The sequence below is a fragment of the Chelonia mydas genome, chromosome 5, assembly GCF_015237465.2.
Source record: "Chelonia mydas isolate rCheMyd1 chromosome 5, rCheMyd1.pri.v2, whole genome shotgun sequence".
NCBI classification, from domain to species: Eukaryota; Metazoa; Chordata; order Testudines; family Cheloniidae; genus Chelonia; species Chelonia mydas.
Window position 1 is genome coordinate 21,761,664 of NC_051245.2, and position 241,485 is coordinate 22,003,148.

The following is a 241,485-nucleotide window of genomic DNA, read 5'->3' on the forward strand; positions in this document are numbered from 1 at the left end:
TTGTCACTGTGCCTCAGCTCCCCATCTGTAAAATGATGAAAACAGAACTTCCCTACATTACAGGGGTGCTGTGAAGATAAATGCATCAAAGATTCCCAGGCCCTCAGATACTATGGTCATGGGGGCCACAAAAGTACCTACAACAGATACATGTTATGTGAGGTCTCTCTTACCCAGCAAAGTGTTTAATAAGATAAATACAAAGACTTATTTAAAAAAACACAAACAAATAAGCAGGCACGTACACTGCACCTGTGAAATGTGTGTGTTCCCAGGCAAGTTGTGTGTGTGCAGGTATAATTACCATCTGAACATGCAAACTGGGTGCAAGTCAGACCCCCTCTTTTTGTTTTCAAAGTCGTCCTCTAACTTTGCTGCAAGATGCTGCCAAACAGGTGGACAGCTCAGGATAACTGAAGTCATTCAAGCGTACATTCCTTCCAGTTTAGCTTTTTGTGAGTTTCCTCAGTCTTACTCATCCTTGCTGTAATGTTACTTTAATTTATGGGTGAGGGATATGTGAGTAGGTGAGGGAGTAGTGAGAGTAGTGTACCAGATTACAGAGCAATAGCTGTCTTTTTACACAGACTAATTTTTTCAGCTGTGAGAATTTATTGCTCCGTGACAGACCTACAAACGTAGCAGGGAAAACAGAGTGTTCGAAGAATTAAAGAAAGACAATCCTTCTTTTCACCTTAGAGCAGAGTCAATGGATGTGTGTCCTGCTGACATTGTTATTCAATCTACATTTCGCGAAAAGCAGTGGCTGTTGCTTTACGCAAAGACTAACTGTACTTCAATTATTTCAAAAACTGACCCTGGAGCCAAGATTCTTTTGACACAAATAAAAGAGATTCATTTGTGACTAGCGAAAAGAACTGAGAGATTTGGATTTTGTAGCTAAGACAGGAGGCATATCCTTTTCGGAGTAATTGTCATCTCCCCTGCACTACAGATAACCTGTGAGGAGTATGCTTTTTAACCTGACAAACCATTACAATGAGAAACCATTCTGATTTGAACAGAAAACTTCCTGTAGCTTAAATTATAACCATTTAAAATGACCAGTGGTGTAGCCAGTGAAGTCTGACTGACCCTCTATTATGGCTTGTTCCCAACTATTATAAATGGTGCTGACTTTTGCATATCATGAAACGTGCCTTTGCTAATGTGGAGGTTTGAGAAAAAATAAAAATATTTATAATTATTAAGTTCCATGGTTGGTTTTTTTTCCATTTTCAAATCACATTACAAATATTAACCTTCAAAATAACTCTGTAAAATAGGTATAATTTTGGAGCCAGATCTTCAGCTGTTGTCAAATGTTTTAGCTCCATGGACTTCAACTGAGCGACAATAATTTACTCAAATTGAGGATCTGGCCCTCACATTTTACAAGGCCAAATACTAGTAAGTTAGTTTCACCCAGCTTCCATTCACTGAGGTCAGACACAGAATATGGCATATTGAAAAGTATTTGCTAGAACATAAGATTTAGAAGTTTGATGTGGTAATTTGACACTCTGATATCAGGGGAGAGAGTAAAAGCACTTGTCCTTGAGGAAAATGGCAGATGTTATTCCCCATCTATCAATAACATTCTTCAGATAATTTATCGTTTCATTTAAGATTTGTTTATGCATAGGAAGGTAAAATGAATTATCAGCTATTTCAGTGTAGGTTTGTTTATTTCATAAGATATCAAATATATTATTACCTAGATGATAGATAGATAGATTAGTTAGCCCATTAAAGCTAAAAAAGCCATGTTAAAATTCCACAGCTACATTATAATCTTTTAACCTTTATTAGCCAAGGTCATCTTCATGTCAGTATCAGGCACTGGGTCATTTGATCTTTTCTTAGAGCCTGTTCAATCCAGCGAGACACCGGAGTGCCTTTTCCAAGGTCCTCTGCTCCCAATTGCTGGTGCTCAGTATTTTGCAAGACAGCACTTTGTATCTCACAGGATCATGCTCTGGGACATCCTTATCAGAGCTAGAACAGTTTGTTTCCAGCCACAAAAAATAAAACCTATGGAGTAGCATATACTGTACTGCATATTTGAGATGCCACATCCACCTGCGAGGAAGTAAGAATTCTGAATTGACAGGCCTCATTCTTCAGTGAAGCCTATGCTAATACACTCGCCAGAGAATATTAAAATCCTCACCAATGACATTGTTGAGATCTTTACTAATTACTGATAGTTACATTGTTGTTTTAGCAGTGTCAGTCCCTGGATATTAGAGAGACAAGGTAGGTGAGGTAATATCTTTTATTGGACCAACTTCTGTTGGTGAGAGAGACAAGCTTTTGAGTCACATGGAGCTGAAGAGCTCTGAGTGGCTCAAAAGCTTGTCTCTCTCACCAACAGAAGTTGGTCCAATTAAAGATATTACCTTGCCCACTTTGACTCTTTGATAGTTACAATGACGAACACAGCAAGATAGACACATTTGAGGCCCAGTTATCATTGGAGTCTCAAGCTAGCCTGTTTGGAGCATTTTCCTGACACTAAAATTCTCAAAAGCAGGCAATGTGTTGTAATATGTGAAAATTCTACCACTGGTTATGCCCATTTGGGGCACTAATATGTGCATGCAGATTTCTGTGCACAGAGAGTTGGAGAGAGGCTGGGGTCTGAAATATTAGGCCCTTTATGCTCTTTGCTGCATGCTTTTTATGAATGTTACATCATTTCTTTTGTGTTTTCCATTTTATGCTTACGTGCCATCATTCAACTTATTCTATTCTAAACTTTTTAAAAAGGGAAAAATAAGGCCAGAGGACTTAGCAGAAGGCACCACGTCTGCCATGATTTAGCTTTTATATACAATAACCATTCCTGGATCCCAGGACACAGTACACACCCTGATCATAACCAACTACATCTTTACATTTAAAGTTCATTCCTCCCAGCTCCAATATTGACCTCAGTTTTGTACAACTGCACAAAAAGGGGAGCCAGGAAGAAGGTACAAGGAACCTGCCAGACTTTCATTAGGAAATCATCTTTCTTGCACTCACTATGTTTTCTAAGCCTTCCCTAATACCTTTCAGTTATTTTCTTTGGCATCAGAGATTTTCTCTTTCAATAATTGCCTGGCTTGTGTTACAATACTCCTCTGTCACTTTCTCTTTACATCATCCCTAGTACCTTTCCCTTGTTCATGAGCTTTGTAAATAGGCTTTACTGCCCTTCGAGAGGGCTTAATTATTTAACATTAGCCCAAGTGAATTTGTGCTGAACTAGCACTTCCACAGTGATCAACATGAGGAAGTACCAGTGTCGTACTTCAATGGGTGGAGCAGCAGGAGGGGGAAAGAAAGAAGACAGAAGAGGAAAGGAACAGAGGTGTGTGTTCACCTCTCTCTTGCTGTCTTTCCCCAAGGACCTTGCTGGTGGTTAATAAATTACTTTTATGCACCAGTTTTTACCTGCTAATACACCTCACATATGCTTTGGTGGGACAGGGCCCAATCATTTACACAGGGCCCGGTTCAAAAGACTCCCATGGATTTCACTGGACTTTGTTTGAGATAGGTCCATAAAGAGAGGGTACCTGAAACCTTGCTGCGATTGTGGGAACTGAAAAATGCTCTTGTCATGGGGCAAGTGCAGTACTACTAATAAATAGCACTTTGCCTTTATATGGTGACTTTCATTCCAGGACCTCCATGCACCGTACAAACACTTGGTGAGATAGCGTATGTATCAGTATCCCCAATTTACAGCTAATGATACTGTGGTCCAGAGAGATGAAGCAGCTTGGCCAAGGTCACCCAGCAAATTCATGGCAGAACCCAGATCTCCTGCCTTCCTCCCCATCCCTGTGCCTTAACCATAAGATCATCTCATTCCCCTTCAGAAAATGACAATCATTCCAGGTTAAAGTGTCACATAATCCACCACGCTCATTAGCCCTTAGGGGATATGAAGCGCAGGTACTGACATTGACTGAGGTAAACTGGGGAGTATAGCACACGTCTAAAGATTACAGCTCAGATGTGGGAAATGAACAGCGGCAGCCCACTGTTGCACAGTGTGTGATTTTACACCCCATGTTACATTGACTTGTGGTAACCAGAAGCTATTATTGCTATGGGAAACAAAGGAAAACAGAAGGATCTTGGAAGAACACAAGCAGGTTAGCCGTAAACAATGAGGAGAACAGAGATCACTGCAACTGTGAGCTACAGAACAAACATGTCTGGAAAGCACTTTAAAATTTGTAGCTGCATAACACATAAGAGTGCAATGAGCTTAGATTTGGACAGGTATTAGATCAAGAGGCAGACAGCAGGTTTCTCAGCTCTGTTTGTTTTGTGCCTCTACCGAGTAATGGGTTTTGCACAGTGTTTGCTAGTTGCCCTGTAACTGCAGCAACCAAATAACCCACATTTAGAGGAGTTAATTGTAACTTGTTCATAAGGAAGTTTTTTTTTCTGAGCTAGTAGGAAATCCTTAATTTTCATGACAATGGAAAGAAAAGCAAGTGCCGGGTACAAGATTCAAAGGCATCTTTAGGAAACTAACTCCCAATTTAGAATATGAATAGGGGCCACAAATTACCTGGGATAAACATTTAGCCAGTGTTTGACTGCTTGCAAACTAATTGATTTTGCCAAGTGCACTTACATGAAAGACAAAAAAAGAGTCTTTAATGTTAGTTTCACTTCAGCATAAATGAAATATTTCTGAATTGTTTTAAAAATGGATGCTCGGTCCACGCAATCTGTTCATTATACATATTTTATATTTATAGTTTTTAAATTTTGTGTCATTTTTGTCTAATGTGGGAATACTTAAAAGAGAAGCTTTAAAGGAATCAGAGCATCACCTGGAGGTTCTATAACAAAATGAAGACACTTACCCCCTCAAACATCTATTTCCATGCAACTTGCAATATGTTGTTTGATTGTAATTTGCAACACACACTGCAACTAGCAGAAATTTCTTTCATAGTATGTGTGCTCAGGGTAAAAACAATACTAAACACTGCTGATTTCATTTGTCACAAACTTTTGCAATGACACCTTTGTGAACTTTCTTTGAAATTTTTTCATAAATATTGGTCTATGGCTAAGCTATAAGGATAGTATGCTTGGACGCTCCCCATCTGGGGAGTTCAGAGCACTTTAGAAACATTAGTTAAACTTCAAGACACATCCCTGAAGTGCAGTAAGTATTGTTTATATCCATTTTGCAGGTTGGATTAATAAAGCAGAGAGAGAAAGATCAAAAGCCCAATCCAATGTTAATTGGAATCCATAGAAAGACACCCCATTTTGGATCAGGTTCTAAATGAATTTCTCAAGAACACAATAGTACTAGAACCCAGCAGACCCCCTAATCTTTTGCTCTAATGCTAGATAGATTAATTTTTTAAAGATACCTTGTATAATAATACTGATAATAATATTTTGCATATATAGTTAAAAATAAAATACCCACCAAAATTTTCAAAACTGGTTCCTTTGACAGGAATAAAGATTTTTTTTTAGGTTTTTTTTCCAACAATTTTCAGGGATTTTTATCCAAACTTTTATTGAAAATGTTATCAACATGATTAGTGAATCTTTTAATCCAAAATTTGATCCAAATTTAATCCAAACCATTTCAAAAATGGCTTTGTAAAGATGAAAAATATTAAAATGATAACATTTCAATAAAAATACCAGATTTTTAAAAAAGAAAACTTTTTAAAAATATTTTCAAAAAGAAAGGCACACAAACTGCTTTTTGATTAAAATCTTTTCATTCAAAAAATTTCAACAGCTGTGGTTGTTGGCTTTATAGGATCATAGAATATCAGGGTTGGAAGGGACCTCAGGAGGTCATCTAGTCCAACCCCCTGCTCAAAGTAGGACCAATCCCCAATCAAATCATCCCAGCCAAGGCTTTGTCAAGCCTGACCTTAAAAACTTCCAAGGAAGGAGATTCTACCACCTCCCTAGGTAACGCATTCCAGTGTTTCACCACCCTCCTAGTGAAAAAGTTTTTCCTAATATCCAACCTAAACCTCCCCCACTGCAACTTGAGACCATTACTCCTTGTCCTGTCCTCTTCTACCACTGAGAATAGTCTAGAACCATCCTCTCTGGAACCACCTCTCAGGTAGTTGAAAGCAGCTATCAAATCCCCCCTCATTCTTCTCTTCTGCAGACTAAACAATCCCAGTTCCCTCAGCCTCTCCTCATAAGTCATGTGTTCCAGACCCCTAATCATTTTTGTTGCCCTTCGCTGGACTCTCTCCAATTTATCCACGTCCTTCTTGTAGTGTGGGGCCCAAAACTGGACACAGTACTCCAGATGAGGCCTCACCAATGTCGAATAGAGGGGAACGATCACGTCCCTCGATGTGCTCGCTATGCCCCTACTTATACATCCCAAAATGCCATTGGCCTTCTTGGCAACAAGGGCACACTGCTGACTCATATCCAGCTTCTCGTCCACTGTAACCCCTAGGTCCTTTTCCGCAGAACTGCTGCCTAGCCATTCGGTCCCTAGTCTGTAGCTGTGCATTGGGTTCTTCCGTCCTAAGTGCAGGACCCTGCACTTATCCTTATTGAACCGCATCAGGTTTCTTTTGGCCCAATCCTCCAATTTGTCTAGGTCCCTCTGTATCCTATCCCTGCCCTCCAGCGTATCTACCACTCCTCCCAGTTTAGTATCATCCGCAAATTTGCTGAGAGTGCAATCCACACCATCCTCCAGATCATTTATGAAGATATTGAACAAAACCGGCCCCAGGACCGACCCCTGGGGCACTCCACTTGACACTGGCTGCCAACTAGACATGGAGCCATTGATCACTACCCGTTGAGCCCGACAATCTAGCCAACTTTCTACCCACCTTATAGTGCATTCATCCAGCCCATACTTCTTTAACTTGCTGACAAGAATACTGTGGGAGACTGTATCAAAAGCTTTGCTAAAGTCAAGAAACAATACATCCACTGCTTTCCCTTCATCCACAGAATCAGTAATCTCATCATAGAAGGCTACTAGGTTAGTCAGGCATGACCTACCCTTGGTGAATCCATGCTGACTGTTCCTGATCACTTTCCTCTCGTGTAAGTGCTTCAGGATTGATTCCTTGAGGACCTGCTCCATGATTTTTCCGGGGACTGAGGTGAGGCTGACTGGCCTGTAGTTCCCAGGATCCTCCTTCTTCCCTTTTTTAAAGATTGGCACTACATTAGCCTTTTTCCAGTCATCTGGGACTTCCCCCGTTCGCCACGAGTTTTCAAAGATAATGGCCAATGGCTCTGCAATCACATCCGCCAATTCCTTTAGCACTCTCGGATGCAACTCGTCCGGCCCCATGGACTTGTGCACGTCCAGCTTTTCTAAATAGTCCCTAACCACCTCTTTCTCCACAGAGGGCTGGCCATCTACTCCCCATGTTGTGATGCCCAGCGCAGCAGTCTGGGAGCTGTCCTTGTTAGTGAAGACAGAGGCAAAAAAAAGCATTGAGTACATTAGTTTTTTCCACATCCTCTGTCACTAGGTTGCCTCCCTCATTCAGTAAGGGGCCCACACTTTCCTTGGCTTTCTTCTTGTTGCCAACATACCTGAAGAAACCCTTCTTGTTACTCTTGACATCTCTTGCTAGCTGCAGCTCCAGGTGCGATTTGGCCCTCCTGATTTCATTCCTACATGCCCGAGCAATATTTTTATACTCTTCCCTGGTCATATGTCCAACCTTCCACTTCTTGTAAGCTTCTTTCTTATGTTTAAGATCCGCTAGGATTTCACCGTTAAGCCAAGCTGGTCGCCTGCCATATTTACTATTCTTTCGACTCATCGGGATGGTTTGTCCCTGTAACCTCAACAGGGATTCCTTGAAATACAGCCAGCTCTCCTGGACTCCTTTCCCCTTCATGTTAGTCCCCCAGGGGATCCTACCCATCCGCTCCCTGAGGGAGTCGAAGTCTGCTTTCCTGAAGTCCAGGGTCCGTATCCTGTCCACAGCTTTGCTGTGGTCATGGACATATTTCATAGAAAGCGAATGACACAGATTCACTGATAACATGCCTGCTCAATATTTTTTTTGATGTCAGTTGCAGACTTAGAATAACTAAGAGCATCCTGTTCTCTAAAGGGGAAAAGTTGTGTGTATCGTTAAATCCTCCAGAGGTTGACGTTTACTTCTCACTGACATGCTTCCAGTCTTCCCACCAATATCTCACTTATAAGCAAAACCCCCACAAATGATTATGGACTATGCATATTTTGGGCCCAACCTTGCAGCAAATAGCTCATGCCAGTGACACCTACTCACCTGACGGAGCACTAGTCATGTTGACTGAAGGTTTTCTCTCTCTTTATCACCAGGTAAAAATACCTTCTTAAAACTCACATCTTCCACAATGTCTTCTAACAATGATTTCTCCAAGATAGCAATTCCAATTCAAATCAGACATGTCTGTGTGTTTTAATTGTCTTGCCTCTGACTGTTTTAGCACCCAACATCCCCAGACAAGCTGTCCCAGAGAACTAGTAGAAACTCCTAGAAGTAAATGCTGTGGGCTTGGCCTTTAAGATTATATGCTTATTGGGAAAGATACTATGTATTTTATACATTGATACAGCTCCAAACACACTGGTGGTTCTCTATTATAATTTGTATCGTGGTAGTTCCCAGAGGTCCCCCTCAGAACTGGGGCCTGTGCTAGGCTCTGTATAAAACACATAGAAGACCGTCCCTACCCCCAGGATTTTACAGTCTAAACAAATAAATACAGACTAGATGTGTGTTCAAGAACACAACTGCAGCTAAGGTTTACAACACATGTGTAACACATGAGCAGCATCTACCAAAGCCATGTTGGCATACAGGAAAGTGAAGGAGGCCTAACTGAATGGAAGTGGCAACAGCCCTAATTCAGGTAGATGAGAGGGGTCTATCAGCTTTGAGTGGTTTGCTTTGGAGGGTGCTTTTATGTAAGCCTATCAAGATAATAACGAGCTTAGTGCATGTTTGCGGCATTTAAAGGGTAGTTGGCTATTTGTTCACATTTATTGCAGGTTGTGTCCTATCCTTTACAAAATTCAACTGCCCAAAGCTATTTATGTAAAACTTACCCCCAACCCTGAAAACCCCCCATACTTCTTGATTTTTTTTTTTTTTTAATTTTTTGTTGCTAAACCCTCATTAACTCCACTCACGCTGTCTCACTCTGTCTGCCAGGGCTTAAGGAGTGCTTTTTTTAAAAAGCAACCAATTAGCACCTCATCAGCTCCAATTAGAGGAGACAAAAGCAGTGTAAAGATAACTCAATGAGAGGGGGTGGCACAACATCATGTAATCACTTAAGACAGCATTGAGCATTCACTGTGCTAACTGTGCTGGGCCTATTCACCTTTTTTTCTTCCCTTTAGATGCATTTAAAACTGTTTTGCTGGGAAGCCGGGCCTCCCAGGAGTCTCATAGTTCCCCATTCAGGGGCTACCTGTTTACAGCTCACAGAGCAGAAGGACCTAAACAATCCTATATTGTACGCTTAGTGCTTCCTTAAACGTAGGCCTCAATAATGGCATGTTTTCAGTGGCTGGGCAGAATAAGTTAAAGGCTGGCTTTATACTCATTAAGTGTTCTAGCTGTACTGTCTTCTAATTACACGGGAGGGCAACAATATAGTTTTTTCAATGAGAGTTCTTTGGAGCAGTTAATTTGGTGCCTGTACTAAATGCCCCAAACATTAATTAGTGTGGAAGGAACCCTAATTTCCTCAGGAGCTTTCCTCTCCATTTACTCCCCTTGTTTTCACATAGGCTTGGATGAGCCTCTATAATGAAATTACCTCATTAATGCCTTTATTCTTGCACAGTAACTCATTCAAGATCTACCATTTAGCTTTAATTTAATGCTGTCAAAAGCAAAAGGTGCATTCACGGCTTTGATGAGTGAATTTTTTTCTCTCTAAAGGGTGGACAGATTTAAATTATTAAGATGGCAAGTAGTGAGTTATAATTGGATACAAGCAGCACTTCAGCGAATATTAAATGCTTTCAAAGCCTGGCCTATGTAGTCTGCTGACTATTAACTGTGTCCAGCAGGTTTTTCTGTGGTTTCTGAATTAACGGCATCTTAACTACTGTGACGCAAATTAAGTTTAATTTTTCTTTATAAAACCAGTGGCAATGCCTTTTATCCACATGACATTCAGTTCAGTTTTTCCCATTGTCCTAGCCTGACCTCATCACTTGCTACTACTGGGAATCTGGGGCTTCATCCTGTACTCCTTATACACACACAAAACTCCCACAGTGCCTAATGGGAGACTTGCCCGAGTGAGGAGTACAGGATAGGGATGAATTGCAACTGCCACTTAGCTCTTGATGCTCCCTATAGGGTAACCAAAGCCAAATGAGCTTTCAGGTAGAATCCACCTATCTGACACACAAACGAGCTTGCATTTCCTTTTTAAAAGTAATGATACTTAGTACTTATATAGAGGTTTTCATCCATAGAACTCAAAGGACTTACAACTGCCTTCACCAAACAGGGGCACGCCACCAGAGGAGTAAATCGCATCATGGAACAAGCCGCTACACCTACACTGAGAGAACCTGCTTTAATACAGAAAAAAAAAAAAAGACAAAAACCCCACAAACTGCACGCTCCTTGTTGTCACCTACCACCTTACACAAGAACTCATATGGGGTATCATTAAACAATTATAACTCATACTTGATGGGGCCTACAACCTAAAAGAAACCTCATCAAGCTCATCATCGGACGCAAGCTCCCTGCACACGAGGACACACCAACTCAAAGCAGCACCAGACCCTGCCATAACAACAGACATAAAACCTGCAGACAGATCTCCACTGCTACAATGGTCAACACTCCTCAGAACACACCTTTCAAGCTTAAGCTTATGCTCAAATAAATTGGTTAGCGAAAGCTTATGTTCAAATAAATTGGTTCGTCTCTAAGGTGCCACTAGTACTCCTTTTCTTTTTGCGAATACAGACTAACACGGCTGCTACTCTGAAACCTTTCAAGATCTGTGGGTCCTACACATATCTATCACACATGTGGTATACCTCATCCAGTGCACTAAATGCCCCAGTAATAACGATGTGGGTGAAACCAGACAATCACTATGCTCTCGAACTCACACAGGAAAATGGTAAAAGTTAAAAACACTGTATCACCCACAGATGAACACTTCACAAAACAATCACTCTATTTCTGACCTCTCAGTCCGTACACTCAAAGGAAACCTTCACAGAACCTAAAAATCATTACAACAATCTGTAACCCACTAACCCCCTTTTTTTTGTCCAGTGACTTCAGAGGTGTCACTTTGAGTGGTCTCCTGCAACATGTGCTATTGCCTTTTCTTAACAATCTGTTTTACCTTGTATCTAGCTGTAACACTCTGAGGCCTGGTCTACACTGCAAAGTTAGGCTGACGTAAGCCACCTTGCGTTGACATAGTTGTGCATGTGTCTACACTTGTATTTATTTCCCACCAATGGAAGTGCCCCGTTACACCAACATCGTAACACCACCTCCCTGAGCAGTCTTGAGCCAGGGTCGATTTATAGAGGTCAACGCAGCGCAAGTGTAGACACTGCGTTACCTATGTCGACCCCAACAGTCCTCTGGAGGGGTCCCACAATGCCTCACACTGACCACGGTGGTCACAATCGTGAACTCCACTGCTGAGGGTTCATGTAGACTGGCAGCCAGCGGACCCCACGCCCAACTTTAAAACCCCTGCGATTTTTTGAAATGCCTGTCCCTGATCGTCCAGCTCGGTGAGCACACCTCTATCTGGTCTCCATAAGTGTGTGCAACTGCCCATGCTGGCTGGATGCTCCAGACACGCTCCGGCCTGGAGTAGACACGAGATATAGGATCTCCTGGCCTGTGGGGAGAAGAGGCTTTGCAGGCACAACTCTGAACCAGTGATAGAAACATCAACATCTACAAGCAGATTGCCCAGGGAATGCAGGAAAAGAGATATGACAACGATGAGCAGCAAAGCCACGCGAAAGCCTAGGAACTATGGCAGGCATACCAGAAGGGCAGGGAGACCGACGGTTAATCCAGTGCCATCCGCAGACCTTCCACTTTTACAATGAGCTGCATGCTGTACTTCGTGGAGACTCTGCCTCCCCCCACCCACACAAACCACTGTGGATACCCCTGAGGAGCCTAAGTCACAGGCCTCTCTCCGGAACAGCGATGAGGAGGAGATGGACAAGAAAGAGGAGGCGGCATACGGGGGACAGGCGACTGAGTGAGGGGATCCAGCTGTGCCAAGAACCAGGACCTGGTTTTGACTCCACCTCAGTCCAGTCTGTCCCAGCAGTTGAGCATGGGCAAGCCCAATGCTGGGGAAGGAGCCTTGGGCAAAGGTGTAAATATATTTTCCATTACATTGGTGGCACCCCCCGCCCCCCCCCAACTGAGCAGGACATAGGTATTGACTGCCCATTAATTTACTTGTGCTAGAAGAGACAGTAATACAACAAAGAGAGTTAGAGTTGCTATCTGCTTTTCATTCCCCTCTAGAATGGGGTGTGGGGGGGGGGGGTATGCGGAGCACTTTATTTATGGACAGAGCAATGTCTCTTGAATCCTGCAGAGAGATTTTGATGAAACTTCCATGGAGATATTCTGCAATCCTCTCCCAAAGAAGCCTTACTTCGTCCTCTGCAGGAGAACAGTTTCCCATGCCAGTTAATGATAACTTCACCAGGCACCATTGCTGTAAACAGTCTAGTAGCATACAGGCCTGTGCTCTCTGTGCCTTTGTTGCTCTCTCAGGCATGTATCTTGGGCATGAGATATCAGCTAAAACTACCACCACCTGGGGGAAATGGTGCAGTATTCAGTGCCATTGCCCTATGATCACAATTTCATGCAAACGAGCTGAGCATAGCACTGGGAATCAGGAACTCCAAAGCAGAAGTGTCAATAAACTTGTTTAACGCTTTCGGGGAGCAAGGGAAGGAAGGCAGCTCTGAATCTTGAGTTTCACGTAAAAAGAAAAGGAGGACTTGTGGCACCTTAGAGACTAACAAATTTATCTGAGCATAAGCTTTCATGAGCTACAGCTCACTTCATCGGATGCATTCAGTAGAAAATACAGTGGGGAGATTTTATATACACAGAGAACATGAAACAATGGGTGTTACCATACACACTGTAAGGAGAGTGATCAGGTAAGGTGAGCTATTACCAGCAAGGGTGGGGGGGACCTTTTGTAGTGATAATCAAGGTGGGCCATTTGCAGCAGTTGACAAGACAGTGTGAGGAACAGTAGGGGGGGAAATAAACATGGGGAAATAGTTTTACTTTGTGTAATGACACATCCACTCCCGTTCTGTTCCTACTGTACTGACAATAGTACCTTTATGTGTTTTATCTGCAGACGCAGCCATGGCGGGCTTGAAGGGGACCCCTCCACACCTGAGGAATGACTCTCCCAGATAAGGATGAGGAAAAAAAGAGGACATGTTCTGTGAGATCCTGCAAGCCAATGCTGCATCAGACCTTGAACAGAGGCCCTGGAGGGTGAATATTGCAGACTGTTTGGAGAAGGAAAGCGTGGACAGGAGAAAGGTGCAGGAAACGGAGAGGGAGATGCCTCCTGTGCTTGCAATGGTCATGTCAGTAGTGCAGATCTCTGCAGGCTCCAGGCTTCTGTCCGAGATGGCGGATAGCGACAAGTACCACGCTGATTCATCGGAAATAGGTGCAAAAATTATGGGATAAAGATAACATTATGGGATGTACAACACCGAATTATGGGAAGGTGATCCTTTTCTCCCGGTCACCACTATGCGAGTCGTTTCTGCCCCACCGTGATTGGCCAAAACTAGCCAAAAGACAGTGCGCTGGATGGTGGCAGGTTGGATACTGGGATACCTACCCGTGGTGCGCCACACTCTGCATTGACACAAGCACTCCTGGTGAGTTCGCGCACCGCCAACACAAGGAGCCATGTATGCACACGCATAAACGATGTAGGAACTTTGGCAGTTATATGCTGATGTACCTTGGGTCAGCAAAACTTTGTAATGTAGCCATGGCCCGTGTACCTTTCCCAGACCTGAAGAAGAGCTCGGTGTAAGTGCCAAAACTTGTCTCTTTTGCTCCAATAAAAGATATTACCTCACCCGCCTTGTCTCCATCCTACCCTGGGACCAACACAACTACAACGACACTGCAAGCAAAAACCGTTGTCAGTTTCACCAATCACAAGCTTCAGAAAAAATCCTGATCGTGACAAGGAAATGATGTACTTAAAGGTGTTATGTGCACAGAAACGAGTGAAGTCCAGGGATGTTTCGCATTACATTTGATCTGTGTGAAGTGTATGCTCTGAAATGGTGCTAGACTGGCAATGTGGAGACTGAAGGCCTGTATTTATCCACAGGCAAGTTGTAGCATGGGTAGTGGCAATGCCAATGTGTTTCAACTCTGTCCTGGAGGCATCAGTCCTATGCATAAAAGGATAGTTGAGGAGCCATGTGACAATAATGTTTCCTTTTTATTTATTTATTTTTTATTATTTTTAGTGGCCTGATCCCAAGCCCACTGCCTTTAATGGAAAGACTCCCATTAACTCCACAGGGCTTTGGATCAGGCCCTTGTTCATTAATTTGCTATTAATTGTTTGATGTTTATATGCTGCTTAGAAGATGTGAAATGCTGTATTTCCTAAGAGCTGAGTCGTACAGTTTTATTTTCTCCTCAAAAGGCGGCACAAGAAGATTTGCTCAACAGGAAATCTTTGGTTTTGTTATATAAAAATAATAATCGAGTCTAATTAACAGAGGACCATACAGAATGGGCTGGTTTTTTGCAGTTTTTTTGTCTTCATATTATTTGCAGGTGCAAGTTAGGTAATTTGCAATACTTGATTTCTGAGAGAAACAGTAGTGACAATAAACTTTGTCTACAGTTAAGTGTGGATGCAACGTCACATGCTCATTCATGTGTGTCAACAATTTGTGGTCACAGAAACTGAGGGAAGATTTCAGAAATCTGGTCCTTGATCTTTAATCCATTGCTCATCTTCCCTCTTTTCTTCCTTTCTAAATGATCTAAGATGCTTTAAATGGAGGAATATTTACTTTGATGCTTTAGTGCTTAACCTGGCTCAACACCATTCCCCCTGCCTCCCGCTGAATATTGTCAAAATTGCATACAGAAGAGATCATAATGGGAAATAGAGAGGTAATACCTTATCCTATGCTAATCATTACCCGCTGGGACCCCCCAGGCACCCAAATTGCGTAATGGTCGGCTGGTTACTACCCTTGAAATCTGGCCCATTACAAGGGTTTGCCTTTTATTTCTGGGGGGAGATAAGGGGAATGAGGTAGAGGAAATGGGATTTGAGGGCCAGGAGCTTTTTATTTCCTGTCTTTGTTACAGATTTTTCTCAATTTGGTTTGTTTTTTTTAAATGGCTCCTTTAAGCCACATATCTGTGCTCTCTGATGTGCACTGGGGCGGGGGGCACTAATGAGGGGCTCAGCTCTCTTCTAGCCCTTTTCAGTGTTGCAGGCTTCCTCTCCAGAGCTCCTCAATGATAGATTGAGTGCCACTGGAGAGAGGACAACTTGAATCTCAGCAAGGGCTTGCACAGGATCACGCTGGCTGCACAGTGAAATACCGCACAGTACATTACCAGGAGCCACTCAACCCAAGGAAAACCATCTGGCAAAGGAGTTCCATCTCAGCTGGATGTTCACAACACATGAGAGTCCCTGAGCATGTTCAGATATGAGCTCTTATAGCATGGTGCTGAGTAGGGCATTAAATCCCTATTTAGAAGGTATGTACCAATTTTCCAGTAGACCTCCAAGCACTGTATTATTGACTAGCTAGCAAATGAAAGTTACCTTTAAAAAAAACAAAAAGTGTTGCTGTAGGGAGCTCTTTGGGAATTTGGGGAGGGAGGAGTCAAAATGTGAAAGGCCATTAAGGTCTACAGATTGGATTAATATCCAACACTATATTCAAAGTTGAATGTAAAAACAATGCAGTGAAACCAAGGTAAAGAAAATAGCTTGTTGAAAATGTGGCTGCCCATTTCCTCCAAAGGTTAGGCACACACAAACAAATCAGGCCCTCCACTGGTTCCTGGTTCAAAGCCTTGGTCCTGATCTTCAAATCCCTTGGTGGAACAAGTGCAGCTACATTAGAGGCTGCATCTCCACCTATGTATCACCACCACAGTTGCACTCCTCTGGGACAATGCAGATCACAGAGCCTAAGAATGTAGGTAAGAGCTAGGGGCAAGCCATTCTCATTTGAATGCACTGGCTGCAGAACAAACTTCCAGAAGAGCAGAGTCTTATCCAGTTTGAGCACATGGAAGTCATGCTGCAAAATCTTCCGCTTTGCTAAAGCCTTTCTAACATAAGCCGATGGTGTTCACAGCAACAACCACTCCCTTCCACCAGCACCCATTCTCTCCCCCTCCAAAATCCCCCAAAAAACGAAAGAAACAAAAAAACCCATTCTACTGCAAGAAGAGCCAAGAACTCCATGAAGTCCATCGGGGCCCTTGTTATACCAGGCACTCAGATACTATGGCGATGGTTGCCCGTACAAAACAGTAAGAGGAAGAAACAGAGCAGTGGGGTCAGAAATATAAGAAATGTTATCCTATAAATTAAGAAATGCACCCCTCTTAAAACTTTTGGATTTGGTCAACTAACTAGCTTTCGCTACAAGGGCTATTCCTTTGTCCAAACTACCCTAGCCAGCTGAAAAAGGTGAATTGTTCAAGGAGCCTGATGAAGGTACCTGTCAGGTAACCCATCTGTAAATATGGCTCCATCATCCAAAGGGGAGTATTTAAATTTGCAGTGGAGATGAGGGCCTTGTTTACTAAAAGAGGAAATAGTTTGATGTAGGTCCAGTGGCGACACTGAAGGGAAGTAAATTGTGTGTGTGAGAATGATTTGATGGAAAACTTAGTTTCTGATGATTGATGATCCTGAGCTTCAACGTACCAAATCATGCAACTCTCATGACAATATAAAGGCTCACAGTTTACATATTTTGAGAAGTGATTACTCCTGGACTAAGACAGGGGGTTGAGATGATGACAGAGCAGTAGATCTAAACTTCTTCTTCTTATGTGGCATCTCTATTACTGAAGGTTTGCAATCATGGTAGCCCATTCTGTATGGTCCTCTGTTAATCTCTATGTGGATAAATAGTCTTTTTGATCCACACAGGATACCACATCGCCCATCCCAAATTTTTTTTTCTGCCTGTGTTCTGCCATCAATCTTCCTGAAAGTGCCTGTAAGCATGTATCGCTCACTGAACCTCTTTAGAACATGTCCTGCAAATAGATTCTTTTCTTTCCCCATACAATCTGTCGCAAGCATTTGCCAAGTTCTAATAATCTCCAATACTTTGTAGTTGGTTATGTGATCTATGATATTTTCAGAATTCTTCTGTAACACCATAAATGAAAGGATTGTAATTTCTTTATTATTGACTGTTCTTTTATGATCAGTTATGTCCATGTTTCACAGCCATAATTTAGCACAGAGCAAATGTAAGTTTTTAAGAGTTGGAATCTTGTTGTCAGATTTATGTCCCTTTTCCTCAGATGTTTATTCTTCCAGAATGTCTCTTTCGCTCTTGCTATTTTGATGCTGACATCAGTTTCCAATTTTCCATCTTCTGTAATGATGCTTCCGGAGTAGCAAGCCCTAAGTTACTGTGAGAAAAAGAGAAACAGGAAGAGAGGAACAACTCAAACAAATAAAAGCACATACAAATGACATTTTTGAGGAAATGTAAGATTACGAAGATGAAAAAGTGGGCAGATTTTTAAAATGAGGAAGAAAATGGTTAATAACAGGCTGAAGTAAAAATTGCAGAATCAAGGTATCGGGCAGACCTACCTAAGGGAACAAATAGAGGGAGTAAGGAAAAGATGTAAGTAGCAGTGAGGCACCATAGTGCTAGCAGAAATACAGTTTGCAGACATGACCCTGGGTCTCATGTCGGCGTCTCATAGCTGGTACTGTAGGATAGAAAACGTCATGGATAGATGAAAACCGAGCAAAAGCTGCAGTGGATCCAGTACTGTTGGACTGTAGCAGAACAAACATATTGGGAAGTAAACCAGTTTTGAGGAATTATGAGCTGTTTGGAGCTGGCGCTATCGTTTTGTACATTACCTCGCACAGTGACATTCTGGGCCATGATTGGGTCTCCTAGGTGCTACAGTAAGATAAATATATAAACGAAGCTAACTAACTAAAATAAATAACATAAGAATAGGATGCACTCTAAAGAGCAGGACTTTGCAAACAATTTCCCCCAGAACAATACCTTGACCAGCCTTCGGGATGGGTAGACAGTAACAAATTGGAAAGTTGGCCAAAAAAAAACCAATCAATGCCGATCACGGGAAGGTTTTAGATTTGTAAGGCAATAAGAGTCATTTTAAAGGTAATGTAGCCCATATAGGGGAGACAGGCAGTGTACTAGTGCCCCCTTCTGTTCATGGAGAGTCTCAAAAGAAGAGGCAGAGCTGTAAGGAGACCATACGCTGGGGAGGGGGAAAATAAGCGCATGAGAATGTGAAGGGTAGCTTTACACAGGCAATCAGAGGAGAAAGTGACAAGTATAAGAGTGGATGAAGAAACAAGGAGGACATATTACCAACAGTGACATTGATCATGTAAAGGCCTTGAGGAATTAGAAGAAGAACATAAAGAGGAAAATCGAGTTCAATACACAAAAATGTTAGATGCAGTTCATCTGAATGGAAATGTTAAAGGTCAGATGCAAAATGAATGGAAAAGAAAACAGGGACCATAAAAGCCTGTGCAGGGATGATTTCGGTGTCTTGGACTTACCTGAAATATGGCTGGGAAGCAAGATATCAGAGAATGTATATATTGGGGATATGCATTATTAAGAGATGTCAGGGAGACTTGAAAGAAGTGAAGGAAAGTCTTCCTATAGCAGCTGCCTGGCAGGGCCAACCCTCCTTGTTTCCAGCTGCTGACGAGGTTCAGGCAGGAGGGGATCACTCCTTTTCAGCCACAAGTTTCAATGCTTGGTTTCATCCCAGAAGTGAATTTTAGCCAAAATCCCTTCACTCTTTTTGGAGTTATGGAAAAGTGAAAAAAACAAATGAATGAATTTGATTTAACATGGGGAAAAAATGGTAAGACCCTTTTAGCTCAAACGTAACTCAACACTAGCTGGTCTTTACAATTTGAAATATTCACAGAGGCTGGAGTCTCACGGAGATCTAGGCTCTTTCATTGTTTCTTCTTTTCCCCTCCAAGAAAGAATAGTAGTTATAAGATTTACAAACTCAGAGCCTCATCAGCTGGGTGATAGTAACTTTTGCTAATGCTGGGAGCTGTGATGCTATCTGTGGTTATAAGTTATTTACATGATACATCTGTCCCTGTGAGCCTACTGCTGTAGTCCCCAGGTGCTGTAGATGGATAATTGAAGCCAGTGTTCAGAAGAGAAGGTCAGATCTCCATCCCTCTCTTTAGTGTAATCACTAAGCACACTTGAGTGCATTTCTGGTCTCTCTCTGGGGAATGCTAGAGTAAAAGGTGAGTCTTTCAGCCTGACGGATGGGATCAGGTGAAAATGCCACATTTATCCAAACGTTCTTCTCGTTGGATGGCAAGGTTGATAAAATCAGGAGCTCAGAATGCATTATAAACAGGGATAGTCTGCACCTCACTATTCACAATCACAGAATGTTCCTATTTGGGCTTACTTAGCTCTCTCTTACTCCTCTCTGCAGATGAGCCCCGCCCCTTCTCCTCCTGACCTGCTAGAGAAAGTGCTAACCTACAACTATCTGTTCCTATTTCTGTCTGTAACTTAACATGTCAGATATAGATGCTTCACAGGGGATTATGCAACTGCCTTACTTATCACATGTGGTCCATGCACTGATTAATTCCTACATATGACCAGTGTATATGTAGAATACCTGGTCAAGTGTTCAATTTATTTGGATCAAAAGAGCCATGGCATAATCAAGCATTTAGTTGAATGAGCAATTCACTTTGAATAGCACAAATATTTGGATTCAAGTGTATGTCAGTAACGATCAATTGAAATCTTAATAATGAAAGCCTGTGGGAACAAAATGGGTATAAAAGAGAGGGAAAGATTCTTTGTGGGGGTAAGTCATTGCAGAATGACTACCCAAGAGGTTTCCCCACTACAAATATACAGGTTAGTTAGGTTCTGAGCTAGAGCAGAATGGGACACAGAGCTGACGATGAATCAGTCTGGCCAAAGTACACAAGTACAACCCACCTTCATATCCTGTCCTTTGTTTTGTTTGGTTTTAAAAGTCTAGGATGAGAAAAATGATAACCTCTTGATGTTAAAAGAATGTAAGGAAGTTGCAGGACCTGCTGGTACCACTGGGTAATTTTAACTAGCCAAGCACACACTGGTTGAATGGCCGCTGGGGCCTGGTTAGGGGAAGTAATTATTCTCACATGCTATTTGGGAGGAGCTAACTCACAACTCAGCCTTGTGAAATACATCAGAGTTAATAACGGCAGCAAGTGTAGGCGCTCCCGTGATTAAAAGTGCCCTGTGCACAGTTAGGGTTGACACTGTAATGCAGGGTGACTTTCTGAAACAGGTGACTCAGTGACTATGAACTTTAAATGGGTAGATTTTTAAAATGAGGAGGAAAATTGTTAATAACAGGCTGAAGGGTTAAAACAAAAAATAAAAACTCAAACCACAGAGTTTTGGAATCTCGCGAAGAACGTCATCTTTGAGGCACAGAAGGTGTGAGTACCTCTTAAAAAGAAAAGGCAATGAGTAGAGAAAAACTACAGGGTTAAGCTTCCACATGAGCTTATTAGGGCTAAAAAAAAAAAAAGCATCCTTTAAAGAACAGAAAATGCTTTCGGGATGACATCAATAGACAGGAAGATACAGAGCCAAGGAAGATATTAACTGTAAATTCAAAAAAGGACACAAGGCCAATCTGACTAAGGCACCGCTGCTGTCACACATACTTCCCCATCTCCGCCCTCCAATGTGTCTGTAAGTGCCTCACCTGTGCCAGGGAAACCCCCGTGAACACAGACTCTCCACAGGGATGCACCACTGCTAGCACCAGTGGCCACCCACGGAGCTTTGGAGAGCTGCAGTGACAGTCCCTCAGAAGTGGTCTGCTGGTGCGGTGAACCTGGTGTGGCCAAATGATTTCGCAGTGAGTGGGTGTGGAATAAATACACTTTGAAGGAATGTGAGCTGAATGAGCACAGCACAGAGAATCACCCCTGAGAGCTAGTACCTTTCATAGGGAAATGGCAGTAGGAGTGTGAGCCTGTTGATGCTCCCAATCTCTACGGGGCATTGTAATTCAGGGCGTTCCTATAGTGTAATGCCAGGTAGCAGGGGAGAAAAGACAGGGACAAGGCTCCTCTCACTCAGCAATTCTGAAATATGTTTTTGAAAACTAAGTAAATTCCCAAACAAAAAGCTCTGTTATTCTAAAGTTAAAGGTCAAGCGTATGTACAATACCACGTACTTAAAGGTTAGAACGAAACACTTCAGAAAAACATTGTAAAGATCAATAAACAAGCACTGGAAAACCAGGAAATTCTGAGTTAAAGTTAAACTTAGTCATAGATTAATAGATTCCAAGGCTAGAAGGGACCACTGTGATCATCTAGTTTGAGCTCCTGTATAACACAGGGCGTAGAACTTCTCCAAAATAATTCCTAGGGCAGATCTTTCAGAAAAATATCCAAGCTTGATTTAGAAGGTGACAGTGATGGAGAATCCATCCTGACCCATGGCAAGTTGTTCCACTGGTTAATTATTCTCATCATTAAAAATTTACACCTTATTTCCAGTCTTTAACCTCAGCTGGTAGAAATAAGCTTAGGGGGTCTTTCATACGGGTCCCCACATCTGTACCCTAGAGTTCAGAGTGGGGAGGGAACCCTGACAATAAATAAAATAAAAAAATAAATAATAATAATTAATAATTCCTCATGTCTTTGATTGGATACACTCTGGAACTGCTAGCACTGTACCACTATGTGTGGAATTGGGAACAAAGACAGACTGGACATGGTAACCTTAGGGCAATTTAATCGAGGAAATATGGACACGTTGAATTTTCCTAATGATTCAACTGTGCCATCTTCTGGGGAGCCATGGAAATACAGCACTGTAACTGACTTTTAATACAGAAGGTAACGAGGAACTCTAGAGCATCTTTTACAGTTATTTAGCTGACTCTGCATGGGATGATTATTTTCACCCAGTAATTTCTTCTTGTAGTTTCATGTGTCCCTTGATATGAAGCACTGGTCACCCATTGCTTTTCCCATTATGCTCCCTGCCTGTGGAATCTTCTTACTCTGGCGACTTACGCAGAGTCTCCTACAGCTTTAAATTAGTTGACATTTTATTTAGTTAGTTCTGCATTCGTTTGTCAAAGGCTTGATCCCACAGTGCCTAAGGTCAAGCTTCCCAGATGGCTCCCTGTTTTGCACTGTTGGGAAGTGTTCAGAGGTACCTGCTATAAGAGCACCCTATAAAGAGAAGTGATTGATTAATCATAGAAGCTAGAGGCGGAAAAGCCTGTTAGGTCCATTACTCTATGTATATAAGTAAGAAAGGCAACAGCTGAGGAGAGTGAAAATATAGTTCTTTCTTCTGAGCTTCCTGCCTCCAAAACCCATGGATCCGTAGCCTCACCCCAATAAGACTAACCCCACACATTCCCTTTTATGCAGCTGATATGAAGGGATTATACTATAGCAGGACAGAATCAAACAGCAGTGCCTGGAGGTCAGGGAGGTGAGAGATTCTAGCCAAACTGAGGATCCTTCCAGGTAAAGGATAAAGTAGACTGGTGGCGCTGGGGACACTTGCACTGCAGCTGTGTGTGCTGACCCTCTCCTCTGGCTAGAGGATTGTGGCTAGAGCCTGTCAAGCCAGATCCTGACAATGAATTCAAGTATACTGAGAAAGAAAACAGAAATGGGGAGAAGAGAGAGCAAGCAATGGACTCATGTCATACACTGTGCATTATTATTGCTTCTGCCGACATACTGAGCCAGTGCTGTGGATGTGAGTTGTTTTGAGTGGCTGAAATAGACAGTGGAACATCCTTTGTTCACAGCCAAAAATCTACAGATTAGCACTACCCCAGTTAGATCTGATGCCAGCTGCCAGGCACAGATGTTGATTGTGCTGTAGTTTATTATTCATAGCTCCTGATTAGACATGCCCCCATGTCCTCAGTCCCAAGATATATGAACAGTAAAAAATATCTTACTGGAGTGAAATATCATTTCCTTCCCGCGCCAGCCCACCCACCAAATCATGGCACCAATATACAGCCACAGCTAGCCCAATCTAAAACCAGGGGAAGGGAAGTTTTCTTTCTAGTTACCCTCTTTCTCACTGGGGAACCCAATTCCAAAGCAGTTTGTTCCACTGAAATGGATTTATGAGTCTCTCTCAAACCTTTGTTTGGGTTTTTTTTTTAAAAAGGACATTATTACATAAAACCAAATGTAACACTTCATTTGTCACGTCTTTAATTTCCTGCCTGTCCCCAACGTTTAAATCAGTTCTTGTGATACCATCTGGATTTCCAAAAATGTGCTCCCCAAGGTAACTTCAGTTGTGAAATATTGGGCAACACATGACCAAGTTTTTCATTTTCTCTGGGAATGTGTTTTCGAAAATTTTGATGCTGTGTATCAGGAGGATAAAGAACTGCTCTTGATTTTATTACCTCTTTCTTGATCAGTCTCTGATCAGATACAGTCTATATTCCTTTCCAGTTGACCCCTAGCTCACAAAATCAGAAACCAAAACAGTAACATACAGGATACTACCCATGATCACACTCCATAAGCAAGTCAACATGCACAAGATGAATTTGAAGAATGTGTGAAACACACTGTAAAGTGTATAGTGTTACTTTATAGGAAAGATGGTAGAACCGTACATTAAAGCAAGACAAATCAGAAATCAAAAGCATTTTCTACCTGAGATTGTTTCTCCTAAAAATTCTCACAGTTGCTACTACCAGTCCAGCTCCATCAATGGTACCTTCAATGGGAATGGTAGCGTAGATGTAGCTGCCTGTATTTTAACCACCAAGGCCTGGATGCACAAAAGGAATTAGGTGTTTGTGACACTGCACGTCACAGCATCTAACTGTTAGGCACATAGAAAATCACTGCAATGCACAAAGCCTGAGTTAGGCGCCTAGGTTTCTCTATAATGACTGGGGAGAGATAGGTGCTTTAAATTGTGATTCACAGAAGCCAGCACATTAGGCAGGGACCTGCCCGAGCTAGCTAATGGGAGATGCTAACCAGAGGGGTGTGCTAAGTCCCACCTCTCTCACGGATAGAGGCACCTTAGTCCAGGTCATGGGTGGCAGGTGAACATGCCTTAGGGGAGGCTAGCCCCCGGTCCCTCCCGCTCTATCCGAGGCCCAGCCTCTTCTGCCCCGGAGTTTCCCCAGCCCCTGGGGGTGGAGTGTGGGTGGGGCCATGCCAGGTTGTTTGGGGAGGCACAGCCTCCCTCTCCCTACGATACCCGCCACCCATGGTCCAGGTTGCAAGGAGACGCCCATCTCTGCTTGCGATTCTCACCCAGGATCCCTCTTCTGGAGTAAGGAGCCAACACTATTTTTGCAAGAAAATGGGGGAGGATGGAGGAGGACCTCCCTTATAACTTTTAGCCTAGTGGTTAGGATAGTCAACTGGGAGACCCCCAGTTCAAGTGCCCTCTCTGCCTAAGGGGGGAAAGGATTTAACAGGGGTCTGCCACCTCTCAGGTGAGTGCTCAAACCACTGAAGCTGTGTACTCTGGATAAATAATTAAAGGGTCATTGGAGCAGGGGACTAGATCCTGGTCATCCACAGCCTGGGTGAATGCGCTAACCATCGGGCTATCGAGGCACACTTTCTCTCTCGGGATCTAATGACTCCTTAATCATTTATTCACAGCTTCAACAGGAGAGACTGAGGGTGCCCAATGTCAGAATATCCTGCTGCCCAGTGGTTAGAGCACTCAACTGAACAAGTGGTAGATCCCTGTTCAAACCCCTTCTCCTGCTCAGATGGAGCGGGGACTTGAACCAGCGGTCTCCCACATTTCAGGTGAGTGCTGTTGTAATAACTGGGCCTGCAAATTGTGAGTTCAACTGTAAAAAGTGAGTGAAAGTTCATCAGTTGTCATAATAACCTATAGTAAATATTAATGAGAAAAGGTACACAAGGGACACACACAGACAGACTGAATTAGCCCAAACTAAAAGGCCTCCTGACTAACTCAAGGACTGTGTTAAGAGCGTGCCAGTAAACAATAAAAGTGTGGGACCCAGAACTCACTGAACCAAAATTGGTGTGTCGGAAACTAGGCCTAATTTGTGGACAAAATAACAAGGAGATGGGATAATCCACTCATCACTCCCTTTGCAGGTCCTTAAAGAGATTGTGGGGACAAAAATTAGCTATGGGAGTGAGCTTCACCATAATGGCTTCCTGAGACCCCAGACCTTCTTGGTCCTAATCCTGACCACACCAGGCAAGAGAAAGGGACCCCGATGACATTGCCCCTGCCACTGGTCAAGCTGAATCCCGACCACCACCTGGGTTGAAATGGGATTGGACTTTAACAACAACAAGCTCCAGCCCATTTCAGCTAACTTCTCTTTTCTCCAAAAAGACAGGTGTTACCATCTTTGATACCTCTAAGAGACTGTCAAACAAGGGGGGTTTTCCTTCTAAAAACTCTCTCCACCTAGAGGCGAAGGGCACAAGAGACGTTGTTAAAATGAAAGCCTTAGTTAATACTTTACATTTCAAATGCTGTAATTGTTTTTCCCTTCTTTTCTGTATATTTAATAAATGGTCAAAGGATTTTAATGGTATGTTTGCCATGGTATTAAGGAGACTGAGGTCGCTGTTTATCAAACCCCAAACCTTGTTTGAATTTTTTTATTGCTGGACAGCGGCTGGGTTATGTTAACACCTTTAGCCCCTATATTCCATCTAAATTAATACAACCGTCCCTCTGAGTTATGAGTGAGCCTCTCCCCCTCCGGGCTCAGCATTAGACAGCTTCTGAGCATGCCTACTGGATCAGGCCCCACACATGAGTTAAGTGGCCAAACTCCTATCTTTCCACAGTTCGTGGATCACAAACAGAGTCAAGTCCTTCCCTGCAGCCCAGCGTTAGGCACCTATCCCCAGGAGGGGGGCAGGGCTTAGCACATCCCCTTCTAATCAGCATCTTCCACTGGCCACCTCAGGTGGGTCCCCACCCGGCATACTGGTTTTGTGGCCCACAGGCTAAGGCAGGGGTTCTCAGCCTTTGTCTTTCTGCTGCCCCCCAACATGCTGTAAAAGCTCCATGGCCCACATGTGCCACAACAACTGTTTTTCTCCATATAAAAGGCAGGCTGGTATTGGGGGTAGCAGGCAGGCCAACTGCCCAGGGCTCCACGCCATGGGGCCCCCGCGAAGCTAAGCTACTCAGGCTTCAGGTTGAGGCCCAGTTGGCAGGGCTCAGGGGCGTGGGGCTTTGGCTTTCTGCCCTGGTCCCCAGTGAGTCTAATGCTGGTCCTGCTTGGCGGACCCCCTGAAACCTGCTTGAGGCCCCCCAGGGGGCCTCACTCCCCTGCTTGAGAACTGCTGGTCTAAGGCACCTGTCTCTCCCCATTCATTGGAACCAAGGCCCCTAAGTCAGGCTTTGTGGATCACCGTGTTGTTCCTGTAATTTGTTGGACCCTGCGACGCTCATAATCGCAAGTCCCTTTGTGGAGCTAGGCCTTTCTGCCTTCCCAGCCATGTCAGAAGCACCCCCGCCCACTACTTCCTGAGGGCGGGGTCTTTCCCCTCTGGAAGAAGCCATGCCATGTAGGGAGTGTTTGTGGATGTGCCACACACAGAGATCCAGCAACTGGGCCACAACACACTCCTTGAAATCCTTCTGGCAGAGAGTTGATAACTCTTCTAAAAATGGCCCTCTTTTCATGCCTGGTTGAAACAGGAACAACTTCTGTTTGGTTCAAAAAACAAGACTCAGCTAAAAAAATTATAAAGTTAAGCCAGTTATGGTTTACTGTTAGCTATGGAGGAGGCGTTTAAGGCCCTTAAGCATGTGCTTATGTAATAGGCTTGGGGAAAACACTATGCTAAGATTTAGTATAACATTCCTTTCCTGTACCTCAGCTTACCTCTCTACTGGGGTACAGAATAGAGTTTAGTCTTTTCAGAACTTATGTAAAATATACAGAGTTAAATCTCAGAGAACAAAAGTGACACAAAAATCTCTAAAGAAAAACACATTTACTAAATCCATCCAAGTGTGTGTGTGTAAAAGCAAAACAGTTTACTTATAAAACAATTGTGATTATTGCCAATAACAACTTTTTAAAGATAACACTTTCAGGATGTCTTCAAGTTTTTTCCTACCCCAAATTTCAGTGCAAAATGTCAGTTATGCCCACACACATACATATGGTGCCCTAGGACTCTTTTATGGGAGGATTTACCCACTTCAGTCTCTGAGTTGTGGTCTCCAAAACCTCTGTAGAGCTGCAAATTCCTTTAAGTTCCTATAGTCTCCTTCAAATTCCCCTTGAATCTCTGCAATTTTCACAGCCTGCAACCATTCCAGTCCTCCTCTTCATCTACAATGTGAAGGAACCTGCAGTTAAATCCAACAGAACTGGAAAGTCCCTGGAACACGACATTTACAGCCACTCCTTCTGTGGTTGCGCCATTACTGAATCTACTGTTTGGCTCCCATTCCTGCTATTTATAAACTCCTCCCCCTCCTGTTGAGTTCCTGTTGGTTCCACTTTCATAGAGTATCTCTGGGTGTCTTCTGCCAGAGTGCTTGCCCACCATGGAAATCACATAAGTAGCTTCAAACCGCTAATGAGTATTCCTAATGCCTACCACATGCGATTTCTGGATGATTCTTGCCTATCCAGCAGGGTCATCCCATCCAGCTCCAGCACGTGTGCAGGCACACAAAGCACCACAAACAAAAACATAAACCCAGTAATAAATGAACATCACCTCTCCAGCGGAAAGACTGGGAATGGTATTGTGCTTATTCTTTGTAATTGCTGAAGGATCCAGCCTGGTCCCACTGGGCTAGATGCTGTTTGCACACATAAGGAGACATTCTCTTCATCCCATTTACCATCTAATTTATCTGGTCAGCCTGTGTGAGAATTGACTGTTTTAATTTTCTCAATTATTGTTGGCCAACCCAGAGAAACAAATTCCTGCGGCATCCTGATGGATACTTGGAACTTCATTAGCTCAGCGGGGACAGCATGCAGATCCTTCTGCTTTCATGGTTTGTGCCCCAGCCACTGGGCTAGCCGAGAATCTCCGTTAGCTGCAAGCACTCTTGGTAGCTGTGTTTCTTCCTATGCCATATCAGGCATCCTGGACTGGGAATTTGGCATGATCATGCAACTAAGTCTGTATAGGCACAGCTCCTTGGAACACAATGCAGAGGTGCAGGGGTGTGCCTGCAGTGTCAATTACAGGATCAAGGCCTTAGTCACTGCCCTTGGTTGGTGGTGTGGTAATTTCACCCAGCCTCGGGGGATAGAAAGTGGGTAAAACCAAGATAATGTGACTGTGTAACTGCTTTTGACTCACTCCTGTAAGTGGCCTTATCTGACACTTCCCAAGCATGCTGGGAGTACACACAGGATAGTCCCTGCCTCAAAGGGATTACAGTTTCGGTTCTTCTGAGAGAAGCAAAGGGTTAACAGAACAGAGGGGAGGCCTTGTGAGGCGGGAGGGCATGACTTACAGCAATAGGATTGCACTGTTACCCAGCAAAGGTTAGTACACAGCACAGTGAACATCTTTTGTTACAGCAGCTTTGCTGAGTCCCTTGTTCTATACATCATAGCACTAGCTGGGCTGGGCAAAGTAATTGCTAAATTTCATGCTGACAGACGGCATCCCTTTCAGTGTTAAGTATGCATGAGCTAGTGAAACAGTTCAGCACGCAAACCACAGCCCCTCTCTTCCCCCAGCCAGATCCTGTTTTGCCAGGGAAAATGTCCTTTCTTGGTCACAAAAAAAAAAACAAACAACAAGCAGCAATTGAAACACAAAAATACTCCCCCCTCCCAGCTTGGGGTTTCTTACCAGCCCTAGGAGTAACAAACAGCCTCACCTATCCTTTTTCTGGAACAGTGGCTCTGATGGGCTCTCCCTGAAACACCTGTATGAGCCTGACTGGGTGTTATTTCCCTGTGTGCCAGGGACAGCATAAAACCTCTGCATCCTGCCATCACACTGCGAAGCTGAGGGATGAGGGTGGGTAAATGACTTTCCCAAGGTCACCCAGGAAGTCGGAACCAGGATTCTGACAGAGCATTCCTGGCTCCCAGCCCCCATTCTAACAACTGGATAATAAATATTGCCTCAGACATTGACATTTTTCATGGTATTTTAAACTATGAGCTTCCCCTAACATAGCTCCTCTGTTCTGCTACACCAAAATGCAAACCACGTTGGATACGCCAACTGTAAACAAAGAGACCCTGTGACTAATTATGTTTATTCTGACAGAAAGCAAATTAATTTACATTAAATGCTTTCATGCACAGACTGTGTTGAACCTTGTATAATGAGTATGACAAGCATTAGGACTTCAAGATGCTGATAGTTTAGTTAACAAAACGCAGAAGAAATCTGATTATCGTTTTCATGTGGTTTTAGAATTGTGTTTTGAAGCCACTTCATTGTAAAATGATTTCCAGCTGTTATTTCCTCTTTGAATTTGTTTCACATTATTTAATTTGTACAACTTTCACATTTCTAGACTTTCAAAAGGGAAAGTACCAGCATCTGGCTCTCTCTATTTCTTTTAAACATAGGTATGTCAGTTTTGAAATATACTTTTTATGGTATATAATCTGCAAACAAAGGAAAGACAGATTGTAACTGCGCCATCTACAACACTGGCAAGAATGTATCTGAGTGACATGGCCAAATTCTGCTCTTATTTACACTCATGCATGTATATAACTGAGAGCAGAAACAGGCCCAGTGTGTGTATTGTTACTAAATAAAAATGTGACATTAAGATGAGTCAGAGCTGGTGCACAGAACCAGATTAAATACTGTATTACAGTGAGAAAAATGTAAAAGGAAAAATAGCCAAGAAAGTACTCCAGACTGTCTTTAACTTCACATGCTGAAAGACAGCCCTTTGCCTCATCTACCAGGCACATCTATTTGTAAAAGCAAATGCAAACTATTTTGGGATCATTAGCAGTTTGATGTAACTGTTTCTGACCCTCATAAAATGACTGGCACGTGTAATGTGGCTGTGAAAGAAGAGATGCGACAGTGCTGTGGTCTGAGGCTAAAGTATCTTCAGGTGAGCAGTTAATTGCATAGCAGGTGACCATAGGTAGGTTGCGTTCTGAGGTGTCACAAATGATGGAATCGTCTGAGTGCTGGCTTAACAAGTCAGACTATTTCAGTGCTACTTTCTTTGTTAAAACGTGTCTGTGATTATTGACAACTCATCTTGGGACCCTCAGCCGAAGTGACACACTAATTCATGTGGTTTATGTACCCTAGTGGAAATTTTAGTAGACTGTAGAATCAGTCAACTTGCCTCTGCTGGTGTCTACTGTAGGAGTAGTAACAAGTAGCTTAGCTCCCTTGTTCAAAACCTATTTTCCCAACTTGAACCAATGGAAAGCGATTGTAAATTTGGATTTCTGGTAAAAGGCCCAGTTTCTCTCACTTCTTCTTGTCTATGGCCTGAGGAAACGAGTCTGTTTCTCAATAGGCAATGTCTTGTGCTGTGAACGTAACGTCTAGTGCTACCAAGCAAAGGCTATTCATTTTTCTGTACTTTGCGCATAGTTTAAGCCGTGTCCTTATCTATCAGTGTCAGTAGGAATTGTGTGGCTAATTCCCAGAGCAATAGCCATATGTTTTTGCAACAAAATTTGCAGTCACAATGCTATCACAATATAGATGTTTCCCCACTGGCCTGTGTAATGTCAGAGTTCATAAATAGCACCTCAACTCCATAGCACCAAAACGATCAGTGTGAATCTTAACTAATAGCCATGATCTGTCCTGGGGGCTCTCAAGACAAACCTGGAGAACTGATTTAGACTGTGCCTACAATGAGCTTTCTCTTAGTCATGCAACAGTGGGAGTTCCTAACAGCGGTAACAGTGGCAGGGTGCTATTGTAAATCAGCTGCCAGCATTTTTACCACCATGTCATCTAGACCTGTTCTGAGAAGGTGCAGACACTATGGGGTTACTTACTTCAGGAGCCAGTCTCCATTGGCATTATGAGCAACAGCTGGGCTGCCCCAGTGGTAGTGCACGAGTGGGTGTGATGGTGGCAGACTAGGTGACAGGTCATGCCGAGGTCCACACATCTCAACTAAACACTGACAAATACAGAGCTGGAACCAGTCTCGCTCACCTGTGGGTTAGTATTGTTAAAATAGGTATTAGAGTTATAAGAATGTGTTTAGACTTAAGTGAATGCTTGGGAGTTGCTCTCACTTATAACATCTGTATCCTATACTGTAAGGTCATATTTGAGTATTTGCATTGTAAGCCTCTGTAACCATGTAAATCACCAAACAAGAGAGAGACATTAACTAGCTTGAAATGCCAGCCTACAATAAAAGGTGTTATGACCTGCCCCTCAGAGAAAGCCCTTCAACACCAGACAAACTATTTTGGATCATCAAAGCAGACAAAAGACTTTATTGGTTTCTCTTTCCCCCCTGAAGAGGAGAATGCAATGAATTCCCACCATCAGCTGAGCTGGCAACTCAGAGAACAGGGAAGGGAATAAAAATCCCTGACAAGGGATAGCAGAGAGATAGAAGCTGTATCTCTATGCTGCTTAGATTCTCAAGGGCAAGGTTTTCTAGCCATAAGCAAGAGATCCCCAAATACTCAGCTTGGGATAGCCCTAAAGGAAATATAGAGCTTGCTTCTCATAGAAGCTATTACTTCTTGAAACTTAAGATTGGAACTCATTTACAAGAGTAAAGCAGGCAAACATATAAACCCACCAATAACTCTCTTATTCCCTTTTCCTAGTTAATAAATCTGTATATAGTTTATTATAAGGATTGGGTGCAAGTGTTGTCTTTGGTGTGAGCTCTAAGGTGCAATTGACTTGGTGTAAGTGACTGGTTCTTTGGGACTGGGAGTAACCTGAATACTGCTGTGATGTTTGGTGTAAGGGATAATCTATCACAAAGGCAAGCTTGCCTAGGTGACAAGATAGATCAGTGTATGCAAGGGGACTATCTATGACTCCAGGGTTAGGCTGTTATAGTGCCTGAGGCATTTACACTTAATAAATGGTTGGTGAAATCGAAGTATAGAAATCATGGCCAATTTGGGTTTGGGGCCCTGCCTCTTAACAGCTTGCCCTTAGGTTGGTACTTATGCTCTTGAGCTACTGCAGGACAGCTTGACAGTGGGAACAGTGTGGAAACCACTATAGGACCCTTAAACACATATCTCTACCTTTTAAAGATCAGCAGTGTGGATATAGCAGTACGTACTAATTCATTAATACCAATACAGTGTGGATACAGCAGTATCATACTCCCATTTCTTTGAAACTCTTGGTAGGTGGATCTACTCTGAAAAGTGATTCTGTAAAAATGACTTCCTGAAGTTTCATGTTAATTGCCCTCCAGAATGTGGAATAAAAAGATGGCAGTGTGTTTCTCTTCCCCGCCCCCCATCAGTCCTCCAAACTGGTAATGGAGGGTTAAGCTAAGTTATTTCTTTCTTGTGCATCATCGCTAGTTATAAATGTCCTGGCTCTCACTACCCCTGTGTATCCTCACTGTCTTCCATTTTTGCATGGACACCTGTGCATCCCCCTGGCTTCACCGAGTTTGCACAGGTGAAACTGACTGAAACTTAGTAAATAGTTCGGCTGGTGTTGCACAAGAGGGAGCATGGCCAGCTCACTCCAATGTAAGTGTGTTGGCTCTGCAGGGCTAGTCAAAGTGAAAAGCAGGAAACATTGTATTCTTATCACTAACAAAGTGCATAGACCTCTGAATACAAAAAAAGGACCAAGCTGAGTAAGAAGGTGCCATGATTACATAACCACCTTTTAGAAGTGAACCATATTCTGTTGAGTTAAGATCAAAAGTGGAAAACACTATGTAAGAGCTGGGTATTAATGAATTAGTATTATTAATGACCTCACAGGAACAATCACCTGCTGCCTCCTCCCAAATAACAGTTGACAAAATCAAGCAGGACCACGTGTGCATGCATGAATGCGTGCGCACACACACACATTGCCAACTGGCCACATACATGGAACACCAACAAGAATGAAACTAGTTTCCCAAAGTATAGATTTCTGTCCAGGGAGAGCAGGCCCATTCAGTCCGCTGGTAGAGAGAATTGTTACAAATGAACAGGTGTTACATATTGCTGCAAAAAGCAGCTTTATGTTGGGAATAATATTCATCAGACATTGACCACCTAGAAGTTCACAGTGGTACTAAGGTATGAGTGGTAAGGCTGGGTGAAAATTTTCCATAAACACTATTTTTTGATGAAAAATTGCTTGTTTTTTGACAAAGCGAAAATGTTCACAAAAGGTGTTTGCTTTCCATGGAAAATTTTGACACTTTGTCAAAAAACTGACCACCTGAAAACCAAAAGGTTTTCCTTTTTGGGTCAAAACCCCAAAAATTTTGATTTAGAAATAGTGCCAGTGTGTCTCATAAGAGCTGGGACAGCCATGATGCACTGTGGCATCTCAGCAAGAGGGGAGACTCTGGTGCATCCTGGGAGATGTGGTCTGCCCGGGTAGTCCAGCCCATAGAAGATAAGGAGGGCATGAGATACCTGAACTACAACACCCATGAGGCACTATGGCAGCTTTTCTAATTTGAAATATTCAGCATTGATCTGAAAGATTTTGGCTGAAAAATTTCAGGCTTTGATTTTTTTTGTCTAACAGTTGAAATTTTTCATGGAAAAAACCCCCATATTTTCTGACCAGCTCTAATGAATAACATTGTGTGCCATCTGAAACGATTTAGTAAATCTCTATTTTGATACAGAAGGACCTGTATAACATACTTTGTTACATGTGAAATAATAAACAGGAATCTGACTCATGTTTCAGGGGGCTGATATTCTTTTGTAACTCCTAGTCATTTTGTTTTTACCAAAACAAAACCTGGAAAGTTTCAGGGAAAAGATTTGTAACAAAAGCAACTCCCAACAGCATAAGAAAAATATCTTTGTTATTAAGAGTACATCATATAATCATTTTTATACGTATCTTAGTATTTCATATACTTATTATAAATAACACGAGCAGTGTACAAAATGTGTAACTGGAACAAAATTGTGAGTCCTGGCAAATTAAAAACAAATTCATGGACCCAATTCTCATCTGCCATGACGTCAGTGGGGTTCTAATTTATAAACTATGAAATACAACCAGGAAGTGACTTGATTAGAGACTCTTTTACACTGTGATACCAACAAGCTATTACTTGAATGCTACTTCAACTTCTTTTTTCCCCCTGGTTTTCTGATTTACCATGACTACACTGGACATTTTCAGGCCGTACTTTTTGCTTTACTATTCGAGCTTTACACAAATGGCTAATCTCATATTGACTTTGTACACCGTTGGAAGAGTCAAAAATGTCTTTCAGCTTTGTTGATCTAATTTTGTTAAAAACTAATACCAACCCATTAACAATATGAATTCTGCCCATTACTACATATGTCTGAAAATGTTTCAATTAAATATTTATTTCCAATATTAATAAAATAATGAACTTTTCACCTTAGTATCCTTCTCTTTTAAACTTAGCACATTTTTAATTCATCAAAATAATATTTCTTTCTAATAAAATTATACATGGTATTTAGGAGATGAAACAAAAGTTGTCATGTGCATGAGACTAAGTAATGAAACTAGCCAGAAGGGTGACTGTTGCTGTATCCATATGTTGGGAACTTGGTGGTTTTTTTGTTATTTTAAGAATTATAAAGGAGTAAGTAATTTACAATTTAAAAAACCTCGTCTTGAATCGATTTATCTTATCTGGATTTTCAGTGCTTCAGGTAGGTCACAGAAAATACCTAATACCTTACCTTTTTCCTCTAAGGATTTGTGGGTGTGTGTATGTATATAAGTCTCTCTCTCAGAATCCTAAACTGAACAATTTCTGCTACAACTCCTTTATTGTGAAAACTACCATATGGTTAACTGAAAATCTAAGAAGAAAGGTCCCTCCCAAAGATCTCTGCTCTGTAAGCACACCTAGGGCTAGATCATCCCAGAAGAGGTCACCCTGCCAGAGGAACTCCTGCTGCAATGTGAAAATGGCAGACCTTGCTCAATAGCACCATCCCCCAGTCCCTGGGACCCAACCAAGGCCCTCTGTGGGGTTGTGAATCCGTGGTGGGGCGGGGCGGGGGGAGAAGGAAGCCCAAGGATGAGACCAGAAGCATTGCTCAGTTAAATCTCCTACCCCAGAGACCTACAGCGCATTTGCTCAAGAAGTAACACCTTAGGCCACGTAACATTTTCCATGGTTACCCTCCTTTTAAGGATGCCACAAGGGGAGTGGCCAAAAAGGGAAGCCCATTTAGCACAGCTTCCCCAGAACTGGGCTGTCACAGATGAGGTGGATAGAAAGCTGGCTAGATCGTTGGGCTCAACGGGGAGTGATCAATGGCTCCATGTCTAGTTGGCAGCCGGTATCAAGCAGAGTTCCCTGGGGTCGGTCCTGGGGCCGGTTTTATTCAACATCTTCATTAATGATCTGGATGATGGGATGAATTGCACCCGCAACAAGTTTGCAGATGACAATATGCTGTGGGGAGTGGTAGATATGCTGGAGGGTAAGGATAGGGTCCAGAGTGACCTAGACAAATTGGAGGATTGGGCCAAAGGAAATCTGATGAGGTTCAACAAGGACAAGTGCAGAGTCCTTCACTTAGGACAGAAGAATCCCATGCACCGCTACAGGCTGTGGACCGACTGGCTAAGCGGCAGTTCTGCAGAAAGGGACCTGGGGATTACAGTGGACAAGAAGCTGGATATGAGTCAACAGTGTGCCCTTGTTGCCAAGAAGGCTAACAGCATATTGGGCTGCATTAGTAGGAGCATTGCCAACAGATCGACGGAAGTGATTAATTCCCTCTATTCGGCACTGGTGAGGCCACATCTGGAGTATTGCGTCCAGTTTTGGGCCCCCCACTACAGAAAGGATGTGGACAAATTGGAGAGAGTCCAGCGGAGGGCAACGAAAATGATTAGGGGACCGGGGTACATGACTTATGAGGAGAGGCTGACGGCACTGGGCTTATTTAGTCTGCAGAAGAGAAGAGTGAGGGGGGATTCGATAGCAACCTTCAACTACCTGAAGGGGGGTTCCAGAGAGGATGGAGCTGGGCCGTTCTCAGTGGTAGAAGATGACAGAACAAGAAGCAATGGTCTCAAGTTGCAGTGGGGGAGGTCTAGATTGGAAATTAGGAAAAACTATTTCACTACAAGGGTGGTGAAGCACTGGAATGGGTTACCTAGGGAGGTGGTGGAATCTCCATCCTTAGAGGTTTTTAAGGCCTGGCTTGACAAAGCCCTGGCTGGGATGATTTAGTTGGGGTTGGTCCTGCTTTGAGAAGGGGGTTGGACTAGATGACCTCCTGAGGTCTCTTCCAACCCTATCTTCTGGGTTGGAGAGGCATGAGTGGGAGAGGCATGGATGGCCTTGGCCCCTGGAAGAGCCCTATACACAGGTTGTGGGGGCTCATCCCCATGCCTGTTCCACTGGGGACAAGGGCCTGCAGAAAACCTTGTGCCCAACCAATTGGAGTGACATGATGGACATTCCACTAGGGGAACCTTACTAAGGCCCAGATTCAGGAAGGTACTTAAACATGTGTTTAGTAATCCTCATAGATGTCAATGGGACTACTTGCACACTTAAAGTTAGGCATGTGTTTAAGCAACTTCCTGATTCAGGGTCAGAGTTCTCCTCCCATGGGTATTGCTGCACACCAGGGCAATCTGTCCCTTTGGGTGTCCAGAAACTTTAATTTGTTGTTTTCCTAGAACTGAAAAAGCAAAGGCAAGAATTAAAACCAATGCCTTATTTTAGATCACATTTTCTTTGGGGGGAAAAAATCTTTGATTTCCAAAAAATGATTTCCAAAACATCCTGTTCAGTAGTTTGTGTTCCAAAAAACCCTGCAGGTTATTAATGTATGGAGAATATCAACCTGATCCAGCAGGTTAAGTGCATGACATAATTGTATGTATGGGTATATATATAGTTTAAGATTGTGACTATAAATAGTTACCTCCATGAAATTAACTAAGGGCAGGTCTACACTACGGGGCTAAGTCAACCTACGTTACACAACTCCAGCTACGTGAATATTGTCATACTCTGGATCGACTTATTGCGGTGTTCACACCGCACTGGGTCAATGGGAGAAACTCTCCCATTGACTTACCTTATGCTTCTCATTCCAGTGGAGTACCAGAGTCGACGGGAGAGCAACTGGTGGTTGATTTAGTGGGTCTTCACTAGATCCACTAAATCAACCCCTGGTGGATTGATCGCCGCATGTCCATTCCCTGATAAGTGAACACAAGCCCTAAGTGGGCCATATACAGCTCACCTAACACTAGTTTAGGTCTTCCATTATGCTGACTCAAAGATTATTCCACTTCTGGATACACCTTCCTTCCCACAACCCCAACCCCCACTGCTTGGTTCTCAAAATATTTCAATTTGCAGCTCACAAAACTCTTCAGAGCATTGAAGGTCCATGAGCTACTGTAATTAGCCTAACCTTTACTGATTATGTAGTCAGTTCTTTTTAATTTGGGATATACACACAAGATCAAGAAAACAGGAATGAAGAAAAAACTTATTGCATATGATCTGCAGAAATATACCCATAGGAAGGAACTGAAAAGGTATCTGAGGATAATTTGCAAAGAAATTTCGCAAATTTCAAGATTTTCTGAGATTCCCTGCTCCTTTGCTGACACACTGCAGGGCTAATATTAAGAGTTTGAACTACATGGTTAATATAGTAGGGGTATGTCTATACTGCAATTAGACACCTGTGACTGGCCCGTGACAGCTGACTCGGGCTAACTGTGGTGTAGACGTTCAGGCTCGGGATTCAGCCTGAGCTCTGGGACTCTCCCACCAAGCAGGATCCTAGAGCCCAGGCACCAGCCTGAGCCTGAATATCTATACTGCAATTAAAAAGCCCCTTAGCCTGAGCCCTGCGAGCCTGAGTTAGCTGGCATGGACCAGCCAGGGCTTTTTAATTGCAGGGTAGCCAACATGGACAGTACTACTGGCATAAGAATTATAGTAGTTGCCCTCTGCAAGGGAGACATGAAAGGAGACCCCCCTTCTCCCCCAAAAAAGCCCCAACCAACCCACGCATCTTGGAAAGGTGCTGCTTATATCACTGTCCATACTTGCTCCAGGGAGAACATACAAGCCCTGGAGATGAAGTGGAGCAATGAGGGGTTTTCTTTTGCATTTGTCACAGGGAAGCTGTCTTCTTAACACCACAAGTACTGTAGGAAGAGGAACCATACAAATAAAATGCTTGTGCTTAATACACTGGAAAAACTGTGTAGACTATAATGGTGGCAAAGTGCCTGCCAGGTTCAGTAATCTGCCCAGAGAGGTAATATATGTTATAGATGACTAGGGGTATGCTAACTTGTCGATCCAACTTTTCAGTATGGAAAGGTGTGAGGAATGAGTTCCCTGTTAATTCTTCAATCCCGCTTTCAAACAACGATTTTCTCTCTGGCGCCAGGGCAGTGATGTGACTTTCTCCAGAGTTCACCATGCCATCCCAAGCACCAGCGACAGTGTTTGGTCATATGTACTCCTTTATTCACTGCTCTTCATTATATACTGAGTCAAAGATTCTTGTGACATATTACACTTAGAAGAACGTCAGTTACCTTCAACTCAGACAGCAGATGCTAGTGCTAGTCGGTAGAAACAACTTGGATGAAAATTCTTTTGCAAACATTCGGCCTCATTCTGATCTCATGTACATCAGTGTATCACTGTTGAATTCAGTGGGATGACTTTCACGGCTGTAAGTGAGATCAGAATCAGTTAGTGTACCTCAAGTCATCCACAATGTGTATTGCCACTCCTTTCAGATAACTGAACCTGACAGTCATTTTGCCACCACCAAGGGTCGGTTGATTTTATCTGTGTGAATCGGCAAACTTGTCTCATTCACACCAGTTCTTCCTCTTAGTAAATTTCCTGCTCCCTTGCCCACCCCCACATCACGTATAGACCATATTCTCTCATTGCACAGCCAGAAATCTATTGCTGACTAGATCTGACTGCCTACACTGGATGAGCAGTGGGGTATTTTTAAAGGACAAGCAGAAGTAGTTTTAGGACACACGCATCCCCCAGCTTTACCTTAGACCTCATTGTATGACACTTCGGACTGACACTTAGCCACCTAATTTCTATTACAATAATGTCTATATACACGAAGCACAAAAACTGACAAAGGCTGGAATGTATGTAACCACCACTAGTAGATGTCTCTGTAAATAGAGAAAGCTACAGTACATGGCGACAAGAAAAGAGAAAACTGGAAAATTATCTATATATTTTACATCATCAGTGCATTTTTATATTATACAACTCTGAACATCTCTCTTTGCTATATATAACCAAACCTAGCTAATGATGGGCTGTTTTGTGCATCCTAGAGTCTTTGGGTGCAATCCTTTGCTTGTAGTCCTCTCCAGAGCCAAAGTCTACTGTGTCATGATAGTTTGTAAATTCCTGAGGTAATGGAAACTCCTCTGCTGATGAGTGAGTCCTGTGTCCAAACACTCGCTCCTGCAGCTCAGCAATGTCATTTCGGATGTCTGCCATCATCAGCAACAGAAAATCGAATGAGCCTGGTGGGCCCTGCAAACATGACGTGTGATCATTAATAATACCTGTTACTTAGTGCTTTGATATTTTCCAGGCACTGCCCAAATATTAACGTACTTATGCTCGGTGGGGTACTTTAACAAAACATTGCTTGGTGTTGGCTGCCTGAAATAAAACATCTCCCCTTCAATCAACCTGGAATAACTCAGAAAAGCAGCTTCAAATGGTAAATGTGTTTAGCAGACAGGGCTCCATCCTGCAAGATGCTGAACACTTCTGAGAGTAGCCAAATGCCTCCGAGCCCCTCTGGCATCAGCCCTCATCATCTCAGAAAAGTCCTCTGCACTGAGCAGGCACAGAGCATAGTTCAGAGGAGATTCTTTTCCTCATGCTCCTTCTATTTTAAAAAATAAATGACTTACTTTTTATGAATGGAAGATTTATAATAAAACACAATCAATAGGAGAAACTGAATTTTAAAATGAATCAGTTTCTCTACCAAAATGCTGTTTATCAATTATTAAATACGTTTCCATTTGTAAAAATGTTTTTCCATCTGGTTTTATCTCATTTGACAAAACCATAATGGTTTTTAAGTTCTCTTCACACGGATAAGTACACTGTGGCATCCTCAGATTGTGGACGCACCGGTGGACCATCCATTTAAGAATCTGCCCTGTAGAAACAAGAGTCTGAAAGGATTTAACAGGCTGCAAATATTCATCTTTGTCCAGTGCTACGTCCCACTCAAATCCCAGGTAAGTCCTATTTTGAGGATGTAAGTGGTGACTAAGGGCCAGATTTTTAAAAGGTATTTAGGTAGCTAAAAATGCAGATAGGTGCCTAGTGAGATTTTCAAACGCACGCCAGTGCCTAACTCCATTGGGAGTGCTTGGTCTGCTGCAGAGGGCTGAATTTCACCCTGACTGAATAAGTATATGAGAACAAATACTCTGCATTGCATCTCTCTCTCTTCTTCTTTTAATCTTTATTTGTTAATTGCACCAAACCCCAATTAATCCCTTCTTATTGGATGGTGTTCCTTTTAAGCAAAATGTTTGCTAATCCTGTTCCAATCAGGCACCTGTTACTGCCCGTTTACTATTATTAAGCTAACTAGTTCTATGGGAGATGTCCCAGCATAGTGCCTTCTAACAATGTACAGTACACCATAATGGCATGGTGATGCAATGTATCCACTGAAGAGAGAACAGGGTACATAGACAAGTGTTACGCTTGATGAAATCTTTAGGTACAAAATCCTGATACAGTAACAGAGACATAGAGGGATTGCTTTCACTATAGATATCCGATTATGACATTGTTACTAGAGCATGTCCTTTCTCTACTGTGGGAATCCTAGGTGGCTGGTAGTGATACTTACAGGTGGCCCTTTTGGTCCTGGCGCTCCTCTCTCCCCCTGTAATAAATACCATTTTAATTAGCTGTGATTAAAGCAAGCAGAAAATGACATAGCTTTGCCTCAACTGAGGCACTCATTCATCCCTGTGGATCAAGAATCCCTTGGTAACTATAGGCTTCATCCAATAAGGTGATGTAAACTAAGAGGAACAGGTAGGACAGCTTCCATCTAGCCTACACACTGAGGATTGAATCAGGGACCTCCAGAACTTCAAGCAGAAGCTTGACCTAAAGAGCCAATCCTAGAAGCTTGACCTAAAGAGCCAATCCTCCCTAGTTCAGTCTGTAATAGACTCATATCCCAGGCACACTATGGACCTGCCACATGCTCTGACCTGTGGGTTACACAGGTGCTACAGGCTAGTAGGCCAGCTAGAACATTTGCCCAGCATATGCCATGAGGGAACTAGCAGCTGGCTGTGAGAGCTAGGGGTTGCATGGAAACCTCAGACATATTTCTTTGTCAGAGGCTGGTCTTCAAGGCTGTCTCAAGTCTCACTTCTATGTACAACTCTGAAGCACGTTTAAATGTCCATTACTCCTGGCTGGCAGTTGGAGTAATTGAAATTCCTACAAGTGGCTGCTATGCACCCAATTTGAAGTCACTGGATTTAAGAACCGATACCCTGGCTACATGCTCACCCACTTTCCCCCAATTCAACGGGGCTTGTTTACTGTAGGTGTAGAGGGTTTCACATATTCCTCCTCACTAGGCAGAAGCACAAGCACAGAACAATTACTCACATTATTGCTTGTGTCTCCAGGCTTTCCACAACCACACTCAGCAACCTGTAAACTTACACCCCTATTAAATACCCCTGAGGACAAAATTGCAAATCTTGGCTGCCACAAGGAACTACAGGAGCAATCAATTTCTGAAAGGTTTGTAGAAAACAAGGTTTACAAAATGGCACCAGTAGCTTTCCAATAGCCTGAAGTTATTTTAAAAATAATATATAGTAATTGTCAGTCAAAATTGGTGCTGGTTCTTAAGGATTTTTATGATTTATAGAGTTCATCATGAAAAAATACAACCAAGGAAAGAGTACTGACCACAGAGGAAATCACATTTCACTAGAGGAGAAAGACTTTACTCACTTATTATAGCACCGTAATCATTATTTGATTGAAGAGCTGATGTTTTGGGTCACCAGCCACATGTAAAACTAAGTGTTTGCGACCATTTATTATACATGTAAGAAAAAAGCTTTCCAAATACAATTTGGTTTTTTTCTGAAGGTATTCAGATTAACAAGAAATGACAGATTTGCACAATCTCTTAAAATAGAAAATCAAGACAAAAAAAAAAAACAACCAAAAAAGAAACCCCAGGAAAAAAAGAGATCAGAAGGACATAGGCCCCGATACTCAAAGGTATTAGGTGACTAATTCCCATGGAAATTAATGGAAGTTAGGCCCCTAAATACCTTTGTGTACCTGGGCCATAGTCACCAAGAGAAAAGAGTGAGGAATTTGAAGACTTGGATCAGTCAGATGGAAGTGGCAGAAATTGCATCAGGGTGAAGACGGAGATCAGAAATCAGTATGAAGAACTCAATGCATTTCATGCATGCAACAACAGAAGTGAGAGAGACATGAGCACTTTCAACAGGGATTTTAGGAAGAGAAGTTTCATATCATAGAAGTAATTAGAGCATCTAAAGATAAATTGGTTGATTACTTCCAAAATGGCTGTGATTATCTTTTCTAAAATACGTTTTTATTTATGGCCCAGAGACAGATATCTCCACACACAATATGTATACATTTAATAAGATGACCATCCCATTATAAAAAACAATTACATGTAGGAGCACTTATGTTCCAGCTGTCAAAAATAAAATTACCCACACAAATACTTTTTTTTAAGCTCCATCTTTCCTTGAACACACAATTTGTAAGCATGTTGCTAGGAAGTTTATGTAAAAAGTCAATAGGTCTTTGGCGGCTAAGTGTCTAAGTCACATTTGAAAATGGGACTTAGGCTTCAAGTCACTTAAGTGCTTTTGAAAATGTTACCTGCAGCAACGTAATTATCCTATAAAAAATCCTCCAGCAACCAGTGGGGGTTTTCATTGCAAAACAATTGCAGGAAAATACCCTTCGTGGATAAAACAAAGCAGTGGTTTTACCTTGTGAATCAGGTTTAATTTTGACTCGATACCTGATGAAGGACTTGATTCTAATATTCTGCTATGGTAGATTGTATGCTACAATCATAGAAAAGTAGGGCTGGAAGCGACCTCAAGAGTTCATCTAGTTCATCCCCTTGCACTGAGGCAGGATCAAGTATACCTAGACCATCCCTGACAGGTGTTTGTCCAACCTGTTCTTAAAAAGTCCAATGACAGGGATTACACAACCTCCCTTGGTCGCTTATTCCTGAGCTTAACTATTCTTAGTTAGAAAGTTTTTCCTAATACCTAACCTAAATCTCCTTTGCTGAAAATTAAGCCCATTACTTCTTGTCCTGCCGTCAGTGAACACAGAGGACAATTGATCACTGTCCTCTTTAAAGAAGGATATAGAGAAGGAAAGGGCAGATGCTCAGAATAGAAGAGGGGATAAGCATTTTCAAGAGCCAGGGAACATAAATGAAAGCACAAAACAGAGAGTAGGATGAGGACACAAAGGGATTTGTAGGTGGGGAAGATTCAGCAGTGCATAGGGAGTAAGAGAGAGACTCTGAGGATATGGGTGCAAATGCATGGATGGTCTTGAAAGCGAGGGTAAGGAACATGTACTTGATGTGGAAACAGAAAGACGTGGAAGGTCTTTGAAGCGGGGGGGTGGAACATGATCAAATCAGTGGGAGAGGAAAATGATCTTAGTGTTTGGAATAAACTGATCTGCAATAGCAATCACTGAGATTGATGATAGCGACTGGGGGATGTATGCATACGGGAAAAGACTAATCCTTCTGGCCTCACCTTGGTACCATCTCTCCCTGGTGCCCCCGGTGGACCCTGCAAGACAAAGGAATGGTTTTCACAAGAATGGAAAGGCTTGTGTATGGGTGTGGATGGTGGGGGGACACACTGCATGTTCTTGACAGGAAAGTAAAATACTGACCACTGGGCCCCGTCTGCCCTGCTTAATATGTGATATGTCAGGCGATGGTCCAATGGGTCCCATTGATCCTCTAGGACCTGGTTGGCCTGGAGGTCCAGGTGAGCCAGGAAATCCTGGACTTCCTTTTGGTCCCGGGGCCCCTATAAATTAAAAGTGATTCAGTGAAGGTTAATACCCAGTTAGAGACTTTCCATTAGTGTATCAATGTAAGCAGCAAAGTATACAATTTCCCTAATGGATTCCCTTTTCCTTTCTCTCTTTTCTTTAGGATAGTACTTCACTGATGAGCTGCAGTAATTCCACAAAACCAGAACACAGCAATAAGGCAGTCAGGAACAATGCCATTATTCAGAGCAACAGCACCGTTCTTCACTTTCATCCCAGGATCACAAAGTGCTTCACAAACATTAATTAAGGAAACCTCATGAACAGAACTAGCCTACAACTGCTACAGACAGGTGGTCAGGGATATGAAGAGTGGGAAATGAAGAGAAAAGCAGAAATGTCTCAATACAAACACAACAAAGAGCAAATGGGCAAGTTAAACTAAAGAAAAACCTTTTGTAAAAAAGGAAGCATCAGCAAACTTGAAGCAATGGTGGATTTAAGGCTCTACAGAGGAGAGGCACAGAAACAATCAGGACTTTCAAGTTTAGCCCACTTTTATTGGTGATGTGTTGCATCTTTCTTCTACATGAGCAGAAACGTGTACTGTTCTTCTATTCCACTTCTTATACTCATCAGCTACAACGTGACTGTTGACTCAGTACAAAATATACTTTTAAGAGGTGAAGCAAGACAAATGATTTATATATAGGTCAATAGAAACATTGCCTTTCTTTGCCTCTCAGAAGCAGACATCATGTCTGAAACAAACAATGTTCTCATAATAAGCAACACTAATGTGATATCTGGCTGAACTGCTTTATAACCAGCAGATAATGCATTCCTCTTCACAGTGCATGGACATGAAGGGCACAAGAAATGAAAGTCAAACGCTGAGGTGGAAAACAGAACTAAAAATGTTTATGACTAGGGTTTGCAAAGGAGCCAGACACCCAATTCCCACTGACTTAGCGTGTCATTCCATTTGAAAATCCCAGCCTACTTGTTCACTAATCACATAGGAAATAGATTAGCATAGATAGTTTTCAACTAGAAAAAGATAATTCTACAGTACCTTGGACAGCGCAGGTCATTGAGAAACTAGATGGAAGAAGTGTAGAGACTAGAGTCAAGCCTTGTTCAGAATGATTTCAAGAAGATAATAAACAGTACATTGCAGTCAGAGTCTTAGCCAGAAGAAGGGTCTAAAACAATATTGTCTTTGCACTGATGACATACCATAGACTGAAGACACTCTCCTCCAAGAAAATAAAGCAAAGATTTCTTCTACTCAGAGACTAACTTTCGAGACTAACAAATTTATTTGAGCATAAGCTTTCGTTTCTAAGGTGTCACAAGTACTCCTTTTCTTTTTGCGGCTACAGACTAACATGGCTGCTACTCTGAAACCTGACAGAGACTAAAGGAGACTGTAATGATAGGAATCAATTAAGTAGATAAGAAATCAAGCCAACTAAGGAATACAGCTAGAACTCTGCAAAACTTCCTAATGAAACCCAGAACCAGGTAAAACTCTCTTGGGTTTGTTACTAATCCAAAATTAGACCTAAGTTAATTGAAGTTAGTGAACCTTTTAGCATATTTGACCTTAGCTTCAAGGTAGCAAGGCTGAATTATAGTCTTATAAACTCTGAGATTTCTCATGCTTTCAACCCCAAATGAGACAAAATGCAGAGTGTGTCAGTGGAGTTTTGTTTTTGTTTTTCAATGCATTTGAATCCAGAAATCTGTACTAAAGCAATGAATGAATTCATGCAAAAATATCATGGGAAAAAGGTTTGTTTGAACCGTTGCAAATTAAAAGCACATTTCCTATTGCGTTAATGAGAATGGGCTAAAGTAACAGGCATTTCTGAAATGAGGTGAGGACAGTTTCAGGCTGAGTTACAAAAATAAAAAATGGTGACTGAAATATATGAGATACCCCAGGAAGAGATGGAAAAAAAAATCTATAGGACTTGTATGTGAGGAAATGTTTGATGAAGAGAAAATGGGAAAGATATCGAAGGCACTGTCAGATTGTGATGTGGTGGCCTGGCAGATAAAATCAATTTTAAAAGAAAAATGTTGCACACTTAGAATCATACTAAATGAAAAGCTTTTTGTTCATATCACTATTTTATATTTGATTTCTCCTGGCTTGCATCTTACCTGGAGGGCCTTGGTGTCCTGGTTGCCCAGGAGGGCCTGGTATATAGGCATTAGATGCAAGCACCTTTTCACCAGTGATTTGTTTGCTAAGGTCCGCAGCGTTGTTTGGTAGCAAAGCAACCTGAGGGGGAAAAAAGAGAAAGGGTTGTAGATCCACTCTAGTCCCCCAGTTTCAATGACAAGCCTTGTTAAATTTCTCTGGAAACAAAGTGAGTGAAACTTTAAAGGTCTTGATGCAGATGAGGTATTTACTACTAATATTCTCACTATTATTTATATTATGGCAGTTCCCAAAGGCCCTGTCAGGTTTGGGGTTCCCTTGTCCTCGTTGCTTTACAGGCACAAACCAAGACATATTTCTCTGCTTCAGGGTGCTTACAGTACAATGCCCCAATCCTGCAATACTAGACTGCGTAAGGGCAGACTGTTGTACTAGGGTGCTGCCCCCCTTATGACTATGGGGCAATGGATGGGCACAACTACCTGCTCACGTCTTGTTCATTGGAGGATCAGGGCATATTTTAAGACAACAGCCAACAAGTGAGTGCAGCAAACGATACAGAAGAGCAGAAGGAAGGGGGCAGAGGGGAAGAAAGAGGGCTACAGCAATAAGATCTCATGGCTACACAGCCTGGCAATGTGTGTCACTTGATGGCCCAAAATCACTGAAATGTAAAAAAAGTTAATAATTCAAAATATTCCCTATCAAAGCATAACCCTGTTGTTGTGACCCCTTTATGTTTGCACGGCACACCCTAGCCCCAAAGAAGTGATCCGTTGGCGCATGGTTGATTATTTCTGTATTAATAATTTATTAATTAATTAATGTGTTTGTTTCCCCCCTCTGCATAGACTCACCCCATCTGCCCCTTTACCCAGCACCATTAGTTCATTTAAATATATCTGAATTGCCGCCGCAGCTCCTTCAGATGGTTTGCCTCGCCCTATACAACCCCCTGTGAGGTCACTATGGCCCCTTGTTTCCCCACTCTCTGCTGCTGTCTGGGGATGGTGGCAGATAGCTGCAGCTGCCAGGGTGCAGAAAGTCCACTGATCAGTTCAGCTTGTTCTCTGATATCACGGCAGTCTGGGGCTATGGAGATGCCAGTGGGACCTGCCCATCATCTAACTCCCCTTCCCTTTCCTATACCTGTCACAACCCAGGGTGCATCTCCACTGCAGCTGGCAACACGCTTCCCAGCGCCGGCAGACAGACACATGCTAGTTCTGCTTGAGCTAGTGTGCTAAAAATAGCAGTGAAGCTGGGGGTAGCGCAGGTAGGACGGCTTGGAGTACAAGCCCGCCCAGGCCTCCTGGGTACGTACTCAGCCAGCTAGTCTAAGGCTCCACCCATGCTATCCCCGGCTATACTGCTACTTTCAGCACATTCACTTGAACAGAGTTAGCATGTGTTTTTCTACCCGCATTGGGAAGTGTCCTCCCAGACACACCACAAGAGTCAGTCTCCTAGTCCCACAAAACAGCTCACAGAGCTCAGAATGGCAGATCACATCAGGGCTCCAGAGACTGTACAAGGGTTGTCACATAGTGCTGCTGGAAGAGGGCAGGAGGCTGCTGGGACTGTGTTGCCCCTAGGGGCTGGTTCATTGAGTGGCCAGGGCACAGGTAGCCCCCTCCACTGCTGCTGTTGAGTTTCTCCTTCCTGGAGGTTGCTGGGGCCTTCTGAAAGGACCACTTCCCTCCCCCGCTGTGAAATTCTGTAGAGGAGTCCAGATGATGTGGGGCTGTTGGGAGGGACAGGGAACTGCTGGGGCCATGTGCCCCACTACCTTTCTTCGGGGCTGGGGGGACTGGGGAAAGAGGAACTGAGTTTGGGGAGGAGGGCAACTCAGTTAGGCCTCTCTTCCTGCTCTGTGGATGATTTTGCAGAGGTAGGACTCTCCTCTACCTTCCACTTACAAGCGTGGGAGATCCCAGAAGTGGGAAAGAGGGGATCCTAGGTGATTATCCGGGTCCAAATGATCATATATCCAGTAGGGAGAGACCAATGGTATTTACTCTGAAAGGCTGATGAACAATGCAAATGGGGAGAAAGTAGAGAAGTAACAACAAAATTCTTTAAACTGGATGAAGTCTCATTAACTCGCCAGTCACATGAGGAAACATCTCTTCTTCTTCCTTGCCTGCACTATATCTCTTCCTTTCCCTCTCCCTCTGTTGTTCTTTAACCCTGTAACTGTAGGATTTAACTCAGAAAAGTGTTCTGGATACACTCTGTATGAAAGTAGCTGAACAAAACAAAGTTGCACTGTACAAAGAGATGCACATTGTGTATCTAAAGTGCTCTTATGCATTAAACACCAGGCACCCTTGTCTAGATAATTAAAAACATTTCACTGTTAAATTTTAAGATATTCTGAAAACCTTCTGTCCCCCAAAAATCGGTCCAGGGGAGACAACAATCGTCGAATCGTGGAAGTCAATGAATGGCTACGCAGGTGGTGTCGGAGAGAAGGCTTTGGATTCTTCGACCATGGGATGGTGTTCCAAGAAGGAGCAGTGCTAGGCAGAGACGGGCTCCACTTAACGAAGAGAGGGAAGAGCATCTTCGCGAGCAGGCTGGCTAACCTAGTGAGGAGGGCTTTAAACTAGGTTCACCGGGGGAAGGAGACCAAAGCCCTGAGGTAAGTGGGGAAGTGGGATACCAGGAGGAGGCACGAGCAGGAGCATGTGAGAGGGGAGGGCTCCTGCCTCATACTGAGAACAAGGGGCGATCAGTGGGTTATCTCAAGTGCCTATATTCAAATGCACAAAGCCTGGGAACCGAGCAGGGAGAACTGGAGGTCCTGGCAAAGTCAGGGAATTATGATGTGATTGGAATAATGGAGACTTGGTGGGATAACTCGCATGACTGGAGTACTGTCATGGATGGGTATAAACTGTTCAGGAAGGACAGGGAGGCCAGAAGAGGTGGGGGAGTTGCACTGTATGTAAGGGAGCAGTATGACTGCTCAGAGCTCAAGTATGAAACTGCAGAAAAACCTGAGAGTCTCTGGATTAAGTTTAGAAGCCTGAGCAACAAGGGTGATGTCGTGGTGGGAGTCTGCTATAGACCACCGGACCAGGGGGATGAGGTGGACGAGGCTTTCTTCCGGCAAGTCGCAGAAGCTACTAGATCGCACACCCTGGTTCTCATGGGCGACTTCAATCATCCTGATATCTGCTGGGAGAGCAATACAGCAGTGCACAGACAATCCAGGAAGTTTTTGGAAACTGTAGGGGACAATTTCCTGGTGCAAGTGCTGGAGGAACCAACTAGGGGTGGAGCTCTTCTTGACCTGCTGCTCACGAACTGGGAAGAATTAGTAGGGGAAGCAAAGTGGATGGGAACCTGGGAGGCAGTGACCATGAGATGGTCGAGTTCAGGATCCTGACACAAGGAAGAGAGGAAAGCAGCAGAATACGGACCCTGGATTTCAGAAAAGCAGACTTTGAATCCCTCATGGAACTGATGGGCAAGATCCCCTGGGAGAATAACATGAGGGGGAAAGGAGTCCAGGAGAGCTGGCTGTATTTTAAAGAATCCTTATTGAGGTTACAGGGACAAACCATCCCGATATGTAGAAAGAATAGTAAATATGGCAGGCGACCAGCTTGGCTTAACAGTGAAATCCTTGCTGATCTTAAACACAAAAAAGAGGTTTACAAGAAGTGGAAGATTGGACAAATGACCAGGGATAAGTATATAAATATTGCTCGGGCATGTAGGAATGGAATCAGGAAGGCTAAATCACACCTGGAGTTGCAGCTAGCGAGGGATGTTAAGAGTAACAAGAAGGATTTCTGCAGGTATGTTGGCAATAAGAAGAAAGCCAAGGAAAGTGTGGGCCCATTACTAAATGAGGGAGGCAACCTAGTGACAGAGGATGTGGAAAAAGCTAACATACTCAATGCTTTTTTTGCCTCTGTCTTCACGAACAAGGTCAGTTCCCAGACTAGTGCACTGGGCAGCACAGCATGGGGAGGAGGTGGCCAGCCCCCTGTGAAGGAAGAAGTGGTTCGGGACTATTTAGAAAAACTGGACGTGCACAAGTCCATGGGGCCGGATGCGTTGCATCCGAGAGTGCTAAAGGAATTGGCGGATGTGATTGCAGAGCCATTGGCCATTATCTTTGAAAACTCATGGCAATCGGGGGAAGTCCCGGAAGATTGGAAAAAGGCTAATGTAGTGCCCATCTGTAAAAAAGGGAAGAAGGATGATCCTGGGAAGTACAGGCCGGTCAGCCTCACCTCAGTCCCTGAAAAAATCATGGAGCATGTCCTCAAGGAATCAATTCTGAAGCATTTAGACGAGAGGAAAGTGATCAGGAACAGTCAGCATGGATTCACCAAGGGAAAGTCATGCCTGCCTAATCTAATTGCCTTCTATGATGAGATAACTGGTTCTGTGGATGAAGGGAAAGCAGTGGACGTGTTATTCCTCGACTTTAGCAAAGCTTTTGACACGGTCTCCCACAGTATTCTTGTCAGCAAGTTAAAGAAGTATGGGCTGGATGGATGCACTACAAGGTGGGTAGAAAGTTGGCTAGATTGTCGGGCTCAACGGGTAGTGATCAATGGCTCCATGTCTAGTTGGCAGCCGGTATCTAGCGGAGTGCCCCAAGGTTCGGTCTGGGGCCGGTTTTGTTCAGTATCTTCATTAATGATCTGGAGGATGGTGTGGATTGCACCCTCAGCAAGTTTGCGGATGACACTAAACTGGGAGGAGTGGTAGATATGCTGGAGGGTAGGGATAGAATACAGAGGGACCTAGGCAAATTGGAGGATTCGGCCAAAAGAAATCTGATGAGGTTCAACAAGGACAAGTGCAGAGTCCTGCACTTAGGATGGAAGAATCCAATGCACCGCTACAGACTAGGGACCGAATGGCTAGGCAGCAGTTCTGCAGAGAAGGACCTAGGGGTGACAGTGGACGAGAAGCTGGATATGAGTCAACAGTGTGCCCTTGTTGCCAAGAAGGCCAATGACATTTTGGGGTGTATAAGTAGGGGCATTGCCAGCAGATCGAGGGATGTGATCGTTCCCCTCTATTCGACATTGGTGAGGCCTCATCTGGAGTACTGCGTCCAGTTTTGGGCCCCACACTACAGGAAGGATGTGGAGAAATTGGAGAGAGTCCAGCGAAGGGCAACAAAAATGATTAGGGGACTGGAACACATGAGTTATGAGGAGAGGCTGAGGGAACTGGGATTGTTTAGTCTACGGAAGAGAAGTATGAGGGGGGATTTGATAGCTGCTTTTAACTACCTGAAAGGTGGATCCAAAGAGGATTGATCTAGACTATTCTCAGTGATAGCAGATGACAGGACAAGGAGTAATGGTCTCAAGTTGCAGTGGGGGAGGTTTAGGTTGGATATTAGGAAAAACTTTTTCACTAGGAGGGTGGTGAAACACTGGAATGCGTTACTAGGGAGGTGGTGGAATCCCCTTCCTTAGAAGTTTTTAAGGTCAGGCTTGACAAAGCCCTGGCTGGGATGATTTAGTTGGGATTGGTCCTGCTCTGGGCAGGGGGTTGGACTAGATGGCCTCCAGAGGTTCCTTCCAACTCTGTTATTCTATGATTCTATGATCCCTACTGATCTGCAGCCAAGAAAGTTACTAGCTGGGAGTGACCACAGGTGGAGTTGGGAATTTTGCTCTGCCGAACAGAATTTAAGGAATGTTTTAAAGATACTTGGGGCAAATTCATTCCTGGTGTAACTCCGCTGACCTCCTGGATGAATTTGGCTGACTGGCTATTTCAGTGTTCGATTCCTTCACATTTGCATTAGAGAGCTGTATTCTAAAGCATAATGATTCTTATTATCTGGCATTAATTTGTCCAGTCACTTGGAATTCATTGAATTGGAGGGTCTCAAGACTCCTCTAGTTATTGCTATCAATTGTTGACATACGCTCACCTGCCAACGGTTTAAATGTAAGGCTTTTAATATAAGGAGATGGTAACACTATGTGCCTATAATATGCAGCAACTTTCATGCAAGGCTCTTGTCAAGGTTTCTCTCCCACTCTGAACTCTAGGGTACAGATGTGGGGACCTGCATGAAAAACCTCCTAAGCTTATCTTTACCAGCTTAGGTCAAGACTTCCCCAAGGTACAAAATATTCCACCCTTTGTCCTTGGATTGGCCGCTACCACCACCAAACTAATACTGGTTACTGGGGAAGAGCTGTTTGGACACGTCTTTCCCCCAAAAATACTTCCCAAAACCTTGCACCCCACTTCCTGGACAAGGTTTGGTAAAAAGCCTCACCAATTTGCCTAGGTGACTACAGACCCAGACCCTTGGATCTTAAGAACAATGAACAATCCTCCCAACACTTGCACCCCCCCCTTTCCTGGGAAATGTTGGATAAAAAGCCTCACCAATTTGCATAGGTGACCACAGACCCAAACCCTTGGATCTGAGAACAATGAAAAAGCATTCAGTTTTTTTACAAGAAGACTTTTAATAAAAATAGAAGTAAATAGAAATAAAGAAATCCCCCCTGTAAAATCAGGATGGTAGATACCTTACAGGGTAATTAGATTCAAAACATAGAGAACCCCTCTAGGCAAAACCTTAAGTTACAAAAAAGATACACAGACAGAAATAGTTATTCTATTCAGCACAGTTCTTTTCTCAGCCATTTAAAGAAATCATAATCTAACACGTACCTAGCTAGATTACTTACTAAAAGTTCTAAGACTCCATTCCTGGTCTATCCCCGGCAAAGACAGAATATAGACAGACACACAGACCCTTTGTTTCTCTCCCTTCTCCCAGCTTTTGAAAGTATCTTGTCTCCTCATTGGTCATTTTGGTCAGGTGCCAGCGGGGTTACCTTTAGCTTCTTAACCCTTTACAGGTGAGAGGAGCTTTCCCCTGGCCAGGAGGGATTTCAAAGGGGTTTACCCCTCCCTTTATATTTATGACAGCTCTTCATCAAGGGATGGAGACATTTTGCAAGCATTAATGACTTAAGCCTGGGATGAGCTAAGTGTTAGTGTCTGTTTTACACCTAGGTATATTGAGACAAAGGCAGGTCAAATGACTCACCACACCTCACACAACAAGTCAGTGGCAAAGCCACCAGGGCCCAGGTCACTTCCTCTCCTCTTCTTCTCACTCATTGTAACGCCCCAATATCTACCGCCCTAAGGCTTCAGCCAAGGCAGAGAGAGAGGAAATGAGACCAAGAGCCCTAATTTTGTTTCTTTAAAGAAAAGAAGAGAACTGGATTTTCGAGGAATGGGAATGGGTGTGGTAGAAGGGTTTGCTCTTATCCTCCCCTCTCATCTGACACTGGTCACACCTCGCCTGATGAGTTCCTGGCTCACCTCCTTGTTTGAGCCCTGTTTTAGGGCTGTCAACAAGGGACAGTGATTGTGTAACCCTATCCAGCCTCTCCCAGTCTGTTAATCAGCCTGCTAAGCCTTCTTGCTGTTCACGCTCAGTGCCTTCACTGATGTCATTCCACAACACCTGGTTGCCACACATGGCAGCTGGGTTGGCTGGAGTCCAAAGGTTTTTCTTTACTGCAGAGCTAACGCAGGCTCTTACCTGGGTGTTGTCCCTAATCTGGCTCCCATCCACACACAACACCCTCTCAGCCGAGTGTGGTGGTGCTTTACACCTCAGCTAGCTTGTCTGTCCTGGGGCACAGGCTAAAACTCAAGTGCAGTTTACACTCTGGGAAGGGGGAGGAGTTGAGTGGTCAGGGTAGGATAGATATTTCCCAGGAGCCCCAGAGGAAGCACAGATGCTGGCAGGTCTCTGAAGCTCAGGTGGCCAGTGGGACTCCTGAGGGACCCTCACCAGGGACACACTCTTTATGCTTTATTGGGCCCTTTGTACTTTTATCCTTTGTTTCAAATTAAAATATCTGCACTTCCCTAATCAATTAATTTATGGCCTGGAGGTGTGCTAGCCACTATTTTAGCTATTACCCAAGGATTGAACCTGGGACCTCCAGAGCCGAAAGCACGAGTTGCTACAGCTTGAGCTAAATAACAAGGTTCTGTGGGAAGGGGTCTGTAACAGATCCCCAGCCTTTGTGGATTAAGCATAAGAGGGACACATAACACACACTGATCCCTGGGTTATACAAGCTTGTTATCTTGGGCTGTGATCTCTCATAAGGCCTGAGTGGGATTGTGCTACCACTTGGTTGGGAAGCATTTAAGAACCATCTAAATGCTTCAAGAAGTGACAGTGGTGACTCTATAAATGAAATCCTTCTCTCTGTGTAGGTATTAAACCAATGCCCCAGCACAGATTTGGGGCTACGTTCCGCCAAAGATGCCATTTTTAGATTGAGAGCTAGAACTAAGTCTTGACCACTTGTGAGCATTAAAATTTCCCTTGCACTTTTGGCAGGAGAGTTCTAGGTGTCTTAGAACCAACGTCTCTATAAATTCAAACTAGTAAGTAAAATTCTGCCAATCTCAAATTTCATCTGGACGAAGGAGCTGTGTAGTATTAATATGCACTGTTCAAAAGCATGGAATGTTTCACCCCATTGATGGTCCCATTTGAGTGATGGATTAATTAATTTCCCCTGTATAGATTTTATTTTAATTTGTGGCCTGGAGGTTACTTTGGGCTCTTTCAGGATCCCAACTGCTATATAAATGCCACTCATTATAGTCATTACAATGACCAGTTCTTCAGTTTATGTTCTGAACAGGAAAAAATGCGTGTAACTGCAAAGGATCGACATGAACAGAATATAAAAACGTCTTCTGTTGCTTGGGTAAAAAAAAAAATCACTTGTACTGTCAACAAGCCTCTTTATTAAATAATTTAGTAAGTAAAAAAAAAATATCTGCAAAGCCAGCATACACACATGCCTCCCCACTGAGTCAGCTGGACCTGAGACATGCACTAAACATGTCAAGTAAGTGAGTCCCGGATCTAGTTCACTAACTTTTATATCTCCTAGCCAGAAACTGCCTGTTATACAAATTGGTGCCAAACCATGTGTTTTTGATGTTGACTGTTATCCTCTTAGGGATTAACTACACTCACTGACCTAATTCATATTTCACTTTTTGGATGGATTGGGATAATTGTCCAAAATGACCTTGGTTTTCTCCATCCATAACTCAAAAGCCAACTTTTCCTTACAACTTACCTTTTTCTGTCTCGGTGTAAAGTTTTGTGTGGACGGATGTTTAGGGAATGGCAGTGCTAGAAACAAGATCCTCCCACCATCAATGTTCCATGTTACCTATAGTAGTTTTGAGGGGTTCCTTTGAGAACTGTAGACTAGTTGATTTTGACATGTTTGACTGGACTGATTTCTAATAAAGATGCTTACATATGTCTTGGTGAGTAAATGTGCATGATTCCAAGCACTGGATTGCTGACTTGATATATTTTTTTATAAATTTTGACAACTCATTTACATGCTAGATATCCTCAGCCTAGTTCTTCAACTGGCTCATCCCAGTTTCACTAGAGCTATCCTGAAAGCTGCAAGGTTCAGGGTCAGCACAACTTTGCAGTCAGGATGTTGCACTAGTACATCATGGTGACATTGAGTCCCACTGGAGAAACCGTTCAAGGTGGCATCTCTGTCTTGATCCCAGCCCTACTACTTATTGGTTCTGCCATCCGTGGTACAATCCACTACAGGCTGAGGCTATATGAGATACTCTTAGGAGAATTCTGCGCTACTGCACATGTGCAGAATTTATGTCCCTCACAGATCTCTTTGCTTTCTCGCAGAAAAATGCAGGGAAGCAAATGGAAGCTCTAGAGTGCTCATGCAACCCTCCCAAGCAGTATGTTTTGGGTGCCAAGGGCAGCCGGCAGAAAGGTAAATCACTGTGGGGCAGGGGGCAAGACTGGGGAAGACCTGGCTGGTGGCTCCAAATCTGCACCATTCTCAATTGCTAGTCCCGGCTGGGTGGGCAGGACGGGACTTCCCTCTTCCCCTGCATGGCACCCCGGGCTGTGTCAGACCCACTCCCAGATTTCTTCCCCAGCTGTAGAAAGCTCTGGAAACTCCCTTTCCCCCTGTGCTTCCTGCATCCATTGGTCCTCAGCTGCAGGGGAAGGGATCATTGTACAGGGAGCTGCTCCCCCATCCACCCAACCCCCATGCATCCAGCCCCCCCCCCAAGCCTAACCCCTCCACCCCCACACCCAGAACCCCCAGACAGCCACCCATACCTGTATCCCCACCCCACTGAGCCCCACTCCCCCAGCATCTGGACCCACCACACCCAGACCCCCTGCCGAGCTCTATTCCCCCCACAACCAGCCCCCTCCTGCTGAGCCCCAAACACCTTCACCTGGACCTCCCTGCAGAGTCCCATTACTGTTGCACCCAGAACCCCCCAACAAACCCCTGTGCATCCAGACCCCGCCCCACACCCGGATCTCTCACTGAGCTGCCCACACCCAGATTGCCCCCCAGAGAACTCTCTCAACCCACACCTGGATCCCCACAACACTAAGCCTCTTCACACTTGGATCCTACCTTGCTGAGCCTGCTTGCCCACAACTGGTGCACCTGACATGGAGGGGCAGGGCCCTCCGGAGTTTCTGGGGCAGGCCTGGTCCTCACACTGTGTCAGGATTGGGTGCAGCCTCACCCCTGAGTCAGTGTCCCGGGCAAGAGCTGCACAGTGATCTCCCATCTCTGTGCAGTCAGTGGTCTGTGCTCCCCAATGCCATGCTGGACCCTCCACACTTATTTGACAAATAAAATTTGCAGAATTTTAAAATATTGTGTGCAGAATTTTTAATTTTTTGGCACAGAATGCTCTCAGAGTAATGAGATAAAGGCAACCTAGATAGGCAGGGCCTAGGCATTAAAGCTCTTGCACATGCCTCTGTTAGAAGGCCTTGTTTCCTGTTTGCTAACCTTTTCCTCCAGGCACACGTGCCTTATTCTCATACAACAATTCTAAGTCAGGAAAGTCACTCCTGATCAGCCAGCATGTTTTGCTGTAGACAAGACTTAATTACCAATGGAGATAAGCACACACGCTGAAGTGTTTGCAATACCCACCAAATCTGAGAGCAAGTTACTTAGTACAGGATTTGATGCCAGGCTTCTCAATTGGGAACAAATAACTGGGCAACCAGCCCATTCAAAGAGCCATATTTACTGTAAATAATTGCACGTAGTAGCACAGAAAGGACTTGTCATTTTCTTGGATGCTGTTTGTTTACAGCCAGCATTGCTGTCCTATATGCTGTTTTCATTAAATTAATATTACCTCTAACAAGAGCTGGTTAGAAAATGGAATTTCTGTTCTGTGGGAAACTGCAACATTTCCAAAATTTGTTGTTCTCAATCAGAAAGAAAAGCTAAAATGTCCAACTTTCCCACACAACAGAAATGCCTAAAAATTTTCATTCTAAACCATCAAAACATTTTGTTTCAATAACGTCAAATTACAGAATAAAAATAACACATTAAAATTAGCATATTATAATTTAAAAGTTGAAATGAAATAAAATTAAACAGGAAAGTCCAAATGAATATTACCAAAATGTAAGGAGAAAGTCCAAATGACTCGCTTAGACCTCCTTTCACCAAAATGTAGTTGAAATTGACATGTTCCTGCAAAAGTTTCCATTTTGACAAAACTACATTTGGACTGGCTGTACCTGTTCTGTGCAGGCTCAAGCCCTAAATGTTGTGTATTTGGAAGGAATAAAAGGGGAAAAGATGATGCCGCTTGTCAACACAGCTGGGTTCAAATCCTTGTAAGTGGAACTGGATTACATGGTCTTATCCTAGTCCGTGGTGGGCATCTGTCTATATCTCAAAGCTACCACTGAATTTGATTTGATTAGCAATCTGTTTGGATGAGGTCTGTGGAATAGCAATTGCTGCCATTCACACATGATTTTAAAACCCTGCTACGCTCTATTTCATGAACACAAGCCTCCCGTGGCTGTGATTCATCAACACTGGTATGTTTAAAGGTATCCTAAGAAGAACTGCAGCTGTATCTAGTCTCTAATTTACACCTTTAAAATGTACAATGCAACGATGTGACTGACAAAATGTTTGTACCTTTTGCTTTAGTTGTAAAACCGTCTGCTTTATCTGGTGAAATTCCTTACAAGAGGCACAACAGGTTCCTGCTTTCACCACGTTGTCAGCCTTCTCAGAAAGCCCGGCTAAAATTAAAACAATTTCCAATACATTTTAAAAGGGAAGAAAACCCAAAGGAAAGAAAAGCATACAGCAGTTGCAAAAGCTACTGTGCCACAGAACAGCCTTTGCGGTTTTTATGCTACCCAACAGTGTGAAAGGAAGAGAGGCTCATGCCATTACCAGCTTTTCAATTATGAATCACAATGTAAGGCTCAGCAATTTCACAGAGGCAGTACAGGCCACATTTTAAACGCAGCTGTTTCCAGTTAACAGCCCAAAATGCCCTTTTCCTCTTTTATATCTGAAAATGTTTACACTTGTACTTTTATCTGTGCATTTACGCTAGGCCAGCCCTATAGATCCAAAATGATTTACAATCCCCTCCAACCGCCACTTTTCAAATATTGTAAATGACACTCAAACCCCATGCAATGTGACAGTCTTATTCAATTTGCACAAAACCAGCCTTTATCAACACTGATTATTCTGCTGTGCAATGGAGCTCCAAGAGCGAACAGGGCTGAGAATTGGGATTCGTGGTAAAGGTTTACAGCCAAGTTAGAGAAAAGGTCACTATAATCGTTAGGTATGTAAGAATGAATCTGTTGCGGAATCTGCAGAATAACCCTGAAAATAAGCATTTCAACCTCATTATTGTTGGCCTCACAAAGAGCTAATCACTTTAGCATGACAAACAAACAATCATTGTTTAAATAGTTGTCCCACATGTAGGCTTGCGTAATGATCATCCACAAGAGCCAATAGTAGGAGGGTTCAAACGCTGGACCTTCAGAATTATGGTACAGACTTCTGCGACTGGAGTTAATGGAGGAACTCTGGTAGCAATAGTAGCTGCTTGCCTCTAAATGGACCAGCACACTCAGCTATTGTGTTATACTTGCTCATTTGAAAACATACTTTAGTATAATTGTTTGGGTCATGTTTTCATAAATGTGCACTGCTTTTGAAAAATAAAACTGCAACACTAGATACAAACAGGCTTTCTTTTAGTATAGTATTAAGGACATGACTTTTGGTTATATATATATTTACTGTGTGCAATGTAAAAAAATTCACATTCATCATGTTCTTCTGTAATACATAAGGATATGATTCTGTCACCGAGGTCATGGGTTCTGTGACATTCTGGGCCCTCCGTGACTTCTTCTGGGCCAGGGCTGGAGCAGTGGCTACCAGAACAGCTGACCGGTGGCCAGCCTCGGGCTGCCGAACAACTGACCAGCAGTCACCCCAGGGGCCACCGCAACAGCTGGCCAGCGATCAGCGCTGGGGCTGCTAGAGCAGTGGCAGCCGGAACAGCTGACTGGCAACCCAGCCCCTGGGCATTCAGAACAGCAGTCGGGGGGGGGGGGGGGGAGAACCGCTGGAACAGGTGACCTGCCGTCTGCCCCAGGGCCGCCAGAACAGTGGCTGCAGCCAACCTCGGGACTACGGGAACAGGGACAGGTCGCGGGCTTCTGTGAATTTTTGTTTATTGCCCTCAACCTGTCCCTGACTTTTACTAAAAATACCCGTGACAGAATCTTAACCTTAGTAATACACCAGGATACTAATACAGCTTCACAGGCAATTGATTTTTCTGTAGGATTATTCTACCAGACTCCACACCCAGGAAGCCTTTTGGGATCCACGGCAACAAGTAGTTCTGCCTTTGAGAGAGAGAGGTTTATTTTTCTTATCTTGGCATGTTAGATCAGAAACATGGCCTGTACTTCCTTGTCCTAAAGTACGAAGAGGAAGATGATAAAGAGGAGGTAAGGTTAGCTGATCATCAGTATTAAGGGTATCAGAATTAGTCATGAATAGTCAAAAGATTAGGAGATTCAGACAAGCATCTAAGCACTCATATGCTTATCAAGTGCCTCATCTAACACTCACTGTAGCCAATATGAGTCTTTTCACTGATTGCTTTGGGCATTAGAACATCCCTCAAATACTCCTCTGAATTTTATTTGGTCCTTTTTTTGGCTAGAAATACCAGGCTCCTTTGTGAGCTTTCCAGTGCTTCCTAATAGTGTACAAGATGGTAATACCAGGAGAACAGCTTCCCTCATCATATTCGCCACAGATTCATCAATTTAAGACCAGAAGGGAGCATTACATCGTCTAGTCTGACCTCCTGAATAATACAGGCCATAAAATTCACCCAGTTACCCCCTGCACTTAGCCCAATAAGTTGGGTCTGGTTAAAGCATATCTTTGAGAAAGGCACTTAGGCTTGATCTGAAGACATCAAAAGATGGAGAATCCACCACCTCCCTTGGTAGTTTGTTGCATTGCACGATTACAAATTTGTGCCTTGTTTCCCATTTGAATGTGTCGGTCTTTAATGTCCAGCCACTGGTTCTTGCTGTGCCTTTCTCTGCTAGATTAAAGAGCCCTTCAATACCTAATGTTTTCTTCCTGTGAAAGTACTTCTACACAGAAATCAAGTCACCTCTTGATCTTCTTTTTGATCAGCTAAACAGACTGAGCTCTTTAAGTCTTTCCCTGCAAGGCATTTTTTCCAGACCTCAAATTCTGCACCTTCTCCCAACTTTTCAACTTCTTTTTAAAAATGTGAATATTTTCGTGCCAGTATTTCTAGACAAAAGCAGGAATTACAGAGACATGCATCATTTTAAAAATAAAAAGATAATTAGGCTTGTCTGTTTTTAAACTACAGTAAAAATGTTGGTTTGGAACAAGTATTAAACCAAAGTCCCTTTCAATTTTTATTTTATCCCAATGAGTTCACCCCCCACACCCCTGATGACTGGACTGTGTTGAGAAATGTTGCTGAAAGCAACAACAGTCAGAGAAAAACTGCCAGCTTTCTCTGCTGTCTTTAACCCCATGCAATCCCATTGGAACCAGTGGGACTGAGCGGTGTATAAGAAACACTGAATTTGCCCCTAGTTCTAATACATAATCCAGTTCATCTGTACGACCGATGTAGAGCAAAGGTCCGTGCATCAACAAAATATGATTGTAATAGTTGACTGCAGCCATCAGTGAGGTGGTCTAATAGTTGGAAAGGATCATGCTGCAGAGAATTGTGTGAATCTAGTTGGATCCAGTAGTCTCTGTGACCATCAAAACACAATCCAACACGCTGGTGAGAACAAGGATAAGATATCTCCCTATTTCCCAACTTGTGCACGGCAGGATTCCCCTGATGTACACCAAAGGGAGGTGATGTTCTGACCATGAAAACAGTCATCCATCTCTACCTTGTGACCCCAGACATCAGATCCAGAATGTGTCCACTTCTGAATAGAACCAGAATCCATCTGGGTCATGCCCATTGGTCAAGGAAGCAATGAGATTCTGAGGCAGTCATCATTGGTGCAGATACTGAATTCAGGCAGAGTAAAACTTGGCAACCCCAGGGTTCACCAACACTTCAGTGGGATGTTTAAATAAACAGTTTGCATTGTATAAAACTTGAATCTGGGGGCTAAACTACTTGACAGAGTCCCTTTGAACCTGTCCCATCTTAGAAGGCCTCCTACAGTACAAACAATTAAGTCCAGCTCACATGATGTTTTGTTGGCCTTCTTCAGAGCCCTTTACCTCGTTACTGGTGAGCCCTGCAGCTGCTATTGATAAGAAAACTGCTTGGAGAGGCAGTATGTTTCTTTAGCATATGCTGGAAGTCATGATCTTGCTTATGCTGGAAGAGAGAGAGATCCTGCCAGGAGGAGATCTCTACAGGGAGCTGTTCTGAATGCATTCTTTGCACAGAGATTATTTAGTTTATCATCTGTGTTGTATTATCTGGGCTCAGACTGCAGAGAAGGTTTAGTTTGTCCACCTTTGAGTGTGTAACTGTATTGTCTCTGTAATGTGAAAAATGACTGCTGAAGCAGCAAGGATGCAGCCCCTTTTGGTGCCTGATGTACAAATCCACAGCATATTTAATCCAATCCACTGCTAGTAGGATAGGGCCAATTCTTCTGGCATTGCAGAGTAAACAATTATTAACTCTCTGTGTAAGGTATGTTATATTTGGAATTATGGTGAGATGTCAGATTTTTGTCTATTTTTATGTTGTCTCAAACAAAATATTATCAGAAAATTTGCCTTAGTGTTCCAGCGACCAATATAATGTGACCCTATTTTTCTTTATGAGGTTATTACAACTTAAATGTGTTGCTGTTTTAGAATGGTGCAGGAACTTACATTTACCACAAGGTGGCATATAATTTATAGACCTGGAAGTCACCTGCTGAAAATCCTCTTGTTCTGCGTGCTCGCCAGTATTTTGCAGGCTAGTGTGCTTAATACAAAAATATGTAGGGCCAAATGCTGCTCTCATTTACATCTGAAATCTGTAAAATTATTCTAGATTTACGCTGGTGTAACAGAGCAGAATGTAGCCCTTAGATTCTGTATGCTGCCTCTCCAACTGCTGCTGGTAACTGTTTGAGAGATGTGTCCTACGCCACACAGGAGACATGGATTATAGTGGAAAGAAAACTGTGTTACAAACTGCTGTTTGCAGATAGCTGAAGTTCATTTACAAATGCCTAGAATATTTTCAACAGTCAATAATCCTGAATGCTATGGACATTCCTCTGTCAGAAAGCTTGAACTACAGAGGAAATGTTAATTATAAATATATCTGCAAGGGTTTTAATGACAACACACTTTTTGTTAATGACCTCTTTATAAATAAAACAATTATAAATGTTTGAAAGCTACAAAGAGAAACCTGGGGCTCCAGATACATGTTTTCAGTGGGACAAATAAAAATTACAAAATGTTTGTGCCTATTGTCCAGCTGGGGTTTGGAAAAGTCAGTGATATAAAATGTACTTTCAGTCATTAATAGGTGAACCAACTGTAACCTATCGTTCATCAAAAGATGTTTTCAGTTTTTTTCTTTTTTCCCCCCTCTGTTACTAACTTTCTATATCTGTGATTAATTTAAATTATACCAACGTTTATTAATTTAAAGGCATTGGATGATGGCAAACACTTTTATACTTAATACCAATGTTCAAATAAAACAAAAAGCCAAAAAGCTCAACATTCTATATTTATTGGAACAAATTCTGATCTCTATTGCAACAGTGCCATCCAATTAACTTCAGTGCCATGGAATTCAAGAACTCTACAGTCACAGATGGAATTTAGCCTACTGGTTTAGATTATTAAAACATAACTTGACTATCCAGGTATGATTTTGGTGTGTGCCTGAAAGCTCAAAAGCACTAACACTGGGCCATCTGCTAATCTCATTGGTATTAGTGTAAATACAGACTAAAGCCACTTTAGCGATTTTGGATTTATGGAGGTCAGAATCTGGCTCATTTTCCTCTAAGTGAGATCCCACACTGGACTAAATTCTATTCTTAGTTACCCCTGTATTAAGATTTGGCTTATTATTATTATGTTAGCTGCAAGTATTTTATGTGTTTCAGACAAAGTGGTCTAAATTAAGTAGTAAGAGCTAGATTCGTTATTCACCCACTCTTCCCCTCCGGGGATTATCTTTTCCACATGCTTCAAAATACTAGCTTTTCATTTTCACTCCTCTCACATGCAGACATTACAGTTCATTAAATGCTAATTACAGGGAAAAGGTAGCTCCAGAACAAGCCATGGGAATTGCCCTGGGAACTCAAGAGTACAGTATCTCAGGGGCAGTAAAAGGCTTATGCTCACATAGATTTTTTTACATTGTTACATAGTGGTCTAGTTGATGAGAACCTAGGTTTGCCATGAATGTAAAAACATTTTTATTAACACTACATCAAGACCACTGAATGAGGTACACATATCTTCTGTATGGATCACATTATGAGACAGTACCTGGTTGCCCCCTCCCATGGCTAAAGGAGAAGAAATCACCAAGAGGTTCTCCTACTGGGGTTTTCTTCCCAGACATTCCATCAGCCAGAGGGCCGTGTGTTTTGCACCCCTGCAGGACAGTGAGATGCTAGCCCCAAAACCCTGTGGAGCCCCTGAGAGGTTCAATGGGAGGCCAGGGCCATCCATAGGGGTTTTCTAGACAGTGACTGTTCCTAGGAGCACCATGGACAGAGGACTATGGAAGCATGGTACAGCTTTTGGATAGTTCACTTGCTTTTTAGTAATCTAAAGTCAATGGGCCAGATTCAGTTCTGTTACCCCAGGGCACCTGAATTTGGCATTGGCTGTATTACATTTCCACAGCTCCCTCTCTATGATGCATCAGTTTTCTTAGGCTATATTTGGCCCAGGATATTACTGCACGCTAGTATATACCTTTGTCTCCTTTGGTGCAAGTCCTCCCATCATCTTCTCGGATATAGCCTTCATGACATTCGCATCTGTAACTGCCCAAGGTGTTGACACAGATTTGAGAGCAGAGAGTCTCATTGTTTGTGGCACACTCATCGATATCTGAAGTTGAACAAATGTTGAGAATCCCCCAAAAGTTACAGAGGTTCAGAGATCAAATAAGATATTTCCCTTACTGGTTCCATTATCTGAAGGGATTCTGAATGGATGGTCAAGCAACCACAGAACTTCAGGGGGCCTGGGCCACAGTTTCACATCAATTATATTATAATTATTAACATGCATGGCCCTTTACACATGACTACCTCTTGACAGGTCCTTGCATCAAAACTTGATCCTGAAAACCTTGGCTCATGTAAATACTCACCCATGCAAGGTAGCGCTACTGAGTTAGCTGGGAGTGGTATAAATCCCTGAATTAGGAGTTACAATCTGAATTGAATCTCAGAGGTTTGCTTTCATAATTTAACATAATTTCCCTGGTTTTCAGTTTGATGTGAGAATCATGCCCTGTTTCATTGCCAAAGACCTTGAATACTGCTCAGAGACTGCACGGGGAAGGAATTAACAAGGGGGGGGGGAAACTTATACAGCTATTTACTTAAATCAATTAAAAGCACACATACTAAAAGAATGAAGGAAAGTAAGAGGAAAGGGTCTAGCACTATTCAACTTCTTCTTTGAAGAATTTCTAAAAAATTGAAAAAGGACACAGCCTTAACCAAAGATAAATGTGACATGTTCTTCATACCCACCTAGGCAGTAGGGTTTCTCTCTGTTCCTGTGTCTCTCACGGTCATACCGGTATCCAGGATAACATGTACAAAGGACACGTCCAAAGTTATCTGTGCACTGCTGTTCACACGGAGCTTCTGCACACACATCGTAGTCTAAAGAGAGAAAAGCGTGCTTAAGGGAAACATTGGAAGCAGGCCCATGTGTTTAGGACAACCATATGATTTGATATTTTATCTCATCTTATGTTATTGTTCATTAACAAAGTCCGACTACATTATCACAGCAGATGGAAGAAACACAAGTGAGATTGTCACAAAACGTAACTAATGTTTTATTGGGGAAGTATAATTCCTAGCCACAGCTTTTCTACAGGTCTAATAATTTAAGAAAGAGACACTTTCTTTGTGTTTGTACAGCACCTTGCACAATGGGATCCTAGCACAAATAAGGCTCCTAGGTGCTACAATTTAATAAAATAATAATTAATATGCTGCTTTGGTTGCAGAGAATTAGTAATTATTCTCAGGGAAATATTTGCTTTTTTTCCCCTCCCCAAATTCACAAGTGACAGAAGCAACAGCTGCTGTGTAATATACTATACAATAGCTTACAGATAATTCAGTGGCAAATACATTGAGAAAACATTTCAGAAAGAAAAGTTAGTTAAAATAAATACATTAACTGCACCAAACCTACCCTAATTGCCCAAACAAAGAGCACATAGTTAATGAGATATCACCGTTTCTAATAATATAAATGTGCTGACTAGCATCTGATACTAAGCCTCTTACCAGAGTGTAGTGGAGCTTTCCACTTGGCCCTCTGGGGGTATAGGCTGAAGGCCAAGTGAAGCTTTCATTTGGGCTGGTAACCATTCACTTTGCAGTGAGGATGCAGGCTAAATCACACCAGTGATGATAGTCATCCAGTGCCTTCCCACAGTTCCCCCCAGAAATCCAGAACCATAGACAAATTCTCCCACAATTCACTGGGAAGGAATTACAGAGTGGCTCATCTTACCATAGCACTAAGATCCATGGGATATGCCCCCAGAAGTCTGAGTGTCATATACAGGTGAGTGCAGTACCAGAGAGGACACAATGATTTAGGTAGGGCTTTAGAGTCTGGATGCTAATGCCCTGGTGAGGCTAACAATGCTCAGACCAAGATGCCAATCACCCAAGTTAACTCTGCAGTAAAGACATTCCCTCAGTGTGAAGGTTGATTAGCTGGAGAAGAAGGGGAAACTGAGGCAGTGGCAGGGCCCAAAGCAAGTCTGGATAAGCGCTGCTGCAGGCCCTTAGAGTTTATATCAAAATTCATGACAGTGTTGCTTTATATCATTTAAAAAAAACTTCTAAACGTTTAATTCAGAGTTTATAAAAGGGCCAGTCCACTGTTTCTAACCTTTTAAAAAATGTTATTTTTAATTGTTGCTTGTATTATTTTGGCAACAAGGAGCTGTAATCGTGGTCCAGGAACCCACTGCATCAGGCACTGTACAAACACAGAACAAAAAGACAGTGCCTGCCCCAAAAAGCTTGCAATTTAAGAAAATGTAAATCTAAGTAAAATCTAAATGTTTTTGCCAACATTCCAACACTCTTTGCATATATACCGTACTTTAAAAATTATTGATTGATTGTTGAAGAAATATTCTGATTCATACTAGTGACTAGCAGCCACCTTGTGAATTGCAGAATTTTCCAAAAGATCAAATGTCATAACAAATTACTGATAGATGGTAATGCAGGTTAAGCCCCATCACAGTTTCAGACTTAACTGCACTTTGCTCCCATTCCTGGTCTTCCTTGAAGGCACCCTCTTAAGGTCTCAGGCTCTCAGCCATTACTTGTGTCAGACAGAGAGCTGCACTTCTCTTCCCGCAGACCAGGGGTTGAGGCTTGTAGCCCCTCTGCACCACAGTGTGATTTCCCCAGCAGGTCTGACCAAGGTCTGGCCCATGTGGTTAACCTCTCTTCAGGGCTACAGCAGTGTACACCAGTTACCAGCCAGTCTTCATACAGCAAAATACTTTCATTCTTAGAGTAAAAGCATTACAGAAAAAACAAATGAAAGTTCCTATATACATGAGAAAAGCTTACCCAGAGACCACCCATCAGTCCTATGGGGTCCCAGTAAGCCAAAGTCCTTCCAACCCTTCGGCAAGGGTTGGGACCCCCCACCACCACCTTGGACAGAGGATCCTGTCCACTTGCTGAATCAAAGGAAGGACCTGTGCCAGTTCAAGCTCATCCTTTTATACCCAAAGCCCTTTCTTTGTTTCCTAGCCTCTGGAAAAACCCCACTTGAACCAGTATATGCAACCAGGAGGCGCGGAGGGGAGAAGCTCTCTTAAACGGGAAGAGGCAGAGGAAATAGGAAGGGGAGTTGTGGCACATCACGTAATGTGTTTCAGTGGGCCTGATCAATTCAGTGTGCCCCAACTCACTGTGTTTATAATCTGTATCTAAAAGATATCACGTAATATGTCATTGGAAACTCACTGATCATTAATATTATTTCATGATTTATATATGGGGTGTGAATTAAGAGTTATGGATATACGCAGGAATGATGACTAAAATTTGCTTAAGCCAGGCATGTCAGGTGGAATTGGTAAGCAGCTCTGCCCTAGATGAAGGAATGCGTATTTGCTTCTCTGACCAGCACGATCATCAGGCAGAGACAACGAAGGGCCATTTACATATTAGATAAACAAAGCTACCGATCTATCAAGAGGGGGAGGAGATAGCTTCCAGCAGAGAACAGAAACGTTTATCTGTGCGATAAAGTCTGAACCTCTGCACGATTAAGTTCAGGGGGATCTGAACCTCAAATGATAAGTAATTGAATCAACTGATTGAAGACAATATTACTGTATTATAAACGTTTATTGAGTGAGATGTTTTATGAAAGCAAATGACACACTGGTGATTAATACCATCGTAAAATGTGTGCATAAACACTGCATAAGGAATTATGGATTTCCATTGATATTAGGCTTTACAGTCTGTGTCTAAACAAAAGGAGAAACAGGTCTCGCCCAGACAGGAGGGAATGTCACAGCTATTTACCTGTCTCCTATATCAATTAAGCATGGGGGAATCAAAACAATGGAAGCCCCATTTACATACAGGGTGATGGGAAGCTCACAGAAAGGGGAAAACAGAATGAGGTCATCCTGCCTCTTGAAACAACGTCACTGAACTTTGGAAGACATAAGCAAAGACGGAAGCCATCTTTGGCATCCATCACTAGACAGACACAAGGGAACAGAGCTCTTGCAAGCTGGGAAAGATGGCTCTTGCATGCTGAGAAAGATGGAGGAGTTGAAGTCTCTGCAAACTGAATATAGGCGAGAAACCTGCTTAGGCAAAGACCTTTCACCTAGGAAGACAAGGGAAGCCAGCATCTTGTACTTCTGTGGAAGGTCCTGACTGAGGGAAAGTCAGCCATGGCTGAGAAGAAGGAAGACCAATGAGAGAAAGCATCTTGAACAAAGCCTGTACCTTACTAAATTTAGTTGTAGACTTTTAGATGCATTTTCACTTTTATTTGCTGGTTTCCCTTTCTAACTTTATTCCTTTTACTTGGCATCACTTAATCTATGTCCTCTTGTTAATACATTTGTTTTATTTTAACTATAAACCAACTCAGTGCTGTGTTTGAAGAGCAGAAGAAATTGCTCACCTTGTGCAGTAACTGTGTTTCTTCAAGATGTGTGTCCCCATGTTGCTCCACTTCAGGTGTGCATGTGCCTCTCAAGCCCTTAATCAGAGATTTTCTGTTGGCAGTGTCTGTTCGGCCCATGCATGTGCTATACGACCTCATGGTGCACGCCAAGTATATGGAGCCACAAGGGTAAACGGCACTCAGTTCCTTCTCTATTTGAATGTCCAACAAAGAATGGTCTGAAGCAGAGGGGAGGAGGACAGGTAGTGGAGCATCCATAGGGACACACATTTTGAAGAACCACAGTTACTGCACAAGGTGAGTAACCTCTTCTTCAAATAGTGTCCCTATGGGTGCTCCCACTTCAGATGACCTCCGAGCAGTATCCCCACATGAAAAACCCCCTTGTTTGACAGTCTCTTGGATGAGGAGTACTAGTGGCACCTTAGAGATTAACCAATTTATTTGAGCACAAGCTTTCGTGAGCTTATGCTCAAATAAACTGGTTAGTCTCTAAGGTGCCACTAGTATTCCTTTTCTTTTTGCGAATATAGACTAACACGGCTGCTACTCTGAAACCAGTCTCTTAGATGGTATCAAAGATGGTAACACCTGTCCTTTTGGGGAAAACAGAAGAAGTTAGTTGAAATGGGCTGGAGATTGTTGTTCAAGTCCAATCCTCTTTCATCTCAGGTGGTGTTCAGGATTCAGCTGGAGCCAGAGGAGGAGCAATGTCATCGTGGTCCCTCTCTCTTGCCTGGTGTGGTCAGGGTTAGGACCAAGAAGGTCTGCGTTCACAGGAAGCCACGATGGTGAAGCTCACTCCCATAGCTAATTTCTGCCCCTGCACAATCTCTTTAAGGACCCTTAAGGAGCTTCGGAATTGAGTCTAAGATTGAAGACAGTACAGCACAACCAAGCATCGCATCAGATCTGGTGTTGTGGACCAAGGCATTGTGTTTACAAAAAGTATGCACTGAAGTCTGTGTAGCAGCTTTGCATATCTGAGACACTGGAATGTTCTAGACTAAAGCTGTGGAAGTTGCCTGTGATCTGGTAGAGTGTGCTATTATCCTTAGGGAAAGTAGAGCACTAGTTGTGTTATAGCAAGCGATGATACACCCAGAGATCCCCCTTGAAAGTCTCTGTGTAGAGATTGTGGACTCCTTGGATCTCTCTGTGATAGAGACAAAAAATCAAGGTGATTTCCAAAACTGCTTGGTCCTATCTAGATAAGAGACCAATGCCCATCTAACATCTGTCTCATACTGAGATATACGTGGTTTAGGGGAAAATACTGGTAATGAATGGCCTGGTTAATGAAAATCCAACAGCACTTTAGGTAAGAATTTACGGTGGCCATTAAGAGATCTTGTCCTTGAAAGATATCATAAATGGAGGGTCTGCCATCAAGGCCCCAGTCTCCCCAAGTCTGTGAGCTGAAATGATGGCTACTAGAAAGGCCATCTTCATAGATAGCTGAAGCAGAAAGCAGGTTCAGCCTATGGCAAACAAAGGTCCCATGAGGTACTTAAGTACAGGTTGAGATCCCAAGTAGGAGTAGGATCCTTAAACTGTGGGAGAGGTTCCCTAAACACTTAATAAATCTTGAAGACATAGGGTGAGCAAATATGGAAAACCCTTCCAGTGGGGGATGAAGTGCTGATACTGCAGCCAGATGAACCTTAATAGAGATAACTGATAACCTGATTTCTTCAGGTTCAGCAGGTCCAAGATGACGGAAAGCAAAGAAAATTCAGGCACTACACTGTCACAGTGACAGTAGTACTTGAATCTTTTCTATTTCTGAAGGTAATTTTAGTTGACTCTTTTTCACTGTTTAGTAATACTTGTTGTACTCCTGTTGAGCAGGTGGATTCTAATCTTCTGAATGCCCTGAGGCAGAAGCCCCCTCAGTTGGGGTGAAGCACGCTATCTGCACTCTAGGAGAGGAGATAAAGGATGGTTGAAAGCTTGAATGCAGATTGGACACACAGGTGAAGCAGGTAAGAATACCAAATCTGTCTCAGCCAGCTTGGTACTATAGGGATGACCCTGGCGTTGTCCTGTCTGATCTTGTTAATCACTCTTCATATTAGCAGTATTGGAGGGAATCCATAGAAAAGGTCATAAATAATTCTGGCTGCAGCATGTGGATGGACTGAAGAATGGACAGGTGATAAAGAAAGAGACCAGAAAGGATGAAGCAGAGTTTTTGGCAATGGGAATACCGAGGAAGGAGAATCTGACCAGGGTTTGTCTACACTAGACTCTTATCTCCAGTTAATCTTCATCAAGAAACTCACAGTAGTGAACATATTTGTAAAAGCTACCATGGACACTCCCTGAATGTTTGATCCAGGCTACAAGCATGCGTGCTTTGCTTTAGGCTGAGCCCAGAGAAGGAAGAGAGAATGGAATTGTCAACCATGAATAGTAAGACAGAGAGAGAGGAAGTTCTGGAGAAAAGATGAGAAGTTCTATTTTTGACATGTTTGGTTTGAGAAAGTGGGGCAGAAGGAGATGTCAGAGAGGCAACAATAAAATAGAATTTAGCACTCAGTCTCAAACTGCTTTTCTAAATATCATTATCCCCAGGGTAGGACAAGGTAGAACAGGGAAGGGAGAATGGATGGAAACGACAGGAAGAAGGTTGAAGATCAATGACAATGCCATTGCCTTAGGGAGGAGAGACTATTTAAAAAACAACTGCCCCAGATGGAGAACCAGGTCTTTCTGAGGCAGACATAAAAGAGTAGATGGAGCAGGGTCTGCCTGAGCTCCTAAGCCCTTCCTTGTACTCACTGCTAGTTGCACAGGAAGACGGTACTACAATTGCTTTCTTGGTGTTGTGATTTGCCAGTAATGGCTAAAAGGCAAAGATATACTTTAATAAAGAAGCTAACAACCTGAGACATCTGTAATATACTTATGTGCCTGGGTTGAGATATGCATTTCAAGCACACTCATACTGCCAAGATTATGATGAAACGATGTGTGGGGAGTGGTTACATTTTAACAGAGTAAGTTAAAAGAGTGTTTCCCTGAATCATAGTGTTTCTAGTTTATACACTATGGCCCCAAACAGTTTCAGCTGTTTCCGCTGTTCCTTAGGTCTGTGAAATTCAAGGTGAAACTCAGGTCAGGTTGATATGGGGCCTAATGGAGGATACAAAGAGGGAGGTAGAGAAACCACAGCCAGCAAACAAGTTCATTTAAAGAAAGAAATGCTCCAAGCTTGTTAAGATCCAGGGCCCAGGGACAGCATAACTAAAGTCAATGGAATCATAATTAGGAGCTACTTTCAGGTTCACCTAAATCTGAATAGGTCAAAACTAGAAGCACCAATTCTCTTTTGTTGTGGCTTTTTTCTTATCCATAACCCTGTTTCTTCTCCCACAATCTCTGATTCTTAGTGAATAATCACTACAGACAAAAGCTATTTTACTGGAGACACCATCCTAAGAAAGCCAGGGGATGGATTTGCAGAAAGCCTGCGTTCTTTCCATTCTATATGGTCTCTGTTTCTGTCTCTCTCTCTAGTCTACAAAACCAAAAATTTCTTCAATCCAACATCATGCTTCTACTCAGTCTCGGTCTCTCACACTGTAGCTCACCATTCCTGCCATGAGCTCCCTGCACAAACACAAAGGCAAAGCCCAAAATCAAAACCATTAGCATAAGCAGACCAAGTTGAACTGATCTCATTCAAACATCATCCATTGTTGCAGCAGCTCTGCTGGGTCTTGTGCTGGGAGCACTTTGAATTTCTCACCACATTGACAGCACGAGGATCAATATTTTTAGGAGGTGGCTGGTTTTTGTCACAAAGTGTTGCTATCTGACAACGAACAACTCACTCACCCAGGGGCAAATGGCAGCAAGATCCACAGCTGGGAGGAACCTGTTGGCCAGAATTTATAAGCCAAAGAACAAGCAGTTCACTGGGTCTCTCAAGAACGACTTTACCCTACCCTACCATGACCGTATTCCCTTCAAAATGTTTACATCTCATACTAAGAAAGCTCACTGACCAACTCCATAGTCCCAGTGTGGCATTGTCCTTGTACAGATGTGTTACCCAGCACAGGCTTTTTATTTTCAGCTTAAAGAGTTTGCCTGCAGCAAGAGGATTTTGCAGCTTTGCAGTCAGTCTTAGCTCTGCATATATGGCTTGATCCTGCACCAGGGAAGTCAGTGAGAAGAGGAGATGTCTTATGTGAAGAAGTTTTGTGAATAACTGTTTTAGGGACTGGTCCAAATCCTACTGAAGTTACTGGAGAGACACCCGGTGATGTCAATTGACTTCAGATTGTGCCCTTAAAATTCATGCCTGTCATCCAGTAGCACCGTGTGTTGTGTCCATGAGCTACAGCTTTACTTGCAAAGGCATCTCATTCTTTTCTAAAAGACGATCCAAATTGTGATGTTTCCCTCCATATGCTTTATGGAAGTATGCTTATGAATATGACATTACTGGAATATGCTTTACGCTAAATACCCCTTGTATGGTGTCATTAGAAAGCTTATAATCTACTGAGTGTGTTCACCCTATTTGTTTGCATGTATTATTTCTATGTCTGGAGTTAGGAGAATAAGACATAAACTTGTATCACTGATGTAAACATATTAAGTGGAGGCCATTAAGGGTGCTCCAGAAAGAATCAGTTGTAAATGGCCTTAGTTACTTGAAAGCCTTCCTGTGTACATGTGGGCCAGCCCATGGGGAATGGAAACTAGACCATGTCACCTGATAATGAAATCCATCCTAAATCTGGTACTTTTCCATTTAGAAGGAGGGGTGGGGACCCAGAGAGACAAAAGATTCTCGCCTTGTGCCAAAGCTATAAAAGGGGGTGGAGCAGGACTAAGCGGGCTGCCAGTCATGAGAAAACCACTACTTACACCTGAGATCCCTGCTGGATCTAACAAGGACTGTACCAGGGGAAAGGATTGGGCCCAGACTAGGAAGGAGTCTAGTCTGTGAAAGAAGCTTATTGGAACATCTCTGAGGGTGAGATATTACCTCTAATCAGTTTCTTAATGTATTAGGCTTAGACTTGCATGTCTTTGCTTTATTTTGCTTGGTGACTTACTTTGTTCTGTCTGTTATTACTTGAAACCAGTTAAATCCTACTTTTTATACTTAATAAAATCACTTTTGTTTATTAATAAACCCAGAGTAAGCGATTAATACCTCAGGGACCAAACAGCTGTGCATCTCTCTCTGTGTTATAGAGGGCAGACAATTTATGAATTTACCCTGTATAAGCTTTATACAGAGGAAAACGGATTTATTTGGGGTTTGGATCCCATTGGGAACTGGGTGTCTGGGTGCTGGAGACAGGTAACCTGCTGAGCTGTTTTCAGTTTAGTCTGCAGCTTTGGGGGTGTGGACCAGACTTGGGTCTGTGTTGCAGCAGGCTTGCATGTCTGGCTCAACAAGGCAGGGTTCTGGAGTCCCAAGCTGGCAGGGAAAATGGGCTCAGAGGTAATTTCAGCACATCAGGTGACAGTCCCCGGGTGAGCTCTGTGACTGAACCCATCACACAGATGTTCCAAGACCTTTGAACTCAGGAGATCCAAAAACTGTATTTACAAAATATGGTTTAGCTTCACTCACTAATGCCAGTAAGAGAACACTCCCTTTCCAACACAGCATGAGCTATGCAGAATAATTCTCATTGCCTTTAGGGACAGCCCTGTGTAAGAGGCAATGTCTAAGCTGCACCACCCCAGGAGTACACCCCTCCGAGGCACTATCTTCTCCCAGCCTCCACACTGCTGTTGTTGGGAGAGAAGGAATAATTAGCTGCTGGCCTAGCTGCACTGACTAATACTCCTGGGTGAAATGGCTCTCAACACACATCCAAGGGCAGAATATGGCCCTGTGTGTACACTAATTCATATCACAAGATATATACACCCAGATGTATGTAGGGAGAGCCAAGACCCAGCTTCCTAGTTGAAATATTTTGAAGACACAGAATTTATCATATTGCTGTTTCTGGTAACGAATCCCACACTGATACACCAGGGACAACCAAGCCTGTGGTTAATTCAGTATTTTCTCCCAAATTAACAGCACAGAAAGCAGAAGAAATGAGAAATGGCTAATGGCACTGGGATGTGAAGGGTAAGAACAATAAAATCACATACCTTCGGGGATGCATTGTCCAAGAACAAATTTATAACCCTTACAGCATTTTTTCCTGAAAGACAAAAATAGAATAAAATAAAGTAAAATAAAAATGCTGTTTAAAGGAGATACGGCCTTTAAAAACAACTTTTTAAAAGGGTTTAAAAGTTCTATTTGAGAACCGATCTCAAAAATAAATTTAAAAAGCCATTAATTCAAAAAACTGATTAATAAACTGGTGATTTCTATTCCTGGGTATAGAGAGAGATTTGAAATGATCCATACTAGCACAAATGGTGCATGGAAAACTTCAAAATGAAAGGCCTTTTCCCATCCTAGATGCATACTGATCTCTAAGTGGAAAAGCAAAGTTCTTCGGCCCCAAAAAGCTCTGAGCATCATGTCCCTCTGCTCTGCCTCAGTCAGGGCTTTCTGTGGCTCTTATTTAGGCTGGATGACTGTGCTTTTAAAAGGTGAGTGTTTGGAGAGAAGTGGAGAAGTTTGTGGAGAGCTTCTCAATTTCAAAAAAAAAAAAAAAAAAAATCATGGAGGGCATGGAAGTTTGGATGAGAAGATGCCTGTTGAAAAAGACCTGGTACTATTTCCTAGGGCAAGAGCATTTTGGATCTTTATTCACTCAATTCTAAGGCAGGGTCCTTAGCCAAGATTTTCAAAAGTGACTAGTGATTATTGGTGCCTCAGCTTCTTGGTGTCTACTTGAGACACTTTAAAAGGGCCTGATTTTTGGAAAGTGATGAGCACCCACCATCTGAAAATCAGGGCTCTAACACTGGGCACCCAAACATAGCAACCCAAAATCATTAGTCCCTTTTGAAAATCATGGACAACTTATGCCTCTGTGTGGAAAGCACATGACATACTTCTGGAGCTATACATATAAACAACCATGATCATAACTTTCATGACATGCCATAGAGCGTTTCCAAATATCTGTCACGCTAAAGTAAACTGACTGAAGGGCCTATATCTCAGCTAGTAGTACACACAAGGTTAAATGTTATAATTCATTTCCCATATTTGAAAGGACTCTGAAAAGATGACCGATTAAATAAATGAGATATTTTAACTACAGAAAGATTAATAGGCTTAGAATGTTCTAGAACACTTAGAATGTTCTAGAAACAGGAACACTTAAATGTTAACACTTCTATATGGTCTGAAATTTCTTGAGCTGTTCACTACATGAGAAAGTTCTGGGTGTAGGGAAAACGTGTAGGCTAGTGTGAAATCACATTTAAACATATGGTGTTATTTGTCTGTTTCTATTTTGTATGGCAGAACTACAATAAGCCTCCAAGTTTCTTGATAGCATTTCTAAGTACATTCTAATCGATACAATCTTTACAGACCTCTATTAGAGCGATACTAAGTGCCAAGACTGAGTGATCTTTTCCATTCCTTGTGGACTGCCAGCACCGCTTACCCAGAAGTAACCTGTCATTCAACCTCCTGTGGAATTAAATTTAAATTAAGTGACTTAATCTGGTTTTTGAAAGCTTGTGGATTTTAGAGATATGGACTCTAGAATGTTTTGCAGACGTGCTGAAGTAAAGTGTCTGGTAAGCTAAGGAGTAATCACTCTTCTGTTTTCCTCCTTAAATGTATAACTGACCCAGGAGAATGCTAACGCAATGGAAGTCAATGACACAAATGCATCCCCTAGGAGACCCAGAGTTCATCACAATATATCATTATGTTGCATTTAAAACAACTATCAGTTGCAACTGACCATTTAAAACAAACAATATATTATTCCAAACTATGTAAAAACAAACTTTGGCTGCACATTTTATACACTTTCAAAGATTAGCTGGAATATAAATTAAATATAATGAAGTTTGGATGGCTGCAGGGGAAGCTTTGCCTTGTTATGCAAACACTGGTCCTCATTAGACTTCACTACAAACACTGCTGTGAAGTTTTATCTTCAAGACAAACAAATGAAGGAGGAAAAAGTTCAAAGGTGCATCAGGGAGGCTGTTCAGATGCTTCAAGCTATGCAGACGGCTTTCCAAATGCACAGTCATCTCCTTTCCTCTTCAGGATAGGGCGAGACTGATAGCACAGTCTCCTTGTAGGCAGTAGAGGCACATACCAGTGAAGAAACCAGCTGGTAGTGGTAGAGAATGTAATAAACTACTCAGATGCTTAAAGCTATGCACATGCTTTGCAGGATCAGGGTCAAAATGCTCAGTATCTTTCAGGATTGGGTCTTATCCTCCTAAATTAAATACTTGTGGGTTTTTTTGCAAGCTAAACTGTGTGAGTCTAAAGATAATGTATCTTCCCTTCTGGATTATTATATTAGCTTGTTCCCCTGCCCTGTACAAACTCCTTCCCACCCCAGAATGTGCCAGATGCTCAAAACTCTCATTTACTGTGAGGTCTATAAAAACTTGACAACAGTTAGGCTGCTGGCGTGCTGAGACCACAGCCGATCATGCTGACCAATACCGTCTCATTGTTTCCTTGTACTCTCCCATCTTTTTATCCATCTGTATCCAGCTATTGTCTCTTGTCCAATACTTAGATTGTAAGCTCCTTGGGGCAGGGACTGCCTTTGTTCTGTGTTTGTACAGCACCTACCACAACTAGGGCTCCAGGTGTTATGGTAAAACAAACAAATAAATTAATAAATAATAAATAATCATAATAATGAGGGGGCAGTGTCTCTTCATGCTACTGGGGGTAAGAGAGGTTCCCCAACATAAGAAGCATTGTGACACTGGACCCGACCCAAAGTCTATCTAACCCGTATCCAATCTCTGGCAGTGGCCAGTTCCAGATCTTGTAAGGAAAATGCAAAAACCACAAGATAGGCAGATGTGGGACAGTTTTCCTCTATATAGGTCACTGTCACGGAGTCACCGGGCGATGCTCTGGAAGTACTCCAGATGAAGCCAGTCAGGACTCTGGGGGAGCTTCCTCTCTCTGAGCAGACTGTCTCCAGGGCAAGAAGCTTCCACAGCTTCCACCTTCCTAGGTCTGACCTCGGAGCATTCAGCATCCCATGCCCCACCGTGCGCTTCCCACAGCAAGTCCGCACAGGCCAGGCTCCTGGGGAAGCCAGTGAGCCCTGCACCCCAATTCCACAGTCAGACGTGACTCTCAGCCATCGTAAAACAGAAGGTTTATTAGACAACAGGAACACAGTCTAAAACAGAGCTTGTAGGTATAGAAATAGGACCCTAAGTGAGGTCCATCTTGGGGCACGGAGGCCATACCCCGGGTCTGGATCTCCCCCCAGCTCTCCGGCCAGATCCAAACTGAAACTCTTCCGCCCCTCCTCTCGCCTTTGTCTCTTTCCTGGGCCAGGAGGCCACCTGATTTCTTTGTTCTCCAACACCTTCAGTTGGCACCTTGCAGGGGAGGGGCCCAGGCCATCAGTTGCCAGGAGACAGGGTGTCAGCCATTCTCTGTGCAGGCACCATCACAGTGGCCCTCTAGGGCTCTCCAGCAATCACACACTCTTATCCCACCACCTAGATACTTAAGAAATGCATAGGGGAAACTGAGGCACTCACACAGTATTCAGAGAGAACATTAAGAACAGTTCCACTTCGTCACAGTCACGTCCTGATCGCTAATAGTTAGAGACTGGTTTAAGCCCTGAAGCATGAGATTTAGTATTTCTTCCAGAATGTCTGTTGTCATTCATTTATTACTACTCTGGGTATTCTTGGTATCCAGATAAAGAGCCAATCCCTTTTTCAATCTTGTTATGTTCTTGGCCTTAATGACACAGTGAGGCAATGAGTTCCACAGCTTAATTCCACAATGTGCAAAAAAAAAAAAAAAAAAAAAAGAAGAAGTATTTCCTTCTCTCGCTTCTGAATTTCTCACCATTTAATTTAACTGAATGCCCCCTTAGTCTTGTTTTATGAGACAGGGAGAACAGAAGTTGCTGCTCTCCCCTCCTCTGGATTATCCCTGCTCCTCTTCATGGAAGCTATAAGTCCCACATAAGGGAATGGCATAAAAAGGACATAACCAGGCCTCAGAAACTGCATTCTTGCCCCCATGCAATCCCCTAGAAGTAAATTCCCAATTCAGAATATAGGCTTCTTTTCTTGATGCCAACTCCTTTTTTGATACATGACTTTTCTAAACAGCAAACATTAATTTGACATGATTTTGCAAGGGGATCTGATAGGTTAGGGTTAATGCACAGAAAATACAATACTATAGTACTTGCTGCCTTGAACATCATATTACAGCTCTAATTCTAAGTAACACAGCCTGGGATGTATTCTTGATGACCTTTACATTCTTTAGGCCAGCTACATTCCTGAAAATCAATTTATCAAAATATCTGACACTTAAGTTGATTATTAACAGAGGTACTTTAATGCTAAAACTTATTCTTAGAACCTGGCTGACATTTCTAATCAACATTGCATAATTATGAACTCATTATAGATAATAAGAAGCAAGCAGGCTGCTACTGATCTTTTTAAACATTGAACAATTTTCTTCATGACTGTTGCTAGGCAGTTGTACATTTAAGTGTGAATCAAATACAGTGGATAATATTTAGCTGCCTCGGAATGTGAAACAGTTGTGGATCTGCTGTGAAATTAGCTTGGTTCATTATTAAGTTATATTTCCAAACAACAGTAACTTTTGGCACACCTGCATTTCATATCATGTAACAGGGTGGTTTACCTACCAGAAAATGTTATAACAATGTTTCCTGTCAGTTTCCCAGGTTTCCATGAGCTCAATCATGTAGTGTTCATTCAGGAAAAGCACTGTTTTAAATAGGAGTTTATCCTGAATGAAGACTGCAGGAAGCCCCATCTCCCAAAATCTGGCACCTGAAGTATTAAAAGAGTCACAGTATCAGGGAGAAAAGGAGTACTAGTGGCACCTTAGAGACTAACCAATTTATTTGAGGATAAGCTTTCGTGAGCTATAGCTCACTTCTTCAAATGCATCCGATGAAGTGAGCTGTAGCTCAAGAAACCTTATGCTCAAATAAATTGGTTAGTCTCTAAGGTGCCACAAGTACTCCTTTTCTTTTTGCGAATACAGACTAACACAGCTGCTACTCTGAAACCTGTCATTATGCAAGGCACTGCATTTAGCCGTATGGAGTGGAAATCTATCAAGGAATGCATCTGATGAAGTGAGCTGCAGCTCACGAAAGCTTATTCTCAAATAAATTTGTTAGTCTCTAAGGTGCCACAAGTACTCCTTTTCTTTTTGCGAATACAGACTAACACGACTGCCACTCTGAAAAGTATCAGGGAGGTGTCATAATTCTACAGCTGTCAGCATTCTGTAACATTCTAATTGAAAGTGTGTACATGGCCTTAGATGTATATAGTATTCATCCATTTCTAGGTATCCATCATTAATGTAGTGAGAGGCCATATCTCATCGAGCTGGTCAGAAATTAGTATTTTTCTCGATGGAACATTCTTGGTGAAAACAAAACACATTTTCATCAAAATTCAGTGGCAAACTTTGCCTTTCCCGCCCCCCCCCCCCCCCCCCCCAAATGCTGGAAAATTTTCAACCAAAAGCTCAAAAATCAAAACACTTCAGGTTTTCAGGGGAAAATTTTTAGATTTGGGGTTTTCCAGTGAAAAATCCAAAATTTCAAGGCTCTATTCCATGAAAATTTTCATTTAATTGAAAACCCAATTTTCCGTTGAAAAAAAATTCACCAGAAAATTCTCAACCAGACCTACTCAAAGAATATCATAACATGAACTCACAACAAACTGTGCGCTATCTCACAGATCAGAGGTTCAACAAGAGCTTCAAGTGAACCTGCTGTGCTTAATAACACAAGGGAGCCTTTGTAATATGTACACAGAAGGGATACTTATTGTGACGGTCCGAAGTGCTTCTTTGATCTTCCTGAATTTCAGAAATATGCAAGACTCTAAAAGAAATACAAAAAAGGCATACTTAACTTCTATACCTGGCTGATGAATTGTTTAGAAGTGAACCAAACTGCTACAAAAATCTTTGGTTTTTAAAAATTATATATAAAATCCAAATGAGCTCCTGCATTGCCTGTCAAATCTTGCATGGACAAATAAGGCCCATATGTAGCGCAAGAGTGCTCAGTAACCCAGTAGCTGTGGGTATCTATATTTCACATACACAGAAGATTTATGCCGTTTTGGGCAACATGATCTAAAACTGAAAGAACATGCTTTGTTTTTATTTGGGATACATACCAAAATCTTGAGTAACAGCAAATGGTGTAGACAGAAGTTCAGTATCATAAGCTTTGCCATGGTTTCTAGACTGAGTCCTCTTTTACAGCTATCTGAAAAGATAAATGCAGCCAAGGCAGCATTTACTATCCTGGACATCTTACCTGCAAAAGTGGGATTCCTCTCTCTTCCTCTGCATATTCCTCTCATTGGTCTAGTTCCAACTGACATTGCAGCCAATGGAAAGACTCCCTGTGACTTCATTGGGAATTGGATTGAGCCTACGATCATCAGAACAAAACGAGCTGGGACTACATCACCATATTAAGGCACTTCCCCTCTTCTGAAGAAGCCTTTCCATTGATTTCAATGAGACTGAGTAATATAAGGAGTAGCAGGCGCCTATTATCTGAAACAGGGGTAGTCAATTATTTTTTGTCAAGGTCCACATTTCTTGGTCAAGGTATAGTCAAGACCAAGACTCCAGAAAATATAATTTAAAAAAAAACAATAATTATAATAATAAGTAAATAAAAAGATTTCGGGGTCTGTTCAAAAGCATCTGGCGGTCCAGATTTGGCCCGCGGTCTGCTTATTGACTATACCGGATTTAAAGAATCTTCCTGGTACCTGGGACCACAACATATGTACTGTATTCACACTAACTCAGTGACCAATTTATTGGAAAGCAAAATGAGAATTTTGACTGAGTAAAGATCAGGAAGATCCCCATGGGACAAGGAAACTGAAGAAGTCAGAGACCTGAGAATCAGCTGGTGTAGTAAAACTCTTGATTTCTTGAAAGTAAGATTTCAACTGATAAATGGATTTTTAAGTATATGAATGAAGGTCATGGTTCTGACCAGCAATTGCAGTTAGTAATTCAGTCTAGTTGTGCATTACTGTTTTCTTTAAAACAAAATGCTGCTTGGCTCTAGTTATTAACATTTTTATCAGGAAAGAAATCCTTTTTTGGTTGCTGTTAAGGTGAAGCCCTTGATAAGACTGAAAATGCATGCACTATATTACTCATTCTCCAAACATATGCCACAGGCCAGATCCTCAGCTGTTAAAAATCAACAAAGCTCCATTGACCCTGTGATTTTGAAAGCTTTCTGACATGCTATTTGGCTGTCCATTACTGAAATGTATTATTATCTGATTCTCTCTCTCTCTCAGCCATTTGAAGTGTTGTTTTGTCCTGGTGTTTTTATGGACACAGGACACAGGAGTTTTATGATGCGTGACTAGAAATTGTGTTTCTTGGCCTCCTAACTTACAGAGGACATTGCAAAAATGACAGAATGATGAATTACTTTGCAGAGCTACTGAAGAACTCAGTATTTTCACATGAAGGAAACTGGCTGCACATCCATCGATAAAGAGACTGTGATCTTGACTCTAATCAATTTCAAAAGGTGTGTTCAAAAGAAATTAACTACAAAACTCCTTCAGTAAGACAACGTCTCACTAAGATCAAACAGATCCAACTCTTGAGGCTCCTGGTGATGGATGTGCTGAGATGAGATAATAACCAGCTCACCTGGAAAAATGGATTCTTTTGAAACAAACAATTTGAAGATTTGGAATTTACCAAAAATCTCCTAACCTGCACCCCCCAAAAGATAGTTAGGTGCCTACCTCTGCTTGGGATTCACAGCTGTGAACCCGCTCCTGGAGTTAGGCACCTAAGCCAGGTCCATTCAGCCCTTTCTTAGGAAAACCAATAGCCCAGTGGTTCAGGAACTCACCTGCAATGTGAAATGCCTGTTTTTCCTAATTTGGAGCAGGGACTTGAACTTGGGTCTGCAATATCACAGGTGATGCCCTGACCACCAGGGTATTGGGTATTCCAGGGTGTTGCTTTTTTAATCCATTCTGTTGGAGCTGTTCCACTTTGTATAAATAAATTAATATTCATTGGTGCAGGAGCTTGAATTTAGCACGCCAACAGGACAGGTGAGTGGCTCCCCATCCACCCACAAGTCGCAGCCCAGAATAGTCCCAGTCTAGTTGCCCCCAGCTGTTTTTTGCGTGAGGCCCAGTCTAGTAGAAAATGCATAATGGATCAGGCCCTGCAGGTGACACAGGAAGGGGAATGATTTTTTTGAAAATCCTTCCAGGTCTTGAGGTAAGGAACCAAGCAGCTCAGTGGCACCAGGACTTAGATGGTTTTGCACATGTCCACCAGCAGAAATGTAGGCACCATGGGGACTTTTCCAGCAGAAACATAGGTGCCTCTAGGGTTAGCTGGCAGGGGAGTGAGGGTTTTGAGGATCTCAGTGTGCCTAAATGTTCGATGTAGACACTTAAAGTGGTAGTTAGGTGACTAAGTCCCTTTGTGGGTCTGGCCCTTAGTCTCTTTGTGCCTCAGTTCCCTATTAGTAAAATGTGCCCCTTCTCACAGTGGGGTGTTTCTTTGAATATATTAAAGACTGAGAAATGATCAAACATTATGGTAATGGGAGCCATCTAGACTTACAAAATAAAGCCTGACCAGAGCAGCAGTACTCCCCTACCACATATCATTTGATCACCACTCTTGTGACCGATACAGCTGTAACCCCTCTTTCCCACTAGACAAAAACCCCTCTCTTAGCCCTCTGAGCCAACACTCATTCGACACACTGGCTTTGCAGCATGCCCAAAAGGTCAATGCATTGCAAAGTTCTGCCAAGGGAAAGGGGCCCTTAGAAAGAAAATCCCACCTGCAGCCTCGTAAGAATGGGGATAAAGTTCCAGGGCCTCTGCTGAGTGTAGCTGTGGCCGTACGGCACAGGGGACAGAGATGGTCTCACAAGTAGGCAGAGCCAAGCTGTTGAGATTCCGTACTTGTAAGGATGGTTCCTGTGACCCTCCCTTCTGATTGATAATTAAAGAAAACAGCCTTACTGGCATTTCCATTTCCAAATGGTACAGACTGGGTTCTGATGGAAGTGAAAAATGAAATTGCAGAGCTGCCACCCATGGTATGTAACCTATTACTTAAATCAGCTTCTGTACCAGACGACTGGAGGATAGCTATTGTGACGTCAATTTTTTAAAAAAGGCTCGAGAGGTGATCTTGACAATTACAGGCCAGTAAGCCTAACTTCAGTACCAGGCAAACTGGTTGAAACGACAGTAAACCACAGAATTTTCAGACACATAGACGAACACGAATTGTTGCAGAAGAGTCAGCATGGCTTTTATAAAGGGAAATCATGCCTCACCCATCTATTAGAATTCTTTGAGGGGGTCAACAAACATGTGGACCTGGGAGATCCAGTGGAATAGTATTGAGACTTTCAGAAAGCATTTGACAAGATCCCTCATCAAAGGCTCTTAAGCAAAGTAAGCTGCCATGGGATAAGTGGGAAAGTCCTCTTATGGATCAGCAGCTGTTTAAAAGACAGGAAACAAAGGGTAAGAATAAATGGTCAGTTTTCAGAATGGAAAGAGGTAAATAGGGGTGTCTCCCAAGGGTCTGTATTTGGACCAGTCTGTTCAACATATTCATAAATGATCTCGAAAAAGGGGTAAATAGTGAGGTGGCAAAATTTGTAGACGATATAAAATTGCTCAAGATAGTTAAGTCTAAAGCAGACTGAAGAGTTAAAAAGATCTCACAAAACTGGATGACTGGGCAACTAAATGGCAGATGAAATTCAATGTTGATAACTGCTAAGTAATGCACATTGAAAAACATAATCCCAACTTTTCATACAAAATGATGGGGTTTAAATTAGCTGTTGCCACTCAAGAAAGAGATCTTGGAGTCATTGTGGGTAAAGTTCTCTGAAAACATCCACTCAACGTGCAGTGGCAGTCAAAATAGCTAACGGAATATTAGGGACCATCAGGAAAGGGATAGACAATAAGACAAAAAATATCATAATGCTTCTATGTAAGTCCATGGTATGCCCACATCTTGAGTACTGCATGCAGATCTGGTCACCCCATCTCAAAAAAGATATATTAGAACTGGAAAAGGTACAGAGAAGGGCAACAAAAATGATTAGGGATACGGAACAGCCGATACGAGGAGAGATTAAAAAGACTGGGACTTTTCAGCTTGGAAAAGAGCCAACTAATAGGAGCTATGATAGAGGTCTGTAAAATCTTGACTGGTATGGAGAAAGAGAATAAGGAAATGTTATTTATTCCTTCACATATCACAAGAACTAGGAGTCACCCAATGAAATTAATAGGCAGCAGGTTTCAAACAACCAAAAGGAAGTACTTCTTCACCCAACACACAATCAACTTGTGAAACTCATTGCCGGGGAAGCTGTAAAGGCCAAAACTATAACAGGGTTCAAAACAGAAGTAGATAAATTCATGGAGGATAGGTCCATCAGTGGCTATTAGCCAGGAGAGTCAGGGATGCAACCCCATGCTCTGAGTGTCCCTACCCTCTGCTTGCCAGAAGCTGGGAGTGGATGACCGGGGATGATGGATCACCTGATGATTGCCTGTTCTGTTCATTCCTTCTGAAGCACCTGATATTGGCCACTGTTGGAAGACAGGATACTGGGCTAGATGGACCATTGGTCTAACCCAGCATGGCTGTTCTTATGGGTTCTCAGACTTTTTGGGAAGCCTCAATGTTGTTCTGTGGGGAAATACATAATATTGGCCTTTGCCACCGCCAAACATAACCAGGCCTCAAGAAAGGTATTTTTCATGTCTACACAATATATCTTAAATCTTGATGCTGAACTATCATATTATTTCCTGGAAATGTCATGTAACATAGCCATAGTTCTATTCTGACATCACCAATCAGCAGGACGGCTTACCACAGGCAGTTTGATTAAGTTTAGCTTAATGATGTCTGAAAGTAGCAAGCAAAACTGGTATGTGAACTTGATCAAAGCAAGTTTAGAGCACAATGTAAGTGTGTGACTCCAATAATGCTGGGCAGTACGTACTCTGCCTACCTTAAAGAGCCATCAATTAGATTCACTAGGTACCTCCATAAAGTGAATGTATATCACCTTCTTGGAGATAATGTGGATAAAACTGGAATTTTGGTTTCTTTTTTCCCCCTTCTATTTATGGTTTGGGACCATATTTTCCTGTTTTTATATGGGGTTTAATGCAAGTGAATGTTCATACAATTTTTTATTAGATTGTCAAAAATAATGATATGATTAAATAAGAGGTGTGACTAATATTGTCTGCTCAGACCCAGTTTTCATATTCTTATGTGCCGTCAGATTTCTATGCTATCTCCCTTCCCTCCTCTTTTGACAGCTCTGTTTAATTTGTTGACCTATACCAAGAAATAATTGTTTAAATGCACAGGTAAAATTTATTTGGATTTCAATAAATCAAATTTATGATAACAGACGTGACATTTCGGAAAAAAAGTAAATAACTTCATTTTTTATATAATTAAATGATTTTAATATATATAAATCATTTAATTATATTGAACAAAGCCATGTTTTTGTATATTGTTGTATTATAGATATATATATACACACACACACACACACACACACAATAAACATGGCTTTGTTCTTATTTGCTATGTGTTTGTTGTATATAATACAACAATATACAACAAACATGGCTTTGTTCAATATAATTAAATGATTTTATATTCATTCTCACAGGGTGGCAAGGTAGGATTTATTCTTATGTGTTTTCTTCTGCAAAAAATATTCATTTTCTAAACCTCATTTGAAGACATCCAAAAATTGAGCCCACTTGACATTTAAAATAAGAAAAGAGAATAAAGATGTTTTTTCACCATCGACGACTTCCAATTAGAGGACTTGGAGCCAAATTTCCTTCTTAGCCTGTAAACAGCACGTCTTGCTGATGGTGCAGGTTCGGTTATTTATCTAAACAAAGGTGAGCCAGAGTACAGTGCTAATCATTGCACATCTGTCCAGTGTCTTGGAATTCTTAAACTTCCATGACTCTTCATTTTGTGGCTCCAATTTCCTACAAAAAAATGCATTCTAGATAGAAAGCCATAAATTCCATTTCAGTACTGAAAGTAGTGCCAAAGCATGCTGTAAGGAACGCTGTGCTCATTAGCTGGCTGCTGTTCTGTTGCTAGGTCACTGAAGTCAAACAGAAATACGTTGTTGGCAAGTTGTTAGATTTACTGAATCCAGTCCAATTTATATAGCATCTTTCATCACAAAATGCTGTATAAGCAATGCCCAATAAAACCTTTTTTTAATAAACAATAAAGGCAACCACACAGTTCACATATGCACGCACACCCAAACACATCATACAAATAGTACAAGGAATTCAGACTTTAAAAGTTAGGTTTCCAAATGAGACAAATATTGAGTGAAGTCAATAACATTGTCCAAACTGGGGAGGCTGTTGCATAAGAGCTTGACCTTCTTCTCCAGAAAGTCAATGGCAGTTTTGCCACTGATAACAATATGATTAGAATTAGACCCACAGACCAAGATACAGGACAGTACTTAAGCATGTGGTTACCTTTAAGTATGTCTCATTTACTTGCACAGAATGGAATTGGATGCTTAAATGCTATCCTATAAAAGGATGTTTTCCTGAATCCGGGTCATAATTTGCAGCATAAATAGAAGAGGGTGAAATCCTGGCCCCACTGAAGTCAATGGCAAAATGCCCATTGACTTAAGTGGGGCCAGGATTTCAACCCCCACCACCACATCTCTCTGCCCCATCCCAATGTTAGAAGGCCTTGTTTCAGAAACAGCTATTTGGTTTTGACTTGTCAAAGAAAGGGAACATGTAACATTTCTCTGAGGTACGCAGTGTTGTGAGGCACCTTGCCCCACCTGTCCTTAGTACGGGGTGGGCAAACTATGGCCTGGGGGCAGCATCCGGCCCTCCAAACATTTTAATCCGGCCCTCAAGCTTCCACCAAGGAGTGGGGTCCGGGGCTTGCCCCACTCCACGCGGCACCTGGAAGCAGTGGCATGTCCCCCCTCTGGCTCCTACACTTAAGGGCAACCAGGGGGCTCTGCACGCTGCCCCCACAGCTCCCATTGGCCGGGAACCATGGCCAATGGGAGCTGCAGGGGCGACACCTGTGGATGGGGCAGTGTGCAGAACCACCTGGCCGCGCCTCCGCGTAGGAACTGGAGAGAAGACATGCCACTACTTCTGGGAGCTGCTTGAGGTAAGCACTGCCTGGAGCCTGCACCCCTTACCCCCTCCCATGTCCCAACCCCCTGTCCAGCCTGGAGCCCCCTGCCGTACCCTGAACTCCTCATTTCTGGCCCCACCCCAGAGCCCACACCCGAGCCAGAGCCCTCACCCCCTCCCACACCCCAACCCCCAATTTCATGAGCATTCATGGCCCGCCATACAGGTTCCATACCCAGATGTGGCCCTCAAGCCAAAAAGTTTGTCCACCCCTGCCTTAGTACGAGGAAGTCTTGTCTATGCTTGCAAAGGATCAGCTCCCTGGCAACACAAGCACTACCTTCCAGGCCTTCGCAGGTTTTGCTCGCTCTGCACAAGATAGTGATAGGCACATGTCAGCTCCCGAGTCCTCTGAGCATCCCTCTGGACTGCTCAGCTCCTGTTCTACTGAACACTCCCAGAACTCTTAGGGTATGTCTACAGTGCAGTAAAACATCTGTGGCTGGCCTTTGTCAGCTGATTTGGGCTCGTGGGGCTGTAAAACTGTAGTGTAGATGTTTGAGCTCTGGCTGGAGCCTGGGCTCCCAGATCCTGTAAGGAGGGAGGGATCCCAGAGCCCGGGCTCCAGCCTGACCTGAATGTCTACAATGCAATTTTATAGCCCCAGAGCCTGAGTCCCATGAGCCCAAGCCAACTAACACAGGCCAGCCACGGGTGTTTTACTGCAGTGTAGACATACACTTAGATCTGTTATTCCCAAAGGCATTGAGTTGCTATGGGCTACCCAGGGAGTTGTCCCTGAGGTTTGACAGGGAGGCAAGCTGTCACAGAGAGAGGCACTACAGAAGAATCTCTAAAGAATTAGTCCTTCCAGACTCTCCATATGGAAAAAGGCTAGATACTTAGCAAGTAGGCATGTGTGTAGGCTGGTTTATTGGTTTAAAGATGTATGTTTTCTCTGAAATGCTTTCATTCCAAATGAACAATACTTTGCTTTGAGGTAGCTGTTTGGTCACTGATCACCACTGGCATTGCTCCAGAGGGAACAGAACTGAAGAGTTTGAGCTTAAGTCATACCTGCTGAGCTAACTGCAGTTAATACCTGAGGATTGCTACTCAGGATATGGTCTGAGAGTGGGAGAATCACTTGAATCCCCCCTGAGCACAGGTGATGGCCTAAGACCGGAGAAGGGGGTGCACATTCAATGAAGGGGTCAGAGTAACTGTGACAGATACCACAAAAGAAAGCAATTTAAATTCTGAGAATTCCTTTACTCCTTCAGAACAAACATTTTCATTCAAATGTCACTTGAACAAAGTTTTACCAGCCTGATATTTAAAATTTATTAGCCTCTGCTTCTCTTTCATACTGTACTGGAATTTCTTTTTCAGTCACATGTATTCCTGAGAATGAAAGGACAATAAATTTCCAGTACTCTGCATTTATCAAAATAAAAAAAGCCCCCATGAATCTGTATGGCTATGAATCAAAAACCTGTCAACCCCCTTCAACAATATGCTGCTTGTAAAGTAAATCACACTAGTAAGCTGCTACCTTGCTATTCCTGCTTCAGAAAAATCGCTAGTTGTCTCCTGGGCACTGTTTACATATTGTCTAACGACTGACGGTATAAATTTGATTTTTTGTGCAAGGACTGAAAAGGCGCACACTTACCTGGATTTAATGTACACATTTTAACACAAAATGCTTTGATATGACCAGTAATGGCCAGAGATATAGGGTGAAGTTCTGGTCCCCTGAAGACAATGGGAATGTTGGAGCTAGGATTTCACCCATCCTTAAACAAGTCCTAAGAAAAACCAGACAACTTACCTTTCTAATCATGCTATATGCATGGAAGACAAATGCTTGCTACATGATCACTAGTAGAGTTGCTTGAAAAGTTTTAAAAAGTGGAAAATACAAAAAAAAAAAAAAAAAAAACCTGAAAAAATTTCAGTTTTTCAATTAATAACAAAAAACATTTTTTTGAAAACCTGAAAATATGTTGGTGTTTTAGTCCCCTCCCACTTCCTTTATCTGCAAACTATAGTTCAGACCAGTCATATAAACACACATTATGCTTTAATAGGGCTAATAAAAGGGGGCGTTCAAAACAATTTTGAGCCAAATTAGCTTGGAAGAAGAATTCAATTGAAAAAATGTGAACGATAATTGGGACTCACTGAAGGACACCTTACTAAATGCTCAAAAAGCCACAATTGAGGAAGAAGGTTTTACTGGTTAAAAATCTGACATCCTTTAGACAGCAAGTGAAGGCAGCTGTAAATTTTTTTTTAAATGGAAGAAAGGGGAAATTGACACAGTAGTTAATATAAATTAGAAGTTAGGAATTGTAGAAAATTGATAAGGGAAGCCAAAGGACACAAGGAGACCTCTATTGTCAACAGAGGTAAGGACAATAAGAGCTTAAATATATATATATAAAAAAACTCTTCTTATATATATGTGTGTGTGTGTGTGTGTGTGTGTGTGTGTGTGTGTGTGTGAGAGAGAGATAGAATCCTGACAATGGTATTGGTCTATAACTAGATGGAAATTGTAAAATTATCAACAATAACAGAGAAAAGGCAGAAGTTTTCAATTAATATTTCTCTTCTGTATTTCGGGGAAAACTAGATGATACAATCTCATCATATAGTAATGATAACACTCTTTCCATTCTACTAGCATCTCTGGAGGATGTTAAACAGAACCTAGTAAAGTTGGACATTTTTAAATCAGCATGTCCAGATAACTTGCATCCAAGAGCTTTAAAGGACTGTGTGAGACTCTCCCTGGACCATGATTGCAATAGGTCTTGGAGCACTGGGGAAGTTCCAGAAGAAAGTTAATGTTGTGCCAATTTTTCAAAAGGGGAAGTGGGATGACCTGGGTAATTTTAGGCCTATCAGCCTGACATCAATCCTGGATAAGATAATGGAGCAGCTGATCTGGGACTCGATAAATAAAGAGTTAAAGGAGGGTAATGTAATTAATGCAAATCAACATAGGATTATGGAAAATAGATCCTGTCAAACTAACTTAATATCTTTTTTTGATGACAGTACAACCAAAGTCTGGTTGATAAAATTAATAGCATTGATATACTTGGACTTCTGTCGGTGTTTGACTTGGTGCCACATGACATTTTGATTGAAAAACTAGAATATAAGCTTAGCATGGCACGCATTCAATGGATTAAAAATGGGCTAACTGATATGTCTCAAAATGTAACTGTAAACAGGGAATCATCATCAAGCAGGTGTGATTCCAGTGGGGTCCCACAGGAAGTAGTTCTTGGCCCTATGCTAGTTAACATTTTTATGTATGACCTGGAAGAAAACAAAGTCATCAAAGATAAAATTTGCAGCTGACACACAAATTGGGGTGGTGGTAAATAATGAAGAGGACCTGGCAAGCAAACAACATGCATTTTAATACAGCTAAATATAAATGTATACATCTAGGAACAAAGGATGTAGGCCATACTTACAGGAAGGAGGACTTTATGTTGGCAAGCAATGACTCTGAGAAAAATTTGGGGAGGGGAGTGGGGAGGGTGGACAGCCAACTGAACATGAGCTCCCAGTGTGACACTGTGGCCAAAAGAGCCAATGTAATCCTGGGATGCAAAAATGGGAATATTAGGTAGAAGTAGAGATAATTTTATCTCTGTATTTGGTAATGGTGTAACCACTGCTGGGTTACTGTGTCCAGTTCTGGTGCCAACTGTTCAAGAAGGATGTTGGAGAGAATTCAGAAAAGAGCCACCAGAATGATTAGAAAATATACCTTATTGTGATAGAATCAAGGAGCTCAATTTATTTACTTTCACAAAGAGAAGTTTAAGGGGTCACTTGATTACAGTCTGTGAGGATCTACATGGGGAACACGTGTTTAATAAGGGGCTGTTCAATCTAGCAGAAAAAGTTATAGCATGATCCAATGGCTGGAAGTTGAAGCTAGACAAATTCAGACTGGAAACAAGGCGTATATTTTTAATCATGAGAGTAATTAACCATCAGAACAATTTACCAAGGCTTGTGGTGGATTCTCCATCACTGACGATTTTTAAATCAAGGTTGGATATTTCTCTAAAAAGATATGCTTTAAAAATTATTTTGGGGAAGTTCTATGGCCTGTGTTACACAGGAGGGCAGAGTAGATGGACACAATGGTACCTTCTGGCCATGTAATCTATGAGTCTCTCTTCCCCCCATCCTTTTCCCTTGGCAAAATAGGAAAAAGAAGAAAAAGGTGGGGACAAAACAACCCCAGAAAATGCAGAAAATTTAGAATGAAACAAAAATTTTCCTCCAAAATTTTAGATTAGAAAAATTGCATTTTCAAACAAAAAATGTTGACCAGCTCAGATCAATATTGATATATCAAAGCAATGAGACTATGGAAAAATTGTTCTGTTAATACATTTTCTAACATCAAAAGCAGCACAAAGAACATGGAATTAACTTCTCAATGTGAGTTAACAAAATCTCTATAGAGACAGCAAAGAAATTATTTCAAGTGTGTTTCACTTATCCAGATGTTTCTCTTTTCTGCTTCATTTTTCTCAGGGAAGACCTTTTAAAGATAAAACTGATAATTAGGACACAGAGTTAACGAATTGGATGAGAAAAGAAATAATTGTTCAAGTGACCTGCCAGATGAATGTTTATTACCCAAGGAGATGATAAAGACATATGCTACAGATAGAAAAGTCATTATTTGGCTCGAGTACATCTCTATTCTATGAACCACTTCCAGCATAAAGAAGTGATTTGCTTGTAAAATAACACTGTATGAAAGTTTGGTGAATTATATAGTGTTATTATACTGTAGTCTCAGTGCCATGGATTATTTTTAGACATGCTCAGCTGCAGGTTATTTGCTGCAGGGTGGATTATGCGCAGTGAGTCGTGAAGCTGTTGAATCAATCATTATTAGTATGATTTATTTATATAGTGCCTTTAGAGAACATGAGAGCATCAAGGTGGGTGAGGTAATATATTTTATTGCACCACCTTCTGTTGGTGAAAGAGACTAGCTTTCGAGCTCCACAGAGCTCCTCTTCAGGTCTCTTAGCGTATGTCTACACTGTAATAAAACTCCACACAGTTGACTTGGGATCACAGGGCTATAAAATTGCAGTGTAGACATCCAGGCTTGGGCTGCAACCTTGAGGGCTCTGGGACACCCCCCCCCCCGCCCCCGGCTATCAGGGCCCGGGTTCCAGCTCAAGCCTGGACATCTACAGTACAATTTTATAGCCCCCGCAGCACGAACCTGTGTCAGCTGACTTGGGGAAGCCACAGGTGTTTTATTGTAGTGTAGACATACCCTTAGAGTATGTCTACACTGCAATGTAAGCCCAGGGTTAGTAGAACTTGAGTTACCAGACCCTGTGCTAGTTAACCAAGAGCTTGAGCGTCTACACTCACTTGTAATCCCAGGTTAGGAATTGTTGAACCCTGGGTTCCAGCCTGGCGTTTCAGCATCTACACTACATTTTGCAGATCCAAGTCCAACCAGCCATATTCCAGACTTCCTAGTGCCCTCCCAAAATGTGGTTGCTCTAACCCTCTGTTCATGGTACAGGGTAAGAAAACTTGACTGACAAGAGGCCAAAGAAAGTAAAAGAAAGTGGGATACTTTTGGTGGACTCCCAGACCACGAGTCCAGTGGGACTGCTTTTACATTGCAAAGCAAAGGGGCTTGAATTCATTTTGACTCAGGTGAGGACCCTCCATCCCTGTGGGGTCCAGGGACGCTGAGTCCAAGCCCTGGGTTAGCACAATTTGTGTTTAGACGGAAGGGAGGTTAGGCTCGAGCCTGACTTTTAACCATGGGCTTACAGTGTAGTGTAGACGTGTTCTTAGGTCTTCTTTGAGACAGACTGCTGCCATTAACAGGAGCTTACACACAAGGCAGGCAGCTGCAATGGTGAGGGTGGGAGCAGATAGCATTGCAGTCAATAGATAATGGAAGGTGAGGTAAAAAGTGGTTTTGAAATAGAGCACTTCCATTAGATCCTTTGTTTAAAATGCAAGGAGTAGGAGGTCAATCCAACTCCCTTTAATATCACTGAAGTCCGTTCTTTGACATTAATGTGATCTGGACTAGGCACAATCTTCTCTCAGTGTATGTGCATAACTCCTTTAACGTCTCTTGTTGAGAAGAGTGGTGGTCCTGACTATATTTTTCTTTTTAACTAAGGCTTGGGCTACACTAGGAACTTATGTTGGTATAACTACATCACTCGGGGATATGAAAAACCCACACCACTGAGTGACGTAGTTACATGGTCCTAACACCCAGTATAGTCAGCACTATGTCGACGGGAGAAGCACTTCTGTCACCATAGCTACTCCCTCTCTGGGAGGTGGAGCACCTACGCCGATGTGAGAAGCTCACCCATCAGAGTAGGAGGCATCTTCGCTAAGTACTACGGCACTATAGATGTAGACAAGCCCTGAGTTAACCAGTTTCCTGTCACTTCCTCCAGTTACCCTGCTTCACACAGTCCACATAAAACAGCCTGTGAGCCTGTTCACTTTTTGAATTTGGTGCCGACGACCCATTACTCAGATGCAGTGTGTAGTCGCCAATGCCATGATCCAACTAAGCAATCTGCAAGCAGAACCCCAGCACTAAGTCTGAGGAGAGACCCACTCAACAAACAGCTGATGCAGAAAGCTGCTGCCCCTCTCCATCACTACTCATGGATCTTGCTGCTGAAAGGTGAAGTTGCTGCTGAATAGCCTCCCTGCCAGGGTCCAATGCAAGCCCTTCATCTAGTCTTACTGCGCCTCACCTCCTCCCAGAGTCTTGCTGCGGGGACAGGAGAGAATCCAACTCATAACAACTTCTGCCCTCATTTTTCTGTAGCTATCTATCATGGTGGGCCAAGCACTCAGAAGCCCGGCCTTCACCACACCTGGCTCCCAGAGGAAGAGAGGGTTGTAGAAGTGGCCTTTCTTTCCTAGAGCAGAGCCTGGGGGGCAATTCACTATATTTGGGTGATACCTTATCTGAGATGCCTGCCTTCCATTCACTCCCTCTGCCAACTGTGGCATCCCTCTGGGACTCCCCCCTTATTCCACACTTCCTTGCTCCGCCCCAGCATTTGAGTATCATCTATTTCCTCTCATCTTCCCTGCCCCCGCCCCAGTACCTCCTCTCATCCCATTGTCTGAGGGTGGGAGGTAAATCTGCTTCTGGCATCACGGCTGCTTGCTTTGGGGTTGGGAGGGCGCGGTGAAGAAAAGGCTGACTTTCTTTCCCGAAAGGAAGCCCGCAGAGCGAAAGAATGGAAACCCCGCCAACAGAACTGGTAGCCCTAAGATGCCAGAATGGAGAAGTGCAGGCAAAACCTGGTTACCCCTCTGGGATGCACAAGGGAACCAAGGACAAAGGTCAAAAGCTCAAGACTGTCCCATCCATCCACAGTGAAACCGCTGACAAATCTATGCTGGCTTCATGACTCTGAGCTGTTGGGGGCTGCGTGTCATGGAAGGATTAAAATTCTCAAGAGCATTCGCAGTTGGGGTCAAATTTGCACAACTTCTCTGCCTGCCATTTGGCTCAGCAGGATCAAAAAGAATTTTTTAAAAAAAGTAAATTCTTTATTTATTTTAAAAAATAGAATTCCCATCTTTCCTCTGTAAGGAAAGCCAGACAGCTAGGATTGGTGACTTCCAGGGCTTGTGCTACTTGGGAAGCAGAAGATATTTTTAGCTGCATCAGCCCATTAATCAGAGAAACTGAAGCAAACAGATTTGGCACACAGTACGTCTTGTGGGCAAGTATGTGTTTTACTTGGAGAAGGTACTTATTGGGTTTTTTTAGCTTTTGATAAAGTATGAATAAAATTTATCTTTAAAAATGAACATCTCCAAGGAAAAGCAACGGAGCGTGTCATTTTTAGGCATTGAGCCCGCTGGGTAATATTCCTACAAATAATCATTTAGAAATCTGGGATTTTTATCCTTATTTTTATTCTGCAATTTAAAATGGATCCAGGATTCTTCTTCACAGTCTGGCCTGAACTGCAATGTAATGTTGCTTTGCATTTTGGCCACATTCTACTTTAGAAGTGGATGCATTTCATTAGTGAGTAGAGTGATCCCTATGGAGATAATATGGGTCATTTTTCCTTGTAAAGTTCTTTGGGTGGAAGGTATTCTATATCTAAAATTATTTGATTTTAGATGTTATGGACAGTCAAAATAATACATGCAGAAGCACATTCAACATTTACATTGTTCCAGGGTCGTTGTTGGGTTTTGTTGCTGTTTTATGCAGTTGCTTTATCAACTCCGTTAATTACTCTAATTAAAAGAAGACAAAACAGTCTTGTGTTGCTGCTACTTTTTTGCTACAATTTTTTTATTAATTTTTTTTTTTTTGACCACTGTTTTATTGGAGCCCCCTTCGTATAGTAGAAATTGGTTTATGGCTGCCTGGCACATTTCAGTATTAGCACAATATTGATAACAGATTTTGTTTCTTGCTACTTGAATGGGTTATTATATATGTATTAATTTATTAACTATTTAAGCATTACAAAAATAGTAATGTTTTAATACCGGAGCATCTATATCGTAACTGGACTTACTGTGTATACACCGTAGCTGTCTCTACGTGTATATTTTAAACCAAAACACAGACATTCACCTGTCCTTTACACCAATGTAAATCAGAGGCAACTCTACTGAGGCTGGTTGACTAGATTCTGGTCACAGGCGAAAATTCAGAGCAAATGTACTGAAGTCAATGGATTTGCTCTGCATTTACACTGGTGTAAATGAGATTAGGATCTGGCCCCAAACCATTCCTATGGATATTAAACCAAAGTGAGCTCAGAATCCGGGATACAGGCCAATTTAATACGAGCAAGTGTTAGAAAATATCCATTAAATGGGTTTTGATATGTATTGATATTTGTTGTTATAAAGTATTAACGTTATTTTAGGAGAGATGAGAAGAGGCATTGAGATAAGATCACTGGCTTCTGACCTCTCAGTAGGCATAGCATTTTATGAGGCTTGGAAAGGGCTTACTTAGCTTTACAGGGTTTGATCTTTTTCATTTTGTCTGGGAATGTGTTTTTCTTAAGAATTTCCCCGCTCCCCACCCAGATTGTCTTATTTAGTCAGATTTTCCCCTCATTATAGACATTCCTGTATTGTTCATAACATAAAACTTTGCTGGTAGAGAAATATAGTTCGCTTGGCTCGATGGATTCATCCACACATGCACAGCTTCTTTTAACTCACTTTCAAATGTTTATTTTCCTCTGGTGATTGGTTTTTGTTCTGTCTGCCTTTCTTCTAAGAGCCATGACTAAGGTATGCTTCCTGCTGGCAGCCTGGTTAGAGATGTACTTGATGCATGCCACATGTTTTGTTTATTCATGTGAATACTTCTCTCTCTCTTAGTATCATCACTGTGGAGTTACAGTCACCATGTACTGGTTTGTAGACTAAATTTTGTCCATCTAGACGAAACTGTCTTTTGAACAGCCGAAGATGTCAGTTTTCATTTACATCCACCACCACGTCAGGTATTTTCCTTCTCTGTCCGCATGTTTAAGCTATGAATGGTCACAACTGCTTTGGATGTTTTTAACTGCCTTTTTCATCTAAATTCTGTCCTGGGCTAATGGACTCTTTCAGGATCTCTTTCACTGAATATAATACACCCCAAATTAATGACCCCACCAGGCAACTCTTAAGAGATACTGAGAACCCTCATCTCCCACTTAAGTCAATAGGTCTCAGCACCTTGTGCAATTCAGCCTAAACCAGTGTAGACCAGCCCAAAGTTTATCAGAACACATACATTAGTATAGCTAAGTCTCTCAAGGTGTGAAAAATTCACACCCCTGAGAGACATAACCCCGCCAACCTAACCCCAGCTGTAGACAGCATTAGGTCAACAGAAGAATTCTTCCCTCAACACAGGACATGGCTACACTTGCAGATGTAGAGCGCCAGGAGTTAAACCAGCCCTCGGAGACAGCAGCAGGGAAAGCACTGCTGTGTGTTCACACTATGCCCCTTGTGACTGTGGAGCATGTCCACATTAGCAGCTCTTGCAATGCCACAGAGAGCAGTGAATTGTGGTAGCTATCCCAGTGTGCAAGTGGCTGCAGTGTGCTTTGGAAAGGGTTTACAAAGCATGGGGGGCAGAATGTGTCAGCATGCTATCTTGTAATTTCAGACAGTGGAAGGGGGAAACCCAACATCAGTCCCCAGCCACTGCGCCTCTCTCTCACACACTCACACCTGCCTCTGCAGCAGGAGCATTCCACAGTAATGGTTTGCTTTGTGTCCCGGAGCAGATAAGTATGCCGGCTGTCAGAAACAGAGCTTTGAAAGGGGATATCCACATGCCTGCAGCCCAGTTCAAAACAATGACCAGAGTGGTCGCTTGACTTCAAGGGATTATGGGACATTTCCAGAGGCCAATCACAGCACAGTAATACAACACACTGTCCACACTGACACCTCAGTTTTTCAGCCAGGGCGCAGCAAGCTCTATGCTTCTTGTGGAGGTGGATTACCAGGGGCGCTCCAGCAGTGGAGTTCGGGCACTCTACATGCCTTGCCAGTGTGGACACCTCAGGAGTTAGGGCACTCGGGGCTGATTTAATGCGCTCTAACTTGCAAGTGTAGCCAAGGCCTTAGGTACCACCTCCCAGGGAGGTGGATTAACTACACCAATGGGAGAACACTTCCCATCACTGTAGTGAGTGTCTACACTGAAGTGCTACAGCGGCGCATCTAAAGCCCTGCAGCTGAGCCATGGTAGCATTTTAAGTGTAGACATACCCTTTGTGTTACTGCTTCATTGACAGAGAGCACCAGGCTAGAGTTAAGAGACTGATTTCTGCTGGGGGTGGGGGTGGGGGTGGGGTGTTGTTCTACCTACACTCTTTAAATAGCACTATGGGTTACCTGATGGTGAGGTTATCCAAAAAGAGGACGTTTAGGTCCAAGTTTTATGAGAGTCATTTGCATTCCACTGGTGCAATATAAAATCATCTGTGTTGAAAAGGAATTGGTTGGGTAACTGCAGTTTATCTTTGTTTATCCTCCTTTTATGTTTCATCTTCAGTCATCTGTTTCTCTTCCTGGAGGACGGTTTCGGCTCATTTCCTCAAGTCTTCTTTGTTTACTTACAAAGGCTATTACTACACATGGAGCTGGGTGGGCTAGCTGCCCTCAGTATGTGCAGTCAGAGTCCCTAGGCTCGTACTTGGGGCGACTAACCCATCCCACCCCTCACACTGCTGTGCCTACAATCTACTTTTAGTGCCCTAGCACCCACTGCACTAGTGTGAGTATGTCTCCTTGAGTAGACATACCCTAAATTTCAAGCTAATTGGTTCGTTTTGTAGCACTCATTCCAGAGAGATTCTAACTGCTTCCTTGGCTGTTCTCACCTTATTCTAGTATTAGCTGAAGCATTCAAGGTATATGGTTTGCCCTTAATCTAGTTATGGGTAAGAGTGTTTAGTATCATCTGCAAACTTTGCCAGATCATTTATGAATAAGTTTGGAATTGGTCCTAGGACTGACCCTTGGGGAACACCACTAGTTACCCCTCTCCATTCTGAAAATTTACCATTTATTCCTACCCTTTGTTTCCTGTCTTTTAACCAGTTCTCAATCCATGAAAGGATCTTCCTTCTTATCCCATGACAACTTAATTTACGTAAGAGCCTTTGGTGAGAGACCTTGTCAAAGGCTTTCTGGAAATCTAAGTACACTATGTCCACTGGATCCCCCTTGTCCACATGTTTGTTGACCCCTTCAAAGGTTAATGTATGTGTAGCTAAAATGGACATGAATGTTCTTTCTTGTTAAGTTCTGTTACATTAAAACCTTGATAAATTTATGGATTTTCTTTTAATTTGCACAGAATTTTTGAGGTGCTTTCATTACTCAATAAAACTCTATTCTTTGGAAAATAATTCACTTTTAATAATTCCCAACATATGGACAGAATGCCCGGCAGCAGTGACAGCACCCACTTAGCTGTTATTGTACACTGACACAACTCACAGGATCAGAGACAAACACAGTGTAATAATCATAGATGTACAGGAAGCAGCACAGAATTAATAGGTGCATGGTCAGTATTATAGTTATAAATTTGCACCAAGCACCACACAATTCCAAACAGCCTTCAAGCGACAGGGCCAGGTAGAGCACAGTACACCACTATGCATTACTGTGGCTCACTGTTAAAGTGCTCCTTCAAAGCCTTCCTGAGCCATGTAGTTCCACACTGATCTCTTCCAACACTGCTTGTGTCTGGCTGTCCAAACTCAGCAGCCAGCTGCTCCACCTCTGTGGCAACTTTCCCCACTTTGCTTCACAGTTATTATGCAGGATGCAGCAGGCAACTATAAGCGTTGGATATTTTTCACACATAATGACAGGTTTCAGAGTAGCAGCCGTGTTAGTCTGTATTCGCAAAAAGAAAAGGAGTACTTGTGGCACCTTAGAGACTAACCAATTTATTTGAGCATAAGCTTTCGTGAGCTACAGCTCACTTCATCGGATGCATAAAGTGGAAAGTACAGTGAGGACATGTTATATACACACAGACCATGAAAAAATACACATTGTAAGGAGAGTGATCTCTTAAAATGAGCTATTACCAGCAAGAGAGTGGGATGCGGGGAGAGAAAACCTTTTGAAGTGATAATCAAGGTGGGCTATTTCCAGCACATTTCCAGGAGTTAACAAGAACCTCTGAGGAACAGTTGGGGGGAGGGGTGGGGGGAGGAGGAATAAACAAGGGGAAATAGTTTTACTTAGTATAATGACTCAACCACTCCCAGTCTCTATTCAAGCCTAAGTTAATTGTATCCAATTTGCAAATTAATTCCAATTCAGCAGTCTCTCGTTGGAGTCTGTTTTCGAAATTTTAACCTCTCCAACGCATTATCAAGGATCTACAACCTATCCTGAAGGACGACCCATCACTCTCAGAAATCTTGGGAGACAGGCCAGTCCTTGCCTACAGACAGCCCCCCAACCTGAAGCAAATACTCACCAGCAACCACACACCACACAACAGAACCACTAACCCAGGAACCTATCCTTGCAACAAAGCCCGTTGCCAACTGTGCCCACATATCTATTCAGGGGACACCATCATAGGTCCTAATCACATCAGCCACACTCTCAGAGGCTCGTTCACCTGCACATCTACCAATGTGATATATGCTATCATGTGCCAGCAATGCCCCTCTGCCGTGTACATTGGGCAAACTGGACAGTCTCTACGTAAAAGAATAAATGGACACAAATCAGATGTCAAGAATTATAACATTCATAAACCAGTCAGAGAACACTTCAATCTCTCTGGTCACTCAATTTCTGATCTCAAAGTGACTATCCTTCAAGAAAAAAACTTCGAAAACAGACTCCAACGGGAGACTGCTGAATTGGAATTAATTTGCAAATTGGATACAATTAACTTAGGCTTGAATAGAGACTGGGAGTGGTTGAGTCATTATACTAAGTAAAACTATTTCCCCTTGTTTATTCCTCTCCCCCCCACTGTTCCTCAGAGGTTCTTGTTAACTCCTGGAAATGTGCTGAAAATGGCCCACCTTGATTATCACTTCTAAAGGTTTTCTCTCCCCCCACCCCACTCTCCTGCTGGTAATAGCTCATCTTAAGTGATCACTCTCCTTACAATGTGTATTTTTTCATGGTCTGTGTGTATATAAAATCTCCTCACTGTACTTTCCACTTTATGCATCCGATGAAGTGAGCAGTAGCTCACGAAAGCTTATGCTCAAATAAATTGGTTAGTCTCTAAGGTGCCACAAGTCCTCCTTTTCATTTTTCACACAGAGATCAAAACTTGCGTGTAAGACACAGCAGCACCCCTTCAGTTTAGACCAGTGGTTCCCAAACTTGTTCCACCGCCTGTGCAGGGAAAGCCTGTGACGGGCCGGGCCGGTTTGTTTACCTGCCACATCTGCAGGTTTGGCCGATCGCGGCTCCCAGTGGCCGCGGTTCACTGCTCCAGGCCAATGGGAGCGGCTGGAAGCGGCGCGGGCCGAGGGACGTTCTGGCCACCACTTCCAGCAGCTCCCATTGGCCTGGAGCAGTGAACTGCGGCCACTGGGAGCCACGATCAGCCGAACCTGCGGACACAGCAGGCAAACAAACTGGCCCGGCCCGGCAGGGGCTTTCCCTGCACAAGCGGCGGAACAAGTTTGGGAACCACTGGTTTAGACATTCAACTGTCATTCTGCACCTGCTGAGCTGGTCGTTGAATCTTTCCTTGGTACTATTGAGGTGGCTGGCATACAGCTTCATGAGCCAAGGCAGTAAGGGGTAGGCTGGGTCCTCCAGGATCACTATTGACATTTCAGCATCGCCAGTGGTAATCTTCTGGTCAGGAAAGGAAGTCCCTGCTTGTAGCTTTCTAAACAGTCCTGTATTCTTAAAGATGCGTGCATCTTGCAGCCAGCATTGATGTTGGTGAAACGTCCCCAGTGATACACCAGCGCTTGCATAACCATAGAAAAATAGCCCTTTCTGCTGATGTACTCAGTGACAAGGTGGGCTGGTGCCAAAATAGAGATACAAGTGCTGTCTATTGCCCCACTGCCGTTCGGGAACCTCACTACTGCAAATCCATCCATTATGTCCTGTACATTGTCAAGGGTCACAGTCCTGACTAGCAGGAAATGATTAACGGCCCTGCACACTTGCATGACAATAGCTTCCAAATGATTTTCCATCTCCAAAATGATTTCCCACTGACCAGTAGCAATCCAGTGTCGCAAGTTTACACAGTGCTATCACCATTCACTTCTCCACCATCAGCGCAGCTCTCATTTTGGTGTCCCTGAGCTGAAGGGGCAAGCTCAGCATACAGATCCAGGAATGTGGCCTCGTGTATCCAAAAGTTCTGTAGCCACTGCTTGTCATCCCAAGCCTGCATCATGATGGGATCCCACCCATCAGTGCTTGTCTCTCAGGCCCAGAAGCAGCTCTCCACTGTTTGCAGCTCCTCCGTGAACACCATCAGCAACTGTGAATTAGTTCTCTCTGCGCCCCACAGCAATCTGCCCTCTAGGAAATAGTCACGTGCCCTGCAGCCTTGCTTGTGGCTCTGCAAATACTGGAGGATAGTGCGTTCTGTGCTTGCCATGCTCATGACAATAGTGCAGAGCTGTGAAGTCACCATGCTTCTGTCAGAGATGGCTGTCAGCGACAAGTCCCATGGAGGTTCATGGGATTTTCAAAATAGGCATTAAATTATGGGACAGAAATGGCTTTATGGGATGGAGAAAGTTGCGTGATGGGAACATCATCTCTTTTGTAGGTGACAAATCTGAGGAACTGTCACAGATTGAAGTGTCACTAGAGCAGGTTTTGGAATTAATTGAGACACTTAACAGTAACAAGTCACTGGGACCAGATGGCATTCACCCAAGAGTTCTGAAAGAACTCAAATGTGAAACTGCGGAACTATTAACTATGGTTGGTAACCTGTCCTTTGAATCAGCTACTATACCCAAGGACTGGAAGATAGCTAATGTAACGCCAATATTTAAGAAGGGCTCTAGAGGTGATCCTGGCAATTACAGACCGGTAAGTCTAACATCAGTACTGGGCAAATTAGTTGAAACAATAGTAAAAAATAAAATTGTCAGACACATAGAAAAACAAATTGTTGCGCAAAAGTCAACATGGTTTCTGTAAAGGGAGATCGTGTCTTACTAATCTATTAGAGTTCTTTGAGGGGGTCAACAAACATATGGGCAAGGAGGATCCAGTGGACATAGTGTACTTAGATTTCCAGAAAGCCTTTGACAAGATCCCTCACCAAAGATCTTATGTAAATTCAGTTGTCATGGCATAAGAGGGAAGGTCCTTTCATGGATGGAGAACTGGTTAAAAGACAGGGAACAAAGAGTAGGAATAAATGGTAAATTTTCAGAATGGAGAGGGGTAACTAGTGGTGTTCCCCAAGGGTCAGTCCTAGGACCAATCCTATTACATTTATTCAGAAATGATCTGGAGAAAGGGGTAAACAGTGAGGTGGCAAAATATGCAGATGATACTAAACTGCTCAAGATAGTTAAAACCAAAGCAGACTGTGAAGAACTTCAAAAAGATCTCACAAAACTAAGTGATTGGGCAACAAAATGGCAAATGAAATTTAATGTGGATAAATAAAGTAATGCACATTGGAAAAAATAACCCCAACTATACATATAATATGATGGGGGCTAATTTAGCTACAACTAATCAGGAGAAAGATCTTGGAGTCATCGTGGATAGTTCTCTGAAGACGTCCACGCCGTGTGCAGCAGCAATCAAAAAAGCAAACGGGATGTTAGGAGTCATTAAAAAAGGGATAGAGAATAAGACGGAGAATATCTTATTGCCCTTATATAAATCCACGGTATGCCCACATCTTGAACACTGTGTACAGATGTGGTCCCCTCATCTCAAAAAAGATATACTGGCATTAGAAAAGGTTCAGAAAAAGGCAACTAAAATGATTAGGGGTTTGGAACGGGTCCCATATCAGGAGAGATTAAAGAGGCTAGGACTTTTCAGCTTGGAAAAGGGGGGATATGATAGAGGTATATAAAATCATGAGTGATGTGGAGAAAGTGAATAAGGAAAAGTTATTTACTTGTTTCCATAATATAAGGACTAGGGGCCATCAAATGAAATTAATGAGTAGCAAATTTAAAACAAATAAAAGGAAGTTCTTCTTCACTCAGCGCACAGTCAACCTGTGGAACTCCTTGCCTGAGGAGGTTGTGAAGGCTAGGACTATAACAGGGTTTAAAAGACAACTGGATAAATTCATGGAGATTAAGTCCATTAATGGCTATTAGCCAGGATGGGCAAGGAATGGTGTCCCTAGCCTCTGTTGTCAGAGGGTGGATATGGCTGAAAGGAGAGAGATCAGTAGATCATTATCTGTTAGGTTCACTCCCTCTGGGGACCTGGCATTGGCCACTGTCGGAAGACAGGAATACTGGGCTGGATGGACCTTTGGTCTGACCCAGTATGGCTATTCTTATGTTCTTACGTTCTTAACTTGACACTGCAGTCCCAGTCAGCCCTGCACAACTTGTTTCTGCCCCACTGGGCATTTCCAAAGCTTCCCAAAAAGACAGTGCACTGAACAATGGCTGGTTGTACACAGAGATACCTCCCATGGTGCACCACGCTGTGGATTGAAACAAGCATGCGCAGCACTGACACAAAGAGCCAAGTATGCACATGCACAAATGATATACTAACTGCTGCAGATTTATCCCAACAGCATTTGTGTCGGCAAAAGTTTGTGGTATAGACACACCCCAACATATTTTTGAGTTTGATAGGCTAGGGTTACCACTAATGCTCGCAATTTGTATTTCACAGGGGATTAATCTCACCACAAAGACCAATATCTCCCAAATATGAAAGAAACCCTCCTACAACATGGGATAAAAGTTGGAAGTGCTCTATTGTAACATAACACAAGTGCTATTTTAAACATTGGGGTTCTTCTGAAACTGTAATAGGTAAGAGTGTTATAGAAAAGCTACAATATTAATGAAATCTTGTTGACATTCTGTTTCTGGGTATTCCAGATCATTTGTACCTGTGATATCTCACAGATAGTCTCAGAAATATACATCATACCTATGAATAAAGTTCTATTCATATACTACATGGAAACATGCACAATCCTCGTACACGTTTTCCAATGATATGCAAGACAGGTTTAAACTTTCCAAATTCCAGCGTGTTGAAAATCTGAAGACCAAGCTGTCTGACAACAAGGCGTACAGCTGTTTCTATGAACAGTTTACACATGCATAAGCTATGGCAACCAAATTGTCCAAACTGGCCTAGATAATCATTCTGAACGATAGGAACATTTTTTTTTGGTTGAAGGAGATTTCCTTCAGCCTTTCCTACCATTGCACAAAAATGTGATTAGTAAGCAACTTTTCCTTATTAGAGAAGGGAACATGGTTTGGGTTTTTTTGTTTTTTACATTCACAAGATGGTTTAACCAAGGAAAATATCTTTTGCATAGTTAAAAGGGGAATGTGAGGAAATGTCCTGCATAAAGAATTGGAGATAGATAAGTAGAAAGTTCTCTACAAGGCAGTATCAAGAAGCTGCTCACATAGTTTGGGCTAGCAGTCCTCCAATGAGGTACCTTTTCTCTCAGAGCACCAAGTCTAATCATTTTTGTGTGTTGGGCCTTTTAAGAAATGATGTACGTACAAAACCCCTCAAACACGGCCCCTCTTAAGAGAACATCAGCCACCAGCTATTTAGATTTCTTGCTTTTAGGTCCCTTCAAGAGGCTTGGTATGCAGTTCTACAGCTAACAGTTGTAAATCTTGGCAATTTGTGGACAATTCTGATTTCATGGACTGTGTCCTAGATTTTCAAGTACCAACAGAAGTATCTGAAGCCCAAGATCTAGTTTATCAGGAGGGGACCAATTGCATTTGAACAGTCCTGCATATGTTACTTGTACCAATCATAAGAACACTTATCTACTAGTAACGTTCATTATTAAGGCTGTGTGTCTGTTGCGGAAGTCAAGGATTCTGTGACTTCCCATGACCTCCATGACTTCTGTAGTGGCCGGTGCGGCTGGCTCTGGGGCTGCCTGAGCAGCTTGGGCAGCCCCTGAGCCAGCCGCACCGGCCCACTGCTGGGGCAGTCTCAGGACACCATACCCCTCCCCCCTACCAGCAGTAGTTTGGGAGGGGGCTCAGGGCTGAGGCAGGAAGTTGGGGTACAGGGTGGTGCTTACCTGGGGGGGCTCCCTGGAAGCGGCCGGCATGTCCCTGCAGCTCCCAGGTGGAGGGGCCAGGCGGTTCCCGGCCAATGGGAGCTGCGGAGCCGGTGCTTGTGGCGAGGGCAGCGTGTGGAGCCCCCCGCCTTCCCTCCCCCTAGGAGCTGCAAGGACATGCCGGCCGCCTCCCGGGAGCCGCGCGGAGCTGGGTAGGGAGCCTGCCAGCCCAGCCAACCCTCCCCCCCAGCACCAGCGGGGGTCCCAGGCCGCACGCACCCCCCCCCCCCAGGCCACCTCCCCTGCAACCACGGCGCTCCCCCAGTCCGCCCCCCCAGAGCACCCACAGTCCACCGGTCCAAGTTTTAGTTATAGTATAAGTCATGGGCCGCGGGTTTTTGTTTACCGCCTGTGACCTGTCCATGACGTTTACTAAAAATACCTGTGACTAAAACATAGTCTTATTCATTATACACCATTCTAATTCTCTATTAAAGGCATAGGTTTAATGGAATTATTCCAGGAATTAATTTAGTCCATTGTTTTAAATGTCTCTGCTATGAGATTTAATTGAAGAAAACACCACTTTCTTATACAGCACCTATTTAATGATGTACTTGCTTTAAAAAAAACAAACTGATTTTTTAAAAAAATTATTTTTAAAACAATGAAGTGTTTTCCTGTGACTTTGTTCATGCTACCCTGTTCTTTTTCCAGCAAGGGATAAACTGATCATGATTCCTATTCTTCAAACAGTTAAATATGTGACTAGCTTGTAACTTTATGCATATGAGTTAGACCAGTTTAACACAGTGAGACTACTCATGTGTATAAAGTGCTCACATGCATTTCAAGACAGGAGCCAAAGAGATTGATGGTACAGGACAAATCATGAAACTGAGTATATACTCAAAGGCTGTCAAATGCACAAAGTAAATTAACCTGAAAGTTCAGAGAATTTTTTTTCTGGTACCTTCTTGCAGTTATAATGCTCTTATATGTTACTTGTAACTTCAGTAGTCTAAACTTTCAGACAGTAATGTGATTCCCAAGACAGTGTCCCTTTAATGAGTGTAATATAGACTGGGAAGGAAGTCTGGAAGATAAGAGAGTCCTGTATTTTTCCTACTCTCTGGCCTGTCACTGAATTGTTGTGTGACCCCGGGTCACTTGGGTAAGTGATTTAATCTTCTTGTCCCTCCCATAAAAGTGGGTTAACGTTGGCCCCCACTGAAACAAACACATGCTGCATGGAGCTAATTACATTAGCCTATGTTAACCCCAAAAGACAATAAACCAAATCAGCCCAAGTGTAAGTCAATGTCAAGATGGTCAGATTTACACTTTTCTGCCCCCCCTCAACATGCCCATCACACTAATTTAGACTCACTCATTTGCCCACATGTAACACATATACCTAACCCACACGTTGCTCTGAGTCAGGCCCACTATTTCCGGTCACACACCAACATATCACTATGGTGTTATGTTTTATCCAGAATACTCAGACTCAGTCCCCTTGTTTCTTATTTTGTTTACAATTTAATTTTATATAAAGATAAAATATATATATAACATGCCATGTTAATCTAACTTGATAAATTCAGGGCAGATAGGTCCATCAATGGCTTTTTGCCAAGAGGGTCGGGGACACAATCCCATGCTCCAGGTGTCCCTAAACCTCTGACTGCCAGAAGATGGGACTGGAAGACTGGGGATGCGTCACTCAGTAATTGCTATGTTCTGTTCATTCCTTCTGACGCATCTGGCACTGGCCACTGTTGGAGGACAGGAAACTGGCTAGATGGACCATTGGTCTGACCCAGCACGATCGTTCTTATGTTCTAACAATCTAAATCTGATTCTGATCAGTTATTTTAAAGTGCAAAATTTTTTCTGGAACAAGCAAATAAATCTGAATATAATTTTGCGTGTGGCATACAAAGTAGAATCTACACAGAGTAATGGATAATGGCCTATTGAAAGGAATATTGTGTAGACTCCCCCAAAGAAACTTCACTTGTTACCTTTACAGAATTTATTTTCTCTCCTCTCTTTTATTATTTTCTGCTGTTTACTTAAATTACCTTGTTTATCACCATTACTGCACTGCTGGGCATAATGTGTTTGGCATTTCAGCATTTGCATCATCTGCATTCCTAAACCTGGAATCTCAACCAGATGTCTGACTTCTCTCCAAGACACTGTCTGTGTTCATGTAGCTCACAAAAGCTTATACTCAAATAAATTGGTTAGCCTCTAAGGTGCCACAAGTACTCCTTTTCTTTTTGCGAATACAGACAAACACGGCTGCTACTCTGAAACAGAACTAACAGAAATCCATCATTTACACTTATCACAACTGCACAGTTAAATGACTGAAAGAGGATACATTTCTCTGCAGATCCATACAATTGTAGCCAGCTTTGACATTGGTTTCCCTGCTTGTCCAGATCCACAAATTAATCCCTCTCAATTTAGAAGAGGTTCCGAACATACAGGGAAAGCTGAATATTGAGCAGAGTATTTCATTGCAGAAGCAAGAGAATTTTGTCCTTAGTAAACAAGCAATCTAGAGATAGCAAAACTAAAAAAAGCCCTGTTAACACAATAATCCCTATCAAGCATCCGAACTGGGCTCCTTTGAGCCAGGTCAATATCTATTCTCTTTTCTGTACAGCTACCTCCACAATTCTAGCACTCAATAAATGATAAATGTCATCTTGTTCAACTGGACCTACAAACCAAGTACAGAAAGTACTATACACTGGATTTTCTGTGTAAGTACAGCTGGTCAAGTTTTTCTAAAATTTGATTTTGTGAGAGGGGAAAAAAGGGGGGACATTTTTCATGAAAATTGTTGTGAAAATGATACCCTGGTTTGGACCAGATTAGTGAAACACATACAATGCCTAATCTCTGAACGGGAGCTCTAGCTACTACATTATAAAAACATAATAATTTCAGTGGTATCGATCACTACAATAGCTGTGTGCCACATAGCACAATTAAGATTTGTATAGGCCAGTTCATAGTGCTTAATTTGTAATGAAAAAGCCATTTTTTTTACATCCATAACTGAAGCAGCAAGCCCAGAGTGCCAGGGCTATGAACTGCCAAGCCTAGAGGTGCTGCGGCTCAGCCCTGGCAAGCCCTGGCATAAATTAAGCACTGCCAGTCCATAGAAAGCTTGATAGCAGACTCCACTCTTCACCTCTCCCAGGTTCAACAGTTTTATTATTAATTACTTGTATTGCAGTAACACCCGAGTCCCTGCCATTGACCAGCCCCCTTCATGCTCTGCGCCCTACAAACAGCAAGAGTTTGCAATTGAAGTATCAGACGAGACATACAGATGAGGGAGTTAATACACGATGAGGATGTTCTCGATCTTTTGATGTCTTGTTTGATAGAAGGCGGAGGAAGGATGGACACAAAGCCTTTGGTGGTATTTAGTAGCATCACTTTCAGCATCAACACAATTGTTGTTCTTCAGGGGGTGTTAATCTACTCAGCACCTATCCGCTGATAATGAACAAGTATCAGCAACACCAGACCTTACTAACAGAGCTTTGCTGGTGTTACAGACCCTGGCTGGCCTGTGTGGAGCATTTAATGCGACTTAGTGTCAGAACTCCCTCAGTGCTGCCAAAGCCTTTCCCCACAACAGGGAAAGACTCCACCAAGGGGGAAGCTCTGGTACAGAGGAGGCTGTGGGGAGCTGCTGGGGCCTCCCCCTACTGCCTCCCCCCCGTCAGAGCCTTTCACTGTCGCATGTAGCTATGCACCACAGTATGTATGCAGCCTGCTTTTCACTGCAGCGTGTAGCTACATGTAGTCTAGCCCATACCACCAGTTTAGACAAGGCCTAAGTCAGAGCTCCTTATTTTACTGATAAAAACAAGCTTCTACTGTTAATAGCTAACAGTGCAGAGCCATTTCAGTTATGCCTGAGTGAGAATGGATAATCTTAGGCATTGCACACCATCAGCACATTGTCAGCTAAACTCTAATTGCACCGTATTCATCAGTGAGGATGATAATCAAGGCTTGTTTATGCACAAGTTGCACTGATTTAACTTAAATCAATTTAGTTAAACTGGGGCAGCTCTTGTGTTTCTCATATGGTTTAAAATGAATTATATCAGTTTAGTTGCACCTGTAAATTTACTGACACAAGCTTAACCAATATAAGCTAGGTTTGAATCAATATAAGAAGATCCACACACAATGTTGCACTGGGTTAACTAAAATCATTATAAAATCATGACCTTCATTACACTGCTGCAACTTTGTAAATAGAGCAGTCCTCAAATGGAGCACAGCCTGATTATGTTTAGTTTGTAGGGCTGGCAATCTGGAAGAAAGACTTATCCAGCTACCTCACTTGACAAGGAAACTACTGAGAGAGAATAAAAATGGAACCCCACCATGGTCTTGATCAAGTCACTATTAGGAACAGAACTGAACCTTGCATTCTTTTCCAATGTTCACATGGCAGAGAAAAACTAGAAATAAGATGGATAAGAAGGTCTACAATATAGTGAAAGACAGGGTCACTGTTTAGCAATTTAAACACAGAATTAGGACACAAGAATTCCAGAAAATCCAGAAAGTCTGCCAATGATTTGCTGTGTGGCATTGGACAAGTAACTTAATCTCTCTGTGCCTCAGTTCCCCATCGAGATAGGCATACTTCCTTACCACACAGGGATGTTGTGAAGGTTAATTGTAAAAGGCTTATTATTATCAAACTTCTTCTAACAAGGCCATGCTAGAAATGAAAAGCTGCCAATAACTGATAAATGACTAGTTATTTTGTATGTACTGTATGATCAAAATATCAGAGCATCAATAATTACCCGGTAGACAGAAATGAACTAGTAATGACTAAGTAGGACATTCGAATACTGTCCTCCTCCACAATACTACAGTATGTACTTGCCGAATTAAAAGCATTTACAAATTCTGTAGCTGTTCCTACCTGTCAGCAAATTCTAAATACCTGAATTTAATTCTCCCAGAAGAGGCCAGCTATAAAAGACTAATTAATGTGACACCATCACAGCTGGCAGCCCCCAAGTTTGACCTTTGCTGTTTCTTATGCAGCACCCACTTGTCAATTTAATGTAATTCTTCAGATATTTTTTAAACACAAGTTCTTACATGCACTTGTTTCTTTACAAATAAAATCTCCCATAATCATGGCCAAACTTACAGTAATGAGATAGCACCCACATGTCCTGGAGAGAAAGGGAACAGAAGAGGAAGCAAACAGCAGAGCTGTGTAAGCTGGGGTTGCCACCTCTAAGGTGGGGGTAGGGGTGGGGGGAGGAACTGACAATGGGTTCTGAGAATGCTTACACATTTCCCAGAACATCTACCGCAAAATAGGGATGATCCTTGGAAAACCTGGACAGGAGGCATCCTTACTGTGAGCCCTGCAAAGTTCATTGTATGCTACTGAACTGAGCCCTGCATTTTGGTTCATGAGGGTTTGCCATAAACCAAATACTGTCCTGTTTGCTTGAAGGTGTGAGGGGAACATCTCAACTTCCACTCCCATACTAAGGACTCACTACCTCACTATTGACTACCAACAAACCCCACAGCCCTTGCCCCCTTACCACTAGCATCTAAAGGGAGGGCTCAGAGGCCTATTTCCCCTCCCACTGCCTCCTGGCCCAGTGGCCCCCTCATTTGGTCTTTGGGGGTGCTCAGTATCAAGCTGTCCCACAATGGCTCAAAAGCGAGAGTACCAACCTCAGCTGTTGTCCTGTTAAGGAGCAGGGCATAAACCCCAAACTGGTGGTGATTACATCAACCAGGTATCAGGTGTGAACTCCTCAGGCACTTTACCAGCCTAACCACAGAGTCATAGACAGTTCCCTTGGGCACTCTGATCTATCCTGTCACATAGATAAGCCTACCTTTGTGATTCCCAATCCCAAAGGAGGAGTCATTTACCCCAGGTCAATTGCACTTTAGATCTCACACCAAAGACAATGCTTGTAGCTAATCCTATAATAAACTATCAAGATTTATTATATAGGAAAAGGAAACAACATATACACACAAATAAACTCCAATCTTAACTTTCAAAAGTTAGTAGAAGCTTTTATAATAAGCAAGCTCTATATGTCCCTTAGGGCTAACCCAGGCTAAGCACTGGGGTTTTGTTGCTTATGTCTAAAAGACTTTGCCCAGAGTCCAAGGAGCATAGAGATACATTTCCTCCTTGGTAGTGGTTTTTATACCCTTACCCCCTTCTGCTTAGAGTTACACACTCAGGCTATAGCTACACTAAAGAGCTTAGAGTGGACACTCTAAGCTGATGGGAGAAAGCTCTCCAGGCAACGTAATTACTCCAGCCTTTGCAAATACCTCCAGCCCTTAGGTTGGTGCAACTTACATCGCTCGAGGGGTGGCTTATTTACACCCCTGAGCGACAGAACGTATACCGATGTAAGCGGTAGCGTGTACATAGCCTCAGCAGATGGAAGGAATTCACTTGCATGACTCATCGTCATGGCTGGGACGAAGGGGAAGTAAACAACAAAGTCTTTTGTTTTCTTTAATGTTCCACCCTAGTCTGTCTGGTTTCAATGGGCCTTCTTTCTTGGGCAGGATATAACACCTTCTATAGGGGACCAGCATTTCACACTAGTTATTTTCTCTCTCCTGTCTGATGTTTTACACGTTACAGAGGCTTATGATACAAAGGCTTAAATATGACCTTACAGTGTGGGATACAGATGTAATAAGTGAGACTAATGCATGCAGTAACATATAAGCATAATTCTAATATCTATCTTAACAATACTAATCCACAAGACTGGTTCCAGTTATGTACTTGTCAGTGTTTAGTTGAGACATGGGGACCTTAGCATGAACTAGCACCTGGTTGGCCAACATCACAACTGGTGGTGGCCACGTCTCACTACTTGTGCCACTGAAAGAACTGCCAGGCTGCGCCACAAACTTTCTGTTCTCAAAGGTCTCCTGGGAGTGTCTAACTCCTCCTAAACCATCCATTAGGACAGTAGGAGAAGGAAAGTTCCCCCCCCCCAGCTATCATGTTAGGCCTTAAGTGTCACTGCGTGTTCTGTAGCTTAAGTACAAATTGCTGCAGTGGGAGGAAAGGGGTGTATTGCAAGAGAGTAAGGGCGAGGCAACTTCCTAGCCACAAAAGTCTTTGGAGGAGCCGGCTGCCCTGCCTTGCAGCCACCCAGCACGCCCCAAAGGTGGAAGAAGGGCACCGCATGAAACAACAGGACATTGAACTTGCCTTGAAGAGGCACCAATAATTTAAGTAGTGGGATTCTGGGAGTTGTTGGGAGGGAGGAAAGGAAAGGGTGGTCACTGGGAGGGAGCCCAGCAACCAAGGGGGAGATATTATAGAGGAGAATGCAAATTTCCCCTTCCTCCTCCTAGGTTTGCAAAAATCTACTCAACCATGAAGCCAGACTTAACTCAAAGCATGTTCAGGGTTTGATATAACTGTTTTGGACATCTCTAGCAAACACTTGGCAGCTTCAGATTTCTAAAAGGATTACTGTAAAGAAAAATGAGCAAAATAACCAGCAATAGTTTGACAGCTTCCTATAGCTCCAACTTGATATTTCTTTGCCTGTACAGTATAAGGGCAAATGGTGGGTACATATAGACAGTGAAATTCTGTATGTAAAAGGAAATCCATTTTAGATGTAGGCCCCACTTTAGTGCCGAGAAGCAGGGAGTTCTCAGGGAGGAGTTAGTTCTCAAATTCGGTATTCTTGATTCTGATGAAACGTGAGGATGTTTGAAACATGTCCTCACAACCACCTGTATGGCGACTGATTCAACTTTCATTTTAGTCAATAAAAAGAGTCTCATTAGTTCAGGCGGAGCTTATTGGGCCTATACTGCACTTCCATATAGCACTGACGTAGTTAAGAAAACATCTGAGATCTTATAAAAACGACAACCCCACATTCACCAGATAAAGCTCAATAAGTTTTACAACACAACCGACACACATGTCAACCATGCAATTTCTGAACAGGTTTTTGTTGTTGCTTTTTGACAGCTACAGCAAAGCATAGAAAAATGATTGAAATCTCTCATAAAAATTGGGCAGTAAATTTCATGCTCAGCTCTGTCCATGAAGAAATGTTTATTCTCTGATGCCAAAAACCACAAGCACCCTAACGTTTTCCCCCATCTTAATTTCCATTCCGACAAGCCACTGATGAATCTGTTACCCCTCAGGACATCCCACTGAGAATAAACAGTTTTATAAGCAGTTCTTTATATCTGCTCTCATAATTCCTAGAGAAAGGCCACACACTAGTTAATAAGCTATTGAGAATGACGCCATCAGAAAGGGAGCTCCAGTTTGTTAACCAGCCCATGAGTAATTGCGTTTTATGGGTTGAAGAAGAACCACAGTGAATTTGTCAGCTTTCTACTTCTGGGCTTTGGGACACCCTTGGTTTCTAGATACCCATGGAGGCGCCATGGCTGGACAGACCTATGAGAAGGAATCCTCTCATCGCAGGCTTGCTAGGAGTGGGTCACAGATTCCACCCGATCTGGCCACTATGTCCATGCTCTCTGCCTCCCTAACTCCAAATGCGGGGTGTATTCCTGCGTCACAGCTCAGAGACTTAACTGGCCACATGGCCCAAACAGGAATGTCCCAGCTGACAGCTGTGCAGCAAGAATCTAAGGACCCTACAGATGCAGCAAGGGGCTACCATTCAGGTCTGGCTGGGAGGTTCTTCCTGCCAAGCTCAGCCTCACAGGTTCCTTCTATGGGACTCCACTCTAAGCCTTCCACGGCGATTGGCGAGGCAGTGGTGTGAGCAGCACAGAACCTCTATAGTCCCAGGTTTCAACCCTGCAGGTTCTTACAGTCTGCTTTATCGACACACCGGCAAATGTTGGGACACAGATCCATTAAGTCTACGTAACATTAAATGGGGGGCCTCACTCAGCTCCAACCCATTATATCCAACAGGCAAAGGGTGAAAGCGGTCCATTAAGTGAGGCTCCTCAATGCAACTGTGCTATAAATATATAGCATGCAAATAAGATCAGTTTTTAGGATTGACCATTTTACCAGCTAGGAAATTACTCCTTTGGCTTTCAAATGACAAAGATTTGTAGATCAAATTATTTTTTAGCCCCACATTTAGTTTAATTCCTAATGAGAGAGGCTAATCTTCTCTTACAGATACATTTTGTGGTACACAGGAGGTTAAACTTCCCAATTTAAAACCTATGTACCCTGCTGAAAATACATTAATGAAACCAAAGCGAGAGCAGATTACATTAGAGATTGCTTTTTATGCCCACTCACCCTCCCACCCCACATCTTCATTAGTAATTTTATCTTGGTTGGCTTTTTGCATTAGTCTAATGATATAGCAGCACATAATCAGACCACCATCTGATGTGACTTGTAACAAGCACTGAGATTAGAATTTTCAACTATCAACAGAGGAGAGAGAGTCCCATGAAGACTGACTCTTCCAGTTCCCACCAGCCTGCAGGAAGTAGTTATGGCTTGTGAGTTTGAGTCAAAGCATTTTTGTCAAGGCTTTTTCCCATTACAAGGCTCTCCCCAAATCATTACTTTCCAGGCTATTGAAAGAGAGAGAGAGACAACCAGGTATGGATTAAAGTTCATCATTGGAAATATTGGCAGCTTCTCATTTAATAAATACATTATGATACAGGCATGACCTATTCAGACACTGAAGTAAAATGAATGGTCTATATTTTACATGGAAAATGTACTCACATATCCAAAAATCTTACACAGTAGAAAGCATCAACTGTGTGTGTATGTAAGAAAAATCCCCACTGTAATTCCGGGAATTATATGTGTACTGTGTTGTATACAGACAGGTTTCAGAGTAGCAGCCGTGTTAGTCTGTATCCGCAAAAAGAAAAGGAGGACTTGTGGCACCTTAGAGGCTAACAAATTTATTTGAGCATAAGCTTTCGTGAGCTACAGCTCACTTCATCGGATGCATTCAGTGGAAAGTACAGCGGGAAGATTTATATACACAGAGAACGTGAAACAATGGGTGTTACCATACACACTGTAACAAGAGTGATCAGGTAAGGTGAGCTATTACCAGCAGGAGAGCCGGGGGGGGGGGGGGACCTTTTGTAGTGACAATCAAGGTGGGCCATTTCCAGCAGTTGACAAGAACATGTGAGGAACAGCAGGGGGGTGGCGGGAGGGAAACATGGGGAAATAGTTTTACTTTGTGTAATGACCCATCCACTCCCAGTCTTTATTCAAGCCTAAGTTAATTGTATTCTGGACACTACAGTGCTAATAAGCAATGGTCACATAAACACCACCCTATACCGGAAACCTACTCACTGCTATTCCTACCTACATGCCTCCAGCTTTCATCCAGACCACACCACACGATCCATTGTCTACAGCCAAGCTCTACGATACAACCGCATTTGCTCCAACCCCTCAGACAGAGACAATCCCCTACAAGAACTCTATCAAGCGTTCTTACAACTACAATACCCACCTGTTGAAGCGAAGAAACAGATTGACAGAGCCAGAAGAGTACCCAGAAGTTACCTACTACAAGACAGGCCCAACAAAGAAAACAACAGAACGCCACTACCCATCACCTTCAGCCCCCAACTAAAACTTCTCCAACGCATCATCAAGGATCTACAACCTATCCTGAAGGACGACCCATCACTCTCACAGATCTTGGGAGACAGGCCAGTCCTTGCTTACAGACAGCCCCCCAACCTGACGCAAATACTCACCAGCAACCACACACCACACAACAGAACCACTAACCCAGGAACCTATCCTTGCAACAAAGCCCGTTGCCAACTGTGCCCACATATCTATTCAGGGGACACCATCATAGGGCCTAATCACATCAGCCACACTATCAGAGGCTCGTTCACCTGTGCATCTACCAATGTGATATAGCCCTGTGAAAGTGAGGGATCATTGTCCAGGATGGGTTGTAGATCACTGATGTGCTGGAGAGGTTTTAGCTGAGGACTGTATGTGATGGCCAGTGGAGTTCTGTTGGTTTCTTTCTTGGGCTTGTCTTGCAGCAGGAGGCTTCTGGGTACACATCTGGCTCTGTTTCCTTATTTCCTCATGTGGGTATTGTAGTTTTGAGAATGCTTGGTGAAGATCTTGTAGGTGTTGGTCTCTGTCTGAGGGGTTGGAGCAAACGCGGTTGTACCTCAGCGCTCGGCTGTAGACCAATCACATCAGCCACACTATAAGAGGCTCGTTCACCTGCACATCTACCAATGTGATATATGCCATCATGTGCCAGCAATGCCCCTCTGCCACGTATATTGGCCAAACTGGACAGTCTCTACGTAAAAGAATAAATGGACATAAATCAGACGTCAAGAATTATAACATTCAAAAACCAGTCGGAGAACACTTCAATCTCTTTGGTCACTCGATTACAGACCTAAAAATGGCAATTCTTCAACAAAAAAACTTCAAAAACAGACTCCAAGGAGAGACTGCTGAATTGGAATTAATTTGCAAACAGGATACAATTAATTTAGGCTTGAATAAAGACTGGGAGTGGATGGGTCATTACACAAAGTAAAACTATTTCCCCATGTTTATTCCGCCCCACCCCCCCCTTCCTCAGACATTCTTGTCAACTGCTGGAAATGGCCCACCTTGATTGTCATTTCAAAAGGTTCCCTCCACCCCTGCTCTCCTGCTGGTAATAGCTCACCTTATCTGATCACTCTCGTTACAGCGTGTATGGTAACTCCCATTGTTTCATGTTCTCTGTGTATATAAATCTCCCCGCTGTATTTTCCACTGAATGCATCCGATGAAGTGAGCTGTAGCTCACAAAAGCTTATGCTCAAATAAATTTGTTAGTCTCTAAGGTGCCACAAGTCCTCCTTTTCTTTTTGTGTTGTATACAGTACACTCCAGAGTTAGGCTTATGCCACAGAGTTTGGATCTGGATTCAGATCCAAACTTCCCCAAAGTCTGTAGTTTGTGATTCAGCTAATGTGCCCTACTTCCATTGTAGCACCCTCTTTGGAAGCTAAAAATGTAGTAGTAATAATAATCAAGACCAACTCTACAAGATCTAATCTTCAGTGTGAAACCTTCCCTCCCCATCCCAGTTTGCCCCCAAACTCTTCTTCCATACCATTGGAGAGGGTTAGGAATGGAAGGTGAAACAATAAACAACATGAACAGGTCTGGGATATGTATTCCTGGAGAGAGTAAGAGAAACAGCTGATAGAAGTTTCCTGTTGAACAGGAAGTGAGGGCAAACATGTGAAAGGCACAATAAAAGGGAAGATGTCTCAGTCCCACACAAATGTCTTGATCATCACAAAACTTACTAAGCAGTTCAAACAATACCCGCGATGGTACAGAGGCGTGAGGGAGAATATCACAGCGGCATTTCAAACTGCCCCTTAGGCATCTGCCACACCATGTCAAGGGCTCCTTGTGTCTATCAACACCACTTAAATAGGCCCCAATAACGGTAATTTGCACTTTGAGGTCCTCCAAAAAAAGGCAGTAGAAGAGCCTTGCAAATATTAAATTTCACTGTGGGGCAAAAGTATCGCAGTATTTATCCAACTGTAAAATAAATGGAACTGAGTCCCAGCGAGGTTAAAGGCCCAGTCCTACATTCCTTCTGGTTGCTGAGCAACCTCATCTCCCATTCATGTCAACGGAAGCTGAGGGCCTCAGCACATTCAAAGAAACACTCAGTACACCAGAGGACTGGAATATAAGTGACTCAGGTAAAGTCATGCAGCGAGTCAGTGTCAAGGCACTAATCTGCAAATCCTAACCCTGTGTAAGGGGACTGTTGCCCCCATACTAACATTCAGTGGGGGTGTTTTAGATGCTAGCTCCCAGTACTAAAAAGGGGGAAGGGTCAATGGGGAATCAGGACCCTGAGACTGACAGCCCCCAGGAACAATGGGGAGAGGCCAATGCTCCAGGTCAGCCTGAATGACAGGGCGGGCAGGCTAATCAGGGAGTCAGGAGGCCAGGGAGGTCCTGTCTTCCGTGTGAACTGGATTTGCCTGGCTCAGACAGAGTGGGGCCGAGCTAAGGAGAAAGCAGGGGCCCAAGCTGAGCTGGGGAGCAGAGCTGGGCCAGATCCAGAGGGACCAGAAAAGCAGCCCAGAGAGAGCAGACCCTGTCCTGGGAGCAGAGCTGCAGCCCCAAAGCCAGAGGCACAGCCCAGAGAGAGCAGACTAGCCCTGGGAGCAGAGCTGCAGCAACCAGAGCCAAAGGGGCCAGAAAAGCAGCCCACGAAGCAGGTCAGTGCTGGGAGCAGAGTCACAGAAGCAGCCTGCAGAGAAGACCTGTCCTGGGAGCGGAGCTGCAGCAACCAGAGCCAGAGGGGCCAGAAAAGCCGCCCAGGAAGCAGGTCAGTGCTGGGAGCAGAGTCACAGAAGCAGCCTGCAGAGCAGACCTGTCCTGGGAGCGGAGCTGCAGCAACCAGAGCCAGAGGGGCCAGAAAAGCAGCCCAGGGAGCTGGAGGCAGAGCAGCAACAGCGCTGAGACAGGGTGATGGAGCTGAAGCAGTCTGGAGCTGGGAGCAGTGACTTTAACTTGTATGTAATGGTCAGTGAGTCAGAGAAGTGCCTAGTGCAGAGAGAGTACCCCAGAGTGGGGACACCCCAGCCCCTGTCCTAGGTGACCGCAGCAGGGTTGGGGGTCGGGCCACCCAGGAATCCTGGGCCCAACCTTGTTGGGGTTACGAGGACTCTGCCAGATAGGAGAGTGGAAGGGGAGTCCTCAAGGGCAGGGAGGCCACTGGGTAAAGGAAGTGGGAGCGAGGACTCAGATCCTTTTGCTCGCCCACTTCTCCGGGGTAAGTGCAGAAGCCAGGAAAATTCCCCACAATAGCGGGACTATTCCCCCGCTTACACCTGCACTAACCATTGCTTCCCTATTATCAGCCCCTTAGCACAGCAGATGCAGTGGAGAATCAGTAGCAATCATTATCTGTTAACATTCTATTTAAGTTTTTATTAAGTCACCCAGCACCTTAGTATTTTAGTGCCGTATCAATTGATCTCAGTGAACCATTAATAGCACAAGGTGGTATGTTCTACATGAACTTAGATCTGACATTTGCAGCCGCAGCCGCCAAACATTTAAAACAAAGGCAGTTACATATTCGAGTGCATTTGGGAGTCAAGATAAAGCAGCCCTACAAGTGTTATGACAAGAAAACTTTTAGTAAAGATGAAGCAGATAGCCTCTGTTTACAAGAACCCTTTGTGAATGGAAACTGTAATTGAATTTGAAAGGAAAACTGCACGGACAGAATCTCTCTCTACTGAAAGCAGCAATAATTTTGATGTCACATTGCAAGGTAAATGATCTTTCCCCAGTAAAACAGGATTATGGCTGCATTCTTGTAGCATACCTGACCTTGAGCGTGCTCTGAAGTGCAGAGAGTGAATAATATCTCTCCCTTGCACTATGCTATGTTTCCCTGGCACAGCCTAATGAAAGCTTATGGAACAACTAAGTGAGTTTACAGAATAACTCAAGTCATTTTTCTGGTATGAAAGCTTGACAGTTTTTTCCAGTAGAGATGGATACCAGCCTGTTTCTGCTGTTTCATTGTCAGCAAGAAGCATGTGAAGTAGGTGATGGGTTCTGCTCTTAATCTCACATTTCATTACTCAATTTATAGGTTTAAAGAACATGGGGATTTAGAAGGCTGCTCCAATATTTATTTTGCCACTAAACATTCCATGCAAAGACCAGACTTTGGCTTGTATCTTAGTCCACCCGAATGGCAAGTTAGGTTTTGGAACTACTCAAAATGACCTCAGCTGAGAAAGACAACAATGGACTTGGGGGGAGGGTGGGGAATTGTATGTAGGTGTTTTGCCAAGAATCTTGTCCATTATCATAGGGTTTGTTCAGAAGCTATAAGAAACAAGCCCTAATGTTTTACAGTCTCATATTGACACATGACTGGGAAAAGCAGGTATCCTAAAACTCCTGTGCTCTCCTTACCCCAGAGATTCACAGCAGCCATGGACATGTACTATTGGCAGAAAATCTAGAAAACAACCGGCAGCAACACCAGCAACTAGAAAAATGCCTTGACCTGACTGGCCTGTAAGTGCTACGACAATATAAACATGAAATAAGAACCACCACCAAAACACCAAGAGAGAAACAGAATTTCAGTCAGAGGTCTTTCCCCAGCAAGCCCTCAGATCAGAGCCATTCCGAGAGAGAGGCAATATGCACAGAGGCAGGATGTTAGTCACAGTTAATTACAGGTGGACTATAAATCCAGGTGGGTGTCAGGATCCTAACAAGGACAGTCAGAATCAAGGGTCAGAGAAGATTTAAACCTGAGGCCGGGAATAGTGGAGGAGTTTGTAGTCAGGTTCCAGGCCAGGGTCAATATCAAGGACCAGAGTCCAAATCAGGTTTCAGGGTCTGGGTCAGGAGATGAAGTCCAAATCCAGCTGAGGTCAAAGCCAGGAGTTCAGGAACAGGAATGGTTGTGGCAGCTACAGAAAATCCACACTATTGCCTGGACACTTCTTGGAATGCCCTTTGCCTTTATATAGTGCAGCAGGGCCAGCTCTAGGATTTTTGCCTCCCCAAGCAAAAAAATTTTTGGCCGCCCCCGCTTTTTTTTCGTGCTCCCCCCTGGCTCCGCCCCAACTCCGCCCCTTTCCAACCCCTTCCCCAAATCCCCAGCTCCACCTCCTCCCCCGGGCATGCTGTATTTCCCCCCACATTGCTTCCTGCGGCTCCTGCAAGCTCCCACCCTAGCTCACCTCCGCTCTGCCTGCTCCCCTGAACATGCTGCCGCGCCGCTTCTCCCCCCTCCCTCTCAGGCGAGGGAGAGGCAGCATGTTCAGGGGAGCAGGCAGAGCGGAGGTGAGCGAGGGTGGGGGTTGAGCAGAGGAACCACTCGCCACCCCAGCTCACCTCCGCTCCACCACCACCGCCTCCCCCGAGCGCGTCGCCGCTCGGCTTCTCCTCCCTCCCTCCCAGGCTTGCCGCGCGAAACAGCTGTTTCGCGTGGCAAGCCTGGGAGGGAGGGGGGAGAAGCCGAGCGGCGGAGGCGGGGCGGAGGCGAGCTGGGGTAGCAAGGGCACATTTCTAGGGGTGGCATGGCCAGCGCCGGAATGCCGCCCCAGAAATGTGCCGCCCCAAGCACCTGCTTATTTTGCTGGTGCCTAGAGCCGGCCCTGTAGTCCAGGGAGCCAGTCAGCAGCCAGGAGGTCAAATCCCTTGAGGTGAGACTTCCCCTAATTTGTTTCCACTGTGGGCAGTGGAGTGCACCTTATAGTTGCTACTGGGTGGCAGCCTGAAGCTGTCAGTTACCTGGCAGCTCTGCAGGCCTAAGCTCTAGACCCATGGGGCTTTATAATGAATCCTTCTTATCTTTAGTCTAACCCCTATGTGACCCTGTAACAGGGGAAACTGCAGGAGAGAGATAATTTACCAGATACAATTAAATGTTCTACACCGTAGCATGCCGTCTGATACACGCATAACTCCGTCACAAAGAGTACAGTGGGCATAACTAAAAAGCCCATCAAATACCACATAGCTCTGAGTTCCACCACCCAAAATCAGGGCCAACAAAGGGCACTGGACCAAAGGTGTTTTCACAAAGTTCTCCCAATCCCTTGTCATCAGTCACAGGCCCCAGCAGCCAATAATCCCTGCATGTGAAACCTTTGGGTGGGATAGAATTTATTTTTACCACTTCTCTCTTAGTGCTTCCCCACAACTCCTACAGAAAAGCACATGGAGCCCAAGAATTCAGTTGCTGAGGATTTTCAGCAAGGGCTGCCCGGAGTCAACCTCCTCACAACAAAATCCAAACAGAACAAGAGGAATGAACTTAATCCTTAAGTACCAACTTCATAAAGATAAAAAAATAATAATAGTAGCAGCTTAATTTCCACTAAATAAAAAGGCAACTTCATAATCCACATACATTATCTTTACAGTTAATACCTGAATAATACACATGATAACCAAATTAAATCTCAACAGATAAATCCCCATGGAAACACAGGCAGAAGTAACTCAGAGTTCCAAAAGCTTAGGTTGAGTTCACCTGAGTCTCAGAGTCTTTGCTCATCAACTTTATAGAGTCTGCTAAGACAAAAGCACTGCAATAATATCATCCTTCCTCTTGCTGGCAAAAATCTCCAGTTGGAACCCATGTAGAAGCTTTCTCCTCCTCTGCTGGACTGGAATCACTCAGTTTGCTAGTCAGCTAATTAACTGATCAGTACGAAATATGTAAATGAAAAATTACAAATCTGAGAATAGCAAAATATAGATGACTCTTTCCCCATCGTCACATTTAAATGAGAAAAGACTTGGTGAACCAGACTGGCTAAGACAATTTGATTACAACCGTTTGGCTAAAGTCAGATAACATCCAAGGTATACAATGAAAAAGAAAGACATTAGTTTGCCTTCCCCATTTCCCCTTTCTATAACTGAGACTGCCAGAGTTCCTCTGTTGTAAAGTAAACAATATCACTAGCCTGCTGCAAAATGCTTCAGAGTTAGGAGAAAACAGCCTGTTTTCTGCTCTGTGGCTGAGCCTCTCCCAGCCCACTCCTGTCATATGTCCTGTAGGAAAGCAGCTGCCCTGACTACTTGCCCTCAGTGGAGTCTATTGCTCAATAGGCTCCCTGTAGCTTGACTGTGCCCAACACTAACACACCAAATTCCAGAAACATGTGAGCCTTGAATGCTACTTGTGCATTGGCCTAGCAACAATGACCCAGACACAACTCATTCCTCCCCCACGTCTCCTCTCTAGATCTCTTAAAAGAGATGTCTTCCTATTAGGCGTGTTTCATGTGTAGATTACATATATGCACCTCAGAGGAACCAATATGCATAGCTTACATTGCTGTGTGCAGTGTAATGATGTCCCAGGCAGCTGTAACTGGGATCAGAAAATACAGACTAATCTCTTACCAGCACTTCCATGAGTCAAACCTTTATTTGAAGGTACTGTACTGAGAGTGCACTGCACACAGCAACTCCCAGGATCCACCCATCAGTTAGCAATCACCAAGCACATCCAGTGTTTTTCTTAACCAATTTCCAATCTCCACTTGCTCTTGAGACCTTGGATTGCAATAGACTGAAAACTCCACATACACTATACATATTTTAATCAGTGTCCGATTCAGGAAGCTAATTTTGTAACAATTTATAAAAGCACCATCCAAAAATAAAAGGTAAATCAATTAAGTATTTGGAACCAATGATTAATTCAGTTCAAATGTCTGTTGATCTGAATGCTACGGATGTGCCTGAAACATTTCAGATAAACCAGGTGGTGCTGTATCTTAAATGAAGTCACATGGCAAGATTTTCCTACATAGTAAATGCTAATAGGCAGCCACTATTCAAGACCTGAAATTTCACCAAGGATCTCCCTGGCAGTCACTTTCAAAAGGATCATCGCTTATTGCAAAAGGGAGTTTGTTTAATTAATCAATTACTCCATTACTTCCAAAGACATGCTTTAAACAATGGAATAAATTGTTCCATGCTTTTCCGGAGTAAACTCTGCCACATGAAAATATCCATGGTGCAGAACCATTAAAAAAATTAGATCTATAAGACCAGCAGGGTTGAATAATTGTGGGAGAACATTGTCAAGAAGCATAACCGCATGATAGCACAGGAGCCAAAGAAAACAGGTCTGCTCAGGGGCTTTCCTTTGCATAGATGAAAAACAGAAACATCAAAATCAAACCCCACAGGTAGGAGTCTTTCACTACAAACACTTTTCTAATTCCAGGTGGTGTTTATTTTTTCTATCGTTTTTAATAATTTATAGCAGCTTTAGATACGCTAAAGGCACTTAAACATCTGGAATATACTCTGTGATGTTTCATACAGTGATGCACTCTGTGTTGAAAGAGTTGGGTTTGTACAATGAGAATGGTCTTTTAAGTCAGTTTTTACACTGATATTTTCCCTTGACATGTAAAATGTGCTGTAAGACAGTGCCATCTCCTCAGCAATAAGGAAGTGAAAGCTGGGAGCAAACAGATCAAAACTTAAATGCTAACAGAGAAAGAGAAATGTAAACAACTGCTGCCAGTGGCAAAATGGCCACTACTACTCAGCCCCGCAAAATGTACAAAGGACAACCTGGAAAGGCATGATTGGGAAAAGAACCCATGAAAGGACAACCATACACCATGGTGGGGACTGGGAAGTAACCAGGTGTTCCTGGGGAAAAGACTGTTTGGTAACACTGCCTTGCCCACCTCCACTCTATCACAAATGTATTCCATGAAATACATATTAGGTCTGATCTCAGTGCTTTTGAGATCACCTGGTTAGCACGCTCATCAACATGCGTACTTTGCATGTGCACTATTGGATGCATTGACAAAAATTTACACGTTGGAATGTCTGAAAGAGCCAGATACTCAGATATACCATTAGCGTTGTTACAATGCTAAACAGATCCAATAGTTATAACGCGCTCACTATGGATTTAAATGCAAAACATATAATTGTGATGACTAAAAATCAATAGTGCTGCCACAGATTATTGCTCAAATGACAAGTATGAATTCTCCACCATTTCCTACAATTGAAGGTGAAGGGGGAACCGAATGGGGCATTCTGAAGTTACAAATTTGTTACAAATAAAGTTCTGTGTTGGCAGTGAAAACACTACAAAAAAGAAGTCTGTTGTCTGCATTTACTAACTGTAGGGATTGAGCCTACACGGGGCTGAGGGCTCCCAACTTCCATCAAGTCAAACGGGATTTGAGGGTGCTCCGCACTGTTCCCTCTAAGCTGTGCGCGTGCACACAGATCCTAAACCCCGCGCACACGGGGAAACACTGCGCACCCAAAAATTTGCACAGAAGCACAATTTGCACAGAAGAAATTTTTTGCACACACGGCCTGTCAAAAATTTGCACAGAAGACATTTTTTGCACACAGAGCCTGTCAAGAATTAGAGGGAACATTGGTGCTCAGCCACTTTCAGGCCCTTACCAGAGTTCAGTTTGTGGTGGTGAACTCCCAGAATGCACAGAATCTAAGTATGTGTACTGCAAACTGCCTGCATCATTAAGGCTGAGACACAGTATGCCCCGGAATGTACCCCGTCCTCTTCCACTTCAGCTGTAACTTGGGCTTCTGTCTTAAACTTCACACTAGCTGGGACACCTGTGGTCACTGTGGCATTTAGTGCTTGGCTGAAAAAGTGTGACAACGCTGACAGAAGGAAATCAGCATAGCAAAAGTTCAAGCTATTTACACGTACACACCATTTGTGCGGCTGGCCACAGCTGCAGCTTGTCTCCAGACAACGATAAAGTAGGAGTCATGTTTTTAATACCAGAATGTGAGAAGACTTCATATCACCAAGGACAGGAGAAAGTGAACTGCAAAAACACTTCTCCCACGACATTCCTTCTGAGTGATGATTAATGAAAGCACATAGTCAGCTATAGTGCAATTATTGGATATGACATGCCAGCGAAATACATATGTTTGCATAACGAAGGAGAGAGATGAAGGCAGTTTTCCTGAAGGCTATTGAACACAGGACATGGATTAGTAGTAAAAAAGAATAGCGATCATCTATCCTGCGTGCAATTTGGATGCTTATCATCCATCTACTTCATCTTGTTTTAGATCCTTACCACTGAAATATAAGACTAAAGCCATGTCATTTCTCCTCAACTTCATATTTTACTTTGTGACGTAAAACATGTATGTTTCTTTCTTTTGTTTATGTTTAGGTCCCTCCTATAGATTCAAAACATACAAAAAAATCAAGGGATCAAATGATTTTCAAGTCACAGGAGAATTCTGAATAGTATAGCAGACATGAGGCAAAAGCTGGAAATACACCTTAAAATACATTAGCAAGAGTATAACACCACCACTAATACTTCGGTGAAATCCTAAATCTATTACATTTCTTACAGCAGAACTGCACTAATGACTGGGAGAGCTATTGTGAATGATCAAGTAACAACAACCCACCAAAAGCAGCAGTTTTACTCTATTTCAGAATTAGATATGGGTAAAGTGAAAACCTTTTGTCTGAACCACAAACCCAGAATCTTTGGGAACTCTGGTAATGGAATTTAGATTTGAACCTCCATTTCTGGCTGAATTTTTCATTGAGAATAACAAGCTTTTCACAAAAAAAGAAAAGAAAGTTTTGCCAGCTGAGATTCTTCTAAAACCTGTACAGCTCTACCCTAAACTCTAAACCCTACAGGCTTTCTTGTCCCTACGAAAAATAATGACCATAAAGAATATTTCCACATGAAACCCTAGGGAACAAATTATTATACTTCTCTGGAAAACACGATTATTTTCTCTTTACAAAAATGTTTTTGTGCTTGCTTCCAAGAGGTAGGCAGGCAAGCAATATAGCCAATAGAAATAGTGTTTGATATTTAATTTAATATCATATGCTGAGTTTCTGCTTTCTGGCACCATTCACATGTCCATTTTAATTTTGGAAAAGTCCACTAAAGTTAATCATCAGATCCATATGGCACTCTTCTAGTGTGAATTCCAAGCTAAGACACTTTAATTAGGAGTATATTAACTCAATAGGCGTGTGTGTACATGTTAACATTCATCTGCATTCATTAGTACAAATGTTTGTATAAGCATTATGAAATAGTGGCAAACAAATTACGTTTTAAGTGTCCAGAAAATATGGCCTGTATGCAATAAAACAAACATTTTAAACAGGATGTGTTAAGTTTTTCATGTTGGATATTAATGTTGCTGGGATTTTTTATAAATAACATAGTAAAAACAGTAACTAGAAAAACCTTAAAATTCCAAATAAATATTCATATATTTTCCACTGTGCTGCAAAGTGCCACAGATACTTTCCAACACTGCTAAGGTTATCCATTATACACACATCTATTCACACAAACACACACACACCTTTAAATACTAGAAATCACGAAATACCCCAGCAACGGGGTGAATGGTATTTGCTTTAAAAAGCAATAAGATGTATTTTTTTTATTGTCTGTCTCAATCACATCTGAAGAATTCTTGACATGGGCTTTATGAAAACACTGGCTTCCAAGAATGCGTGACTTCAACTAACTAACTGAGTGCCAACAAGAAGTTCTCAATCAAGGAGGATGCTCAAGGATATATTTAAGGCTTAGTTCCTATGCAATTGTTAAGATTAAAAGTTTAGTTCAACATTTATACCTGGTGGTAAGTTTAACTCCATTATCATCAATGGAAATACACCAGAAAATAGTTTACCTCCAATGCCCCTGTATTATGAATACCAGATTTTTGACAATACACCACTGACTGTGAAATTGACATAGTCAATATAGAGAGCAGAAGCTAAAAAGGCAATTACAACAAACCAAAACCTAAAACCCAGCTTCCACCTGGTTCAATATTTCAAACACAAAGTAGGAGACATTTTATTAACTTTTCCCATCACTCTTTAGAATACTGGCATTTTCCAGACTTCCAGCCAAAACAGTAGTAGTGGCATGGTTTTATTTACTATTTAGATTGCAGTAACCTCCAGGCTCTGCTAACCAGGTTCCAAATGCTGTTTGTCCAAATCCAGACATTATCCTTGCACCAAGTACTTTATTACAGGACTCAACCAGATGTCCTCATTCGGTCAAAACTAATGCTGTGTGTTTAACCTCTGCCAGTCAAACCATTCTCCTCTTTTCTTGCTGTAGCAATTGTCCTCCCATTCACTACAGAGATACTGAAAAGTTCCAAAATCTTATTAATTCTATGCAAGCCAGCTCTTCTGGAGGATAATACTGAATCACATGGCACCTGAAATTCTGAGAGTATGTCTACACTGCAGCTGAAAGTAAACCTCCTACCCTGGGGTACACAGATTCATGATAACAAGGTTCACGCTAGCATGCTAAAAACAGCAGTGTGGATGTCGCAGCTCAGGCTGGAGCTCTCCAGACCCCCAACTATCTATGCTTGAGACCCAGAGCTGCAATGTCCACACTGCTATTTTTAGCGCACTAGGTCTGGCCCCTCTTGCATGAGTCTCTCTCTCCAGGCTGGGATAATGGCTCCCAGTTACAGTGCACACGTATTCTGCATGACTCCAAAGACGAGCAGGGCAAATCATTGATTTTTTTGATTTTCTGGCTGTTCCAAAAATGGAATTAAAAAAAATAAATAATTTCAGGCTGAGTGAAATGTTTAGTTTAGGTTTTGAGCTTTTAAAAAATGTTTACTTTTTTTAAACAAAATTAAAGTAAATTTCTAAATGAAAAATCGAAACAGTTTGTTCCAAGAATGTTGAAATTAAACAATTTAATTTTGTCTGATTTTTGGGTTGGGGGAATGTTTCAATTCTACACAAGTTTGTGAAATGTTGTAGTTGAACTGAATCTGCATGTTTCAGCTGAAAAATGTCACCCAACTCTAATTCAAAGGAAAATGTGGGTGAGCAAAAAAACAAAAACCCCAGGATTGGCCCGTGTAAACTGTATTAATATTTTCCCCCTTAATGTTGCAACTTGAGTACTAGAATCCATACTAGTTGGAAGGCTTTTCCAGGTTCTATGCTAAGATTAAAGTTGTGAAGTCAATTTCACTATAAATAGCTGGGATTGCATTGCAAATCACAATGTATAAAAACAGCTTGAGGTTCTTTTACATCAATATAGACAGTTTTACTACACGGAAGTTTAATTAAAGTGGGTTCTACTGCACTTAAGATGTAATATTTAATACAATCAACCAACTCCAACAGAGTGGTGAGATTTTATATTAAGGCTCCAAATATATTCTGAGAACAATATTAACTCTACTGTAGATATATTAATTCGGTCTTATATTTGCCATGTAACCAGATCCAAAGATTGTGTATGAGGGGATGATTGGATAAACTATTCTTGTGAATACCTTATCAAAGCAATCTGTTCAGGAATTATACACAGACTATGGATTTTTGAAAATTTAGTTCTTTTATGCTTTGTGAACATATTTCAACCAGTGGGCTTGTTTATAAATAAAGCTGGCTGAAAACTTTTCAGTTTTCTTTCAGAAAATGCTGTTTTGTCAAACTAGAAATGCTTTGCAGGAATATATCTACTTCAACTAAACTTCTGACAGAAAAAATTCAGAATGATTCAAAATCATTTTGGAGTATTTCATTTTGGTTCTCATTTTATTTTGACTTGTAATAACAAAATCGTTGTTATATTTACATATTTAATACTCGATATTTTATATTCTAACATTTCAGCATTATCATTAAGGGCATAGTGATGTTTATGAATTAAAATGTTTTGGAATTTCCATTCTGCAAAATATTTCAAGATTCTGACTTTCTGCCCTGATTTAAGAGGAAAAGAAATGTCTAAAGATCAGCATTTCCCATGGGTCAGAAATTCCATTTTGTCATCAGCTGTTTTTGTGAACTATTTTTTTTTTTTTTTTGGTGTGTTTCTGTTCATCTAAGTCATGTCGTTCTGGTTCAGCTCCCTGACTGAACAACAGAGGGCCTGCTTTTCAGAGGCACTGAGCACCTGCAGCTCCCACTGACTTCAATTGGCCAGGTGGGTAGAGGTGAGTGACTAGTTGATTTGCTGGATTAGGGGCTGAACTGAAAAATCTAGGGGGGAAATTAGTTGATTTTGAACCACAACTGAATTTCAACTTAACAAAAAATAATTCTTCAGTTTTTTGCCAAATGCAGCTGAAATTCATGATTGTTTTGATGCCCCCCCACCCCAATTTTTTTTGGCAAATTTACTGTTCACCAAAAAAAAATGCACCCTGCTTTACCTGTGGGTGTTCAGCACTTCTGAAAATCAGGGCCTGAAATTTTATAAACAATAATGAGTATTTTAGTGCAAATAGTGAATACCTCTACTTGCACATGAATACCCTTGTTGCCATGGAAATCTGGATGTTTGTATGAAAAACAGCCATTCTCTAAAATTTGTGTGACCAAAAAGAAAATGAAGAGCATCTGTTTTCCGCAGACAATCTGTTCTGTTCCATTTACCCAGGAAATAGAACATGAAATTTTGCTCTGAGCTCAAGCAGCCATTCTTGTCCATTAACTGTTCACAGGGACCTCTTTGGCCAGTTCATGTTTACTGAATTTTTTTAAAAAATACTTTAGTACGTAAAGATCTATTTCCACAATTTCACTTTTTGTCTATAGATGCTTCATCAGCACACTGGAGCATTTTGCAGCCACATACTAGTCTTCACGTTTTTCGTTTCAGGCTGACTTTTAAACCTGGGAGAACAGCAACAGTGAATTAACAAAAAGGTTATTCACTATTGTCCCAAGTCAGATGAGGGAGCAGCAGCTGAATACATATCTCAGGCCTTTGCAATCTTACATATGAAGGGGAAGTATAATTTTAATAAACACTTGCAGAAAAGCAAACTATTCCAGGTCACCTCAGGGTTCTGGGGGTGGCTTTTTTTTTGGCAATGTGTTCAGATTAAGACCTGGAATTAAGTAATTTAGTTAACATGTTTTCATTAAAAAGGTATTAAGCAGTTCAATGCTACCAGCTGTTCATGAAGTTGTACCTTCAACCACTCCAATGTCTCTTTGCATTTAACCAATGTTGGGCACACAACCAAGCTGTAGGCATCCACACTTCACTTTATGATCCACCATCTGATCTGATTCATGGTATGAAATTAATATAACCAATAAGATTTCTGGATAAATCAGTGAAGTAGCTGGATTTTAAGAGGACTGCATAACTGAGTAATGAATTCCATGGTCCAAGTTGAGAGCTTGTCACAAATGGCATTAGGGAAAGAACAGCTCTGGGCAATTGTCCAGGTTTCTTCATCGTCTGAAGCATCAAGTAGTGACTACTTGATGGACCAATCAATAGTCTGATCTGCTAAGTAAGTCCTCTTTTCCTAATGAGGTCTCCATAACTCCCAAGCCATGGCATCAGAAACTAGTATCTGCAGGAAGATTTTTTCTTTTCTACCTGCCCTCACTGAATAGTTGTGGGTCTGATGTGAGATGCAATGCCTCTCTTATCAGTGTTTGCAGAATGAATTTTTGGCTCAGTAATTTTTCTGCATTACAGTACTGCTCGCAATGGAACAAGTCATTGTGCATGCCTACAGGGGAGGCTGGATCTGGTGGTATTGTTCAATTTAACAAATAATCTGATTATAATTATTAACAACAAATCTGGCTTCTAGCCTAAGTGAAAGAGATTTTATCCCAATCTTTACAAAAGGAGAATTTAGTCCAATCTTCCACAAATCTCTTTGTTTCTCAGTCTTCTTTCCTTGTAAGCAGCTGCCTGACAGCAGTGGAGGTGGTGGGTTATCTTGACCTTGTCTCTTTGCATACATATAGCCTCAGCTGCGTAGGTTGCAGGATGCAGTTTGACCTAAGAATTTTCTAAGGTTCAGCCAGTACATCATGCAACAGTGGATTTCTGCTCTGAGAGTTTTAGATCCCTGCTCATTCAGAGCTACATTCAGATAGCCTTACTACCGTTTAGCAGCACCTTACTCCAATGACTTGCAGGTGACTACCTTGTGGAGTAAATCACTACCCAGCGGGACTGAGAGCATTAGAATCTGGTCTCTAACAATCAAAGCAACCACAGAGAATACATAATTCCCCTCTCATTGGGCTATTACTGATGCAATGGGTTTTTTGTAAGTGGATACTTTTTCTAGCACCATATAAAAGAAGCGATGGGAATGAAACAGAGTTGCTAGATTGCAAATGGGCCTGATTAAAAAGGAAACCAAACCCTTGTGCCCTTTCAGGGCTGGGATTGTCTCTTTAATGTGTTTGTACAACACCCAGTACAGTGGGACGCCAAACCCAGTCAGGGTTGTTGGGTGCTACCACAAAATAAATATTTACTGCTACCACTTGGACCAACTCCTGGACTCCTTACTTGCTTTTCTCTTGGTCCTTATATAGGCTGAAGTCTGAATTCAAATTTTGCCTGAACAAAGACTACTAAAAATGGAGGACTAGATTATGGAATTTAGTAGGTGCCTACCAATGTTCTCTAGCATGCATGGAGAACATGCAATTTTCACTGTCGCTTAGAATGAAAAAAACCTGTTCCTTGCAGCATGCCATGCAAAGGATGAGGGGCTGTCACTTCACCTCTTCCCTACCCCTTTCATAGCAATTTGCATCCCTACAGGCAGCAGTTGTCCCTGGACTTTCAAGGGTAGCACTTTGTGGTCTCCTCCCCAACATACATAAAGCAGGCCAGGGACAATCTGGCCTCACATAAGAACTTCAGGATTTAGCCCCACAGGAATAAAGCTTCTTCACTTGTGGAAAGCACAAAAAGTAGAGATGGGCCTTTCATGATCTTAAATACCTCAGTGAAGTTCCCTCTAGGTCTTCTGGTGTTAAAACTACATAATCCCAGAGTTTATAATCTCTCCTCACATGTAACTCCTGCCCGTCTGCTAACCACCTGCATTTACTCCGGCCTGGTCCTGTTCAATCTGAGCCCTAGTAAACGATCATGACCCCATTGTGCTAAGTGCTGTATAAACACAGAACATAGCTTCTCACCAACCAGTATTGCAGTTTCTCCCGTGGGCCAGCAGGAGATGCTGTGTAGCAGACCAGGCCAAATTTGAGTGGCGTTACAAGCCAGTATGTCAGGTTACAAGGCCACTCGTAGAACTTTGGCCTGGCCACCCCTCTGTCATGGCAGCTTCACCAAATCTGCCATCCTAGGCCTATAAGGAGAGGGGCAGCAGGTTGTCATGAACAGCTTCTGTCATTGCTGCCCCTCACGCCCTGCCACCATAAGGAGAGAAAGCAGAAGCGGTGGCTTGGCCAGAGCTGAGGGCAGAGAGAGCCAGCCTGATCCCTGCCCCTGGCCGACAATTGGTGAAACTCCCCCCCCCCCCCCCACACACACACACAAACACGCGCACCCCCATCTCCCCAGGATGGAACCAGCATGCAACCTCCACAACCCCCGGAAGGATAGGACCAACCTGGTGACCCCCTGCCCCCCATTAGCAGCTGCAGCCTCACTGTGGAGGTGGACGCAAGATGCTGATACAACCTCACCACGTTTTTCTGAAATGATGCCCCTGTTTAAGTCCCATTTAAATCAGTGAATGAAGTCAACATGATGTAAGCACCGTGCACAGCTGAACAGGGCTAGACTTTATCACATGCTTAAGTGCACTGCTGAATGTGGGCTGAATTCTTTTTAGGGCAATACCTTTAGTGACTAATATCCACCAGCGAAGCTTGATCAGCCCTGTTCCTACTATTAAGGACAATATTCTGCCTCCCTTACTCAGCTCGATATCTGACTCTATAAGTAGTCTTGCTGAAATCAAAGACACAAATAGTTCCTGCTCCAAGACATTTGTGCGTAGGATGACCAGATTGTCCCGATTTTATAAGGACAGTCCTGATATTTGGGGCTCTTTCTTGTGTAGACTCCTATTACCCCCCACCCCCGTCCTGATTTTTCACACTTGCTGTCTGGTCACTCTACTTGTGTGGGAATTGGGGGTGGGGGGGCAGGAACTAATGTGAAGCCAAAAGCAGACGGAATTTGGAGGAGTTTTTTAAAAAAATGAAGATGACTTAATTCTCATTGGCACTGCAGAATCAGAGCAGTGTCCAACTCTTACCTTGGGTTCAGTCACCTCAGCTTCTTCTTCACACCTGGCTGGCACGATATCCACAGAGTGACCAGAAGCTCCTAGTGAACTCCAGGGACACTCATGGCAGGCGTGTTGGTGTGCTGGTGGGGTGAGGGACGTGTGCATGGAGTGGTGTGGATAAGTGTGTAGGGAAGAGAGAAAAGTGACCACTCCTCTCTGTCCCCTCCCTTGCTGAGCAATGCCCCTCCCTGACATCCTGCGGATTTGACACTGTGCAGAGACTACCGGCGCAAGGACTCAGGCCGGGCAGATGTTTGCTGGGCAGCACCGTGGAGGGGAGGCCAGCCTACCAGCATGTGACCTGCCTGGGGACTACAGCTGCCTAGAGGATAACAATTCCCTTTCACAGCAGCTTCTGAGGTTTCCAGATTTGTTTTGGTTCCACATTGGAATGAAAACAAAACCCTTTGGAAAGAGAATTGTGTCTAAATGTCCCTTTTCAGCTCAGAACTTGAGCTTTTTGATTCAGGACTGTTTTTGGATCCAGGGCTTTGTGGTCACTTCTGGAGAGAAACAGACTCTCCCAGTTTATAGCCGTCTGGGCTATGGCACTGCCTTGGGAGACCCAAAGCTTCAAGTTCATGCTCTGAGCAGTGTCTGATTCATTGTGATCTGGGATGAAAATGCTGCTCTGAATCAGGCAGAGCAGGAAATTAAGCCTGTGTCCTAAACCCCAGCCTATAGTATCTCAGTATCTGTCATAACCAGGGTTATGTTTGGAACAAGCTTCCCCACAGCTATGCTAATGGTCAGATTGTGCAAGCTGCTACTCAAATTGGTGCGCTCTTACTCACATGAGCTGTCATGCTGACGTCAGTAGAACTAAGCGCTCACCAATGGGAGTAGCTTGCACAACCTAATCTTAAATGTCCTCTTTGCTGCCCCCCCCCTTTATCCCCCTTCTCCTGCATAAACTTAAAGTTAAAATAAAGTTGGCGAAGAAGAGAGAAGAACCAGCTTTTTGATAGTAGATTTTGGCATTTTGATGCTTTTACTAATCTCTTTACTGAGCTCTAAAAAGTAATAAAACATCACTACACACAAATAAGTCATTTTCCTTGTTTTTTATGATCTATAGCACCAAATCAGGCTTATGATCAGAACACTGCTGAGTATAATCCAGCTGAGGCAGTATTATTGTAGCTGTCAAGAATTAGTCTTTTTTTTTAGAAGCTGGAACCAATTGCTAGTTACAATGAAAGAGGAATCTCAATACAAATGGCTCAGGATTTCCTGTTATTGCAGATTGATTTTTGTGATGCAGGACTAGTATCCTCCTCCTCACCCCCACCTCCCAATAATTAAACACATGTGAAGTGGCATTCTTTCCAGTCCACAACAATGACTTTCTTGGGGATTGTTTTGACAATGCTTTTAAGTGAAATATTTTTCGTAAGGAAAATTTATATAAATCAGTTTGTTTCTCAAAGTTATGGTTCCACAATGATATCATCTTGCACCAATTTGTTTTTTAAGATGATACATTATTTGAGAAATGTCAAAATGTGTAACTCCCCAAAAAGTTATTTATTTTGATGTGTTTCATGTGGTTGAGATCATTGGGACTTGCTTCCAAACGTACTGTTGGTGCAAAATACTTAAATATAAAATAATAATTATATAAATTATTATAAATAATTTTATAACTTGAGCCTTAACTATATTCTATTGCATTAAACGACAAATATAAGTGTAACTGTGATTCACTCCAACGATATACTATAGTACATTACAACAGTAGATCTCTGCTTAAGCAGTAACACAGTTATAAAATTGTTGTGTTTGATAGGAAAAATTTGCTGTGTTTATTAGTGTCTAGAAATTCACTATGGTTCCAATCTTCCATTTACTTCAATAAATCCTGTGGCAGGAAACTGTGACCCTCTGTTCCTCAGAATAGTACCCTGGAACCCCCATCTTCACTATGGTCAATATTTATTATATGTTTTGTACAAAGCATACCTTGTAAGTAAGATACTACTTTAAAACAGTGATATCACTGTTGAACATTAACAGCCTGTTGGATTGTATATGCTATCATTGTATATGAAGTTATGAAGTTTTGCTATGTTACTGAAATATGTAGTGAGATAGGGAAGACCCACAGCCAGCCTTTCAGGTACAACAATGGAGTAGCCAGACACACTGATGGCTCACTGAAGGGAATCCTCTCTCCCAATGACCATCTCAGAGAAAACATGTGTAAGGGGACTGCTGCCCCTATACTAACATTCAGTGGGGGTGTTTTGGTTGGCTAGCTCCCAGTACTAAAAGGGGAAGGGTCTATGGGAAACCAGGACCCTGAGACTGATAGTCCCCAGGAACAATGGGCAGAGGCCAATGCTCCAGGTCAGCCTGAATGACAGGGCGGGCAGGCTAATCAGGGAGTCAGGAGGCCAGGAAGGTCCTGTCCTCCGTGTGAGCTGGTTTTGCCTGGGTCAGACAGAGAGGGGCCAAGCTAAGGAGAAAGCAGGGGCCCAAGCTGAGCTGGGGAGCAGAGCTGGGCCAGATCCAGAGGGACCAGAAAAGCAGCCCAGAGAGAGCAGACCCTGTCCTGGGAGCAGAGCTGCAGCCCCAAAGCCAGAGGCACAGCCCAGAGAGAGCAGATTTGCCCTGGGAGCAGAGCTGCAGCAACCAGAGCCAGAGGGGCCAGAAAAGCAGCCCACGAAGCAGGTCAGTGCTAGGAGCAGAGTCACAGAAGCAGCCTGCAGAGCAGACCTGCCCTGGGAGCAGAGCTGTAGCAACCAGAGCCAGAGGGGCCAAAGCAGCAGCCCAGGGAGCTGGAGGCAGAGCAGCAACAGCACTGAGACAGAGTGATGGAGCTGAAGCAGTCTGGAGCTGGGAGCAGGGAGCAGTGAGCAGCTGGGGAGCGCGAGGGGGACCCTGGGCAGCGGGCCCAGCACAGGGAGACGCCTCAGCAAAGAGGCTCTGCAGGCCAGGCTTGGATCGTAACCCCGACAGGGCGGGGGCGACACTGGGAAGAAGGGTCCTACCACTTAGAGCCTGAGAGCATGTGGCCACCACCAGAGCAAGTGTCCAACCCACAGCATCCCTACAGCACAGCCAGGGCCTGAGAAGAAGGCCTGGGACTTACAAGGAACAGACTGTGAACTGCCCTGACATTCCAGAGACACTGTTTGTAATGTTCCCTGCCACAGAGCAGGGTGATGTGTTTCCTTTAACCTTTCCCATTTTTCCTTATTCTTTTTAAAATTAATTGTTGATTAAATAACTTGCATTTGCTTTAAATTGTATGTAATGGTCAGTGGGTCAGAGAAGTGCCCAGTGCAGAGAGAGTACCCCGGAGTGGGGACACCCTAGCCCCTGTCCTAGGTGACCGCAGCAGGGTTGGGAGGGTCAAGCCTCCCAGGAATCCTGGGCCCAGCCTTGTTGGGGTTACAAGGACCATGCCAGACAGGAGAGTGGAAGGGGAGTCCTCAAGGGCAGGGAGGCCACTGGGTAAAGGAAGTGGGAGCGAGGACTCAGATCCTTTCACTAGCCCACTTCACCGGGGTAGTACAGAAGCCAGGAAAGTTCCCCACAATAGCGGGACTATTCCCCCGCTTACACATGTATGCAGTGGAGACTGCTTGACCCACATCATAGTGAAGGACCTTTTCAGCAAGCTAGAAGAAACTATAAGCAGGTGAAGTGACATTATGACTTGGCCTCACTCCCTCCCCTCTCTCCCCGGAAGAAAAATTTGGAGGACAAAGACTTTGAACTGGAGAGGGAGGTCCCGGGCTGGAGGAGACTCCCAGCCTGTGTAATGAGGAACTATACCATCTGTCAGGGTGAGACACTGCTCGATTCAAATCCTGTTTAACTTTTAGAACTCAGACTGAGTTTACTTTTATTTCTTAGGTAACCAGCTTTGATCTCTACATTTGCTACTTATAATAATTTAAAATCTATCTTTTTGTAGTTAATAAATCTGTTTTATATTTTACCTAAAATTGGTTTCAGTGCTTGGGAAATCTCAACTCAGTTTACAAAGGCTAGTGTGTGTCCTCTCCACATGGAGGGAGGGGCGGACTGGGTAATGAACTTACACTGGTCAGGCTTCTGACCAGGGCAAGACGGTACAGTTCTGGGGTGCAAGGCTGGGGAGCTGAGGGGAATTGGCTGGAGCCTCTCTATTGTTGGTTCATGAGTGGCTGGAAAAAGCATTCATGTTACTCATTTGGGTGCGTCCCTGCCTGTGGATGTCTATGTAAGTGCAGCACCTGTCAAAGGTTTGTAGCTAGACATCATCATCACAGAGTGAGAGGGATACCCCAGGTTGGTGGGACAGAGGGCTCAGCGGCTTCATACTGGGAACCCCATCACAGAAATGCACTGTCAAGAACAATATTTTCTAAAACATAGTGCTGTGACCACTACAGTAACAAAACAATTTCAACTGAAAGAGAAAACTTAAGACCAGAGTCTATGGATTTGTACTAACATCAAGCAGCCAACCCACTCTGCAATAGCCCACCAAGTGCTATTCAATGTGAATAAGGCCTGTAGTAATTCGGGTCCAATTTTACAAGGTGCAGAGCATCCTTGTTTCAGTGGAAGCTGGGTGTGCTCAGCATCTCACAGAATCAAGGCCCTAAAGTCTCTTGGGTCTCCATCTTTATGTTACAGCCAAAATTAAATGCACCCCAGTTTGGTCTAGCGCACATTTGCTGGGCTTAAGTAGAAGTCCATCCCCCCTTGGGCACAGGGAAGAGGCGTGTGTGAAAGGAAATCTATTAAGCAGTTTCATAACAACACTAATGGGAAATGACCACGCACCCCACACTCCAAAAGAGGATACGCTTCTTTGGCCTCCTTCCCACCAGGAAATGGTGGTGTGCAGTAAAGAGGCATCAGACATCTGAAGCCTGAAGTGAGCTCTTTGTATGTTCATTTTTCATTTTTATTAAATGTGGGATAACATATCTTTTGTTACTTCCACTGAGGCAATTCATTTGCATCCACAGTGGCTTCAAGTAAAGGCAGGACTTTGTTTTTACCTTGGCCAAGCTTTTCAACCCCCGACCCCTGCTTTTCAGTTTCTTTTGGTGCCAAATGATGAATGTTCACTCAGGCTTCAACGTACACCTCCAAGTTTACAAGGACCTGTTTGTAAAAATCGCCACGCTGTCTTCTGAGAATTGTTCACAAAAGCAGATCTCCCCCCTGGGGATTACATGGTACCTTTGAAGACTGCTTGCCTGCATTTCTGCTCTTTATTTGACAAGGTATTGTAGCTTTCTGAAATGACAGAGTGCTCGGTGTTGCTGAAAAATTTATGGACCAATTTATTATTATTTATTCCTTTTACATAACAAAACACCTAGCTTTCACCTGGCAGTTTTCATCCAGACATCTCAAAGTGCTTTGCAAAGGCAGTATCGTTATCCCTATCTTATGCATGGGAAAACTGAGGCACATAACAGTGAAGTGACTCGCCTAGTGACACCAAGCTGGCCAGTGGCTGAGCCAGGGATAGAACCCAGGTGTCTTGAGTCCAAGGGTACGTCTACACTGCAGCTGGGAGGTAGAATTCCCAGCTCAGGTAGCAGTACATGTGCTAGCTCTCCTGGAACTAGCTCAGGATAGCAGCATGGCCACAGAGACCCCAGTGGGTGGCTCAAGTCACCAAATGTGCCACAACGACAATCCTGCTATTTTTAGCCTGCTAGCTTGATCCAAGATTATACCTTCCAGCTACTGTGTGAACATACCTCTAGCCCGCTGTCCCATTCATTGAACCAAACTCCCTTCCTCCCCCAGAGATGCGCATGGCGTTTTACATAACAAATATAAACAGAGCTGGGCCGGTTTCAGAGTAACAGCCGTGTTAGTCTGTATTCACAAAAAGAAAAGGAGTACTTGTGGCACCTTAGAGACTAACCAATTTATTTGAGCATAAGCTTTTGTGAGCTACAGCCTACTTCATCGGATGCATACTGTGGAAAGTACAGAAGATCTTTTTATACACACAAACCATGAAAAAATGGGTGTTTACCACTACAAAAAGGTTTTCTCTCCCCCCACCCCACTCTCCTGCTGGTAATAGCTTATCTAAAGTGATCACTCTCCTTACAATGTGTATGATAATCAAGGTGGGCCATTTCCAGCACAAATCCAGGGTTTAACAAGAACGTCGGGGGTGGGGGGTGGAGCTGTAGCTCATGAAAGCTTATGCTCAAATAAATTGGTTAGTCTCTAAGGTGCCACAAGTACTCCTTTTTTTAGAGCTGGGCTGGTTTGTCAAAAGTGCTGAGTGCTTGTATCTCCTAAGACATCAACAGGAAGTGCGAGTGATCACTTCTGAAAACTCAGACCCTGAGTTCCTGTCAGCTTACAATCAAATACAGAGGTTTACAAACTGTGCGGTGCAACCTGTAGGGGGGTGAGGAGAAACATTCAGGGTGGCACAGCTGGGGCTGGGGTCTGGGCCAGCCACCCCGGGGAGGGAGCGCCACCCAGCTCTGCTCCTGGCCCTGGGCTCCATTCCCTGCCCTGCGCCTGGGGCCCTGGCTGCCGTCCCCACACCCAGGTCTCCACTCCTGCCCCCGCCTGTCAGCCCTGCGCCCGGCTGGAGCTCTGCTGCTGGCTGCACCCCCACCCTAAGCTGAGGCCCCCTTACCCCTGTCTGGGGCCCCCTCTCCCAGAGCTGCGGCCCCGCTCCTGCCCCCAGCTTGGAGGGGGGAGGGAGCAGACAGGAGTAAGGGGGGGTGAGGTAGAAAGTTTGGGGACCACTGATCTGATATGATCATGACAAGAAAGCGTCAGGTGAGGATTTCAAGGGTTGGGGAAGGAGGGTTGTCCCAGGTCCACGCCATGTGTCTCTTCACAAATGCCCTCTCTCCTCACCCAGTACCACAACAGAATCATGCAGAAGGTAGCACATAACGGTGTATGTCGCTTAAGGTGAATGTTTTCTGTGAACAAAGGTGCTCAGTCAGTGCAGGTAGCTGTGATTTACACATTGCTATTTATTACTTTTGCTGAATCTGGCCCCATGCATTTAAATTGCTTCCATGATACACACTGCACTCCAAATAATGCATGTTAAAAAAGAGAGACAGGAAGAAGCATGGAATCTTTTTTGGGAAAACAATTACATATTTCCGTTGCAAACACATGTACTCGGCTCTCATTTTTAAGCCCATAGCCATAATAATTATTTTTAGGCATGTACTATAGACCTATATTTAAATGGTTTTTATTATACTGTAGCTAGGAAATAAAATCATTGCACAGCAGAGCTACTTTCACGCCAGTATTCATCAATCATTCAGACTAAAGCCAGCTCTAGCTGGCTTAACTCCTGTTTTAGAAATTTACCCCCAAAAAAGCAAAAAAGCAAAAAAATCCAAACTTGTCTGTGGCCAAACGGGAGAGATACAAAGTAATTCTGATATGAGGTGATCTCACAGAGGAAGACAATTTCCTCCCATTTACAGAACTACTATCCAAATAGCCTCGCCAAACTGAAATTTCAGTTAAATTATTTAAGTATGTTCAACTGGAAAAGTGTATTAGAAAGAGCATGCAATCTAGCATTGCTGTTATTACTCATACAGCATCAAAGGCATGTGTGTGTCTTTATAATATAGATGACAGATTCCCTGCCCCAAAGAACTTGCAATTTAAGTAGAGGAGAAAATCCAGGGGAAGAATAATGTGCTTATGCACTTAAATATTCACTGGGCCTAGGAGCTATACTAATAACCTATTGCGTGAAAGGGCCTCTTCAGCCTCTTGGAAATCTTTAGGGGAATTAACAAACTAGTAGATAAAGGAGAAATGGTAGTTATAATTTATTTGATTTTTAAAGGCCTTTAATAAAGTCCCTTACAAGAAGCTGTTACAGAAACTTAAGTAGTGATGTGGAAAGAGCTAAAGTTCTGGCATGGAATAAAAACTGGAAAAGAGAAACACAGAGTAGGGAAAAGCTGCCAATTTTCAACATGCAAAGACTTTAAAAGCGGGGTAGGGATCTGTATTAGCTGTTCATAAGTATCTGTCTTCAGTTCAAGAGGCAGTGACGATAAAGATGGCAAGATCTATGGATGACAAATTATTCAGGTTAGTTAGGTCTACAAAGCATTCTGAGGCACTTCAAAGGGGTCCAAGAAGGTTAACAGACTAGGCATCACAATGGCAGATAAAATTCAGTGGAAACAAGTGAAAAGTAATGCACCTCCAGCAACCAGCCAGGAAAAAGATTCAGTCATCACTGCGGATAATTCAGGGGAAACACAGTTGGGGGGTGAGGGGGGGATAAAAAAAACAGCAAAGAAAATAGACTAATAGTAATAATAGTACAGCATTGTGTAAATAAAAAGGTAGGCTAGCTAAAACACTGATAAAATCTAGCCCTTATTTAGGGGCCTAAATGGAAGCTTAGCTTTCCGGAAAATCTGAACCCAGATATAGACGCTGAACCTTTACCAATCTGGCCGTGAGCTATTCTGAAACTTTGGTCCATAGTCTGTGTAATAAAAAATGTGAGACACTTGCTATCTAGAAGCTGTAGCTCACGAAAGCTTATGCTCAAATAAATTGGTTAGTCTCTAAGGTGCCACTAGTACTCCTTTTCTTTTTGCGAATACAGACTAACACGGCTGCTACTCTGAAACTTGCTATCTAGGTATTTCCGTGGGCTTATTTTTGTGTGAGTTACACTCAATACACACCACTGCATCTGCAAGGTACATGGGTGGGCAGGCTGGCCAAAGAATGGCAGCTGTCAAAGATATTAACCCACTAGTTAGGCAGGTATTAGTCAGTAGCAGGACTCAGGAAAAGCTCTCAAGAACTAAAATAAAGGGCACAGGGAGTATCCCTACTATTTAAAATAAGCATAAGAAAGCCAGATATTGATGGCCAAAATAAATACCAACAGAACAGACATAAATCTTCCATGGGAACTAGGGCACTGAGGAAGTTTTAGCACCTGGATTTTAAGCATCTAAAGCTCCCTAAAACACACAGCTTGGTAATGTGGCAGCAACATTGACAGGGTGAAGGTGACATAACTAGCAACAGCTGCTGAACTCATCAGTAGTCAGTCTGTTAGGAAGGGAAATTCTGTGTCTCCTCTCAAATCACCCGTAAGACACATCAGGAAACATGGAACACTTAATCTGCCCATCCATCTCCCATCTATGTGACAGGCATAATTTATTGAATGCTTCCTTTTATTTAGATAATTTAATTGGAGAGTCATTATCTGGTAATTTGGCCAAAAGTACTTGGGTGGCTAACAAGTTAGCTGAGCGATCCCTTTCCAGTTCAAAAAGTAGACTTGGTGAAAGCCTAGCAAAGGTACATGGTAGCTATGGGCAATGCACTCATCGCCTGGCCTGTCACATTTCAGGACTGATGTTATTCTATTCTGTGTAGGTTCTTACACTGCACTTATCATCATAGTATCTGAGCGCCTTCCAGTAGTGCATTAAGCAATGTGACTACATGTGTCATGTGTTGCTTGTCCTCAGCTCTTTCTTTTTCTCGTGCATTTGTCAGTACAGTTCCATGCACACTTCGGGCACTGTATAAACAATAAATTACAAGAGAGGAGTTTTTTTTTGACAGAGATGGGTGGATGGCCACCTTTAGAAATAGACTGCACCACAGGAGCAGTGTAAAGCAGCCAGAACAGGGTTGAGAATCTGGTCCTCTGCCACTACATAGCCATCCAACTACCAGATAGCCCCAAAGCAATTTGAAAGAGGTTTCAGAGGGACACAGCAGTTTACAGACTGATGAAACACACAGTTGCTATCTCAGTGGAAATAGCCTCCACTACTTGCAGAATTAGATTTTTGTGTGTGAAAACAAGCATTTGTGAGCATAAATCTCTCTGCAATTATAATTTGTTGTTTTTTCTGGACTGAAATGGATACACCTATAATATTTTCAGGCACATTTTCTTAGGCTCTTTAAAAATGAAATCATTTATGTAAAAATAAAAAAAATTTCTATTTAATAGCATGTATATTTTAATAAAAGATCTTTGGCCCAGAAATCAGACTAGAGACCCGTAAAGAATTAAAGATGAAGATTTTATAGTAGAGGGTTTTGTATTTTAATTACTTTTACCAAATAAATTTTAAGAATATAAAAAGGAATAATTACAAAACGTGCCTTATCTACCCAAGAAACAGGGAAGGAATCTCCCCATAGACCAGTGGTTCCCAAACTTTAACAACCTGTGAACCCCTTTCACTGAAAGCTCAAGTCTCGCAAACCCCTCCTAAAAATGAATATTCCCAGGGATTTTCTCCTTTACCTGAGTATAAATTATAAAAGCAGTGATCTTGGAAATATAAAATTTGTTTTTATGACATGCTTATTACATGCTCTTTATTATTATTTATCATTACAGTATTTTTATTACATTATGAAAACGGCAACACTCTTCCAAGATCTCACTTTCGTAGCTTGTATCACTTTGAATAAGCCTGTTATAAGACAAGGCTCCTATGTTTCAACAAGGAGTATCACATGTGAAACAGCATGAAGGTATTTAAGAAGCCAACTCAGAGAGTTCCTCCTACACAAGCATTCAGGTCTTGAGCAGTCCAGGCAAACGACGCATGTTACAACAGAGCTTAAAGTTGTTCTTCATAATTTTAAAAACAATACTACCTGCCTATTTAATTTTAAAAACAGCAAAAAATATCCACCTTCCTTTCCATTTCTTATAAGGAGTCTTGAAGTTTAAATCTCCTCAGTGTGATAGATAGACTTGCTTTGATCTGCTTAGCTCTTGGAAGTCCAGGGGCTCCAGGCTGCTGGCCCAGTGCTGCCTGGGATCCCTAGGGATAGCTCTGTCCTCCATTAGGGCATTTTTTCCCTGAGAACCCCCTGTAACATTTTGCGAACCCCCAGGGGTTCGTGAACCCCAGTTTGGGAACCACTGACAGACATATTCAGGTAGGTTTTGAAAAGTGCATTATGTACAGCAATCAAAGAAGCTGTTCCAATTTATCAAATCAAAACATGTATGCAACATTATGGTTCCCACAACTACCACAAGTTAAGCACCTTTATGCATGTGTAGCCTTTTTTGATAACTGTATATGGTGTTAATTTTACTGCCTCCATCTATGTGCAATGTGGCCATGTTTCAGTTGCAATAACTTTACATTTCCTAACTTTATTGTGGTTAAAGTCTCCACATTACCATAATATTTGACAGTGGCTTCCCTTGTGGATTTGATTAGTTTTGTGTTTTGTTTTGTTTCAGATCCTGTTTAGTAAAAGAGAAAAGCATTCTATAACATGTATTGTGGCTTAGGACAGGGAATGGAAACACCATTACTTTGTCTTCATTGTGAAAAGAGAGTGTGTTTTTGCCATAGGATAACTAACACACTATTACCTATCCCACTGTAAAATCTTAGTGGAGAATAAGGCATTGTAGTTTTACTAAGACGAATTAGGCAAGGTCAGCCATGGGCAAGGGATATAATGTTGACCTTGCTTAGCTACCTCGCAGTAAACTATGGGGAGCTTCTCTCTGTGGTGGGGCACTCTCTCCCGTGGAGTGCCCCCTTGCGACCAAGCATAATGTTGCCAGTATCTTTGGTCCCAGTTCTTCCTGCTTGCCTCTGACTCCTGGTCTTGTGTGGCTCAGCCCTCTGGCCAAGTCATAAAATCCTCCATGAACTTAGCGAATTCTTTTTTGAAGCCAGTTATATTTTTGGTCTTCAAAATATCTCCCAGCAACAAACTTCCACAGACTGACTGTGTGAAGTAGTACTTCCTTACATTTGTTTTAAACCTTCTGCCTTCTAATGTCATAGAGTGACCCCTGGTTCTGGTGTTTTATGAAGTGGTAAATAACACTTCCTCATATGCTATCTCCACACCATTCATGTTTTTATAGACCTCTATCATATCCCTTCTTATTGTCTCTTTTCTAAAATGAACAGAACTGGGATAGTCTCAGTCTTTCTAATCTCTCCTCATATGGAAGCTGTTTCATACCCCTAATAATTTTTGTTGCCCTTTTCTAAACCTTTTCTAGTTCTAATCTATCTTTCTTGAGATGGGGTGAGCAGAACTGCATGCAGTATTCAAGGTGTGGGTGAACCATGGATTTATATATTGGTAATATATTTTCTGTTTTATTATCTATCCCTTTCCTAATGGTTCCTAACATTTTGTTAGCTTTTTTGATTGTTTTTTTTTTGACTGCCATTGCACATGAAGCAGATGTTTTCAAAGAACTAACCACTCAAGAAAGAGATCTTAGAGTAGGTGTGGTAATTTAGACCCCATCCTTTTGTATGTATAGTTGGGATTATGTTTTCACTGTGCATTACTTTAAGATTTATCAACATTGAATTTCACCTGCTGTTTTGTTGCCAGTCACCTAGTTTTGTGAGAGCCCTTTGTAACTTTCTTCAGTCTGCTTTGGACTTAACTATCTTGAATAATTTTGTATCATCTGCAAACTTACTATACCATCTCACTGTTTACCCCCTTTTCCAGATAATTTATGAATATGTTGAACAGCACTCATCCCAGTACAGATTCTTGGGGGACCCCACTATTTACCTCTTTCCACTGTGAAAACTGACCATTTACTCCTATAATTTATTTCTTGTCTTTTAACCAGTCACTGATGTGTGAGAGGACCTTCTCTCTTATCCCATAACTGCCTACTTTGCTTAGGAGCCTTTAGTGTGGGACCCTGTCTAAAGGCTTTCTGAAAGTCCAAGTGTACTACATCAAATGGCTAACCCTTGTCCAGATGATTGTTGACACCCTCAAAAGAATTCTAGCAGATTGGTGATCCATGATTTCCTGCTACAAAAGTCTTGTTAACTCTTACGCAACTTATGTTTATCTGCGTGTCTGGTAATTCTGTTCTTTACTTATAGTTTCAACTAATTTGCCTGGTACTGAAGTTAGGCTCATTGTAATTGCCAAGATCACCCCTGGAGCCTTTTGAAAAAAATCAGAATTAGCTTAGCTATCCTCCACGCATCTGGCACAAAGGCTGATTTAAGCAATAGGTTACACACCACATTTAGCAGTTCTTCAATTTTGTATTTGAGCTCCTTCAGAACTCTTGGGTGAATACCAGCTGGTCCTGGTGACATACTGCTGTTTAATTTATCTATTTCTTCCAAAACCATCTCTGTTGACCTCAATCTGCCACCGTTCATCAGATTTGTCACCTAAAGAGGAACAGCTCTGGTGTGGGAATCTCCTTCGCATCCTCTACAGTAAGGACTGATGTAAATAACTCTTAGCTTCTCCACAATGGCCTTGTCTTCCTTGAGTGCTCCTTTAGCACCTCGATCACTCCACTGACTGTTTGGCTGGCTTCCTGCTTCTGAGGTACTAAAAAAAATTTTGCTGTTAGTTTTTGTGCCTTTTGCTAGTTGCTCTTCAAACTCTTTTGGCCTAATTATACCTTTACACTTTCCATTTTCCTCAGTAGGATTTGACTTCCAATTTTTAAGGGATCTCTTTTTGTCTTTAACCGCTTCTTTTACTCTATTGTTTAGCTATGGTGGCATTTTTTTTGGTCCTCTTACTGGGTTTTTTTAATTTGGGGTATACATTTAGTTTGAGCCTCTATTATGGTGGTTTTAAATAGTTTCCATGCAGCTTGCAGGCATTTCAGTCTTGTGACTGTTCCTTTTCATTTCCATGTAACTAGCTTCCTCATTTTTATGTTGTTTCTCTTTTTGAAGTTAAATGCCTCTGTGGTGGGTTTCTTTCGTATTTTCCCCCCTACAAGGATATTAAATTTAATTACATTATGGTTGTTATTACTGAGCGGTTTAGCTATATTCCCCTCTTGGACCAGATCCTGTAATCTATTTAGGACTAAATCAAGAATTCTCTCCCCCCTTGTGGGTTCCAGGACTAGCTGCTCCAAGAAACAGTCATTAATGATGTCTAGAAATTTTATCTCTGTATCCCATCCTGAGAATACATGTTTCCAGTGAATATGGGGATAGTTGAAATCCCCCATTATTATTGAATTTTCTGATTTTGTAGCCTCTCTAATCTCCCTGATCTTTACACAAATACTGTCACTATTCAGGCCAGGTGGTAGGTAGTATATTCCTGCTGCTAGAATCTTGTTATTCAAGCAGGGAATTTCTTTCCACAGAAGTTCTATGGTACAGTTTGATTCATTTAAGACTTTTATTATATCTGACTCCATCACCAGCATGACCTTCTCTGTCATTCCTCTGTATTTTGTATCCTGGTATTACCATGTCTCACTGACTGTCATCATTCCACCAAGTTTCTGAAATACCTATGAAATCTAAATCCTCATTTAACACCAGGCACTCAAGTTCACCCATCTTAGTATTTAGACTTCTAGTATTTGTATACAAGTACTTATAAAATTTGTCAATATTTAGTTGTCTGCCTTCATGGGATGTAATTGAATGGGACTATTTTTCATTTGACTGTTTCTCTTCAGTTCCTATGTGTACTTTGTCAACTTTTATCTTCTCTTTACTAGGATATAGAGCAGGGGTTCTCAAACTGGGGGTCGTGAACCCTCAGGGAGTCACAAGGTTATTACTTGGGGAGTTGAGAGCTGTCAGCCTCCACCCCAAACCCCGCTTCGCCTTCAGCATTTATAATAGTGTTAAATATTTTTTAAAGTTTTTTTTAATTTATAAGGGAGGTCGCACTCACAGGGTTGCTGTGTGAAAGGGGTCACCAATACAAAAGTTTGAGAACCACTGATAGAGAATCCCTGTTCATAGATCCTCCCCTAAGGGATGTCTCTGTCTGAACCCTGTGTCCTCCCCACCTGTCGGCTTTCCCCCAGCCCTTAGTTTAAAAACTTCTCTATGACCTATTTAATCTTACATGCCAGCAATATGCTTCCATTTTTTTTTAGGTGGGACCCATCCTTCCTTAGTTTCTAATAAACCTGAATCCCTCCTCTGAACACCATCATCTCATCCATGCATTGAGACCCAGCAGTTCTGCCCGTCTAATTGGCCATGCACATGGAACTGGAAGCATTCAGAGAATGCTACCATGGAGGTCCTGGACTATAAACTCTTACCTAGCAGCCTAAATTTGGCCTGCAGGACCTCTAAAATTCCTGCTGTTAAAAAATTCCTCAGATATAATATTGATGGGTGCAGAATAAGGAATAGAATAGAACTGTTGTATGCACAGAACAAAAGGAGGCTGGGGGGAGGAGAGCCTTGGGGAAGAGCTCAGGAACCTTCAAGCAGCATAATCAGAAAAAAAGTGATACCTTTTGCCTGCCAAGAGTGTCTCTAGACAGATGCTGACATTTTCACTTGTGGTGGCTGATGTAGCCCATTGCTTTATTATTTCCATGGCTATTTGTCCAGAATTTGGAAGAATTAGCTACACATAATATATGGTATAAACATGATGATCTGTGCAGTTTTTGCAATAGTAAATCTGAAGATGGCAAAAAAAAGAATGAATGGTATAAATTTACCAGATGGTGAAATACAGTTTTTAGTTAATATGCTGTGTGGACCAGCTCAGTGTTGGTTTTTCTTGAGTTATATCACAGGGCATCTGAGGTCTTTAAATTTCTGTCACCAGGCAGAGCAATTGAATGCTTTCTGCACTTTGTGATATACAGAGAATTTAAATGACACAGACCTTCTTCAGTGAGTCCAAAACCTTTTCTTTTTCCTAAGCTTGACATGTTGGCTGTTGAATATGCTTTGCTCCTCTTAGTAGTGGAGAGATATAAATGGACCTTTACATCGCTAACTGAACAAATGAAAGTGTCTGCATGAACAGTAGTTTCCAGTGTTTTCCAGATATTGCCACATTAGTCTCACATTTTAAAAAAGGATATTAAAAATAAATGACTGTAAAATATATGATAAAATCCTGGCAACAAAGCAGAAGACTACAATCCTCATTCACTCTAAACAAACACGTGCACGCGCACGCACACACACACTTGAGATCCTTATCTTTTCACGATTGCACAGGGAAGTATGGGAGAGCAAGACTTGACAGAGTAGCCTCAGGACTATAGCTGGGTGAAAGTTTTCAGATTAAATGTTTTGGTCAACTCGAAAACGCATTTCTTGGTGAAAAAAGCTTAATGAATTCATGTGAAATTCTCCAGACTGTTTTAGCTGAAGAAAAAATTCCAAAAAAAGCTAAAGCTTTTTTCTTTGACATTTTCAAAATGAAAAGTTTCAATGCCTCAAAATTTTAACTTTCATTTTATTTTTAAAAATGTAAAAAAAAAAAAAAAATTATTTCGGGTCAAACTAAATGTTTCGTTCAACTAAAAAAAAGTTTTAAATTTTTTTGGTTCAGCCACCGAACAAAACAATTTAACTATTTGCACAGCTCTACTCTGGACCTCTGCTCTTCTTAGTGTATTGCAAAATTCCTGTTCTTTCTCCAAGAGGACAAAACACTCCATCACTCTTACAGTGCTTCCCTCTGGTGGCCCATTAGTGGAATAGTATGGTTTGCCAGTGGCCTCAACAGAGGCCATTTGAGCCTCCTGACTGGAGGAGAAGATGCAGTGGGGAAATGTACTACCTCAGAGAGGAGAAGAGGAACTAAATGAAGATAACATCAGAGGACAAAATAAATGTTTGCTTAGAGGCTCTAAATAAACACAGGCACAGGGATGTGCCAACACAATAAAAAATGCACAAGGCAAATTAAAAAGCCTCCCCAGGTTAAAAATGCTGCTTCTTGTCTCAGCCTTTATCTTGCAGTAGAACGAAGCTACAAAACAAAAGCCTTCTTTTGTAAAACTAAAACCAGACACATTTGGAATTTTGTGAGGGATCTGACAACATGTGTAATGGGTGGGTTCAACACTGAATTCATGCCAACAGCACAAATCACAAAAGCTTCGTTTCTGTTTTTTTCAAATAAACCTTGCCGAACATGGGCTGGTTCTCTTTATTTGATTGAATATCAAAAATAAAACCTGTGCTAATATGATACATATGATAGAAAGGTTTTAGAAGCATTTCAACTTTTGGAGGCTAGTCAAAAGTTTGAAATTAAAAAGGCTAATAACACTTCAGAAATCTGCAGCACTGGGGCTGGGGATGATCATTCTTGGCTTTAATGTGAATACTGAAAAAAAGCAGAAAGCTTCTCCAACTCACTGCATGATCTGGCTTCAGAATCCTAGTCTTCTAGAAAGCACACAAACATTCAAATGTATAACGAATATCTGCAGTTCCACCCACATGAGATTCCTTTTACTGTACCTTGCTGAAAAAATGGCAATATTTATGCCAAGCTATGAGAAAGGATGGTTGTTGATTTAGCTTTCCTCACTCCCATAAGGAATGGAGTATGGTCTAGTGGCAATGCATCCTTTAAGGCAAATTCACAAAGGTTAGTGGTGATTCATGCTGTACCCATCACAGTTGTTTGCATACCCTGTGCACGCAGCTCTCCCATTTGTTCACAAATAAGCATTTGCACATGCAAAATAAGTTGTTACATACAAATTAATTTCTGTGAATATTCCGTTTTTTAAAATTCAGATTTCCACCACCTGTTTTGAAGGCACAAATGTGTGGTTCTGTGTGAAGGGTGCCAGTGCAAATTTTGTGGGCACACCTGAGATGCCAGTCTGAAAATTTGGTGGCCAGTTGCAATGGTGATTTTTTGGTGCCGATATGGAAGCTGTTCTTCCAGAATCTAGTGAGACTACAAATTATTTCATGGACAGTAGCCCAATGAACAGCTAGAGAGAGAAGTGATTTTTCATCCACAACTGACCAGGGCTAAATTTGACCTAAAGTATCAAGAGCCCATTTATAAATCTTCTGAGATATCCAGTCCCCTCTTTGCTGCATACTAGCTTTATAGAGTTTATGGGATGACCCAGGATTACTAGTATGTACTACTATTTAAGCAAGCTGAATTCAACAAGTTTAATGAGGCTCAAGATCACAGCAGGATGTAGAGACTGTCAACCAGCACTTTGAACTTCCTCATGTGGGTTTAATTTTGGTCATTTATCTAAGGTCACAGAGGCCTGTTCACACCCCTAGCATGCATGCACAGAACCCAGGCAGCATCCTGCCTTAATTGCTCGCTAGGCATGAGGGGCTAGTGCAGGCAGAAGCTCTCCAGACACCAAAGCAGCAAGACCAAATGAGTCTGGAGTATGGGCAAGCCCCCAACACTATCCTCAAGGCATCTGCTAGTTTCCAGCAACAGGCAATGGGGAAGCACGTCAATAGGTTAGGATGCTGGACAACATCACCCCACAGCACTCCCGGAAGACTTGCTGCCTGCCCCTTTTCTACACAATTCGCAGGATGCTTCCCCTGGGCTGCTGTAGCACTGCAGCTTCTCAGGAGAGGAGCGAACAGCAGGACTTTGCCCTAACCAATTTAACGTTCACACCACTTCTGAGAGGCAGGTATTATCCTCTCCATTTTAGAGATGGTAAAACTGAGGCAGAAAGTTTGCCCAAGACCACCAAAGGTAGCCCATGTATAAGCTGGAATCGGAACTGAGAAATCCCTCTGCCCTCACAAGCACACATCTCTCTGCTATTCATTGGGTCCTGAGGTAGGGTTACCAACTTTCTAATGCACAAATGGAACACCTCTGCCCCACCCCCTGTCCTGCCCTTCTCCAAGGCCCCATACCTGCTCGCTCCATCCCCCCTCCCTTCGTCACTTGCTCTCTCCCTCACTCACTTTCACCGGGCTGGGGCAGGGAGTTGGGGTGTGGGAGGGATGAGGGCTCTGGCTGGGGGTGTGGGCTCTGGGTGGGGCCAGAAATGAGGGGTTCAGGATGCAGGAGAGGGCTCTGGGCTGAGGCAGAGGGCTGGAGCACGGGGACGAGGGTGAAGGCTCCAGCGGGGGGTGTGGGCTCTGGGGTGGGACCAGGGATGAGGGGTTTGGGGTGAAGGAGGCAGCTGGGGCAGGGTGTTGGGGAGGGTGCGGGCTCCGTGAGGGAGTTTGGGTGTGGGAGGGGACTCCGGGCTGGGCCAGGGGGTTGGGGTGCGGAAGGGGGTTCAGGGTGCAGGGGCCTGGCAGCGCTTACCCTGGCTCCAAGAAAGTGGCCACCAGGTCCCTGCAGCCCCTGGATGCATGGGCAGCCAGGGAGGCTCCGCACACTTCCCTCGCGCCCACAGGAGCAGCCCTCGCAGCTCCCATTGGTCGCGATTCCCAGCCAATGGGAGCTGCGAAGCCGGCCCTCTGGGTGGGGGCAGCACATGGAGCCTCCCATGTGTCTCAGGGCTGCAGAGACCTGGCAGCCATTTCAGGGAGCCACGTGGAGCTAGGGCAGGCAGAAAGCCTGCATTAGCCCTAGGCCCCCACTGTGCCATCGACCAGAGCTGCCTGGGTTCCAGTCGAAAACCGGACGCCTGGCAACCCTATCCTGAAGCAATGCATTTGAAGCCAATGGGAAGGCTCCCATTGACTTCAATGGGTGCTAGATCAGTCCCAAAGCACTATAGCCGTAGAATATCAGGGTTGGAAGGGACCTCAGGAGGTCATCTAGTCAAACCCCCTGCTCCAAGCAGACCAATCCCCAACTAAATCATCCCAGCCAGGATTCAAGAACAGGATTCCCAACCACAAGAATTCAAAAATCATGAGTCAGGCCCATCAAGAAACATGAGGTTGCCTTAAAAATCATGAGGTTTTTAAATGAATAAATGTAGGGTTCTTTTTATTTACCACCTGATGTTTGAGCCTTTATGGTTCACATTTTTCGAACCCCGCACTGCAACCATCAGGGCTAGAAATCCCACCCCCCCCTTTTTTTTTTAAATGAAAGCTGAGATGTCTCATAACAGCATGACTCCAGGAGCTGGGGCTTTAAGAAAAGCACCAGATACCATAAGTTTTATGATAAAATTGTGAGGGGCAGCAACACTGTCATAGTCAAGGCAGGGACTTTCCTAATTGTTCTCAACAGCACAGGTTCCACATCCCATGCTAGCCTCCTTGTACTCAGCAATCTGCCAGCTGGTATCACAATCATTTATCAATGAAAGCCTTTCAATCCTCCACAGACAATTCCGACGTTGCGTTTAGCACACACCCGACTCAAATCATTTTAAATCACCTCCCTGAATTATGCTACACTCTGGCCATTTAAATTGACTTAACTATTCAGAGTAAAATAAACCATAGCCCTAGAATAACATTGGAAGATTAGAAAAAATGAACATCAGAAAATGAGAAGATGTATCTGTTTTGTCTTAACTGCATAATCCACTTCTAGTATGAATTTGTAAAAGACAAATCTGGATGAAGATCTTTTAAATAAGCCAAGAATAATAAAAGCGAGTAAAAGAATGACAGCCTGCATTACTTAATCCAATACTTTTAATCAGACCTCGGGGTGTTCTCCCACTTTGAAGCGCTTTGTTTCTTTCTTTGAAAACTTATGATTTTAGAAGTATTTCATTTTCAAGCATCTGAAAATAATTAGGAAACTAAAACAGATTGTCAACTCGCTAATTATACATGTGCTTCAAATGTCCATAAAGATCAAACATTTAAAAACAGGATGACAGTGGAACTGGAAAAAATCTGTATATAAAGAGAACAGATTATTCATCGGTTATTTAGTTCTGAACAGTATCTGAAGAGTCAGGCTATCCAAGTGGACTCTTTGTCCTGATTAAAATCAATTTCCAGTTATCAGAAGATGCTGTTTTCAATATTAGTGCTGTCATCTAGGAATTTGCACAGGTGTGTTGAGCTCATCATGTAGTTGGCAGACTTGGACTTAGAAAGAGGTACACAATGTGCATTGGGATAGATTAATCATGCAACCTGCCCATGGCAGAGGCACCTGTGAGATGAGAGTCAGCATGAGACATCCACGCACAAATACATATTCACTTCATCCACCTGAAGACATTCCATTTAAGCAGGGATCATTTCACTGCCTATCATTAGAATGAAGGCTCTCATATACTGCAGCACTGGCCACTGTATAGGAACTAAACAGATAGACAAATTCCTTGGGAGATTAAAAGTGCTCTTTAAGCCTGACTCAATTATATGACTTGTACCATGCAACATAAATAGCTAGCGATTCTTAAGGAACTCCAAAGGCTTTTTTCAAACTTTGGCACACAATTTTAGATTCTGCCCATCCCCACCAAATTGGCATTTAGGCCTAGGCATGTGCTTCAGCATGCGCTGAACTTTAAGCACGTGAGCAGTCGCAATGATGTGAAGCATATGCTTAAGTGCTCTGCTGGATTGGGACCACAACTTTTTCCCCCAGCAAAAAATGCAGAATCGGCAATAGCAAAATGTTTTACCAATTTATGTTTGTTTTGCCAAATTGTTTTAGTTGGGGGGTGGGGGGGAGAGAGCAGGAGGAACTAAAAAACCAAAAAAAAAAAAAAAAAGAAATCCAAGAAAACCTAAATGTTTTGAAACAAAACTTAATTTGTTGGTTCAAATTGACTTTTCATTTCAAACTTTCCTTTAATTTTATTAAAAATCAAAAACATTTTAAAATAGTCAGAAATGAAACAAAAATTTCAATTTTGTAAAAAACAAAACAAACCCCCCCACACACACACAAAGCCCCCCAAACATTTCACTCAACCCCAGATATTCTTTTTTAACTTTTTTTGTTCACACCGTTTTTTGAAAAATGTTATTTTCATTTCAATCCAAAACAATTATTTTCTGATTTTTTGGACAGCTTATTTGCACAGCATTATTCATCAGGAATGTTTGGGCATCTTTTTTTTTTTAAATTGAGACAAAATTTTCCCCCTCCCCTTTTTACCCCATCCCAAATTGTCATGAATTTAAATCTCTGCTCTCCTTTGGACTATACTCTGATTAGAAGTAGATTCTGCCCTCTGATATTCATTTTCCAATTAAGTTCAATGGATCCCAGTGCAGAATTTCACCTTTAGTTTACTTGGCCGTTCATGTAGGTAATCTGACCTTTCATGGACATAACACCAGCATTTGGTCCTTTATGTCTTTTAACCAAGATTAGTGAACTTGGATATCCAATTTGCTACACCTTAAAGTGGCCTAGATTTCAGTAAGGGCTCAGCACCCAACCTCTAACAATCAGGCCCATTTCAATGACACAAAGTAGGTACTCAAAAATCAAGGCAAAATTACTAGTTATCTTTGAAAACCCTGGCCACACTGAAATGACACAAGACACCTTTTACAGAACATCTAATTTGAAGTGCACTACAGCCTTCCCTGGGACACACTCAATTTACTAAATCTTTTGAGCAGACACAATAACACCATGTGAAACCTAATATCTATTTCTGAGTTTTTCCTGATATGCCTGTACTATATTTGAGTAAGCCAACTCTGGTTTTAGATTTACAAAGATTAAATTGCAGGATGATTTCTTCTCTGTCTCTTCCCCCCCCCCCCCCCCCCCCCCCATACACTGACTGGTTCAGTAATTTTATTGTTTATTGCCCTTCTGGGGTTAAGTCAAAAGGTCTCAGCTGTAGTTCTTATGTTAGCTACCCTCTGCTTAAGCTTGGAAAGGTCCTGAGGTACTCAACTGCTCAGTGCAAAATATGGGGCTAGACTGCTGTAAAGGCACACACAGACTCAAGAAGCCCAGTGCCTCTGACGGTGATAGGAGGGCTTTGGGCCACAATATCCCTGCAACACCTTCTTATGTTTTACACTCTCCTTTCCCCTTGCACCCTTCTCCTGGCTGGTGTGCGCAGGAGTGGGAAACAGGGCGACACCCCTAACCCTCACCACCCACTTTTGGAGCCTAGTACCTGGGTAAGTGTTTGACTTGGGCAGTCTTTGCATGCAAGTACTGTGATCATAACAAGCACCTAGGCACTTTGCCCAGCCACCTCTACATCATGTGTAGACTGTATTTATACAGTCTGAACTTACCCCCTTCTTGTAGTTTAAAATTCTGAGCAACAAAAATTACAATACAATGATAACGTTCAGCTCACACCTTCTCTTCAAGACTGGCTGTTCCTCCCTCAGACTACTCAGCCCACAGCCTAGATCCTCTCTCTAGAAAGCCAATAGAATCTCCTCATCCCTTTCTCAACAGAATCAACACCTGCCAACAGGGTGAGGTATTTCAGGCAAACCCTGCCAGGCTGTTACATGCCCCAACACAAGAACATACAGGGAGCTTTCCTTCCCCACCTTGTGCAGCCACAATCAGGCCTTCAGTGTTCTCCTAATTTTAATCCTGAAGATTTTTATAGATATCTTGGTGGGATACTTTACCTTTAACAGGTAACAACTGCTGGGTATCATAATTTACACAGGGTTCAGTCCTTACTCAATAGGAGTTTTGCCTGACTAAAGGCTGTGCAAGAACTTCAGGATGCACCCATACATTGCAAAATAGTCATATGGTGATGAAAAATAAGCTATTAGGTACAAGAACTATCATTTAATAACAATGCACTACTCTTTATACAGTACCTAGCAGAGTGGGATCCCAACATGACTCAGGTCTCGGAGCTCCTACAATATAAATGTTTCATAATACCAAATAACAGCGATGAGCCAGATTCCCCATTGCCCTACACCTCATACAGTCAATTACACCCATGCAAGGTAAAGCACAAGTAAATCAGCATGGAAGTGATTTACCCACTTTGCATTGATATAACTGACCACAAAGGTGCAGGACAGCAGAGAATCTGGTCCAAGAGTAACTCTAATGGAGGCAACAACATTAACATCCACTTAGCTGCAGCTGGGGGTCTGTTAATGCTGTGGAAAGAGATACTGAGAGTCAAATTCTGTACCCAGTTTCACTGGTGTAACTATAGTAAGGTCACTCTAGATTTACACCAAAAATCTTTGGCATATGTCAAAAATACACTCTGCATATGAAGTACTTTCTTGTTAATGAAAAATATATCTGTCACGTTCTGTACCTCGTGGGAACACCCTACACACCCATGTTCATCCTTAAAATATGATTGTGTGATATCCAGTGCAAAGTTTGTCATGTTGGGTGTTTTCAGAAGGCTCATGATGTACTGAGCATTGTTATGGTAATGTTATATAATTGTTGTTATAGTAATTTTATAGGTTGTAATTTCACGTATATAGTTATGAGGCTGAAAACGTATCCTCATGGCTTAAAGCAAGCCCAGGCAAAAACTCCCCAAAAGCATGGGGGAAGTTCACACCTCATCAGGGCATGTATGAGACAAACCCAGCCCAGCCTCACAGGAACAAAGGACACCAGCCTAGGCAATAACAAAGGATCTGTTGGACTCCCGAGTGAGTCACCCCCCTTCCTTTGGTCAGTTTGGGACTGCAATGAGGTAATGCTCAGCTGACTCTGAAGGGGGGCGGCAAAGCCAAGAGGGAAGAAAGGACAGGATAAAAGGGAGAGAGGTTTGCCATGCTCTTCCTCTCTCTTCTGCCTCCATCTACAGACATCACCACCAAGCGACTGAAGGGCTGATCAAAGAGGGAGCCTGGCTGAAGGGCAACTAGCCAACCTGTGGTGAGAAGCATCTAAGTTTGTAAGGGCACTGAAAGTGTTAAAATCAGCTTAGAATGTGTTTTACTTTTATTTCATTTGACCAAATGCGCCTTGTTATGCTTTGACTGATAAATTTAAAATCTATCTTTATAGTTAATAAATCTGTTTCTTTATTCTACCTGAAGCAGTGCATTTGGTTTGAAATGTGTCAGACTCCCCTTGGGATAACAAGCCTGGTACATATCTATTTCTTTGTTAAATTGATGAATGCATTGTGACAAAGTTCCTCCTCTGCCTTGGTGAGTCCTGTGCTTATTGGCGGATTTGCTTGCCACAGAGATTCACAGCAGCCCTCAGTCTGGCCACTTTTGCTAGTGGCTCAAACCTGCTGTCCACTCAGCTAACCTCATCACTGGCCAGCATGGGGGAAACAGAGAACAATCCCCGCAGTCTCTGTGCCCCACCTAGTGGGTCGGGGACAGGCCAGATCCCTTTCCAATTTAGGCCTTCCCTTCTGGTGTTTCTCACAGACCAGGTCAACTCCTCCTGTGTCTGATAAGGAGTTAGGGGGATGGGGGGAACCCAGGTCCACCCTCTACATGGGGTTCCAGCCCAGGGCCCTGTGGATAGCAGCTGTCTACAATGTTCCCTGTATCAGCTGCGTGACAGCTACAACTCCCTGGGCTACTTCCCCATCACCTCCCCCCGGCACCTTCTTTATCCTCACTGTAGGATCTTCCTGCTGAAGCCTGATCACGCTTGTACTCCTCAGTCCTCCAGCAGCATGCCTTCTCACTCCTTTCATGCCCCCCTGCTAACGGAGGGGAGGTCCTTTTTAAACCAGGTGTCCAGATTAGCCTGCCTGCCATAATTGATTCTAGAAAGTTCTTAATTGGCTCCAGGTGTCTTGATTAGCTTGCCTGTCTTAATTGGTTCTAGCAGGTTCCTGATTGCTCTAGGGCAGCCCCTGCTCTGGTCACTCAGGGAACATAAAACTGTTTATCCAGTGGCCAGTGTATTTGCTTTCTACCAGACTCCTGTACCTCACTGGTCTGGATCCGTCACAGCATATAAACTTGCAGCGTTTAGTGAGCATAACTGGACACTGCAAGATGGAGGTTCCTAGGTTGTGTCTGGGATCAGAGATATTGGCTAATGTCATTTGGTTGCACAATCCAAGCACCTTACATGCCAGAGGCTGTGCGTGAACAGCCCAGGAGTGGGGGTTTTCACAGCAGAGCAGGGTAAGGCTGGCTCCCAGAGTCAAGGATTTGAGTGACCTAGCAGACCACCGGCCCAGATAACACCAGGGGAATGTCACAATATCCTTGTGTGCTTTTTTCAACCCTTATACATCAAACTTTGTTTTAATTTACTGCATGCTTAAAGAGGCTGTTATGACATCCTATAACAAATTGTCTTCAAATAAAGTAGTAAACATTCTTTACTCCTAAACGATATATACCATATGTTGGCCTAGCCATGCATTCCTTGTGGCCAGCTAAGTATTTATAAAAGTTATTCTCAATCTCATAGGATATGATAACAAACCAACCTTTGGTGGGGGTAATTTATAATAATGTGTCACTGGCGAGTTTAATTTCAAAACACTTTAACTTTTGTAATTTTAAAGAAGGCCCACTTTTGTTGGACTTTTCCCTACTTTTTTAATGATTTATTGCTGGTACCATATCACAGCTGTACAAAGAAACATTCTACATCCAAAAATAGTAGCAAAATAGCTAAGTTGTCATGCAAATTCTGGTTAAACTTATACCTAATGCATCCCTCCACTCTGGAGAATGGAGAACAGACAAGATGCCATTTGATAAAAGGGATAAACATGATCCTTGCTGTGACAATTTGGGAAATTTGTCTATTTCAAAGTTATGAATTCAGGTTGAATTTACAAAATTGCTCTATTGTTGAATGCCTCAGTGTGTGCTGAATAAGCAATTTGATAACAGGGTTTGTGTCATGTACAATCCCCAACCTGGGCTAGGTAGGTGCTACAGGAAAAATAAAGGGTCATTCACCTGAATGGTCTTTCATTCAGGTAGAAGCACCTTAGACCAATGGGACGGCTCCCCAGGTTGTCTGCAGGGGGTGGGGTTGGAGCAATGGAAAACCTCCAGCAAAACAGAAGGGGGAAAAAAGAGTGTTAAGAGCTGCTCTTAAAAAGGTCCATGCTCACCTTTTGACTACCAGACCTGAATAAGCAAAGGGGAGCTAGAATCATGAGTCACAAGATAGATTAGTCAGAGCCGTAACCAGGAAGAGAAACTGAGCTGGAGGAGTGGGGTCCAGAAGGGGACCCAGGACCCGTGAAAGGCACTGACTAAAACCCAAAGAATGTTCAAGAGTGGTGAGGACTTTGAGTGAAGAAACCGTGTACAACTGTTTATTATTTTGCCTAGATTTGTGTATCTCATGTGATTTGTCTGTGAGGAAAGTGTGATTGGTTTAGAAATTCCTCTGCAAGTCTGTGCATTGCTTGCTTCAACTATCACGTCCCTGAAAGGCTAAACCATAAACAGAGTACTCACGGGGGGTGAAAGTCTGTGGACGGAGTGCTTGAGGAGTCAGTGCTGGTCCTGTGGGCTGAGGGCAGTCTATTCCCTACAAGTGGTACCAGACAGAGAGACAGGTGTGTGCCCAGGAATTGTGTCAAAGATGCCAATACCTGTGACTGGACCTTGGAGCATTTAGAAGCACATGGCTCCAAACCAGTGCTGAGAGAATTTTTTCAGATGAATAGTTTATTCACCAAAAAAATGCAGTTTCCGTCATGTGGAAACTATTATTGAATTTGACCCAATTAGTTCTGATCAGCTTCAGAAAAAGTAAAAAAAGAGAGAGTATGGACATGAGATAGGCAGGTACCCTGGCCACAGGGCAAAAGATTGATATGTAGAAAAAACACATTTGAATTCCCACTCTGAAGCAGGGAGTTGAACTCAGGTTCCCTATCTGTCCGGTGAGTGCCCTAACCATCAAGCTTTTGGCTAGTCTACTCTCAGTTTCTCCTTTTGAAGTTGTTCCATTTTTATACACATTTAACTATTCGCTGGGTCCCCAGCCTGCTGATGAAGGCAAGCACTGGGGAGGTTGGAGATGTGGAGTCAAATCCCCCCTCTAAGTCAGTCAGAGAGAAGATATGAATCCACACTTCCTACTGACCAGGAAAGTCCCTTCATCACCAGGCTAGAGAGTCAGTCTCACTTCTTCTACTTGGCCCAGTGCATATTTAGGTATATATACAAAGGGGAGCTTCAATGGGAGAGAATGAGAGGCACACACCCCAGAACAGCCTATAGCCTGGTGGTTAGGCTGATCACGGGCGGGGGCACAGAGGAGGGGACAAGACCCTCCTCCAGAGTAGGGTTTCAAACCTGGGTCTCCCACATCCCAAGCTAGTGCCCACTAGGGCACATGGACAGACACGCAGAGTTTTCTGATGCGGACTACAACGAAATGGACTTTTCTGATCTGTTGACAAATTCTGAAGGTTTTTGTAACTGACCCTAATATTTTTTTCCTGAGTTTTCAGTTTGCCCTCCACGTAGCATAACTAGGAATGGAAATGTGGGTGGGCTCCAACTTATGGTGGATGGGCAACGTCCAAAACCTGAGTACCCACCTTCAGGATGCATGGCTTAATAAAATAAATAAATAAATAAAATAAGCAAGCCTGTTTGTTGTTAAATATACTTAAACTTGGCATTCACACAGGCTCAGATTTGAGTGGGAGCTAAGGCCCAGGCAGGCCCACCCATGGCTATGGCCCTGGCTGTCTGAACAAAAAAACAAACAAACAAAAAAAAATAATTCACCAGCTCTAGTCCAAACACCACCCCCTTTGGCGAGTGTCCAGCCGGAGGGCTGTACCAGACCTGTGACACTTGCATAACACTTTTAATCGAACAAACCAAACCACCCTGTGGTTCAACTAATACTTTAGAACAGTAGCTGGAACAAAATTCATGCATATGCAGAAAGACAGCTGTCCCAGTGCAGCACCGTTGTTATATTCCACTCTGATTTCCTATTTAAACACTGGGTCCTCAAGAGTAATGCCATAAAGGGGTTCATTTGGGGATAGGCTGTGGGTTATGGAACACAGTGAGAGGATTTTAGCACATAACTGTCCGAGCTGACCACTCCAAATCTCACACAGCTTAGTCTTGTTCCTGGGAGGAATAACATGCTTGGATGTTCTCCATGGGCCTGTGCTCAAGACAGATTTTGCAGTAGTAATAAATCCCACTATGGGTCATCAGGAATGGGGATTCAACCCAGGACCTCTGGATTTTAAAGCATGAGCTGTGACTGCCTGACCCACTTCTGTTAGACAAGACTGTAGCAGGTTTATCAACCTCTATCTGCAGCTCAACCATCATTAGGAGGGAATGGAAATCCAGATCCATAAAGGGACTTAGGCACATAAAACCCAGATTTAGGTGCTTAAGTGCTAGTTTTTCGCACCACTGCAATCCACAAAACCCCTGCTCAGATGCCACCTAAAGTCACTTGGTGCCTAAATTTTCACTGTAGAAGTCCCATTAGCACCCTACGTTTCTGCCTCTCTGGGCATGGATACTGCTGCCTAAAGTAGACATACAGCTGCCTACCTCACACCTAAACTCCAGCGCAATCCTCAAACCAGCAAGAGAGAGGCAGGGTAACGCCTATGTTGACTATGGGGCTCAATCCAGTAGGCATGCTCTGGGCACACCCAACTCCACACACAATGCTTAAGTCCTTTTGTGGATCCAGGTGAGAGTGCCACACTGTATGGATTTGAGTTACACAAAATTGTGAAAGGCCATTTTGACACACTCAACTTGGGGCTTTAGTTTGGCCTGTACAAAATAATCTTCTTGACACAAGCCCACCAGCCATGCATATGTTGTGCCCTCTGTCCAGTACTGGCCCATTGTGACCACTTTTTTTCCCCTCTTGCGCTTCCCTGAAATTTTCTCTTAGATATGTGTATTTTTTGGTTTTGTTGTTTACATTTTATTTATTTGTTGTGACCACAATAAATAAAATGTGCTGAAATCCCTGGGACAGTCAAAGAGTAAGGGACTGCTCAGTGTGAGTAAGTGCGGCAGAATAAGGCCTTTTATTTGCAAAAAGATTGTCCTGTGTACACCTCCCATTACCACTCATGCAGACCACCTTCCCTCCCACTTACAGTCAGTGGGGCAGCTACTGCCATTGATTACATGGAAAAATAGGATTGTGGATATGTAAGTATGTAATGGGATTTGACAGCTAGAAGCAAGGAGAGTCAGCATCATGTAACCGGGCAGATCTCCAGAGACCATATGTTAGAGAAACTCTACTTCTGGGGTTATTCATTTGAGTTAAACATGTGCATTATGCCGAGGGAATTTCATTTGCATTGAACATGGAATGTTAAAAATTTATGTTAAAATGTGCAGGTAATTATTTTGCTTTCTTCCTTTATTTATTTTTTGTTGCCTGGAATAGTCATTGGGAATTCTGAAACTAAATTGTAATTGGAAAAAAATGGTATAATTGTAGCCAAATAAATGTGGGCATGTGCTGTTAAACAATGAAGTTAGATGTGTGCCGATTACATACCCATTTAGACAAAAGGGCAGGTTTATTATTAGACCTTCAGATTGCATGCATCCCAATTTAAATATTATAATCTAAAATATATAATCTAATATTGTGCAGTCTGGTTTAACCTATGGTTAAGGAACATTTGATAAAGTAAATGGCTGATCTTTTTCTTGAGCATCATCCTGTATAATATACCTACACATATACAAGAAATAAAGGAACTGCATTCCTCTTAGGCTAATGCTCCTTATATCTCAAAACTTAGCTTGGTAAAATGGAAAAAAAATAGAAATATCAGAAAAGTGACTTCATTTTGAACAGAGAAAAGTACCAGTTGCCAGGAAGGGAAGAGCTCGTCTCTGTTTCGTTGGAGGTGGGTCATAGGGCAACAGGTGGAATGAAAAGCCTCAAGCAGAAAAACCTTTATGTCATGCTTCTTTAGAGGTTTCTTCAGGCAGGTTTAAATCATGGACTGTGTCACACAGCGTTGGCCTTTGACTCTCACTAACTTCTGTCCTGGGGCACTTTACCACACAGGCTTTTGAGATTTTTAGGCCTATAAAGCTCTACAATATGTGCTCAGTTGAAAGTATTACTACATAATTTCACTGCAGGACAAGGTTACAAAGGTTGAATCTAAATCCTGATTATCCAGAGTCTGAACACTTCACAAGCTTTCCCCTAACGAATCAAGATACACAATTTTACAGCGCAGCATACAGTAGGCTACATCAGAACAGTCTTATCACAAAAGATATTTAATTGAAATGAGACACTTGAACTAATTAGGCTTTTTAATAGGCTAATTATAGATCATACGACTTACTGGAAAGCAAAATGTAGCTAGGATTTATTTAATCTTTTTTGATTAAATCTCTTATAAATTCTAAACTTTTGAATTAAGTCCTCGGCTCCAGAGCTCAAATTAAACCGTTTAAGTGGAGTAGAGTTACACTTTGATGGGTCTCCTTACACTCCCTAACATCTGATAAAAGCCCTAGGAGTAAACAGTGCCTCTAAATTATAAGCCAGGAACATGCCAAATTTGCACAAGGTGTTCTGCACAACAAACACTGTATTACCTCTCTTTGTGGAGCTGTAAGATGTTTCGGTGCATTAAAAGGCTGATTATTTATAGCAGCCAAGCAAATTCTTACTTTTCAGATGGACTCAGATGCTTAACTCTCAAAAGGGAGAACTCTCTCGCTTCTACCTCCTTTCCCCCCCTCCCCCCCACTCCCGCTTTTGGCCCTTACTGCTTTCTCTCCTTGCAGGCATTAGCAGCAGGACAGTTAGCAGCCACTCTGTTCACCTCCTATATACACAGTGTTGTGTAAAAAGAAAAGACGTACTGGTGGCACCTTAGAGACTAACCAATTTATTTGAGCATAAGCTTTCGTGAGCTACAGCTCACGTCATCGGATGCAGTGTTGTGTGACATCCATCACTTCTAGGAAGTGCTAGGAGGGGGATGGATAGTAAACAGCGTAGACTATTGCTGGGGAACAGTTCCACTCTTAAAAGAATGCCACAAGCTGTCACCTTCAGCCCCCAACTAAAACCTCTCCAGCGCATCACCACAGATTTACAACCTATCCTGAAAAATGATCCCTCACTCTCACAGATCTTGGGAGACAGACCAGTCCTCGCTTACAGACAGCCCCCCAGCCTGAAGCAAATACTCATCAGCAACTACACACCACACAACAGAACCACTAACCCGGGAACCTATCCTTGCAACAAAGCCCGATGCCAACTGTGTCTACATTTTTATTCAAGTGACACCATCATAGGACCTAATCACATTAGCCACGCCATCAGGGGCTCGTTCACCTGCACATCTACCAATGTGATATATACCATCATGTGCAATCAATGCCCCTCTGCCATGTACATTGGCCAAACCGGACAGTCTCTACGCAAAAGAATAAATGGACACAAATCTGACTCATAACATTCAAAAACCGGTAGGAGAACACTTCAACCTCTCTGGCCACTCAATAAAAGATTTAAGGAATACCATCTTATCTCCTGTTCTTCAGCAACACTCCATTCCAACATGGCCTCCCCCTTCTGTTACTGTTGCATAGGCTTGTTTATCTCTAACCGCTGCAACCAGCCCCTTGGCTCATCTCCTTCCAGCTACTAATTCCTCCATTCTCATACTTCCTTCTTAGTCTCTTCTGGCCAGTTCCCCTTGAAGTACAAGTATTCTTGTATCTCCCCCATCCTCAGAAACTCTACCCTAGATCCTACCTCACTTCCCAACCACCATGCCATTTCCATCTTCCTTTTGTCTCAAACACAAACTCCCTATTTACAACCATTCCTGTTCTCCAACGCCACACTGGAGATCCTCCAGCCTGACTTCCACCCATTCACTCTGCCAGAACTGCTCTCATCAAGGTCACGAGTGACTTCTTCCTACCTCAGTCTCAGGGTCTCTACTCCATCTTCCTCCATAGTTGCATCATTCGAGGCTACATCACTGTCCTCAACCTAAAGGCCAAATTCTACTCTGAACTATGGGTTCCCACTCAATTGAGTGACATTTATGAAACATGGTGGTGGTCTCAGTCCCATTCTTCATGGGGGAGATGGTGTTCATGGCAGTCTCATAAGTACATCCAAAGGACTTCTATTTATTTATTTCTTTATTAATTAGAGTTACGGATGCTCTAAAGAAAATGAGGCCATCTATTTAAGTGCCTAAATATGATTTTTGGCAAATAACTTCAAACACCAAATTTGAATACCTTGGCTCTAGTTTCTGTTCACACAACAGCATTTCTCAGTCATGTTCTTCCAAGATGCCCATGAAAACACCTTTTTTCAAACTTCCTCCTTTAAAGAAACAGGAGTGTTGCAGATTACAAGGATGCAATTTCACCATAAGTGAAAACTAAATGTATACAATTCCTTCAGAGAAAAAAGTGTTTTGCTTTAATCACAAGGCTACTGAAAGATAGAATTATGCTACAGTTTTCACTTTGGGTTTATGTGTGAATCTCTGGTAAACGGACAATCAAAACTAAATACTGGGACTAAACAAAACACCAGAACAATTAACCGTTGGGTTTAACACACAGATCTCAATTCAGCAAGATATTTAAGCACATGCCTAACTTTAAACTCATAGATAGCCCCACTGGCTCAGTTTACTTGGGCACGGTAGCTGGAATTCAAGTATTAAAATTAGTCACATGCTTAAATATCTAGCTGAACTGGTACGCTTTGCAATATCATTTAACAGAGAACAACTGAATTCAAGACAGACTTGACTAGAGATAAGACAAAAAGCTATGACTCCTGTAGGCAACGTAGAAGTTGCATTTCTCATTGTATGTGTCATTGTCCTCGGTATTAGGGTGACCAGATGTCCCATTTTTAAAGGGACAGTCCTGTTTTTGGAGATTTTTTTTCTTATATAGGCGCCTATTACCCTCCACCCACTGTCCCGTTTTTTCACAGTTGCTATCTGGTCACCCTACTCAGTATCAATAACATTAGAGGGTAAGCATTTTTTAAAAAACAATCTGAATTTGCATTAGAATTACTGCCCAAGAGATCATTATAAACGTTCTAGGATTTGCCTGCAGTAGTAGATTGTCTAATGGACATAATCTTATTCAAAAGTAATAGGGCTAACCCGTCGCAAAAATAATCAACATTAAGTACATTTGACAGGAGGATTAAGAGTTTATTTGTAGACTCAGCTAATTGCCTGGGATTATCAAGTATTTTTGGTAATATTTCAGCGGAAGGTTGATCTTGCAGATTCAAGTGTGACTCAAGACCTTGTCAAATGGTTTTTCAAAATTGCACTGAGGATGTGGGGCCAAGATTTTCATCTCCGCAATCATCCAGTTTTCACGGCTTCCTTCACAAATCTCTAATATTGATATGGTACTATAGAGAGGTTTTGTATAAAATAGAATAATAAGAATAATAACTAACGGGTCTAAACTTGAAGGCATTACTCAGGAAAAATTTCACTGAAAAGTGAATAAGGACTTTGGGGAATAGCCCAATAATAAATCAATATCACCAGGAAAGGTCACATCATGAGCCAAATTCTGCCCTTGAACACACCTCAGATTCATATTCCTGTAACTAAGAGGGAAAAAGTAGCCCTATTTGTGTTGAACATGCGCATTCTGTCTGTCAGAGCAGCCATTCCGTCAGGCAACCTGTCTGTCAAGGCCAGCCATTCTCCATCTCCATAGGAGACAAAAGGTGCCACAAAACAGCCAGCGTAGAACATGTGGACGTAGACCAAAGCCAAATAACTAATCACACACTTTATAAACCACATTAAAATGCAACATAGACTGTACACGCTCAGGGGTTTACTACATGAAAATACAGATATGATTCCACTGAAAATCTATGGTAGCAAGAACTATGGATCTTTTTACTCTAATAGAAAGAAGACTTTTGCATCATTACCGTTAACAGCAGAACATAGTCTCTGCCTGTCCTAGCTGAAAGTAATTTTAACACTGCTCCGTATATTTCATCCCTGCAACTTTTAGGCTTAGTGGTCCATTGTGCCCTCAACTGCACGGCATGTGTTTTCACAGAAAAATACAGGTACGTTGTTGGTGGTGGTTTGCTTGCTTGCTTATTACAGGAACATAGCAGTTTGGGGAAATACGGAAGACTATTTGAAACGTTTCGGTCTATTCAAATATATGGCAGAAATGAAATATTCCTGAAACCATGATTTGAAGAGTAATATCATATGTTCTATAATCAAGAGAAAGTGAAAAAAAATTGTTTAAAATCGCTAAGTCCAAGATGGATGCAGGGATGCTAATTTTTAATATGGATTATTTTTCATCTTTTCGGAGTTTACAATTTTGACCTTTAACCACATCTACCTATTTCTTTAAATGCTTATTTTGAGTCACCAAGTGCTGAGACGGTTCTTGTGTAAAATACATGATTTAATATCAAATGGTTTCATGTTCAGCTATATTAACAATCCAGGTAGAGACGCAGGACTAGAAAGACCTATGTTGGGATGGGCAAAGAGCAACCAACAGATTGCTGGAATATGGCCCATGGGTGCCAATACAAAGTGGTGGCATGGGCTTTGCTGGACTGGAGCTGCTGCTTGGTGCCTGTTTTGACCAGCACCACGTTTAAATGAATTCAGGAGTGAGGCTGTAGGCAGATGGAGACTGCTTGAAGAAGAGTTCTGAACTCTACCAGCCAGATAATTAATAACTGGGACTATGGGGCTGGTCATACTCTGGATACAGATTTTGGGTTTTGCTAATTTTTAATCTCATGTGAATATATGGCTATTATGTTTTTTCCAGTTAAAAGTATTTGTGGTTTCACATTCCCAAGGACTCTTGAGTGCTTGTGAGTGGAGAAGAACCACCCGTAAAGGTGCACGGGGGATTAAAATTTTAAGTTCCTAAAACCAGGGAGTGAATAAGGTTTGAGGTGGGGGGCTCCAAGACAATTTTAATTATTTTTAAAAGGTATCCTTGGACAGCATTGAATCCAGCCCTTACTATGGTTAATGAGACATGGCACAATGTTTACAATCATACCATTGTGTTATGAAAATTATACTGCAATTGCTTGCATGGAAAAATAGCATTAAAATACATAATGTAGTTTCAGCTGTCTTTTAATGAAATGTAGCAGGTGGAAAGGAGGCGAGAAGGCACCCTGTGACCAGTCTGCTCTTTGTAGAACACCGTTGAAATTTCATACCGTCTCTAGTTTACTGTCCTAACCCAGGCAGTAGCAAGTACCAGATGCTTTGGAGAAGGTCCAGAAACCCAGTAACAAACAACCTGGGAATAACTTGCCTATAGGTTAAGCTTCTTCCTAACCCCCTCCTCCGCGCCCCCCCCCCCCAGTTAGTGGATGCCTATGTCTTGAAACATCAGGGTTTGTATCCTAAAGTCATTGTGGATGCTCTCAGCATCCATCTAGATATCCAGCCTTTTTCAGAATTCTACGAAGCTCTTTGCCTCGATGACACTTTGTAACAATGAGTTCCACCATTTAATTATGCATTGTATAAAGCAGCGTTTCCTTTTTGTCGGATTTTAAATGGTTGCCTGCAGGTTCATTGAATATCTCCGTTGCTCTCGTCAGTAAGTCCATAGTTTGGACAACCTCTTACCTTGGATTGTGCCCAGCTCCTGAAGTTCCCATTCAGGAAGCTGTTGGAGTGATTTTTCTTCTTTTGGCTGATTGCAGAAAAAGGGATGTTAGAAGTTTGAGCTGCCTTAAAATGTAATTCTAAACTTCTCATACGTAGTGTATGACGCAAAAGGCATTCCGTGTATGGCTTGTCTGAATTTTACTTCTGAGGACAAGTTCAAAATAATGTACTGTGACAGACCAGACCAGTGGGGTACAGGAGCCTGGTAGAAGGCAAATATATGGGCCACTGGATAAACAGTTTTCTGTTCCCTGAGTGACCAGGGCAGGGGCTGCCCTAGAGCAATCAGGAACCTGCCAGAACCAATTAAGACAGGCAAGCTAATCAAGACACCTGGAGCCAATTAAGAACATACTAGAATCAATTATGGCAGGCAGCCTAATCAGGACATCTGGTTTAAAAAGGACCTCCCATCAATTAGTGGAGGGTGTGCAAGGAGTGAGAAGGCATGCTGCTGGAGGACTGAGGAGCACAAGCGTGATCAGGCTTCAGGAGGAAGATCCTGCGGGGAGGATAAAGAAGGTGCTGGGGGGAGGCGATGGGGAAGTAGCCCAGGGAGTAGTAGCTGTAGCTGTCATGCAGCTGATATAGGAGATGTAGACAGCTGCTATCCACAGGGCCCTGGGCTGGAACCCAGTGTAGAGGGTGAGCCTGGGTTCCCCCCAACTCCTGATTGGACACAGGAGTTGACCTGGTCTGTGAGCAACACCAGAAGGGAAGGTCTAATTTGGAAAGGGATCTGGCCTGTCCCTGACCCACTAGGTGGGACAACAGAGACTACGGAGATTGTTCTCCATTTCCTTCATGCTGGCCAGTGATAAGGTTAGCTGAGTGAACGGCAGGTTTGAACCTCTAGCAGAAGTGGCCAAACTGAGGGCTGCCGTGAATCTCTGAGGTGAGCAAATTCGCCAAAAAGCACAGGACCCACCAAAGCAGAGGAGGAACTTTGTCACAGTACCTAAAGTTATGCTATTACAATAAGATTTACAATAAGGTGCTGTATTTCTTTTTAATAATTTTGTAAATTTTCTAAAATGCCCTATCTGCATTCTACAGAGTTTCCAACACTATGATCACATATCATCATGTTTGTATAACTGTTATATTTTTTACCCATTACATATAACTACTGTTTATATTAACAGAAGTTCTCAGCAATATGAAAACATGAAGGAAATAGAATCCTGTATTTGTATCTCTCTGTGTACACATCTTGCTAATTTCCCAGAGGATGAGGAAACTTCATTACAACACAGTTTAAAAAAAAAAAAAGACAGCATACTAAGACAATTGGGTTTCCTAACAGGAGAGCAATTTGTACCAAACTGAAAATGCACAGCTAGACCATGGCTGTGGAAAATTATTTAACTCCATGAAACAGTGGGATGCTATAATGCTGTAGAATACATGATGTTTAAAGATCATGGCACACCATTAAACGTGAGCACTGGCATGAAACCTGTCTTCACTCCGCATTCTCTCACTTTTACTTGTTTAGGAGGCAATTAGATTTTTAAAAAGCCACATCTGATTATACAAGTTCTTTTTGTGACAACATAGGCCATTTACAGAAAAACTTCCGGTTTTACCATTGTAAAGTGTAACACACAAACTAAAAATAGCAAATGAGGACCAGGTGCTTTAATAAGAAAATGGCTGGCCTTCTGCATCTGGGATTGGAGACCAAGCCTGTAAAAAGAGTGGGGTGCTGTTAACTCCAACCCTAGTGTGCAAGAGTCCACCCCACAAAACCATTAACAAATACAGTAATTTGACACAAGCAGCAGGTCAATGCTTGAACAAGCACAAAGGCTGAATTTCACTTCGAGAGAGGGTGGTCCATCTAGGTCACGACTCAGGTCGGTGGGCAGGCAATTTAAGGAGGTGTGCAGCTGCCTTCACATGATGCACATCCAGAGCGTTTCAAACCCCCAGTTACTCCAGCTCTTTATGAAAAATCATCCAAAGAGACACTACGGGGCTGATCCAAAGCCCACTGAAGTGAATGGAAAATCTCCCACTGACTACGATGAGCTTTGGATCAGGCTCAAATACAATACTGGGGCTTTCCAAAATATAACACTTATTTCTTAAAAATCTATATAACAATATTCTTAAGTTAGATTGTAATAAGGAATCATTCCAAAGATATTTTGCATAGTGCACTATTAAAGTGCCATTTATAAATGAACTAAAATGATTTTTAAAAAATTTTAAAAAATGAATCGGTGCCCTTTTTATTTAAAAAGTGTTTACTAAAACTATGGCCATTCATTAAGTGTAATGTTCCAACCACAGCACACTCCAGGGGCTGAGCAAACCAAACTGAGCAGAGTCAGCCAAAAGAATGTGTGTTTCCCAACTCCTCAGCAACCTCTATCCGCACGCAAAAGGAAAGCTGAATCAATCAATCAAAAAAGCTGCAGGCAGACAGATCAGCAGTATCTTAAAATTGCCACAACCTGGGTATAGGCTTGAGCCTAACCTGGTAGTCCTTGCATATGCAAAACTTCCACTGCAATCAATTAACATAACGTAAGAACAGCCATACTGGTAAGACCAAAGGTCCATCTTGCCCAGTATCCTGTCTGTCGACAGTGGACAATACCAGGTGCCCCAGAGGGAACGAACAGAACAGGTAATAATCAAGTGATCCATCTGCTGTGGCTCATTCCCAGCTTCTGGCTAATAGCCATTGATCTATCTTCCATGAATTGATCTAGTTCTTTTTTTGAACTCTTTTATAGACTTGGCCTTCACAACATCCTCTGGCAACGAGTTCCACAGGTTGACTGTGCTTGGTGTGAAGAAATACTTACTTTTGTTTGTTTTAAGCCTGCTGCCTATTAATTTCATTTGGTGACCCCAGATCTTGTGTTATAAGGAGTAAATAACACTTCCTTATTTACTTTCTCCATACCAGTCATGATTTTATAGACCTCAATCATATCCCCCCTCAGTCATCTATTTCCAACCTGAAAAGTCCCGGGCTTATTAATCTCTTCTCATACAGAAGCCGTTCCATACCCCTAATCATTTTTGTTGCCCTTTTCTGAACCTTTTCCAATTACAATATATCTTTTTTGAGATGAGAGCATGCATTAGTCCAGATGTGGGTGTACCATGGATTTATATAGAGGCAATATGATATTTTCTGTCTTATTATCTATCCCTTTCTTAATGATTCCTGACATTCTGTTTGCTTTTTTGACTGCCGCTGCACATGGAGTGGATATTTTCAAAAAACTATCCACAATAATGCCAAGATCTTTCTTGAGTGGTAACAGCTGATTTAGACTCCATCATTTTCTATGTATAGTTAGGATTATGTTTTCCAGTGTGCATTACTTTGAATTTTGGACGGAGGGGATTAAGGTTGGGGACTGTGGTTGTGGCTAAGGCACTGCACTGAGAGTCAAGTGACTTCAGTTCAACCCCCAGCTCTTTCACGAACTTCCTGTGTGACTAGGCAGATCACTAGAGGCCTTTACACTGACTTTAGTAGTCTTTGGATTGGGTCCTTCATTTCTCTGTGCCTTAGTTTCTCATCAGTGAAATGGAGATGCTCCAGTCCAGGGGTTGTGAGGAACTTTAAAAAAAAAATCCAACAACAAATAACAAAAGCAATATTACCTCACACAAACCAAGGACTGTGAAATAGAGAGGTACAGTAGGGGCAATGCCAATGGAATTGTGCTTTTATTGATGTCTCAGTCAAGACTTTCCATTTCCTCGTCATTTTCCCAAATACTTAACTTTCTTCAGAAACTGGACATGCTGACATGGAGCAAGCTTAGAAAAAATAGCCAATCTTTAATTTTCGCAAAAAAAATGCCAAGCCTCAAATCTCTCTGCAAAAAAGCTCTAAAATCATTTTGTACTTTTTCTTGCGCCAACAATGAGTCAAGGTCACAGTCTGGATTGCAGAACTGATTGTGTTTCATCTACCACACGAAAGGTCTTCCAAAGTTGCACTAGATTTGTGGTCTGACATTCTAAAACGTGCCGTTTTCAACTATATGCTGAAATCTGATAAGAATTATCTTCAATATGTGGCAAATTTCAGATTCTATTCTATTCTACCCTCACTTACCTAAAAAGTTCCACTCTCTCACTCACATGCATGCAGTAAGTGCAGCATTTGGGCCCCAATTCAGGAGACTATGTGTAACCCACACACCTCCTGGGGGTGGTGTTCTGTCCCAGCTAGTGGCACCGAGACCACTTAGAGAGAGAGAGATAAAATGAGTCTGCTCTACAGCCTTAGCTAAGAGCCAGTTGGCTTTTAGCTCATGCGGTAGAGGCTCATGCGCTAAGCTCCAAGAGGTCCCCAGTTCGATCGTGCCCGCCAACGACCGGGGTCTGTCGGTATTACATATACACGTGCTTAAACTACCTTGCTGAATCAATGCCACAGTGAGATAAACTGCAGTACAAGCTCCATTATCTGAACACATAAGTAAGCCCACTGAGTACAATCCAGCAATCAATATTCCTTTTGGTTTCCAAAGAAATGTGTGTCACTTCTCCAAAATATTATTGGCATTAGCAAAACTAAATTATTGTTAAACCCCCATTAAAAATTCCTTTGATGTTTATTATATGGTCTGAAATCATATGCTTTTAAACCACATACAAAGCATATGAAATGTTTTTAATTTTCACTCTTGATAAAGTGTGTGACTTGAACAAATTTAAATGGCAAAAGTTTTAAACTTGTTTACATTTCACAAGCGTTTTTAAAAAAGGGGATTAACTTTAATCACATAATGCTAAATGCTATTGTGTGGGAGTTTTGTATTTTCAATTAAATGACTATCAGTAACTTACCATTATAAACATCAGATCATAACCTCAAAGCCTGCTTTAAGGAGGCAATATATCTTCGAAAACATTTCCGTTGTGTGGTCTGACTGCTAAAACTTCACTGGCAAAATGTCAGTGCAAGCTCAAGTAATTTTAGCTTTTATCCCACAGTAAATATCACTCTTCAGCTTTACTTCTCAGAACAAATCAATATTAAGGCTTTGTCAGCACTTAAAAATCTGCATTGATAACAGCTCTGAATCGCCCAACCGTTTTCAACACCAATTGATGGGGTAGTGTTGATGGTAGCTAGTTGTTGGCGCCCATTGTCACAGACTGCAAATTTTTAAGTGATGACAAAATCTAAATAGGCCAGCTCAGTAATGAAAGTATAATGTTATCCCTGGTTCTAATACACAATCAGAGAAATAAAATATTCATCCCTACTTGTCCTTTGCTCAGTATTATCCATTTACTTGGAGTGTCCTGTAAATCTTTGGGAACACCCTAAACACTTGCCTTGATGTTTACACTTGTCAGACATTGGTAGTAGTAGTTGTACCTGGGAGTACTGCACTCAAATTATTCTTCCAACTCCATTTAGAATTATCTCTCACATCTATTTGTTCTGAAAAGCCAGGGTCATTCCCAAAAGATAACCCAAATGCACCGTTCCCACAACTGATTAACCCAGACAGATTTTTTTTTCCTTAACATGTCATATCAAAAATTAGGAGTCAACAGTATGGAAAAATTTCTACTTGTAATGTAATAGAAAGTATTACAAAGAGAAAGTTCTATATTGTGTATACCTAGTGCAATAGGACACTTGCATAGATTCTGCTCATACAACCTTCATGCCCCTTCAGTGTTTTCAATATCACATAAACATTTCTCTGTCTCACACACACACACACCCCTGTTAGCCACAATGCAGTATTTTGTGACATAGACCCTACAAATCAGTGGAGAGGGAAGTTGTACTTTTTAGATACAAATGTTGCTTTTTACATTAGATACGTTAGTGCTTAGGTCTTAGTTGTCACATTACAGATAAGTGCGTCACACCACTGTTTTTCAGCTGCATTAGGTCACCTAGACTGTACCATGTCCCGTTTTTACCATGTCACAGTCCAGCTATCATACCACAGCAAGAAAGCCTGTGTTTGTGGCAAGTCTCTCAGTTCACTGACGTAAATATACCACAGGTTTTTGTGCATTTTACACATTTAAAATTAATCTCCATTATGTTGTGTTACACAAGTTGACATGGGTAGCTATATTGTCAGCTGGTGTAAGTTGATGAAGGCCCATTGATGGAGCCATGCCACTTTATGCCAGCCGGGAATCTGGATGCTATCCAACCAGAAGAAAACTACATCCCACTTTGCTCATCCAAGAGTTTTTTGAAAAGGTACTTTATTAATTTCTATATATAATGCTTAGTTTACTCATGCTGACTCTAATAATTTAGATCACAATAAAAACAGAAATATTTTAAAGTACATCACAGTGTTAGCCTATATTTCAGTTTCCCTTTAAATAACATGAACAATATCAGTGCAAGATTACATCTGTCACAGATTAAAATACTAATTCATGTCTCATTGTAATCCATGCATTAGTTATGGATATTGGGAATTGCCACAAATCTTTATACTGTTAAACCCCAGTGATAGATTTTTGCATTTGGATCTCTGATTTAGATGACAGATGTGTGAGATCACATATATTCTGAGACCTACCCATGCCTCTCAGGAGGCTGAAGAACACAAATTATCTCAAAACTTTCCCCTCCAGATTTGCCTGTTTCAGACGGTTCCAAGCAACTAAATGTTTCTTATGGTCTTCCCCTATTTTTGCTCAAGTTGTACCCCTTAGGAGATGTTTGCACAAGACAAGAGCAAAAGACATGGTCATACTATTGAGACCTGATTTAAATACAGATACTGTTACTAACCCATAATAAGTAAAGAGACAAACTTAGGCACCCAGACAGATGTACATGCCCCCGCCCCACCCTTTTTAAGATGCCACAATTAATATGTATTTTTGTTTTTCCTTAAATTAGAGATCAGAATTCAGTAATACAAAACTGATTTAAACCAAAATGCCTTCAGCAGCAGAGTTAAAAAATCAGGCCAGTTTTTTCAAATTGCTGTTGCATCCAGATATACCGCCTGATTTTCAAAGGTGCTGTGAGCATGCACAGCTGCTGCTGAAGTCAATCAGAACGGCAGGTACTCGGCACCTCTGAAGATCAGGCCACTTATTAAGCAGATTATATATGAATTTGTTTTAGTTTAGGAAGCTGAAGTTTTGAAACAATGGCCCCCAGTGCACACTCTTCATAAGGGTCTAAGTGTCTGTGAAAACACTCCAAAACGTGTTACATGCAACTATTTTTGTGCTTACTTTTCTATTTGATTAATAGAAGGAACCACTATGATCATTTAGTCTGACCTGCATAGCACAGGCTGAACAACATCAATGAGTAAATTCCATCAGTGGTTGGAAATACTCTTCAGTAAAATTAACTCATGGCTTGGTCTTCCTTATTACTATACACAGTGAACTATTTAAGTTACTAAACCATCACTATGTGCACGTTCTAGACTGAGCAACCATGTGATTACATTGCTGTAAACTTAGTCCTTCTTTGCCCTATCCCCTCCTCACAGTTAGTCATCTCCCCTCTGATTGTGTTATGTCTCAAATTTCGTTTGGAAGCTCTGACTTTCTTCTGTGAAGTAACTAGAATGGCCTGTGGGCATTGTCAAGGACCACAGTCTGCTAACTTTACTAATCCTCAGTAATCTTACTTTGTGACAAGTCTCATTAAAACCAACAGAAGGGGGCAGAAACAGGCCCGCAATTATATTTTTACTCCATCATTTGTAACTGAAGCCTTGACTTCTAATATAACATTCAGAAATGATTTTCTACTCCTCCTGTATTTAAGCACACTGCTTCAGACTACATTTTCCCCAGGACTTGTTTACTTTGACTTTCTTCTATAGATCTAAGTCTCCATTAAATAGTAAGGCTCTCTGCTCATCAGAAAATATTCCACTATTATGCAATTTCTGTGCAGGATAGGAACCACGGATCCAGCCTCCGCATCTGGCCACTGATTCAGCTCAAAATTATCTGTCCTGGCAGAACTTTATTTTTTTTAAAGTTAACTTTCCATCACTGTGACCCGGGAACACAGACACATGGAGAGGTTCCAGGAAGAGGCAAGCTCATTCGAATGGATTAGCAATCCTAATTAGGATTCTTGGTGCCCTATAGGATAGACAGGATGTATTTTCTTTCTTTGTGCCCTTAAGCAAACTAAGGACCTGACCATCAGCCCTTGGGACACACCATTTCTGTGTGAGAGATAATGCTCCTGTCCCCAGCATATCAGATTACCACCGGTATCAGTCAAACTCTTCATATTACTAGCAAGCTCTCCAGTCCCAACCATCACTTCATTTTCAGCTTTTATTGACGTAACTGCTGCTCCCTCTGTTACTCCAATTTTAAGGGTCACTGGAGAGTCAGACTCAGGTCATTCCACTGCACCAGAAAAGTCCATGTTACTATTCAATGGACAAGAATCTGTGACCCTCCCCAAAGCACTGTAAAAACAGGGAACAGAACAACTAATATCTCATTCTTCTAAGGGGGAAAAAAACCCCAGAGCTAAAACCAACAGGCTTTGCGCCCAATTTGAACGGACAACATACATGTGAAATGCTCTCTAATGTTTTGCCTGTATCCTGAGCCATCCAGTCCCAAAATCACTATATTTGGTTACTCAAATAAAGGGCAAAGTTCTGCTCTTTTACCCACATCTATAGAAACAGTCTCTCATGTTATAATTAACATTTGCTCTGTGCAGCATAGGTACAGATTATTGTAAAGAGATCCCCAGAGCACAATGAGGAGAATATAGCCCAAATACCATATCCTTTCTTCCAGCCCAAACCACTAGCATAAAACTGTCAAGTAATTTTCAGAATGGACATTGTCAAGTAACATTGTTTTCCAAGAATTAATGCATGTGAATGACATTAAGGCTCTGACTCCTTTTAGCTTTTAAACATTCCACACAAAAAATGTAATATGATTTAGGAGCACAACAAAGTCTGACATTTTAAAAAGGCACATCCTTTTAGTATCAAGACTAATCCTTTCAGAGGAAAATGTAACAGCTGGGCTAAGACCACGTCTACATTACAAACTTTGGTTGACACAAGTCTCGTCAGGATAAAGCTGCTGCAGTTCGCTGTGCACGCCCATACTTGACTCCTTGCGTCGGCGCTGCACATACACCCCAGGAGTGCTCGTGTAGGTGCACAGTGCGATGCGCCGTGTGTTGGTATCCCCGTGTGCAACCCACTACCATCCAGCGTACCCTCTTTTGGGCGTTTTAGCAAAGCATGGTGGGGCAGAAATGAGTCATGCAGGGAGCAAGGGGACAACTTCCCAGTGTGCAGCTGTCTCCATTCTCTAATCTCCTCTGTATCCCATAATTTTTGCACCTTTTTAAAAAAATCCCAGGAATTCATGTGGCATTCCTCACTGTCCGCCAAATCTGGCGGGAGCATGGAGCTTGCACACCTCTGCACTATTGTCATAAGCACAGGACACACAATCCGCCGATATTTGCGGAGCCATAAGCAGAACCGAATCAGCAAGGAACATGACTATTTCCTAGAGGACAGATTGCTGTTGGACATAGTGAGAACCAGTTCAAGGTTGTTGGTGGTGTTCAAACAACTACAGATGATCATGCTGCGGAGCTAAGGCAAGCTAGTCCCTACCTGTCCTGGCCCCGCACTGCGTCCCAGAAGCAGCCAGCAGGTCTGACGCCTAGGAGGGGGGTGGGGGCCTCGGGGCCCTGTGTACTACCCCTGCCCCGAGCACCGGCTCTGCACTCCCATTGGCCAGGAACTACGGCCAATGAGAGCTGCAGGGGCGGGCCTGCAGGTGAGAGCAGCGTGCAGAGGCACCTGCCACACCTCCGCCTAGGAGCCAGACCTGCTGGCCACTTCCAGAGTGCAGCGTGGAGTCAGGACAGGCAGGAAGCCTGCCTTAGCTCCCCTGCTGCACTGCTGACTGGGAGCTGCCCAAGGTAACCCCGCGGCCTAAGCCCCTGCCCCAGCCCTGAGCCCTATCCTGCACCCCAAACCCCTCATACCCAGCCCCACCCCAGAGCCTGCACCTCCAGACAGAACCCTCACCCTCTCCTGCACCCCAGCCCCCTGCCCCAACCCAGAGCCCCCTCCCACACCCAGAATACCTCTGCCCCACCTCCCATCCTGGAGCCCCCTCCTGCACCCCAAACCCCTCATCCCAGGCCCCACCACACAGCCCACACCCCCAGATGGAGCACTCACCCCCTCCCACATCCCTGCCCCAGCCCAGTGAAAGTGAGTGAGGGTGGGGGAGAGCAAGCCACCGAGGGAGGGGGAATGTAGTGAGCGGGGGGCAGGGCCTCAGGGAAGGGGTGGTGCAGGAGGCATAGCCTTGTGGGAAGGGGCTGGGTTAGGATGTTTGGTTTTGTGTGATTAGAACATTGGCAACGCTACCTTATGGGACATATTTGCAGTGCTTTGTAGGATACTAACTATTCACCCATGAATTTCCAGGACCCAGGGGTTGAGTTCCCATAATACCACTTTTTCCATCCCATAATGCTTATTTCATCCCATAATCCCTGCAGTTTTTTAAACCTCCCAGGGTCACGCGTGCTGCTTGTCAGTGTCCACCCTCTCTTCGGCAAAAGCATGGACCCTGCAGAGCTCAGCACAATTCCAAGGATGCACGATTCTCTTGTATTTGCGGAACTTCAGCCAATGCTCTATAACCGGGTCCGCGAGGAGGAAGAAGAGGAGATGTTTGGATGCCCATGAAATGCCAGGTTGCTGCTGGCTTTCATGGAACAGCTCCACATGGTGGAGTGGAGCTTTCGGGCCCCGGGAACAAGCCCTGATTGGTGGGCTCACATTATAATGCAAGTCTGAGATGATGAGCAGCAGCAGCAGAATTTTCAGCTGTGAAAAGCCGTGTTCTGGGATCTGTGTGATAAGCTTGTCCCAGCCCTCCAGAGCAGGGACACCAGAATGAGTGCCGCACTGACATGGGAAATGATAGAATCAAAGAACATCAGGGTTGGAAGGGACCTCGAGGTCATCTAGTCCAACCCCCTGCTCAAAGCAAGGCCGATCCCCAACTAAAGCAAGTGGCAATCATGCCCTGAAAGCTTGCAACTCTGGTCATTGCTATTGGTCATCACGCAATCAGTTTGGAGTTGGAAAATCCACCACAGGGGCCACTGTCATCCAAATGTACAAGGCCTGTAAGCGTATCCTGGTGCACAGGACTGTGACTCTCAGCAATATGCAGGACATAGTGGATGAATTTGAAGCAGTGGGGCAATAGACGGCAAATATCCCTAGTCTGGCACCACCCCACCTTGCCAGTGGGAACAGGAATAAGTACTCAAAGGCAATCAACAGGGAAACTGTGTTAGAGCACAAGCATCCCCAAGATTATAAATATGCCTATAGAAAATACTGGCATACTATGTCTAAAGTGATGTTTGCAAAGAATACATAAAACAAACATTACTCTCTGGATATATACACACCAGTTTTTCAAACACACAAACCGAGTTGGCAAGCTCCCTACTGCAGTTATAAGCCAGACATATAATTGAATTTGTTTACATCAAGCCCATGTTAACTATGCATACACTTATAATTATTAACTAGCTGTGTTTCCATCTTGGTTAGAGGCCAGCTAGCACACAAAAAGTGTGTTCGTTCCTTTTTTGTTCCTTTATGCATTATGCATTATATTATGCACTGTTTGTTTTGTTTGTTTGTTGTGAGTACACATTAGAAACATCAGATCTTTACTTTCCATGATTTGTTGAGGCTTTGGCAAGCCACATTATGGACACCCACAGAAAAAGTCTTTTTTTGTTGTAATCAATATTTGCTCTGTGCAATGGAGGACTGAAGAACTCGTGAGATTATGACATCACAAGAGGAAAGACAGGAAGCTGAGCAACTGGGATGGGAAGCAAAATTTAGTCAGGCTTTTAAAAACTCTGTGGTTTTGTTTGTTTTGGTTAACACAATTTCAACTCACAGGTCTGCCAAATATTTAGGAGAAAAGCAGTCTTTGTGAAAAACTCAACATCCATCCTTTTCAGCTGAGTGCTAGGAAAGCTCATATTCCACTTTTTCAGGTCTTCTATATAGTCCCCATGACAAAAACAAGAAAGCCTGTTGTTCCTAATATTTCTTAATTTAAATACATTTAAAAAGAAATGTACATATTTATACGTCATAAAGGAACAAAACAGAAAATCCTTATCTTTCTAGTATTATCTTTCTAGACCATCCCTGACAGGTGTTTGTCTAACCAGCTCTTAAAAATCTCCAGTGATGGAGATTTCACAGCCTCCCTGGGCAATTTATTCCACTGCTTAACTACCGTGACAGGAGGTTTTTCCTAGTGTCCAACTTAAACCCCCTTGCTGCAATTTAAGCCCGTTGCTTCTTGTCCTTCTCTCAGAGGTTAAGGAGAATAATTTTTCTCCCTCATCCTTGTAACAATCTTTTATGTACTTGAAAATTATCATCATGTCCCCTCTCAGTCTTCTCTTCTCCAGACTAAACAAACAAAATTTTTAAATCTTCCCTCAAAGGTCATGTTTTCCAGACCTTTAATCACTTTTGTTGCTCTTCGATGGACTTTCTCCAATTTGTCCATCATTCCTGAAATGTGGTGCCCAGAACTGGACACAAGACTCCAATTGAGGCCTAATCTGCATGGAGTAGAATGGAAGAATTACTTCTCGTGTCTTGTTTACAACACTCCTGCTAATACATCCCAGAGTGATTTTTTTTTTTGCAACGGTGTTACATTCTTGACTCATATTTAGCTTGTGATCCACTATGACCCCCAGATCCGTTTCTGCAATGCTCCTTCCTAGGCAGTCATTTCCCATTTTGTATGCGTGCAACTGATTGTTCCCGCCTAAGTGGAGTACTCTGCATTTGTCCTTCTTGACTTTCATCCTAATTACTTCAGACCATTTCTCCAGTTTATCCAGATCATTTTGAATTTTAATTCCATCCTCCAAAGCACTTGCGACCCCTCCCAGCTTGAATATCGTCCACAAACATTATCAGTGTAGTCTCTAGGCCATTATCTAAATCATTGACTAACATATTGAACAGAACCGGACCCAGAACTGATCCCAGGACCCCACTCGATATACTCTTCCAGCTTGAGGTGAGTGTTGAAATTAATATTGTTCTTAAAAATTTAGCCCATGTGAAATGAAGAAAGCTTACTGGAAGGTAAATAGAGCAAATACAGTTTGCAGTTCATTATGGTTTAAATCAAAGGCCTAAACTAGGAGCAATTGCACTTTTCATATTATCAACAATGAAAACACAGAACAGATTTTTACAAAGTGTTGAGCCTTGTAAAGGACTTCTGACGTTTTTCTTTTTACTGCAGCTAAGAAACAAAACTCTCTAAGGCTACACTGGAGAACCTAATAGTTACGATTATTTGAAAGCGCAACACGCTCTGGATACAATTCGTTAAGATTGAATTAATTGAAGACTGCAAATCCTGTTTAGAGATTGGCCCAATCTGTACATTTCTGATTTGGATCAGAATTTCCTGAAGAGATAAGGAGACCTGGATCTAGAGCTGAAAGTCCCCAAGGTTTAAGGGAGTTTGGAGCCAGCAACTTCTCTCTATGTAACCTTAAATAAAGTATAGTTTGCCTTATTACTGAGATTTATACAGAGCATGTGTATCACTGCACACACACAGGGTAAATCTACAACACAAACTAAAGTATAATTATAGCATGAGAAGGCAAACCCAAAACTTACTTTAATCTAGTGTAAACAACAACAGTAATGAACACAAAAGTGGCATGGTTTTCAATGCAGGCTTGCCATTCCAGCCCTAGCCTGCCAAGGACCCTGGATATACCCTTGGATTGCTAGCCCATGCCAGAGTACATACCGTTGCATCGTCACTACTCTTGTTACCTGTGTTAGCTAGATTAAAGCTAGTGGTGTAATTTGTGGTGTAAACATGCTCCCCTCTTCACCCCAGATCTCTAAATTACACCAAGATGAGAAAAGAAACCAATTCCCTGATGAACTATCTTCAATTTGCACAACAGAGAAAGTAGTCACAAAACGTGAAGTTGCCTCATTTCTCAAAGCAATGAATTTATGCATTTAACTGCTATGATTTGCAGATGATCCAATTTGTCTTTGTAGTTTCAGATCTTTCAAAAGTGGAAGCTAAAGAAGGTTTCTAGGAGTCAGGCCTTGTTCACATAGCAAAATTGCAAAGGTTTTGAATTAAATTCCTTTTTAAAGGAAGGAAGGATGGTCCAGTGGTTAGGCTGCAAGTCTAGGAGTTCCAAGTTCAATTCCCTGCTCTGCCACAGATCGCCTGTGTGACCTTAGGCAAGTCACTTAAGGAACATCTATCCTGCAAAAAAATAAAAAAACAAACCAAAAACCCTGTGGTGGGGCGTCTCAGACCCCAGTCTATGGGCTTGGGCTAAGATGCTAAAAATAGCAATGTAGATGTTCCTGCTTGGGCTGGAGACCAGGCTCGGAGACCCTCCCTGGGTTTCAGAGCCTGGGCAGGAACATCGACACTGCTATTTTTAGCACCATAGCACAAGCCCCGCGAGCCGGAGTCTGTAGACCCAGGCTCTGAGAGTTGCTGCCTCAGGTTTGTTTGTTTTGCCGTATAGCTGTACTGTAGCCTCTTCTATGCCTCAGTTCCCCATCTGTAAAACCGGGGATAACTCCTCTGCCCTACCACACAGGAGCCTTATGAGGACAAATACATTCAAGACTGTGATAAGCTTTGAGAGCTACTGTTGAAAGTACTATGTAAGAGCTAGGGGTTAATATAAACCGGTACACTGCCCACCAGTGCTAATCCTTCTGCAGCCCAATGTATTGCAGTACAGAAGTCAGCTTATTTCTGTTTAAAGTGAGAACTGTTCCCAACTGACAAACCAAAGTGGAAAAAACCCAACTGCCCTGAGACCAAGAGGAGAGCACTAATGGTTTGCACCCGTGGAACTATAAAGGTTTATAGTCACACCTTAAATTATCCCAATGCACTTTCCCCTGTAGACCAGGCCTCAGTTGTGCCCTCTTTACTCACACAAATCAAGGTGGCAAGGCTGCTTCTTCACATTCACTTTCTGAAAAAGGTCAGCAGCTCTCTTAAGAGTATGGGAATGATTTAATTCAAAAGGAAAGTCAAACCCTAAACAGCCCTGTTTTCCCACATGTGAAAGAAATCAGGAAAGTCTGCAACTGGCAAGAGTGATTGATACATGGTATGGGAACATCCGATTTGTTTCAGACACGTCTCTTTTCATTCAGTGGAACAGGGGTTCGTTCTCTGAGCAGATGTTGTGAATCTCGCTCTACACTCAGGTCTATTTCTATCATTTTCTACCTGATTCCCCTCCTCAGATCATGTCAGACAGTGTAAACCATGGTATTTTAAAAGCTACAGATGAGATGAGGTAACTTTGCCAAGCTCCGCTGCTGGTGGCTCGCTCTCTCCTGGGGACATCCAATTCCTCCTCTAGCAGACTTAGCCGATCCCTCTGGACTGCTGCTTTTTTCCACTCAGTCTCATTTTGAATACAATTAAAGTATTTTGAAGCAACTAAAAGACAATATTCATTTCAATACAACCAAATGTAAAGTCAGATATCTAGGAACTGCCGACGACATTGCTTTGTGCACAAAGATATGATGCAAAGGCAAATCAGTTTTTTTAAATCCTGCTCTGACCACAACCAAAAATCATGCAAAAATCTTTGGTGAGGAAAAAAAAAAAAACCTGCTGAAATTGCAATAATTGCTGGGTTTAGACAATTCATGTTTAAACAAAAGCCGATTATTTTGAAAGACCTGTACCTCAACATACTGTTGACCAAGAGAGTTTTAGGAACCTTTTCACAAATTCTGAATTCCAGAGGCCAAATTCTGCCCCAATTTACACCATTCCCTCATTTAGGCCAATATAAATCTAGAGAAATTCAACTGAAGCCACTGGAACTACTCCAGATTTAGACTGGTGCAACAGAGCAGAATTGGAACATGGATCATTATTTCTTGCTCTTAGTGGTTGAAAAACAAAATTCAGGTCTAACTATCAGCCAGCTGTTTTAGAATGGGTATTATATGGAGAATGGGCTCCCATGACAGTGACTTTTCCATTGCAGAAGGGCAGCAGTGTTTCTGTTTAGAGATAATTTTTCTAAGGGCTTGTCTACACAAACTCTTAGTCTGCAGCAAGCTGGGGTGTAAATCTATCCCGCTCTAGGTACGCGCACGAAGCGTGCACGTGGACCCTGCTGCCGCACACTAAAAGTTTTCTAGTGCACTTTGATCTACCCTGCTTTGAAATGGGAGTAGATCAAAGTACACTAGGAACTTTTAGTGGATGGCAGCAGGGGTGAAAGTAAGTCGAGTGACTTACCAGTATGCTGGGGCCAACTCTGGCCCCTGGAAGGGGTGGGGCCTAGGACAGAAGGGGCGGGGCTGAGGGGGTCAGAGCCAGCCCCAGCCCACCCTGTAAGGTAAGTGCTCCCCCTTCTCCTCCTCCTCCTCCTCCCCTGGGGTAGCAGCAGCAGCCCGGGGCTCCAGCGGCTATTTAAAGGACTGGGGCAGCAGAGGCAGCTGGAGCCCCGGCCCTTTAAATAGCCCCCGGAACCCCCTCGACCCTAGGGCTCTGGGGGCTATTTAAAGGGCCTGCAGCTCCCCTGCTTCTACCGCCCCGGTCCTTTAAATAGCCCCCGGAGCTCTGGAGTAGCGGCGGTGGGGCTCTGGCAGCTATTTAAAGGGCCGGGGCGGTGGAAGCAGGGGAGCCCCGGGCCCTTTAAATAGCCGCTGGAGCCCCACGGCCGCTACCCCAGGGTTCCAGCAGGGGGGCTCTGGAGGCAATCTAAAGGGTCTGGGGCTCCAGCCACTGCTTTAAATTGCCCCCTGGGGAAGCCGGGCTGCCCCAGTATGGTGCACCGGCTCTTGCCGGTACGCCGTACCAGCTTACTTTCACCTCTGGCGTGGGGTAGATTTACACACATGCTTGCCATGAACTTACAGCTGAGCTGTACTGAAAAGTTATATCAACACAGCTATGTCTTTCAGGGCTGTGAAAAATCCATACCCTTGAAAGATGTAGTTAAACTGGCCTAATCCCCACTGTAGACCGCATTAAATCAACAGAAGAATTCTTCTGTCAACCTAGCTACTGCCTCTCTGGCAGGTGGATTAACTACAGTGACAGGAGATCCCCCTGTCACTGCAGTGAGTGTGACAGGTTCCCTCAGGGTTCCCTGTAAGTGCCACCTGCAACTGGGATACCACTGAGCCCCTCTGACCTGTGATACCACTGGGCCCCCTCTCACACTGTGCTGCTGTGACAAGTTACAAAGCTTTCCAAGCTAGCTCTTTCACCAACATACACACTGGTAGGGACACACCCAGCTGCAGAATTTACAGGCTGCGGTGATCAGCTCTGCATAGGGAAGCTACAGCTAAGGAATTGCCCAACTGCTCAAGAGCACACACTCCTCTGAAGTGTAGACCCAAAATTATACTGCCTTGCACTACACAGAGATCTGTACAGCATAAGCTCTTAAAATTTGCCCCCTCCCTCAATGTGGAGAGGAAACATACAACAGCTTCTTGTCCCAAGTTATAACTCCCACACACTGGTTTGTGATAAAACAAAAACAAATTGATTAACTATAAAAGATGCATTTTAAGAGATTATAAGGGCTAGCAAACAGATCAAAGCAGGATAGTTAATAAATAAAAATGCAATCTAAGCTTAATATACTAAAAAGATTAGATATAAAGAGCAAATTCTCACCCTAAATGATGATGCAAGCCAGCTGCAGGCTCTCAAGAAGCAAGCTGTGCTGGCTCACAGCTTAGAATCGCCAGGTATTCCTTTCACAGGCTAGAAATTCTTCCAGCCTGGGTCTAGCACTTCCCCTGAGTTCAGTTCTTGTTCCTCAGATGTTTCCAAGAATCAATTTTGGGCGGGAAGTTAGTGAAGAACCCAGATGATATCACTCCCCTGCCTTAAATAGCTTTTGCATATGGCGGGAACCCTTTCTCCAAGCCTGGTTCCCACACCTTTCAATGGGAAAACACTGGTATTCCAAGACGGAGTCCAATACCAGGCAATCTGGTCACATGCTCTGTAATGTCATAGCATCCATGACTCGGAGACTGTTTATAGCATCCTCGGGAAGGCTCCCCGGTGGGAAATAAACTTCTTCTAAAGCCTATTGTTTTCTCTAATGGCCCTTCCCAGCTAGCCATCTAGACTGATTGCATTCTGCCTATTGGGCATTCCCCAGGTGTAAACACAGTTGTAATACAGATCTATATAGTCAATATTCCTAACGTCAGATACAAAAATGATACATGCATACAAATAGGCTAATCATATTCAGTAAATTATAACCTTTCCAATTATATCTTACATGATCTCTCTTGTATAAACTACATCATAGTTATGCCATAATCATATCATAATCATATCTCTATGAAGAATATGGGGTGCAGTGTCACGGTGAGTGTGTACACTGAAGCACATCAGCTGTGATGCTGCAGCATTTTTAGCAAAGACATAGCCTACATGTTCATATAGATGAGCCCTAAGGGCAGTAAAATACATGAAAGCTATAAAATTGAAAGTCATTGTTTCTAATCCCAAGAATAGTGTTAGCCCTCACCGGACTACAGACGGTGCTAAACCACCTTGCAACGTCTTAGTACGTGACACCCAATTAGACACCCTTATCATTAATAAAGTGGTTATACATTAGTTTGAGTGCTTGTCCATATGGAGACCTAGTGAGTGGCTAGATACAGTGTGAAGGTACAGCACACTAGCCTGCCATAAACTAAATCACCACATAGACCCTAGTGCCAGGCCCTAAAACTTCTGTAGTGCACTTTGACCGACTGTTGTTTCAAAATTCTTCTATCGACCTCGCGCTGTCCTCACTGGGGGTTATGTCAGCTTTTGGACCTGGCCTCAGTCTCTTGACTAAAATCTGCCTAACTAGGCATTCATAAGGCGACTCTTCATTATACTGTCTAGGTTCAAAGTGTCATAGCAAACAATTCTCTATCAAGAGACTACATTCCCTTCCAGAGGGATGAACCCAATAATTGAATAGATCTTTTCCAACTCTAACAGTTATGATCCTAATTTGCCAGTAGAAATTCCCCTTTTATGAGATACATATTAATTTTGATACAGAGCTGTCTATTACAAGAAGGAAAATTAAGGACAGATGTAACTGGAAACAACAGTTAACAACATTACATTATCAAAACAAATAGCCTTACAAGAAAGTTCACTGCAGACTTTTACATCAAATTATATCCCATTAATTGTCTAAGAGCATTTAATAGAATGGAAGGCCTGACCTACTATAAGCTGGTTGACATAGCTAGATCGGTCAGAGGTGTGAAAAAAAACCCATACCCATGACCAGTATAGCTCTGCCAATCTAACCACCAGTGCAGACACAGCTATGTTGACGGAAGAATATTTCCATTGATTTAACTACCATTGTTCGAGGAGGTGATGTTGCTATACTTAGGGTATGTCTACATTACGGAAACCATACCAGCGTAGCTATGTTACCATAGCTATGCAGGCATAACCCCATAGTTTAGACAGAAGGTTTTTTTCTGTATGTAGGGACACCACCTCCTCAAACAATGGTAGCTACATCAATGGACACATGCTTCCATTGACATAGCTGCATCTACACTGGGGGCTAGATCGGTGTAGCTTCGTCGGTCAGGAGCATGGCTTGTTCCACACCACTTACCAATGGAGCTATGTTGATCTAGCTTTTCAATGTAGACCAGGCCTGAAAGTAAAAACCCCTTCTGTCAGTGCAGGCTGTGTCTACACTATGGAGTTACGCGGGCATCATCATCGTTAGTATGCTAAAGGGAAATTCAGAATAGGCTGTGTGAGCAAAAGTACTAAAGCAGTAACGTGAGACAGATGGATAAACAACTGCTGTCGATAGCCAGTAATGCCTGTGGTCCGAATCTCATGAGCATCCATCTCACAAAGTCTTCTGAAGACAATCCATTTAGTAGAGTAAAGCAGGAAAATAAACCACCCTGTTTTGGTGTTCGAGGGGGTGTTGGGTTTTTTGGCTCCTACTAATAATAAAAGAATTTTGTTGCTATCACTTGCAAGACACATGCTTCAATAATTTTGGATGCCAACTGAGATATGCATACATAAAATAGATGATTTTGTGTAAAAGGCTAATTGTGAAACTTTGTACAGTAATACAATAAAGAAAGCTTATAGTATGAAAGAAATGGAAGGAAATATAACCAATAGAAAAGTGCCCAAGGAAGCGTTCATTTTTATTTTGTCTCCAAGAAGAAGAAAAAAAACCTGATATCTATTAGAATGCCTATAATTGAAGGATTCTTCTGCAAAACATGTTTATTTCTAACAACATTTAACTTATATCTAGGTTTATTCATCACTGACCCACCTTTCCTTGTGTGAGCAGATCTTATTTGTTCAAAAGTAAGGATCACATCAGTAAAGCTCAACGTAAATATGAATATGTTGAGGAACCAGGATTAGTCTGGGAAGAGAGATCACACTGGCTACAAGAAACCTTTTGCATTCAGTTATTGAAGTCTGGTTGCAGAAAGGTCACTTGCCATTTGTCCAGCCCTCTCAGCCATACATTTTGTAGTATTTCAGCTTCACTTGGCCTTAGCTTTCCTCCCCAACAGTCATACATAACAACTGCAGCAAACAAGCTGTAAGAAAAAACATAGAATGATCGATTCCAGTTCCTTTACTCTTCTTAATTAGCACTGAGTCTCATTAAGTTAGGGGGACTACTTCTGGAGTAAAGTGCCTGATGACTATGATTAAAATTCATGTCCTCAGGCATTTTCCTGAAATACCCATCATGCCTATCAAGAAAGCAACAAACCGTATTTCTGAGAATTCTAATCTCTGTCATCTTGACTTTTTCTAGGTTAGCCAGGATACACAGGCCCATGTACCACACTAGGATATGAGGTTTTTTAAAGTTGCTTTTCTAATACTTAATCATTTCCCAATGGATATTGGATTTCAGTAAAATGACCTCATGCAACATGTTCACCCAATAGACCATTAAAGTTTATTTCCAAGAGCTGAAGATTAAGACACTATTTAAAATCATATTTGCTGTATCTGCCTTAATCCTTCCTTCCAGAGGAAAGCACTACAGAACAATGCCACACCTTCTGCCGTACAGAAGATCTCCATGATCTTGAATATAGTTCCATCATCTACAATCAACAGGAAATGATCTCTAAAAAATACCATCCCCATGTTTATTCCCACAGATATATTTTGTTATCCAGGAATCACTTGTAAAAACCTTAAAGAAAATTAGAACAATCCTCTTTTTTGGAAGAGCTCTTAACTTTAATGGCGAGAAGGGCATCTGCAATTCTAGAAGAATCTTTTATTCCTGATATTTTTCAAATACCCAGCAGACTATATTGCAAGGGAAGATGTGTAAATAAGTGTGTTTATGTGTATGAGAGAGAGAAAGCAATTCTTTCCCTTTTACTACTTGTTTTCTGCTTCTTTTTTCAGTCAACATAGCTATTTTTACTGGAGATATTCCAATGTCTCGTTAGCTTATTCCCACTGTGGAAATTGTCTGGATAGTTTTGTAACATAAGAAAACATCACAGAAATCTAATTTGTGTCTCTGTGGATATGAAAACTATACTCCAAAAAAAATGCAACAATTTTTTTCCCATCTCACACAGCAGTAGCTCAGCAAAAACAACGAGGAGTACTTGGGGCACCTTAGAGACTAAAGAATTTATTTGGGCATAAGCTTTCGTGGGATAAAACCCATTTCATCAGATGTAGTTCAGTGATCGTGTATGATTACAAAATCATTACAGGCAGATAAGTCTAACAACAATTCAAGGGGTTAATTAACAAGGACCCTTTTGGTATAATAATAATATAACATTTTATCATCTACATCAAATTTTACACTTTCAAAACACTTCATAAATGTACCTGTGTATCAGTTTATCTTTACGTTCTCTACAAAGTAATGATAAATCCCCATCCCTCTATTTTACAGAGGGGGATGTAATCAGAACCAAATTCTGAAGTAGACCCCAGTGGGGGTGACTGAGGGCAGAATATGGCTCAGAAATGTTAAATGACTTGCCCAAGGACACACAGCAAGTCAGCCAAGAGCTAGTAATAAAATTCCTGGCAAGTAGACCGCTGCTTAGACAATACTGCGTCCCAAGATCACACTGCCTCCCTGTGATACAAGTCTGGAAGGGCAGCATAATGCACCTCTTTTAAGAAAATTTAATAAAATTGGTACCCAAATTGTCTTTCCTGGTGCAAGGGTGGGGTAGGGGACAAGGAACAGCAAACTTAGACAGATGATTCAGATACACAAACACAAATCATGGGGACATTCTGAAACATGAGTGATGAGATGTATTTAATTTGTTGCACCAACTTTTTATGTATTTATTTTTCTTAGAATGTCAGAAAGGGCTAAATCATTAACTGGCACAAATAGGCATAGCTCCAGTGAAGTAGGTGGATGCCAATTTAAACCTACTGAAAATCTGGCCCTCTAACATTTTACATGACCAACCAGGGACCAACATAAGAAAGGCCATACTTGGTCAGACCAATGGTCCATCTAGCCCAGTATCCTGTCTCCCGACAGCAGCCAGCGCCAGATGCTTCGGGGGAAAGAATAGAACAGGGCAATTATAAAGTGATCCATCCCCTATCATCCAGTCCCAGAATCTGCGAGTTAGAGGCTAATAGCTATTGATGGAACTATCCTCCATGAACTTATCTAACTCTTCCTTGAATCCAGTTACACTTTTGGCCTTCCCCACATCCCCTGGTGATAAATTCCACAGGTTGACTGTGCATTGGGTGTGTCAAGGTTCCTTCCCCACTCTGAACTCTAGGGTACAGATGTGGGGACCTGCATGAAAACTCCCTAAGCTTATTTTTACCAGCTTAGGTTAAAACTTCCCCAAGGTACAAACTATTTTACCTTTTACCCTTGCCACCATCAAGCGTCTAACAAATATATAACAGAGAAAGAGCCTGCTTGGAAACGTCTTTCCCCCCAAAATCCTCCCCAAACCCTACACCCCCTTTCCTGGGGAAGGCTTGATAAAAATCCTCACCAGTTTACATCAGTGAACACAGACCCAAACCCTTGGATCTTAAGAACAATGAAAAAGCAATCAGGTTCTTAAAAGAAGAATTTTAATAGACGAAAAAGTAAAAGAATCACCTCTGTAAAATCAGGATGGTAAATACCTTACAGGATAATCAGATTCAAAACATAGAGAATCCCTCTAGGCAAAACCTTAAGTTACAAAAAGACACAAAAACAGGAATATACATTCCATTCAGAACAGCTTATTTTATCAGCCATTTAAACAAAACAGAATCTAACGCATATCTAGCTAGATTACTTACTAAGTTCTAAGACTCCATTCCTTCTCTGTTCCCAGCAAAAGCATCACATAGACAGAGAGAGCCTTTGTTTCTCCCCCCTCCAGCTTTGAAAGTAACTTGTCTCCTCATTGGTCATTTTGGTCAGGTGCCAGTGAGGTTATCCTAGCTTCTTAACCCTTTACAGGTGAAAGGGTTTTTCCTCTGGCCTGGAGGGATTTTAAAGATGTTTACCCTTCCCTTTATATTTATGACAGGGTGAAGAAGCACTTCCTTTTGTTTGTTTAAACCTGCTGCCTGTTAATTTCGTCTGGTGACCCCTGCTTCTTGTGTTATGTGAAGCAGTAAACACTTCCTTATTTACTTTCTCCAACACCAGTCATGATTTTATAGACGTCTCTCATATCCCCTTTAGTCATCTTTTCCAAGCTGAACAGTCCCAGTCTTTTTAATCTCACCTCATATGGAAGCTGTTCTATACCTTTACTCATTTTTGTGCCCTTTTCTGCTCCTTTTCAATTCTCATATATCTTTTTTGAGATGGGGCAACTAGAACTGTATTCAAGGTGTGGATGCACCATGGATTTATAGTGTCATTATGATATTTACTGTGTTATTACCGATCCCTTTCCCAATAGTTTCTAGCATTCCATTCACTTTTTTGACTGACACTGCACATTGAACAAATTGCCACCTGGAACTGGTGAACTACTGAGCCCCTCTGACCCATCAGCCTGTGCTCCCTTTACACTGTACTGCTGTGACCAGCCTGCCAAGCCCTCTCCCAGGATCCAGCCTGCACTTTAACCAGCACACATACAGGTAGGGACTCACCCAGCTGCAGAACTTACAGGCTGCTGTGATCAGCTCTGCATAGGGAGGCTACAGCTAAGGAATTGCCCAACTGCTCAAGAGCACACCCCCCTCTGAAGTGTAAACCCAACATTATACCATCCTGTGCTGCATAGAGATCTGTACAGCATAAGCTCTTGAAATTCTCCCCCTCCCTCAACATGGAGAGGAAATATACAACAGCTTTTTGCCCCAAGTTATAACTCCCACACACTGGTTTGTGATAAAACAAAAACAAACTGATTAACTACAAAAGATGCATTTTAAGTGATTATAAGGGATAACAACAGATCAAAGCAGGGTAGCTAACAAATAAACAAAAATGCAATCTAAGCTTAATATACTAAAGAGATTGGATATAAGTAGCAAATTCTCACCCTAAATGATGATGCAAGCCAGCTGCAGGCTCTCAAGAAGCAAGCTGTGCTGGCTCACAGCTTAGAATCCCCAGGTGTTCCATTCACAGGCTAAAAATTCCTTTAGCCTGTGTCCAGCACTTCCCCCCAGTTCAGTCTTTGTTCCTCAGGTGTTTCCAGGAGTTTTCTTGGGTGGGCAGTCAGTGAAGAACCACAATGATGTCACTCCCCTGCCTTATATAGCTTTTGTATATGGCAGGAACCCTTTGTTTCAAAACTTGGTTCCCATGCCAGTCAGTGGAAAAACACTGGTATCCCAAGATGGAGTCCAGCATCAGGTGACCTGGTCACATGTGTCTGTAGTGTTACAGCAGCCATGAGTCGGAGGCTGTTTGTAGCATCCTCAGGAAGGCTCCCAGGTGGGAAATAAGCTTCTTCTAAGGTCTATTGTTCTCTCTAATGGTTCATTAATTTGAATGGGCCCTTCCCAGCCAGTCTTCTAGACAATCTTTTGTCTAGGGGGTGTTTCCCATGTGTAAACACATTTGTAACACAGTTACATAGTCACAATATTCCTAACTTCAGATACAAAAATGATACATGCGTACAAATAGGATAATCATACTCAGTAAATCATAACCTTTTCAATATCTCACATGACTTATCTTGCATAAAATACAACAGAATTATGCCATAATAATATCTCTATGAAGAATGGGGTGCAGTGTCACACAGATGTTTTCAGAGAACTATCCATGACGACTCCAAGATCTCTTTCTTGAGTGGTAACAGCTAATTTAGACCCCCTCATTTTGTATGTATAATTAGGATTATATTCTCCAATGTGCATTATTTTGCATTTATCAACACTGAATTTCATCTGCCATTTTGTTGCCCAGTCACCCAGTTTTGTGAGATCCCTTTGTAACTCTTCACAATCTTCTTTGGACTTAATATTTTAAGTACTTTTGTATCATATGCAAATTTTGCCACCTTATTGTTTACCCCTTTTTCTAGATCATTTATGAATATATTGAACAGCACTGGTCCCAGTACAGTTCCTTGGGGGACACCGATATTTACCTCTCTCCATTTTGAAAACTGACCATTTATTCCTACCCTTTATTTCCTGTCTTTTAACCCGTTACTGATCCATGACAGGACCTTTCCTCTTATCCAACAACTGCCTACTTTGCTTAAGAGACCTTGACGAGGGACTTTGCCAAAGACTTTCTGAAAGTCCAAGTACACTGTACCCACTAGATCTCTCCTGTCCACATGTTTGTTGACCTCCTCAAAGCATTCTAGTAGGTTGGTGAGTCATGATTTCCCTTTACAAAAGCCATGTTGACTCTTTCCCAACATATTGTGTTCATCTGTGTGTCTGTTAATTCTGTTCTTTACTGTAATTTCAACCAATTTGCCTGGTACTGAAATTAGGCTTACTGGCCTGCAATTGCCAGGATCACCTTTGGAGTCCTTTTTAAAAATCGGTGGTACATTAGCTATCCTCAAGTCATCTAGTACAGAGGCTGATTTAAGAAATATGTTACATAAGACAGTCAGTAGTTCTGCAAATTCATATCTGAGTTCCTTCAGAACTCTTGGGTGAATTCTATCTGGTCCTGGTGACTTATTACTGTATAATTTATCACTTTGTTTCAAAACTTCCTCTATCAACACCTCAGTCTGGGACAGTTCCTCAGATCTGTCACCTAAAAAGAATGCTTCAGATGTGGGAATTTCTCTCACATCCTCTGCAGTGAAGACTGATGCAAAGAATTAATTTGACTTCTCTGCAATGGCCTTGTCTTCCTTGAGTTCTCCTTTAGCACCTTGACCATCCTGTGGCCCCAATGGTTGTTTGGCAAGCTTCCTGCTTCTGATGTACTTAAAAAAAAATTGCTGTTAGTTTTTGTGTCTTTTGCTAGTTGCTCCTCAAATTCTTTTTTGGCCTGCCTAATTATACTTTTACACTTGAATTGCCAGAGTTTGTGCTCCTTTCTATTTTCCTCAGTAAAAAACAAAACAAAAACAAACCAGATTGGGCTTCTAATAAAAACAGAGTAGAATTATACTCACTGAGAACCCAATCCTGCAAAGACTTACACACTTTGAGTTAATATATGCATATGAGTAGTGTCAATGAGCTCAATGGGATACTGACATACAGAAGTGTCTGCAGCAATAGGGCTTAATTTAAGACCAGATGCAACAAATGGGTTTAACAAAAATTGAGAATAGCTGACCAGAAAAAACCAGGATTTTCCCAGTGAACATTTTTGTGTGGGAACAAAAATTCCCCTTTTGAAATTTCCTCAAAAGGAAATTGAGGTTTCCTCACTGGCATGGTTGGCCTGGCCTAAGAATTAGCATTAGTAGCTGGCCAAGGGTCTAGGGGCCAAAGGAGTTAGCTTCTGGCACAGACCAAAGGTCCAGGAGGCAGAAGTCAACCACCAGAAATCAGGCCAGGCTGGAATGCCAGATCAGAATCAAAGAGACAGACTGGAGGCAAGGGATCAAGAGTCTGTCACCAGGAATCAGGCCAGGTCAGGATACCTGGAGGTCAGGTTCGGGTGACAGAACAGGAGGGCAAGAACCAGTTACCAAGAGTCAGGCCTACTCAGGATACTGGAAGGTCAGGATCAGAAGGCAGGAAGAGGTAAACCGCCAGGCAAGCAGTCTATGGCAGGACAGAGCCCAGTTGTATGGACAATTTCCTGTTTCCTCCTCTGGCCTAAATAGGGGCTGCAGCCCAATCAGGAGCCTTGGATCTCTTCCATTCAAAGCATAGGAGTGAGGCTTGTGTCCCAATTGAGCTTCACGGACCCCAGTCCCAACTGCTGTCAGAGTTGCTGGATGGAGGATTGAAGTGTGATGACTCCCAGGACCCTCATGAACCTAGGTTCAAGACTCGCAGGGTCTGACGTCACATTGTCCCCAAGGGGCACCCTCTGGTTGCTGTGGTTCTGGGCTTCTCAAGGTGGTTCTCATAGAAGGCTTGTATTCGAGCAGGAGCATGAACATTTTCTACTGGCTCTCTCATACGCTTCTGAGGATCATAAGCCTTCCCAATCAACCAGGTACAAAAGTTTACCCCACCAGCGTTTAGAATCGAAGATCTCATGGATGACGTATTTCTCATGGCGTTGTATGCATGCCAGTGGGAGAGCTGGCAGGTCCTATGTGGAAACAAATTTTCAGTATGTGGTTTCAGGAGAGGTATGTGAAATACTGGGTGGATCTTGAGAGATCAGGATAGGTGTGGTTCATTGGTGACCAGGTTCAATAAGGGCCAAGGAACTGGAAGACTAACTTATGTGAGGGTCTCTTCATGTGGATGTGCTCTGTCAATAGCTATACTTTTTGTCCCACTGAAAGGTTGGGCTTGGTTGACAGTGTTGGTCTACATGTCACTTGTAGTCAACTTTACTTTTTCCACGTGGCCGATGAATCCTCTGCACCAACCCTGAGGTAGTTGGGTTAGGTTAGGAGAGCTCATAGGTAGCTGTGGGTGGAATCAGATGTTGACAAAGAAGGAGCTTTTCCCTGTGGAAGCATGATCTGTGCTACTGTATGCAAACACCACATAGGATAATAGTGAGGACCAATCATCCTGATAGTGATTAATATAATATCAGAGGTATTTCTCTAAAACCTGATTGACACTTTTCATATGGCTGTTGGACTATGGATGAAGGCAGAAGAGAGATGCAGCAGGACTCCCAGAAAACATAGGGCCTTCTGCCAGAATTGCAGAAGTCCAGTGAGCAATGGAAATGGATCCCATCTCTTCAGCAGGGCACAAAGTGGGCCATTTTGGTGACGTGGTCTACCAATGTCAAGACTGTCATAAATCCACTGGACTGGGCAAGCTCCACAATAAAATCTAAAGCAATAGCAGCCCAGGATTGGGACTGGGAACCCAGAGGTTGAAGGAGACCAAACAGTGTGTGGAGTGGCATCTTAGCTCAACCACGCACTTCGCAAGATACTGCAAAGGCCTGTATGATGGGGCACATTCAGGGTCACCAGAAAAGATGGGATGTCAGCTGCTGAGTCTTAAAGTGACCCAGGTGTCCTACCAGGGGGAGCTATGTCACACCTATAAGGCTGCCACTCTCGCCTGACCCACGGGAACATAAATGAGATTCTTCACAAGCGTGACCCCGTCTGGAGGTCATGCAGTTCGCTGGTGGTGGCAGCTAGTTTGTCAGGTGGAATTTCTGAGGCAGAGGCATAACCAATTGCATGACTAGGTTCTGGCGAAGGGCAGCATTCAGGAAATTGCAGGGCTTGAAGATGTGGGCCGGTTCCTGGCTAGGTTCACAGAGTTTAGTATCAAAGATTTGGGACAAGGCATTAGCATTGCCATTTCCAGTTGCGGGACAATATGTGATGGTGAAGTTAATCTGAGAAAAGAGCTGAGCCCATTGGAACTGCTTTTGGTTTAGTGCAGTGGTTCTCAAACTTCTGTATTGGTGACCCCTTTCACACAGCAAGCCTATGAGTGTGGCCCCCCTTATAAATTAAAAAACACATTTTTTTATATTTAAACACTATTATAAATGCTGGAGGCGAAGCAGGATTTGGGGTCGAGGCTGACAGCTCGTGACCCCTAAGTAATAAATTTGCAACCCCCTGAGGGGTCACAACCTCCAGTTTGAGAACCCCTGGTTTAGTGCCTTTGCCCTGCACACGTTTTTGTGGTGAGGGTGTACTTCAGTTGGATGGTGAGAGGCTTCCAAATTATGTTTCCACTCCTCAAAGACCGCCTTCATGGCTAGGAGCACCTTACCCAGGATCTCATAGCTCTGTTTGGCAGGGCTAAGTTTCTGTGAATAATAGGCCAGTGGGTGCAATATTTGTTTGGTTCCGTGTGGCTGGGAAAATACGATCCCCAGTTGCCATACTAGATGTATCAGCTTCTATAAGAAAGGCTTTCATGGCATCTGGGTGGGCCAGTATGGGCACAGTGATAAAGGTGAGTTTCAGCTGATTGAACGCACTCTGGGTTTCAGGGACTACTGGAACTGGGTATTCCTCTCGAGCAGAGAGGTGAGAGGCCCAATTCATTTCAAGAAATGTGAAATAAACAACTCATAAAAATTGGTGAACCCTAAGAAGCGCTGCAGATCAAGCATTGTCGGGGTTGGGCATGGGGGGCATCCAGCCACAGATGGCCTGGACCTTGCATGGGTCCATCTTGATCCCTCGGGGATCAGGATAAAGCCTAGAAATTCTGTGGAAATCTGGACAAACATGCACTTCTCAAGCTTATCATAGAGTCTGCTGCCGTAAAGGTTCCAGGGCCACTCGAATGTGACCAGTGTGCTGTCAGGGTTGTTTGAGAAGACCAGGATATCATCCAGGTAAACCACTACATACTGGTCCAGTATGTCCCAGGACACATAGTTCATGAAGTGTCGGAAGGTTGATCAGTCCAAACAGCATCACCAGGTATTCAAAATGACCATACTGCATTCGGAAGGCGGTTTTCCATTCATCACTTTCTCTAATTTGCATTGGGTCCAACATAGTAAATATTGAGGCAACCCCCCACTCCCTCCCCAGGATCCAGTAGCTCAGGAATCAGGGGCAGCAGTTGCCGGTTTCTTACTGTTACTGTATTTGATTCAGGGCATGGTAACTGACACAAAATTGTCAGAAAGTGTGAAAATGTTTTTTGGTTTTTTTTTAAACTTTCCCACAGGAGAACCGTTATTTTCCGATAGGAAAATTTCAAATTCCAACAGGAAAAAAATCCCATTTTCTGATTAAATATGAAAACTGACTAGAGTGTAGCTAACGTGGGGTTTCATATACTTTTTTCAAGTTTATATTCCTCAAAATCAATTGGGTAGAAGCTGTGCTGACGTAGGAATATGTGTGCCTTCTTCTGAAGGAAGTTAGCTGACCTATTTAGGTCACATCACATTATATACCAAAACAACAATGTTTATACATTTAACTAAATTTATACACAGTTTTCCGGTTGACCGAAATGTTGCTTACTGTGTATGTATACAGTGAGAGTGCTATCACATGCAGTAAACATCTGTTTGCACCATGCTATTTACAGTTCAAGACTGTAGACTCTGCCAGTGTGGGGACAAAAAGTCTCATCATGCTCCCATTCCCAGTAGGAACGGACTTCAATAGAGAAGGTTCCAACTAACAGAGGACTCAGTCCTGTGTGGTGCTGATTGCCTTCTACTCCCGCTGAAGGCAACAGGCATTGACAGCACTCAACTGTTTGCAGGATCAGGCCCTTACAATTTTAAAAGAGACTCCAAGTAATTTATAAACTTTGGGTCCTTCCCTGAAACTCTTCCTAAAGCAAGTGACTCTAGCAATTCTTTGTCATGAAGCTCCAAGTCTCTGACTTACTCTCCTCTTCAAACCCTCCACCTGACCCGCTAAACCCTACCGATGTCCTGTGACTCCACTTTCACCCCATTTTTCTTCCCCAGGAGCCTCTCCCTCAGCTCTGGTTTCTTTCATCCTTAAAAAAAACCCACCATATTTGACTGCACCTGTCTCTCCAGCTGCCGTCCAATCTCTCTTCTTCTTCCTCTTCCCCTCCAATCCTTTGGGCAAGCTGCTGAATTAGCTTCCTTACTTGAGATTCACCACAGGACACACTTAAGTCCAGCCTCCAGGCTACCCACTCCACAGACACCACTCTCACCATAGCCTGCAATGACCTCTTTCTGGCTAAGTCGTCTTCTCCTTTTGGAGCTTTCTGCTGCTTTTGATACTGTCGATTGCATCATCTTCCTTGATATCTGCCTTCCTTTGGCTTACGCACCTCTGTTTTCACCTCTCCAGATCCTCTTTCAGGGATGTCTTTGTGGCTCTTTCCCCTCTCCATGCTCCTTTTCTTTGGGAGTTTCCCAGGGCTCTATTCTTATCCCTTTCCTCTTCTCCCTCTATGCCTTATCCTTGGGTGACCTCATCCATTCATATGTGATTACTTGCATCCTCTATGCTAACAACTCTTGTAGATATTTCTCCATTCTAGATCTACCTCCTGTACTTGCATCTCATTCACTCGGACATCACATTTTGGATTGTTCACAGCCATCGCAAGCGAAACATGGCCCAAGAGTAGCTTACCATTGCCTCTGTCCTCTATTTTTATGAGTAAGGGTTATTTAAATAGTACAGTGATGGATGCAGTTCTCCAACTGATAGAGAGATAGATGGCCTTTCTTAGCTCGATATGACATTTATTTATTTTTTAAGAAATATATTACAGAGAAAGTAATTTCCTCTTCAGCTATTTTCTGTTTATAGCATAAGTCATTTTAACTTATTCTCTCTCTCAAGGGCAACGATCTCTAAAATAAATGTGTTGTCAACATTTCAGAAAGCAACTTTCCGAAAACAACACTGCTTTCCTTTCTACAGCTATGCAAATAAACTTTACAATGCAAGCTGGGTAATTACTGATTAAATCATTTTGCCGACTATCCGAGACATCATATTTACAATATATTTAATGTGACCATAAACATGTTAACATTCAGCTGAGACGCTAAGGCTCCATGCTACACCTTTGAAAATTATTTAAAATGTATTTGTTAAGGTCCTGTGCTTCTTTTTTAATAAAACAATTGTGAAACAAAGATACTGAACAGATGCAACAACTTCTAGATTACCGAGTATTCTGAAAACATGTCGGCATTCATCAGCAATTCTTGGTTAAAGAGTCATCCTAAATATATTCTAGCATCAACTGTGCAAGCTGAGTTATTGGCCACTGCCTAGAAGAATTAGATCTTCAACCCTCACCTTCAGCGAGAGGTTAATGAGACTGCAGAGCTAATGTGAACACTGCTGGTTTACACTGGAGGCTACACACCACTAATTTCCCTACAGAAAAGACTTTTGTCCTTTATACACTTGCAATCCCGAGATGAATATTCTCCTCCACACATTTAAGCTTCCCCTTTGGTGTAACTTGTATTTAACTTATAATAAGCCTATTCATTCTCCAACAACAATCCTTTTTTAAAAAATCAAATTATTCCTTTGGACTTTGCCTTTCTTGTCTATTTAAAATATTGCATACAACAGTGTTCCCAGCCTACTTGAAAGGAAGGGGGAAAGCTTTTTTGATGTGGGTTCACTATTGAATTGCTGCTAATATCGATCCAATGAGCATGGTCTTTATGTATGCCACCTAATTTAAATTCCAGTACAAACTTATTAATGGAAATGTATGCATTTAGCTTTCATATGTAACCGAAAAAATGTTGCCTCATTGTAATTAAACTCTTTACTGTACTAATGTTTCAGTTGTTCATATGCTCAGCAATGACATTTACTGGATAAGAGGGATAAGCCTGTATTAGTGAGAAGGACTCCTAACGCAGAACTAAGATCTGAGACTACTGTCTGTGACTAAACTTGGGGTTTTTTACACCAACAACTCTCCTGAGTCAGCATCGTGCAGGTCCTGTTCTTTATCAGGTTTGATTATAATTGGAATAATTTAGAAGAGAAAGCAAAGAACAGTAATGGAACCACGTTTGCAACTATTGTGTTTATAACAGACACCAATAAATAGTTTGAAAACTAATCAGTTAAAACTCAGGTAAAGAAACTGGGCAGTAGAGGAAGAAAAATGATAATCAGAAATTTGAAAACAGGTGGGCTAACAACCATCACTGTAAATATCCATTCATTTGTGCTGTGGGCCCAATTCTGCAGCCCTTAGCAGGAATACATTTTACAGACATTAATAGTTCAATTGACTGCACTGGAATAATTCATGTAAATAAGTAGAATAAGTAATGTAAGTAAAGGTTCTAGAATCAGACCTTTTACTTGTATCTTGATATGTACATTAATATCAACTGAATGCAATGCAATCACTGTGATTATAACAAACTCCAAGTGAAATGATATGAATATTGAAATGTTATCAGTGAAACACAGATAGGGAGAAAATCTATGAGAACTCTGTGGAAGAGGTAGAGGAGACAAAAATAAAGGATTAAACTCACAGCGCTACAAATTTACACATGTGGGGCTTGAGCCTATGCTCCTATTCCCTTTAACAGTGCAGGATCAGGGCCATGTGAACCATACCGATGAGTATGTGTTTGCAAGATCAGAACACATGGGGCAGATCCTCAGCTGGTGTAAATTGTCACAGCTCCATTGACTTCCATATGTCTGTTGACTGTCTCTCCTCCACTCCACCCGGAGTTCTGATAGGATTTTAATGGAGCCCTGATGATTCACAGCAGCTGAGATTCTATCCCATGGTTTGTGGGGAAGCGTTACAAAAAATTAAATGGAAAACAAAAAATAGGAGACATGTTGGTATAAGGTAATTGCACCTTTTCCGTTTAAATATTTCTTTTAAAATTAGCTCTCCCTGATTTTGTGGAATCAGAATGAGGACTAACATATTTTCCTTCAAAGCTAGCTAGTGGGTGGTCATCAAAGGATTGCAGAGCCAGTTTGCCGAGGGAAGGCAAGTGACATTTAACCTTTTGTTCTCTAACATCATAGACCAGCAAATCTTCTAATACAGAAGAGGAAAGAAAGTAAGCCAGATTGAGTGAAGGGTGAGTGGGCCAATGTACGTACCTATCTGTGATACGCTCTCACTACCCCCATGTACCTAGAATATACAGTAGGGAAGAGACATTTTTCAAACTGGTAAAGGAGAGAGAGAAAGGAAGGAAGAAATGTCAAGGAAAGATGCAGCATTTACTAGATTTTTTTTATTCCAAGTACAGTTGGGAGTACAGGGTTCTGTTCTTAGAAAAGATTATTTTTTTTATAAAACGGAGGCAATCTGGAAATATTTTAATTGGAGCTAGTTAGGAAATGATTTCCCCCACCACACACACACACACACACACAAATTAGATGAAAACAATGACAAGATGAAATTTCTCTTTCCTATTTCCTGTCTCTACTCATCCCCTTTTCTGCCTATTTTAGTTCCCATCTTCTCTTTCTCTTCCTGGTTGTTCCTTTTCTTTACTCTTTCCTCCGTCCTTTATCTGTCTTGTGTATTTAGACTATAAGCTCTTCAGAGCAGGGATTGTCTATCCAGCACAATGGGGCCCCGATCTCAGTTACACCCCCTATATGCTACAGTAATGCAAATAATAATTAATAAAAACTAGATCACACTGCCTCCCTATTTTATTTAAAACAAGGGATGTGATCAGATTTTTTTAAAGACAAAATAGTCTGACCCTCGGGAGCATATATGATACCTAGTATAATCTTAAAAGTCATATTCCCGCTGGTGGCCTATATTCACTACATATTTTGTATCAACCACAGTGAGCCCTTAGGCTACTATTTTGTTGGTCTGGAGTCTTTGTGCTAGACGACATGCCCCAAAAGTCAGTTCATATTTAACCCTATAGTCTGTAGATCAAAACCATGGTGCAGTGCACCTGGGTTTCATTACTGATCAAACCACCAAGGAGGGCACTTATCAGATAGTTTGTGGCTTGCCAATTTTAAAATTCTGAGAACTCCTTTGATGTGACCATCAAGAACCTTCCATATACACGAACAGCTATTTGCCAGACATCATCCTTTGTAGTAACTCCTGCCTCAATACATTATTCACAATAATTACAACAGTTCACAGGAAGATCATAATTATATTGGTCCATTTCACAGTGAACTGAGTATATTGAGCGGAAAGTATAAATAGGAGCTTTTATACAAGTAAACCCACATAGGCATTGATTTTTGCTGTTACTCAAGCGCTATTAAAACATGTATTTATGGGACTTTGAGGCTTCTCTCTTCAGTTATCTTGATAAAACATCATTACTAAGGGTAATAACAGTTTCAGGTTGGGAATTTCAATGAGAATTAAGCACCTCATTTCCAGAGGCTCCTTTGAAAAACCCGCCCTTAGCCTCCATACTGCAAAACATTATGATGCATTCACATTTGGGGTAGACGGGAGGTTATTAATAAAGGATAAACAAACATTAGCAAAGTGAAAGCTTGGCGGCAGAGGGCTGCATTCAGAAAGCTCGTGGAGTACATGGTGCTGAGCTGGGAGGTGATTTGTAGAGTTGCACAGAACTGGTTACGCTCTTGTTCCTAAGAGGAGTGATAATTTTCCCCCAGCAATAGCTGGTGAGCATGTCACTGGCACACTATGGAGCAGCAGATACATCCGTTACTCCAAGAGAAAAAAGCTCTTTGCAAGACTCCTCCTGACACACTCCCTTAGGAAAATGAGAGAACTTGCATTTTGTATTGCATAATTTAGATGTCTGTGTAGCATTCCAACTGAGCTTAGCCCAGAGGACTGTCATCCAACATGGACTAGACTTCACAGAGGGTGTATTAATCCTCTGCTCTTCTGCAGCAGAGTGCACATTTTGACACCATTTGTGGTCTTAATGGGTTTGCCAGGCAGGCAACCTCAGATCCATAAGATGATCTTTTACCAACAGTTCCTGAAAAAAAATCGCCTCTTTTTCTGTGTAACAAATTTGGAAAATATGTATAAGTATTACCACCTGTGAAAGTGCTTTTCTCAATGTCTTAAGGTTTTGTATATTGCCAACAACCACAATAGCTAAGTGCTTCAGAGAAGATTTGGGGAGGTTCTGGTTTTTGTGCAGAAAATCACTTTTGGAGCATTATAGAAGCTATCATCTGCATCCATCTTTGATTACCATTGAGAGGAAGGATCGTCCAGTATTTAGGGCACTAGCCTAGGACTCAGAAGACCTAGGTCCAAGTCCCTGCTCAGTCATAGACTTCCTATGTGACCTTGGGCAAGTCACTTAGCCTCTCTATGCCACAGTCTCCCAAACTATAAAAGATATGGATAACAGTACTTCCTATCCTCTCAGGAGTGTTGTGAGGATACGTACATAAAAGACTGTGTTTCTCGGATGCTATGGTAAAGGGTGGGGGGATATATTAACTAAGGCACACAGCTATATCCTAACCCTCGGTATTGCATCTTGTAAGCAGCAAGTATATCATCCAAACCTATATTAGCCTCAGTGAAGACTTGCAAGAGATCATATATAAATGTCAAATGTGTTTGGTACACATACTGTAGTATTCTAAGAGTGCAAACACTGATTTTCATAAACATTCCCAGTTAAACTACATGGTGACAGCATAGCGATTATACTGTGCTTTACAAAAAGGAGCCTGTGACCTTGGTATGGGACACATTTTTAATTAAAAAAAGAAATAAAATACTGGAAGACTGGATTGGTAGTTGTCAATGGTAATTTTAGGCCTGGTCTACAAGCAGTTTTTGTACGAGCATATAAAGGATGTTGGGTAGGGGTGTAATTCTTTTACTGACACATTTATACCAGTTCAACCACTAATGTGGGCACAGTTATGCCTGTGTAAAGGTGTCTTATTCTAGCATAGCTCACTCCCTTTCCTGAATCAGTAGAAGCACCTTTATACTGGTATAACTGCATCCACACTAAGGGAGGGTTGTACCACTTTAACTATACCAGTCCAGTTAAAGCAGTACAACTTAAGTGTTTAAACAAGACCTCTGTCACTAGCTCAAATGTGTCTCCGATCAGTAATGGTGGAAAGTCATCATGACCAACTACCAGCAATTCAGGTACCTACATAAGATCTGTGCATGCTGTTGATTTTGTTCCTATTAACAGAGGTCCACATCATACTTCACCAAAAGAGTTGACAACAATCAGTTCCCTTGGTAGTCTCAGCAAAGATGTCAAGCCAAGGACTGAATGGGCACAAAACCTTTGTTAGTAGGGGTGCTACTTCAAAGTAGTAGTGAGGATAAATGATTAGGTGGCATGGGGAAGTTTATTCCACTGCCATGGTTTACCTGTTTTGTGAAAAAATAACAATGCTACATTTTCCTATAAACTATCCGTATTCACAAGCACTAAATTCTGCCGAAGGATGTCAGGCTAGAGTAAGAACAATTAAAAAGCAAAGATAGCAGACAGACAGGTAGCTATTAGAAGCACTTCTGCACTCAGCGTGACCACGGTTATACTTATCAGTGCTTGAGAAAGCGCATTGTGCTATGATTTTAATCGGAATTACTAAAAGTCAGATTCTGAAAATAGCAAGAAAATGGGCCAAATCCTAAAGATGCTGAGCACCTGCAACTCCCATCCACATCAGTGGGACTCAGCACATCTCAGGATATGGTCCTACGTTTTTGTTATGGTGCCTAGAGGCCTAAGGCTATATATATATATATAGTAGGACTTTTATGCCTGACTGATGCATTGACATATCTAGTTCTGAAATTCCCATTTTCAAAATGATGACTAAATAAGATTCATTATTCATTTCTAGTCACAGCCACAATATGCTGGGCACAGAGATACCAGCACTGTCCCAAAGAGCTAGCAGCTCATTGCACTTTAAAGTATGTGAAATAAAATATATTAGTTTATGGAAACAAACAACCTTGGCAAAAGCGTTGTTACAGATGTTGTGGCTGTTTACTTTTCTAAAACAAAAACAAAGCACAAGTAAAATATAACCAAGAACATCTCATCCTCTTGAGTTCTCAGCAAACTTCCAACATAGCTCCAAGTTAACTGGGGCTTATGTGTTCTTTTGCCCTAATTGGATAAATATCATTTACAATCTTATATTGCAATGAGAATCAGGGTTATGTTGATTCCACTGAACGTGATGACGGCAGAGTTTTGGATTAGAAAGGCAATGGAAAGGGCGTCTGGAAAGCAAAAAAGAGTCTTGAGATAAAATATCACCTTGGCTTTCTCTGGCTGAAAACTTCAAAAAATCTATGTAGTCAAATTAACTGGGAAGCAATGCAACAAGCTCTTCGGGGACTCTGGGAACTAAGAACTGAACATGGTCCCAGGGGACACATCAGTGGAAGTACTGCCCTTTGTGGAGCAGTTCAGTTCTAACTTACTTGCAATAGCTTTTATCCTTTAAGAATGTGTAAAATGACACAGTCTATAAAAATTGGACTTTGCTAGCAACAACAGCATTCAATAGAATAAAAAGAAGTCTTTTTTTAGAATGTGATCTTCAGTTAGCATCACAATTAGCTAGCTTATAGGCATACATGTATTTCTGCCTTATATTTGAATTATCTTTTTGTTATAAAGTTTAGAGTATCCTTTTCATGGCAGAATTCAACACCTGCAATACTATACTGATTACAGTTAGATATTTTTAGCTGCCAAACAATTATGAGATAAGAAAACGGACAATATTCCATAGTTGTACAATTATTATATCCTCTTTCAAAAGCCTGCATGGATTTATTGTAGGGAAATACTGGCTAATCTGATGGATATTGTTAGTACTTAAGAGACTGATAACTTTTGAAATCATCACTCTCTTCATATATATTACCCATATTTTGAACAAGACTAGAATTATTATTTAGCACCTACTTTAACCCAGCATCATGCTTCACTCACTTGTACCAACCTCTCAGGAGACAACTTATCCATGATAGTGATTAGCATGTCTAGAGCACTTTCCTCCCAAGGACCGCAAAGCATTTTACAAACTGTAAGTAGTTAGGCCTCATTCATTACATCCCATGAGGCCGGTACATTGTGCACATTTTACAGATGGGTAAACCAGGAGGACTAACAGTAGTTTCAGGCGTGAGTGATTCTGGGCCCATCTGAGTCAATGGCAAAATTCTCATTGACTGCAAGAGGGGGAGGGCTGGTCAAACACAGAGAATCCAGGAATTCAAACTCCGAGTCCTTATTCCAAGTAGTAGATAGATCAGGGTGGGCAAACTACAGCCCACGGACCACATCTGGCCCCTCAGACCTTTTAATCTGGCCCCCCGGGAGTGGGGTCGGGTCAGCAGTTGGCCCTGCGCTGCCTACCCGACGCTCTGACGTGTTCAGGTGGCACCTGTGTGAGGGCACATGTTACTGCGGCTGCACAACCCAAATGCACCATCAGAGCCTGGAACGTGCAAGCCCATGGGCCCGCTACTTGTTGGCTTAGGTGACTGCTGTTTTAATAGTGTTAATTTTCCATTGTTGAGGATAAAACAAAGGATAGTTGGCCAGGGAGTGACAGCTGCATTGTTCACATTAATCAAACAGGGCGTGACAAGGGGGTAAGTTTGGTTTAATCATTGTAATACTTTGTTATAATAGTATATTTATAATTGTAAGTAAGGTATAATGTTCATTTCCACTAAAATGTATCTTTATTAAATAAAGTTTATTCGAATATCTCTGCATTGTTAATTTCGTGAGCATTCATGGCCCCCTATACAATTTCTATACCCAGATGTGGCCCTCAGGCCAAAAACTTAGTCCACCTCTCTCAGAGGTGGGCAGTCTCTTTATTGCCTGGGTGCATGTGCACCGATATCACCACAGATTAGTAAGGAAGAACACAGCGCGTTCTAACGTGGACGCTTTGTAAATGTCAGCCATGCAAGTTTAGTGAGCAGTTTGAACTAAAATTTGCTATAGCGATATAAAAGTCCCAGTCCTCTGAGATACCTAATACCCTCCTCTCCCATTAAAGTACAGAAACTGGAGGGCACTCAGCACCCTTTAGCAGATGCTCAAGCACACAGGGTTGGACGCAAAGTAAGTATCTACTGTATCTGGTGGTTTCCATGACTTTGGGACACAAAAATTCTCTCATTTTCCCATCTGTTGCTAAAGTGTATTTTGCCCTGGACTGTTCTTTTATTCCTATAGTTTAAATTTCTGCATAACTGTAATGTTTGTTAAACATTTTTTATTAGCAAATATCTCTACTAAACCTCTAGATCAGTGTTTCTCAAACAGGGGTCCACGAGGGTACTCCGGGGGTCCACAGGCCCCACTGACCACAGGCCCCTCCCCCACCCTCCCAGTGCCTCCTGCACACTGGGGAACAGCTGTTCAGCGGCGTGCAGGAGGCACTGGGAGGGAGGAGCAGGGATGGGTCATACTCAGGGGAGGGTGCAGAAAGAGGTGAGGAAGAGGAGGGGAGGGATGGGGTCTTGGGGGAAGGGATGGAGTGGGGGCAGGACCTGGGGCTGAGCAGGAAGCTTGAGGGTCTGCAAAATATCTTAAATCAAAATGGGGGTCCTCGGGTTGCTAAAGTTTGAGAACCACTGCTCTAGATTATCATTCTGGAATATCATATCTATTATAAACCAATCTCCATTGTATCATAGAATTTAAACATAATATAATTTTCTCTCACCTGAAAATACTATGGGGGACTTACTTGATTGTGAGGTTAGGTTTTGTTAGTTTTCAAAAAAGGAGGACAACTCCAACAAGTATTCATAAGTTTCCTAAATTGCCCTCCAATATTCTCTGGCATTACATTAAATTACAGGCTAAGCCTCCTTAATTTGGAAATAACCATATTTACAGAACTATAATCCTAACCACTGCCATATTCTCATGGGAACAGAGCTATTCTATCTTATGATAAAGTTGGTGCACTGTGTCCTATTTAACACTGTTTCGTAGAGGAACATACAGTTGGTCACCACAGGTCAGAGTGGAAACCTCCATTCAATCACGTACCAGATCACTACTGAGTGCAAGAATAATATAGGACACCACTGTATGACATGAAAATGAGCAAAGCAAACTATCCACAAAAATACCTATAAGCAGTGAAAAAAGCTTACTGGGTGGTCAGGTCTACTGCTAGGACTAAACCAAGATGTACAAAATGAATGACTTATCAAATACAAGCCAAGTAATACACAGGTACCCTGGAACAGTAAAGGAATTTTGCTAATACCGTTCTAATTTGGCATAGCAATAAAATTACTAGGGTCTGTTTAAAGGGGTTAAGCAGACTAAATATGCCATATGCAAGTATCTGAGAGGGTGGAGACATTATAATAATTAAGGGCTCAATTTTACCTTCCTTGTGCTGCTCAGATTCTCATTGATTTCAGGTGGAGCTCTGGCTGCCCGAGAAATGCAAGATCAAGCCCTGTATCGTATTGTATGCTTCGCAATGACCAGAACTTACTGTGTATGGATACGAAAGCTTATTATTGATACATGCGACTTTATTTATTGTTGTTAAAAAAAAAAAAAGTAAGGCTTAAAAATACTGGCCAGGCTGAAGCACCAACTGCTATTCAAATCTGTTTCTCTGTTCTCTTGTGGAAATAAATAAAAGCACCATCTAAAAATAAATACAAACCAAACTAAGCCAAAGGGCCAAACTCTGCACATACTAGAAAAAAAATACATCTAGTCATGTACAAGGTCACTATGATCACAAGTGAATAATATCAAAATAGTCTCTTTGGCTTGGCCCTGCTTTTGGCTCATCTTTATTCATAAACTCACAATCAAGCCACACCCTACCTCAAGCCTCCATTGGCTTGCTCACTATTAGTAGGTGTAACCTGCCAGTGCACTACGCAGGAAACACATTAGCATTAACTGGAGAATATTCATATATTTTAAATTCTTCTGGGGGTAGCCTCACAGATTGGCAGGTAGCATAAGCTGCTACCATAGTGACGCCTCTTGCTTCTCCATCTCAGGCTGGGGTCAAAGCATGCACCACACTAGTAACGCTTGCTACGGCTGATCATCGGTAAAGTCTGATAGGGATGACAGCCTCCTCCGCAAGGTAGGATTAGTGTGGTCATGCAGCACAGGACGGATGTTCTCTAAACGGAAAAGCGGAGCCCCGAAATGAGGAAGCTAACCAACTATTCAGACTTATTCTCATTGCCTAGGGCCAAATGCTACACCAGAATGGGGGTAAGTGGGAGACCTGAGAGAGGTTCTGTTGCGGGGCTCTTCTTCCCCTCACAATCCTGAAGGGTGGCAAGAGATGACTCAACACTGCTTCCACTGCTACAGTGTTGCAAACCCTAACAATATTAGGTAATTTACTTAGAGCCCCAGCTCCTGGAGACAAGTGATTACATGGGAATCACAGCATTAATTAAAAATAATGAAATAAAAGGACATCCTCGCTAGAGCTTTTTCCATCCTGTGAAAAATGGTGAAAGTTTGAAAAACAAAATTCTTCCCACATCAGGACGAAATGTGAAAAATTTCAAAGTTTTCCACAAAATAAAATTCTGAAAATAAATTCATTTTGTTTTGACGAATTAAAAAGGTTTCGTTTCAATTTCAACCTTTTCTATTGTTTTAATTTAATATCAAATACATTTCAAATAAAAAAAATCAAAACTTTTCATTCCAAAAAATGTCAAACCAGACATTTTTAAATGGATTTTTTCAATTTTGTTTCGAAACAAAAATGTTGTCAAAAATCTGTGCAATGCTCTGAAAAATTTCAGTTTTTTCAAAATGGCGTTTCCGTACAGAAAACAGCAAAAATGCCCATGTAGTGGACAAAAGCTCAAAAACATGACCCAAGTGAGCCCTAAAGACCCAGAAACCGGAAGGCAAGCAAAAAGAACCCAAAAGTTACTTTTAAAAAGAGATCTCCTGATTTTAAAGGCAATCCCATTACTTTTTCAGCCTGATTCATTGTGATTTTTTAAAGCGTGGGGTAGGCAGTACTACTATTACAGACATGGGCTGTGACGCCGTTGGTACCCAGGCAAAGTCTTGCCCCACTGCACACAGAGCAGAACGACATTGCTACTGCTGCATTTGGGACCCCTCGAGTGTGGGAGAATTTTACAAATTGGAGGATTCCTAGACAAATTGGAGGGCTGGGCCAAAAGAAATCTGATGAGGTTCAACTTGGACCTGTGCGGAGTCCTGCACTTAGGTCGGAAGAATCCCATGCACCGCTACAGTCTGGCGGCCGACTGGCTAAGCGGCAGTTCTGCAGTAAAGGACCCGGGGATTGCAGTGGATGAGAAGCTGGATATGAGTCAGCAGTGTGCCCTTGTTGCCAAGAAGGCTAATGACATATTGGGCTGCATTAGTAGGAGCACTGCCAGCAGATCGAGGAAAGTGATTATTCCCCTCTATTTGGCACTGGTGAGGCCACATCTGGAGTGTTGTGTCCAGTTTTGGACCCCCTACTGCAGAAAGGATGTGGAAAAATTGGAGAGAGTCCAGTGGAGGGCAACGAAAATGATGAGGGGCCCGGGGCACATGACGTATGAGGAGAGGTTGAGGGAACTGGGCTTATTTAGTCTGCAGAAGAGAAGCCTGAGGGGGAATTTGATAGCAGCCTTCAACTACCTGAAGTGGGGGTTCCAAAGAGGATGGAGCTTGGCTGTTCTCAATGGTGGCAGATGACAGAACAAGGAGCAATGCTCTCCAGTTGCAGTGTGGGAGGTCTAGGTTGGATATTAGGAAACACTATTTCACTAGGAGGGTGGTGAAGCACTGGAATGGGTTACCTAGGGAGGTGGTGGAATCTCCATCCTTAGAGATTTGGTCCTTCTTTGAGTGAGGGGGTGGACTAGATGACCTCCTGAGGTCTCTCCCAACCTTATCTTCTATGATTCTATCTTCAGGGAGGCCAAACACACCTCAGTACCTGGACCTCACACTGCTCATTCTGCACCTTCAGTCTTCAAACTCTCCACAGTCGGGGTTGCTCTCTCAGTGAAGCTGCCTCATCTATCTGAAAACTCTGTCTCTGAACCACTGACACTTTATATCCCACTTGGCAGCCTTCCTTTTCTCCACTGCTTATTACCATCTCTCTGTGAAATGTTTTGTGATACTGTGGGTTAAGGAACTGTATGCAATGATGGGCTCTATTGTACCTTTAAAAAGTAAAGCCATGGGGATGGGGGAAAGGAAGGCAGGAGATTCAGCTGCGGGTTGGGGCAGGGACCAGTGGAGAAAAAAAGAAGTCAGTCATGGCACCATCCAACCCTTTCTAGAGTGTGCGATGATACACTGGCGCTCTCTGGGGGCAGCAGTGACTGTGCTGTGACATCCCCTTGGCTGGTCGTCTACACTGGCATATTCTGTAACCCCAGGCGTACCTCTGAGATTCATCTATTCCAAGGCTGGAAGGGACACTGTGATCATCTAGTCTGACCTTCTGCATAACACAGGCTGGAGAACTTCCCCAAAATAATTCCTAGAGCAGATCTTTTAGGAAAACATCCAATCTTGATTTTAAAATGGTCAGTGATGGAGAATCCACCACAGCCCTTGGTAAATTGTTCCAATGGTTAATTACTCTCACCGTTAAACATGTACGCTTTATTTCCAGTCTGCATTTGTTTAGCTTCAGCTTCCAACCACTGGATCATGTTAAACCTTCCTCTGCTAAACTGAAGAGCCCATTATTAAATATTTGTTCCCTGTGTATATATTTATCAACTATAATCAAGTCATCCCTTAATCTTCTGTTTATCAAGCTAACTAGATTGAGGTCTTTGAGTCCGTCACTATAAGGCATGTTTTCTAATCCTGTAGTCATTCTCCTTGCTCTTCTCTGAACCCTCTCCAAATTAACAACCTTCTTGAACTGTGAACACCAGAACTGGGCACAGTATTCCAGCAGTGATCACACCAGTATCAAATAGAGAAATAAAATAACCTCTTTGCTCCTACTCAAGATCCCCGTGTTTATGCATCCCAGGATCTATAGGCTCTTCTGTCCACAGCTTCACACGGAGAACTTATGATCAGTTGATTATCCACCACAACCCCCAAATCCTTTTCAGTCACTGCTTCCCAGCATAGAATCCCCCATCCTATAAATATGACCTACATTCTTTGTTCCTAGATGTACACGTTTAAATTTAACCCATATTCAAACACACATTGTTTGCTTGCTAAAGGCACTGACTTTCCAAAGTGCCAGGGGGTACTCCATCCCTGGCTCTGCCCTAGGCCCTGCCCCCACTCCACTCCTTCCCCCAAGGCCCTGCCTCCACCCTGCCTCTTCCCACCCCATCCCCACCCCTTCCTGCCCAGTTCTGCCCCCACCCCATAGCGTGCTGTGTCCTCGCTCCTCCCCCCTCCCACCCAGAGCCTTCTGCACTCCATGAAACAGCTGATTGCGGCGGGCTGGAGGCGTGGGAGAGGCGCTGATCCGTGGGGCCAGCCAGCGGGTGGGAGGCACTGGTGGGGTGTGGGGCTGAGCCAATAAGGGGGTTGCTGGTGGGTGCTCAGCACCCACCATTTTTTCCCTGTGGGTGCTCCAGCCCCGGATCACCCACAGAGCTGGTGCCTATGTTGCTTGCTCCCAGTTTATCTATTGATCCAAATCTCTCTGAATCAGTAGTCTATCTTCTTTATTATTTACCACTCCCCCAATTTTTGTGGCATCTGCAAACTTTATCAGTGTTGGTCTTATGTTTTCTTCCGGGTCGCTGATAAAAACGTTAAATAGCGTAAGGCCAAAATCATTCCCTGAGGGATCCAACTGGAAACACATCCACTAGTGACAATTCCCCGTTTACAGTCAGAGGGGAGGCAGGACCTATGTGCACTGCAAAGCTACATTTCAAACACCTATACTTATACTAAATAAAAGGCATTGTGAAAAGAAAAACAATCTGTCACCAAAAGAGGTTTTTAAAAACTCCCCTTTGTTTTCTATCATTTATGGACTTCTTTAATGCCTTTCACTAGCACTAAAGTGCTTTCACCGTATCGCATGCTCCCTATATGTAATAGCAGACAGATCACTTCTCGCACACACACCCCAATGCAGTTACCTCTGGAAGTGGCTCTGTAGAGGGAAGTGCCTCTCAGAGGCTAAACATCTTGTCTCAGAGGACATTGGTAATTAGATATTTGTTTGCTTGCAGTTTATGTCTTTGACAAAATCTCTGGGTACATTTACAGCAGTTAGAAACAATTCTAGTTTTGATAATTTCTTGCAAACAACCGTATATAAAGAGGACATTCCTCATATTTACAAACATATAATATAAAGTGGAAACTCAGAGACAGTATCTCTGATCAATAACTGCAGGAAGGCCATTCTTAAAACATAACATCCTTCCCATCAACTTATCTCAGGCAAAGGCCTAAGTAAATAGATTGATTTATGAACCATACCCCAAAGGTTAAACTCAGGCTCTTTCAGATCAACAGGAAAAGTGAGTACGACAGTCCAAAACCACTCCACTAAGAACATCTGGCCAGCACGCCCCAAACATTCAAATCTAGGGGCTGCTAGCTAGGGCATGTTGGCTGATTTTAAATGCAGCCCTCATTAGTGCATGGCAAGAGGAAGAGTCAGTTATGCAAATCATGCAGGGTTTCATACATCAATATCATTCCCTTAAATTGCACCCCTGTGGAATATGAAACCATTCACTTCTAAGACATATGCTATAGCCTGGCACAGATGAAAACCAGCAATGATCGAAAGCCATAATTATATGATGGTGTTTTCAGTGGGTTCATAATAGACAAGTATCTATCTAAATATATTTGTCACTATTGGTACCTTTGTTGATAGTCACAGCATAGAGGTCAATGGTGAAATGGGCCCAGGGGTTGAATTATCCCCTTACCCCTGTTGGTTGTTCACTCAAGAGTAAGATTTAGACAAATGCTACCAGATCAATGTATTTGGAAGCCTATACTGCTACTCCCCAGGCTGTACCTTTCTGTGGATGGAGAGCTGCTATAATTTAGCAAATGTTACTAGTACAGCGGGGGTTACCTGTTACAGTCCCTAACTCAACGTCACCAGAGCACGTGCTGGATACATTGCATCCCATTCACTCCACAGAGCAACTTCCCTGAGTCTAAGCGCTAAGCAGACACAGCTGCTGAAAGACTTTGCAAGGGAAAATGACCAAGCCAGTCAAATGTTAAACATTTCTTTCTGGCTGACTTTAGATACAACTTTTATAAACAACATGCAACCATTAAACCAGCTATTCATCTTCTCGATAGGACTGTCATGAATGTTTACGTGTGTACTACTATCAACGTCCCATAGCCTACAAACTCCAAATACACACACTTACACACACAAAATACACACTCTCACTGTCACCACACACTCGCTGATCACAACAGTCACGCTAGTGCCATAACACCCCATCCATCATAACACACACACAAAGAGACCATCAGGCATTCTCATACAGACAGACACCCACTCATAGGATTGAGCCAGGTCTGGGAACTTCACTACACAATGTCTGGTGCCATACCAGCAACTGTGACCACTCTGCCTGGCACAACAGTCCTCAGGAGGCTGTGTTTGATGACGACACTCACCACAATACAACAATCACACAACTGCCATAATACACCATCAATCACAACACACAAAGACAAGCACACACTATCACTACACAATCCCCTGCCACACAAGAATCATACACGCCTGCCAGAGGCAGCAGTCACACTGTGTAACAAGCACACACTCTCACAACCACACAACACAACACACAGGTGTCACACACACAAGGAGACGGTCATACATTCTCATACCGACAAGCACACACCAGCTGTCACAACACAATGCACCTCCCCACAAACACAGGAGGCAGTCCTATTCTGGTAGCAAGTATGCACACTCTCACAATGCAGTGACCATACCACACAAGGCACCGGTGGCACACACTCAGGAGGTGGCAGTCCCACATGCTGGTAACACACACACACAGAAGAGGGAAGTCCCGGTAACAAACACACACACACACAGAGGAGCAGTCCCACATGCTGGTAATACACACACATGCCCGTGCTGGTAACAGCACACAGAGAAGGAGGCAGCAGTCCCCGCAACACACACACACACACACCGAGGCGGCAGTCCCACGTGTTGGCAACACGCACACAGAGAAGGAGAACACACGCGCACGCAAGCACACACACACAAGGAGACGGCAGTCCCACGTGCTGGTAACACACACACACCCATGCTGGTAGCTCGCACACAGAGGAGGAGAAGGGGGTGGCAGCCCCGGTAACACACACACACGGAGGCAGCAGTCCCACATGCTGGTAACACACACACACACACGCCCGTGCTGGTAGCACGCACACAGAGGAGGAGGAGAAGGGGGTGGCAGTCCCGGTAACACACACACACGAGGCAGCAGCCCCACATGCTGGTAACACACACACACACACACACACCCATGCTGGTAGCACGCACACAGAGGAGGAGGAGGAGAAGGGGGTGGCAGTCCCGGTAACACACACACACGGAGGCAGCAGTCCCACATGCTGGTAGCACGCACACAGAGGAGGAGAAGGGGGTGGCAGTCCCGGTAACACAAACACACAAGGAGACGGCAGTCCCACATGCTGGTAACACACATACACACGCCCGTGCTGGTAGCACGCACACAGAGGAGGAGGAGGAGAAGGGGGTGGCAGTCCCGGTAACACACACACACGGAGGCAGCAGTCCCACATGCTGGTAGCACGCACACAGAGGAGGAGAAGGGGGTGGCAGTCCCGGTAACACACACACACGGAGGCAGCAGTCCCACATGCTGGTAACACACACACACACACACCCGTGCTGGTAGCACGCACACAGAGGAGGAGGAGAAGGGGGTGGCAGTCCCGGTAACACACACAGCCGGAGACGGCAGTCCCACGTGCCGGTAACACACACACACGCCCGCGGCCCCGCCCCGCTCACCTGAAGCAGGTGGCCAGCTCGCCGCTGGGTTTCAGGCACGGGTACCGGCTGGTGGCGATCTTGTTCTCGGAACAAACCTCCCTGCGGGGGAAGCCGGAGAGAAGAGGCGGCTTTAGCCAGAGCCCGAGCGGGGCCGGGCAGCGGCGCGGGGGCGCCCCGGGCTGGGGCTGCCAGGTGCAGCCCGGGGCTCTCGGCGGCGCGGGCTGGGAGCCGGCCCCGGTGGGGCGACGCGGGGGACCCACCTGTCGCGCTCCTCGGGCTCCTCCCGGTAGGTCCAGGTGTGCGCCAGAGCCAGGAGCAGGAGCAGGGCAGCCAGGCTCCGGGGCAGCCGCCGCCGCCCTGCCTCTCCCGGGCCGCTCTGCAGCACCATCGGGCGGCCTCTGCTTCCGCAGCTCCCTCGGCCTCCTCGGAGAGCAGCGCCGCAGCCCCTGCCTACCCCGCCTGCCGAGGAGGAGAGCGGCCCCCTGCGGCGGCCAGATGTTAGCGGGGGGACGCGGAGAGGAGCGGCCGCGGCAGCCAGATGTTCCACCGGGGGCAGGCAGCGGTACCCGGGGGCTGGGGTGTCCTCGCCAGAGGCGCGGGCAGTGAGGATAGTGGTAGCCAGATGTTGCAGAGGGGGCAGGCAGGGGCAGCTAGGGGACGAGGCAAAGGCTGGAGGTATCTAGATGTTGCAGAGGCGGCAGGGGCAGCTGGCGATGAGGCAGACGCTGGGGTAGCCAGATGTTGCAGGGGGGGCAGACGGGGTAGCTGGGGGTGGGGGGCTCGGGGATGAGGCAGACGCTGGGGTAGCCAGATGATTCGGGGGGGGGCAGACAGGGGTAGCTGGGGGGGGGGGGGGGCTCGGGGATGAGGCAGACGTTGGGGTAGCCAGATGTTGCAAGGGGGGCAGACAGGGGTAGCTGGGGGGGCTTGGGGATGAGGCAGACGTTGGGGTAGCCAGATGTTGCAAGGGGGGCAGACAGGGGTAGCTAGGGGGTTGAGAACAGACGCTGGGGTAGCCAGATGTTGCCGGGGGGGGGGGTTGAGAACCAGGCAGACGCTGGGGTAGCCAGATGTTGCGGAGGGGGCAAGCAGGGGGTGTCTAGGGGCTTCAGCAAGAGGTGGGGCTGGACGCGGGAGAGAAGTTCCCTGGAGCCTGAGTCCCTGTCCGCAGGCAAGTGCCGAGGCGAGCCGCGCTGGAGTTGTGTGGCTGTCGGGGAGGGGGAGGTGTGTATTTACGGGGGGCCGGAGCGCGCGGGGGGGGGGGTCAGTTTCCTAGCGCAGGGATCTCCCCGGGCTGCTGGAGACGCAGTTCTTAGTCTCCTGTGTTACACGCGGGGACATCGCCCTTGCCGTGGTCCGTGTTTAGTGACTCGCGCTCCAGACTCAGCCCTGTGCTCTTTGCTGCCCAGCGATCCTGCCGCCGAAGGAAGAGATCCTGCCACAGAGACTTGGATGAAAAAACGAAAGGTCCCAGAAACCGAAAGACTCTGAGACAGAAAACCCCCAACACTGTAAAGCTGCCCTCGGCAGGAGGAATGATGGGAGGCTGAGTGCCGGCACATGGCTGCCTTCCAGATCCAGCCTTATCCCACACGTCTCTCTCACAAGGACAGCGTAGCCACAGGATCTCTGCTACAAGTGTTGTTTACCCTTGTGCGCAGTTACCCCTTCCGCCCCATTCCCAGAAGGGAGATCAACTGATAAAACAGTGCATCAGCTGGGGCCCACTGCACCGTGTCATCCTGGTTTTATAGTTTGGGCGCAAATACCATAGAGGAACAAACCCGCCTAATGACCCTACGCTTGCAAATTGGGAGGAGAGCTGAGAAACACTAAATCACTAAATGGGCTTTGAGAGTAGGGGGTGCTGTCTACAACCATGAAAGGCTTTTGGACAAAAGGTAGCGCTTACAGCTACAGTCCTTTCACCTGTAGCGCTGGAAACAGTTTACAGAAGTAGCATTATAATCCCATTTTACAGCCGGAGAAACTGAGGAACAGAGTTTAAAGACCAAATTGTGACCCCTTTACGCCCACCACTAACCCCGCTGACCTCACTACAGTGAATAAGGCCATATTGTGAATGCTGTGAGTAAATTGTTCAATACCACCCAGGCAAACTGGAAGGATTTAATTTCAGGGCCTTTCAGAAATTTCCCCGAACTGCCAACCAGACTCTGCTTAGCTATAACAGCCCCACCCATAAACAGTTTTGTTCTATTACATACACTAGCAAAACTGCTTTTCTTAACATGTGCTTTTATGTTTTGGGGGTATTTGAAGGTCCTATCTCACAATTATAAGAAGCTGCTTCTGTATCTCACTACAGCATAGATGGTTGTTATTGGCAGATTTTTGTTTTCAGTAGGGAGATGCTTGAAGTGTTTCTTCCATTCTAGTTCCTTCTGTACAAAATAAGGAGTAGGCAGAGACAGAGCCCAGTGCTACCTCACCGAAGTCCATGAGTATTGGGGGTGTTCCTGGCAGGGGTAAGCCCTAAACTTCTCATTCAGACTCTCTCAAATTCTGAGATAACAGGGAACAAAAGACAGGAACCTGATGTTTGGATCTCAGGGCTTTGTAAGCACCTGTTTCCATATAATGTTCCTTCCCTTCCCCTCCACTCCCAAGGAGGATAGTATCCAATAACAGAGTTTGAAAGGAAGAGAAGCTTGCACTGCTATAACCCATACTCTGCCTACCTATGGAGTAACAAAAGAACTATTTTCTAGTGATGCTAATCCAGCATTTTTCACAAGCAGTAAAATTCTCCCCCCTAAGTTTAGATTATTATTTTTTTTAAATTTAAAGAGATGGACACAAATGGGAGTAATTTGTCACATCCCCTCCAATCATAACACCACACTTCAGATAAGTTCCAAATTTCACATCTTGGGAAAGTCTATGATTTTATTTTTTCTATAAAGATAGGCTAAGTGGGATGTATAGATTTTTGTAAGTCATTACTGTAACTTTTGTAATAAGTAGGCACTGTAATTCAGTACCTATGCTACGCTTATTGTTTTATGTTTATCACCCATTTATGTAAGAAAGTTTGTACTATCAACAATATTGTTTATCTTTAGTAAAAACTAGCAACAAAGGCCTACACTTGCTTCATTTGACTTTCATTCAAGTAGTCCCACTGACTTTAAGGAAATTACATACATACAAAGTTAAGCATGTACATTATATCTTTGCAAGATCGGGGCCTAAAAAATACAATATAAGAAGGATTTTAGATATGACCATGATATACAAAACTAAACAAGTTTAAGTAAGTTTGGATAATATCCAAACACAGGCCTTTTATTTTTTTCCAATTAGTAATTTTATTACCAGCTAACACATAAAAGATGTGGGTTAGATCTTTTTGCTTTGTCTCATTTTTAAATGGACGTGCAGCCAAGCCTATTAGGAGCACAAGGGTTATATTTTAAAAAGTGTTGAAGTGTGCCATTGGTTAAGAAAACACTGAAGTGGTCTGATTGCCCCAGGCAGGAATAATCTAGAGGTTTTTGTTTGTTTTTTTAAATTCAATAGATAAATATTTAGCCAATAAATAGCCATAAAGTGCTTTTTGGTGTGAGGGATGCTTTTGTCCTTGCATCGAGGCAAACTTTGTTTTGTTTTGACTTGCACAACTCAAGTATGTATAAAGTTGATAAAGCTATGTATGAAATTTTGGAGCAGTCTCAAAAAGGAGATGAGGAATTCAGCATAATAGTGGTGCATATTAACAATTTCCTTTGTGTTGTTTATGCAGGAATACAAACATTATTGTGGCCCTATGTGTTTTTACAAATGATAATATTGATTAAACATCATACAAATTCAGGTTTTTTCTGGGATTTCACAAGTAGTTTGAGTATTTCATAAACAAGGTTAATCAACTGCACATTAATAAAGAATCTTTCATATGCCCACTTCTGGAGCAGGAGGGCACAACCATCTAGGACATTGCACCACAGTGGTGCAGTGAAATTGAAATGTGGAAAGACACCATGGCAAGCCCTGACTCATCCGAAATACATCTCTAAAGAGATCACAAGGCCTTGAGTTAATATACTGTTATGAAGCTTTTAGGCGCTAGCAGTCAGAGCTCCACTGTGCTGGGCATTGCCCCTAAAAATTGAAATCATAAAGGGTGATTATGATGTATAAAGATGACTTTAAAGTATTCCTTCCTCTGCACAAAAAGGGTGCCCTCCCCCCACCACACACACCCCTTAGAAACAGGAAAACTTCCAAAAAGACTTCTAGAAATTCAGTCTTCCTTGGTTTTGCTAGAAGTCTTGTTGGAAGTTTCAGAGATGTGCATTTTCTTAGCCCTTTATTGAAAGAGTGACTGTGCTTATATTTAACAGACACATCTTGTCAAACATCTCCCATGTGTGTAAATTAAAAAGATGTTAAATAAAGAACAGATTTTAAACAGTCTGAATTAAAATCACTACCGCTCTCACCTGGGTTTCATTTGCACCATGTAGCTTTGCTGTCATAATCCTGTGTAATCCAGTTATCATTAAAGCCTTCTAGTGAAGTCAAGGCAGAACAGACCTGATGTTTAAACAAACAGAAGAAAGGTTTTTGAAGACATTTCTCAGGTCTTCCTTCTATCTCAAAGAATCCATTAAAGGTTCAGAAGTCATTTTTTCCCTTTTGCATGTTACTTTTCTTATAAGAAAGGCCTCTAAACTTCATGGTGTTGAACTAACCTGTCTCAGAAGATGAAGGCATAAACTGAACTTGTGCAGATTTGAACATTTGGTTCCAAGGAGTATTCCAGGCCTGAAGTTTATACATCTAAATTATCCCTCTGTTGGGTAACTTGGGAATTACCATGCTATTTCAGACTAATAGCCCATCTAGTACAGCATCCCATCTCTGAGAGCAGCCAGGACCAGATGCTAGTGAAGAAGGTGCAAGAAAGACTTCTTCTCTAGTGAGTAATTATGCAATAACTAGTCTACAGAGTGGGGGCAAGCAGTTCTTCCTCATCAGTTAGTGGCTGACAAAGAGGGGAATAATAGGCAGAGGACTAGGAGAATGGGGAAGAGAAAGTCAGAGAAAAGAAGACTGGAGAGAAGGAGAACTGGCAGAGATGATGACATGGGATAAAAAAACAGAGAAGGGTTGGGAGGATAAGCAGAGAGCAGCAAGAGGAAGGATAAAGAAATGAAAAACAGAAGGCAGGAGTGAGGTGGGAGAGAGAGAAGCAATGGGGGAAAATAGGAGAAAAGAAGCTGAGGAAAGAAAAGCAAAGTGGTGAGTGAGACTGACATGGGTGGCCACATTCAGCCCTGGTGGAAGCAGATGTGAATTCACTGCATTCAGAGAGTAAGAAAAGGAAGTGAGACACAAGGAAGTGGGGAACAATTGTGGGGGGGAAGGGCGGATGACAGAGCAGAAGTGAGGTGGGGAAAGAAGCTAAAATATTAGTGGTGCAAAGAGTATGATCTAGAGGTGGATGGTGAGGGATAAGAGCTACAAAAAGGGAACAGGAAGCAGAGGGGAGTACCTTCTGGCAGGGAAAAGTAGTTACCCTGCCCATCTATTTACTTCATCTATCTCATTTCTCATACACAGAGACAGTAAGCTCTTTGGGGAAAGAACTATTTCTTTTACTTTGCCTTGCACAATGGGATGCAATCCCTGACTGGGGGGCCTCTAGGTGCTATTGTACAAATTAATATTAAATAAAAACAAGTAGAAAAGCAGAGTGGGGACGGCGCTCTTGTCATTATCATTATTATGGAGCTTAATCGAACTAGGGGACAAGGGACATTAGCCCTTTATCAGATATTTTCATTAGAAATCCTTTAATACTAGTTGAAGGTATATTCAATTAAATTTGTGTAGCTTTACCCCATCTGATGGAGAAGTAACTTTGGAAAAAGATACTTCAGAAACATCTATACAATGGACAACATCATGCTGCCTCTAAAGGCCATCACAGCTACTGAAAGGAAATACATAAAACTGCTTTCTCCCTTTCACAAATATTTACAGAGCTCATCTTAGATTACTAACAAAAACAAATGGCTTTTGAAAATGTCCACTAAAACAATAGCACTGCTGACCAAGCAGAAAATAAGTAAACAGTAGCTTTAATCCACCAAAAACATAGACAACCACATATATGGCACATGAGAGGACACTAAACAGCTGACATTTTCTCTCAGGTTAGTTTTGGGTTTCATTTTGTTATAAAAGAGGAGAGCTGAAGAATGCAAAAATCTTTCACAGTATACTGGCTATCAGTCACCAATGGCCTCTGAAGTATGCATGTGCTTCTTGTCAGATGACACGGCTTTGGTCATCCTTCTAAATTTAGAGACAGTAAAACAAAATAGTCCCCTTTGATTTAATCCTTGCAATTATTAGAACAAGGTCTCTGTGTGAGGAGCTGTGAAGTTTTCAAACTGTTCCGTCCAGTTGTATCATTGCTAGAGTAACCATCACTTTGGCATGTAGTTTTATATCCAAAAGAAAATGCAACCCTGGAGATTCTTGCTCACATGCATGGGACAGAAATGACTGATACATTTTTAATCAGGAAGGAGTTTTTCTGCCACCCATATACTGACACGGATCTCTGGAGCCTTACCTGTGTGTTTCCATGAGTAGAGCATAAGACTTGGAATCTAGAAGAGAGCTTATGGAATAGTCAGCATCAAACCAGGAATTTGGCAGCTCTGCCTTTTTTTGGTTTGCAAATAATTCACGAACCAATTTTGATTTCTGTGCATGAACTCAGTGTTCACATAGCAAGACAGATTAAACATCATTAATCAATGTGTTTGAAAACTGCAAGAAAGATGTACTTGTGACTAAGGCATAGGAGGCCTGGATTCAGTTCCCCATTCTGTCAGACTTCCGGTGTGATCTTGGGCAACTCAATCTCTGTAACATCTATACCTTTTGTCCACCTTTTCTATTTAAACTATGCTTTCCAGGGCCAGAGGTATTTCTATTTGCATCGCATAATAGAGCCCTGCTCTCAGGTGTGGCATCTAGGTGCTTATGGTAATACAAACTATTAACAGTCCCTTCAATTATTCGTTATTTGCAGTGTGTGGTCCTGTGGTGTATTTTCTGCTCCTTCATTGGATGACAAACATTGCAACAGGAGAGCAACACATCAATTATGGGGAATGGATACAAATATATGTTACGCCAGTTGTAAATAAGGCTCATGAATAGTTTATTTTACTGAAGAATTTCTGAACTAGAAATAGCAATGGCAAGTTAAATGGACTATTGGGAATATGGAAAATTCTTAGAGATAAGTGATATGAGAATTAGGCTCAAATGTTCATTCAATACAAGACAGGCACTTTAACACTGAAGCGTACAACATCTGTGTCCACTTTTCAAAAGTTTGGCTTGAATGGTTTCATGAGTCTCCTATCTTCTGTGCACGCTATATCAGTGTCTGCTATCCCTCAGTATCACTCTACTTTGTAGGTTTCCCTTCAATCGCATTTTAAGTTTAAAAACATGCAATCTTTTTCTTTTTTTTTAAAGCCATCCACTTGTTTTTACATTACATGATGGGAGGCAAATATATGACTTATCCAAGTTTTTATTGTGAACACTCTAAAGGAGGGCACACCTCAAGACAGACCCGGGGAGCAAATTATTCATGACTGCAGTGGTGTCTGTTGGGAGGCTAAATATATTTCCAATATATTCACCCTTAAAGAATGCTTTGGATAAAAACCCGCCATCCCAGGCAAAAGATTTTACACAAAGCCACCGATTCTCATTTGTGCATCTCCCGGCACGTCACAGTCATTAGGCTTAAAATTTTTCAAAAGTGACTAATGATTTTGGGCCCCCAATTTGAGACACCTTAAAGGGCCTGGTTTTCGGAGGGTAGGTCTTCAGAAAATCTGGACCCCCTTAAGGTGTCAAGTTACACACCCAGAAATTAGGCACCTAGGCAGGACCGTCCCTAGCTATTCTGGGGCCCTACGCAGCTCCCCCCCGCCCCGGGGGGGGGCTGACTTGGGGAGCAGGGGGGAACCGCGGCCCAGCACTCACCGCCTGCGCGGCTGGGGCCAGGCCCTGCTTCTGTCCTCAGGGGAGTGGGGGTGGGGCTGGGGCGGAGCAGGGGTGGGAAGAGGCGGGGCTGGGGCGGAGGCCATGGGGAAGAGGTGGGGCAGGAGCTGGAGCAGCACGCAGCTGCACAGGGCACCAGGAAATGTGGTGCCCCAAATTTGCTGGTGCCCTACACAGCTGCGTACTTTGCGTACGGGTAGGGATGGCTCTGCACCCAGGACCTAAATATTTTTTAAAATCTGGCCCTTAGTTACTTTGGAAAATGTGGGCCTAATAAATGAACAAGACCCTGAAGCTCAGTGGGAGTTGAGGACCCTCAGCAGCTCACAGGTTTTTCAGTGCTGGAATGTAAGATGACGACATGGTCATGTGCAATGTACAAATTTTAATTTCTTACTTGTCTATGTTTTACCAGGAAAAAGGAGATTAACCCACTATTGTGCTGATTTCACTCTGTTCTTCCAGAGTTGCATAGTCAAAAACTTGCCTCTCTAGGGTTGCCAGGCATCCGGTTTTCGACTGGAACGCCCGGTCGAAAAGGGACCCTGGTGGCTCTAATCGGCACTGCTGACCAGGCTGTTAAAAGTCCGATCAGCGGTGCAGCAGGGACCTGGGGCTAAGGCAAGCTCCCTGCCTGCCTGGCTCCCAGAAGCAGCCACCGGGTCCCTGCAGCCCCTAGACTCATGGGCAGCCAGGGAGGCTGCGTGTGCTGTCCCCACCCCCAGAGCTAGCCCCACAGCTCCCATTGGTCGGGAACTGTGACCAATGGGAACTGCGGGGGCGGTGCCTGCAGGTGCAAGGGCACTGTGCAGAACCACCCTAGCTGCCCATGTGTCTAGGGGCTGCAGGGACATGGTGGCCGCTTCCTGGGAGCCACAGTAAGTGCCACCGGGCCCCCGCACCCTGAACCCTGCCCCAGCCCTGAGTCCCCTCCTGCACCCAAACTTCCTCCCAGAGCCTGCACCCCTCCAACACCCTGCCCCAGCCCCCTCCTGCACCCCAAACCCCCTCAGAGCCTTCACCCCCCTCCTACACCCCAACCCCCTGCCCCAGCCCAGTGAAAGTAGGTGAGGGTGGGGGAGAGCAAGCAACAGAGGGAGGGGGATGGAGCGATGGGGGGCGGGGCCTCGGGGAAGGGGCGGGGCAGGAGTATTCAGTTTTGTGCCATTTGAAAGTTAGCAATCCTAATCACTACATAACTCCACCGTGAAAGGCAGCACTAAGCCACACCTATGTAACCAGTACCAATATTATGGCCAGATTGTGGCTTTGAACCACTGTCTGTTTTGGGGAGGGGCGCTGAGAAGGGTTGAGAGCCCAAGGAGGAATTCTAGCTGTGCACTGCAGTTTGAGAGGACCACACTCTCCACTGCATATGAATAGAGAAAGGCCTAGATCCACAGAGGGACTTGTGCATTGCAACACTGAGCATCACAATGCCTAACTTCTAGACACCTAGAAAATCACTGGAACAACAATGGGATCCACAAACCCTGAGTTAGGCACGTAGGCTACCTGTAGAATGCATGGGGAGAGACCTGTGCCTAAAAATTGGATTGACCTCATTCTCTTTGTGGAGCTGGGCCAGAGTGATGGCTCCCAATCATCAGGCCTGGCTGCACCTGCCTTCTTTGGCAAGACAAGCTCCATAAGAAGTCTCTACATCTATTGACAGACAAAGTTATTTTCCATCGGCACATAAAAATGAACAAAGATTTAACCCAAATGTAACAAGCCTAACCCTGGAGACTGAAAATAAACATGGGGCATTTAAACTGAAAATTAGATTTGTTCAAAAAGTTCTGAGCATCTAAAAAACATGGGGTTATAATGACAGTCTGACCTAAACCCTAAATATGCAATATATTCACTAGCAAGGGAATAATAGTAATGTTTATCGCTCTTCATCGCCAAACAGTTTAATTACTCCAGATTGCCTGCTGCCTTTCCAGCTTAATACATAAACTAACCTCCCCCCAATGTATTCTGAATGAGACAGCTGTTCCTGGAGTTTATCCATTCTAATCTTCAGTGAAACATATGTAACTCATCAGAGAGAGGGACCAAATTCTCCCCAATGACTCTAATTTAATGGAGTATGGTACCAGGACAACAGCAGACTGTGGCCCTAACTCTACAACCTGTGACAGCTCGATTACTCCTTATTTATTTACTCTTCACTCTCTGCAAAAACATCCCCAGCACTCAATCAAATGTCAAAGAAAGGGGTCAGAAGGCAAGTGACTTAAACTACCTCATTTAAACAGTCCCTTCCCATTAAAGCCAGGCGGTTTTTGTCAAAAGATAAAAGGCTGGTTTTCCTGTAAGGAGTGACCACTGCAAATAAAAATCAGTTACAAATCATCTGAAAATTAGTTACTACCCAGTTATGATTGTGTTCATTCTGGAAAGCTGAATCTTCTCTGGCACACTGTAGATTCAGTAGCCAAAGTAGTTCATGTACTTAAACTTTTAAAAGCACAAGTTATTTACTGTAGCCAATGATCTCTACTTTAGGAGGAACATTATTTTCTTTCTAGCCAGAATTCCCTGAAATGCACAGTTGAGGTTCAGAAAACTTAAAACAATGGTTTGGGGGATTTGTATAAATGGAAAACTGGTGAGATTAAAAAAAAAAGGGGGGGGGTTATCCTGGAAAATGTTGATCTGCAACGATCAATGGTGCGTAAGACGACTTCAAAGTTGGAGAATAGGCAGGAAGCAAACAGTGCATGTTAAGAAAAGATTTTTCTCATATCAAAATGAGAAAAAAAACATTTGAAAATTTATCAAAGTACAAGTTAAGATAAATAGAAAAAAGAAATCTTACCTTTGAGAAGGACCTTTCCCCTCCTAGATGTCAATTTCCATCTGCCCTGAGTTCATGCTAAAGTGCCATAATCCCCAGTTTGTGATAGCCCTATCTGTTGCTGTGGCCTCACAATTAGCCAGTCTTACAGTAAGAGATTATAGGTGGTGTGTGTGAATAAAGCAAAGATGGGGGGTTTTTTTAGATTTACTTATTTGCACAAAGACCAGTCACACACTATGCATATTGAAGCTGGGCTTGATCCCCATCACCTCCAACCCTTCCTAAAATAATCACCATTGAATGTACTGTCTTTCTATGTACTAGTCTGATGTTAACTTTTAGTGGCTGTCCCAGAGGTGCCATATACTCTTTATCATTAATATCAGCTAAAGGATTTCTCCTTGAGTTCAAGTGATTGAGGGCTGTGGATCTGGAACTGAAGGACGGTGTTTCTGTTCCTCATTCCCACTGTGTGTGCAATTTGTGTTATAATTGTTTCTTTTGCCAGCTGAAGTGATGTGTTAAAGAATGGCACCTGACCTCCTGTGACTTTCATAGGTTTGGGACAAACTTTTGTAGGTCAGAAGGGACCATCAGATTATATAGTCTGACCTCCTGTTTGTCCATCAGGGGGTAATGTAACACACTGCCTCGATTGTAGGAGTATGGGATGTTACCCTCTAGCATCAAGCCCACAAAGAGGATAATAAAGGGACCAATTACTATAATCTCTTAGAGTCCAGGCTCTGTGATAGAATTTATATGCCTACTTGGGTCTTACATGATGCAGCAGAAGGTTTTGTTACATCCAGGACAGATTTGTTGCAAAGTTTACACAGTATTATGCCAGGCTAAGCCTAGGTGCCTCTCTGCCAAAGAATGAGGCTACAGCAGTACCAAGCATCCCCCACCACTCCTTTGCTGGGCCGGGGGAGCAAAAAAGAGGCATCAGTCAACTCGTATTGTCAGGGTGGGCAGGTCAGACAGAGCAACTGCTGATTGAACACCTTCTCTCAGTGGCTCCTGCCAAAGAAAGATTCTGTGGAGATCCAATGGGAATGAAAGCCCTGCCATGTGCCGAAATTCAAACAGAGGGCATTGGTAGTCTCACTAGCTGGCCTCACTTGGGCCATTTCACACACAGCCCACCCACTGCAGAGATGTCATTTAAAGCTCCTATGTCAGCTTTACTGTTTCTGGCCTACCATGCATAACAAACAACGGGCCACACTGAGATCCCACCAAAGGTTTAATACCCGCTACAGACCCCTTGACTCTTCCCTGCCCTCCCGTGTTTCCTTTCAGATGGGGCTAGTTTCAGGTAGAGAGAGAAAACAGGGTTTGGGTGGGGCCGGGGGAGGGGGATTCATTGCTGATTGGAATTGGATGGTAGCACCTGACAGTGTTTTAGTGCTGTAGCCATTGTTATTTTAATTGGTATGAATTTCAAGTTATTGTAATAGTGCTCAGAGGTCTGGTTAGAGCTTATTGATTTATCAAAGCTAGCCAACTCTACAAAGAACCATCTGTTTTGCGGACAACACAGTAGCAGAAATAAAGCGATCCTCTCACTTTTCTCTACTACCCCTTACCTCTAACCCTCACTTACACCACAGCAAGCAAGCATGAGGCCACGTCTACACTAGCAAGCTCACAGGGGCAGCACAGCTGTACTGATGGCTCATGTAGCTACTCTACGCGGATGGGAGAGAGCCTCCCGTCAACATAATAAAACCACCTCAACGAGCGGCGATAGCTAAGTCAGTGGGAGAAGCTCTCCCGCCGACACAGCGCTGGGCACACTATCGCTTATGCTGGCAAAACTTAAGTCACTCAGGGATGTGGTTTTTTCTGCACCCCTGAGTGACATAAGTTTTGCCAACAGAAGTGCTACTGTAGATATGGTACTACTCCTGTGATTTAGTAGCATTTTACAGCTACTTTGCACTAGTCTAAATGCCAGCATGAGATACAGGGCAATGGAGAATCAAGCCCAAAGTTGCAGGAAGGATGGTCTAGAACTAGGGCGCTAGCCTGGGATTTGAGAAATCTAGATTCAATGTCCCGCTCCTCCACAAACTGGGTGGCACTGGCAAGTCACTTCACCTCTGTGCCGCAATTCCCCAATTATAAAGTGGGAATAATAGCACTTCCCATAGATACACTGAAGACTTTAAGGTGGTCATATTCTATGGTAATGGGGACTATAGCAGTAACACTTTACCCACTCTGGCTTCAGGCTAGCCACAGCCTCATTTTCCCCTTCAGTCTCAGGGCCAATCACCTGCCCACATTTGCCCAGAAAGGACTCACTGCCACACCCAGAATCTTTCAGGCCCTTGTTCCAGGGCACTGTTTTATTAACTGAAACAAACATAACACTTACAATCAGTGCAGGCTGCCAGAGGCCTTTCACTCTTTTCTCCTCCGCTAGGCTAGTCACAGGGACCAACCTCTGTACTACAACCCCTTTCAACTAGAGCTTTTCAGCCATTGATAGATAACGCCTGTCCCCCTTCTCAGATGGGAGTCAAAATTGAAAAGGGCAGGTTGGCCCCAGGTTCTCTAGTCCTTAAAGGGGCAGGCCTCAGCCTGATACTGGAGCCATAAGTATCTTAGATAGATAGCAATGAACATTTCAACCTGCTATTTAAAGGTCTTTTATTCATTACCTCTGTTAGAGTCCTAAAAGAACCACCGGAATGGAGGCACAGAATTTAAACTGAACGGCCCTGCACGTGCTACCTGTCCCTTGCAGCCAGCAAACACTACATGTCTGATCTTTCACCTTTTCCAAATACAGACAAAATACAGACAAAAACCAGAAAACCAAATCTCCTCTTTCCTCCCAAATGGGTGGGAATGATTTAAATGCCTAGAAGAAAGGTCCCCCCCCCCCCCCCCCCATGAACCACTGTATAAACAAACCCCACAAAAGTTCCGTCAGCATTTCCCTTTGTAAAACTACCTACATATAATAAAGGAGTGAGCACTAGAACCATCATGATTGCAACTCATTTTTACTGAGCAACGGAAGAAACTTGAATAAAGCTAGCAGTGCATGTCTTGGCACTTAGTTACGTTGGCCTAAACTGCCTTTGCTTATTCACCCGCCTTTCAGGCAATGCTTCCAAAATGTTTCTCTGGAATATGTTCCTTGTGTCTGCAGGAGCTATTTATAATCTACAACACTTATTTTTGGATTACACTCATCTAGGTGGCTTCTTGCCACAAGAGAAATGGGGTTTAAATGAATTCCAAAAACGTGTATGAAGTATTGCACTTGGGCTGAGGCACTTCCAAGTACAGTGGCCTGGCCACGTGCACAGAACGGTCAGACCTCTTGTGAGCAGGCACAGCTCCGCTGACACCAGTGAACTCCCTCTGGTGCGTTCACATGGGTTCTGGTCTCTTAAGTGCCCTGCCTTTCTTGGTAGGGTTCTCCTCAGAAGAACCTCTCTCAGAGCATAGGCTGATACAGAGGAGCAACCAGGAAGCAGCTCAAAATGCTTTGTCTGTGTTGGTTATTTAGGACAGTGGTTCTCAACCTATTTACCATAGTGGACCGCATCCAATACTATCTGTATGGCCCTGAGGATGGCACATGGGCCACAGCTCTGTGCTGATTGGGCCACAAGTGGCCAGTGATTGAGAGACCGCTCCTGATTGGGCCAGTGAGAACCACTGATTGAGAACCTCTCCTGGATTTAAGCAAGCTGTGCGTAGATTTCAGCAATACCTACTCCGGTCCACCCCACCCCCAGGAAAGGAACACGTTAGAAATGCTCCCACTTCTTGTCTTGTTAGACTTAGGCTGTAAACTCTTCAGGGTAAAGCTTTTCTTTTGTTTGTACAGCGCATAATGGGGGCCTGGCCTCTGGGAACTCTCAAGACACAAATAATAATGATAATAGATTCGCCAATCTGCAACCAAGTCTGAGCAAGAGAGATTGCTATTATCAGCTAAAGGTGAATAGAATGTGTCATTAATGTCATGTTGTAATAAAGGTGTGTCAGCAATTGGAGAACTGATTTATATATTCATTGTGTACAGACCTTTAATTACAATGGAGCTCCTCCTGATTTACACCAAAATAAGTGAAATCAGAATCTTGCCCTATAACATATGTACACTGCAAATATAACTTGCCAGTACACATAAATACATTTGTTTGTAAATGTGCAAATACTGCAAAGATGACTAGTTAGCCATACCTAACTTGGGTGGCAAATCCACCTTTTCTGACATGGAAAAATTTGCCTCCCAAAGGTGTGCAGTCTAGTCGAGAATCCTATCAGTTGCCCACTATTCTCATGGCAAATCTGAAATCATTGCACTGTACATATGGAGGCAGTGGAAAAGCACCGAACTGAGACTCGGCCACTGGCTTACTGGATGACTTTGGGTAAGTCACTGCCCCACTCTGTGCCTAAATTTCCCCATTGGCAAAAAGAGGATAACGATGTTGCCCGCCTTTGTAAAACACTTTGAGTTCTGCTGATGACAAGTGCTGCATAAGTGTTAGGTATTATTGTTGGATTTCAGACAGACTGTTCTAACCCTGGGTTTTATTGCAAAATGTGTTTCTTTCTGCTATGGAGTATTTGCAACAGTGATGGGCAAATCTACAGTCAGTTATTTGAGTAGCTGGCAAGCTGTAGTATTCACAGCACTAGCTTCAGTAGCTCATGGTCCCATTCATGTTATATTTATATTGCAACAGCGAGATTTCCTAAAATTCCCAGAGAGCCGCAACACCGAAAGTCACATTACTAATGTCATGACAACATATAGAGTTACATCTTGCTCCTGTTGAAGTCAATGGCAAAACTCCCTCTCGGAGTTCAACCAAAGCAGGATTGGGTTTATAGTCTTATTATTTTCCACAAGACAGGTTGTCAAGTTAGCAACAGAACTTTTCCAAAATGTAAAGAGAGAATGTGTTTTGAGTGACTGACGCTCTGTGTTATTCTGTAACTAAACCCCTCAATTTAAGAGACATTTGTTGCCATTTACTCATAATTCTCAGGAGGAGGGAAGGTGAAAAATGGGCCACTCACTCATATGGGTCAGTCGCACTGTGTTTTGTTATATTCTCACCCCTATTAGCTGGCATGCAGCCTCTACCCCCCATCCTGGCAGGCTGCCCAATCTGTGTGCAGTAATTTGGATGAGAAAACGCAGGGGCTGCATAATTTAAGCAGCAGTTCTCTTGTGTCAGTTACATGAAAACATTCATGATTTTTCATACACACAGAGAGACCCCATATTTCCAGCTTGAATGATTTGTTTTAGATTAAGGGAAACAACAAAACAAGAATGAATAAAACTAAAATCCCCTGGGAGAGCACAGGGTGCAGAGAACACCCGATGTATCAACTTAGCCCTGGTCTACACAACGGGGTTAAGTCGAAGTTAGCCGCGTTCGGTCGATTTAAAAATGACTGCATCCACACAACCAACCCTGTTCCATCGACCTAAAAGGCTCTTAAAATCGACTTCTGTACTCCTCCCCGACGAGGGAACTAGCGCTAAAATCAACCTTGCAGGGTCGAATTTGGGGTAGTGTGGACGCAAATCGACAGTATTGGCCTCCGCTCTGGACAGCACTTTGAACTCCAATGCACGAGCCAGGTACACAGGAAAAGCCCCAGGAACTTTTGAATTTAATTCCAGTTTGGTCAGCGTGGCGAGCTCAGCAGCACAGGTGACCATGCAGTCCCCCCAGAATCGCAAACAAGCTCCAGCATGGACCGAAAGGGAGACCCTGGATCTGATTGCTGTATGGGGAGAAGAATCTGTGCAGGCCAAACTCTGATCAAAAAGAAGAAATGCAAATATATATGCCAAAATCTCACAGGGCATGGTGGAGAGAAGCTACAACAGGGACACACAGCAGTGCCACGTGAAAGTTAAGCCTACCAAAAGACAAAGGAGGCAAACGGTCGCTCTGGGTCAGAGCCCCATACATGCCGCTTCTATGATCAGCTGCATGGCATTCTGGGGGGGGCCCTACTACTATCCCACCACTGTCCGTGGACACCTGCAAAGGGGGAGTCTCACGCACCAGGGAGGAGGATTTTGTGGATGAGGAAGAGGAGGAGGAGAAGGAGGAGAATGCTCAGCAGGCAAGCAGTGAATCCGTTCTCCCCGGCAGCCAGGACCTTTTCATCACCCTGGAGCCAATACCCTCCCAAGGCGGGATCCCTGACTCTGAAGCTGGAGAAGGCACTTCTGGTGAGTGCACATTTGTAACTACAGTACAGGATTTTAAAGCAATTGTGTTTAATGTTTTGATTTCCCCTGAAGAATTGGGATGCATTCATGGCCAGTACAGCTACTGGAAAAGTCTGTTAAAGTGTCTGGGGATGGAGCGGGAATCCTCCAGGGACATCTCCATGAAGCTCTCCTGGAGGTACTCTGAAAGCCTTTGCAGAGGGTTTCTGGGGAGAGCTGCCTTATTTCATCCTCCCTGGTAGGACACTTCACCACGCCAAGCCAGTAGCAAGTAGTCTGGAATCATTGCAGCACAAAGCATGGCAGTGAATGCTCCCGGGTTTTGGTCGCATTCAAGCAACATTCGGTCTATATTTTTCTGTGTTAGTCTCAGGAGAGTGATATCATTCATTGTCACCTGGTTGAAATAGGGGAATTTTTGTAAGGGAACAGTAAAAGGACCCCGTTCATGCTGGGCTGTTTGCGCTTGGCTAAAAGGGATCATCCCAGAGAATAGCCATGCGGTGGGGGGAGGGGGAAGGGATCATCCCGGAGAATAGTCACACGGAGGGGTGGGGGAGCTGTGTGCTGCACATCCACCCGAAAACTGCAGCCGCTCCTTTTAAATGTGAAACCCAACCCATTGCTTGCTCTGGGAAAGGAGGGCACTGCAGTTTGAAACCATTCCCACATGTTATGAAGGCGTAAGAAGCCAACCCCCCATACCAAACGGCTTACCATGGCTGCCTGGAAACCGAATTCTGTTGCCCAGCCGTGTGTGTGTGATGTGTCACCATATCGGCAGGTGCTCAATATAAAAAGAAAAATGTGACCTTGTACCTAAAGCACATGTGCTGTCTGCTGTGAATTGCTTGATTCACTGTGAAAGAGTCTCCCTTTTGTTCTCAGAAATGTATCATCTTAAATTTTATTCTCCCTTTTTATCTCCCCCCAGGTGCAAATGTTTCTATGCTCCCCCTATCATCTCCGCCCCTGAGGTTATCGCAGATTAGAAGGCAAAAAAAACCACACTCGCGATGACATGTTTGCCAAGCTCATGCAGTCCTCCCGCACTGATAGGGCACAGCTTAATGCATGGAGGCATTCAGTGGCAGAGGCCAGTAAAGAATTAAGTGAGCGCGAAGAGCAGAGGCAGGATGTGATGCTGAGGCTAATGGGAGCAAACGGACATGATGAAGCGTCTGTTGGGGGAGCAATGGACATGATGAAGAGTCTGTTGGAGCTGCAGGAAAGCCAACAAGAGCACAGACCCCCCCGCTGCATCCACTGTATAGCTGCATGCCCTCCTCCCCAAGTTCCATATCCACCTCACCCAGATGCCCAAGAATGCGGAGTGGGGGAAAGGCTCCGGGCACCCAGCCACTCCACTCCAGAGGATGGCCCAAGCAACAAAAGGCTGTCATTCAAACAGTTTGATTATTAGTGTGACTACAATAAACAATATGGCCTTGTCCTTCCCTTCTCCCCCAGCCCACCCAGGCTACCTCGTCCATTATCTCATTTTTTTTAATTAATAAAGAAAGAATGCATGGTTTCAAAACAATAGTTATTTTATTTTGAAGGGGGGAGGGTGGTTGGCTTACAGGGAATTAAAATCAACAAAGGGGGCGGGTTTGCATCAAGGAGAAACACACACAACTGTCACACTGTAGCCTGGCCAGTCATGAAACTGGTTTTCAAAGCCTCTCTGATGCGCAGCGTGCCTAGCTGTGCTCCTCTAATCGCCCTGGTGTCTGGCTACTCAAAATCGGACACCAGGCGATTTGCCTCAACTTCCCACCCTGCCATAAACATCTCCCCCTTACTCTCACAGATATTATGGAGCACACAGCAAGCAGCAATAACAATGGGAATGTTGGTTGCGCTGAGGTCTGTCTAGTCAGCAAACAGCGCCAGCAAGCTTTTAAATATCCAAAGGTACATTGTACCACCATTCTGCACTTGCTCAGCCTGTAGTTGAACAGCTCCTGACTACTGTTCAGGCTGCCTGTGTATGGCTTCATGAGCCATGGCATTAAGGGGTAGGCTGGGTCCCCAAGGATAACTATAGGCATTTCAACATCCCCAATGGTAATTTTCTGGTCTGGGAAGTAAGTCCCTTCTTGCAGCTGCTTGAACAGCCCAGAGTTCCTAAATATGCGAGCCTCTTGCATCTTTCCCAGCTATCCCACGCTGATGTCGGTGAAACGTCCCTTGTGATCCACCGGTGCTTGCAGCACCATTTAAAGTACCCCTTGCAGTTTACGTACTGGTTGGCAAGGTGGTCCGGTCTCAAGATAGGGATATGTGTTCTGTCTATTGCCCCACCGCAGTGAGGAAACCCCATTGCAGCAAAGCCATCCAGTATGACCTGCACATTTTCCCAGAGTCACTAGCCTTGATAACAGAATGTCAATGATTGCATTGGTTACTTGGATCACAGCAACCCCCACAGTAGACTTGCCCACTCCAAATTGATTC

General features: G+C 43.0%; 1 protein-coding gene and 1 long non-coding RNA gene across 2 annotated transcripts; one reads left to right on the forward strand and one right to left on the reverse strand.

Moving 5' to 3' along the window:
- Positions 1-34,120: 34,120 nt before the first annotated feature.
- CCBE1 (collagen and calcium binding EGF domains 1) lies at positions 34,121-223,289 on the reverse strand. The gene is made up of 11 exons (XM_037902772.2): positions 222,169-223,289; positions 221,927-222,007; positions 75,774-75,826; positions 65,957-66,091; positions 65,166-65,303; positions 58,827-58,933; positions 46,785-46,905; positions 44,508-44,647; positions 44,366-44,401; positions 41,398-41,433; positions 34,121-40,046 (listed from the first exon to the last, which is right to left on the reverse strand). Exons 1-11 carry the CDS (start codon positions 222,294-222,296, stop codon positions 39,813-39,815), a joined length of 1,209 nt encoding a protein of 402 aa, XP_037758700.1. The 5' UTR covers positions 222,297-223,289; the 3' UTR covers positions 34,121-39,812.
- On the forward strand, positions 143,518-162,321 carry LOC122465786. Its single transcript, XR_006290837.1, has 3 exons — positions 143,518-143,528; positions 161,832-161,836; positions 162,189-162,321. It is a non-coding gene; the product is annotated as an uncharacterized LOC122465786 (long non-coding RNA).
- Positions 223,290-241,485: the final 18,196 nt, after the last annotated feature.

Bases quoted from the DNA above. Each gene is read 5' to 3' on its own strand.
- CCBE1 (XM_037902772.2), bottom strand. From the start codon at position 222,296: ATGGTGCTGCAGAGCGGCCCGGGAGAGGCAGGGCGGCGGCGGCTGCCC. The intron at 222,008-222,168 runs GTGGGTCCCCCG...CTTCCCCCGCAG, and splicing joins GAGCCCGAGGAGCGCGACAG to GGAGGTTTGTTCCGAGAACA. The intron at 66,092-75,773 runs GTATGTGATTTT...TTCTCTCTTTAG, and splicing joins TGGACAATGCATCCCCGAAG to ACTACGATGTGTGTGCAGAA.